At 45.3% G+C, this 284436-nt stretch overlaps 11 protein-coding genes and 7 long non-coding RNA genes across 32 annotated transcripts; 7 read left to right on the plus strand and 11 right to left on the minus strand.

Annotated features, from left to right (window-relative positions):
- Positions 1-1549: 1549 nt before the first annotated feature.
- Positions 1550-10078, minus strand: LOC310693838 (vomeronasal type-2 receptor 26-like; the record flags this gene model as incomplete). The annotated part of the gene is made up of 6 exons (XM_083476226.1): positions 1550-2451; positions 3574-3700; positions 4160-4387; positions 5482-6342; positions 8243-8534; positions 9819-10078. The coding sequence occupies 6 exons, from the start codon at positions 10076-10078 to the stop codon at positions 1550-1552; spliced, it is 2670 nt and encodes an 889-aa protein (XP_083332352.1).
- A 2250-nt stretch (positions 10079-12328) lies between these two features.
- On the minus strand, positions 12329-20086 carry LOC310693839 (vomeronasal type-2 receptor 26-like; the record flags this gene model as incomplete). The annotated part of the gene is made up of 6 exons (XM_083476227.1): positions 12329-13221; positions 14324-14450; positions 15713-15940; positions 16742-17599; positions 18537-18828; positions 19884-20086. 6 exons carry the CDS (start codon positions 20084-20086, stop codon positions 12329-12331), a joined length of 2601 nt encoding a protein of 866 aa, XP_083332353.1.
- A 3113-nt stretch (positions 20087-23199) lies between these two features.
- LOC310694273 (uncharacterized protein) lies at positions 23200-105765 on the minus strand. Of its 2 annotated transcripts, XM_083477369.1 has the most exons (7): positions 105597-105765; positions 62502-62643; positions 31778-31864; positions 29812-30114; positions 28003-28151; positions 26415-26856; positions 23200-24736 (listed from the first exon to the last, which is right to left on the minus strand). In XM_083477369.1, exons 2-6 carry the CDS (start codon positions 62566-62568, stop codon positions 26662-26664), a joined length of 801 nt encoding a protein of 266 aa, XP_083333495.1. In that variant the 5' UTR covers positions 62569-62643; positions 105597-105765; the 3' UTR covers positions 23200-24736; positions 26415-26661. The 2 variants fall into 2 exon arrangements, with proteins under 2 accessions (XP_083333495.1, XP_083333496.1); XM_083477370.1 differs by lacking the exons at positions 62502-62643; positions 105597-105765 and adding an exon at positions 31978-32277.
- Positions 35331-45045, minus strand: LOC310694235 (uncharacterized protein). Of its 2 annotated transcripts, none has more exons than XM_083477266.1 (6): positions 44733-45045; positions 42472-42897; positions 40622-40927; positions 39294-39431; positions 39013-39143; positions 35331-37336 (listed from the first exon to the last, which is right to left on the minus strand). In XM_083477266.1, exons 1-6 carry the CDS (start codon positions 44803-44805, stop codon positions 37220-37222), a joined length of 1191 nt encoding a protein of 396 aa, XP_083333392.1. In that variant the 5' UTR covers positions 44806-45045; the 3' UTR covers positions 35331-37219. The 2 variants fall into 2 exon arrangements, with proteins under 2 accessions (XP_083333392.1, XP_083333393.1); XM_083477267.1 differs by having other exon boundaries at positions 39294-39416; positions 44733-45044.
- LOC310694446 lies at positions 58532-60695 on the minus strand. Its single transcript, XR_014519711.1, has 3 exons — positions 60510-60695; positions 60285-60358; positions 58532-58950 (listed from the first exon to the last, which is right to left on the minus strand). It is a non-coding gene; the product is annotated as an uncharacterized lncRNA (long non-coding RNA).
- LOC310694245 (SLAM family member 5-like) lies at positions 66810-88905 on the plus strand. Its single transcript, XM_083477296.1, has 8 exons — positions 66810-67326; positions 78011-78349; positions 79629-79925; positions 82961-83077; positions 83941-84032; positions 85622-85743; positions 86062-87587; positions 88169-88905. The coding sequence occupies exons 1-6, from the start codon at positions 67251-67253 to the stop codon at positions 85736-85738; spliced, it is 1038 nt and encodes a 345-aa protein (XP_083333422.1). The 5' UTR covers positions 66810-67250; the 3' UTR covers positions 85739-85743; positions 86062-87587; positions 88169-88905.
- LOC310694238 (SLAM family member 9-like) lies at positions 92863-104881 on the plus strand. Of its 6 annotated transcripts, none has more exons than XR_014519571.1 (8): positions 92870-93218; positions 96885-97265; positions 98343-98645; positions 100435-100542; positions 101115-101215; positions 101334-101378; positions 102089-102226; positions 104699-104881. XR_014519571.1 is itself a non-coding variant. In XM_083477284.1 (6 exons), the coding sequence occupies exons 1-5, from the start codon at positions 92942-92944 to the stop codon at positions 101204-101206; spliced, it is 1161 nt and encodes a 386-aa protein (XP_083333410.1). In that variant the 5' UTR covers positions 92870-92941; the 3' UTR covers positions 101207-101215; positions 101338-101356. The 6 variants fall into 6 exon arrangements, 2 of the variants coding, with proteins under 2 accessions (XP_083333410.1, XP_083333411.1); XR_014519572.1 differs by lacking the exon at positions 104699-104881 and adding an exon at positions 104415-104690; XR_014519573.1 differs by lacking the exon at positions 104699-104881 and adding an exon at positions 102990-103521.
- Positions 105766-106073: 308 nt separating the features above from the next.
- On the plus strand, positions 106074-213174 carry LOC310694144 (hemicentin-1-like). The gene is made up of 16 exons (XM_083476931.1): positions 106074-106580; positions 107649-107993; positions 137600-137944; positions 138059-138361; positions 150845-151189; positions 162003-162347; positions 172883-173185; positions 185187-185531; positions 185649-185951; positions 195213-195557; positions 195816-196118; positions 206332-206676; positions 207497-207799; positions 208303-208431; positions 208571-208659; positions 210189-213174. The coding sequence occupies exons 1-16, from the start codon at positions 106508-106510 to the stop codon at positions 210513-210515; spliced, it is 4548 nt and encodes a 1515-aa protein (XP_083333057.1). The 5' UTR covers positions 106074-106507; the 3' UTR covers positions 210516-213174.
- On the plus strand, positions 119768-125273 carry LOC310694254 (SLAM family member 9-like). Of its 2 annotated transcripts, none has more exons than XR_014519577.1 (6): positions 119768-120153; positions 122168-122509; positions 122655-122954; positions 123833-123958; positions 124099-124279; positions 124547-125273. XR_014519577.1 is itself a non-coding variant. In XM_083477322.1 (6 exons), exons 1-6 carry the CDS (start codon positions 120081-120083, stop codon positions 124631-124633), a joined length of 1029 nt encoding a protein of 342 aa, XP_083333448.1. In that variant the 5' UTR covers positions 119768-120080; the 3' UTR covers positions 124634-125273. The 2 variants fall into 2 exon arrangements, 1 of the variants encoding a protein (XP_083333448.1); XM_083477322.1 differs by having other exon boundaries at positions 124099-124199.
- LOC310694387 lies at positions 125054-135955 on the minus strand. Its single transcript, XR_014519647.1, has 4 exons — positions 135887-135955; positions 130495-130673; positions 126179-126489; positions 125054-125181 (listed from the first exon to the last, which is right to left on the minus strand). It is a non-coding gene; the product is annotated as an uncharacterized lncRNA (long non-coding RNA).
- LOC310694700 lies at positions 144132-145232 on the minus strand. Its single transcript, XR_014519797.1, has 2 exons — positions 145168-145232; positions 144132-144840 (listed from the first exon to the last, which is right to left on the minus strand). It is a non-coding gene; the product is annotated as an uncharacterized lncRNA (long non-coding RNA).
- A 7749-nt stretch (positions 213175-220923) lies between the features above and the next one.
- Positions 220924-239933, minus strand: LOC310694247 (SLAM family member 6-like). Of its 5 annotated transcripts, none has more exons than XR_014519574.1 (5): positions 239213-239528; positions 222833-223177; positions 222421-222723; positions 221908-222212; positions 220924-221788 (listed from the first exon to the last, which is right to left on the minus strand). XR_014519574.1 is itself a non-coding variant. In XM_083477300.1 (5 exons), the coding sequence occupies exons 1-5, from the start codon at positions 239265-239267 to the stop codon at positions 221500-221502; spliced, it is 843 nt and encodes a 280-aa protein (XP_083333426.1). In that variant the 5' UTR covers positions 239268-239529; the 3' UTR covers positions 220927-221499. The 5 variants fall into 5 exon arrangements, 3 of the variants coding, with proteins under 3 accessions (XP_083333425.1, XP_083333427.1, XP_083333426.1); XM_083477300.1 differs by lacking the exon at positions 221908-222212 and having other exon boundaries at positions 220927-221522; positions 221672-221788; positions 239213-239529; XM_083477299.1 differs by lacking the exon at positions 221908-222212 and having other exon boundaries at positions 220925-221788; positions 239213-239933.
- Positions 227961-239205, minus strand: LOC310694192 (T-lymphocyte surface antigen Ly-9-like). Of its 3 annotated transcripts, none has more exons than XM_083477151.1 (8): positions 238548-239205; positions 236985-237329; positions 236564-236866; positions 231458-231802; positions 231040-231342; positions 230417-230539; positions 230189-230277; positions 227961-228659 (listed from the first exon to the last, which is right to left on the minus strand). In XM_083477151.1, the coding sequence occupies exons 1-8, from the start codon at positions 238633-238635 to the stop codon at positions 228429-228431; spliced, it is 1827 nt and encodes a 608-aa protein (XP_083333277.1). In that variant the 5' UTR covers positions 238636-239205; the 3' UTR covers positions 227961-228428. The 3 variants fall into 3 exon arrangements, with proteins under 3 accessions (XP_083333277.1, XP_083333278.1, XP_083333279.1); XM_083477152.1 differs by having other exon boundaries at positions 231049-231342; positions 238548-238823; XM_083477153.1 differs by lacking the exon at positions 230189-230277 and having other exon boundaries at positions 228516-228659; positions 238548-238824.
- LOC310694378 lies at positions 234952-236560 on the minus strand. Its single transcript, XR_014519638.1, has 2 exons — positions 236499-236560; positions 234952-235212 (listed from the first exon to the last, which is right to left on the minus strand). It is a non-coding gene; the product is annotated as an uncharacterized lncRNA (long non-coding RNA).
- Positions 239934-248478: 8545 nt separating the features above from the next.
- LOC310694701 (T-lymphocyte surface antigen Ly-9-like) lies at positions 248479-252419 on the plus strand. Its single transcript, XM_083478057.1, has 3 exons — positions 248479-249372; positions 249524-249823; positions 251879-252419. The coding sequence occupies exons 1-3, from the start codon at positions 249249-249251 to the stop codon at positions 251989-251991; spliced, it is 537 nt and encodes a 178-aa protein (XP_083334183.1). The 5' UTR covers positions 248479-249248; the 3' UTR covers positions 251992-252419.
- Positions 252420-264460: 12041 nt separating this feature from the next.
- LOC310694076 lies at positions 264461-266076 on the plus strand. Its single transcript, XR_014519524.1, has 2 exons — positions 264461-264504; positions 265617-266076. It is a non-coding gene; the product is annotated as an uncharacterized lncRNA (long non-coding RNA).
- A 7871-nt stretch (positions 266077-273947) lies between these two features.
- LOC310693827 lies at positions 273948-275489 on the minus strand. Its single transcript, XR_014519393.1, has 2 exons — positions 275454-275489; positions 273948-274407 (listed from the first exon to the last, which is right to left on the minus strand). It is a non-coding gene; the product is annotated as an uncharacterized lncRNA (long non-coding RNA).
- A 5900-nt stretch (positions 275490-281389) lies between these two features.
- Positions 281390-283019, plus strand: LOC310695127. Its single transcript, XR_014519939.1, has 2 exons — positions 281390-281438; positions 282080-283019. It is a non-coding gene; the product is annotated as an uncharacterized lncRNA (long non-coding RNA).
- The last annotated feature ends 1417 nt before the right edge of the window (positions 283020-284436 follow it).

Genomic DNA, 284436 nt, shown 5'->3' on the forward strand with positions numbered 1-284436 from the left:
TCATAGTCCCTTTATATGGGGAGAAGTGTCTTCTAAACATTAGGAAGAACTTCCTGACAGTAAGAGCTGTTTGACAGTGGAATTTGCTGCCAAGGAGTGTGGTGGAGTCTCCTTCTTTGGAGGTCTTTAAGCAGAGGCTTGACAACCATATGTCAGGAGTGCTCTGATGGTGTTTCCTGCTTGGCAGGGGGTTGGACTCGATGGCCCTTGTGGTCTCTTCCAACTCTATGATTCTATGATTCTATGATTCTGTTCTTATGTTAATAATTACAAGGGCGATGATCACATTATTATGGTTTACAGGCACTTAGATGTGATGGTTGCAATCATCCAGTTTATGTCGTCACCTAGTTGTGCTATGGGAATTAATGGGTCCAGGTAATGCAATTTGTAGCAAGAAACTAGATGGCTGTAACTATAGTAGTTAGGGACAGATGATGTTTATATTCTCAGCTTTGCACAAACAGAGACCATTAAGCAAATAACATGCTAGGTGCATTATACTTGAAAGTGAAGTTTGGCTGCTTGCTCTGTGCAGGTCTCAGAGGTCTATATGAAAGGTGAGAATGAGAGTATTTTGTGGGTATTTTCCAGAGTTCAAAAGTAGCAGAAAAGTTTCAAAAGATTCCCTATTAATAAGACGATGTTTGAAATCCCCTTGAAAAAATATTGTGTGTGGAGGGAGTTTAATATCCTTGAGAACCAGCCCTAAGTTTGTATTCTCTGCAGTCCTGACTTCTGTTCATTTGTAATGAGACACCTGGAGAACAAGGATCAACCCAGCAGACTCTCCACCTCTTCCCATGCCAGAGGTTGCCCACCTTATAAGGTCTGCCAGAGACTATTCATTGCCTGCCCAGTGATACACTGTAGAAACTTCCATGCTTACTTAAGAAGAGTTTGACTTCTTCAACCCCAGCCTGGTGGAACACTCTGTCACAAGAGATCAGGGCCCTGCGGGATTTGACATCTTTACGCAGGACCTGCAAGACGGAGTTGTTCTGCCAGGTCTTTGGTCAGGGCCCAGCCTGACTCCCCTTTTCTTTTTGCATAAGAACTAATATGAAAGAGGCCTCCCAGTGTTCTCACTGCCCATATAAGAACAGCGTAAACAGCTGGGCCGGATGAACATTTACTGTTCCCAACCCTAACCTTGCGGAAAGCCATCTAATTAGATTCTAAAGTGATTTTGACCTGTTTTTAGGAGGTAATTTAATTATTGTTTGATTTTATACTTATGTTATACATCTGATGTTAGCTGCCCTGAGCCCGACTTTGGCTGGGGAGGGCAAAATATAAATAAAAGTTGTTGTTATTCAGGCTTTAAGGTCCTGAAAATTATAGACTGGTTACCATAACTTCTGTCTTGGGAAGACTTGTAGAAAGTATGATCATTCAGTCAGTCATAATTTTATTTGAACACTTCTCTTCTACAAAAGCAATCAGGCTCCAAGTGTCTTACAACAAAGAAAACAGGAAGACATCTCAAAATGAACCAAGTCCAAAAGTTTACTCATGGCTTTTCTAAAGTCATAGAATTTTAGTGGCTTCAATGATTCCTTCTTCTTAACTGCTCCTTGTTATTCAACTCAGGCCTCAGTATAATAATATAACATTTTGGGGAAAATATGCAGCCAAGAATCCCAAAGCTGGAGGCCAAGATGGAGAAGATCTTGACAGCCACCATGTATTTTCCTTTGGTGCTCAAGTACGTTGGGACAAAGGAAAGCCAAACGCTACAAAAGACCAACATGCTGAAGGTGATGAACTTGGCTTCATTAAAACTGTCAGGCAACTTCCGGGCTAGGAATGCCATGATGAAGCTGAACATGGCCAGGAAGCCCATAAAGCCCAGAGCACAATAGAACATGAAGGATGATCCTTCATTACATTGCAATACAATCTCTTTGGTCACTGAATGCATGTCTAAATCTGGGAACGGAGGAGATATTGCCAGCCACACAATGCAAATGGCGACTTGTGTAAGGGAGCAGGAAAGAACAATGGAAATGGACAGTCTTCTTCCTGCCCACATCCTCATCCTGCTCCCTGGTTTGGTGGCCATGAAGGCCAGAACTACAATGATGGTTTTGGCCAACACACAAGAAATTCCCACTGAAAAGATTATGCCAAATGTGGTTTGTTGAAGAAGACAGGTGAGACTTTCAGGCTGGCCAATGAATAGCAAAACACAAAGAAAGGAGAGAAGGAGGGAGAGAAGGAGAAGGTAGGTGAGGCTCCGGTTGTTGGCTTTGACTATGGGAGTGTCCCTGTGCATAATGAAGATTCCCAGCACCAAAGCTGTGATGAAAGACAAGGAAAGAGCAGAACCAGTCAAAGTGATTCCCAAAGGTTCTTCATACGTCAGGAAGGTTATATATTTTGGAATACATGAATCCTGGTCGTCATTTGGAAACTGATCTTCTGGACACTGGAAACAGTTCTCTGTGTCTGGAAAACAAAACATCAGGTCTGAAATAATCAAATCTAAATGTGAGAAAGACCTGGATGAATGTTGTCGGGTTAAAAATGGAAGTATAACTATTTGCAAGATGTTGTTCTCACAGATGAGCAACCCAGCAGCACTGGACGCTGTTTTGTCAATGAATATGTCTTTCCCTACTACTTATTGTTGGGGAGGCGTGGAACAAACTACTTCTCCTCTTGGTCTGGGGAAGGGCAGCCTTGCCATTTCCACTGACTGCTGAAGGATCAGCTTCAGGGACCACTGTTAACCCTTTCCTTGTCAGCAAGAACATTCTGCACCAACTGTACAAAGGCAGTTGACAGCACCAATTGTCAATTTCTTTTGTACTGTAGAGCTGCAAGAAAGCACACTTTGGCCCAATCAATCACATAGAAGATTTTGAGCTGCTGGGTCTGGGTTGAGTACATGTAGCTTGCTGTTCTTTTGCATTTCACCTCAAGAGGCAAGAGACTGAAAGGTGGTGCATAAGTCTTTAAAATGAATGAATGAGTTTGGTCTGTGTCACTTTGACATGACCTTTTGAAAATTGCGGCATTCCATTGTTGATTCCATTGTTAGATTGCTTTAAGCTGTTTTACAGGAAGCAATTCATGAATGGAATTTATGTATCATGTGTGGTGTCTTCAAGGTACAAAGATTCAGGATGTGGCAGAGAAATTGCCAAGTCTTGTAAAGCCCACTCACCACAACCCTTTCCTTCTGATCCATGTGGGTACTCACAATACTGCCACAACAACCTTCGATGTATAGCAAGGGGCTGTGTGACTTGGGGCAGGAAGCTGAAGGGCCTTGAGACACAGGTGGCCTTTTCATAACTCCTTCCTGTTGAAGGCCATGGCCCAGGAAGAGAGAGGAAAATACTGGAGGTAAACAACTGGCTGTGCAGGTGGCGTCATCAGGGAGGCTTTGGCTTCTTGGACTGGGCTATGCTGATTACATGTCAGTTTCTCAGATTGCATCTTCATTCATATCAGCAGCTACCACCACTGTAGAATTGTGAACCACTCTTTTGACACAAGGGAAATGACTCTCTCTATATCCTGATGTCAATATCCCTGATAAACTGTGTGCACGATATTTCTTACCCTTCTGGTTTGAGATCTTCCCTTCTGGACATGGAATGCAATCATAGCAGCAAAATGGCTTCCCTTCTTTCTTGGCCTTCTGATACCCTGGGTGACAATTGTCATTGCAGACAGAAAGGGGCTGTGCCTGTCCATACATGAAAGAAAATAATGTTTTAATTTTTGCAAGTTTGTACCTCAAGGGTTATTTTGAATCAAGGAGGATCTTGTTTCATTTTGCAATCTGGAGCAAGCCTCCCTTTTCTGCACCTACTGGATTATACCTGAATCAGATAATTTATCACTTGTCTATGAACTTTTGCAGAACACAGTTCATCCAAACTTAGATTTGCAAAGGGTGCTCTAATAGACTTCTTGACCCTCCCTCCCTCCCTCCCTCCCTCCCTCCCTCCCTTTCTTTCTTTCTTTCTTTCTTTCTTTCTTTCTTTCTTTCTTTCTTTCTTTCTTTCTTTCTTTCTTTCTTCAATTTCTACCTGCTTGACATGCTTGCTTAAAACATTTGACCAAAACAATTCAATCCAAGGTTCCCAGAGTGACCTGTGAACCACAGAATGTTTGACTATAGCACAACCTGAATGGCATTTACCTGATTAAAGCTCTTGGGCCACAGAATAGCATTCTCAGAAATGGTGAAGGTTTCTTCCCGTGGTGCCATGGGGTCTATCTTTCCAACTCTGGCTCTCAGAAAGGACTGGTTTGGGAATGTCACCCAGTTGGTGATATCAAATCCTGTTTCTAACTCTCCATTTTTATTGAAGGAAATTGTTTCACCAGAACTGCTATTAAATGAGGTTCTTCTCACAAAATGGTTGAGCTAAATTTTGGAAGGAAATATAAGAACAAGAAGATAGGGGTGTTAAAGGATATGGGTAATGAATCTGTATTTTGGTGGAACCTCAGATATACCAGAGGATGATCGACAAAGCCTAGCATCATGTTCTCACACTGACCAACCAGGTATCCATGGAAAGCTTGGGAGCTGGAACAGAGTGCAGAAATATTGTCCTCAGTGTGGTTCTCAACAGTTAGTATTCAGAGGCATACGGACTCCAACCGTGGAGGTAGAATATAGCCTTTATATCTAGCAGCATCTGGTAGCTCTTGAGTTCAACTTGCTCCTCAGGATTCAACTCATATGAATAAAGCATATTGTGAAGGGGGGGGATAGGCCAGTAACTGTTTTGGAGCTGGCTCTTGAAGGCTGAGGAAAAGAATAAGTAAGGGGAGGGTGTACACATCCATCTCTAGGTCCTACTTAAAAGCACGGGTGCGCTATAAACAATCCCTACATAGGGAAATACAAACTCAGTGATAGAGCATGTGCTTTGCATGCAGCGCATCCCAGGACCAGTCTCTGACATCTCCAGGTAGGTCTGGCAATGTCCCAAGGAGCTGCCAGCCAGTGTAAACAAGATTGAGCTAGACAGACTGATGGTCTGATTCAATATAATTGGCCTTCCTCTGTTTATTCATGTTTCCTAGATAAACTTAACAAAATGGAATCTATGACAGGACTAAGAGCAAAACTGTGTGATGACACTTGGAGTTGACAGAATATCATAAAAGTTGGAGGAGGACAGGAAGCCAGGATTAGCCTAAAATCCTTTCTGCCTGTGTGACACTTGTAATGAAAGTTATTACATAGACACACAACCATGCACACATGCTGGCTTCCATCGATATGAAGAAATGATCAAATTCCCTCTGAACCACTGCTAAAATCCTAGCAACTATTATTTACAGTTTTTAAAAGGAACGCAATGCCAAGTCATGCATTCAATTTCTTAAGGGATTTGGCTTTTAGATGCAAAATAGCCTTGATAGACAGCTTTATACACTGTCTGGATTCCACTTTTTGTTCTCCCAGATATGGTGGTGTTTCCTGCATAAGTTTCCTCAAGACATTACCTTCCACAGCTGTTGACTCAGAAGCTTCATTCTTCCCTCATCCACCAATGCTCTGTGCTTGAACCTCGATGAATGCATGGCATGCAATGCATGTGCCACAGCAAAGACAGCAGTGTAAACACTGTAGCTGTGGCCTGTCATGCTCATTTCAAAAACAGAGGCAGGCAGAGTCTCCAGCTTCTCCTTCCCACTGCAGATCTCACCATCCTGCCTGTTGTCCATAGGTCCTGGGAAAGAACATTCAAATGCTTCTTCCCAAAATGCCTTGATAAAGTCATATTCTTTGTCTGAAGTTGGGTTTCTCATCTGGAGAAATTTCTGGAAAGCTGACACTTCCTTTGAGTGGACAGCAAAGACTATTGAACCATGGAATAAGCCTATGTCCCAAGTCCTTTGGAAGGGAACTGATGCGAAATCCATCTGAGTTGTCATAATCCAGACTTTATCTTTGCCTTTTACTGATGTGTCCTCAAGTTGTGAATACTCGTGAAACATTCTCAAAATTATAATGGTATCAATTTCCCCCTGGATGATCACCGCATCAGCAGTGCTTCTCTTGACAATATTGCTTGTTTCCATCCCTTCTGACACTATGACAGCAATGTCATTGGAGTTAGTCATTACTGGGAATCTTTCAATGAAATCGAAGCAAATCCCTCTCTTGACAAACTGGGGAAGTATGTTGCTTACAAATGTCTCTCCATTGGCATCGCTCACAGACAGCACCCCAACCCACGTCCACCTGAAATGCAGCAGTAGTTGGAGAATCCCTTTATACTGATGAGCCACATCTGGGAACATCTGGTGGTAGAAAACGGTCTGGCTTGTCTGCTTGGTCACTGGAGCAGAGCCATATATGAGCTGAAGAAATGAAAGGAGGACAAAAGAGCAGGAAATTTCCAAAAGTAGAAGGGGGAGGGATAATTCTGTGTCGTTTCATTCTGTTGAAGTTGTATGCCAAACATTAAAGAAGATTTAACCTTGATTAAGAAGTCTGCAGGGACGCGGGTGGCGCTGTGGGTAAAACCTCAGCGCCTAGGGCTTGCCGATCGCATGGTCGGCGGTTCGAATCCCTGCGGCAGGGTGAGCTCCCGTCTTTCGGTCCCAGCTCCTGCCCACCTAGCAGTTCGGAAGCACCCCTAAGTGCAAGTAGATAAATAGGTACCGCTTTATAGCGGGAAGGTAAACGGCATTTCCGTGTGCTGCGCTGGTGCCGGTTCGCCCAGATGCAGCTTCACCATGCTGGCCACGTGACCCGGAAGTGTCTCCGGACAGCGCTGGCTCCCGGCCTCTAGAGTGAGATGAGCGCACAACCCTAGAGTCGGACACGACTGGCCCGTACGGGCAGGGGCACCTTTACCTTTTTAAGAAGTCTGCATTTATTGAATGCTGCTGAGAATTTCATGTGTTTGTGAGGTACAAAGAGGTTGAGCATTCATATACACCAGGATTAGGACACCTCAGACCCTACTTTGGACAGGGTGACCTGCCAATGCTCTCAAGCTAGCCCTGGAACAACCACCCCACTAGTTCTGCTACACACCTTCAACAGAGGTCTGGAAGGAAGATTCAGAGGGGTGCCTGTAAAAAGACTTATCCTACTGTACAAAGGTAACATTTACATTCATTGCACTACCACTTTTGCCTCTCGCCTCAACCATCAATTGCAGAGCTCTCAAAAGGTTGCTCAGGAGGGAATGTGGTCCTTGGGCTGGAAAATGTTCCCCATTTCTGCTATGCTTCCCCAGCTATGCTTAGAGAGAGCTGGGTCAAAAGCAACACTTCATATTAGATCACAAAATAGAACCATATTCATTTAGTCTGACTTGATTTCATTTCCAAGCAAGGAGGAACATGGCCAAGGACTCAGGATAGTTGAATACTTTAATTGCTTCTACTTGGTAAAATGAGGGTCATGTTTTTGCAAGCTTGTCTTGTTTAACTATCATTTCTATGCTATAAATGGTTCTAGTTGCTTCTTTTAAAGCCTTCACACACCTGTGGTTTATTTACTTTGGCTTTATTTTATGTCTGAATTTGTCTGACAATGATAAATAAGTGTATATATGTTATGTATAATATCATCAGATCTTGTCTGAAAACATTGAAGTTTGCAGAATCACTTAATTTTTTTTAAAAAATAATAATAAAACTATTCTTAAAAATTTGTTCTCTCATTCTTGCCTTCACCCTCCCATTCTGAAAAAGTGTTAAAGGATACCTTCCTCAAAAACATCAGACCTTCATTTCCCCTGTGAACTTCACCTCCATAATATGAAGGTGTACAAGATAAGCAAAGAGAACTTTGTACTTCTTTGTACATTAACAAACATTGCTGCTTATTGACAGTTTTTCCCTGGAGAAAACCTACAGTTCCTTCCATATCCCTTCTGTGAGTTTGAAATATACAAGGCAAAGAGGAAATGTAAGTCCTTAAGACAGGTTTCTTGGGACTGACATATATAGCTAACTTATAAGTTAAGTAGTGGAGCTTTCCCAGGAGGAGTGGACCTCTTCAGACTCAATGTCTGTGAGAACATCAGGCTGATCCTTTCCTCTTTTACACTGAAATATTTAACGCCAACCCCTACAGATGGCTGAACACATTAAAGCACTCTGTAGTCTGAAGACAAGGATATATTCAGTACTTAACTTTTCTGAATGTACAAACTGACCTTGGAAACAGCCTAAAAATCTTCAAATCACCAAAACACAAGTGAAAATTACTTGTTATACTCCCATGCTCTAGTGCCTGCCATACCTGTGGGATTTTGTAGATGCGCAGGATATCTGCCATGTGGAGACAAACTTCAGAGATGGGCCCCCCAATGACAGCTACTGGATTGTTGACATTATCACATTTGTAGTTAGGGATGAATCTGCCCTGGGTGGAGAAGACCTCCATTGAGGCCTGATAGGTCCATCTCGGATTGAAATAACTATTGTAGATATGGAAGCCCAGGGTGAGATTAGGCAAAATCTTCGGATTTTCATTGCTCTCCTCTACAGCAAATATCAGTGCCAGGACATGCTGGTAGATCTGTAGCATGACCCTGAAATGAGAGGATTGGAGGATTCACAAATTATTTCCATCCCAAGGATGAAGAAACGTTGTCATGCACAGTTGGCTTTTTGTCACATGGGCTCAGCCACCCAATACTATTTTGAGAGAACCTGTTTGCAAAGTTCTCATTGAAAGTCGCCTGCCCCCGTCATATTTTGGAGATTCAAATTTTTAGCATTGGTTTTCAGAATGGCACCGGTGGATTCAGAATTTGACATTGTCTCATTTCTAAAAACATATCCATGCACACAAATTGCACCTTATAAAATGAGAGTGAGCAGAATACTTGAACTATCAGAAATAGTTAAAAATGGACCATTTTTCTCCATGCATACCTCACCTTCCATTTAAGAACAGTGGCCTAGTTTTGATGGCTACAATAATGAACTTTGCGCTACCTTATTTCCTTGTAAACCACTTAGAGGTTCTATTTCTATATTTCTATATAATTTTTCTGTGATCTTAGGGTTGGAGGTTGCCATTAAAATCAAAATACAAAATTTAGCTAAGTTTCGATAGAATAGAGAAAGTTCTGGGGAGATTAATTGGGATCTTATGTCCTTATTTTGGGAGGTGTGTGCGTTAAACATCAGGAGAGAACATGGGCTAATGTTTCATCTGAGCTGCTTCTACTTGAAAAATAATATGAGTTTTATGACTCAATAATTTAGCTAGTTTACTAGTAAGGGTAGCATCTCCCCTTTTTAAATAATTGTACTTCCAAATATCGATGATCATTTTGGACTGTGGCTATTTATAATCTACAGAAGCTGGTTGTTGGATAGCAAACTATTTTTAAGGGAAATTTTAATGTATTGAATGCCAATTATTTCAATATTTTGTGTCCAAGAAAATCAGAGGCAGGTGGAAGTTAAGATCACCACTGGATGTCCCTGCAACACCATTAGTTGAATCACTCCTTTGATGGTAATCACAGTTTTTAGAGGTTTTAACCTTAGATCCATCTTTTCCAGAGCTCAGTCACATAGTGACCAACCAGATACTCATGGAAAACCCACAAACCTCCATGGGATTCATAGGACAGGCTTTTTAATATATCGGGCAACCCAAATCCCATTTGCAAACTAGAAACACATACCAAACACACAGGGCAACCTATTCTATTGGCAATAATACAAGGTGTCTTTCAAGATTAAATTCAGTGGAGCAAGGGGGGAACCCTGTGGGCACCAGGGAAGATCTCTGGGGGTGCATGCATACCCCACAGGTGCCACGTTGGTGATCCGTGTAATGGAAAGTTTGAAAATCTTACAAAGTTCCATCAAAGAGGTCCATTGAGGGACATTCTATGAACGTTATTGGTTTGGAAAACATGTACATCATAGACACGATGCCAGCAATGGTGAGATCTCCTGGATGGTGGAACTTATGAAGAATAGGAAGAGGGTCACTGGTGCCACATTTGGCATCTGGAATCTTGCACACTACCTGAGGCAAAAACACTAGTACTAATACTACAGATGCCACTAACTTGCAAGAAAAAAATTCTTCTCCACACCCATTCATACTCATTATCTTCAAACATGGCTTGAATGGAGACACAGTTGGTCGATGCACAGCTCAAACTGCACAAGATAAAGTATCAATGATCAAACTGACAAGAGCCCTGACTCTCTCTAGCCCCAGCATGGAATGATACAAGGTTTATTAATAACATACCTCCCTCTATTCATGGTTTTGCTGGTGATTAGTACTGAAGCTCCTTTGGGACTTTGTGGGAAAGTAGGAGTCATCATGTTTAATTTGATAGTTAGGAAGAACAATAATTGCCTATTTAGAATCACAGATTCCATGAGACATTGAAGACAACATGTTTATCTGATCTCGGCAGGTCTTCTGTGGTCTTCATCACGTGGACAGCAAGAGAGGCATCAGCTTGTAATGACCAAGAGCAACTGAAAAGCCCCCCAGAAAACAAGTGAGCCTGGAATAAGACTAATCAACCACAAATGACTTTTTTGCGAAGTCTACATAAAAAGTCTCATATTTAGAAGGTTTTTAAAGAAATAAATACTTTTGGAAATCCAGGTGAAAACTTCAGTGGCCATTGAGTAACCAGTATGGTTAGATAAGAGTTGAACATATTAGCAAGAAACGCACAGAGTTGTATTCAAAGTTAGTAATGCTTAGAACAGACCCATTTACATTAATGGAATAACTAATTTAGGTCCCTGAATTCAATGGGTCTACTCTGAGTATGACTAATGTTGGATACAACCCATAGTAGCAGGCACCAGTAACATGTAGTCAATTCACTAGATTTGCAGTCTGGAAAATGATCAAGATGTGCATCGACTGAGCATACCGATAGATCCACCATCCTGCTGAATCACGCAACAAGAGCATTAATATCATATTTCATGGTGCTGCTGTCGAGAGAATAGCATGTAGCTGCAACATAACTGTCAGCAGAGATAGCCAGTTTGGGGTTTAGGAAGACCTTGATCTTTATGCTGTGGCTACTGGTAGGTGATCAAAAGTAGAGGGATTGTGCAACTTCTAAGAAGAAATGAAAACCAATAGAGACAACAGATACACATGTGCAATGGAGCTCACAGACAAATTTCAGCGCGGTGGCTGTAATCTCCAGACTGCTTGTGATATGGATGTTAAATGGACAGATTTGTTCTCTAGAACTTCTCAGTTCTGTTACGTCCTGCTCACTCTCACAGCTAGAGGTGCAGAAGCCTATACTTGTATAGGTTTCAAAAGAGTGAGCAAAAGAAAAACACCTTAAAAATGAGACCTTAATGAGAGGGAAATAGTATAAAATAGATTTACAAGATCTGTATTTTTATGTGGCATTAAAAGCTACCACCTGACTCACTTTTTTATACCTACTTCAAAATCGAAATGTGAACCATAGACACATAGAACTGTTGGAAGAGGCGCTGGGGATCATCTAATCCAACCCCCTACAAGAGAGGAATATGCAGCTGTTCCATGTGGGGGTCATTCCTGCAACCTTGGCATTATCAGTGCCACACTCTAACCAACTGAGCTATCCAGGTCCACAGTCACGCAGTTCACTAGAATATAGAAAAAGTCATCCAAGCACCTGACCGATTTATATACCTGTTGCTTTGGTAGCCCACCTTTCCTCCCAGGAATTCCAGGTAGCATATGTGTTCTGTGTACCTTCCCCATGTTTTATTCTCACAACCAGGGGTTTTTTTTACAGCTGGAACTCAGTTCCAGCACCTCTCAGGTGGGTGCCATTGCCATTATAAGTTATTGAACCAATTACAGTTGCTGAAAGGCACTTCTAGCCTCTGACACTACCTGAGACTTCAGGAAAGTGCAAATTAGGTGCACTGGGCTTTCAGCGTAAACCAAATCAAATTCCGCACTCTCCCTAGAAAGAATATCACGGACCCAATCAGTTTGTATCATAGAAGCAGAGAGAGAGAAAACACTTCAGTGTGTATATACATTTATTCCTGATTGCGGAGTTTAACAAATGCAAACATATGGGGGAGAAAATAATTACTGTATTAAAATGACAGAAGATCTTTCAGCACTGCAGTTTGCTCAATTTTATTCTCTTGCCACAGAGGTCTCCTTGTTAAATACTCATCTATTTAGCACAACACATTTTCAATGTGGCCACAACTCATGCAACAGCAATGCAGACATCCTTTAAAGTTAAAATGTGATGTGATGACTCCCAAATAAATTCACTCAAACATGTTTCTTGCAGCTATGTGAAGTTCCTCTGTTTCCTCCTGACCAAGGGATGAGGGCCACAGAATATTAGATGCCTCAATGCTTTCTTCTTCTCAGCTGCTGCTTGCTGTTCAGTTCAGGCCTAAGCACAATAATGTAGCATTTTGGGAAGAATATACACCCCAGTAAGCCAGCACTGGAAGCTAAGATGGAGAAGATCTCCACAGCCACCATGTATTTCCCTTTTGTGCTCAGATAGGTGGGAACGAAGGACAGCCAAACACTGCAGAAGACCAGCATGCTGAAGGTGATGAATTTGGCTTCATTAAAACTGTCAGGCAACTTCCTGGCTAAGAAAGCTACAGTGAAGCTGACCATAGCTAGTACACCCATGTAGCCTAAGACACAGTAGAACATGGTGACTGAGCCATCATTACATTCCAGAAGGATTTCTTTAGTCATTGAGTGCATGTCTAAATCTGGGAATGGGGGAGAAGTTGTCAGCCACAAACCACAAAGAGTGGCTTGAATAAAAGAGCAGGAAGAAACAATGGAGAGAGTTTGTCTTTTCCCCACCCATTTCCTCGTGGGTTTGGTGACCGTGAAAGCAAGAACCACGATGGTTGTCTTGGCCAGCACACAAGAAACTGCCACTGAAAAGAGGATGCCAAAAGCAGTTTGTCGAAGGAGACAGGTCACCTTGTCAGGCTGGCCTATGAAGAGCAGTGAGCAAAGGAAGGAGAGGGAGATGGAAAGGAGGAGGGAGAAGGTGAGGCTCCGGTTGTTGGCTTTGACGATGGGAGTGTCCCGGTGCTTAATGAAGATGCAAAGCACCAAAGCTGTGATGAAGGAAAACGAAAGAGCCAAAGTGGCCAGACTGATCCCCAAAGGCTCTGTATAAGACAAGAAACTGATGCATTTTGGAATGCATGAATCCTGTTCTAGGTTTGGATAATGATCTTGTGGACATGGAAAGCAGTCGTCCATGTCTGAAAAAGAAAAGTTTGGTTTCTGTACATGACAGCGTTATGTGCATTGCGCTAGAATTTTGAAGCCCGGCATTACAACAATATGAATGAGACTTTACAGGTTCAAATCTGGCAAAGAATTAAGTGGTCTCCTCATGCAATTTGTAAGATGCCAAACTATGGGATGTTCCATGGGCCACCTGGGTCTTTTTGCCCACCTCCATTTTAGAATCTGAGTCCTATGACCGAGGGTGGCTTCTCTTCAAAGATATTATCAGTTAGAAGTATGCAGAATATTTCTATTTGCCTTTCTGTTTTAGCTTATATTCTTTCAGCCGTCATTCTCTTCATTCCATTTCTGTTATCATCTCTCTCTTTCTTGGGGGGGGGGGGAAACACCTCCAGAAAGTACAGAATACCCTTCCACTCCCTCTCTTATCCTGTTTTCATTCCACTTCTCCCAACATGTCAGTTTGCATTCCAACAGCACTTAGCATATTCTGTCCTTATTGGTCTTTTCTGGGAGGTTGCCTGTGCAGGTATTTTTAAAGGGATTTTGAAGTTCTGAAAAATGTAGCATTCCCAAAGCAGACTTTTCTGTCTCCATTTTGTGTGTGGTTCATGTCCTTGCCCCCCACCCCCAACCTAATGATTGGCACATGTGGGGCTGTGAATCCTATTTTTATCTACATAATGACAAATGTAAGGTGCTGCCCTCATATCGTTAACCAGGCAGAGGGCTTTCTCGATAGTGGCGCCCGCCCTGTGGAATGCCCTCCCATCAGATGTCAAGGAAATAAATGACTATCTGACTTTTAGAAGACACCTCAAAGCAACCCTGTTAGCGAAGTTTTTAATGTTTGATGTTTTATCATGTTTTTAATATTCTGTCGGGAGCTGCACAGAGTGGCTTGGGGAACCCAGCCAGATGGGTGAGGTAGAAAACAATCAACCTATTATTATTATTATTATTATTATTATTATTATTATTGATCACAGGTGGTTAGACTGGATGGCCTTTCTAACTCTTTGATTCCAACCATCCTTACATTTTACATAACCTTTGCAATTGATGGCTTGTGACCCCATTAGTGTCCGTAGACTCTGGACATGACTTCCTTACCTGTTTGGTTGGAAATCTTCCCTTCTGGACATGGAAGGCAATCATAGCAGCAAAATGGCATCCCTTCCTTCTTTGCCTTACGATAACCCAAGGGGCAATTGTCATTACAAAGAGAAAGAGGCTGTGCCTGTCCACAGATGAAAGAGGAGGATGTTTACTAGATGGTGAAATTCTGCAGTGTTACAGTGTCTGCCATGTATGCTTCAACTGAAATCCCTTGGGGTCCCTCCCAATGATAAAATTCTATGATTCTATCTCATGCAGGACAGCCAATCACTGTCAGAAAAGAGAGAGCCATGCTTAAAATAATTTCCCCCTTATACTTTACAGTGATACCAGTCCTGTTTGGTTTGTCGTTTCTGTGATATTTCACTTGTCCAAGCTATTCTAGTACATTCCAGGTGCTGGGTGACTATGGAAAAAGAGGGGAAAAAATGAATATTGATGAGCCCCAGCCACTCTGGGGAATCTTGGGCCAGACAGCCTCACCTCCTCACCCATGAAAGGCGAACCATCTTTGGGGTTGGAGATTTGGCCAGTCTTCTCTAAGCACATATTTCAATGTGAGGGTCATGAGGAACAACTCTTATAGGGCTCAGAGTGTGGTTGGGTTATTCCTATGGGGTATGATGGGGGCCGTGTATCTATTGCCTCATGCCAGGTGGTTAACACTCACTTTGGAGGTGAGGTTGAGGCAGTTTAATAAAATCAGATCTTCAATGCAAACACCTGTGACTCTTTAATAAATGTGTAAACATTATTGAACTCCATCATTTATATCTCATCTCGTTATACTGGTATCCATGTGGAGATGCGTTGAGTTTATGTTAGGTTTCCAAAATAGCAATACATCTGGAATTTAGAATGCAGAGGCTTCATAGAACCTTTTCTACTACTGGTAACACTTGTCCATAGGATAAAAAATGGGAACTCTATGCACCATCTCATATTTTGGAACACATTGAAATGCGGGTTACTATAATTTCCTGTCCCTCCGATGAAATTGGTTGTTTTTGCTTGGTTATAGTTTGCTTATAATTTTAAGTCTATTTTTATTCATTTTTTGTGTTTATACTTCTACATTTCTCGGTGATGTTTAGAAGTATGTTCAATGCATTCCTTGTAGTTTAATCCTTGATTACAACCTTTCAGGACAAATGTCTACAAATTCTTTAAATATTAAAGTTTTCCAAGAAGAATATTTTATTTGATGAAAAGAAGGGTTTGAATGGGTGACATCACCCAACTGACACAGCAAAGAAGACCTCTGCACCCATGTCCCCATGTGCACACTAAAGCTATAGATGAGCAGAGCTGTGCCAGTATCTGAACTGTTGAAAACTGAAGATGGGACTAATGAATAGCCCCCAATACATGAATGGACCTTACCTGGTTAAACCTGTTGGGCCACACAATGGCTTCCTCAGAAATAATGAGCACTTCTTCTTGAGGAGCCATGGGGTTTATGCTTCCAACTTTGACTCTACAGAAAGACTGGTTTGGGAACGTGAGCCAATTCATAATATCAAATCCAGCCTCTATCTCACCATTTTCATTGAAGGATACTTTCCCTCCAGCACTAGTATTAAATGAGATGCTTCTTACAAACTGGTTGAGCTAAATTGGCAAGGAAAGAAATAGCAATTCATGAGGAAATCATGGGGATTTCAATGAATCTATCTAACGAAAAGTTTGCCCTAAGAATGACTAAAGCTGGATCCATCCAAATTCAAATTTACATTAAGATTTAGAAACAAAAAATATGTCAAGTAGACATGCATAGAATGATTCCTGCCCTCCGCCCATCAGCAGAAGGAATAGACAGGAACAGATTGATCCATGGTCTCTAAACCAACCCTTATGAGGAACGGTTGAAGGAGCTAGACATGTCTAGCCTGGAAAAGAGACTGGGAGCAGATATGATAGCCATCTTCAAATATTTGAAGGACTCTCACATGGGAGATGCAGCAAGCTTGCTTTCTCCTGCCTGATTGAGGGAGTTGCCCCAGATTGAGAGAGTTGGGGATGTTTAGCCTGGAAAAGAGGAGATTGATGGCCATCTTCAAGTATCTTAAGGGCTGTCTAATGGGAAATGGAGCAAGGTTGTTTTCTCCTTTTCTGGAGGGTAGGACCTGAACAAATGACTTCAAGTTACATTAAAGGAGATTCTGACTAAACATCAGGGAGAACTTTCTGACAGCAAGGGCTGTTCGGTTGTGGAATGGTCTCCCTTGGGAAGTTGTGGACTCGCCTTCCTTGGAGATTTTTAAGCAGAGGTTGGATGGCCATCTGTCATGGATGCTTTAGCTGAGATTCCTGGGTGTTAGACTAGATGACTCTTCAGGTCTCTACAAACTCTATAATTCTGTGATTCTATACTCTTACGTTCCTACATTCTTAGTGTGTTCAGAACATTACCTTCCACAGCTGTTGACTCAGAATCTTCATTCTTCCTTCATCCACCATTGCTCTGTGCTTGAACCTCGATGAATGCATGGCATGCAATGCATGTGCCACAGCAAAGACAGCAGTGTAAACACTGTAGCTGTGGCCTGTCATGCTCATTTCAAAAACAGAGGCAGGCAGAGTCTCCAGTTTCTCCCTTCCAGTGCAGATTTTTCCATTGTCTATGTCTGTCATGGGATTGAGGAAAGAACATTCAAATGCGTCTCCCCAAAACTCTCTGATAAAGGCATATTTGTTTCCTGAAGAAGGTTTTATCATCTGAAGAAATTTCTGGAATCCTATTACCTCCTTAGAGTGAACGGCAACGGAGATAGAACCATGAAGGAAATCTATGTCCCAATTTCTTTGAAAGGAAACTGATGTGAAACCCATCTGGGATGTCATAATCCAGATTTTACCTTTGTCATTTGTTGATCTCCCCCAGCCAGTATAAACAGGCAACATTCTCAAACCTATCATGGTATCAATTTCACCATGAACGATCATTGCATTAACAGTGCTATTCCTGATAACATTGCATGTTTTTATTGCCTCATCAATTTTCTTATCAAAGTCATTGGAGTAAGATATTTGGGGCATTGATAAAATGAAGTCAAAGCAGATGTCTCTCTGAGCAAACATGGGAACCACTGTATGTATGAATTTCTCTCCATTGTCACCATGTGCAGATAACACCCCAATCCACGTCCACCTGAAATGAAGCAGTAACTGAAGAATCCCTTTATATTGATGATCCACATCTGGAAACATCTGGTGGTAGAGGACAGTCTGACTTTTCTTATTTATCACTGGAGCAGTGCCATAGACGAACTAAGGAAAATAGGGGGAAATCAGTGTAATTTAGGGTTAGATGGGATGTTTTTGGACTCCAGTTCCCATAAGTCCCAGTCAACATGGCCAATGGTCAGAGACTGTGAGAATTGTAGTCCACAATTTTCAGAGGGCAAACATTTTGGCTGTGCCTGATCTAAGGATTGTATTCATTTTAAGGAAATACAGCCTCCTGAATTCAAAAATAACTGATCTTAGTTAACTTAAATGTTTTTATTTTAAAAAAAACATTTATTCAAAAGTTACAATACAGTTACAATACCAGGCATTTCCAAGGAATATGTCCCCTCCACAGAAACCTCAGTGATGATGGTGGCATTAAAATATCCTGTTCTTCTTCAATAAAAAAGAAAAAGGGAGACCAGATCGTGCTAAAGGAATCTTCTTTGGAGATTCCTTTGATTGTTTGCCGATGGAATGCTAAGTGTTTCTGACGTATAGCATAAGTCATACACAGAGGTGATCCTTTGTCTGACTTAATTGGCTATCACCCATAACCTACATGCTTTTCATAAGTGGAAGACACCACATTGGCTAATCCTATATTGGCTAATCCTATAGGACTTATAGAGAGGTGGACAGAAAGTACATTGGGATCTAATGGCAGATCTTGCAGATAAGACTAGATACTGGTATGCTAGTGCAACCATAAGCATGGCCACAAGTACGTCAACAAGTCTTTGCAAAGCACTATAACACACACACACCAACAACCCCCCAAATGCCCCCAACCACTGTATTCTCTCAATAAAGATTCACCCCTTAAAACATTTAAAGGGACAACCTGTCAAATCTTCCACTGTTAAATATGGTATTTTGGAAGCAATTCCTATCTTCAATGTACAAATCAATATCTGAAACCAAGGGATGTGGCTGACGCACTCATAAACTCTCCAGTTCCACACACATGTATTACCTGTGGAATCTTGTAAATGCACAGGATGTCAGCCATGTGGAGACAAACTTCAGAGGTGGGCCCCCCAATGACAGCTACTGGATTGTTGATAGTATCACATTTGTAGTTAGGAATGAATCTGCCCTGGGTGGAGAAGACCTCCAGTGAGGCTTGATAGGTCCATCTTGGATTGAAATAGCTATTGTAGATATGGATGCCCAGGGTGAGATTAGGCAAAATCTTAGGATTTCCGTTAAGCTCCTTTACAGCAAATATTGAGGCTAGAATATGTTGGTAGATCTGAATCATTGACCTGTAATCAGAAATATAAAGAAATGCTGTCATGCAGAGGGGGATATTTGTCACATTTGTTTACAAGAGCACTACCCGTTTCTGCTTCGAAAGTTAGCAGTTAACAGAAGGATCGCTAAAAGAAATTCTCTTCATTCCAGTTTCTCTATAGGATTGTAACATTTCTCCCCAAATTCTGGAGAGTCAAATTACTTTGTGTTCTTTCTAAAATGGGACCGATATATCTAGAATTTAACATCCTCCCCCTTTTTGAACAAAACTATTATTATTTTGGGATTTTGTACACATTTGCAAACATTTCAGACATAGGGAAATTGGTGGGGTGGGGGTAGGAGGTGAGTAGAATGTGAGTAGAATGGATGCCAATAGTATGTGTGATGTATATAGCTTGTGTGAGCGCGCGCACACAGGGAAAATGTAGAAGTTATAGTTAAATGGCAAAGAAATGGAAATATACAGTCTTTGACAAGGCTCAGATGCAGGCACAGTTGATAACACAAAAATCAGAGCACTGTTACTCCTCTAGAAGCATTGCTATCCCATAAATAAGTTCTGTGGATAGGCTTTTTTTACCAAATGGGTAGAAATTAAGGTGGCTCACAAGGGTGGTCGCCACTTCATTTATTTTATGGCATTTGTGCAATTGGCTATCCGTGACCATGTCCAGCTGCAAAAATTAACAATCTGGGGTAACCTAATATTCTTCCCCCAAAGCCAATGAGCACTGAAATGAAATATTTTATAACAGTCCCCCACCCCACCCCGCCAAGGGCCACTCGCTGATCTAACACCTAGATGAGTACGGCTGGAGCAGGACTAACATTTGCTAGCTCTTTTTAATTAGAAAATTCTTCCAGAAGGAGGCTTGTGATACTGGATCCTTGTCTGGAATTACTAAAATAAAAATGGGAACATGATGGAGATGATGTGGTATTTAGTTAGGGAAGGTGTGCCATTCATTAAAGAAAGGAAAGATGGATTGGCTGTGAACTCCACCTATCCACTGGACTTAATAAGGACAAACTTGTCATGGAAAAACCATTGAAGGAAACTTACAGGGTGCCATCAAAGAGGTCATTAGAGGGACGTTCTCTGAAACTTATAGAGTTGGAGAATCTGTATATATGAGACATAATTCCAGCAATAATGAGGTCTCCTGGTTGGTAATGCTTGTGGAGAATAGAAAGAGGGTCACTGACGTCACATTTGATGCTGGGAACCTTAGACACCACTTGAGGCAAAAACACTAGCACCAACATTACAAAGGCCACTATCTTGCATAAAACAACCCCTTTTGCATTCCAATACACTTGCCAATACATTATCCTTCTCTGATTCCGATGATGAGTAGCACATCCTTATATAAGTGGCGGCCCGGTTTATCTATGTTTCAAACTGTGTCTCAGTGATCAGACTGACTGAGTGGTGATATCTCTAGCTCCAACTTGGAGTGATGCAGGGGATATTATAAATGTCCTTTAGTCCTGTTGCTTTGCTGAAGAAGACAGAGGATAATAATCACCAGTCATAAAATTACAGGGTAGATAATAATCTCTTGCTGTTTCTATGAGACGTTGCTGAAGAAAATATGCTTATCACACCTCAGCAAAATTTGCTCCCAGACCTCCTCCTGACAGTGCAATGACTGACATCAAGAAAAGATTCTCAAGATAATGAGACATCTGTATTTGTAGGTGCATGTCGCAAATTGAGCCAATTTGTCTGTTCTAGTTCAGCCTTGTTGGTGCTGAAATATATTTGGTGGGGATTTCCACAACCTAGACAGCACCACAGAGAAGGCCACATCCTATTTCACCTCAGAACGAGCTTCTCCAGACATTGGGAAAACAAGAAAGGCTTCTTCCAGTCTTAACTGATTGGCATGTCCATAAAGGGAGTTAAACTTGATATCTAGATATCAAAACGATTACAGCTTTACGTGCTACAATCAGTACTTGGAATGATGGGTACACATACCCCTAAACATTTTTTGAATCAAAGTTTGGCCTCATTGTTTGGCAGTATTTCAATATGAGTAGAAAAATGAGAGTACCCCCTAAACATTTTTTTAAAGAAAAAAAAGCACTGGATGTCGCTAGTGTATATGCAATCAGTGCAGAATGGTGTTATTGTCAGGAGCTCGTCCTACACTCGAGTAGGACCCTGGCAGGCACACATGCCCCACTGGCATGTTCTCTCCCTCCTGGTCGATTGTTCGGGACCTTCAAAAGCTTTCTTCTGTCCGAACATCACAGCGACCGATGCCAACCGACACCGGCACACTTAGGGATCCGCAGAGTTTGTGCACCTTGCGTGACAGACCACAGCAACTCAGCATTTTGGCTAATCTACTTTATTTACATATAAACACATACGGAGCACTGCAACATGGCTCCCTCTCTCTCTAGCATCAGACAGCAAAGAGAAAAAGAACAAAGGACAATAGTCCCACTTCATGGAACACAGTAAAACAAATATCCTGTCTCCATCACTTCCCACTCTGTGGAGTCAAAACATACACCTTCATGTGATAGACAACAATCCCATAACTGCAATCATGGAGCAGGAATTCTAACAGTTATATGGTTGCACCTCACCAAACATAAAATGCTAGCAGACACATTTGACAATAGCTGCAACTTCCAGTTTGTCTTCAAAGGTAGCCTCAAAAAGAGGGTGCTATGGAAATCTAATTGGAAGGTTACCAGAGCATGGATTGTTGTGGAAAGGCTATAATCTGGATTACTGTGACAAGGTATCAGTATGATGAAAAAAGCATGTGAGGCACTGAACAGGAAACATGTAGCTACAATGATTGGGATAATCAAGTCCACAATAAAAGACGGAAGCAAAGTATAAATTTAGAGGTCAGGAGAGATGAGAGTGATACTGTGGAAGGAGAATAAAATAAAATAATTTTTAAAAATTGAAATTTGTGTGAGACGGGCTGAGCAAGTGAAGGTTGGAATGTGAAGCTTGTGTTTGCAAGAGAACCATGAAAGGGGGACAGAACGAAACATGCAAAGGAGCTGTTGCTTTAACTGTTGAGAAAGAAGGAGGAAGGCAAAGATAAGAAAGTTGACATGCCTCATGATTAAAGCAGTATAAACTAGTAGAAGGAAGCATTGACATACACAGACATAACTGATCCTTTGCTCCCGCTTGATTGTAAGTGTATAACTGCTTGTGCAGTTTTTATATTTGCTGTGCCACCCTCAACTACTTGCCGGTTGAGGTTGTGTTGCAGACATTTCCAGCCCAATCCGAATAACTTTATTGTACTAGCCACTGGCCATGACAAATCTGAATCAAAAAGAAATACCAGCAAAAGGGGTGTCAAGCCACAAATAATAGTCTCTATTTAGATCTCTGTGTCTCCCTTACAGTTCAATGCTATATTGCCCAGGGTCTTCTTTGTGATCTTTTTGGCCACCAGAGCAAATAGGGCAACTTTGTGATTCACTGAAGCGTTTGCATTGCTAAGAAGCCATAGGACCTTCTCTGCCAAGGAGAGACATCCTTCTTGCATGGATGGTAGGGTGGGGAATTGCCTCATGGGTCCAATGTATAGTGAGCCATATAGAAAACAGTACAAGGTGTCTTCCACCTGCGGTTGCCCACATATACAGAGTCAGTCTTTGTATAGTAGTATCCTGTTATATTGTCCATCTCCCCCCCTCAAATTTTTTTATTCATTTTATAACACAAATAAAGAACACAAACAGAAAAACAAAACAATACAATCAAATTCTTGTCATATCCTTATTTTTCTAAACATTGTTAAGTGGGCTTCCCCAAGTCCCCCCATCTGATTTTCATTTTACTTCATCTTTAGCAGTTTACATATATCATCGTTTCTAACCATCTTTTTTATCACACTTAAAATAACTTCACATTTTATCACTTACGAATAACACTATTTTAAAATACACTATCTTCTACTTCTAACCCTACAGCCTATTTCCACATCCAAAGCTATTCTAAGATTTAATTTTTCCCCCTTCAAATATTCCTTAAACTTCTTCCAGTCTTCTTCCACCGTCTCTTCTCTCTGGTCTCAGAGTCTCCCGGTCAGTTCGGCAAGTTCCATATAGTCCATTATCTTCATCTGCCATTCTTCGATAGTTGGTAAATCTTGGTTCTTATATTGTCCATCTAGGACAACGGAGGGCATAGCTTGAAAACAGAGCTTAGTAAAAGCAAATCTTAGTGAGTCTGGAGGCTTGCTGACATTTGGTGTCTGAATGAATGAGTCTTTATTTGTGTCAGCCATCGGCCACATCAATAAAAGAACAATATGATATACAAAGAATAGAAATAAAAAGTCAATTATATAAAATATACTTTAGTGAATCAATAGTCAAATAGTGGATCTTATTCTGATTGCCCCAGCTAAAAACCTTGCAGCCTTTGCTGTCACCTGGTCATCTTGATCTGCCAAGAGAAAGGACACTCTGGCAGTGGTTGGGCAACCCAGAATGGACAATAAAAGAGGGGGGATAACCTCATTCCTCAAGTGTTTATAAAGAATGCAAGCCAGAAGGGCATGCGCCACCGATTCAGTACTGCCATCTCCACAGGGACATAAGCATTTTTCGTGTGGAATCTGCTGGAATCATCCCTCAAGTGCAGCTGAGGGCAATATATTCAATCTTGCGAGAGTAAAAGCGTGTCTATATTTTAGAATTGCTAGGTTATGCAGGTAGGGTGCCAGCGAGTGGGAAATGGGAAGGTGGAAAAAAGTCATACCATGGGCAAAATTTCCTTATTGTGGCCAAGTTGTTCTGACACTCGATATCATTTAGGTGATGACAAATGAGACTGTTTGCTTTACTAAAACCCAAAGTGAGTAGCTGTTGTGGTGATAAACCACAAGAGTGAACTTTTTGATAGACAATTTTAGACCAGGTGCTCTTGTGACAATCTTGCAGCACTAGGGATATTAGACCGGGGGGATTTGAGTTTAGGCGAAGCCAATAGTTAAGTGTCCTATGCCAGATCAGTACTTCTACCGAGGGAAGATTAGCTTCTAGGCGCAATGATGCATATGGGACACAAGGTGGTGTCTGGATTCTACAGGTATTGGGCTTGAACCACACTATTTCCCCGACAATACTTTCATCATCTGATTACACCACAAAAGCATGAAAATTAAGCCTAGTCTTTACACAGGTCGCTGAAGAAATAACACAAGGGGCTTGCTGGATGCTTTGTGCATTTTAGCAGAGTTAGGCTTGGTTCATATCTCATTGCCTTCATGAAGCGAGAGCGTGGGGAAAAAGACAAGAGAAAAGTTGTGATCTTTGGGAATAATGGGACACAGCAATCTAAAATGTGACATTCAGAAATTATAGTTGGATGCTTCTCAGCTTTGAAATTCCCAGCCAGAAGACATTTACCTAAAAGTTTTATTTGGTTCTTAGTTCATTCGGGGGTTAGAATTTACAAAAAAGCAGGGAAAGTTGTTGAACGGTATATGTTTAGATTTTGATTGCTACTTTGCAATTCCACCTGCAAGTGGCAAAACATGGGGGAGCAGTGGTTGGTGTAACAACTCACCCTGGAGCAGAAAATATTGGTTAAATGGTCCTGCCCAAAACCATGGTGATGTTTTGCTTCATTGGCAACAGGATGGGTGATTCAGAGGAAAGCCACTGTCTTCATTCTTCAGCCTGGTCTGGGACCTTTTTAAACCAATGTTTCTGTAGGCAATGGGGGCTTTCCGGGAGTTTATTTTCTGATGGTCTACTGAAAGACTATCAGCTCTGGTTCTAGGGCACACCTTCCAACATTTTCTCTGATGAAAACAGGGACATTTCTCTCATTCATTCATTCATTCATTTCTACCCCACCCATCTGACTGGGTTGCCCCAGCAACTCTGAGTGGGTCCCAATATATATAACGTCGCCTAGACACCCCAACTTTTACACGGGAAGACACCCGAGGACACCAAAACCTGCATTCCTGTACCCGTGAAAATCTACGAAAACATATATATATATATATATATATATATATATACATATATATATACATACACACACATATATACATACACACACATATATACATACACAGCTCTTCCTGAATGAGTCTCAAGCCAACATTCATGCCCCCCGCCTAGCCGATTTTCGCTGCCCTTTGCTCCTATACGCCGATGATGCAGCGATCCTTTCCTACTCTAGAGTCGGTTTATGCAGAGCTCTAAAGATTTTTGCGGCTTATTGCAAACTCAACCATCTGACAATTAATCATGGGAAATCTAAAGTCCTGGTCTTTACCAGGTCTCGGAAAACTTACAGCTGGAAGTTAGATGGAGTCCAATTAGAACAGGTTTTCAAATTTAAATACCTGGGAGTCTTTTTTCACTACAACCTAAGCTGGAAGCCACAGATACAGTATTTACTAAACAAAGGGAAAACAATACTTTATGCTCTACTCCAATTTTTTGCGGCTGACGGAGCCTCCCACATCCCCTCTGCATTGAAGGTATACCACGCAAAAGTGGTTTCCACCCTCTGCTATGCTGCCCCGCTCTGGGCCCCTGGGTCCAATTTAACATCGCTGGAGACATTGCAGAATCAGTTTCTCCGTCGCCTCCTGAAACTCCCCATGTGTGTGAGCAACGCAGCCATACGTCTGGAGTTAAGGATTGCAACATTGGAGACTGTCATCTGGAAGCGAGTCTTTGGCTATTGGCTGTCCAGCTGGCATAGGCTTCCCGACCATTACCTTTTTCAGTGCCTCTGGCGGGACGAATTTGTTAATCCGTGGGTAGGAAAAATCCATGCCAAACTTCTGAGCATCGGAATTTCCCCAGCGGACTCCCTAAGGATGAACTTACGCTCAGCTAAAAGCCTCATTGAGCAAAGATTAGCAGACATTGAAAATCAACACAACCTTGCCAGAGGTGGGGGTGTCTGCTCCCCCAGGTATCACGGAATAACCCCACCACTTGACCTTCCATCATACATGTCATCTCTTTCATCAGTACCACACCGACTTGCATTTATTCGTGCAAGGTTCAATGTCCTTCCATCGAACCTGCTGAGCCACAGATTTTCCAAGGGTATGGTGTCTCCGCTATGCGTGTGTGATGGGAAAACTGTTGAATCTCTTCCACATATAATGTTCAACTGTCCCCTACATAGCATAGCCAGGACTAAATTCCTGGGCCCTGCTTTACTGCGCTTGGTTGGCAGGCCCGTTGAGTCACACGCCGCACTGCTTTTGCAGGATACAGATCCTTCTGTTACTCTGCAGGTGGCGAGATTCCTGAATGCGGTTATCTCACACGCAAAAACCACCAAAAAACAACAACAACATCAAAATCTAATCAGACAGTTATGATGAGAGTGCATGTCGGATCTCGTCTTCAGTTTTCCTTTCCTGTGAACCGTCCCTTGGAGCTCTCCGGGCCACATCCTGTTATTTAGCTCTGCCCAATGACCCACCCTTGCATCGCAGTGTTCACCTTCTGTTGTCAGATATTTCAGTTTTTAAGCCTTTGTGCTTTTTATGTTTGTACATATTTTATGGGCTAATAGCCGTAAATAAATAAATGAAATGAAATGAAATATACATACACACACATAATAAAACATTAAACTTTAACAAACATCCCTATACAGGGCTGCCTTCAGATGTCTTCTAGAAGCTGCACAGTTACTTATCTCCTTGCCTCAGGAGTCGCATAACTCCATAGTCTCCAACATTGATGAAAATAGGGACATCCTATGGAAAAGCAGCACATTCCAGGATCAAATCAGAAACTGGGGTGGCTTCTGTAAATCCGGGACTGTTGCTGGAAAATAGGGACACTTGGAGGTTCTGCTAGGGTCCCATTCGAACCCCAAAGCAGCAGCATAACTCAGGGCCCCCTTCATCCCCGAACGACCAGTGCATCCCATAGTCCCAACGATCCTCGCGATTCCTGCCGAAACCGTTGTGTAGGGGGCAACACACAAGGCCTCGTTCTCGGGATTCACAGGATGGCCTCACTGAACAGCCCTCTCTGTTCCAGTCAACCTGCAGGTTCGGAGAGAAAGAGAAACAGCTAAACAACACAATGCAGTAGACTCTGGGGCGCAGCTCCTAAAAGAGTTTCTGAGCACCGGAGGGTACCTAAACCCTGGATGCGGATTAAACCCTGGCCAGGCCCAGTTTGATCAGAGAAGTGCAGATGGCTTAACTATACTGCTTAGTTCAAGTATTTGGGGAATTGGCTTCTATTGACTGCTGGATCACCCATCTGCATAGGCGACGTTGTTCCACATCTGAAGGTTGGCTTATAAACTGCTGAAAGTTCAGAATGCGTAATTGCTGTATTGGAATCATTTACTGTGCTTACCTGGACCCCTCCTTTCCCACTGCACATATCATTGGTTCCAACTGCCTTGGGATGCAGAGAAGCAGGGTCATCTGTTCTGGGAGTTGTGGCAACATCTGGGCCCCCTACCCTTCAAACATTATTGGACGTGGGTGGCACTGTGGTCTAAACTACTGAGCCTCATGGGCTTGCCAGTCGGAAGGTCAGTATTTTGAATCCCCACAATGGGGTGAGTTCCCATTGCTCTGTCCCAGCTCCTGCCAACCTAGCAGTTCGAAAGCACACCAGTGCAAGTAGATAAATAGGTACTGCTGTGGCAGGAAGGTAAACGGTGTTTCTGTGTGCTCTGGTTTCTGTCTCGGTGTTCTGTTGCACCAGAAGCAGATTAGTCATGCTGGCCACATGCCCTGGAAAGCTGTCTGTGGACAAACCCCGGCTCCCTCAGGCTGAAAGCAAGATGAGCCCCACAACCCCATAGTTGCCTTTGACTGGACTTAACCGTCCAGGGGTCTTTTACCTTTTTTACCTATTGGAGTGACAAAACCTGACAAATTCCATATATTTCTTAATTGCCAGTAAGCTGCACAGATCCATACAATTGTAGGGATAGATGAGGAGGAGTGCTGGAGATTGCCTGAGCAAGTGGCCTCCAAGGAAAGTTCAGGAGAGGACAGTTTGGATCCAGGTTGATGGTGGTGGGAGACAGGACACAGTCCAGAGGAGGAGGAGAGGTGAGGAAAAGTGGAAGCTGGGAGTCAGGAGGATGAGGAACAGGTGCAAACAAGCAGATGCCCCAACCCTGAGCAAGGACAGGAGACAGACTTAATAGAGCTTGCACATCTCACCTGGGGATCAACATAGGTGGTTCCATCTCTCTCTCTTTTCCTGGATTTTCTTTTCTTCACTATGATTATTGTGACCACCAATAAACAGGCAACAACGGGGAGAAGAAGAATTAACATGAACTCCCAACGTATAATTTGTCCAAGGCCACCTGCAATGTACAATAAGAGTCTCTTGGAATATACTGTAATGAAAACTACAGCATAAAAAAGATTTTGGTATAAGCGATAAAAAAGACTTGGCAATAACACATTGTCAAAACTGAAAATTGTCCAGTAGCATCTTAGAAACCAAGTAAGTTTGTTCTGGGTATAAGCTTTCATGTGCATAAGCTGGGGATGAGCTTTTGTGTATCTGAAGAAGTGTGCATGCACATGAAAGCTCATACCAATAACAAACTTAGTTGGTCTCTAAGGTGCTACTAAGGTCCGTATAGTTAAAGCTCTGGTTTTCCCAGTAGTGATGTACGGAAGTGAGAGCTGGACCATAAAGAAGGCTGATTGCCAAAGAATTGATGCTTTTGAATTCTGGTGCTGGAGGAGACTCTTGAGAGTCCCATGGACTGCAAGAAGATCCAACCTCTCCATTCTGAAGGAAATCAGCCCTGAGTGCTCACTGGAAGGACAGATCCTGAAGCTGAGGCTCCAAGACTTTGGCCACCTCAGGAGAAGAGAAGACTCCCTGGAAAAGACCCTGATGTTGGGAAAGATGGAGGGCACAAGGAGAAGGGGACGACAGAGGACGAGATGGTGGGACAGTGTTGTCAAAGCTACCAGCATGAGTTTGACCAAACTGCGGAAGGCAGTGGAAGACAGGAGTGCCTGGCATGCTCTGGTCCAGGGGGTCACGAAGAGGCGGACACGACTAAACGACTAAACAACAACAAGAACAAAAGATGCTACTGGAAGGATTTTTAAAATATTTTGTTTCAACAAACCCTTCCTTAATGTTAAAGGCCATGGGTGTAGATCTGACCCTGGAGGTTCCAGAAGAACAGAAGAAGAGGCCACAGGGGGCCCATCCAGTCCAACTGCATGCCTCTCACTGGCCAACCAGATACTTTCAATGGAAGCAGGACCTGACTCCGCCTCACTTCTATTATTCCCTGCCTGCCCAGAGCCACTTCCTTGAAGGCCACACCTCAAATCACTTCCTTTGTAGCTAGGAAAAAGAAGGGTGTGGGTGTTAGTTTGAACAGCTTAGTTTTTTTTCCAGAGAGAGAGCAGTGGCAGACAGAAAGTGTGAGTATCTTCCTGCAATATTTATTTTTTACAAATTCATTTGTCTTTATTTATGTGAATGGGGGAGGGAGATGGGGAGGAGAAGGGGTGAGGGCCATAGCTCAATGGATGAAGTTCACAGGCTCAACCCCTGATTGGCATCTCCAGAAAAGGGCTGGGAGTGACTCTCAGCCTTAAACCTTGCAAATCCACTACCAGTCAGTGTAGACAATAGTGAACTAGATGGTTTGACGTCATGTAAGGTATCTGAAGAAGTGTGCATGCACACAAAAGCTCATACCAAGAACTAACATAGTTGGTCTTTAAGGTGCTACTGGAAGGATTTTTTTTTATTTTGTCATGTAAGGCAGTTTCCTGTGTAACTGAAAAATGGTGGGTCTTTTCTGTGCTTGTCACAACAACTATGGAGGTTTTCCATTCCTGTTTCCATTTAGTTTCAAAAACCACAAATGCTCTGCGTGCCCACACACTTCTCCTTGATTCCCTGGTTTTTAGAGATACCCCAAGTATTCACCACCCCAAGCAACGCCTCTCAGAAATGTGGGGTAGGGGGAAGAATACATTTCTCACCTCTATCACTTGTGCAGATTTTGAGAATGTCAACTGAGGTTTCCTTTTGATCTGAAGAACTGCTGACCATGCAGGTGAATGTGGAGTCATTGGAACCTTTTCGCCAGGAGACGTGGAGATCCCTACTGTTGTGGGAAAGCTGGTATTCACCTGAACCTCCAGCTAAGGTCCTTGGGGGATTCCCTTTTCCCCAGGAGATAACAAACTTTTCTTCTGTGGATGCAATGCACTGCAGGGTCACATTGCAGCCTTCTGGAGTCTTGGAGATGTTTTGGGGGAGTATCTGAGGTGCTGGCACCGGCTCTGTTCAATAGAAACAAAGTTACATGAAGTTTGTGCTTCAGTGGCTGCCACTAACTGTGTAAGGCAGTGAAAGGGGAACCTGATGCCCTTGTTCTCTCTAGTTGGCCCTTGAGACTCTTTCAAGTCTGCACCCATGTACACCCTCTGCTCCATGCCCCCCCACAAGTACTTTTTGCCTTTCTGAGATGTATCCTTCAACACTGATAATGACACAATGCTTGGATGGAGGATAGAGAGGGGTGCATGAGTCTCTCTCTCCCCCCCCCCATCTAAACTAGCCTACTCAAAAAAGGTAGAAGGCACATTTGTTGCTCTGCCAAATTTTGCCTTTGTCCTGGAAGAAACGTGGGCTTCAGAATGTGTGATCAGATCCACCACTGTGCTGGGCCCAGGGGGTTAACCCAAGCAACGCGGTCCAGGTCTGGTCCCGAATCCAAGGGTTCTGCAAGGAGTCAGTTCAACAGGGCCAAGGCAGGACACGAGGCAGGAAACCAGGCAAGGTCAGGTACAGGATCACAGGCAGGTTCTGGCAAACAGCAATATTGCTCACACAACCTGGGGCGGGGTCCGACAGCCTTTTATCTTTGTCAGGGTAACGGCCGGTCCTGATCCCCCAGTGACTCACCTCCCTTTCTCACCCGAAGGTGAGCACTCCTCCTGCGAGTACTCAGGTCTCTTCTTCTCCCAGACCTTAGACTCTGCAGCTCAGGAGACGTCGGTGGGTTACTAGACCCAGGGGCTGCCACAGCCCCCCTGACCCAACCAGTAGTGGAGCAGCTGTAAGTGATGGTCCAGTTGAAGGCAACGAGGTCATCCCCGCATCTGAAGCCAGGGCAGACTCAGGCCCCTGACTCGGCCCAGCTGGTGTTTGTTGCAGGGGAACCTGTGCAGGATCAGGCCCCAGACCTGAGAGCCAGTGTGGTGTAGTGGTTAAGAGTGGTAGTCTCGTAATCTAGGGAACCGGGTTCGCGTCTCCGCTCCTCCACATGCAGCTGCTGGGTGACCTTGGGCCAGTCACACTTCTTTGAAGTCTCTCAGCCCCACTCACCTCACAGAGGGTTTGTTGTGTGGGAGGAAGGGAAAGGAGAATGTTAGCCACTTTGAGACTCCTGAAGGGGAGTGAAAGGCGGGATATCAAATCCAAACTCTTGTTCTTCTTCTTCAGACTTGGTCCAGATGCCACCTGAGGCAAAGGAACTGGTGCGGCCTGAGACTCCTCTGGTTCCTAGTCTGAGCCCGAGTCCCAGGCCATCACAACCACAAACTGATGTCCAAACTAGTGCCTGAAATCTACAGTCACTCCTTGACATAAGAAGAGTCTGCTGGATCAGACCAGTGGCCCATTTAGTCCAACATACTGTCCTCACACTTTGGGAAACCGACAAGCGCAACAGCACTCTCCCCTCCTGTGGTTTCCAGCAACTGGTGTTCAGAAGCATTACTGCCACCAACTATGGAGTGGTCAAGGTTGGTGACCATCACAGTCACCTCTGGGAATGAGTTCCATAGTTTAACTACTGTGTGCGCTGCAAGGTCATGTTGTTCATTCTTGCAGCTGAAATTTCCCCCCACCCTTGACATGTCCTCAACAATCTCCTCCCGATATCCAGTAGACGATATCTGGCTTCTTCAGTTTTCCCATCTCTGGACTCACAAAGCTTACCATTTCTGGGATGAATGACGTCCACTCTTCCTCCCTGGACTCTCTTCACCCGATGGATTGGATCCTCTGCTGCTTGACTTAAAGTGCCTTTAGGGAGACAAAGAGGGTGGGAAATATTGTCCAGGGCTCTGTTTCAGGTCCCCTATTGCTTTTGCGAACTGAATTTCTCCCTCCCTCCCTGCCAGTGCTGAAGGATTTACCAAAGGCAGAGAAGATCAGATGGAAGTCAAGAAGGGTTAGGAAGCTTCTGTGAGTGACTTTCATGGCCGGTTCTCTCTGGGAATGAATCAAGCTTTCAGTGTTTCCTGGAGAGGGGAGGGGGAAAGAGAGGTTGGCTTACCCCAGTTGCAGTCCACTCCTTTGCTATCTGCAAACTACAACACAGAACAGGTGCCAATGGAGAAACATCCGCCAAGCCGTTGCAAATAAATGTAAGGCTAACGACTGGGAAGCCATAAAAATGAACCATGTGACATACTTGCTCTCCCATAAAATCACTTTACAAGTATTTAAAAGTATGAGTCAAGGTTAAGTAACACCTAAATTACAGTCAGGCTCGCTATCCTATGAACAAAATGAGTTCTTTAGATCTGTGCGCTCTCTCTCGCTAGTCCTATTTAGTGACGCTATGTGTGTTTCTGTCCTGTTTTAATCTCTGGCATTATCACTTATTCTTGTATCTGCCTTATTGCAGGGCAGATTCGGGGGTAAACCATACATGGAACGAGTCTGCCCCTGCGGCTTGATGGAGGTAGAAACTGTCTCTCATGTCTCGTTACGCTGCCGTTTCTACGGGGATAGACACTCGGTATTTATCACTCCTGTTATACAAAAATCTCCAAATGGGTCCTAACTTAAATGTCTAAAACTCCTGGTAGAGGACAAGGATCTAGAGATTATGCTAAGGGTGGCCAAATTCTGTGCGACTGCCCTAAAACTTAGGGAACAAGCTGCACTACCAAAATGATTAAGGTTTTAAATGATAATTTTAGGTTATATTTTAATGATCGAGATTTTTTTTTTTTTAACTGCCGCTAAGATCAAACCTCTCCATTCTGAAGGAAATCAGCCCTGAATGCTCACTGGAAGGACAGATCCTAAAGCTGGGACTCCAATACTTTGGCCACCTCATGAGAAGAGAAGACTCCCTGGAAAAGACCCTGATGTTGGGAAAGATGGAGGGCGCAAGGAGAAGGGGACGACAGAGGACGACATGGTGGGACAGTGTTCTCAAAGCTACTAGCATGAGTTTGACCAAAGGGTCTTTTCCAGGGATTCTTCTCTTCTCATGAGGTGGCCAAAGCCTTGGAGCCTCAGCTTCAGGATCTGTCCTTCCAGTGAGCACTCAGGGCTGATTTCCTTCAGAATGGAGAGGTTCGATCTTCTTGCAGTCCATGGGACTCTCAAGAGTCTCCTCCAGCACCAGAATTCAAAAGCATCCATTCTTTGGCGATCAGTCTTCTTTATGGTCCAGCTCTCACTTCCATACATCACCACTGGGAAAACCATAGCTTTAACTATGCAGACCTTTGTTGGCAAGGTGATGTCTCTTAAAACTAACTATGAAAATGGGGGGAATGGGACCTTGCTGAAATAAAAGTTCCTCACCAGGGAGGGAGAGAGGGAGGGAGCCTGTCTGCTCTCAGCCAGGACGGAGTTCCACAGAATCGGCCCACAGCACTGGATGCAAATGGCCAATGGTGGAGACATGCTGTGTTTCTGAGCCATGGGGGGGCACTAACAAGAGACACCCCCCCAAGACCTCAAAGATAAGGGTTTAGGAGGCTCTTATTGTATCCGGGACACAATGACTTTGTGAATTAAGGCAACCTGGTAAGATGTGTGGGGTATAAATTGTAAAATTATCATTATGGAATGGGACGTCACTACTTTCATCGGAGAAATGCTGGAGTCAGAAACTGGATCGTTTTTTATCAAAAGAAAAGAAATACAACGAGAAATCCAATTTCAAGCAATACTTGCTTTCTGGCGCCATCTGCTGTTGCATGTTTAAAACGCATTCAAATCACATTTTTGTGAAGAATGTAGCTGAGTCCTCAATCCGCTCAGAGCTGCTTCCTTGAAGGCCACACCTCAAATCACATTCTTTGTAGCTAGAAGAAAAGAAGGGTGCTAGTTTGAACAGCTTCTTTTTTTTAGAGAGAGAGCAGTGGTGGACAGAGTGTGAGTATCTTCCTGCAATATTTATTTTTTACAAATTCATTTGTCTTTATTTATGTGAATGGGGGAGGAAGATGGGGAGGAGAAGGGGTGAGGGCCATAGCTCAATGGATGAAGTTCACAGGCTCAACCCCTGATGGCATCTCCAGAAAAGGGCTGGGAGCGACTCTCAGCCTTAAACCTTGCAAATCCACTACCAGTCCGTGTAGACAATAGTGAAGTAGATGGTATGACGTCATGTAAGGCAGTTTCCTGTGTAGCTGAGAAATGGTGGGTCTTTTCTGTGCTTGTCACAACTTCCAGCAGAAGGAGTATGGAGGTTTTCCACTACTGTTTCCATTTAGTTTCAAAAACCACAAATGCTCTGCGTGCCCACATACTTCTCCTTGATGCTTTTTAGAGATACCCCAAGTTTTCACCACCCTAAGCAACACCTCTCAGAAATGTGGGGTGGGGGGAAAGAATACATTTCTCACCTCTATCACTTTTGCAGATTTTGAGCATGTCAACTGAGGTTTCCTTTTGATCTTCAGAATTGCTGACCATGCAAGTGAACGTGGAGTCATTAGAACCTTTTCTCCAGGAGATACAGAGGGTGAACGTGGAGTCATTGGAACCTTTTCGCCAGGAGACACAGAGTCCTGACATTGTCAGAAAGTTCATTCTTAGCCACAACTCCAGAACCCGGAGGCCTTATTTCTTTTCCATATGATTTTGAATGTTTCTTCTCCATATGCATGGCACTGCAGGGTCACATTGCAGCTGTCTGGAGTCTTGGAGATGTTTTAAATCACTGAATGTAGCAGTCTTTAGGTTTTACAAGCCTTTCACGCTTCCTGGAAGAAAACGTGAATTGAAGCACAGCCACCCTTCGGATTTTGGGGTGAATTTTGCAGTAGAGTTCCCCAACCAACAAATGTGGACAATATGTGTCCATTAATAAAACGAGTGCATTAAATTGCATGGATTAGTTAAAATAACACACGAAAGGGAGGGTATGAAATCAACAGTGTCTTTAGCTATACAAGCCTGTAGTATCTGGTATCTGGAGGTAGCATAGCTGTCAACGTTTCCCTTTTTTAAAGGGAAATTCCCTTATTCTGAATAGGATTCCTCACAAGAAAAGGGAAAAGTTGGGAGGTAGAATGCCTCTGTCAGTGGAAGGTCCACATTTCCACTAAGAGCTTTCAACAACTCCTCCTCCATTTTGAATTTACCTAACACCCTTTCTAAGGGACCCCATTTAAGAGTCCTCTTGTGAGCTTCTGGAGGCAAGTTTAATCTTCATTGAGTGGTAAACTTATTTCTCTTCCCTCCAGACATTTTCTGCTACAACTCCCATCTGCCCCTGCAGTCAGAAGGCCCAATCATCTGAAGGCATATATTTTCTTTATTTCAAAAATAAATACACCAGTTAACACTGTAGTGCCTGAGGTTTCAAAAGATACATCTGTATTATTATTAGCAGAATTTTTATACTGCTTTTCGGGCAGACCTCAGAAGCAGTTTACATAATATTATAACAACAATAAGCATCACATTTTAAAAAAGAATAGTTATAATAGATATAATATATTATTAATAATAATATAATTTCTTCATTTGGAAGAAAAGCTGTTGCTACTTCAGATGCCCTCAACTGTCCCATTAAAACTGGAACATCCCATTTCCCCACACAGCAGCACAGTGGCCCAGATTTTCGCCTTAACATGTTGGAGGCTATGCATTTGGTAGCACCTCAAAGCGGTTTGCAAAAGATAAAATCAAGGAAAAAAATACAGCCTGCCTTTAAAACAGAAAAAAGTTAAAATACTGAAACAGATTAAAAGTGATGTTGTTGTTCAGTGTCTTTATAAACGACTGTGAAGGCACCTGCTTGAGTTCCACAGGCAGGGAGTTCCAAGGTGCAAGATCTGCCATGCTATAGGGTTGAGTTCTTACACCCACAGGGCTGATATTGTGGGACACCTGTACTAGTGCAATTCTGCCAATCAAAGCGGATGAGTGGGCATATGTGAGGTTAGGCGGTTTTGTATGTAAACTGCTCCCAAACTGTTAAGGGCTTTATATACAGGCAACTCTCAATTTGCACGGGGATTGCGTTCTGGGTCATCTCGCGCTGCAGTGCAGCCCAGCCCAATCCAACCCCATTATGCGCTTTTATCCCCTACTATGCCCTGTTATAAGGGACGCGGGTGGCACTGTGGGTTAAACCACAGAGCCTAGGGCTTGCCGATCAGAAGGTTGGCAGTTCGAATCCCCGCAACGGGGTGAGCTCCCGTTGCTCAGTCCCAGATCCTGCCAACCTAGCAGTTCAAAAGCACATGAAAGTGCAAGTAGATAAATAGGTACCGCTCTGGCGGGAAGTAAATGGCGTTTCCATGCACTGGTGCGCCAGAAGCGGCTTAGTCATGCTGGCCACATGACCCGGAAGCTGTACACCGGCTCCCAAGGCCAATAAAGCGAGATGAGCACTGCAACCCCAGAGTCGGCCACGACTGGACCTAACGGTCAGGGGTCCCTTTACCTTTACCTATGCCCTGTTATGCCACCACCCCATCAAGGTGTTGCTTTGATCATGCACAAAACAGCCATTGCCAGTCCTAATATGAACACCTTGAAGTTGGCAGGACATTGGCCAATTGGCAACCAGTGCAGAGCTCTGAAAAGGGGGCGTTTGTGCGGACAAAGCCACACACCTATCAGCGATCATGCTGTAGCATTCTGCAACAACTGCAGCTTCCATATCAAGAGAGGAAACCTGCATGTTGCAGCAATCCAGTCTTGAAGTATATGAACTACTGTGGCAAGGCTTTCATGGTCTGGGCATGGCCGTAGCTGTCAAAATAGCTGCAGTAGGTAAAAGGCACCTTTTGCCCTGAAATCCCTAACAATGGCTTTATGTAGATATGAAATAGAACCCCAGAGCATAGTTCAGCCTCCACAGCTGGAGACAGCAATGTTTCTGAAGATCGGTTGCTAAAAGCAAAGGCTCAGGCAGCATTTCCTCTTTATAAGGGTCCCAGGAGGGGGAAATGAGCAAAGCCAAATGATGTTCCCAGTAGCTTTTCCATTGCAGCTACAGGATCAGAGAAATCAGAGAAAAGTCCCTCTTCTTGATTTTCACCCTGGCCCATGAGCTTTTTCGGACAGTGTTCTCCAACAGGGTGGGTGGTGGCAGTGTCGTTGGCCATCTCCCCCAGCTTGTCTGGCAGTCACTCGGTTTCTTCAGTCGGGTCCTCAGCTCTGAATCCAGGATAGCTAGCTGCAGTCACAGCTGCAGTCACCGGCATCTGGGGCAGACGCTGTGCAATCAGAAATGGATTCATAGGCTGGTGGTTCTGAGCACAATGTACCTTCTCCTCCATTCCGGTCAGCCTGCAGGTGGAGGAGAAAGAGGAGCAGTTAAACAACACGGTACAGGAGATTGTGGGAAGCAGCTCCCGAAAAAGCATTGGAGCCCACCTAAACCACCAACTCAGCCACAAATTCAGCAAAAGGCAGATGACTCAACTATACCTCTTAGTTCAAGTGTTTAGGGATAGCTTAAGGTCCATGAATAACCATAGGTCAGAGTTCCCGGGCCCTAAGGAAGTCAGATTATCCTCCACCAGGGCCAGGGCCTTCTCAGTGATGGCTCCGACCTGGTGGACTGCTCTGTCCCATGAGACCAGGGCCCTGCAGGATTTAAGCTCCTTCTGTAGGGCCTGTAAGACAGAGCTATTTTGCCTGGCTTTCAATTTGACATTAGCCTGATCTTTTATTCTCCTTCCTTCCCTCCCCCTCCCCTTTTTATGAAGATTACCTGCTCTGGGATCGCTAATTCTCCCCTGGTCTCTTTGCTCAAATAGGACTAATTTAGCCAGCTAGCCCTGGTGATCAGCTAATGTTTATTGGATGGATTTCCCCCCTAAATTGATTTTTGAATTCTGAATTTATTGATATTCATGTTTTATACTGTATTTTATGATGTTTTTTGTTGCATCAATTAAGTGTTTTAAATTTGTTGTTAGCCAGTTTTCTGAACCGGGAAGGGCAGGGTATAAATAAATTATTATTATTATTATTATTATTATTATTATTATTATTATTATTATTACAGGTTCCTGGATCTCTCATCACAATTAAGCTAATAACAGTTTGTCTGTGCTCTTCTGCTTTAGTCAGACAATATTGTTTTAAATCTATTAGAATTTAATGTTTTGGCCAACAATATAATCAGTATTTTAGAAAGAAGGAAGAATAGGTTTTTTTGGTGCGGGGAGTCACCAAACGATGGAGGCAATCGAGGCCAGACATTTTTCAGCCTGAGGCAAAGGAGCAGATGGTGCTGCCACCCCTTATTAAATGTACAGAAGTCTGCCAGTTAAATCTGACTTTGAAACTGGCCGCAGGGCACTGTCCTCTACTGCACCTGTGGGAAGCAGGATAACTTATGTGGGGGGCAGTCATCACCAGTGGCGTAGCGTGGGGAGTGCAGGGGGGCCGGCTGCATCGGGCGCAACATCTGGGGGTTAGGGTTAGGGGGCGCAAATCCACGGGTTAGGGGGGCGCAAATTACTTGCCTTGCCCCGGGTGCTGACAACCCACGCTACGCCACTGGTCGTCACAGACTCTTGAGAGCCAGTGTGGTGCAGTGGTTAAGAGCGGTGGACTCATAATCTGGTGAACCGGGTTCGCTTCCCTCCACATGCAGCTGCTGGGTGACCTTGGGCCACTCACACTTCTTTGAAGTCTCTCAGTCTCACTCACCTCACAGAGTGTTTGTTGTGGGGAAGGAAGGGAAAGGAGAATGTTAGCCGCTTTGAGACTCCTTTGGGTAGTGATAAAGCGGGATATCAAATCCAAACTACTACTACTACTACTACTACTACTACTACTACTACTACTCTTCTTCTTCTTCTTCTTCTTCTTCTTCTTCTTCTTCTTCTTCTTCTTCTTCTTCTTCTTCTTCTGCCAAAACCCCTGAAGTCTCTCACTACCCTGAGATGGTGGTGACACGTAATAGTAGCACCAAACCATCACCCCTTATTTTCTTGACATACGCATCTCACCTGGACCCCTTCATAGGTAGAGGGGCTCATTGCTGTACTGTCGGGTGCAAAAACCATCAAAAGGCGGTTCATTATTGGGTTCTCGGGTGGTGGACGGTACGCCATCTCCTCTTGTGCCACAGAGGGAATATCTGCAGAGTGCAACATGAGACACGTTCTTTAGTCCTTGGCAATGACCAATCCCTGTCTTCCAGGATACACAAATGGAAGGTGGGAACATATTTGGCAGGGAGCCTCCATCACAGTTGAGATGGAAGGAAGAGTAATAGAGAGGGTTCTACCTGTGTTCCTCTGATTGGATTTCCGCGCCTCATAACACCTGCAGATCACCCCCAAAATACATATAAAGGGTACAAGAACACCCAGTATGATACCCCACCAAGAGGTATTTTGTTGAATGCTGCCTGGAAAAATGCTGCCTGGAAGAACAAAACAAAAAAAAGAACCTATTGGAACAAGAACATAATAGCTACTGCCAAAGTGACCTCTGCCCCAACATGTGACCAAGAGCAACAGAATAAATAACAGAGAATAAGTGAAAATGCCAATCGGTTTCATTTGTAGGGAAATTCCATAACGGCCAAAGTCATGTTTGTAAGCTCCTTCATGTAATATTTCTCCTATGATCATCTGATAATTGTCCTTAGCATAAAATGAATTGTCAGCTCGTCCCATGAGAAAGCCAATCTATCAATATGACAAGGGGTCATTAAGCTGTTCACATGTTTTCTCAGAGAGGTCTTTAACTGAACTTTACGAGGGTGGGAAATTAGAGAAATTCTGAGTTCCCGGTTCTGGTTGTTTCACTTACATGTTTAAAATGCTATATTGAGAAATGGCTGCCGGTTACTGAAAGCTTTGGAAAACTATATTTTATTAGGGGCTGCCATCCCTGCCCCCATTGATCACCAACTGCCCTAACTCCTCCTCCACCTCCATGCCAACCCCTACCCACTTGCAACCACACTATGGACCTCACCCTGGTAACCATCCCTCACGGTTGATTCAGCCATTTTGCCATACCTCCTTCCACCCCCAGGCCTCCCATCACAGCTCCTTCTACCCCACCTCCCTGCCACGCCAACCCTGTGGCCCTTCCTCTCCCCGTGATCCTACCAAAATTCCCCTATGTCCACTCCATCACCCATTGCTCCTGTTCCCAAATACCACTGCCTGGAGCAGAGGGGAACGGAAGAGCAGAAAGTCTTTCTCGCTTTAGCTGCAGGCTGCTGAGAAATTGACGGTACTTTAAAGGGTGAAGCACCCCCAGTTTCCAGCCTCAGTTCTATGGAAGGCCTGAAAGGGACTCACTGTCTTAAACCCCAGAAAAAACCATTGCTGCCAGTCCGTGTAGACAATGCTAAGCTAAATGGGCCAGAGTTCTGACTCTGTAAGAAGCAGCTTTCTGTGTGCCTGAGAAATTGTGTGTGCAACTTTCGACAGAAGTCAGGATGTTTCCCATTTGTGTTTTCCTTCAGGTTTTTTTAAAAAAATGTTCTGCATGCCTGTGCACCTGTCCTTGAATTTCCAACCCTTAAGGATATCGTAATTGTTCACTGGCCCAAGCAGCATCTCTGGATAATTTAGGGTGGGAGGAAAGATTGCTCACCTTCATGACTTTTAACTTCATAACGTTCATAATCCTGGCAGATTCCGCGCAAGTCAAACCAAGCTTTGTTTTGATCTGCCGGATTGCGGACCAGGCAGGTGATGAAGGAATGGGAAGAGTCTTTTCTCCAGGAGACATGGAGATTCCTGCCGTTGTCAGAAAATGAGAAACTATCTAAAGCTCTCACGTTTTCCCAGGAGATATTGTACATTCCTCTTTCATATGTCTGGCACTTCAGGGTCACATTACATCCCTTTGGAGTCTTGATCAAATCATAATAGGAGATCCTTGGTTGTGGTGCTGGGTCTGTTCAACACAAAAGTCATGTGAGGTTTGTGCCTCATTGGCTGTCACTAAGGGTGTAGGGCAGCAATGGGGGAACCTCAGGACCAGGGGAAAATGCACCCCACTAGGCCTCTGTATCTGGTCCATGGGACTCTCTCAAGGCTACCCCAGGCTGTTAAGATTTTTACCCACCCAAGCTGCTCAGTAGTAGCACTATGGTTGTTTATATCACGTGAGTGTCTGAGAGCATGAGACAGAATGTCTCAGGATTGTTGGAGAGTTTTGTTTCGCTTCTGTGTGTGATGCTGTTCTGTACTGCTGCTGAGAGAGCACAGACATGCTGCTGGATTCTTAGCATTTAGACTGTAAATAAAGTAGTTTAGAGCTACTGATTGTCTCTTTCTTCTGCAGTGAGATGCCAGAAGATGAGCGTGCTCCTCTCTGGAGAGAGGGGGCGCTTACCACCTGTCTCTCTGGACTGAGGAAGATTTACAGCCAGAGAGTGACCATCGGAGAGATGTCCCGCTGTCTTGGGAAGGTGGTAGCCTTCTTGGGTGTTTTTCCAACACAGGCATCCCCTCTGCTCCACACTTTGCTTGAGTGTGATTTGCCTTGATGGAATAATACAATCATAGAATTGAAGAGCTGGAAGGGAGCCCAATGATCATCTAGTCCAAGTCCTGCAATGCAGAAATCCCAGCCAACTAATCCCTGGCGGCTGGCCATTCAGCTTCTGCTTAAAAGCCCCTAATGAAGGGGACATCCACCACTTTGGTTTGTGTCTTCCCCTCTGGAGCAGCAGAAAACAAGCTTGTTACTTTTCCTACACCGTAGCCCTTCAGATATTTGAAGATGGCTATCGTCTCACCTTTCAGTCATCTCTTCTCCAGGCTAAATAGTCCCAGCTCCTTCAATATATCCTTCAACTCTGAAAATGATGCTTGCTTGCTTGGAGGGATGGAGGGATGGAGGGTTAGACATGGGTGTGAGTTTGAGAGGCTGTGTAGATATTGGCCAACTCTACAAAGGTAAGAGTCACATTCTTTACTCCGCCTACTTTCACCCCTCCCACCACCACCATGTGGCCCCAAGAAGATTCCCTAGGAGGAATTGTGGCCCTCAGTCTGAAACAGAGGTGTTGATGTGGGCCCCAGATTGTGGGTGCTCAGTGGCGTGCTTGCGTGCAATGTGATGTCATGACATTATGTCACACGCACAGCGCTCCGCCTCCACTTCCCTCTGCCCCCTGCCGTGCCTCTGCTGACTCACCAGCACCATGGCGGTGACCGGGCCAGGGCCTCTGCCATGGGCCTCTGCCCACTGAGGCTGCAGATGCGCCCCATCAAGATGGTGCCTATGTTGCTTTGTGAGACATCGCACGCACGGCACGTTTTTGTCACCCGGCTGGGCTCCCACAGGGGAAATTCTGTGGGTCCCGAGGCGCCCAGGGCCCATCAGAGATGGTGCTTATGGTCTGAAAAAGGCTCCCCATTTCATCTGATGACCATCCTTTTCCATGCTCAGCTCCAGCACAAACTCAAGAATGGAGAAAAACCATTGCTTACCGTAAAGAGTCACATTAAAAAAGTGGTCTTCAAACTGTTCTGCATCAAACCAGACACGAGCTTTATAGACTACAGCATCGTGCCTCTCCATCTCCCTGATTGTAAGAGTGGTCCTGTCAGCCATCAGCAGCCGACGTGCAAATATGTGCCCCGACATTACATTAGTCACAAAATCATTTTCCCCAATGAACCTATGACCTTGTAGGTTCATCCATGTTGCGATCCACGTGCTGAAATTTGACTTCTTCAGCTTCCAGTCTCTGAATTCACAAAGGCGATAGGGCGTTCCGCTTACAGGGCTAATGACGTCCCATTCGATTTTCTCCACTGGTTTTCCCGGGGGGACCTTTACGGGAAAGGAGACCTGTCCTCCCACAACTCCCTTCACATGCTGGGATGCATTCTTCGATGCTTCACCTGAAGTGCCTTTGGGGAAGCAAAGAGGGGCGCCATTGTTGTTTGCATATGGAATTTATACCCCACTCTTCCTCCCAGAGGCGGGGCTAGTTGCTCCAGCACCCAGAGCGGCGCACATGTTGTGTACCCCGTGGGGGCGTGGGGCTATCGTCCCAGGGGGGTGCACTCCCCCTGGGATCCCACCCGGGGCGGACTTCAAGGGCACCCACCACACCCCACTTTCTTCACCAGTGCTTCCTCCTACAATTGAAAATATTTTTTGTTTAGTAATGATATTGGAAAGCTGTTACATGCAGATACAAAGAAACTCAGAAGGGAGGGACTAGAGGAAGTCAATCAATATGTACATAAGGTTGGGCTTTTAAAGAATTAAGTTCGTTTTTATCGTTTATTTGTTATGGTGGTGGGTAGGATGATGTTTCTCGTAATGTTTTCTTCTTTGACGTGCTTTTTGGTTTTGGTTTTTGTTTGTTGTTCTGTTATGTGATATTTGTTATAATCGTGGAAAACCTAATAAAAAATAAAAATAAAAATGAAGGAGCCCTAAGCAACATCTCTGTCCAGAATGTCAACGTGGGGGAGTCATTTTCAAAACAGTTACAGGCCACATTTATATCAAACTCTCCAACTTTTCTGAGATGAAAATAGGGGCGTTCTATTCAACATCTGTCTCACTCCCTATATATATGCACTGCCAAAAAGGGGGAAAGGGCAGGCCTGGCTGAGCTGCCCTACTGGGACTTACTTTTAAGCAAACATGCAGTAATAACAATAACAATAACAATAACAATAACAATAATAAATAATAATATCATTATTTATACCCCACCCATATGGTGGGTTTCCGAAGCCACTCATCAAACAATAAAAACATCCTAATAAAGGGCTGCCTTCTGATGTCTTCTAAAAGCCAGGTAGTTGTTTATTTCCTTGACATCTGCTGGGAGGGCATTCCACAGGGCTGGTGCCACCACCAAGAAGACCCTCTGCCTGGTTCCCTGTAACCTCACTTTTCGCAGCAAGGGAACCGCCAGAAGATCCTTGGAGCTGGACCTCAGTGTCCGAGTAGAACAATGGGGGTGGAGACGCTCCTTCAGGTATACTGGACCTTTGAGGCCATTTAGGGCTTTAAAGGTCAGCACCAACACTTTGGTATTTGGTGCTTTGAAACATACCGGGAGCCAGCGTGCTTTAGGGAGCTAGTGTGTTGTATGGTCCCAGCGGCCACTTGCGGTCACCAGTCTAGCTGCTGCATTCTGGATTAGTTGTAGGTTCCGATTTAAAAGAGAGGTAGTTTCATAGTTTTTGTAGGAGAGGAAGGGGAGCCCAGGTAGCAGCAATGTTATGGCCCCAGCTTAAACCACAATTTCCCATGGCACAGAAACAAAGTGGGGTCGCTTATTGTTATCCACGAGTGCCAGGGCTAAATAGGAGCACTCGGAGACTCTGTTATATAAGACATTCAAAGTCGTAACATTTTCTACCATATTTTGAAGGGCTAAAAAGAGGACACATTGGCCGACTTCTACATTTAGCTACCAATCACTATGACGACTCGACCCATGAAAAAGAGGGTGTGTCCTGGAAAAAGAGGACATCTGGCAACCCTAAATTGTTCCCCCACAAAAGAATCCTATGATCATTGTTGGTGCTGAGGTTTTTTAAGAGATCCTCCTTTCCCCACACAGAACTACAATTCCCAGAGTGGTTCAACAACTGATCTCTCATCCTAATGAACACTTTAAAGGCTGGAAGCCTTTCAGGTCCCATTCTGATAGATTTGGCTTCAGCTGAGAACTGAATGGAATTCCTGCCTCCATACCCACCAGTTTTGAAGGACTTACCAAAGGAAGAAGAGATCAGTAGGATGAAGGTGAGAAGGACAGGAAGGCTTCTGTGAGTGACATCCATTGCCATTTTTGTCTGGTGACGCAGCAGGTCTTGGACGTGGTTCACAGAGTGAGTGGCAAGCGGAACGGAGTTGGTTCACCCTGTTTGCAGCACACACCTTGGATTCTTCTCTCTGAAAGTAGCAATGCGGGAGAGAGGCTGGCGATGTCAATAAGAGTTTTCTACTGTCATTTCCAGTCATTCCTTCAAGCAGGAAATCCTCTGCCAAGCCCTTCAAGAGAAATCTGGGGTTAGCGAGTACATACGACCAATTACGTCACCTCCTTCCATGAAACCACGTGACCCCAATTGAAAAGCATCTGTGGAATATCAGCAACAGTTAACCCTTAGGCAGCCTCACTATCCAATAAACATAACGAGCTTTCAGATCTGCTCTCTGTTTTTAAGTGACACAGTATATCTTTCCCTCTCACTTTTCGCTCCTTGGCTTTGAAGCCACTTACTGTTGAAACCAAGCAGCTGCTTTTATTATTTTGTGGTTACTTCTCCTGAATTTTAAATGGTTTATTACCCAGAAACTCCCCGCCCCAGGAGAAACACTTGTGAAGAGCAGCATTTATAAATGTTGTTAATCTGTGGATTAAAGCTGCCCTAAACCTTTTTGCAAGCCCTCTCAGCTCCAAGTTGCTCCAAGTTATTTTCTCCTGTAACGGAAGGGTCTGCACAACAGCTGTGATTGTTGATAGCTTTCAGCTAGAACCCCTCCTCTTTTTATTTTCTGTACACTCTTCTAAAGCCACTGCAATTAATGGTCCTCCTGTGTGATTGTGGAAGTGAGTTCAGTGTAAAATGAATTATGCATTGTGTGACGAAAGGCTTCCTCTTACCCTTCAGGTTGTAGGATCTGAATCAAGAAGAATTTGGCCTTAAATTAAGTGTTGGTTGTGCTCCGAGCCCCCAAACCCAGCCCTCATGGAAATAAAGACACAGTCTTTATTTAGGAGACAGTTTAAATGTTAATGGGCAAATTTTGGGCACAACTTTATTGAATACACAGATGTGACTGGTATTGACTTAGGCACTGGTATCAGAACGATATCTGGCTCCTGCCCCACCCTTCAGGAAGCCTGGAAGGCTAAACAACCAGCAGGGGGATCTCCGTCAGTGTATATTGACTGTGTTCCCGGGGCTCCTGGCATGGCCTTAGCCCCTCTCCGGGCTTCGGATGAGATCCAGACCCCCGGATTCCTTTAACGGAATACCCTATTCATTGGAGGAGCAGGTGATGGCCGCACCTCCCCTCCCCACATTCCCCTAAACCAATGCCTAACCACCAAACCGTACAAGGTTGTGACGATTGCTAAGAGGTAGGCAAAAACCAAGTGGCCACAGCCAATCTGCCACATTGGGAAAAATTCTTACCCGGCCTGCATTCCAAAACAGGTGACCAACTGAAGTCCAAAGCAAGGCCAAAGGTAAAGGTCAAGGGACCCCTGACCATTAGGTCCAGTCATGACCGACTCTGGGGTTGCAGCACTCATCTCGCTTTACTGGCCGAGGGAGCCGGCGTACAGCTTCTGGGTCATGTGGCCAGCATGACTAAGCCGCTTCTGGCGAAGCAGAGCAGCGCACGGAAACACCATTTACCTTCCTGCTGGAGCGGTACCTATTTATCTACTTGCACTTTGACGTGCTTTCGAACTGCTAGGTTGGCAAGAGCAGGGTGGGTGGGCGGGTGTTCGGCAGCATGAAGTAAAGGGAGGTTCCTACATCACACTGCCAAATAGATATCCCCAACCTTTGCCACGATGCTGATTGGCTAAAGGCCAGTGGCATAACTGTGGCACCACTGGCTTGGAGCAGGGCAAGCCCCACCCACAAGCCAGTTGGGGAAGATTTTCAGGGACTGAGCACAACATGGACCCTCTGTTAGGAGGATCCAACTTGCCAAGCCTTTGCTTGCATAAACTCTGTTTGGATGAGGAGAAAGACAGTCCCTCTCAGGTTGTTGTGAGGTGTGTATCTCAACACGCATGCATGTCCAGCAGGCTGGTGTATTCAGCAAACAATTCCGAGAGGAAATCTCAGCATGGGTGTCTGTCGTGAATATAATAATAATAACAATAATAAATTTTATTTATATCCCGCCCTCCCCAGCCGAAGCCGGGCTCAGGGCGGCTAACAACAATAAAACAGTATAAAAGTATAGCATAAACAACACTCTAAAATCATTCATTATAAAATTAATTAATTCAGGCCACTGGCAACCATTGGGCCAGAGCTCCGTGAAGATTGCTGAGGGAGGGGGTCAGGCTGTGCCCTGGCCAAAGGCCTGGTGGAACAGCTCTGTCTTGCAGGCCCTGCGGAAAGCTGTCAAGTCCCGCAGGGCCCTAGCCTCTTGGGACAGAGCGTTCCACCAGATCGGAGCCGCAGCCGAAAAAGCCCTGGCTCTAGTTGAGGCCAGCCTAACTTCTCTGTGGCCTGGGACCTTCAAGATGTTTTTATTTGATATGTGTTTACCCTTAATCGTATGCTCCATAAACAAGTCACACACTCCAGGAAATAAGGAATACATGAAATGAAGAGAGACAGAATATATAGATGCTGCTTCAGGGAGACATGGGTATGGGGGCAGCAAATCATCCGATACATACGCACCTTAGACCTAAAGCGTAAAAGAGTCTCTGACTACTCCAAAGTCCAGAGAGTGGTTGCAACAATGTGCCACAGACCCACACTATGAAGAGAGAAAATAAAGGAGGGAGATGCATATATTTGATCTTGCAACCTAACGGAACACAAAATTAGGGATTAGAATGAACGTGAGAACTATTTTACTCCTTGGTGCCATATCTGTACAGAACCCAGTTCTTTTTTTACAGGAAGGCATTATTAAACTTTGCTGGCACACAGCAGACTAGTTTGTGGATGTTTTGCATTGTGCATTTGGAGGTCATGATATTTACTCATACCATTGTTGTAGCCGTGGGTTTGTGGTTCTTGCTTTTGTTGCCAAACTCTCTTTCGAAGATGCCCAATTTACAGGCTCTTCTCTTAGCTCGTGGAAGTGACTTAAATACATGGACGATGTGTTTTGTGATTAAAAGGCTCCCTCTCGTTAGAGCTGCACACTGGATTCGGCCAAGGCACAAACCAATTTGGGCATCTTTGGAGGGACTCAGGTGTTGGAAGATATGGTTAAAGAGATCGACAGATTGTTGTGGGTCGAGTTGGATGAAGGAGGGTGGGCATTGCCTCAATAACTGAGATGGACCAGTGGTCTGACTCATTAAAAGGCAGCATCCAGTGTTTGGGAAATGATGGTTAGCATCTGTGCTTTCTTTGACTTTCAACAGAAGCATGGAGGTTTCCCATTCCTTCTTTTCCCTGGATAGGTGTGAGTTTTTTTAATGCTCTGTGTGCCTGGGTACCTCTCCTTGAATCCTTCATCTTTAGGGGTATCCCGAGCATCCAAAACACCCTCATGATTCAGAACTTCTGGGTAGCAATTGTTGGGATACTGCCAGGGAGATGGAGGCATCAGGCAGGCCCCCAGCTGGCTCCAGCCACCGGCCGGCAGCCGGACGATCACCGGTCTCCCTTGGAACAACATCAATCAGCGACATGAGCCTCAGATACATTTAGAGACCCGTGGACGCTCTATCAGCAGAGTGAATAAATCTTCTCACAGCAGAAGCGGCGGACAGAGCCACGTGTAAGCATTATTTGACAAGCGTTTATTCAGCATAGTTCAGGAACAAAGGAAAACATGTCTGCTTCCCTTTATCTCCAGCAAAACAGCAGCAAAGCAAAAGCAATACAGTGGTGCCCCGCAAGATGAATGCCTCGCAAGACGGAAAACCCGCTAGACAAAAGGGTTTTCCGTTTTGGAGGTGCTTCGCAAAACGAATCTCCTATGGGCTTGCTTCGCAAGACGAAAATGTCTTGCGAGTTCCTGCGGGGTTTTTTTCCTCTCCCCCCCCCCTTTTCCCAAGCCGCTAAGCCGCTTAACAGCTGATCCGCTAAGCCGCTTAACAGCTGATCCGCTAAGATGCTTATCAGCTGATCCGCTAAGCCACTAAACCGCTTATCAGCTGATCCGCTAAGCCCGCTAAGCCGCTAATAGCGCTAATCCGCTAATCCGCTAATGGGCTTGATTCGCAAGACGAAAAAAACGCAAGACGAAGAGACTTGTGGAACGGATTCTTTTCGTCTTGCGAGGCACCACTGTATACAAAACAGAAATTCCCAGCAGACTGCTGGAATGTAAACAGGCATGTGACACACAACAGTCATGCCTGTTCCCTGTTAAGGTGGAACAGAACTATATCCTAACAGCAATGTGAAGGTTAGGACACCTTTCTCTCATTCAACGCTTGTGCAGATGTTGAGCAAGTCAACTGAGGCTTCGTTTTGATCCGCAGGATTGTTAGCCAAGCACGTCAAGGTGGAGTCAGGGGAGCCTTTTCTCCAGGAGACACAGAGTTTCCTGCTGTTGGACAAAAGCTGGTATTTAGATGAACCTCCTGCTGGGGCCCTGGAAAGATTGCCTCTTTCCCAGGAGATATGATACTTTCCCTGACGAGGTACCTGACACCACAGGGTCACATTGCAGCCTTCTCGAGTATTGGAGTACACACGACAGAGTATCCATGGTACTGGCACTGGCTCTGTTCAACACAAAGAGAAGTCATGTGAAGTTTGTGCCTCGGTGGCCATCGCTAACTGTGCTGGGCAGTGACAGAGAGACACAGACCCTCCAAGCATCCTTAAGAGGATTGCGCCCTGAGGCACTCCACACATCAAGGAGTGGCGCAACGACATCTCCCTCCCTAGTGACACCCTCTGTCCCTGACCAGAGATAAAGGAGCACAACCATTTTCGGGCTATGCCCTGTATCCCCACATCGGTGAGGCAGTGGTCCAGAAGATCATGATTGACCATGTCAAAGGCTGCTGACAAATCTTAGAGAATCAGCAGTTCTGACCCGCCTCGATCCAGTTGTCTACGGAGATCATCTGTTAGGGCGAACAGAGCCGTCTCAGTCCCCAAACCAGGACGGAACCCAGACTGAAATGGATCTAAAGCTGATGTTTCCTCCAGAAACCTACCAAGCTGTTCAGCAACCGCTCTATTGTCAGGGAATGGTCTGGATCTGAAGAATGCAGACAGATCAGTCTCTCTCAGAAGAGGAGGGGGAATATTCGCGCGTCCTCTGCCTCCAGCCTTTTCAGAAGCAGAGAGACAGGCAGACCCAGGCACAGAAGCTGAAGAGATTAGGGAGGAGCTACCCAGCTACGAGATAATGACAAGAGATCCAGAAGGCAGGGGGAATTGGGAGACACAGCAACTGAGAATTTGGGGAAACCCCCTCCCCACTCAGAGGTCTGAACATATCAGAGAACAAAGGAGGCAGAGAGGGGGAGGAACTTCCCGTTGGAGCGCTTCTTGCTGAGGAAGTAGGGAATTGGATTCAGAGTAAGCAACTGCCCTCCTTGCGGAGAGCTGTGTATTTTGTGACTGCAACATGAAACCGTAATAAAAGGACTATAAATCTGTCAACTGCTCGTTAATTCTTATCTGTGAAGTTACCCAAGGGAGGGGAGGACTCCCTGAGCTTGACAGCTATAAGATAGACATGTAGAATGAGCACATGAGTCAAAACAAAGAAGTTCTAGTAAAGACTGTCCTCCAAATATTCCTAGGGTGCTCTCCCCCCCCCTCTTGCTGGAATCTTTCCTTTCAGTCTGATCCATTTATAGCATTTCCACCCCTCCTTTTTCCTGCAAGGAGTTCAGGGTGGTATACCTGGTTCTCCCCATCCTTGCTTGATCCCCACAATAACCCTGTGAGGTAAGTAAGGCTGAGAGGCAGTGACTGGCCCCCAAGGTTACACCCACTGAGCTTCATGGCTGACTGGGAGGATTCGAACCCTGATCCGTTTTCAGGTCCTAGTCTGACACTCTAAGCACCATACTGGATGTATGCTTTCTTTGGGGCAGCATAGAGGTGTGTGCATGCATGTAGAAGCTACCCTACTCTACAAAGTCCATAATTCACATTCACATTTAGCTGTGATCCCTGCAATTGGGCCAGATGACCTTCCAACTCTACAAATCTCAGATTAATTTATCCCCCCCCCCCTTGCCTCTGATCCCTCCAAGCTCTGGGAGGGAATGTGGCCCCCGCCAAGCTGAAAAAGCTTCCTCACTCAATCCCATGACCATCCTATTCCATGCTGAGCTCCACCCCACAAACTGACAGGAATGGTGAAATGAATGACTCACCGTAAACAGCAAGGTTAAATTTGTGTTCTTTAAACTGCTCTGCGTTAAACCAAACACGTGCTCTATAAATTCCAGCATCCTCTTTCTCCAGAAAACTGATATTCAGCATGGTCCTATTAACCAACGCCAGCCGATCTCTAGACAGGTGTGTGCCATTTAAATCCCCACAAAATATGGTTTCATTGTGGTGTTCAGTCCAGTCACTGAGATTTGCCCCCATCCTCAACAGGTTCTCAGCAGTCTTCTCCTCCAGTTGCTTAGACCTGCTGCTGATATCTGACTGCTCCAGTTTCCCACCTTTGACCACACCAAGGGGACAGGGCTTTCCATTTGTGGGGTGAAAGAAGTCCCATTCGATTTTCTCTACTGCTGCTGCAGAGGATAGCTTTAAGGGAATGTAGACTGATCTATTCAGGACTCCGTTCACCTGATGGGGCGAATTCTCAGCTGCTTGCCTTAAAGTGCCTTTAAGGGAGTAAGAAAATATTAGTTATTTATTGAATTCATACCACACCTTTCCTCCTAAAGAAGCCCAGAGCAGCAGACCTATCTGCAACCCAACAATTTAAAGGAGGTAAAGGTAAAGGGACCTCTAGCCATTAGGTCCAGTCATAGCCGACTCTCGAGTTGCGGCGCTCATCTCGCTTCAGTGGCCAAGGGAGCCAGCATACAGCTTCCGGGTCACGTGGCCAGCAGGACTAAGCCACTTCTGGCAAACCAGAGCAGTGCACAGAAACGCCATTTACCTTCCTGCCGGAGCGGTACCTCTTTATCTATTTGCACTTTGAGGTGCTTTCGAACTGCTAGGTTGGCAGGAGCTGGGACCGAGCAACGGGAGCTCACCCGGTCACGGGGATTCGAATCACTGACCTTCTGATTTGCAAGTCCTAGGCTCTGTGGTTTAACCCACAGCGCCACCCACATCCCTTTAAAGGGGGTAGGGCACTCTTAAAAATAAATAAATACATGAGCCCATCTATACCATACATTCAATCCTTGGAGCCGATTAGTTTAAATGGACATGTTTCCCCCCTGCCAAAGAATTCTGGGAACTATAGCTCATTAAGGGTGCTAAGAGTTGTTAAGGAGTCTCCCAACCATTCTCTTCATAAAGTTGCAATTCCCAGAGGGTCTAGCAGTCAGTAACTCTTCCCGGTGCAAATTTCAAAGGACAAATTTCAGTTTCTGTATCATTTCAGAAAGTGCGATTTCGAAAGATTCAGCTTAAATGCAGACTGAATGGACTGTCTCCTTCTCCACCTACATGCCAGCACTGAAGGACTTACCAAAGACAGAGAAGGTCAGTAGGCTGGAGGTAAGAAGAATCAGGATGCTTCTGTGAGCAACCTTCATGTTCGATCCTCTCTGGGTATGCAGTGAGCCTTTGGTGCCGTGTATGCCATAGAGTGCATAGAGGGGCAGAGTTGGACCTCCCCAATTGAAGCCCACTGCTTGGGCTCTGATATCTGGTGGAAGCAACACTGGAGACTTGCTGGTATTGCCACCAAGAGTTTTATGCAGGAATAAGAAACTCTGCACTAGGCACACATCAGCTTCACGATGCGTTCAAACATGGAAGCAGCTATCAAGCCCTTGAAGAGAAACCTGAAGATCGTTTTTTGAGGCTGAGGACAACTTAAATACAAATGGTGTGGCGTATTTTCTCTTCTGCAGAATTCCTTGACAGCAATATGAAACTTATGAGTCAGCGGTAAACAATCCTGAATCCCTAATCAGGATCATCATCCCAGGAACACCATTGGTTTTTAGACCTGCTCCCTCTATTTTTAGCGATGTTGCATATCATTTTTCCTGTTTCACTCACTGGCATTGATACTTACCTCTGTTGAAACCGGGGTGCTGTTTCCATTATTCTGTGCTTGATGTTTCATTGTATGGAAGTTTCCCCCAGAGGAAGCAGCAGAGGTCAGTAGGCTAAGGGTGAGAAGGTTGCAGAGGCTTCTGTCAGTGCCATTCCTGGTTGCTTCTTGCCAGGTATGCAATGAGCCTTGGCTGTGCCTGGTACAAAATGAGAATTGTTAGGTTAGTGGGGGACCAAAAGGGTCATCCAGTCCCACCCACAGCAATCCAGGAATCCATGGCAGATGACCATTCAGCCTCTGCTTGAAAACCCCCAATGAAGGAAGCAGTCCACAGAATGGGTAGGGGGCAGGAGTTGTCTCTCTCTCTCTCTCTCTCTCTCTCTCTCTCTCTCTCTCTCTCTCTCTCCCTCCCTCCCTTTTGGGGCTGCTCTTTGCAGGCAACAAGACGGAAGAGGTTCTGGAGATGTCACCTACAGGGTTCTGCTGTCATTTTGAGGCATGGGAAGATACACCTCAGCTTCAGCATGTTAGTCGTCAAGTATTAGGCGTCTGGGAATCCGACCCCCCCCCCCCCCGCGGCAGACGGCCAGGAATAAATAGACAAGAAAAGCTCTTACCAAAGTATTTTATTCAATATTCACAGAGAGAGGCTTACTCCAGCCTCTTGGAGTAATGGCATTGCTCAGAGTAATCTCCTCCCCACCTTTCCTTCTCAATCGTCAACAGCACCCCCCCCCTTACAGTGGCTGCTTAAGACCACTTGTCTCTTAGCTCTTTGCTCTCCTACTTTCAATGCTCACCGGGTTCTGGGAGAAGGGGGGTCTGGAATGCTTTCTAGTGTCAACGTGTCAGCCAGCTGCTCCAGCACTGCTTCCTGCCCACCTCTTCTCCCATTATTTCCCAGCTTTGCCCCTCATCTATCTCTGAGCCGTGATCTTCTGCAAACCACTGTTTTAAATCTATACAGTGATACCTCAGTTTAAGAACAGTCCTGTTTACGAACGATTCGGTTTACGAACTCTGCAAAACCCAAAGTAGTGTCCCAGTTTGTGAACTTTACCTCGTTCTAAGAACGGAATCTGAACAGTGGAAGGGCACCAGCGGTGGGGGGGCTCATTAGGGAAAGCGCACCTTGATTTAAGAACGGTCTCGGTTTAAGAACGGACTTCCGGAACAGATTAAGTTTGTAAACCAAGGTACCACTGTACTGTCTTCCTCTTCTCTGGAAGTTTCAGTAGGAGGGACAGGACGGTCTCCACCATTCCTCCTCAGTCCATTCCCCTGACATCAGGCCACTGAAGAGGAATGTGGGGTGATTTTGGGGTTGCAAGAACCATATGACCTATTTCCTCTTCCATGCAATCACATGACAGTGATTCCAAACTGTGAGTCAGAGATCAGCAGTGTGTAACCCTCAGTCAGCCTCTCTATCCCATCAACAGAATGAATATTTAGATGTGCACCCTCTGTTTTTTATTTTAAGAAATGCTGTGCCTCTTTCTGCCCTGTTTTCCTCTCTGTTGTTCGTACTTTTTAGAGCCCATTTTCCCACGGTGATAAAAACAGAAGACAAAGAAGATTGAACAAAAGTATTAAGTGCACTTGACTGAGGATGCATCCTCATTGACCGCATGAGGGCACTCCTACACTACAATGGGTAGAGAAAATACAGCAAGTCAAACAAAAAAATTTTGGGGAGGCGGGTGGAACTGAGGATGACATGAAGAAATAGACCCAGTAATTAGGAGAGACTGTGCTTCCTAAAAACTCTCTCTCTGTCTGTCTCTGTAGTCCCTGAGCTAAGGAGGTAAAAACTAGGCTACTCTACAAGGGTAAAATTCACATTTTGTGCCCTCCCCATTTTCCCCTCTGCCCCACAGTGGAGTGAGTGGGAGGCCGGAGTTGGTTCACCTTGCTTGCAGCCCAGCCCTTTTGGCTCAGCTCAGACGGAACAGATTCTCGTAATGTCATGAAGCGGTACCTGCTAATATTTCAGGGCATAAGAAGGCTTATGGGACCTTAAGCGGCCCACAACCCTCGTACCTATGGGACCACCTCTCCTGGTATGCCCCGCGGAGGAACTTCAGAGATTCAAAACAGAGTCAGAGATCAGCAGCTTTTAACCCTTAGTTAGCCTCCCTATCCCATAAACAGAATGGTCTCTCTATTTTGTGTGCGATGTTCTGGCACTGATATGGATTTCTCTTGAAACTGGGGTGTTGTTTCTTTTTTGTGGTCACTCCTCCTACAAATAAATGGATTTTTAAAAAAAATCTGGAAGCCCCCTCCATGAAAGGAAATACTCTGAGCGGCTTTTATGAATGTTGTCAGTCAAGGAATGGAGCAGGCCCTGTGTTTTCCACGCCCTCTCACCTCACAGCTGCTCTACACTTCCCCAGGTACTTTCACCCCCATGTCCATCACAGAAGACATCTCCAGACCATACTAAAAATCTTCTTCCAGTGGAAGTTGACGCCAGGTGGGAGATAGAGTTCCAACTTTTTAGTGATTAGCTATTGATAAGTTACTTTACGAAAAGTCTCTCTGCCTTTGTGATGTGATGGAGGTCAGGATGGCGGAGAAATGTAGTTCAATTTGCCTTTGGAATTCACACTTCCTGAAACAGCAGATGAACCGAAACAGGTGCCCTTAGAAACCCACGCTTCTTTGAATTTTGTGAGGTAGTTCCCCAAGCAACAGAAGTGTGCACACAGCAGAAACAGCACACCAAAGGTAGGGTGTGAAATCAGTAATAATACAGTGGTGCCTCGCAAGACGAAATTAATTCGTTCTGCGAGTTTTTTCGTCTTGCGAATTTTTCGTCTTGCGAAGCATGGTTTCCCATAGGAATGCATTGAACAGTTTTAAGAAAAAGGACGTTTTCATTTTTCGTCTTGCAAAGCAAGCCCATAGGGAAATTCGTCTTGCGAAGCAACTCAAAAAACGAAAAACTCTTTCGTCTTGTGAGTTTTTCGTCTTGCGAGGCATTCATCTTGCAAGGTACCACTGTATAATATTATTTCTTTTAATACCCCGCCCATCTGGCTGAGTTTCCCCAGCCACTCTGCGTGGCTTCCAATCAAGTGTTAAAAACAATACAGCATTAAATATTTAAAAACTTCCCCAAACAGGGCTGCCTTCAGATGTCTTTTAAAGAGAAGGTTGCAGATAGGTAGCCGTGTTGGTCTGCCATAGTCAAAATAAAAAAATTCCTTCCAGTAGCACCTTAAAGACCAACTAAGTTAGTTCTTGGTATGAGCTTTCGTGTGCATGCACACTGAAGAAGTGTGGTATGAGCTTTTCGTGTGCATGGTATCTGAAGAAGTGTGCATGCACACGAAAGCTCATACCAAGAACTAACTTAGTTGGTCTTTAAGGTGCTACTGGAAGGAATTTTTTTATTTTAAAGAGAAGATAGCTGCTTATTTCCTTGACATCTGATGGGAGGGCATTCCATAGGGTGGGCGCCACCACCAAGAAGGCCCTCTGTCTGGTTCCCTGTAACCTCACTTCTCACAGGGAGGGAACTGCCAGAAGACCCTCAGAACTGGACCTCAGTGCAGAATGATGGGGGTGGAGACGCTCCTTCAGGTATACAGGACCGAGGCCTGTATACCTGTGTATACAGTGCCCTTCAGCTGCCTGCAACCCTAGCATCTGATATTAGATGATGGAAGAGATGGGTACAGTTTGCTACAGGTTGTGTTGGACAGCCCAGAATGATTCATTGGCTGTATGGGGCAGGGCATCAGTTGTAGTTCAGAATATGTGAAAGGCATCAAGTTAGCAAAGGCTTGTAGGAATAATAAGGGGATGCGGGTGGCGCTGTGGTCTAAACCACAGAGCCTAGGGCTTGCTGATCAGAAGGTTGGCAGTTCGAATCCCCGTGACGGTCCCTGCTCCTGCCAACCTAGCAGTTCAAAAGCAAGTCAAAGTGCAAGTAGATAAATAGGTACCGCTCTGATGGGAAGGTAAAGGACATTTCCATATGCTGCTCTGGTTTCACCCAAAGCAGCTTAGTCATGCTGGTCACATGACCCGGAAAAACTGTCTGTGGTCAAACACCAGCTCCCTCGGCCAATAAAGCGAGATGACCGCCGCAACCCCAGAGTCATCTGCGATTGGACTTAACAGTCAGGGGTCCTTTACCTTTATTTTTTTGTAGGAATAATAGGCATACCATAAGTAGAAAAAAATACTTTATTCATTTCAAAATCTTATATACCACTTAACACCACAGTCCCTGTGCAGTGTAGAAGAAGGTTCCAAAAGATACAATAGAAATAAATATCAATTTGAGATGAAAATAATATTGGAAATGCTGCTGAAATGCTAAGGTCTTCACGAAGGAAGGTGAAATTCAGCAGAGAGGAAGGGAGCAGCTCTGATCTCAGCCAGAATTGAGTTCTGAAGAGCCAGGCTCACAATACTGAAGGTACAGTTTCTGGCGGATATGAGCTGAGGAGCACTAACGAAGTCTACACCTGAAGGTCACAGTGATCCAGCAGGGAAATAAGGGATCAGATGGCCCTTGAGGAATCCTGGGTCCATGTTGTATAAGGCCTTATAAATTGATACAAGAACCTTGAAGATTTTGTTGATGCAGCCTAGAATAGCATTCACTTTTTTGCTGCTGCATCACACTGTTGACTCATGTGAAGCTTGTGGTTCACCAAGACCCCTAGATCCTTTTCACATGTATAACTGGCAAGCCAGGTACCCCAATCTTCTATTTGTCCAGCTGGGTCTTCCTGCATAATAATAATAATAAATAATAATAATAATAATAATAATAATAATAATAATAATAATAATAATTTATTTATACCCCGCCCATCTGGCTAGGTTTCCCCAGCCACTCCAGGTGGCTTCCAACAGAACACTAAAATACAATAGCCTATTAAACATTAAAAGCTTCCCTAAACAGGGCTGCCTTCAGATGTCTTCTAAAAGTCTGGTAGTTGTTTTTCTCTTTGATATCTGATGGGAGGGCGTTCCACAGGGCAGGTGCCACCACCGAGAAGGCCCTCTGCCTGGTTCCCTGTAACTTGGCTTCTCGCAATGAGGGAACCGCCAGAAGGCCCTCGGCACTGGACCTCAGTGTCAAGGCTGAACAATGGGGTGGAGATGCTCCTTCAGGTATACTGGACCGAGGCCATTTAGGGCTTTCAAGGTCAGCACCAACACTTTGAATTGTGCTCGGAAACATACTGGGAGCCAATCTAGGTCTTTCAAGACCGGTGTTATGTGGTCTCAGTGGCCGCCCCCGGTCACCAGTCTAGCTGCCGCATTCTGGATTAGTTGTAGTTTCCGGGTTAGTTTCAAAGGTAGCCCCAAATAGAGCACATTGCAGTAGTCCAAGCGAGAGATAACTAACTTTATAGCCTTCCATTAGTCCCACTTGAAATTCATTTTGTTAGTCTGAATCCAGTTTTCCAATTTGTTAAGGTCATATTGAATCCCAATTCTGTCTTCTGCAGCATTAGTTACCCCTCCCGGTATGGTGCCATCTGCAAATTTGACGAACAGCCCATCAATTATTTTGTCCAAGTCATTTATGAACAACAATGGGCTTGGAACATAACACAGCACCCCACATTTCACTTTTCCCCCAGGATGGCGAGGAACCATTAGTGAGCACCCTTTAGGTGCATTTGAGGACTAAGGTTATGTTTTGATAATAGCTTGTCCCCATCAACAGTCTATCCACAGCCATTTTCACCAGCTGGAGCTTCCAGACCAGACCCAAAGGTCTATTTCTTTCCCATCCCTGGACTGAAGACAGATGGGAGAACCTGGCCACAGTGATGCTTTGTTTTTCAGTTGGTTCTCAGGGAATGAGAGAAATGTCTCTCTCTCTTTGCTTCTCTGCCTGGTCCAAGACCTTTCAGTGCCAGCATTTTCAAGGGCTGGGGGGAGGTAGCACCCCCAACCCTTCTGGCAGCAGGTAGAGTTCAATAAGGTCCTCAGCTCTAGTTCCAAGTGAGCTACCTCCCTCCACAGATGTCTGGGAGAGGACTGCCAGAAGGAAAAATATATTCATAGGGTGGTGGTGGTGGAATCGCTGACCATGCCTCTCTGTTCCAGTGATCCTGTAGGGGCTGAGAGAAAAAGAAGCAGCTGGACAATATGATAGGGTAAAGTTCATATTTAAGGCATTTTATCTTTCCCAGATATTGTTTGAGATTATAATTTGTACCCTGCTCATCTCACTGGGTTGCCCCAGCCACCCTGGGCAGCTTCCAACATATATAAAAACATAATACCGTATTTTTCGCCCTTTAGAGCGCACTGGCCCATAGGACGCACCTCGTTTTTTTGGGGGGGGGGGAATGAATAAAAAAAATCCCCCCCAGCCGCGGGGCTGGGACGGGGGAAGCCCAAGCTTCCCCAGCCCCCAGAACAGGCTGCTATTCGCAAGCCTTGCGAGCCCGGCGGCAACTCCCCCCGGGTGCGCAAGGCTTGCGGACACCTGCCCAAAGCACAGGGCGTCCTCCGGAGGGCGCCCCCTGCTTCGGGCTGCAGGCTGCTGCCCGCAAGCCTTGCGGGAACTCCCGCCAGGCTTGCAAGGCTTGCGGATAGCTTCCTGAAGCCTGGAGAGCGAGAGGGGTCAGTGCGCACCGACGCCTCTCGCTCTCCAGGCTTCAGCGAAAGCCTACATTCACCCCATAGGACACACACACATTTCACCTTCATTTTTGGAGGGGAAAAAGTGCTTCCTATAGGGCGAAAAATACTGTAAAACATTACACATTAAAAACTTTACCTAAAAGAGTTGCCTTCAGATGTCTTCTAACAGTCAGGTAGTTGTTTATTTCCTTGACATCTGGTGGGAGGGCGTTCCACAGGGCGGGTGCCACCACCGAGAAGGCCCTTTGCCTGGTTCCCTGTAGCTTTGCTTCTTGCAGTGAGGGAACCACCAGAAGGCCCTCGGAGTTGGACCTTAGTGTCCAGGCTGAACGATGGGGGTGGAGACACTCCTTCAGGTCTACTGGACCAAGGCCATTTAGGGCTTTCAAGGTCAGCACCAACACTTTGAATTGTGCTCAGAAATGTACTGGGAACCAATGTCGGTCTTTCAGGACTGGTGTCATGTGGTCTCAGCGGCCACTCCCAGTCACCAGTCTAGCTGCCACATTCTGAATCAATTGTAGTTTCTGGGTCACCTTCAAAGGTAGCCCCATGTAGATTGGTGAGTTTGTTGTGGGGAGGGAAGGAGGTGAAGCTGAGGCAAATTACTGCCACCAGTTTGCAATCTGTTTGCAATCATAGTAGTTGCAATGATTGTGCTATTGGCACTAAATGGTTTCAAAAAATTAAATGTTCTCATTGTCATTATCTAGCAGGCATTCCTTATTTCCTTGGCATGCTCATCCTATCTGGACATCGTCATAGCTCCGGGGCTCATCAGTGATTTCTGGGGTGCAGAACTCACCACAGGGAGGCTCATCATTGGGTTCTCAGGTGGAGGAAAGCTGAGCACCTCCTCTGGCATCGTGGAGGCAGTATCTACAAAGGGTAACAATAGGCGCATTATTTAGTTTGCGGCAGTGATGATTCTCTGCCTCTCAGGAGACATGAGAGAAAGGTGGAGGCATATTTGCACAGGGTCCTCAAACCCAAGTGAGGTGGGAAGAAGACTAATGCAAATGGTTTTTACCTTTTATCTTCTTTTTGTATCTTTCTATCATAATTACAATTAGGGCAAGCACCAAAGCACATAGAAGGATGCCCAGAAGAATCCATAGGAATGTCCAGAAGGATTGTGGTAAATGATATGTAGGTGGTCCACTTTCTTGTCCAGTGTCACCTGCAATGAGCAGTAAGAGTCTCTTGGAGAACACTGTAATAAGGTAAAGGTAAAGGTACCCCTGCCCGTTAGGGCCAGTCGTGACCGACTCTAGGGTTGCGCGCTCATCTCGCTCAAGAGGCCAGGAGCCAGCGCTGTCCGCAGACACTTCCAGGTCACGTGGCCAGCGTGACGAAGCTGCTCTGGCGAGCCAGCACAAGTGCTGCACACGGAAACGCCATTTACCTTCCCACTATAAAGCGGTACCTATTTATCTACTTGCACTTAGGGGTGCTTTCGAACTGCTAGGTTGGCAGGAGCTGGGACCGAACGATGGGAGCTCACCCCGTTGCGGGGATTTGAACCACCGACCTTACGATCAGCAAGTCCTAGGCACTGAGGTTTTACCCACAGCGCCACCTGCAACCCTAACACTGTAATAACAACTGCCAAAATGACACCTCCCACACAGGACTGAGAGCAACAGAATAGGTAAGAAAGAATAAGTCAATCTTCCAATTAGTTTCGTTTGTATTGACTTAATTTGGCTTTCCTGGATTACTCTGGCTCAGAATCTTGGTCTGGCACTTGGGGTTGATTTTCGTTATTTGTTTTCTTCTCTTATGTAATTGCCATTGTTAGCATTATCGTTATTATTCTATTTACCTGCAGGTTTCTATTTTTAAAAAATAATTTTTATTAAATTTCCATTTAACAAACCAATCATATCACATTAGTTATTCCAAATTATACCAATACATATCATAAACTCCATATATTTTGCCAAATTTTAAATTTTTGTTGGGGGTACCCATGTTTTGAGTTCAGTAAGGGTCCGATCATCTCATATTTCTGCTGCTTTAATATTCACAAGTCCCATCTTCCCATCTCCTTGTTGTTATTATTTTTCTTCTTAATAACCTCCGAGTTGTTTCCACAGGCGAGTTGAAACTAGCATTATTTATGTTTCTGTGTGAACTTTGTAATGCTCCCCCGTAATTACCTGCAGGTTTCTAAACCAATTCAGTGGAGTTCAATAAAACAAAACAAGACAGAATATAAAAAAAACAAAAAGATCACAGACTTGGCAAACTGAAGGTGATGAAACAGTTTCTACAACTGTACAATTATTCTTCCAAAAATTGACTGGGTTACACTGCTGTAGCCAGTGAGGTTAAAGGGAAAAGTACTTAGAAGCAAAATAACATAAGACCCAGGCTGCTTCCGAATCATGCACAGAGCTGTTTCCTTGAAGGCTACACCTCAAGACCCATTCTTTTTAGCTAACCAGGAGAAGGGGGTAGTGGTTAGTTTGAGCTGCTTGGTTTTAAGGGAGAGCAATGGTGGATTGAATTTTCTGCTGCTTGACTGAAAGTGCCTTTGGGGAGAGAAACAGGGATGCAAATGTTTGTTGATTGATTGATATTATATTCCCCCCTCCCCCATCCTGAAGGAGCTCAGAGTGGCAAACCTATTCAGGAAGGAAAAAGAGGGAAACATTCTGAAAAGAGGGGGGAAACATTCTGAAAACACTTGCATGCACTATTTAAATTATGCATTTAAAACAATCATCACATTACTATATAGAGTCATTGATCCCCTTCCCCGAAAAATAGTGGCAGCTGTATTTTTTTAAGGGAATTAAGAGTGTTGTTAGGAGACACACCCACATGCATTTCCCTCACAGAGCTTCAATTCCTGGAGTGGTTTACCAACCAGTCTCTCTTCCCAGTATGGATTTTGAAGGATAACTCAGTTACAGTTCTCATATTGTTTCAGAAAGTGTGAATTTGGTCGATTCATCTTCAAATGCAAACTGAATGGAATTTCTCCCTCCCTCCCTGCTAGCTTTGTACGGCTTACCAGAGGCATAGAAGATCAATTGGCTGAAGGCAAGAAGGATCTGGAAGCTTCTGTGAGTGACTGGCATGGTTGTTTGTCTCTGGGAATGAAGTAAGCCTTGGCTGCGTCCAACAGCGTTGGGTCACCAAACTTGCAGTCCACCCTGTAGGCAGCAGCACAGGAGAGATGTTGACGATCTCACCAAGAGTTTCCTGCCATTATTTATAAGCATAAGAAACCCTACACTAGACCTTCTCGGCTTCAAAGATCTGGTTGACAGAGAAACATCTGTCAAGCTGCTGAAGAGAAATGTGAAGCAGATTTTTGCAGGCAGAGGACGTCTTAAATATGAATGACCTCTTTCCTCTTCCATGGAATCCTGACAGCAGTTTGAAACTATGATTCAGAGGTAACTAATTGTAGGGATGGAAAGGTCACCTAGTCCAACTTCCTGCTATGCAGAAATTGAAGTTAAGGAACAGATGGCCACCCAACCTCTGTTTAAAAACCTCTAGTCCACCACCTCCATGGAAGTCCATAGAGTAGGTGGAAGACAGTGCTGCCTCACTCTACTTGCAGCTGGATCTCTAGAGCTTTTTTAAATCTAGCTACTTATGAAACATATCTAGAAAATCATTTTCTTGGATCTGGTCCATGACCATCCACTCAAGGGCCTTGCCCAAGAAGGGGAGATGGGCAACTAGGTGGTAGTTACTTAGATTTCAAGGTGTGAGGAACCCGACAGGACACACCCCGTCTTCATTGCCCTAGCTGTCAATGCACCAAAAAGAAATTTTTGGGTGCCAGGAAGGTGATAGAAATGAACCACATGACGTCTTTACTCTTCCATGGAATCACTTGGCAGCGATTCTGAACTGTGAGTCAGAGATCAGCAGCATTTAACCCCAGTCAGTCTCGCTATCCCATAAAAAGATCTCCTTCCTCCATTTTTTGTGATGCTGTATATCTTTCTGTCCTGTTTTCCTCTTTGGCATTGATACTTATTTCTCTTTTAAAATCTGGAAGCCTGCTCTCCGGAAGGAAACTGACTCAGCAGCTTTTATAACTGCTGTCAATCAAGGAATGAAACAGTCCTCATGGTTTTCCAGGACATTCTTAGAAATCCAATTTAGATGAAAAGATCTTTCTGACAGTATGAGGCGTTTGAGAGTGAGCGGTGGCCTCAGAAGAGGGTGGACGCACCACTGAAGAATCTAAGCAGAGGCTCCATGGCCCACCTGTCAGGGATGTTGTGACTGTTGATTTTCTGCATCAACAGGGGTTGGACTAAGGAAGGGGTCACCAACATGCGCCTCTGGGTGCATGTTGCCAGCTAGCCAGCCATGCCTTCCTTTAGGATACACAATTCCATACCCTCTTACAGGTCCTGCAGAAGGAGATCAAGTCCTGCAGGGCCCTAGTCTCGTGGGACAGAGCATTCCACCAGGTTGGAGCCATCACTGAAAAAGCCCTGGTGGAGGATACACACACATCAATAAATAAATTTTAGAAAGGGGCAAGATTAGACATGGATGCACAAAGGTTTTAATTGGGGGGGGGGAATCAAGATTCCTTGTGTTCCACTTCACTTTTCTTCCAGCCAAGGGCAGCTCTGCCCCCTTGCCTGCCCCTCAGAGCTGGTACGTCATGTGGGGCTGGGCCTTGGCATCATAACTGCGCATCAAAATGCATTTATGACAAAATATAACACACAAAGATCCATTTTTTTTAGATGTTGAGGGAAGTTTTTAAATGTTTAATGCTGTATTGTGTTTTAATATTCAGTTGGGAGCCGCCCAGAGTAGCTGGGGAAACCCAGCCAGGTGGGTGGGGTATACGTAATAAAATATTATTATTATTATTATTATTATTATTATTTAGGAAAAACTACATCCCCAAAACTTGCATATGAGGAGAGAGCCACCCGAAAAGGCTGCTGAATTTCCACGAAGATTAAATTGTTGTAATTTTTTCACAGGTTGCTATGGAAAAGTGGAGAATTGAATTTAATATCAAGAAAAAGAAAGAAAAAAAATGTAGTGGACAGGTTTACGTGTCCCTAGTGGGGACTGAATCTTTTACTTTTCTCCATAGAAACTACTATTTGAGCAGCAGGAAAAAAAGAGTCGCACCACCATTATCTCTCGTGAATCACCTTTCCTTGCTTTCCAGGGTAAAAACAGAACCCAGCTGCTTGATGACATGCCCACTCTCGGGGCTGCTTTTCCTCATGAAACAAAACAAGTCATTATGTTCTTTCTCTCCACCCTCTTTTATCTTTTTTGAAGCCAAGCTTTGTTCGCTTCCTCCTCCACCACCCAACACGAAAATAGAAGACGCTTCGACACTTCTGAACAGCAGCGCATGTCCCTTCGCCAACCCCAAGTCTAGGGCACACAAGACCTCCATTTGGGCAGGTTGAGAAGCGAGGACAGTGAAGTGGGCAGGCTGCTCTGGGGAGAAGAGCCATAGCTCAGTGGGAGAGACAATGTGGCGCAGTGGTTACAGTGCCAGACTAGGAGCCAGGGGAGACCAGGGTTCGAATCCCCACTCAGCCATGAAGCTCACCGGGAGTGACCTTGGGGGCCAGTCGCTGTCGTTCAGTCTAACAACCTCACAGGGTTGTTGTGTGGTAAAATATGGATGGTGACAACCATGTACATCACTGTGAGCTCCTTGGAGGAAAAGGTGTGATAAAAATGCAACAAATAAATAAGTAATCAGCTTTACATGCAGAAGGTCCCTCATTTCTTAAGGCAAAATAAAAAAAGTCTCTTGGTTCCATTGACTTACTGCCTTGTTAGATCCTTATTTCATATACTATATCTATCATCTATCTAGTATCTGTCTGTCTGTCTGTCTGTGTATCTCTATCATCTATCTATCTATCTATCTATCTATCTATCTATCTATCTATCTATCTATCTATCTATCATCTATCATCTATCTATCATCTATCTATCATCATCTACCTACCTATATCTATCTATCTATCATCTATCTGTCTATCTATCATCTATATCTATCTATCTAATCTATCTATCTATCTATCTATCTATCTATCTATCTATCTATCTATCATCTATCTATCTATCTATCTAGCTATCTATCTAGCTAGCTATCATCTATCTATCTTTCTATCTATCTATCTATCTATCTATCTATCTATCTATCTATCATCTATCTATCTACCTATATCTATCTATCTATATCTATCTATCTATCTATCTATCTATATCTATCTATCTATCATCTATCATCTAGATGATAGTGTGGTGTAGTGGTTAAGAGAGGTAGTCACGTAATCTGGGAAACCGGGTTCGCGTCTGCGCTCCTCCACATGCAGCTGCTGGGTGACCTTGGGCCAGTCACACTTCTGTGAAGTCTCTCAGCCCCACTCACCTCACAGAGTGTTTGTTGTGGGGGAGGAAGGGAAAGGAGAATGTTAGCCGCTTTGAGACTCCTGAAGGGGAGTGAAAGGCGGGATATCAAATCCAAACTCTTCTTCTTCTTCTTCTTCTTCTTCTGTCTATCTATCTATATCTATCTATCTAATCTATCTATCTATATCTATCTATCTCTAATTATCTATTATCTATCATCATCTATCTATCTCTATCATCTATCTATCTATCTATCTATCTATCTATCTATCTATCTATCTATCTATCATCTATCCTTTTTTAAGAAATAAGGTGGGATATGAATGGGAAAAAAGAAAAAGGAATCAGCTTTACATGCAGAAGGTTCTGGGTTCAGTCCCCAACATCTGCAGTTCAGGACAGGAAAATCCATCAATTTCCATTCCTCTCAGTTCTCATCCCCTACCCAACCTAAAATTCCATTCTCTGCATTTCCACATCTGTTTACAAATCTCTTTAAGTCTTCATGGAAATCCACCACCATATTGCCACAAATTTCTCCAAATAGACAGATGCTTATATGCATCTTCCCCTAATATAACACACTTTGGTGCTAATAGAATGCACACGGTGTCTCAGTTTATGCAAATCACTTAGCTGGAGGAAGTGCTTTGCAAAATTCAGAGAGGTGTGAATTTCGGAGGCTGGGCCCCCTGTGCTGCTCAGGGCTCACTGCGAGGTCCCCCTCCTTATACTGTGCTTAAAATTAGAACACAATAGCATCCTCCCTGCTGGGTCCAGGCCAAAGGGAGCCCATCTAGTCTGGCATCCTTTTCACACAGTGGCCGACCAGATGCCCCGATGGTTAATCTGTGAGCAGGACCTGATTGCAGCTGGACTCCCCCCGCCTTGTGCATCCCAGCAACTGTTGTCCTTTCCGAGACTCAAGTCTGAGCAGGAATTTGGTCAGGCCCCTGTTCTTACATTGGGGGGAAGAGATCGTTTAATTGCCCTGATGAAGGATTTCCTGATGAGATGCGACATCAGTGCCCGCTCGCACCGAACCCTCCGATTAAATCGTCATCTGGTGATAATCCACGCCGTCCGGGACTGAAACTCTGTTCACGCACAAGAGAGAGAGAGTCTTTCTCTCTCACACACAGAGAGATTTGTTCAGGAACTCAGTTGCTATCGAAGAGCCGCAAACAATAATTATGATCAGTTAAGGGGTGCTAATTAACACTTGTAGCTGAGCGGGGGAGAGAGAAAGCGAGAGAGAGAGAGAGAGAGAGAAGGAGAGAGAGATCTCTAAGGACTCCGTGATGTGCTTCTCCCTGTGGCAGCTCCCCACCTCCCCAGCAGATGCTCTTGAGACAGGCAGGGCAAAGAGGAATCTGGCAGGGAGGAAATGGAGATGAAATGGGCAATGCTCAGAAAGAATGCCCTCGCTTTATTGCTCTTGACACTCACCAGCTTCTTAACAGGTAAGTGAATTAGACCTGCGTGTAAGACACAGAAGATCCCTGGGGGATGGGTGTGTGTGTTGGTGTGTGTGGAGACCTGGTGTTTGGAGGTGAGGTGATTTAACAAAGGTGAGAGTGTATCTATTCCCACACACCCCCAGCAACCCTATAGGCACAGCTCACTTGCCTTCAGTGTGCCCTTGTTTGAGGTAGGCTGGAATAAAAACTTGACCTCATGTGAAACTTTTGCTGCGATTCAATTGATGCCTTTTAGCATACGGGACTATTGATGGTTGCTTAATGCCCTCTGGGGTATCCTCAGTCTCCTTTACTTGGGAGACAGCCCCACTGAAAATGGCAAGGCTTGCTTCTGAGTAAACTCGCATAGGACCAGGTTTGCGAGGAAGACTTCTAGGGTGGCTTAAAAATTGTGGTTCAGGTCTTGTTCGTTTTCTACTGTTTTTGAAGCATGGGCATGAGCACACTTGGGGTGCTGCCTTGAGCATTTGTTTTAGAAAAGAAGCGTGGATTTATTTCAGCTTAAAATATCTTCCGGCAGTAGGCAAGGGGCTTGTGGGCAAATCAATGTCTGCTTTCAGCAGAATTCCCCCACTCCCCTATAATCATGCCACCCATATATTTCCTACTGAGCCTTGCAGGCTGTCTCTCGGTTCCATGGACTTACTGCCTTGCCAGATCCTTATTTATAACAATTCATATGTTTTACATGCATCCCACCCCTCATGGCATAATGCACTTGCATTTATGTTCTCAAATGCAAATTGCTTTGTGGCCTTTTAGGTATCAAGTGACCAATAAGCATAATGAGTGATTAAATCAATAAATAACCTGGTCTGCACTGGGGAGAACCAAAGGGCACAGTTCACCATCCAATTTTTACACACCAGTTGTATTTACACTAGCGTGCAGCTCCAGTTCATTTCAAAGTGACTCGCAACAGGATCACGCCTGACATGATTTTGACTGGACGCAGGTGGTGGCAATGAAAGTTTGCATCTTCTATGCAATGGCATGCAAAAGAACTCTCCCTGATTCTTGACTCTGTGATCCCGATTCTATCCTCCATTTTTTTTCTCCTTGGCAATTTTTTTGCCTGCAGAGGCAACTTGGTAGCAAAGGTGGCTGGATATTATTAGCACACAGCCAGATGTTACAGCTCCAAATAACTTGCACATGAGAGACGCTCCAGGGAGGAAGAGATCGCAGCTCCAGAAACACTTTCTGTAAGGAAGGCAGGACCCGTAATGTGAAGTGTGTGCAAAATTAGCAGTTCCTCAGCCACCTCTCATTTCATCTACTGCGCAGTTCATTCCTATTACTAATTCTTCGTATTCAGCCTGGGGTGTGTATTTTTTTCTTAATTGGTTAGAAGCAGGGATAATTAGATCTGTTAACTCCAGTTCTCTCAGTTTTCCAATCTGAAACTGAGTCCTCCACATTTCTGTAGAAATATGCTTTTTTAAAATAAAAAAATCCTGAAAATTCATGTATTTCGCCATATTTTGTATGCAGTTTTGACTAATGTACAGGTTTTTTTGCAAGCAATTTGCCCAAACATGATAATACATCATGGTTCTGATGTATTTATTTATTATGCACACATTCCCCTAAAAGATTCAGTTTTGTAATTGTTGGTTGAAAAATTGCCTTGTAATAATACAAAACTGCAATTTTGTAATTGTTGATTGAAAAACTGCCTTGAAATATTTGGAGAAGTGAAAATTTCTAACGGTCGATGTGTTCTTACCCTACTAAAGTGCAGCTTATTCTTAGACTTACCAATTTCACAGTTCCTTGCCTGGGAGGCTGTGAGACCTCAAAAGCTTTAACCTGAAGGTGTAATAGCACCTTACCTATGGAAGGGCAGAATAGACATTTTCATAATGAACGATAATAGCAGCTCTAACTAATGCTCCAGGTTGGTGCAAGACGTTTTGCTGCCTGAGGCACAAAACCAAGATGGCGTCTTCCACCTCTTTCAACGTAGAGCAGCTGAATCTGATTAAACACTGACAGTAGGAGAGCATCTTCCAATGTATCCAAGGGCAGGAGATGAGATGAGGGAGGTGCAAAACAGGCCATGAGGTAGACACAACTCTGTCCTTCAATTGAGAAGAAGAGCTGGTGGGTTCAGGTGGAAAAGCCGGCTATCTCAACTCTGGCTATTGGTGGGGCTGAGAATGCCCACCCTGCTTGTTATTTGAACTTTTCGAAGGAATGACGCAGACGTACTGCATCTCAAGACCTCTTCACCCCACAGCTTACAATTATTTCCCCTTGCCACATATCTGAACATCTGCCGGTTGATGACCACCATTCATGCATCTAACCCATGAGAGCACTGATAACAAACTATAGTTGTTAGCCTTTCAGGAAAGGATGAGGGAGAAATCCAGTTTCGTTCGTATTGCAATGCCAACTTCTGCCTAATTCACAATACACAAATCGAAACTCGCCTGCCTCTCAAAATAAGAACAATATTTCAGATTTTGCTGTGCAGTTCTCTAGCCCCAAATAGATGAATGTGTATAAAAGGGTATCTCTTAATGAAAACAATATGGGCGTCTCCCCACTTACACAGGGGTTACGGTCCCGGATACCCCATGTATATGTGAAATGGCGTTTAGTGGGGAACACCTTCTAAAAAAACCAAACTCTGCCAAAAATCCATCAAACCCCACCACAACTGCTTCTTCCAAATCTGCTTTCTCAAACTTCAACTCCCCACAGGCTTCAAAGGTCAGTGCAAAGACTCATGGGATTGCAGTTGCAAAGGTTCCTGGGACTGCTAGCGTTCTCCTCACTCTTGGCAGGTGCCCCCAGTCTGCACTTTCTGGGAACAACTGAAGACATTGTTGGTCCCACAGACTTTTCCAGTTGAATAAATGGGTTTTTGCCATGAGTGTACACTTGTTAGGGTCTTAGTCTTGTTTTAAATGTACAATATTGCTTTTGGTTTTTTTATTATCTGATATGTAAATTGCCTTGAGATGGTGGTTGAGAAGGCAATTGATTGATTAATGGTAATAATAACAACCTTGGCAGATTGTGATTCCTGCTTCTGTTAGGACTGGATATTACTAATCTGTATTATAAAATGTCACAGGATTAAGCAGGTTTAAAGGCTGCAGATGTTTCCAGCAAGGATGCCTGTTGTTCCTCAGATTCTCAGTTTGGCCTACTGAGAGTAGACCTATTGAAATGAATGGACTGAAGCTAGCTATGTCCGTCACATTTCAATGGGTCTCTTCTGAGTAAAATTAATATTTGACACAGCCCTTTGAAATCGGTCCGTCTATCCACTGTGATGCCATAGAGGGAGTGTCAGACTGGGATGGACCTGGGTGTAACCTTGGGGGGGGGGCAGTCATTGGCTCTCAGCCTAACCTACCTCACAGGGTTGTTGTGAGGATTAAATGAGGAGTTGGGAGAACCATGTATCCCCACCTTGAGCTCCTTGAAGAGGGAAAAAAAAGATATATAAATGCAATAAAAGTGTATCTCATACTGCCCTGGGAACATAAATTTGCACTGAGGGTTGTAGGAATGTAAATTGTGCTAGCCACAAATCTGCACACATCTCCTTTGCGCCGCCTGCCATCTTCGCCTCTCAACGTTCCTTTCCTAAGCCCTTTATTTATTTATTTGTAATAATCCACCAGTTGTGTGTCTCTCCCCCCCCCCAAACTCATTCCTCCCTCCAAGCCCCTGCTAACCAGTCATGTCTTTCAGCTTTGAGGACAGGGGATTTGCGGAGATTACAATGTTCTAACCAACTTCAGGATAAAATGGGATAAAGCTGTGATAAATGGTGGACGCAATTTTCTTCATCCCAGTAACCTACCCACCCCCCTCGTTCCTGCCTCTCCCATCTCCACAATCCGTTGCTTCCTTAAGGTGAACCCAGACAACAGTCACAGTGGAAGAAAAAAAAAGGATTTAAGGGCCCTGGGGAGAGGATTGACTCATGATGTTAGGATGGAGCAGACTAAAGAGCACTAGAGAATGGAAGGCAGACTAGAGAACAATGTGGCCAGGCTAGATGGGACTTGGAGTAAGGCCACTTTCTGGGTCTAACAGGGACCTTGGGACAGTCACTGGCTCTCTGCCTAGCCTACCTGACAGAAGTAAATGTAGAGGGGGAGAGAACCACATATGCCACCTTGAACCCCTCTGAGAAAAATGTGGGATGTCAGTGTGATGGAGATATAGACAAACAGAGAGTCAGTCTTGGACCTGGGAGAACAAGGTTCAAATCCCCACTTGGCTATGAAGCTCACTGGGCATGACCCTGACTCAGCCACAACCTGCCTCTCAGCCTCATCACTGTGGGGGCTAAATGAGGAGGGAGGGAAAGAACCATGTAATAGCCACCTTGAGCTCCTAGGAGAGGGAAAAAAGGTGAAATATAAACACGAAGGAATAAATAAAACCTTACTAAAACAACCGGGGTGAGAGAAAACAGATTGTACTGCCTGATATTTGTTTCTGATACTTAATGAAATCAAAGAAGGTCTCTTGGCATTTTCCAAAGGAGCAGCAATCAAAGATTGCAATTATTAATAAATAATAAAGAGAAACCCCCGGCAAATAGGATCACTACAACTGACCCCCTCTCTCCTTTTTTTTCCTTATCCCTCCACTTACTGATTTATTTTTATCTGAGAGAGAGGCGAAGGCTAAACCCAGAACACAGCCCAGCTCACAATAAATTTTGGCAGGCGGAAGCCGTAGGGAGAGAGAGACAGCTCTGATGTGGGTATTTAATCTTCTCTTAATACCAAACCACATCTGTTTTCCTCTTCCTCAAAGGGGAGGCAGCAGCAGGGAGGGGGGGTGGAGAAGGAGGGAGACCTCTAGCTGTGATGCCAGCAGGAGAGACAGGGCCATACTCAGCAGTTTTGTCACACCACGTTACCCAGATGTAGGGGGCAATTTGACAAGTTTTGGGTGTCCTGGCTGGGGGCAGGAGGGGGGTGCCAGATTTCCCAGCATGTTGCAAAATAGCTTAAGAAAGAAAGCGTCACAGGGGGATCTGGGCCTGTGACATGCATGGAGTGGCTCATGGGGGCAAAGGACCAGGGGCACTGCTAGAAGCTTTGATCCAGATTCTGGAGAAGATAGTATGGGATCATCCAAATAGCAAAGTTCAGCAGTGCATGGCTTTCTCTCTCTCTCTCTCTCTCTTCCCTCCCTCCCTCCACCCCCACGTAGGTTTTTCATTGCCCAGGGATGGGGAATCTTGTCGTCCTCCAGATGTTGGGCTCCAAGCCCACGTCAGGCATCCCAGCCAACGGCCAGAGATGAAGGATGGGAGCTGGAGCGCACAAGCATCTGGAGGGCTGCAGATGTTCCCAATCTCTGACCGAGGGCAATCGGGTCCTTGAATCGCCAGTGACCTCTCAAGGCTGTTGGGATTTGTGCCACGCCTCTGCGTTGGAAATAGTCTTATTACGCACTCTCCTGTCCTCTCCCCCTGCCCCAAGAAAATTAAGTTTGCAGCGGAGACAGGCAAATCAGTGTTGGCACAGCCCACATCACTTTCTCATGTGTTCTCCGATAAGTCCATTTTATCCCTTTCCTGAAATAAGTGACAGGGTTGCTTCTGTAAAATCCACACAAAAAAATTGCATTTGAGTTCTATTTAAATCTATTGTTGTGGATTTAACAGCCTGGATGATGCCCTGAGCCCCTTCCAATTCTTGGGGTTCTGTGTCCAGTGAGGGCTGAACTCTAACTGAGAATTCTGTCGCTGAACTAGTCAGACAAATTTCTTTGTAAGGCAATGGCCATAGCTGGGTGCTTAGGTGACCTCACCAGTACAGTGGTACCTCTGGTTGAGAACGGGATCTGTTCCGGAGCCCCATTCGCAACATGAGCAGAACACAACCGTGTCTGCGCATGCGCAGGTCGCAATTCGCCGCTTCTGCACATGCACGTGGCGTCATCTTGTGCGTCTGCGCATGCGTGAGTGGCAAAACCAGGAAGCAACCCTTTCCAGTACTTCCTGGTCGCCGCGGGACGTATCATGAAAGAATGTAACATGAAGCGGACTTAACAAGAGGTATGACTGTATCCCAAAAGAATGAGATAGGTTGCTACAACTAAGAGCTCACTCACGCTTCTGTTCGTCTCATGATTTCTAGGCACAAGTCAGAGAAGTTTTTCTCTTGTCCCTGCCACTTTCCCTGGGAAAAAACTGCTCTTTACTGCTGAATTGGAACAAATGTAAATCTGCAGAGATCCTGACTGATTGATTGTCATGGGACAAAGGAAAGTATGGTTGAGCCCCAAGTGGTGGTGGCCTCCAGGCTGATGGATGGGCCTTTCCTTCACCCCTTCACCTGGCTGCTTGCTAGGAGAACAATAGCCTGAGAGTGGGGTGTGTGGTCTGAGCTAGAAGCAAGCTGGAAGCTGGAGATACAAAGAGATGTTGGCTCTAGTGCTGGGTTTTGGGGCTCACCTGAAAACCTAATGAGGAAGCAAGATCTGTCTTATGCTCAGGTTATATACTGTTACACTACCCTGAACACCCCTGATCTGGTCCGGTCTCAGAAGCTAAGCAGGGATGTCAGGTGCCTGCCTCTCTCTCTGATGAGCGGTGGCAAGAGCCCACAGGGTCCCAGGCACTCACACAGGGTCTGTGCTCCTTTAGAGAATCGAAGGCACGGCGGAAACTGCCGTGGCTTTAAGAAATATGGTTCATTCACCTATTGACACATTCAGTCTGCATGAAGGGAGTCCAAATCTTACAGCATAGTCCTTTCGAGAGGTGCTAGTACTCCACAGCAGCACAGGTAGCCTTCAGCCAGCCTGCCCTAGATGGATCTCAGCTCCTTTTCCAGCTTCTCCCTCCCAGCAACCCTTCCTTGAAAACTCCCATTTCCTGTCCCATCAAACACACACACCCTCACCTTGGCAACCCTTCAAACCCCCATCTTTGTTCACACCTCAGGGTAAGGGGGAAGGAGTTCTCTTGCATTGGCAATGGTCCTCCAAAGGACCCTTAATGGCCCTCTATTGCTCCCTTAATTGCCCTAGCTTGGCCAGGCTACCCAGGAATTCCTCTGCAGCTTATATTTCTCTCTTGCCACCCCAAATAACCACAATCCTTGCATTCATTAATTTCTAGGGTTCAGGGGGATCCCCCCAAATCTACAACAATATATATGTGTTTGAATAGAGCCATTTTGTTGCATTTACCCAGGTTTGGTTCCCTTGGAATGTAGGTCAGCGGAGACTGCGGTCTCTTTAGTGGCAAAATCTTTTAAAACACATTCCCCTTAAAATAATCATTGCCTGTCAAAATGTGTGTTTCTAAATGTGCATCTCCAAAATATGCACTGTTAAATGTACTTTTGATATGTTCCTTGAGCTGAGATCTGCGTTGCAGCATTCAGAGAAGTGTGAAATAGGATGCATAGCTAAGATGCAACCTGCAGATATTCATTCAGAAGGGGCAGATCAGATCATGATGGAGCAGCAGGCACAATGATCTAATTCCTGAAATACCGTACTTCCCCTCTGAAGAAAAGTTGCAATTTTTGGGGTGGGTGGGTGTTAGTTTGGAAGAAAGGGATGCGGGTGGCGCTGTGGGTTACTGGTAAACCACAGAGCCGATCAGAAGGTCAGCGGTTCGAATCCCCGTGACGGGGTGAGCTCCGTTGCTCAGTCCCTGCTCCTGCCAACCTAGCAGTTCGAAAGCACATCAAAGTGCAAGTAGATAAATAGGTACCGCTCCAGTGGGAAGGTAAACGGCGTTTCCGTGCACTGTTCTGGTTCGCCAGAAGTGGCTTAGTCATGCTGGCCACATGACCTGGAAGCTGTACGCCGGCTCCCTCGGCCAATAAAGCGAGATGAGCGCCGCAACCCCAGAGTCATCCGCAACTGGACCTAATGGTCAGGGGTCCCTTTACCTTTACTAGTTTGGAAGAAAGTCAGTTAAGTGGGGACATGATAGAAGATTTATCCACCATAAAGTAGCTTGAGAGGAAATATGTCCCTCTCTCATGATACCAAAACCCAACGGAGCCATCCAGTGAAGCTGAAATATGGGAGTTTCAGGACAGACAGACAAAGGAAATGACCTCTTCACACAATGCATAGTTAAACTATGGAATTCACAGTGTAATGATGGGCATCAACCTGGATGGCTATAAATAGGAACTGGGAGATAAGAAGGCCAGTGGCTACTAGCCACAGTGATCATGTTCTTCCTCCATAGTCAGAAGAAGCAACACTTCTGAATACCAGTTGCTGGAAACCACAGGAGAGGAGAGGGCTCTTGTGTTCAAATCCTGCTTTGGTTAGTTTCCCATTGAGACATCTGGTTGGCCAATGTGAGACCAGGATGCTGGACTAGATGGGCCCCCTTTGGCCTGATCCAGCAGCAGGTTCTTCCTATGTTCCTATGGAGCCTCCAGATCCAGAGGCAGTTTATCTAGATTCCTAGGAGTTTGGGGGGGGAGCATTTGGCCATTGTGGGAGCATGAGGCTGGATTAGATGGGTCCCCTCTGGCCTGTTCCAGCACCCAGGCTCTTTTAATGGAATTTGCAAAGATCAAATCCCTTCTCCAACCTGCACATTTCTTTTCCCTAGACGCTAAGCCCTGCTGAATTCATTGGGACTTATTTCTCAGGAAACCTGCATGGGATCATGGTGAAATACTGTAAAAGGCTGGCTCTGGGATTTCTTAATTGCTCCCCCTGTGACAAGTGGAACGACCCAGAGCTCATATAGATCAGGACCCAAGCAACACCGGTTTACAATGATGGAACCAATAGCTGTATTTCAGTTTGGCAATGTATCCAATTCATATCGATCTCTTCAGTATGCAATAGAGAGCTAAGGGTCCCCCACTGATGTGCCTATATTTTCATTCTGAGGTCTGAATTCTGCCTGTTTTTTCTCTTGCATAGGTGGAATGTCTGGTCAACACAGACTGGCAATCAATGCTAGCCAAAGATGGCTTGACTGGTGTGCAGGTGAATGAGCCCTTAACAGCACAGTCAACATTCTTAGGTTCAATAATTATTGCCTGAATAGATGAAGGAGTAGAATGGGGGGGGGTAGTCTTATGAGTAGATCCAGGTCTTCTTCAGAATTTGCCAGTGGGTCATCCCATTTCCTGTCCATCTAGGACCTTGTCTGGATATTTTTGACACAGCGCCACCTAGGGGAGTGCCCTCCTCTTCACAGCCACATGCCCATGTGTACCTAAAACCTTGCCCAGATTCTTGAAACAGTGACACCCTGTGGCCTAACTTCATCTTCACATCCACTGTGCCCATGTGAGTTTTAACTTATTCCCAGAACAAGACAAGATTGGTTAAGAATCTGATCCTCCGGCAGATAAATAGACTTTAAATAACACTTCCCCTGAAGTGTGCAAAAAGCTATATGTGAACACATGTTCAACGAAGTCTCCAGATGGTGGGCTTTATGACCTAATGCTTAAAAGGAAAATATCAGCTTGCCCACAGGCTTTAGGTGGCTTTTGCAATGGATGATATTTCCTTCCTATATACATAAAAATGTAAGGCTGTCGTCATGCTGAAGTTCATGTGGCTGCTGATAGGGGGCCACACCAACTCCAGCTTGATGGCAGAGCAGCAGGCAGGTGAGCAAGCAAGCAGTGTAGCCATGTGAGCTGTTTAACAGAAAGAGGGTCTTCAAAGAGGGGTTTGTCTAACTGCTCCCTGAAGCACCTCCCCCCCTAGCATTAAATATGGCTGCCATGAGGTTTAATGAAGGGGGAAGGCAATTCAGAAGGCAGTATGTCAAACCACTCTCTGAAGTTGCTCTCCTCCTCCTTTAAAAAGGGTTGGTGTTTGGGGTGAGATGGGAGGAGAGGGTGGTGGGGTAAGTTCTGAGTTTGGGGTGAGCTGTGAGGGGATAATTGAGGGGGCAGGTGGGGTATAAAGGGAGGGGGAATTGATCAGATGTAAAGGGAGTAGGAGTTGACTACGTAGGTGTCATGGAAGGGTTGGCAAATGGAGTAAGCAGAGTGGCAGCCCCTACTACTACTACTACTATAAACATAAAACACAGATATTAATAACACACATATCCAACTTAACAGATTGTTCAGTGGGAAATTCTTCTATTGAGTAAAAAAAGTGGTTGGGTCCACCCTGCTAGCTCTGCGGAGTCAGCTAGCTGGATTGTTGCCTAAAATATCATGTTTGTGAGTATTATCACAACATTGGAAACTCCGTTTTCAATCAAGTTGGTGACCTACCTCTTGAGGGAGCAAAACCTGTACAGTGGTACCTCGGGTTAAGAACTTAATTTGTTCCAGAGGTCCGTTCTTAACCTGAAACGGTTCTTAACCTGAGGCATGCTTTTGCTAATGGGGAGTCCTGCTGCCACTGCGCCGCTGGGGCACAATTTCCATTCTTATCCTGGGGCAATGTTCTTAACCTGGAGCAACCACTTCCTAGTTAGCAGAGTTTGTAACCCGAAGCATCTGTAACCTGAAGCTTCTGTAACCCGAGGTACCACTGGAGTTTAACAATGTGCTGCCTGAAAAAGTACTTTCTTTTAGACTGTGCTATGTCTTCTAACACTCTAAGCCTAGGACTAGGAAGAAAAATAATTCTGCCCCACAAATCCCTATGGCTTGTGCACAAATCTCTTTTCTCTGATTATTACTGTTCCATTCCCTTTCTGTATCATCCTCAGATCTCATCTCTGGCCAGTCACACACCCCTCCTCGCCAGGTGAACGGGGTCCTGGGAGGTTCGGTGGCCCTCTCTGTGAACATTGGTCCACAGGCCAAACTGAAGGAGATCGAGTGGAGCTATCGGGCTGGATCTGGCCCAGCGCTGCTGGTGGCTTTGTTTCGGGATGGGAAATTCGAACGGCCTGATCCTGGTGACCGGTTTAAGCAGAGGATAGAAATGTACAATGAGACGCTCAGAATCAAGGCATTGGAGCTGAATGACAGCGGTGTCTTTGGGGCACGAGTGAAGTTATTCCCAGCTATCGTTGAGGATCAGATCTTCCGCCTCATGGTCTATGGTGGGTCATTAGGCTGTATCCAACTAAGTTATACTCCATGTTGACTCATGGAAATTAATGAACCTGAGTTAGTCATGTCCACTCATGCATATTAAAAATAAAATAATCAGCAGAATTTCAATTTTTAGCCCAATTGTCATCTCTCTCCCTGTTTTACCAGAAACAGTATACTTTTGTTTATTCAGTTGACAGTACATAAACATCAGGTACAGGATAGGGTTATCAAGGTAAGGGATCTGTTCACATTAATGCAGAATTTCAGAAAGAAATGAGTGCCAAAACACAGCCATCCTTCAAAATCTGCCCTTCTCTGAATTTTGCAATGCAGGTCTTTAACCAAGTATTGCAGACAAAAATGCCTAGGCATTGGTTACAGTAACATACAAAATGCATTTTAGGGGGAATTGCATGTAAAAAAAATGTGTATATTAGGAGAAATTCACACTAAAATGCTGTTACGATTTTTAAAACTGATGTGTAGAACTGAAATTAAGATTGGGAAAGGGAGAATTTGACAGTTTCCCCCCTCAATATTCAAGGCAACCACAGTAGAAGAGTATGTACATGTATATATATTTATGCACCCACACATTATGTATTTTTAAGTAAAGCAGGGTTGATGAGCAATCAAATGTAGTTTTAAAAAAATCAGACACTTTCGACTCTGCATTCATATTTCCTTTAACAGTTGTGGCCTAGTTTTGATGGCTATGGAAAGGATCTTGGCTGTATTTTCAGTAAGCTTTGGATTACTGAAATTCAGTAATCTTAGGATCTGCCATTAAAACAGAATCATAAAATTCATCTGAGTTTCCACAAGTGTGTGGGAAACACTGTGGAGACAAATTGGGATCTTATATCCCTATGAAAATTAACATCCATGCACAAAATTTAAAAGGCAAATGTGTTAATCTCATCTGGTCTTTTAGCAGAACCAACATTATCCGCAGCTCATTACTAAGAAATATTTAGGTGTTGGGAGGAAATGGGAGAGCTAATTCCCCTCCTCCATTGTACTTTGGATACTGGATTTATTAAAGCATTGCAAACTCGTGACTGGGATTTCTGAAATGCAGGAGTCTGCAGTTTTACTGTGCTTAGAAGCAGAGTGTAGCAGTGTGAGAAGTCAGTTTCAAGCAGAAATGTAATGTCCTGTTTGGACGGCAAGAGGGAGCCCCTGGCTCCCAATTCCTGTGACTTTGTGACATCTGTTCAAATTTCATGTTGGCTGACATCCACCACATATCATTTTTCATTTTTCCTCAACATTGGCATCCAGAACCCGTCTCTACTCCGCGGATACAGAGTCAGCTGGTCTCCAGCACGTCCAAGTGGTGCAATGTGACGCTCCAGTGTCTCTCTCCAGGAAAGGAGCAGGTCAACGTCACTTGGAGGAAAGGAAACCCGATCCGGGATCTGGGGAGCTCCGACAGATACCAGGTCTCCCCCGATGGCAAGACTCTCCGCCTCTCGCTGCTGCCTGCTTCCCTGAACACCACCTATTCCTGCACGGCCAGCAACCCCATCGAGCACAAGATCGTGTCCTTTGACTTGCAAAGGATCTGCCAGAGTGGAGGTACAGAAAATGAATTTTTCCCACACTGAACACTTTTCAAAATACTTCTCTTGCTTTTCCAGCTTTATCATCCACACAAAGCAAGTTATAAGTTCCTCTCCCCAGGGGGGCTCTGGCCTGGCACCATCATTGCATGTCTTTAAGTGCCAGGCAAAAAAATTCCTTTTCCACCAGGCCTTTGGCTTGTAATTATCTATATGGCAAGGTTTCTTAATCTAGATCTCCTTCTACCAGTCCACAATAGAAAGTGTCCTTTCATAGTGCATCACGGTGTGGTACGCTGGTTTGACATCAACTGATAGGAAGTGCCTACAGAGGGTGGTGAATACAGCACAAGGTATTATGGGTTGTCCCGTGAATCTGCCGGATGAAATAGCGGAATAACGTTGCCTCAGGAGAGTGAGGGAAATTCTCAGGGATGATTATTCACACCCTGGCCGGCACTTTCTTGATCTCCTGCTATTGGGCAGAAGATATAGAATAATGATTAGTCGCACCAACAGGGTAAAGAACAGCTTCTATTAAGACTAAGAGAGCTGAGTGGGGGGGTGCTCGTGTAATCTCACTGTATACAAGTTCTGCAAGTGACAATGAAGTATTTCAATTTCAATTTCCCAAACTTTTCGGACTAGAATTCCCATTATCCCTGACCAGTGGTCCTGCTGGGAATGATGGGAGTTGTACTCCAAAAAGAGCCAGATACCCTGATCTGTGGCCTTGTTGTGTAGTTTGGATGTTTTAATGCCACACACACACACACACACACACACACACACACAGAGTAGTATTTTGGTTTTCGAATGTCTTGATGTTGATCGTGTTTTCCCTGGGGCTACTGCTGGAGGGGGCTTGTCACAACTTCACCAAATTATACTTGGGAAATCGTTGTTCATACTTTCCTTAATACTTGTATGTCAATTTTGCCAGTTCTGCATAGTCCATCAATTTTTCTTGCCATGATTCTTTAGTTGGGGTTTCTTCAGTCTTCCATCCTTGTGCTATTAAAACTCTCGTGGCCGTTGTTGCATACGTGAGGCCCAAAGCTTATGCCCAATTCCCTTACACGATCACAGTCTTGTTCACTTTGTTGAAAAATAAATAAATAGAAAGAGGTTAGGAGATGGGCGAAAATCACATCAGAAGGAGCTATGAAACGTTTAACAGCACTGCATGTCAATGATCAAATATAGGAGGCCCACAATTTATGAGGAGATTATGTTTAGAAGGGAGTCAATGAAGCACCCCACAATTGCCTAGCCTTGATTCCCATAGGTTCAGGTCGGGCGTCACAAGCAAGAGACTTCAGCCAGGAGATAGAAGCAAAACAGCAGCCACTCAGCCTGACCTTTATTGTTGCAACAAGACTTCCCACCACCACAAAGACGAAGCAGCTATAAGCCCCGATCAATGGTTACATCAGGTTTTTTTAAGGTTCCCCAAGTTTCCCAGAAGATATTTCCAGAAGCATCATCAAGACATCATAGATATGTCACAGGAAAAGGTGTGGTCTCAGGTAGAACCTGAGATCCAGGCATGCCCCTGTCACTCAAATACAGTGCAAAGGAAAGTGTTTACATTTCCCTGGTCCCTGAGTCAAATCAAATACACTCCTTTGTCTTGTCCGGGCTTCATCCCACCATTGTGATTGAGATGGTTATCTGTCTGACACTCTTGGGGCAGGATATCACCATCGTGACTCATTTGGAAGGCCCTGCAGGAGTGACTGTACATCTGTGGATTATGGTGGGCTCTCTCACCCTTCCCCCTTATACCTCTCTTCCCTGGGTCCTAAATGCCATTGGAACTGAGAAGATTGATATGAATTTCCAAAGTTTTCCCATTGAGCCCGTACGTAGCTACATTTCTCAGTGAATTGCTACATTTGGTATTGGCACTTTCCCTGTTTTCCTTTGTTGGAGACCTGGGGGTCAGCCAGCTCCATCTGCAAACTGAGCTGAGCCTCCCTTGCAGATGCAATGCCTTTGATTTTCTTGACATTCGGGGCTGCTGACAGAGCTCTGGAGTTTCTGATTAGACAGGCACTTTTGTGAATAGAGTTTTGAACCTAAATGAATGAGGTTCTGGTAATGTGCAGCACATACCCCCTGTCCTTCCCTCACGGTGAGGCAAGGCTCATGGGGTGTATGTGTGTGTGTGTCAGCCTCTCGCATCCAATTTCCCTGTAACGATGTTCCAGGTGTCTGTGTACCGAGGCAAAATCATGCAAAGCCGGGAAGACAGATTTCCTGGCTTCCCTGACACTTAGACTTGTAAGACATGACTAAGCCATTTCTCACCTTCTCACCCCTTGCCTTTTCCTGTAAGACCTATTGCAGTCGTTAAGAGTCGTCAACAGGCTCATCTCAGCTATCTGCCAATCTCCCATTCCCACCACCCTTCTGAGTAATACCCCTCCCCACCTTCTCACTATATAGAAGGGTCTGGCAACTTCTGTTTCAGTGTATCTGAAGAAGTGTGCATGCACACGAAAGTTCATACCAAGAACTAACTTAGTTGGTCTTTAAGGTGCTACTGGAAGGAATTTTTTTATTTTGACTATGGCAGACCAACACGGCTACCTATCTGTAACTTAGACTTCTCCCTTTCTATTTTCTTACTCACCACTGGAGTTCCTAATCCCAGCTTGTTCCCTTACCCCTCTCTGTAATTTCATCTCTCCTTGCAATAACTCTTTCTCTCCTAGTTTCTCTGTAGCTTGTGCGTGGTCTATAAAACTATCAGATATCCCTCTCTCAATCTGTTTTTCTCTCTCTCTGTCTTTCCCTTTCTGTTTCTCCGAAACCTCTGCCTGACATTCGAGAGTCCTGCTATTTTTGTGTACTTGTTGTGAGCACCCGGCTAATGCTCAACAGCTGCTGCTGTATTGCTGTTTTGATCTACACACTTGTTTCTTCCTGTGAGCTAACAGGGATGCCACAAAAAGCAGCAGCAGGGGTTTGTCTGCTGGAATTGTGTGTGTATAGTCGATCTTGCAAGCTGGCTCTGACCCTCTGCACCCTTCTCAATCCCAACAGCCGAGGCCTCTTTCTCCAAGTCAGGCTACGTCGTCCTGACCTTCGTCCTGCTAGTGCTGAGTCTTGGGGCTGCCTTCTGGTGCTGGAGGATCAATAATGAAAAATCGGCAGAAGCTGGTGAGCCAAACATTTGTTTGGAATATTCCAGTCCTTCCCCTACCACCCTAATTATGTCACATTTGAAGAAACTCACGAGTCACAGAACATTTCGACCCCTGTTGGTCGTCGGAACAACTTGGAGTAAAGTAATTTTACCCGAGTTTGCTTATTTTCTCTTCCCTCCCAATCTCCTTTCCTTTTGAGCCATGACTGCTTTAGACTGTAAGTCTCAAGAACAGGGACTGCCATGTTTCTGTGGAACTGGAAGCTGCTCTTCGGAGGCTTTTTGACTGAAGAGTTGGATAAAACTTAACTGAATAAATAAATTAAAAGGAGTACAAGCTAAAAGCAAGGGCCATCATCTTTTCTGAAAAACTTTGTGCCTTTAGGAACTCCTTGGAGCAGAAAGATTTTGCCTGTGGAAACTTTCCTCAGAAGTGTCTCTCCGCACTGACAAAAACTTCCCCATGCTTAATAACTGCAAACTGGGCTGTTGTTAATGTCACAGGAGCAACCAGATTAGACAATATTTATGTTAAACTGGAAGGGTGAGGAGCCTGAGACCTGGGGAGGAGGTAGGTGTGGCCCTCCAGGCCTTTGTCTAACCTCAGAACTGCTCCCAGGTCAAATACAGAAAGATAAAGCCTCTTTCTTGCCTAGGTAGAGGATAGAGACTGAGTTATGAGTCTGCCCAGAAAGTAGCCTAAGGCAGCGTTTACATTTGTTCCTCCACCCACTTTCCCTCTGGCCCCACCCACCACTGGCATGTGGCCCTCAGAAGGTTGCTCAGATGGGATTGTGGCCCTCAGGCTGAAACAGTTCCTAAAGCAATGTAGAATCTCTCTCTCACAGATCTCTCTCGATCTCTTTCTTCTTCCAAGTTACCATTCCAACTGTGCAAGTGGAGGAGAGCCCATCTGACCCCCAGTATGCAGAGATCCTTCGGAGGAGCCCCCCAGAAGGTAACAATAAGGTGAGACTGTCCTGAGGCCCCCCACTGGGCCTCTCCTCTGCTGGGTGGAAGCTCAGGTCAGCCTAGTGCTGTTTTGCAGAAAGAATGGGGGTCTGCTGAACTTCAGAATATACCACTGCAGGACCTCACAGGTCCTTCTTTAGCTACTGGCCTATGAAGATGTAAAGGGGGGAGGTTCGCCATTCGCAATAAATCCCTCGGCTTGATGGTAGTGGTATTTACAGTCTTTATTGTACAAGTATTTACAAAGGGACGCGGGTGGCGCTGTGGGTTAAACTACAGAGCCTAGGACTTGCCAATCAGAAGGTCGGCGGTTTGAATCCCTGCGACGGGGTGAGCTCCCGTTGCTCAGTCCCTGCTCCTGCCAACCTAGAAGTTCGAAAGCACGTCAAAGTGCAAGTAGATCAATAGGTACTGCTCCGGTGGGAAGGTAGACGGCGTTTCCATGCGCTGCTCTGGTTTGCCAGAAGTGGCTTAGTCATGCTGGCCACATGACCCGGAAGCTGTACGCCGGCTCCCTCGGCCAGTAAAGCGAGATGAATGCCACAACCCCAGAGTTGGCCACAACTGGACCTAATGGTCAGGGGTCCCTTTACCTTTACCTTATTTACAAAGTACAGAGTATCTCTTACAGAGTACAGAGATCCTGGGAGTGGGGGCTTTCACCTCTGCCTCCAGCAAAGCAGTCTTGGTAATCTCATATGTTTGCGTTGTTCCCTACTCTTTAACCTCCTCCTGTCCTGAGCAGCTAAAAGTGGTGTGCCCTCTCCCTCTGTGCCAGAGCTGGAGTGGTGCTGGGGCTCCCCAACATCAGGGAGTCCTGCCTCCACCTCCCCTTGCTCTCCCACACCTTCCAGTGCTTCCTCTTCTGCCAGCCCCTCTCGCTCCTCCTCATCCAACTCAGGAGCTGGCTCAGCTGGCTCCGTGACAGAAGAGGACATTTGAGCCCAGCTGCTAGACATCTCTCCACAGCTACACAAATTGAGCTCAGATTAAGGAAAGGGCCATAGCTCAGTGGTAGAGCTTCTGTCCTGCAAGCAGAAGGTCTCCGGTTCAGTTCCCATCATCTCCAGATAGCGTTGGGAGAGACTATTGGTGTTTCGCAACTTTCTGACTTGTTGCAGGACCTTAGCCAGACCTAGCAGAGTAAACGGAGAGTCCATGGAAGCAAATGGCAGCTGGCTGCAGACAGGATGGACGAAGCAGGAACCAGTAACTTGTAGTTTATTATATACAGTGGACTATTTACAGGAACAGAACAGAACACGGATCTTTAACTAGCTCTCTCTTACACGACTCACAACTCTCAACCTCCAACTCCTGCACTCACCACTCTAACTAACACATTCCAGTTAGTAGGCCATAAATCATTATTCCCATGAGAGCTTGACCAATCATGGAGCTGTCTCTATGTCTCTGTATCACCAGGCAGATTACACTCCTTTACATTGCCTTGGCTGTCGGCCAAACCCTAATTGACTCTGTGTGATGGACCAATGGTCTGATTCAGTATGTGACAGCTTCCTATGTTCCCAAGTGTTGGAGGGCATCATAATTTTAAAACAAACTTCTTCCTTATTTGCATTTAGTCCCTAGGTCTCCGGGAAAATAATGCGGACAGAAGCCCACAGAAAGAACGGCTTGTCACGACTATTTACGACCAGATCCGAAGGACCCCAGACAATTCTTCTGAAGAAGTCACATAGGCCTGGTAAGGTCCATAAAATCAAACGGTGGTGTTTTTTTGCACAAATATATGCACACAAATATGTTTGTGTGTGATTCTAGTCATGCACCAGCCTCTCCTTCAAGATCTTCAACAAGGGAGAGCTCCAGCAGCTCTAGATAGTTGCTCCCATTGTCAAACTGGTCCTACCATCAATATGGTTCTCCTCATGTCCAACTGAGATCTACTCTCAATCTAGGGTAGATCCTTCAATCTAGTAGAGGGGAAGAAGTCTGTCCTCTCTTCTGTGGGAGAGCCCCAATATGCCATCTGATTTATAAATATAATTCTGTTTCTCAACAGGATCCAGCAAGAGGGATTTTGTCAAGAAACATCACCTTTGCAGGGGCCAAAAACCAAATGATGTGCCAAACCCTCTGAGCACCACTTGGGACTTGCCAAGGCTACGTTTTGTTTTTGTTTTTTGGCACAGAAGAGAAGAGAATATTTCACAGGCAAAATTCCCTTTCTTTCCTTTTATTGTGAAACCTTATTTTCTGCTACAAGCCCTCACTCCAAATTTACTAGAAGTCCTCGCTCTGAAATGACTGGAAGCCCTCACTCCAAAGTTGCTTGAGGATATCTTGCTGAAGCTGAACCCTGGAAGGGAGAATGATCCAAGGCTTTCTAAACTATGGAGCAAACTATTCTCCAAAAGATCAGTCCATACAATGGAGTTTTCCACCTGCCTCAAAAGAAAGCAAAGAGGGGGTGGAGTCTTGAGATATCCACCCAAAAATTGGGCAGATTGACAGAGATTGAAAGATTGCCCACCACTCTTCTCCTGAAATGGAAGCCATTGTGGGCAGCAGCAACATGAAACCAGAACCATTCTAGCATGCAATTACATGGCTAAAAGGAAGCCTCTGCTTTTGGAATGGACAAGATGTCAATAAATAAATATTCAGACTTACGTCCCATAAATGTTTTAGTAAGCCCATTCATGGCTGTTTTTAAGAAAGAGAGAGACTGTCTATGAATGGATGCGACCTCATGCTCAGGATAGCATCTGACATCCAACTGCTAGACCTGAATCTCTTCTTAGGTGTCACAATAGACTTCCCTTTGGGCTGCTCTGCGTAAGAGGGCAGTGGACTCTTGACTGTGCTAGCAATCCTGACCTTGTGCTCACGATGTATCAAAGTAAATATGAAAGCAAAACTAGCACTCCTATGTTCCAGTTTTAAACAAAACTAAGAGGAAGGTGATGCTGTCGCTGATTGATCGTCCTGAATGATGCAATTCATGAACTGGAACTGGAATGAAGATGGGTTTCTGCTTATGGGAAAGGGATGGATGCAACAGGGTTTGTTTCCACATAAATATGGTGGAGGAATGGGTCCTAGCTCAGGGACAGAATACCTGCTTTGCATGTAGAATGCCCCAGGTTAAACCCACAATAGCATCTCCAAGTAGACCTGGGAACATCCCCTCCCTGAAACCCAGGAGAGCTGCTTCCAGCCAGTGTAGACAGTCCTCAGCTAGAAGGACCGGTGGTCTGGCTCAGCAGTATGCAGCACTTGGGCAAAGCGACGTCTCAGTGGTAGAACACCTGCTTCACGTGTAGAAGGTCCCAGCTTCAACACCTGAATGCAGCTCCAGGTATGGCTGGGGGAAAAGGCAGCGACCCATGTTCCTAAACCAAGGCTCCATTTCTCCCCAACCTATTGTCTGCACATTGGCCTTCAGCTTTTCAGATCTCTCATATCAAGAGCCTTTCTTGGACCTGTCTGCAGCTGAACTCTAGAATGCTCAAAGCCCCTCTTTTTTAAGTTCCAGATTCCACCCTCTGCTGTTTGAAATACTTCGGAGGGGGGGGGGATTAATGTGTCCTGCAACAATACATAGCTGTCAACTTACAGATTTGAAAATAAGGGACCAGCAGCCAAAATAAGGGACTGCAGCCTCACCTGTTCCAGGCACTCCAGTCTTCCTGTCCTCCTGCAGTCTGGTCAAACTCATGCTGGGTAGCTTCAAGAACACTGTCCAACCAACTTTGTAACCAGAGGTTCAACTGAATAGAATCTGAATCACATGCACCACAAGGCCTATGCAGCCTCAACTTAAGATGGCTCCCCGGCCTGGCTTTGCACTGCAAAGTTTGCAGCAGCATGTGCAACAAAATGGCGCCCAGCATTCAAAAACCCCCTCAGCTTGCATTAACTAGCCACACACAAGGCATACAAGCTCCACCCCCCCCAGTTGTTCTTAGACTTCTTATTGGGTGAGCAACACAGTTGGAGCCTTACTCCTCCCTGGCCGGCAGGGAGGGAGGGAGAGGAGCTGCTTCCTTTGAAATTTAAGGAACATAATTTAAGGGACATTTAAGGGACATCCATCAATAAGGGACAGCAGCGGGACATGGCGCTGGAATAAGGGACTGTCCCTTCAAATAAGGGACACTTGACAGCTATGCAACAATATGTTGCAGTTCTAGATTTCAATCAAAATATTACACTTACACACACACACACACACACACACACACACACACACACACTTCCTCACCCTGTTCTCCATTTTCCTTTTGGCATGTTCACTCTATAATCCTCATTTGGTTGATTCTCTTTTTGGGGGGAGAAGGTGTCCCATTAAGTCTTTTCCTTTCAGATTTTTGTACACCTGCAAACTTTGGGGTTCTCCCAGGCCTGGAAATGCCTCCCTCCTCATGTAGCTCACAGAGATCCTCTTTTGGCCACCGTCCAGTCAACACTTGGCCCCTGTGCTTGCTATTACAAGGGTGGAAGCTGTTCAGAAACCTGTGCTGGAAACCTCTGGCTTTGATGTCAGACACCACACTCACACTGCAATGGTGGGAGTGATTTTCAATGAGTTCTGGGTATAGATTTAAGTCTGTGGCTGCCCCTTACCAAGATTTTCTCAGAGCCGAAGTGTAGAAAGCCAAGTATCTGGACCTCCCAGCCCAGCTCAAGGTGCTGTAGGACCACAGAAACCAACCGTGCATTAATTAGCTGGTCATTCTATAATATCTGGTCCCTGCTCTAGATCTCACGAGACTTTACAGTGTGTATGTTGGGCACCATGCTATGTACTGTGCTATTTGTCTCAATAACATTTGGTAAAATAACCCTCTGAAGAATGTTATCATTGCTTGATGGTAAAGGTGTACAAAGATTGTGGTTAATATCCATGAGGTTTTGTATATTTTTATTTCGGTCTGCCCAAAGTCGTCACGCACACAGGCCATGCAATTCCTTGGGTCAAATTAAAGAGGCAGCAGGTTGTTGTTTCAGCACTGGGGATGGGAAAAGCACAAGCTGCATGAGAAAAACAGCCCTACCCAGAACTAGAAATTAGCCCATGGCAGTCCACCCTCTCAGACCAAGTGGGCTTCAAGAGAACTTCAACACAGAACCTGTGGGCCACACACCAGTGAAGGTGGTGAACGTCCTGTTTGAGTGCTGGACGTGGTTGTAAGATGGATGGTGGCTAATAGATTGAGGTTGAATCCTAACAAAACAGAAGAACTGCTTTTGGGGGGGGGCAGGGCAGGGGCAGGCAGGTGTGAGGGACTCCCTGGTCCTGAATGGGGTAACTGTGCCCCTGAAGAACTAGGTGTGCAGCCTGGGAGTCATTTTGGGCTCACAGCTCTCCATGGAGGCGCAGGTCAATTCTGTGTCTGGGGCAGCTGTCTATCAGCTCCATCTGGTACGCAGGCTGAGAGCTTACTTGCCCACAGACTGTCTCACCAGAGTGGTACATGCTTTGGTTATCTCCCGCTTGGACTACTGCAATGCCTTCTACATGTGACTACCTTTGAAGGTGTCCCAGAAACTACAACTAACCTAGAATGTGGCAGCTAGACTGGTGACTGAGAGTGGCCGCCAAGATCATATAACACTGGTCCTGAAAGACCTACATTGGGTCCCAGTATGTTTCTGAGCACAATTCAAAGCGTTGGTGTTGACCTTTAAAGCCCTAAACAGCCTCAGCCCAGAATACCTGAAGGAACGTCTCCACCGCCATCGTTCTGCCCAGACACTGAGGTCCAGTGCTGAGGGCCTTCTGGTGGTTCCCTCATTGCGAGAAGCAAAGCTACAGGGAACCAGGCAGAGGGCCTTCTCGGTAGTGGCGCCCGTCCTGTGGAACACCCTCCCATTAGATGTCAAAGAAATAAACAACTATCTGACATTCAGAAGACATCTGAAGTCAGCCCTGTTCAGGGAAATTTTTAATGTGTGACATTTTTGTGTATTTTTGGTCTTTGTTGGAAGCCGCCCAGAGTGGCTGGGGAAACCCAACCAGATGGGCGGGGTACAAATTATAAATTATTATTATTATTATTATTATTATTATTATTATTATTATTATTACCCCAGACCTCTGCTGCACCTCCCCACTACACTGACCCTGCTTCTCAAGCCCCCAGTCACACCCTCGACCTGCGCACACTGGAGACAATGAGGAGCACAAACACCCCCCCCCCCCAATTTACCACCAGCAGCAGCACCATTAGCTCTTTGCCACTCTTGTCCAGCCCTCCACTCCCTCCTTCCTGCAACTGGTGGGTTGGGGGCATGGCTGGATTTAGGGCAACACAACTGATTCCTCCACACTGGACACTGAGCTAAGAGGGCTGTTGTCAATGACTGATGGCAATGGGTATGTGGAAAATGAATGACATATCCATGCGTTCTGGTTTCCATGACGGTGTCCTGTTGCACCAGAAGCAGTTTAGTCCTGCTGCCCACATGACCCGAAAAGCTCTCTGTGGACAAACGCCAGCTCTGAATGTGAGATGAGTGCCTGAATGTGAGATGAGTGCCAAAACCCCATAATCACCTTTGACTGGACTTTACCATCCAGGGTTTGTTTTTTGTTTTTTATTTTACTTTTAGCTATGTGTCATTCAGTCAGTCAGTCAGACAGACAGACAGTTTTATTGCACATAGCCAAAGGCTGCTGCAATGTACACAGAATCATTCAACAATTAAAAGAAAATATACTAGATTGATACAAAAAACTTAAAACATTTATAGTATCAAGACATTACCTACTCTAAACAGAGCTATCAAAGTACCTTAATATACAAGTTAAGACATTAAACAATAATATTTATAAGCTAAAATTATCACATGGCCACTAATATATATATAAAAATAATGTTAATTAATACAATTATATTAGATTATATTTTTACCTATGTGGAACCTCCATATGCTAGAAGGTCAGACAGTGGGAGAGGGGCTGCTGCCTCCATGGCCTCCCTTTGGCGTGCCATTTTCACTAGTGTATGGTTTCTTACACACAGTTTCTCCTAATACATACATTTTTGTACACGTGTAGTGATTGGAGAAGTGCCTCACAAAAACCCAAATTACAAAGGGAAGCTGCATTTCACAGGTAAAGAACCAGTCGTGGCTGACTCTGGGGTTGCGGCACTCATCTCGCTTTACTGGCCGAGGGAGCCAGCATACAGCTTCCGGGTCATGTGGCCAGCAGGACTAAGCCACTTCTGGCAAACCAGAGCAGCGCATGGAAACGCCGATTACCTTCCCGCCGGAGCGGTACCTATTTATCTACTTGCACTTTGACGTGCTTTTGAACTGCTAGATTGACAGGAGCTGGGACAGAGCAACGGGAGTTCACTCCGTCGCAGGGATTTGAACCGCCGTTGCTGTTAAAGACTGGTAGTCATTGAAGAAGTAAACAATAAACATGTCAGAGAAAAGGTTTGTTGATTTTAATAAAATAACTGAAGCATGTCTCCTTTATTAAATACTGTTTTGTGGTTAGTCTGTTTTAAGAAAATCCTCTAGCTCCCATATGAGGTTTCCAAAGGCCTGTAAAGTCCTTTGAAAGGTCTCTGTCAGTTGGAGGGAAAGAAACGGAGGCCAGCCAGAGTACAAGAGCGAAGCGTCTAGTAAGACTGATCTTTATTACAGTATTTGAAAATGGGAAAGTATTGCAACAGGGTCCCCACTCAGGACACAGGAGGGAGGAGAATCCAGAACAAAGGAAAATCAGAATGTTATACTATCTCCACGTGGTCTGCCCAACAGGAGCGTCAGTCATACACCAGAAATACATCATTAAAAGGAAGAACATCAGATAGAGTGACAGATAAGTTCATAGGTCACATGTAAGTCATTGACACCTGACAAAAGGAGAGGCAGGTATGGATGGTCTTCTGTCTGTGTCAGGTCCAGGGAATTCTATTCCCCAACCCCCACCCTGTGGGAGCATGAAGCAAGGAAAAACATAGAGTGTCTTTAAATAAAGTGAGTTTATTCAATAAATTTAAATAAAAATGAGTTTAATCAAACATCAAGGTGAGAGACAAAGAAATCCAGCCAGTCCCTCATAACGACATTGCTCCAAATGAGCTCCTCCCACCTCCCTTCCAAGAAACAGCACTAAAAATAACTAAAATGTCACAGTGACAGATAGGTAGCCGTGTTGGTCTGCCATAGTCAAAATAAAAAAATTCCTTCCAGTAGCACCTTAAAGACCAACTAAGTTAGTTCTTGGTATAAGCTTTCATGTGCATGCACACTTCTTCAGATACACTGAAACAGAAGTTGCCAGATCCTTCTATATAGTGAGAAGGTGGGGAGGGGTATTACTCCGAAGGGTGGTGGGAATGGGAGATTGGCAGATAGCTGAGATGAGCCTGTTGATGACTCTTAACGACTGTAATAGGTCTTACAGGAAAAGGCAAGGGGCGAGAAGGTGAAAAATGGCTAAGTCATGTATAATGGGATAAGAATCCAATGTCTCTGTTCAGACCAGGTCTGAACAGACTTAGTTGGTCTTTAAAGTGCTACAGGAAGGATTTTTTTTATTTTAAAATGTCACAGGCAGAGAGTAAAAATAGCACTGATAAATTTGAGCCTGGCAAGGGGTATCCTATCCCTCACGGAGTGTGTGGGTGTGTTTCTGGCCAGCTTATAAATGTGGTGCCAACATTTTAAACATGGTTACGGCAGGGTAAGAATCACTCTTAGAGAGAACTGAAGGTTAAAAAAAGGTAAAGGTAAAGGACCCCTGGATGGTTAAGTCCAGTCAAAGGCGACTATGGGGTTGCGGCATTCATCTCGCTTTATTGGCCGAAGAACCTGGCGTTTGTCCACAGACATTTTTCCAGGTCATGTGGCCAGAAGGACTAAACCACCACTGACGCAACAGAAACACTGTGACAGAAGCCAGAGCACACAGAAACATGCAAGAAGAGAGGAAAGGGCAAGAATCCCTCTCAGAGAGAACTGAAGATAATTGTAGCTGCTTATTGTTGACATTACCAATGTCTGCTTTGTGTTGTTGTCGGGATGTCAGAGGCCAAATATCAGTCTGCAAGCTGAGAAGATCAACTCTGCTTTTGTCTCACCAGCAGCCATACCTGAGTCTCCTTCCACAATCAGACAGAAAAGTTAATGAAGACACTTGCAGAAGCCTCAAGATCCTTCTCGTATTCAAGCTGTTAATCTACTCTTCCTTTGGTAAGTCCTTCAGGACTTGTACAGCTTTCAAGCCTCTCAAGCCACAGAAACGTTTTAAGTCTGTTTTGTTCCGAAGGGGTAAATAATTGACAATGATAAAGTTCGTTACTGGTTCCCTGTTGCTAATTTGCATGGAATTGCTAAGCATGGCTCACTGATAAAACCCTCTCTGCGCCTTAACCCTTCCCCCCTGTAATAAACAAAAATCTGCCCTTATTCCCTCATGAGGAACACAAGAGCCCTTGTGGAGTCCTTTGTAGGTTCTCCATAAGTTGGAGAAAATAACAGAGGCCAACCAGAGAATATTGAGAAGCCCAAAACTATGTTCTTGAAGAGATCCTACATCCCCTTCCTCGCATTGTTGGGAACAACTTTTAGAGTGTGTTGTGACACTTAATCGCTACTGAACATTCCTCTGATTGTGGTCATTTGTACAAGTTAAAAAGGGAGCTGTGGACAAGGATACATTGCCTTTCGATGTAGGCTTCAAATTACAAGCCAGTTTGTACCAACTAAACATTAGGAAGAACTCTGACAGTAAGAGCCATTCAAGAGCCATTCCTCTGGAAAGTTGTGGACTCTGCTTCATTCAAGATTTTTAAGCAGAGGTTGGATGGCCATCTGCCAGGGATTCTTTAGCTGAGATTCCTCTGTTACACCTTTGGAGGAGACAGTGAAGCAGACAAGGCTGTGCTGCAGATGAGTCAGGCCGTCATGCGAGGAGGAATTCGCCTTCCACTCCTACAATTAGGCGCCGTTTAAAAAGGGGTTGGATCTCCAGCGTTCACCAGCCTGCTCCCTCGAAGCCTGCAGATTGTTCCTGTTCCTGACCTGGGTGAGTTGAAACATTGCGGTATCTTGGGCATCAGAGATAGGTCATAATATACTGTTTGAAGATTGGGAAAGACTGTGGAAAAATGATTTAAATTTTACAGATTGTTCTTTACTGAAAGAAAACTATATGAAAATGATGTATCGATGGTACATAACACCAGTATAGATAGCAAGAATGTATAAAACCGGCTCAAATGTATGTTGGAAATGTAAGGAAAAAGAAGGGATCTTTTTATCATATGTGGTGGGATTGTAGAAAAATTAATTTTTGGAGGTAAATAGACATTGTTGAGCTAGATGGACCTATGAGTTTGACTCAGTACAGTGGTACCTCGGGTTACATACGCTTCAGGTTGCAGACTCTGCTAACCCAGAAATAGTGTTTCAGGTTAAGAACTTTGCTTCAGGATAAGAACAGAAATCGTGCTTCGGCAGCGGCAGGAGGCCCCATTAGCTAAAGTGGTGCTTCAGGTTAAGAACAGTTTCAGGTTAAGAATGGACCTCTGGAAAGAATTAAGTACTTAACCCGAGGTACCGCTGTATTTGGTGTCCTGTGGATACTAGACAACCCTTTTTAAACATAATCCTTTATTAGGCATAGCAAACCACACATTATCAAACAGACACCGTATACAAATTGTGTGAAATACGAGCTCAGCATAACAACCCTTGTTCTGAGAAGCATTTGGATGTGGATGATCTGGAGCCCCCAGAAATTTCTAGCACTCAGGAATATCTGAGAACAATGTTCAAGCAGGACTGTCAAAGAAGAAACGAGGAAGAGGAGGCAGAACAGCCCCTAAGCCTCTGGGAGTTATGGGATCTTAAGAGGCAGAATAAGATCATCACAATCAGTAGAAGGGACTAATCTGACTCAGCCTCCAGAGAGGTGGGACAGTCCTGGGAGGGAATAATAAAAAAGGTGTCCCGTCCCCCACTTCTGCATGCCTAGGAGTGCTTGGCTCCAGAGCAGGGTTCCTTTTGAGTAAAGGGCTATTTATGAGGAGGACCTCAGCTTTGCCTCTTTGGGAGTTCTGGCAACTCTGCCTTAAAATCCTCAAGAGGAGGCAGAGAGCGCTGCTGAAAAGACGCTTCCCTTCTAACCCTGATCTTTTCCTGCACTGCCTCCCTGTGGCCATGCCTCTTAGCCGTGCCTTTGCGTATGTTCTTGCCTGAACGACTGCCTCGGTGTGGCCAGATCTTGCAGTACAACTTGTCTGTGCCTTTGCCTCAATTGCTTCACTTCAACCAGACTGTGGGCTACTCTTAAATTTTCCTGTTCCTCCTTATCTGAACTGTGTGCTTGTGGCCTTTGCTGTGGATTCTTGCCAGTCTGGACCTGTGGAAACAGGACATTTGGGCTTCTGCTGAGAGTGCATATACCAGCATGGGGCCTCATCATCATCATCATCATCATTGTATACTGCCCTTCATCTGAAGAACTCAGGGCAAAACCGTCAGTTTGCATTTTTAGTGCAGAAAGTATGGATCTGATGTGTAGACATCTTTCCTATTCTAATTAATTCAAGTGGGTTATGAAAGCTGATCTTCATCAAAGAAGCAAGCAGAAGGTTCCGGATTTTTGGGTTATTCAGGGAAGCTGAGTACAACTGGTTTGAACTACTGTAGCTCTCTTGTCTCTTTCTGTCAAGGTCATGCTGACTATAATAAGAGGCCAGAAGGAGTCTGGATTTCACTTTCTCTTTCTCTCTCCCTTCCTTCTATTGTGGTGTTCTGTACATAGTATGCTTAGTGTTAAGGTTTAGTCTTATTATAAGTTATTGTAAGTTTAAGTTACCGTATTTTTCGCCCCATAGGACGCACCGGCCCATAGGACACATCAAGTTTTTTTGGGGGGGGAAATAAAGAAGGAAAAAATTATTTCCCCCCAGGCGCTTGTGGGGCAGGCAGCGGGGAGAAGCGCTCTTCTCCCCATCGCCCACCTTCAGATCAGGTCCGGGGACAGCAGGAAGACGTGCTGCGTCTCCCAGCTGTCCCTGGAGCTTGTGGGGCAGGCAGCGGGGAGAAGCGCTCTTCTTCCCGCCGCCCGCCTTGAGATCAGGTCCGGGGACAGCGGGGAGACACGCTGCGCCTCCCCACTGTCCCCGGAGCTTGCGGGGCTGACGGCGGGGTCTCCCCGCCATCAGCCTTCAAACCACTTCGGGAGACAGCGGGATGGCGGCGTTCCGCCTCTCTCTGTCCCCCGACCTTGTGGGGCTGGCGCTGGGGCTCTCCTGAAGCCTGGAGAGTGAGAGGGGTCAGTGCGCACCAACCCCTCTCACTCTCCAGGCTTCAGCGAAAGCCTGCATTCGCCCCATAGGACGCACACACATTTCCCCTTCATTTTTGGAGGGGAAAAAGTGCGTCCTATAGGGTGAAAAATACGGTAAGTCTGCTGCAACTGGATTTCTTATGGACAGTGCCAATCCTGAATGTTTTGGATTTGTGACCATTTTGCTCATTTGTAACAGTAAAGGTCTGCTGGATGAAGTAATAATTGCCTCTGGTCTATTTTTTGGGAATCCTGCAACATATTTAAGTTGTTGCTCTGCTTACTATGCATTGGAATCTACTCTCGATCAATACTGAGTAGAATTCTATGAAAAAACACAGCATAAAAATACAAGATAAGAACACAAAATGCATAATAAAAACAAGAACAAAAGAAACCAATAGCTCCTACTCCGCCACCCCACCCCCACCCCATTTCTCTACTACTGTAGCTTCCTCAGCTCTTCCTCTGGCTCAGACAATGGTGGTGATGAGAGTGAGGAGTGATTGGTGCTAACCCATGTTCTTGTTCATTTTCCCCCTCCTCCCCTGCCCCAATAGGCACTTTGAGTCAAGCAGCAGAGAATCCGACCTATCATGTGAATGGGATCCTGGGAGGATTGGTATTCCTTTCTTTAAATGCACCCTCAGCCAAAAAAGTGGTCAAAATTGAATGGGCCTTCCACCCCACATCTGGGGATTCATACCTGCTTGGTGAGTTCAGGGATGGAAAACTGGATCAATCAAATTTCAGGAGCCAGTATGAACAACTGATGGAAACTGAGGATGCCGTTGCATTGAGGATCAAGAACTTGGCAATGGTTAATGAGACCACGCTGAGGATCGAGAACCTGACAATGGAGCACGGTGGGCTCTATGAAGCTCGTACCTGGTTTAACGCTGCGCAGTTCCAAGAACACCACTTCATCCTCACTGTTTATGGCAAGTAATGTTTTCACCATCTTTGTCAGTTTGTAGTGGAGCTGAGCATAGAATGGGAAGATCATGAAATATGATGGGGAACCTTTTTCAGCCTGAGGGCCACAGTCTCACCTAGGCAACATTCCAGGGCCACATGCCAGTGGGGCACAAAATCAGAGGAAATAAGTGTGTGGAACATTGAGTCTAAACGTTACTGTTCTACAATATGCTAGTTTCTTCACATGTGTGCAGCCCTCATCTTCCATCCAGGAAGCAAGGGGCATCATCAAGATTCAGTAATACTTTTCAGCCAGACAAAATAACTCAAGAAGGGTGTGAATCAAGGCCATGAGAGGAGTATATCTGGGAAAGATATATGGCTCTGGGAAAGGACTCGGGGAGAGAGTCCTGAGTGACAGATAGAGATTCTTGGAGGGACATATTTGGCCTCTGGGCCCAAAGGTCCCCACCCCTGCCCTACAGTTACCGAGACGCATGTGGGGCACGTACTTCTAATGTAATGATCTCAGGCAGACAAGGAAGCCCCGATAAGAATTCATGAGTTTCTGGCAGTTTTATGGTACATTTATTTACAATTAGCATGCTAAGCATGGCTCCAAGCCTGATGCTCTTTACTACGAGTTGATCACTCTGAGTCTCCGCCCCCATCGCAACACAAAGGGTGCCAAAGTCCAGTTCTTCCTCTCTTGTAATTCTGTTGCATTTTAACATTTGCAGCTCTTCTGGTTCAGGGAGGAGGTAGATGAACTCCCCCCCCCCCACTATAAAATGAAGATCCCTCTAAACGTTGCTTGTCTCCTGGTTGCATAGCAACCCCCTCAATGTTATCTATCTCCTCCCCTCCCTCTGCCTGTGAGTTCTCTGAGTCTGCTGCTCTATCTGAGTCTGGGAATTCTTGATGAAGTGGTGCAGAACTAACCCACTCCTGCTCTGTCTGTGGCTGCAACCCCTCGTCCCCAGAGTCAGGCTGTGGCTTCCTCTGTACTGGCATTCCTTCATCTCCAGAGTCAGACTCTTGCTAGGCATTCGATTCAGCCACATCCCTGACACCTATCACTTTCATTTCTGTTAAAACAGAGCCAGTGCCAAGACCATGGATACACCATAAAGTAGAATCCAAGACTCCAGAAGGCTGCAATGTGTCCTTACAGTGTCATGCACCTGTAAAGGAGGAGTACAATATCTCCTGGAAAAGAGGGAATCCCTCCAGGGTCTTAGTAGGAGGTTTGGATAAGTACTGGCTTTCTGACAATGGAAGGAATCTCCATGTCTCCTGGCAAAAAAGCTCTTCTGACTCCACATTCACTTGCCTGGTCAGCAATCCTGTTGATCGAAACCGTGCCTCATTTGACTTGCTCAAAATTTGTGCAAGTGGGGAAGGTAAGATATGTATCATCCCTTTCATAACCCACTGCTTCTGCTTGGAGTGGTGAATACTCAGGCAGTCCCTCAAGACAGGGATTGTATAAGCAAACACTCCTCCTTCCTTGCAAGCTTGTTAGCAGGTTTGGGCCAACACAGCTCTGCTTGCAGACTATGCTTGACCCTATGAGTTGCTGCTCCTGAGCTTAAGAGTCTCGTGCTCTACCAACTAAGCTATCCTGCTTCTTTGATTTCTTCTTTGATTCCTAGGCTGTGCCCTGGGACCCACAAAAATGAAATCAGCAATGATATCTGAAGAGCCATGCCATTCTTAGAGCATCTACTCCCTGCAATGGGACTCCCAGAATCCCCAGCATGACTCAGGTGCTTTGCTTGCTATTCCTGCTGCAGTGAAGGCGAGCAAATGCACCATGCAAGTTTATGTCTCCAATTATAAATGATGGGTTTGGACCCAGATTTTGTGATGCTTAGAGTGGAGTCTCTGAGGACAAATGCATTTGGTTTGCTTCCCAAACCCATAAGATAACCGAAATACACCTATCCTTCAGAATTTTCACTTCTTCATGATGCAGCTCTCCACATAAAAAAAGTGTTCACATAAATATACAGACAATTGAAAAATAATCTTCAAAATAAGATGTGGGAAAGGAACACTGTCACTTTATGGAGTAAGAATAGTCCAATGGTAGAAATGGTTGTATCTCCTTTCTTTTCCTGAGTATGTGATCTTTTGTGCATTATATCTTATAAACACCAACAACTGAGAAACACTGGCCTGCAAATGCTCCGATTGGAGAACAGCCTTTACCAAAGGTGTTATGGGCTTTGAAGGCACTCAAACTCAGGACACAAGGGAGAAACGTGCTAAGAGGAAAGCACCTTTGGCAGATCCACACTGTGATCAACTCTCGCTCAGGAACCAATGTCCCCAATGTGTAAGGACGTGGGGATCCAGAATCGGCCTCCACAGTCACTTACGGACTCATTGTTAAAACCGTGTTTATGGAAGACAATCTTACTTGGCTATGAGGGATCGCCAAAGAAGAAGAAAGAAATATCTTATCTTATTTTATTGTCTGCCACTTTGGCAGTCTTTGGTTTATTTGGTAAATAAATAATAGAAATAATAACAAGAGTGAAGAATAATATAAAGTAATCCAGGAGAGCCAACTTAGGGCAACAATAATGGAACAAGACCTTCTTCTTTCTTACTGTATTTACTCACATGTAATGCACATCTCAGGCATGCGGGTGGCACTGTGATGTAAACCACTGAGTCGTGGGCTTGCCAATCAGAAGGTCGGTAGTTCAAATCCCGGTGACGGGGTGAGCTCCCATTGCTCGGTCCCTGCTCCTGCCAACCTAACAGTTTGAAAGCACATCAAAGTGCAAGTAGATAAATAGGTACCACTCTGATGGGAAGGTAAACGTTGTTTCCGTGCACTGCTCTGGTTTCGCCAGAAGCAGCTTAGTCCTGCTGGCCACATGACTCAGAAAAACTGTCTGCGGAGAAACGGACATCTTTTTAATGCACATGTCTTTTTTGCCAAATTACGTCACAAAAATTAAGGTGCACACTAGATTTGATGGCGCACGCATTGACATTCACCAGCAAATACTTTTTGGGTTTCAAGGTTTTGAAAATTGAGGGGAGCAATAGTTTCAATGGCTCATTCAATTTGTGCAAATACAAGTATTTGTTCTGCTTCTCTTAGTCACATAGGGGAGGTCCCTTTGGTGGCTGTTATTGCAGTGCATTCCCAGAACCTCTTATTGCTTGTTGCAGGTGGACAACAAAAGTACTGGGGGTTCCTGCCGCTTCTTGTCTGTGCTGTTGGAGCTTCTGAATGTTTGATAATGATATGGAAGAAGAAAATGTTGGGAAAGAAGAAAGGTAGAACCATCTCTGTTAATCCCCTTAATTACCTGGGATTGAGGCTAACTGCCAAATTTGTGCCTGCCTCTCCCTTGCTCCACTTGAGAGTATGTTTCCGAGCAGAATTCAAAGTGTTGGTGCTGACCTTGAAAGCCCTGAATGGCCTTGGCCCAGTAGACTTGAAGTAGACCCCCATCGTTCAGCCCAGACACTGACGTCCAGATCCGAGGGCCTTCTGGCGCTCCCCTCACTGTGAGAAGCTAAGTTACAGGGAACCAGGCAGAGGGCCTTCTCGGTAGTGGCACCCGCCCTGTGGAACACCCTCCCATTAGATGTCAAAGAAATAAACAACTATCTGACTTTTAGAAGACATCTGAAGGCAGCCCTGTTTAGGGAAGCTTTTAATGTTTGATGGACTATTGTATTTTAATATTTTGTTGGAAGCCTCCCAAAGTGGGTGGGGTATAAATAATAAATTATTATTATTATTATTATTATTATTATTATTATTATTATTATTATTATTATTGGGAGACAGAGGTTGGCCAGTGCCGTGAGATGAACAGCAGGTCTCATGTTCTGCTCTGTAGATGCTGCTTCTGCGATGCAAGCTCAAGAGAGCTCTCCTGCACCCTTCCTCAGAGGAGACCCCCCCAAAGATGGTGATGACCAGCTGAGATGAGCATGCACAGTAAGGAAGGCTGGAGGGCTGGATAAGATGCTTAGAAGTAACATAATACTATGGCATTATTTTTTAACATTTGCTAGTACTACTAGGAATAGTCAGTGCTTTCTTTCTTTTTTTCCAGCCAGAACGCTCCGGAACAGAGTTCATTTATCTATCACTTTGAAACACCATTGCAGGGGTCCAGTTACAGATAGGTAGCCGTGTTGGTCTGCCATAGTCAAAATAAAAAAATTCCCTCCAGTAGCACCTTAAAGACCAACTAAGTTAGTTCTTGGTATGAGCTTTCGTGTGCATGCACACTTCTTCAGATACACTGAAACAGAAGTTGCCAGATCCTTCTATATAGTGAGAAGGTGGGGAGGGGTATTACTCAGAAGGGTGGTGGGAATGGGAGATTGGCGGATGGCTGAGATGAGCCTGTTGACGACTCTTAACGACTGTAGTAGGTCTTGCAGGAAAAGGCAAGGGGTGAGAAGGTGAGAAATGGCTTAGTCATGTATAATGAGATAAGAATCCAATGTCTTTGTTCAGACCAGGTCTCTCCATGGTTTTGAGTTTGGTAATGAGTTGCAATTCAGCAGCTTCTCTTTCCAGTCTATTTCTGAAATTTATTTGTAGTAAAACAGCTACTTTGAGATCTTGTATAGAATGTCCTGGGAGATTGAAGTGTTCTCCTACTGGTTTCTCTGTTTTGTGATTCCCACCACCCTTCTGAGTAATACCCCTCCCCACCTTCTCACTATATACCGGTAGAAGGATCTGGCAACTTCTGTTTCAGTGTATCTGAAGAAGTGTGCATGCACACGAAAGCTCATACCAAGAACTAACTTAGTTGGTCTTTAAGGTGCTACTGGAAGGATTTTTTTTTTTTTTTTGACCATTGCAGGGGGTTGGACCAGATGACCCTCAAGATCCCTTCCTACTCTTCAGTTCTATGATTCTATGAAACAAATCATCTGAGAGGAGTGGTTGGCTACTAGCCAGGATGGCTATGCTCTGCCTCCGTGGTCAAAGGTAATAATGCTTCAGAATACAAGTTGCTGCAACCTGCAGGAGGGGAGAGTGTATCAGTTTGATTTCATAGTACCAAAAGTATTGATCTGATGAGTAGAGATCTTTCCTGTTCTAATTAATTAAGAGGGTTCTGGAAGCTTCTCTGTGTGAAAGAAGCAAGCAGAAGGTTCATGATGTTTAGGTTATTTCTTCAGAGAAGCTGAGCACAGATCCCTTAAACTGGTTTTTTTATCTCTTTCTGTCAAGGTCATGCTGATTATAGTAATAAGGCCAGACAGAGCCTGGGTTTCACTTCTTTTCTTTCTTTCTTTCTTTCTTTCTTTCTTTCTTTCTTTCTTTCTTTCTTTCTTTCTTTCTTTCTGATGTGGTATTCTGCATATAGTGTTAAGGTTTAGACTTACTATAAGTTATTGTATGTTTAAGTTAAGTCTGCTGCAACTGGATTTCTTATGGACAGTGCCAATTCTGAACGTATATGAATTTGTGACCATTCTGCTCATTTGCCTTCAGTAGCAGTAAAGCTCTGCTGGGTGAAATATTAATTGTTTCCGGCATTTGGAAATGTAAAGAAAAAGAAGGATCTTTTTACCACATGTGATGGGAATGTAAGAAAGTAAAAAACATCTGGGAAATGATATAGTGAGATGAAAAAGATGTTGAAATATACATTTATTTAAAAAAACAGTAGCATTTTTACTTGACATTGTAGGGGATGATATTAATAGACGAGAATGTAAATTGTTTTTATATGCAACAATGGCAGCAAGAATATTATTGGCACAAAAATGGAAACAAGAAGAATTACCGACGAAAGAAGAGTGGCAAATCAAATTAATGGACTATGCAGAATTAAATAAACTGAAAGTAAGGATTCGAAACCTGGAGGACCAGAGATTCTCAGAGGACTGGAGTAAATATTTGAACTACCTGAAAAGCAATTGTAATAAACAGATTCCACTAGTAGGACTGCGAGAAGTTTTGTAAGGAGGATTATGCGAAATATTGCAAGGAAGACTATGACAAGAATATTAGTTAAGGACAATTAAAAGTAATAGAGAAATTAATAAATGCAGATTAAGTGATAAAGAATGGAAAATCTTCAGAGGTAGTTGACGGAAGTCTAAAATATTGTATAAGATAAGAATGTATGTTAAATGACTGTTGGAAATGATACTTTAAAAAATTAATAAAAATGTGTGTGTGTGTGTGTGTGTTGTCTTGTCTATTTTTTGGGAATCCTGCAATGTGTTTAAGTTTTCAATCTGCTAACTATATGCTGGAATATTCTGGATCAATATTGATTTTTTTAAAAATAAAATATTTATTAAGATTTTACACATTATATCAGACAAAACAATACACACAAACACAAACAAAAAAGAACAAGTATAATTTCAAAACCTTATTTTCTTAAAACTTACTTCACCGACCTCTTCGTACCTCCCCTATCTGCATTCCCATTTCAAATATTTAGTTCAGCAAATCCTCACCCTTAATTTTATCTAATTGTCAACCTTTCTTTTCTTTTAACTAATCTTTACAGCTGTACTCCGTTTAATTTCTCACACCACATCATTCTAGCACTCATTACTTTTACAATGTTTCTTAAGCTAAATTTTAAATTTCTTCCAATCTTCTTCCGCCGTTTCTTTTCCCTGGTCTCGGATTCTGCCAGTCATTTCTGCCAGTCCCATATAGTCTATCACCTTCATCTGCCATTCTTCCAGAGTGGGTAGATCTTGTGTCTTCCAATACTTTGCTGGATCAATATTGAATAGTCTTCCATGACAGAGTGCTCAAGTGCAAATTCCTATGTATAATACATCAAACTATCTGCCTTCATGTACAGTAGATATTCTATATATCTTGAAAGTAGGCTAGGATTTGATGGGTGTTCTGTCCCCACCAGGGTCAGTTATTTAGTATTAGCAAATCTGTGTATTAGCATTAGGTACAAGGAATAACAATGCTGCCCTTTAAGAAAAGATACTGCCTTTCCCCCCTCTTTAGACATCGAGGCAGGTTGGGATATATTCTAGTTTCTATTGGCTCTGACCAGAGGGGAAGAAACCTCCCTTCCCCATTTGCAATCTAGTTTCAGTCTAGTTCTTGCATACGCAAACTCATTTGTTCTTACAGAACTCCATAGAGAACTTCATAAAATACTTCTAACCATCTTCATTCAGAGCCAAAGAACAGCCTATTGGAATGTGAGGAATATTTCTACATGTGCTTTGATTATCCTCAATAAATCTACATATAAGAGCTTTGTGGAGTTCTGTTGAGGACTATCCAGAATGAGAGAGAAGTTTCAAGACCGAACAGCGGGTAATATTCTTGACAGAACCCCATGCAAAACAGCAAAACAGCAGCCTCCTATAATGATCTGAAGGCATTCGCTTTAAAAAAGCAACAGCCCAATTTTTGCTTACAGTTTTCTTCTTTAGTAACCATTTTATTTTATTTTTTAAGCTATACCCCGTAACTAAAAGAAGAGGGAAAAGGGTGCTCAGAGTGGAGCCACTAAATTCTTAGAAGGAGCCCTTATCTCTGATCAGCCTCACACTGTTTTTGATCAAGGATGCTGATTGCTGTTTTGTGGCTGTGTCTCAAAACATCATGGTCTAATAAAAGCAGAGCAAAATTTTAAGCTAATTTCTGATCATCTTATTTATTTATTTATCTTGCTGGTTGCTTGTCACCCAAAGGTCTCCAAGGGACCTTCACATTAAAGAAAAATATATGCGCATACATAAAACCATGGAGAAGAGAGAGACGTAACTTACTGGATTCCTTTAATAGCAATAGAAGTATTTTCTCTGCGCGGCTTCCAGGCAAGGAGACAATGGAATCCAGCAGGCAAGACTGAACGCAGAATGACTAATGCAGCAGACGCGTTCAAGAAAATTCCGCCGAGCGCACAAATCTCCGTGGCGGAGTGAAACGCTGTCGTGGGACTTGCATAGTGACACTAAAAAATTCATTCAGGCAGCTGCGCGCGTGTATAAAAGGGAAAAGGGAGGCGCTAGAATGCGACAGGCGGGAGAGAAAAGGGGGACGAAAGAGGGGAAGCAGATAGAGGAGAGAGGAAAGAAGGAAAGACAGAAAGAAAGATGACATGGAAACGAAGACGAGAGAGACCGGCGAGGAATTGCAGAGGGAAAAAAGGGGGGCGGGGGAGCAAAATCCAGAGGAAGGTCGGATCGGGAAGAGATGGGGAGAGACCAGGATCTGGAAAGCAAGAGCGGGAATGGAGAAGGAAAATGAAAACACCGTCTGGAAAGCGGGCGTGGGTGTAGCCAAGGGGGGCAGCTGCCCCCCAAATAAGTAAATCAATACAAATACTTGACTGAGGGTCTGCCCCACCCACCATAAATCCTGAAGAGGCTTCTCCAAGTCCTGCCCGGGAGGGGAAAATGCGCTGAGGGGGAAGGGAGGATATTTCGGGGGGGGGGGGTCTCGGATTTAGCCCAGCGCCGGTATCCCGGTCCAGCAGCAGCAGCAGCAGCCTCGCCTCCTCGCCGCCGGCTTTCGTCCTGCCTCAAATTACCCCGCTTTTAATATGTCTTGGGCGCAGCGGAGGAGGAGCAGGAGACGGCGGCAGTGAGCATCTTCTAGCAGTGGCGTAGCGTGGGGGGTGTGTGTGCAGGGGGGGCGGCCGCACCGGGCGCAACATCTGGGGGGTAGGGTTAGGGGGCGCAAATTACTTGCCTTGCCCCGGGTGCTGACAACCCACGCTACGCCACTGTCTTCTAGCATCTTCTAGCGCTGAGCGGTGGGGGGCAGGAATTTGCGGCGGGAGGGGGCATGGATTTATTTCTAGAGGCAAGCATCACAGGCCAACCCCACATGCGGAATATTTTAAAAATCCCCTGTGCTATGCCACATGCATAATGACTCAAGTTGTGATGTGGCGTCGCGGTTTTAAAAGCCTGGCTCAGGCTGAAATGGTGGCACTGATAACTCCGCGCATGCAAATGGCACAATTTATTATGACAAGAAGTAGCATCGGAAGACTCTTTTGGACTTTACCAGGCTCTCATCTTCTAGAGGAGAAGAAAGACTGCGCACTCAGTCGGGGCAAGCAACAATCGGGGTTCCTGGGGATCGCAGTTTGTTCTGATTTAGAGCTATAGAGTGGGAATGACCTGGGAAAGGAGCGCGCAAGTGGGAAACCGCTGAGACCCCGACTTTCTAGGCGCAGGACAAGAGGAAGTGTGGGCGATCCCTTGTAAGAAAGGCATTGGACTGAAAACAAAGCTCTCTTCGCTCCTGGCCAAAATGATTGTGGAAGTCCCGAGCAGAAGCCTCCTGGTCATCCTGCTCTTCACTCCATGGATCTGTACTTCATTTGGTAAGTCCTTGGGAGAGGGAGGGAACTCTTTGCAAATGTCCGGGGGGAGAATGCAGGCTTTTGTGAAGGGGAAATAATTGACCAAGGGGAGGCTGGTGCCATTTCTCTTAGCTAGTGTTGAGCATAAGCTCCATAATCTCACCCCCCACTTCCTCCCATTCAAAGTTCTCTTCCTCAAATGCTTCAAGCTTCTAGTCTGAATCAGAGTTCTCAGAAGGTATAGGGGCACTTGCTCAAAAAAGGCTTCACCCCCCATTCTCTGGGAACCTACCCCCCAATAAGCTGCATTGTACCCCACAGGTCATTACTATAGTGCAGGGGTCAGCAAACTTTTCCAGCAGGGGGCCAGTCCACTGTCCCTCAGACCTTGTGGGGGGCCGGACTTTTTTTGGGGGGGGGATGAACGGATTCCTATGCCCCACAAATAACCCAGAAATGCATTTTAAATAAAAGGACACATTCTACTCATGTAAAAACATGCTGATTCCCGGACCATCCGCAGGCCGGATTGAGAAGATGATTGGGCCAGATCCGGCCCCCAGGCCTTAGTTTGCCAACCCATGCTATAGTATATGTGTGGGGTGTGTGTCTGTATATTTGCCTGCAAGGGCCCTCTTCCATCCCTAACCCTCCCAAAAATAGGATTTAGAGTAAGGTTACCAGATCTTTTTCAATGAATCTGGGGACACTTTTCAACTTCAATGGATTTTGTCAGGGAATGGATTTGTAAATCCAGGGACTGTCCCCAGGAAATGGGAATGTCTGGTAACCTTAATTTAGAGCAGCTTCCCAATGTATCCAACATATGTCTTCCCAGAGCCTAATTGCAGCACAGATCTAGCTATCTCTTCCCAGTCCTCTCACTGCCCTGCCACCAGGAATAGAAGGGTTATTTCAAGGCAATGTGGAAGGGGTGATGCTAAACCCAGTTGCCCATTAGATTCACTAGGGCTTGCTTCTGAGTAGACATGCAAGGTGGCTCTTGGTCTTTTTTATCTTCCAAACTGGCTCAAAGCTATTTCAGTATTTCCTCACCTATTTCCCCCCTCTCTCACCCACCCCAAATAGGAAGTTTAAGTCATGGAATGGATAATCCAATATATCAGGTGAACGGAATCATGGGAGAATCAGTCTTGTTTCCTGTAAATGTATCTTCAGCAGTAACAGTGGAGAAAATGGAATGGGACTTTTACCCGCAAAGCGGTGGCCTGGGCTATTGGCTGGGGGAATTCAGCCACGGGAAACTGGAGCACCCAAGTCCCACCGACCGGTTTGGACAACGGCTAGACATGGTGAACGAGACAACACTGAGGATCAAAGACCTGGAGTTGGATGATGGTGGGATCTACAATGCTCGCATCTGGTTTACTAAGGCACAGTTTCAAGAACAGAGTTTCAGCCTCACCGTCTATGGTAAGTAACTACTTTCCCTGTCCTGAATGCAGAGGAGAGCTACACAGATGATAAAGGGGAAGGTTGAGGGAGGTGGGTGTCTTTAGCCTGAAGGAGCGTCTCCACCCCCATCGTTCTGCCTGGACACTGAGGGCCTTCTGGCGGTTCCCTCCCTGCGAGAAGCAAAGCTACAGGGAACCAGGCAGAGGGCCTTCTCAGTAGTGACGCCTGCCCGGTGGAATGCCCTCCCATCAGATGTCAAGGAAATAAACAGCTATCTGACTTTTAGAAGACATCTGAAGGCAGCCCTGTTTAGGGAAGCTTTTAATGTTTAACAGACCACTGTATTTTAATATTTTGTTGGAAGCTGCCCAGAGTGGCTGGGGAAACCAAGCCAGATGGGCGGGGGGGGAGGAGGAGGAGGAGGAGGAGAAGAAGAAGAAGAAGAAGAAGAAGAAGAAGAAGAAGAAGAAGAAGAAGAAGAAGAAGAAGGAGGAGGAGGAGGAGGAGGAGGAGGAGAAGAAGAAGAAGAGGCTGAGAGTCATGGGTGTAGCCAAGGTGGTGGGGGCAAGGGGGCAGCTGCCCCACATATAAAGTAAAACAATAGAAATACTTAACTAACTGATCTATCATGTTGGTTCTGCCGCCCTAACAAAAGTCCCCCCCCCCAATAAAAATCCTGGCTATGCCCATGCTGAGAGGTGATATGACAGCTATCTTCAAATATTTGAAGGGCTGTCACATGGAATCTGGAACAAGCTTGTTCTCTGCTGCTCGAGATGGTAGGTCCCAAACCAATGAATTTAAATGATAAGAAAGGAGATTTCTACTAAATCTTAGGAAGAACTTTCTGGCTGTAAGAGCTGCTTGGCAGTGGAATAGACTGCCTCAGAAGATGGTGGACTCTCCTTCCTTGGAGGTATTTAAGCAGAGGTTAGATGGTCATCTTCTGGGGATTATTTAGCTGTGATGCCTGCATTGCAAGCAGCTGGACTACATGACTCTTGTATTTTATTATAATGGAATAGGATTGACACCGTTTGGCTGGTTTCTGACAGGCATAAAGTGCAAACATCACATCTTTCCCATTTCTCTTCAAATAGAGCCCGTGCCAGACCTTCAGATTCTCCCCAGAGATGTCTCCAACAGCTCAGGCATATGTGATGTAACCCTGCAATGTCAGGTGTGTGGAAAGGGGGAATTTGACATCTCCTGGAAAAGAGGGGAACCTCTCAGAGACTTAGGAGATGGCTTGGACTGGTACCAGATCTCTGACAATGGCACCAGTCTCCATTTGTTGTGGTGGTCCAACGCCAGTGACTCCGCTTTCACCTGCCTGGTAAGAAATCCCATTGGAGAGAAGGATGCCTCCTTCAGCTTGCTCAGCATCTGCCCAACTGATGATGAAGGTCAGTAATTTATGGCACCTTCCTCCAAACGATGCATTGCACCCCTTTACCCCATCACCCCAATATCACTGCTGGGGGTTGTGAATATATTGGGGCAGGGAAAAGGCAGCAGTGGAGGGTCCATTCATGTCTCTGAGGAGTGGGACTCCCAGCCACAAGAATTTGGAAATCTAAGAAGAGGATGTGTTTTTTAGAATTAAGCGGTGCTCAGTGGTAGAGGGACGCGGGTGGCGCTGTGGGTTAAAACATAGAGCCTAGGGCTTGCCAATCAGAAGGTTGGCGGTTCGAATCCCCGTGACGGGATGAGCTCCCGTTGCTCGGTCCCTGCTCCTGCCCACCTAGCAGTTGGAAAGCACGTCAAAGTGCAAGTAGATAAGTAGGTACCGCTCCGGCTGGAAGGTAAACGGCGTTTCCGTGCACTGCTCTGTTTCGCCAGAAGCGGCTTAGTCCTGCTGGCCACATGACCCGGAAGCTGTACGCCGGCTCCTTCAGCCACTAAAGCGAGATGAGCGCCGCAACCCCAGAGACTGGAACTAATAGTCAGGGGTCCCTTTACCTTTACCTTTACAGTGGTAGAGCCCCTGCTTCTTTGTTTGCAAGACGGTCTCTGGTCCAATCCCTTTGGCAACTTCAGGCAGGGCTGGGCATAATAATAATAATAATAATAATAATAATAATAAATAATATCTATTATTTATACCGTGCCCATCTGGCTGCGTTTCCCCAGCCACTCTGGGTGGCTTTCAACAAAAGATTAAAAATACATTAAAACATCAGTCATTAAAAACTTCCCTAAACACGGCTGTCTTCAGATGTCTTCTAAACATCAGATAGTTGTTTATCGCTTTGACATCTGCTGGGAGGGCGTTCCACAGGGCGGGCGGCACTACCGAGAAGGCCTTCTGCCTGGTTCCCTGTAACTTGGCTTCTCACAGTGAGGGAACCGCCAGAAGGCCCTCGGAGCTGGACCTTAGTGTCTGGGCTGAACGATGGGGGTGGAGACGCTCCTTCAGGTATACTGGGCCAAGGCCGTTTAGGGCTTTAAAGATTAACACCAACACTTTGAATTGTTCTTGGAAATGTAATGGGAGCCAATGTAGGTCTTTCAAGACCGGTCTCAGCTGCTGTTTCCAGTCACCAGTCTGGTTGCCACATTCTGGATTAGTTGTATTTTCTGGGTCACCTTCAAAGGTAGCCTCACGGAGAGTGCATTGGAGTAGTCCAAGCAGGAGATAACTAGAGCATGCGTCACTCTGGCAAGACAGTCTGCAGGCAGGCAGGGTCTCATCCTGCATTCCAGATGGAGCTGGTAGACAACTGCCCTGGACACAGAATTGACCTGCACCTCCATGGACAGCTGTGAGTCCAAAATGACTCCCAGGCTGCGCACCTGATCCTTCAGGGGTACAGTTGTCCCATTCAGGACCAGGGAGTCCCCCACACCCACCTGCCCCCTGTCCCCCCTAAACAGTCCTTCTGTCTTGTCCCCTACCCTAAACCTGGGGAGTCTCTACCAGTCAGTGTAGGCCATATTACGCTAGATAGACCCAATGGTCTGAGTCAGTACAGGGCAGCTTCCTATGACGGATATCTTCAAGACTCTGGTTTACGGGATATTCCTACCATGGAGATGAATGTGTATCCCAGATTAAAGGATGATCTCCCGATCATAAAGTTTGAATCTGCACTTTAGTCACCCTTAGAGTAAACCCATGACACCAATGAGCTTTTAGGTGGCCATGACTAAGATTTATTTTCTAAGCCTGACTCACTCTCAATCCAACCCTATGTGTAGTGGGTATGAGTTACTCGTGCGTAAACTGGTGCCTTTCTCGGTTAATTTGCCTTGTTAAAACTTTCTGACTGCACAGCCCCTTCTCATTGTGGCTGCCTCAGTCACTGGCAGGATCCGTCAGTGGGCGTTTCTTGAACCTCTTCCAACATAAAAGTTGTTTGACACCCAGTCTCCTCCTCCTCTCACTGCGCGGGAGTCTTCTGCGCAGGGAAGGCATGGGTAGCGGAGGACCTGGGCTCTCCTCACTGATGTCCAGTGAAGAGTCCTGGAGCCCTCTCTCCAATTCCCCCGTCTGCCCCCCTTTATCCCTGGTGTTGCGCTGATTGGCTTCCCCCTCTACTGAGCTGTTTCTCCCCCTGCTGCTGGGTCCTTCGCCAGCATCATCTGGGAGCCTCCCCTTCGCCTCTCGCTCCGATGTCAGTTCCCTGACACTATGGATTCAACCCTGTTGAGGCATTAGCAGGGGCAGTCTGAGTGGAGTCCCCCAGAGGTTGCTGGACTCCCAAGGTCCCATCATCCCTGACCTGCTGGCTGCTGAGGGTGATGGGAGTTGGAGTCCAACAGCACTGGGGGGGCCACAGGTCGCCTTCCCCTCCCCTGATGCCTCTTTGGAGCATAGCTGTCAACTTACAGATTTGAAAATAAGGGGCCAGCAGCCAAAATAAGGGATTTTCCCAGCACAGGTATGTTCAACTTCTGAGCCCCTCCGAGCCAAAGGCAGAAAGCCCAGCCAGCAGCCCAACGAAGCCTCAAGTGGTGGTTCCCACAGCGCAGCAACCCAGCAAAGGGGATGCAGCAAGGAAAAGCACCGTCACCTCTCCACTGAGAAGCGCTGAGCAAAGGCGAGTCCCCAGGCAACGCGGCCAATTTGATTGGCACAAGGCATGCAAGCTCCACCCCCCAGTCGTTCTCAGACTCCTTATTGGGTGAGCAACGCAGCCAAGCAAGACAGTTGGAGCCTCCCTCCTCCCTGGCCGGCAAGGAGGGAGGGAGAGGAGCTGCTTCCTCTGAAACCCGGGAAATTTAAGAGACATCATCAATAAGGGACAGCAGTGGGACATGGCTCTGGGATAAGGGACTTTCCCGCCAAATAAGGGACGCTTGACAGCTATGCTTTGGAGTCATCCCCTCCCCCGCTTTAATCTCATTGCTTCCTGATATCCACAGAAGAGGGCAGAGGATGAAACCCATCTCCAAGTGCCAGATTAAAATTCTGTGCCAGAGTAACCCAGGGAAACCTCAAATTAAGTCAATAAAAATGGAACGTGTTGGCATAGAGCGAGTGTGGTGTAGTGGTTAGAGTGTTGGATCTGAGAGACCCAGGTTCAAATCCCTACATGGCCATGAAGCATACTGTGTGACCTTGAGCCAGTCACTAACCCACCTCACAGTTTGCTATTTATTTATTTGCATCCCCCCTCTTCCTTTTTTAAAAAATTGGTTTTCACATATTACATTACAGTAAAAATGTACCAAAGCCAACACCATTTCCTCCCCATCCCCCCATACATTTACATTTCTCTTTCCTCAATCCATCATATTATTCTCTTCTCCCTCTTCCCACTTCCTTCTTCCTCCACTCGATTTCCTCCACGTTATACAATTTACAATAATCTTTGCATTCTACAACCTTCTCAAATCATCTGTTTTTTCTTCCATACAGTATTCACATTTTAATCTAGGCATATTAGCATAGCCTTTTTTGACCAATATTTTGCCATATTTTCATCAAAACATTTCCACTCCTTCTTTAATTTTTGATTTGACTGATTACTTATTATAGCATTTAATTTTGCCAAAAATTAAATATTCATTTAGTTTACAAATCCATTCCTCCTTTGTGGGTATGGTTTGTGACTTCCACCTAGCAGCAATCACTATTCTAGCAGCTGTACTTGCATATAGAAAAATCCCCCCCCCCAGGGGTATCTCATCATCTATCAATCCAAGGAGATATGTCTCTGGTTTCTTTGTTATTGATATTTTCAACATCTTCTTTAGTTCTTTGTGTAAAGTAAAAGTAAAGGGACCCCTGACCATTAGGTCCAGTTGCGGCCAACTCTGGGGTTGCAACGCTCATTTCGCTTTATTGTCCGAGGGAGCCGGCGTACAGCTTCCGGATCATGTGGCCAGTAGGACTAAGCTGCTTCTGGTGAATCAGAGCAGCGCACGGAAATGCCGTTTACCTTCCCACCGGAGCGGTACCTATTTATCTATTTGCACTTTGACGTGCTTTCGAACTGCTAGGTTGGCAGGAGCAGGGACCAAGCAATGGGAGCTCACCCCGTCGCGGGGATTCAAACCGCCAACCTTCTGATCGGCAAATCCTAGGCTCTGTGGTTTAACTCACAGCGCCACCCGCGTCCCGTTCTTTGTGTACTACTATCCAAAATTTCTTAATTTCCTCACATCTCCACCACATATGTATTGTTGTTCCTATTTCTCCACCCCATCTCCAACCGTGGTTGGATTTCAATTTGTATATCTTTGCCAACTTAACCTTACATTTTGCTATTGTGCTATATCTCAACGGACTCTTACAGGTAGTCAGCAGAGACTCTGGTGGATGATCTGCCTTCCCATCAGCATCATTTTAACCCTGGCATGTTCTGTAATAATATGGAAGAGGAAATACATATTTAAAAAGAGGTAGGAACATCTCTGTTAATCTGTGACTATGGAATTTCCTCACTGTTCATATAAGTCATAGAGGTCTTTTGACGCATGTGTTACTCTTATTTCTTCACACAGTCATCATAGTCGCTGTTTATTTGAATTTTTATACTGAATGATATATTGTTTCTTAAAATGCCATATACTACATGGGTAATTTTAAGTTGAACAGTATATACATCTGCCTAATAAGCAAACAACGTGTTTCATTTTACACTCTGCAGAAATTGCCTCCACAATTCCAGAGAACCAGCACTCTCCTGCATCTCAACAAACAATGAGGAACGTCCCCAAAGTTGGGCATGAGCAGGTGAGGTGAGTGTGGAACTGAATGAAAGGAAGGTGACTTGATATAGCAATGGGAGCGTTTCATCTGTTTGGGGGCCACTTAATGCTTATAAAATTATTAACACATTTTTTAAAAAAATAAATAAAATAAACAGCAGGTTACAAAATGGTGAGAGTATTAAGCCACAACCTCACCTACCTCCTAATCAACCCATTGTTAAGGGTTGCACTCTCATTTTATTTATTGCATTTATTGTATTTCTAGCCCAACTTTTTTGCCAAAGAGCTCAAGGTGAAGTAAGTGGCTCTCCCTCTCGTCACTCAATCTGTGAAGTGGATTATATATTATTATAGAATTTATATACCACCCTATAACCAGAGGTCTCAGGCCGGTTCACATAAAAGATAATGAAATAGAAAATCAAAATAAGAACGATAACCCAATAACACCCCCCTCAAGGCACTGAGATGCTATGGCCGGCCCCCAAGGACACACTCAGTGAGGTTCATGGTCAAGTGGGAGGATTTGAACTCTGACCTCCCAAGTCCTAGTCTGACACTAAAACCACTTTACCACACTGGTTCTCTTAGAGAAGCCATAATTTAAGAAATCTCATGTTAAGGGTAATGGCTTATGATCAAAGCAATACAGTATTTATTTATTTAACCATCCATCTAGACCAGCAGTTCTCAACCTGTGGGTCCCCAGATGTTGTTGGGCTACAGCTCCCATCATCCCTGAGCTCTGGCCTTGCTAGCTAGGGGTGATGGGAGTTGTAGTTCAACAACATTTGGGGACCCACAGGTTGAGAAAGGCTGATCTAAACTAAGGTTACCAGATTTCTTCCAATGAATCTGGGGACACTTTTCAACTTCAATGGATTTTTTATGGGGACTGATTTGTAAATCCGGGGACTGTCCCCGGGAAACAGGGACATCTGGTAACCTTAATCTAGACCCTTTTAAAAACAAACCTTCTTTAAACTTTGAGTTCCTTGTTAGGCTGTTACGGGCTACTCTGTTACCTGAGACCAGTCAGCAAATGACATCCCCCAAATTCAGTGCTTATGGTCAGACATGAGGCAGAAATTCCCACAAGCATTTCTTCATGTTCTGGCAGTAAAAGAAATGCAACAATAAATAACCATGTGCATAGCGGTGGGGAGGGGGCAGTTGCTCCCCTCTAAATCAAGTAACTAAATAAAAAACAATTAACTAAAAGTAGAAACAATCAGAATATTTGAAACTGAAATGCTCACTGAGGTCATGTGAATGTTGTTGTGGAGCAACTGGAAACCCAACTGAGCGATAGACGGAACTAGACAGAGGAAGATGACAGACAGGTTCATGACCTGAGAATGCACAGAATGACAAAGGAATTTTGTTTTTGTTTTCCTACAGTGGACATTGCCTCTGAGTATGTGCAGAGTGTTTTTGAAACCTTTCCCTGCTCTCACTCCTGCTTCCTGTCCACAACAGCACCCCCTTTCCAGAACACCGGAACCACACAGCATACAAGGAAAGGAAGGCCTTTTGTATGAAGAATTGAAGGGGGGGAGAGAATGCAAAGGGGAGGCTGTTGCTATGATGTTTGTTTGTCTGAGCAGGTAACACCAAGTCAGCCTATTAAGAGGATTGTGGAGCAACACTGAGGCACTTGAGCTCTCATAACAGGGGGTTTACAATGGCTGCACTGGTTGCAACTGGTTGCCCGCAGACTGTCTTGCCAGAGTGGTGCATGATCTAGTTATCTCCCGCTTGGACTACTGCAATGCGCTCTACGTGGGGCTATCTTTGAAGGTGACCCAGAAACTTCAATTAATCCAGAATGTGGCAGCTAGACTGGTGACTGGGAGCGGCTGCCAAGACCACATAACACCAGTCTTGAGAGACCTACATTGGCTCCCAGTATGTTTCTGAGCACAATTCAAAGTGCTGGTGCTGACATTTAAAGCCCTAAACGGCCTTGGTTCAGTAGACCTGAAGGAGAGTCTCCACCCCCTTTGTTCTGCCCAGACGCTGAGGTCCAGCTCCAAGGGCCTTCTGGTGGTTCCCTCATTGCAAGAAGTGAGGTTACAGTGAACCAGACAGAGGGTCTTCTCGGTAGTGGTGCCCGCCCTGTGGAAAGCCTTCCCTTCAGATGTGAAGGAAATAAGCAGCTATCCTATTTTTAAAAGTCATCTGAAGGGAGCCCTGTTTAAGGAAGCTTTTAATATTTAATGCTGTATTGTTTTTAATGCTCGATTGGAAGCCACCCAGAGTGGCTGGGGAAATTATTATTATTATTATTATTATTATTATTATTATTATTATTATTATTATTATTATTATTTATTATCATCATCATCATCATCATCATCATCATCATCATTATTACAACTTTGTCTCTGGGCACAATGCATTATATTCAGTTAGTGTTGAAACTGACGGAGGCCCCAAATTTCTGAAAGAGTGTCTCCTACCTTACAGACCCTCCCAGGTGTTAAGGTCAGCAGAGGGCGCCCTCTAGACAGAAGGGATGTCCAATAATTCCAATGGAGACAGAGACAGAAAAAGAAATTGCTGGCTTCCACTTCTTTGTCCCATGTCTGGAATGGAGAGCAATCCAGTGAATATAATCAGGACAAACGATTTGCAATTGATTACGGTTCTTTCCTCATTTGCATTGCATTCCTCCTGCATTGAAAAGACTGGGGTGGGAAAACGTAATGCAATTATGAATGTTATCCAAGCAACAGTGAGACAGTAGATGAATGGCAGTGGAACGGAAACAGTGGTGCAGGCGATAAAGACGAGGCAGAAAGGAAAAGGATGTCTTCCTGCATTCCTACTTGGCAGTTCCACCACTATCAGAAGCTCAGTGGGTGGTGGTCTGGGTGAGCCCCTTTCTATATGGCAGCCCCTGAACTGCAGAACTCCTTCCGCACTAAAGTGTGTCTTAGCACCTTCCTTATTTATTTATTTATTTATTTATTTATTTTATTTTGTACACCACCCTATACCTGCAGGTCTCAGGATAATTCAAAAGATAAATAGCTTTGCTACATAGCTTCGTACGTACAAGATGCATGACTTTCTCCAGGTCTTTCACGGAGAAGCTATTTTGTTTTATACCATCTACCACTTTTGTTGACTTTGTGCTGTTCCACGCTGTCTTGAACACTTTTGGATTTTATTGGCAGTTATGTCTTAATACGCTTTTGGTGATCTGTGTTATGTTTTACAATCTATTTATGTACCCTACTTTTTACACTGGTTTATACTTTAGTTGAAATGCATTTTGATTTTATTTTATTTTTTGTATTCTGCAACATTTTTGTATTTTCGTGTTATGAACCTGGTGTTGGTTTTATTTTGTATGGTCTAAGCTGCTTTGTGGAATTATATATTGTTGTTGTTGTTGTTTAGTCGTTTAGCCGTGTCCGACTCTTCGTGACCCCCTGGACCAGAGCACGCCAGGCACTCCTGTCTTCCACTGCCTCCCGCAATTTGGTCAAACTCATGCTGGTAGCTTTGAGAACACTGTCCCACCATCTTGTCCTCTGTCATCCACTTCTCCTTGTGCCCCCCCATCTTTCCCAAATATATATATATATATAATGTTAAATGAAACTAAGCAATTTCATTTATAACCACCACAAAACTGCACACATGCAGTCACATGTTCCTAACAGATACAGTTCAAAGGAGCACATCAGACAACCGCTTAACACAAATCCTTAACAATGGGACAGACAGAGAAACAGAAACACTCATAACACAAACAATGAATCAGGCAACCACAAAGCGCTCTCTCTCTCTCTCTCTCTCTCTCTCTCTCTCTCTCTCTCTGTGTGTGTGTGTGTGTGATAGAGAGAGAGAGAGAGAGAGAGAGTATTTGTGGAAAGAGTGGAAAGGAAAATCTCATATTCTGAGCATCTCTCCTCCCTGCCGTTCTGCCACTTCCTTCTGCTGTGGGCTGGTTGCAACAGCAACCGAAAACAAACTGGGTTGATGGTTTCCAAAGAGCCAGAAAGTGCAGATAAATGTGTTGAAAGGTAACCAAGGGAGCCGATTGTTGTGTCCATAGCCTGAGACTCCTAGAAATAAGAACATGGACTCAGATGATGCTTTCTTAGATGAAGAAGTCATGGAGTTACTTCCTGGCTGTCACTGTGACCTCTGTATCCAGCAATGATTTGGGCACAGAATCAGATGCTGTGGGGGCACCAGACAGAGAACTGGGTTTCGGTTGGGGCTAAGAGATGTCAGTGGAAGATAAGGAGACCAGTGTGTCTGAAGTGGTGGGACAAGGATGCCCAGAAGAACCTCCTGGACCACGAGGGCCTGTAGGGCCAGAGCTTAGACCCTCATGGACATCTTTTCCTGCACCAGAAGAAAGCAGATGCCTCCAGCTGCACATCATCAGTCCAGGAGAGCCCCAGGAGGTAGGCTATGGAGTGAAGGAGGAGCTCCCATCTTCAGGCTAGCGGGTTGGCTGCACTGAAGTTCTCACAAGGCAGCAGAGGCATGAAGGCTTCAGTCTCCTCTCCTCTTTTGTTGGAGAAAGGTGCTTGTTCTGAGCTGTCTGTGGTCCTGCAGCCCTTTACTGCTTTTCCTGTGAGTTCTGGAATCAGACTGGTGGTCTTCTTCCTCCTCCTCCCTCCCTCCCATCTGCCCTAGAGGCATCACCAATCATTTTGGTCTTGTAGGTAGATTTTCCCCAGTGGGCAGAATACATACATGCTGCAACTGATTATTTGTTTTGGTTCATTTATATTCCGATTCACATTTCAACAGAAACTCTAAGCAGTTTACGGTTCCCAACGACAAAGGAATCAATGCAAGCAATACAATTGAAGTCCCACATTCAAAACCAAGTGATGCTCATCATCATTCCACAATTCAAACAATGCAGTTAAATAAATATCATTAAACCATGTATAACGAAGAACCATGGAAAAAAATCACATAGAAAACATCAAGATATAGCAAGATACATCAAAATGCAATGTAACAGCGAAATATTTCATCATTGATTTTAATTATTTTTGAATATTTCAGAAAGCTGTTTTTAAGCTGATATGATTGATAAATTTATTATTTTACTCGTTTGTAAACCCACTTTGAGGTTGTTGGGTTTTTTGCAATTAAGCAGTATATAAATTTTATGAAATTAAATATTTTTGAAATCCATAAATATCACTCCCAAATAAGAACCATGTAATTCAATCACTGAACCCGTTCACACTAAACAAAACTAGTCTCAGCACAGCACACAACCCCCCACTATTCACAACCATTTTGTGTTACAATAGAATAGAAATAAAGTACTTCTTAGAAGCCTAATTTCAGGGTGGAGGGCTTTTGGACATCTGTGCACCCACAGACAGTTGTGTTAACACAAGTACAAAGCACTGCGGTGATGGTGGTGCTGTGAAAATAGTAAGTTATCAGCTGTGAATTTCTGTTTGCGGAGGCTTCTGGGGGACATTGTCCCTAACTTGGGTTCAGGAGACCATTCCTTAAAGGTCTCCATATGCCTCTCCCACTGCTATACCTGTGGGAAGGCAGGAAGTTTATCCTGGGTTCACTTCCACACCCTGACCTCCTTTTTTCAACACTCCCCTAGTTTCTATTTTTACCTTCAGTTGATAATTTCTTAATGTACAGATCCAGCATGGGCCACATGATAGCCTGGGTTTAGTTTTCTGGTTTCAGCTGGACTTGAAGGGGTAGCTTGTTGAGCAGCAGCGATCGCAAACATCCCAGGGGAAACAATTAAGTTGTGGTGCCTTTGCCTTTGGCCCAACCCAGAAGGGCTGACCCAAAAGGGACAAACCCCTTTGGCGAGTTCTATGTCAGCCCCACAGGACACGACTCCTCACCGCCTCCTCTAAAGAAACAAGCGAGCAGCAAAGGGTTTGTGCGCAGTGGGAGAGTTCTCCACACCCGAGGCCAGAGATGGCTGTGTTGCGTGCTAGCAAAAGTCTCCAGACCCTTCTTCTCTGCTGCACATTAATCTGCTCCTATTCTGGTAAGTTGACCAAGGCTTGCTAAAGCCTTAACACATCAGAATTTTGATGGGGAGTGGGTGTTGAAGGAGGAAACCAGAAATGTACGTTTTCATGCTTTGCAAAGAGGAGATAGACACTTATCAGCTCCATAGCCGCAAGGAGTAACCACGACTTCAGCTTCTGTTCTTTGATCACTTGTAAACCTTTGACAATGGAGCTGTGAAGGTGGAGACCTTTGGTGAATCAAACATCTATTGCTGGAGAAAAAAAGTGAATAGGATGAGGAAAGGTAAGTTGAATGGGCTAGAAATCAGGCGTAAGCTTAGCTGTAGAGACAGTAGTCTATCGTAAAGCTTGTGTTTCTTTAATTATGCAATATATACAGCTGCATGACTGATAATTCCCAACCTTTATCTCTAATTGCGGGGAAATAAAGATGACACAGAGTTGTAGAATCTTGTTAGACAGAAACATCTTCAATGTGGCTGAAAAGAATCTGACTAATCTGCCTTTTTAGTTCATTTTCAAAAACAGAACTATGGTTGGGTTTCTTTCTAAGCTTCAAGTCTATAACAATAAAGATATCTTACTGGGTTGAATGAATGAATGAATGAATGACAATAAAAATATATAATTTGCATTACAAAACATAATATTATTGAAATACTTTGACTTTTCCAAAATGGTAGACCCAGCTTTCATTCCTACCCATCCATGACCTCTGAGAAAAACATAAATCTTCTCTTGTCCCTATACCATTCCATTGTCATCTCATAACTTTATTACATTTCCCCCCCACTGTAATCCAATTAGCAACTGGAAACAAGGTGAGGAACTGGCCGCTGGTGATATTTTTTGAGAAAATCCTCTTGAATTTGACTAGACAAAAGGGGTCCCTTTTCCAAAATTCTACTTAGCAAATTTTGCAATCTGGTTCTTAAAATTGAAAGGTTCTCAAATAGCCCCACAACATATAAAATAAAAATCACAATTAAGTAGAACTCTGAGCAGCAAAAATGAAATAAACAGCTGCATCAATAAAAGCAGTGTTTTTAGTTTTTTCATGAAATATATTTGAGTGGAAACACGGCAGTTCGAGGTGGAGAGAGAACCCTCCTTTGCTAGCAAATTGTGTCTAAAGTTTTACTTCTGCTTCCATGGTTCACAGGGATCAAATTCCTCACATGTAAATAGCAGGATCTAATCAGATTTGTTTTCCTCTCAAGCACTGAAATTAAGAGCTGTCCTCTAGGATGTCATTTGTGAGTTTGATTCGCTTTACTGACTCTCCCTGTTTGTAGCTCGCTTTGTTTTCATAATTGCAGAATTGACATGCTTTGTCCTGAGTCCTGGCTATGGTTCAGTCTCGATCTTAGGAAATCACATGGGAGCTAAATCTTTCTGGATGTAGAGAGGCTAATCATTCAGCTATCACGTAGAGCTGAGCTGGAGGACTCTCTTGGAAGGTACAACTGGCTCGAAAACATAACAGCATTGCTATAAATGCCCTGCAATTTTTAACTCACTGCACTAACTTCTAGTTCATTTCTGTGCTGTTGAAAGAGTTCTAGCTATTTCACTGATGGCATCAACTTCAAAAGACAAAGTTTTTAAATCAGATAAGTGCTTCCCAAAGTTTTTTTGGCCAACGCCGCGTGGTTCCAAAAATTCATCCGCAGTGCCCTCTACACCATAAAAAGCATCATTCAGAATAACGATTTGCATGATGTAGAAAATAAGGGAGATAATAACACTACAACATTCAAAACAGTAACAATTAATTACACCTTTATTCAAAATCTAACTAAAACTACTTCAGCAATTCAACAATGATTTAGAATCATAGAACTGTAGAGTTGAGAATAGTTGTTTACAGAACTTCGGAATCTAGCAAAGAGCTTATGTAAATACCAAGATTTACTAAGAATATAGAAGATTAAGGCTTGAATCTGGGCTTCCTGTAGGCATCTATCCAGTAGACATTTGATTGTTTTGCCACCTTTCCCATTCTTTCTCTCCACTTCTTAAAAAAAGGTGCTGTAAGCAACTCATCACAGACTCAGACCCTGCGTCAGGTGAGCGGGATCCTGGGACGATCCGTCTTGCTTCCTGCCAATGTCTCATCAGCAGAACGATTTGCCTTCATTGAGTGGAACTTTCAGTTGAACGGCATAACGGTGCAGATTGCTAAGTTCAGGGATGGGAAGCTGAAGCGGCCGGATCCAAATGACAGGTTTGGGCAGAGGATAGAAATTGCCAATGAATCCACACTGAGGATCAAAGATCTGGAGATGGAGGACAGTGGAATATATGGAGTTCGTGTGACATTCAGTACAGGAACGTTGAAAGATCATAAACTCTGCCTCACTGTATATGGTAAGCAATTATTTTGCCATCCTCATCTGTTTCTTGTGGAATTGGCCGTAGGAAAGGACGCAGGAGTGCTGGTTCTATCAAGTTACTGGCATTCGTGGGGAAAGGGGCACAGAGGATGTGTCTTTTGTCATATGTTTTTCAACAGAGCCCATCCCAGAGCCAAAGATTCTCCACAAAGATGTCTTCAAGACTCCAGATGGTTGCAATGTGACCCTACAGTGTCGGGTGCCTGGAAAGAGGGGATTTGATGTATCCTGGAAAAGAGGGGACCCCCTCAGGGACTTAGACGATGGGTCAGACAGGTACCACCTCACAGAGAACGGCAGGGATCTCCACCTGTTCTGGAAGCACAACTCTTCAGGGCCCACCTACACCTGCCTGGTCACCAATCCAGCCGAACAGAGGAGCAACTCCTTCAACTTGCTCGACGTCTGCAAAACCCACAGTGAGCAAGTCTCCATGTATTTTATCCAGTTTAAACAAAATAGAGATTTCTAAGCAGAGTACATACAATAGAAAATAATTATTAATAATGCACAGATAAAATAAGCACTAGTGGAAAAACTACTCAAAGTATACGCAGCTAAATATGTGGCTGGGCACACCTGCAGAAATTTTAAAAAGGTTTTAGCGGGCATCTAAGACAGCAAGGGCTTTTTCTCCAAGGAGCTCCAGGTGGCGTCCATTGTTCTCTCCATCCATATTTAATCCCCATAAGCCTGGGGAGTAGGTTAGGCTAAGAAGCAGTGGCAGGCACCCAAAGTCACCCATTGAGTCCCCTTTGAGGTTCCCAACAATTAATCAGTATATATGAAACATACTTGGAGTCGAGAGTGGATTTCATGCTCTTTATTCAGCTCATAGTGGTGAGGAGGAATGGAAGTTCCTCCAGAATGTCTGCTTTATATACATTATTTACACAATGGGCCCCACGTGATTGGCTAATTCCGGGATTCTCCTGTAGGCCAATCAGGTTGCGGATTCACTTCCACCTGGAGCTGGATTGGGTGGCTCCTGTGGACCAATCAGACTGCTGCATTCTGGACCCTATTGTTCTAGGACCAATCAGAAGGCTGCATTCTGAATCCTATTCAACTCAGTACATAACAATATACATTCATGAAGTGAAATAAAATTAAGCCCGTAATCTGTGTGTGCTGCCTGGATTGGTTTATAACGATGAGCAGAACCCAAATACTTCCTTAAGAAGAAAAAGAAGAAGCTCATAAAGGCAGGTATTTTTTAACCATGTTTATCCTGGGACGGGGCACTGAGGCAGTTGCTGTCAATTATCTCTTGATGGACAATTGTGGCTCCCTGCAGGTAGTTCTGGATCATCCATCTCAGGTCCTCCGCTCTGGTTTGTTGCCGTTGTGCCTCTCCTCGTGATGGTAGCAGGTTTTGGGTTCTGGCTATGGAAGAAAAGCAGGACGACTCTATCTGAAAGAGGTAGGGAATGTCTTCCTTTCCTTGCCCATCTTTGGCCAGCCAGCATAGCCCCAAACACCTTTTCCTTCCTTTGGTTTCTCCTGCAAGGCAGGCCTTTTCAGTGCAACCAAATAAACTTGTCTAATGTCTCACCCCTGCAGCTGTGGCCTCTGTGAGAGGAGAGGAGGGGAATGTCAGTCCTGGGCTTCACTACGCAGAGCTCCCCAAAAGATGGATCCCTTCAGAAGGGGGTGAGAGCCAGGTGAGAGCGAGATGATCTTGCATGGTGGGACTAAAACAGAGACACTCAGCATTTGGGGAGCTCTTTAGGTTGAAGAAAAGGTGAGAAAGAAGCGTTTAAAATTATACATGGTTTGGAGAAAGTGGATTGGGATAAATCTGCCCTCAAAACAAAGGCCAGGTAAAAATCTTATGAATGAATGAAGAAAAGAAGTTGCTACCTTTTGCCTGATCCCCACTCCTGTTTTACACACACACAGCTAATTTCCCCTGGCTGAAGAGTGGGTCTCCTTCCCTTCTAGCTCTTCCATGTAAACAAACAAAAGATACCCTGTCTATCATCATTTTCCCTTTTCCTTTTCATTTCAGGAAGTCAGTCATCTCTCTGCAACCCCAGACCAGAATCCTGAAACAAATTCTCCAATTATCTACAGCCAAATCCAAACAGATCACTGAAACAAGGTCAAGCTTCAATTATTGGGAGCAAAGGTTGACTGGGCCTTCTTCCATTGCCTCAGCCCTGGAACAGAGAGCTTTTGTGGGGTAGATCTGAACGGAGAGCTGGTGGTCTAGTGGGCAAAACGGATCTACGGGGATCTGCTGGTGGATCTCTGGGTGAACAGAAATGGATCAAAAAGGATTTCTCTGACTCCCAGTTGTGTGATGACAACAACAACTAAAAGGCCCAGTGGACAGCCTGGTGGAGTAGAGGCTCACAAAGATAAGGATTCAAATATCTTCTCAGCCAGAGCATTGGGCAACCCACTGTCATTCAACCTGACATACCTCACAGTACTGTTGCAAGAAGAGATGTTGGCGTCCAGCTGTCTTGAGAGACAATGGAGTGCACCTCCGGGGGTGAAGTCACATCACTATGTTAGCAGCACCAAAGCGACCTCTCTGGGGTGCAAGCCTGGGCAGTGCATATTGAGGGCCTGTGCTGCTCAGATGAATAGACACCCCTCTCAGGTCCAAAGAAGAGCATAGCAATAATCTCCTTAAAACTACAGTCCCAGGAAAAAAAGGTTGCGGGAACATAATTGCTACTGATCCGTTCTTTCTTATAAATGTCAAAATAAACCTTTGCAATGGCTCAGTTTGCCTTGTCTGCTTCTTAAGAAAATGTCAATATAGAGACATTAGCACAGGTCTGACTTTGTCTAAGGTAGCTTTCTGAGTTCCTATGCAGGAAATGCAAAAGAGGACAGACTTGGATCTTATCCACACCTCTCCTTAATATGGATTGTGAACCCCTTGTGCATCTTCTAGTTCCACCTTCATCCATATAGCTTTCTCCTCCAACTCCTGCTTCCCTGTGCTTTCTCCTCCCTAAGCCAGAGATCCCCTATGCTTTAGAAATCTCAATAGGAGAGCTGCATTGATTGCATGGGACATATGCAGATTTAGGGATGAGAAAGTCTGGGGCAACAGGAGTGGAAGGAGAAGGCAGAATGGACAAGGGAGGGAATTAGAAGATCCACGAGGGGTTTGTAATCCACACTGAGCCAAGGTATGGATGGGCCCTGAGAGATGGATGTTGAGGTCGCTGACTGTTTCCTGTGGCCGTAAGTCCACCCTTGGCTTTCTCCTCCCACTTCTCAGATATAGAAGATATCAGCCGTTGTTGTAGCTGTGCTATAAATATCAACCTGTGAGAACAAACCCTCTTCCTGCAGTTTAAATGTCAGACAGCCTAGGTGCAAAACAGCAGGCCAGCAAATACTAGTTAAGGTTGCATCTATTTCTGAAGTTTATCTGACCACATCTTCTCGCCTCTGACACGTCTCTTGTGCTTGTGCTGCATCGGTGAAGTTTGCTTGTGGTGCACCTTCTGGGATGTCCATTTCAGTCATTATTCCGGGGGTGGGGGGGAGGTGAACTGATTTCCCCCTTTCCTGACCGTGTTTGGTTATACTCAGATATTGTTTTATAAATTTCCCTAAAGAGGTCCTATGTTATGTTTCACAACTAGTAGACCCAAACAGTGAAATTTTGACTTACCATATACATAAAGGAGGAAGGTGTGATCTTGAAACACTTTTGTAATAAATCTCACACAAACTTTACATGCTCCAATGTCCTCTGTCTCCAAAGCTTTGATTCGCAGAGTGATCTTGCTCGCTACTTTCAACCTCTGCCCAAATCTGTCTGTTGGATTAGACCCCTCTGGTTTTTCATCCCTGAACTCAGCAAACCAAAATGCCAAACCAGCTTTTCCCATTTGATTCTTTCCACGGCTTCTACCGAGGGAATGTTTACAGCCCATCCACCCGACACAAGTGAGGATTCTGGCACTCTGTTACTTGGAAAGCCTATTTATAAAAGAGAAAGTAGAGGGGAAAACTTATGTCCCAATAAAAAATGACAAAGGCACATGGCTCATGACGCTTGAGGCTTCCTCCTTGCAAAGGAGGCTGCAGGTTTTGCAAGCTTCTACCTGCATCTAGTCATTGCTATCCATCACCTATTCAAATAGTCAATGCTGCTGGTAACCCTTACAATCTGGGATCTACATTCTGTCTACACTAGGGAGCATCGCCCACAAACCACAAAAGAATCAGTCTAGAGGACACATGGAAGGAGGCCCCTGGGTCGGCTTCAGGTGTCCTGCTGTGATGGCCTGGGACTCGGGCTCGGACTCGGAACCAGAGGAATCTCAGTCTGCACCAGATCCTTTGCTTCAGGCATCATCTGAACCTAGTCTGGGGCCTGATCCTGAAGAGTCCCAGTCTGCACAGGTTCCCCTGCAACAAGCACCAGCTGAGCCGAGTCAGGGGCCTGAGCCTGCCCTCGCTCCAGATGCGGGGATGACCTCGTTGCCTCCAGCTGGGCCATCCCTTATAGCTGCTCCACTACCGGTTGGGTCAGGAGAGGCTGAAGCGGCTCCTGGGTCTAGTAACCCACCGACGTCTCCCGAGCTGCAGAGACTGAGGTCTGAGAGCAGGAGGAGTGCTCACTTTTGGGCGAGACAGGGAGGTGAGTCACTGGGGGATCAGGACCGGCCCTTACCCCGACAGAGATAAATGGCTGTCGGACCCCACCCCAGGTTGCGGGAGCAACATTGCTATTTGCCAGAACCTGCCTGAGATCCTGTGCCTGACCTTGCCTGGTTTCCTGCCTCGTGTCCTGCCAGACTGACTCCTTGTGGAGCCCTTGGATTTGGGACTGGACCTGGACTGCATGGCTCAGGCTACCCCCGGGCCCAGCACACCTACCAGATTCCTGCCTTACCTGTGGTTTAGACAGTCAAAAGCAGGAGCCTGCAATAAACCCAGATGCCAACTTTGCTGCCACATACACCCGGACAACACCATTACTGGCCCCAACAACATCATACATACCATCTCGGGACTATTTAATTGCTCATCGTCTAACATTGTGTATGCCATCAAATGCCAACAGTGTCCTTCAGCTCTCTATATTGGACAAACAGGCCAAACCTTACGCCAAAGAATAAACGGACATAAATCTGACATCAAGAATCACAAAACAGAGAAACCAGTAGGAGAACACTTCAATCTCCCAGGACATTCTATACAAGATCTCAAAGTAGCTGTTTTACTACAAAGGAATTTCAGAAATAGACTGGAAAGAGAAGCTGCTGAATTGCAACTCATTACCAAACTCAAAACCATGGAGAGACCTGGTCTGAACAGAGACATTGGATTCTTATCTCATTATACATGACTAAGCCATTTCTCACCTTCTCACCCCTTACCTTTTCCTGTAAGACCTATTACAGTCGTTACCCTTCTGAGTAATACCCCTCCCCACCTTCTCACTATATAGAAGGATCTGGCAACTTCTGTTTCAGTGTATCTGAAGAAGTGTGCATGCACACGAAAGCTCATACCAAGAACTAACTTAGTTGGTCTTTAAGGTGCTAGAGGAAGGAATTTTTTTTATAAAAGCAGGAGAGTTAGCCAAGCTTTTTGACTCTACCCCCCTCACAACTGTCCTTTGTCAGATGAGATGGGCTTCACTTTGCTTGGTTCAGCCCCTCCTGCTTTGATCACAGACCCCACCCCCAACCACAGCAGTTTCCATTGTTTGGCCCACCAGCTTCAATCTTATTTCCCTTCTAGGCTAGAGTACCATTTCTTTCTGTCTTTTTGCTCCAACAAGCATTATTTTCTGCACCAGCCTCATGTCACTGATGGTGGATGTTCTGCCCAAAGCCCCAAGAAGCCAGGCCCACAGCCAGTCGCTGTAGATTGATCAGAATGAGATGGACCCCTAGGGTCTGACTTGGTGTAAGGTAGCTTTCAAGTGATATAACTCTGTCAGCATGGAAAACCCAGTCACAACGTCCCTGCCAGGTGGACCATCCAGCCCCCACTTCAGAATGTCCCATGCAAGGCATGCTGTATGTGGATGTATTGATTTGTGGAGGACCAAGGCATATTTTGCAGGGGGCACACCCAAATTAAAGGCCAGTTATCTCAGTTGGTTAGAACAGGGGTAGGCAACCTAAGACCCGTGGGCCGGATGCAGCCCAATTGCCTTCTAAATCCGACCTGCGGACGGTCCGGGAATCAGCATGTTTTTACATGAGTAGAATGTGTGCTTTTATTTAAAATGCATCTCTGGGTTATTTGTGGGGCATGGGAATTCGTTCATTTCCCCCCTCCCCCAAATATAGTCCGGCCCCCCACATGGTCTGAGGGATGGTGGACTGGCCCACGGCTGAAAAAGGTTCCTGACCCCCAGGGTTAGAATATGGTGCTAACCATGGGTTCGATCCCAATATGGGCCAAGGACTGTAGCTCAGTGGCAGAGTAACTGTCTTGCAAGCAGAACGTCTTGGGTTCAGTCACCAGCTTCTCCAGATAAGGTTGGGAGAGACTCCTGCCTGAAATCCCAGACAGCTGCTGATAGTCAGTGTTAGACATTACTGAGCTAGATGGACCAATGCAGTGGCGTAGCGTGGGTTGTCAGCACCCGGGGCAAGGCAAGTAATTTGCGCCCCCTAACCCGTGGATTTGCGCCCCCTAACCCTAACCCCCAGTTGTTGCACCCGGTGCGGCCGGCCCCCCCTGCACCCCCCACGCTACGCCACTGGACCAATGGTCTGATTTGGTATAAGGCAACTTCCTGTTCACCTAGGTTCCGCATTTTGTAGGACCTACAGTCATAAAGGTAAAGGTAAAGGGACCCCTGACCATTAAGTCCAGTCGTGACCGACTCTGGGGTTGCGGCACTCATCTCGCTCTATAGGCCAAGGGAGCCGGTGTTTGTCCGTAGACAGCTTCCGGGTCACATGGCCAGCATGACTAAGCCGCTTCCAGCGAACCAGAGCAGCACACGTAAATGCCGTTTACCTTCCCGCCAGAGCGGTCCCTATTTATCTACTTGCACTTTGACGTGCTTTCGAACTGCTAGGTTGGCAGGATCAGGGACCGAGCAACGGGAGCTCACCCCGTTGCAGGGATTCGAACCGCTGACTTTCTGATCAGCAAGTCCTAGGCTCTGTGGTTTAACCCACAGCGCCACCTGCATCCCATACAGTCATACCTTGGGTTAAATATGCTTCAGGTTGAGCATTTTCAGGATACGCTCCGCGGCAACCCGGAAGTAACAGAACGCATGACTTCCGGGTTTCGCCACTTGCGCATGCGCAGACGCTCAAAATGATGTCACATGCATGCATAGAAGCAGCAAAACGTGACCCGCGCACGTGCAAATGCGCAGTCATGTGTTGTGTTCTACTCAGGATGCGAACAGGGCTCTGGAACAGATCTCGTTTGCATCCAGAGGTACCACTGTATTATGTCATCATCCCACATAGAGATGCGTGTTGCGGAAGCAGGATAATTTCGATATAAGGAAAGGATTGTTGGGCTTGAAGGGCAAAGTCACCTGATCATGAAGATATAGGATATGGGGCAGGGCCTCCCCCAAAAAATTGGGGTTCAGGGGCATATGAACATTCCTTTCAGGTTCTGGGATCTGTGAATTTTGCTTCTTCTCTTTTGTGAACTTTTCCCCAAGCATCTGGCTAATGAGAATTCTTTTTGTTGTTGCTAAAGTTGCAACACTACCACATCCTGCCCATGTGGGCTGTGCTCTCCTCCTCTCAGCAATTTGGTTTTACTCTTGAGACAACTGGGAACGACAGAAGCCCTTTGTTAACTTCCAGTCCTTGCCAATGAATCATGGCTCACTACACTTCAGCAGAGACACAATGCTGGATTTTTCTCAGAGACCACCTCTTCAGAATATTCTTGGTATGTCCCTGACTACTTGCAAACCCCACTACTACCCCTCAATGCAAGGGGGAGAGAGATTGTGAGTTTGGTCTGATGTTGGTTACTCACACTCAGTTAGGGCTTCTTCTCTTGAGCTTGAAGCACCTTCCAGGGCGCCCTCGATGGAACCAGGTTTTAAGGATGCTTTGGCAGAAGGCTTTCAACAGCTTAATTGCATGTGTGTGACCTTTGTTACTGAGTTGAATTTGGAGGGTAATCTGTATGTCTGACGAGGGTGATCATCATCCCTGAAGATGTAGATGATATGGGAGGGAGAAAAACATGGGTCAGGGTAAGTGACGTCAAGCTGAATGCCTCTCAGGGCAGAAAGGTTTTCCTGCAGGATTTTGTCCTGGAACCTGTCAGCCACTGAACAACACAAATAATGAAATGAGCAGAGTGGTATTTTAAAAAGTGAGCAAGAAAAGGGTTTTGACGATGTTAGTGGAACAGAGTCGATTTCTTCTCTGAACTTAGTATTAGCTTCATATCTATTTCATACATACATACATACATACAAAAATGCTTTGCTTCTAGATTCCATCCTTGCTGCTTAGAATAACTTTGTGCTGGGTAAGAGCTTTCTCTGCCAAATTTTCCATAAGAGTTTTGTACTGCTCTGATTTTGCATATGCCTTGGAGAATTATTTACAATAAAATAGAATATAAAACACGTGGAATAAATCAAATTATTCTTTGTTGCTTGTTTGCTTCCCTGAGATTTGACCTTGGGACAGCTTTGAATAGATTTAAAAGATCGTTTTATTCATGAATGAGGTTCAGACATCACTTTGCTATATCAGGATAAGGAATGGAGATATTCTTTCAGAGTGATTCCTGGGTCAGAAACATACAAATATTGGAGCCAGTCTAGTGTTTAATTCTGGCTTGTGGAGAAAACTGAATGCATACCGGCAATAGTGTTTGTTCTTAAACATTTATGCTAGATATAACACTCTCTGGACTACATCAAGTAGACTAGTATTTTATTTTTAAACATTTTACTTTTAATGTTTACCTGAATCAATTTTCTTTCTGGGTTTTTCAAGTTTCGATATCCTCTGCAAATTATGCAGCCCTTTGTTACACTGCCAGAAAGAAGTAAACAGACAAACTTCTTGCAGAAGTTCCGTCTTCAGACTATTGCTGTTGTGTGTGTGTTTTTTTAAGCCCCTGAAGACAGCTAAGAAATTTCAGCTGGCCCAAAATGCAGCAGCCAACTTCTGGCTGGCATTCCATTTGTAGTTGTTATTTAGTCGTTTAGTCATGTCCGACTTTTCGTGACCCCCTGGACCAGAGCATTCCAGGCACTCCTGTCTTCAGGATTCGATTTAGAACTTGCATAACATGGGACCCTCCCTATTAACTTAATTCCAATCTGCTTTAACTGTTTTTAATATTTGAATTTCTGTAATCTGCCCTGGGATCTCTTGGTGAAGAATGGATATGTATGCAATAATGATACTAATTTGCCCCTCCCTTTGTATACTGCCCCCTCACGGCACGTTAAGCCAAGCAGTGGAGAATCCAGTCTATCAGGTGAATGGGATTGTGGAAGGATCTCTTTCATTTCCTGCCAATGTATCCCAAGGAATAACAGTAGAGAAAATTGAATGGGACTTCCGCCCAAAAACTGGTGGCCTGGGCCTTAGGTTTAGTGAATACAGACATGGGAAACCAGAGCACCCAAATTCCACTGACTGGTTTGGACCATGGCTAGACATGGCAAACCGGACAATGCTGAGGATTAAAGACTTGGAATTGAACAACAGTGGGATATACAGAACTCATCTTTGGTTTACAAAAGTGCAGTTTCAAGCACACTCTTCCAACCTCTCCAGCAGCAGCAGCCACACCTGAGGCTCCCTATATTCCTGGCGAGAAATTTTCATGAATTTTGTGAGCAGGAGCCTCGCGATCCTTCTCTCCTTTTAAGAAAGCTCCCCCTCCCCAATCTCAGGGTCAATGTGGTTTGGCACTTACTGGGGTCTCACATGTCACAAGAGCCCCCACCCCACCAGACCTTCTCCTCTTTCCACCACTGCTTTCTCATTCTGGCCCAAACAATCATGGAGGTTGTCATGGGCCCAGGGGGTGGGGGCGCTGGCCAGAGGAGGCTGGGGATAGTAAGGACTTGCCCATGAATGATGCCCCAGAGGGGGATCTTGAAGGGCTTGAGTGTTCATTTTGCGCCTTGGTTTCCTTCCTTGAAGCCTGCATTGAGGTATAATCTTTTTTTATCCACAAGTGTTCTTTAGTTCTCTGGTTCTTCTTTGAACCTCAGCCTTAGCGTTGACATAGTTTTTTTCTTAGTGCCGCAGTTTCTGTCTCTTTGCCAGATCTGAAAGGCCTTCCTTTTCTTGTCAATAATGAGTTCAATCTCACTGTCGTTCTAAATTATTCCTGCCCAAATTCTCTCTCAGTTGCTATACAGTGGTATCTCGGGTTAAGAACTTAATTCGTTCTGGAGGTCTGTTCTCAACCTAAAACTGTTCTTAACCTGAAGCACCACTTTAGCTAAGGGGGCCTCCTGCTGCCACTGCACCGCCACTGCACAATTTCTGTTCTCATCCTGAAGCAAAGTTCTTAACCCGAGGTAATATTTCTGGGTTAGCGGAGTCTGTAACCTGAAGCGTATGTAACCCAAGGTACCACTGTATTGTGCTCTTACAATTACACTGCCCAATTCTCAGCCACCCACATGTAAATTTTCACAAAATAATTTAAAGCTACTCTGCCCAGAGCCCTAGCTAGGTGATCTTGCACCCCTGGCAGATTGCACCCCCTAACCACAGACAAATTAGCTCTTCTTTCCACCTTTTCTTCAACCCCCCTCCACCCAATCAGTTCCTCATGCCCCCATCTCCTCCCCTCAGCCAGTGCCGACTTGCGCTCCTCAACAGCCGAGGTGGGGGGCTGCTGCCGCTGCTCTGCTGGGCCTGCTTTCCTGTCTCGCAACCCACCCTAACCAGCTGGGCCCGCAAGGCTGGCAAGGCTGGTGCAGTAACCAGAGCGGAGCACACAGAGGTGGTGGCAACGACTTGGCAGGTGGAGGAGCAAACGAGTGCAGCGGCTGCAGCAGACCGGATGCATGGAGGGGCCAGGAGCGGCTGTCACCCTGGGTAGTATACCACTCACGGGGGAGGACGAAGTCCCAGCGGGCACCCTTGCTCCCTCCTTCCCTAGGTTGAGGGAGCAGTTGGTTGTTGGACAGGGCCACTACCCTCTCCCTCCCCACGCTTGCCAGGAAGGGTCCCCAAGTGGATTGACCAGCCACGAATCATATGGGTTACTCAGCCAATTTTGCACCCCGCCTTGCCTGCACATCTGGTGGGGGCCTTCCTCACGACCCACTTGCACTGCCACCTTTTTATTTTAAAATAAAAGAGTCTGGTTCCATCCTGGTTCAAGTGGACCGTATTCCTTTTGTACAGGCCCATGTTGCCCCCAGAATGTTCCCCAGTGCAGAACAAAACCAAACTCCTCCTCTGAACACTATCCTGTCATCCACACATTGAGATCACAAAGCTCTGCTTCTCCATCTGCATATGGAGCTGCTAGTATTTCAGAAAAAGCTACCTTAGAGGTCCTGACTTTCAGCATCCTTCCCAGCATCCTAAATTTGGCTTCCAGGACCCCTAGACTACATTTCCCCATGTCACTGGTGCCAACATGCACTGTGGCCACTGATTCCTCTCCAGCACTGTCTGCCAGGCTATCTAGGCAATGAGCAACACCCACAACCTTCGTTCACCCCTTGGTTCATCACGCACCCAACTATATTCTTAACTACCACGATCCCACCACCCACAGGAGACGAATCTTCCCACAAGAGACAGTGAAGACCACCATCATGGATGGCTTGAAAAGAGGATGAGATACATGTTTGGAGGAGAAGACTGTTGAGGGATTCTAGGCAGGATGGCTCTCCTCTGCCTCCTCCATTGGAGGCAGGAATGCTTCTGAATACCAGCTACTGGAAACCACAGAAGGAGAGAGCATTCTGGTGCTCAGGTCCTGCTTGCCAGTTTCCCACAGGCATCCAGCTGGCCACTGTGAGAAGAACAGGATGCCAAGCTAGATGAGCCACTGACAGGATCTTCTTAGGTTCTGATGTTCCTGATCTCCCACCTGGAATTAATTTTGGGGTTTGAGGGCATATGAACATTCCTTTGGGGTTCAGTGACATATAAGTTTTGCATCTTTGAACCTCTTTCAAGCAAATAAAAATCTGGGCAAGTAGAATGCTCTTGTTGTTGTTAAACTTGTAACAGCCTCCTCAATCTCCAAAAGCTGCCAGCTTTTTGCATTGCTTTTGGTGTGCCCATATCTGTCACAAGACTTTTGTTATTAGCCAGTCTTTGCAAAGAGAGCAATTCTCCTCCTCCCCTACAAACCACACACAGCACTACACTTCCGTAGAGAAGCAAACATGGCTTTTTATTGCAGACATTTCCTCTTCAGAATTTTGCTGTACTTTCTGGGTAAGTCGCGCACTGCTTTGTCCTGAAGAGCAGTAAGATCTGCACCAGCAGCTGGTTTGTTCAGGAGGCTGGGGAAGAGACTGACCATGATTGTTCTCCCTGACATCTGCCTTTTGCATCTGCCGGACGCCTCTGGAGAAGGATTTGGGAGCCATCTTCCCCTCACCTCTGAACTGTATTTAAGCCATGCTGCCTGGAGTGTAGCAAGACCAGGGCCAGAAACTTCATTGTCCGTTAACATTTGTGTTGCTTTGTATCTATGTACTTAAGTTTCAATTGTGTTTTTTTTTTTTGGAGGGGGGCAATATTGAATTTATTTTGTGTTTGCCAAATTGTTTATTTCTGTCATTTTTAAATTTACTGTCATATTCTGTATTTCGTACATTTGTGTTTCCAATGCTCTGTATTTTGATGTTTTGAAAGTTTGCTGTGAGCCACTTTGGGCTCAGCTCCTTGCGGAACAGATGCATATCAATCAATCCCAGTCAAGAGAGAAGTAACTGAGAAAGCTGCTTACTGGTTACCAGTACTTTTTTTCTGTGGGGATGCAGGGTTACACATACCCCTAAACATTTTGTGAATCTAAGTTTGGCCTCATTGGGGGCCATATTTCAATATGAGTAGGAAAATGAGTGTACCTCTAAACATATTTTTTTTTAGAAAAAAAGCAGTGTTGGTCACTGGAACCCAGTTCCCTGTGAGGGTGGGGCAATGCCACAGTGATCTTTGTTACTGAGCTCAGTTTGTAGGAGAATCTGCACATATGACGAAGGTGAAAGTTACGAGAGCCCAACCATAGGCGGCGCTAGAGTCAATGAGAGGTAGAGCCAACTAATTCTAGTTCTGTTTCTGTCTGTGATACTAAGAGCTACAAGAATAACACAGATACTAAGGAGGAGGCAGTGCCTGGGCTAGTTTAAAGTAAAAAAAGATGGCTAAAGACAGGCTGAAGCTGGCAAAGGCAGTGCCCCACTCACCCTCAGGGAACAGTCTCCACTCCTGTGAAGTGTTGCTGCACATTTGCAACTGTTCATCTTCTTTGCAAGGGTTTTGCAGGACTCCAAAAGGTTGGTGATCTCCAAATGTTGGTGAGAATCAAAGAAGAAGAAGAAGAAGAAGAAGAAGAAGAAGAAGAAGAAGAAGAAGAAGAAGAAGAAGAAGAAGAAGAAGAAGAAGAAGAAGATTTTTTTATTTATACCCCGCCCAACTGGCTTAGTTTCCCCAGCCACTCTGGGCAGCTTCCAACCGAATACTAAAAACAATACAGCATCAGACGTTAAAAACTTCCCTAAACAGGGCCGCCTTCAGTTGTCTTTTAAAAGCAAAATACTTGTTTATTGCCTTGACATCTGCTGGGAAGGCATTCCATAGGGCAGGCACCACCACCGAGAAGGCCCTGTGCCTGGTTCCCTGTAACCTCACTTCTCGCAGTGAGGGAACTGCCAGAAGGCCCTCAGCGGTGGACATCAGTGTCTGGGCTGAACGATGGGGGTGGAGACGCTCCTTCAAGTCTACTGGGCCGAGGCCATTTAGGGCTTTCAAGGTCAGCACCAACACTTTGAATTGTGCTTGGAAACGTACTGGGAGCCAATGAAGATATTTCAGAAGATTTTTCAGGACCGGGTTATATGGTTTCGGCGGCCACTCCCAGTCACCAGTCTAGCTGCCGCATTCTGGATTAATTGCAGTTTCTGAGTCACCTTCAAAGGTATCCCCACGTAGAGCGCATTGCAGTAGTCCAACACCTAATCTTAACAGAACAGAAAACTTTAACAGGTACACAGGAAGGAGTACAGCAGATGTGCATTGCTAAAACACATACAAGAACCCTGAGCTCACAACTCTTTCTCCTCCTCCACTACTCCTTGCTTGGAATTACCTTTGTACTTGTAACAATGTCCTTCTCCTACAGGAAAGGACCACGTTAGGATAGCTAGGAGAATGTAATAAGTGTTTAACTCAGGAATCCCCAACCTCCAGATGTTTGGCCTACAACTCCCATGATCTCTAGTTAACAGGACCAGTGGTCAGGGATGATGGGAATTGTAGTCCAAAACATCTGGAGGTCCAAAGGTTGGGGGTGCCTGGTTTAACTAGAGAGTTGAGCAGTTCAAGTGGGTTGATGTACAATTCAGCAACAGTTACGATTAATCGTGGAAATTGTAAACTTCCTTTCATTTAGGTCCCAAATACCTGGGAGACTACTTGCTTCCCCATAGACCATCTCAGCTGTTAAAACCAGCAGAAGGGGCACTCTTGGTAGTTTCCACTGCCTCAAACATTTGGGGGGAGTGTCAGCCCAGGAGAAAACCTTCTTTGCGGCAGGCTGCTAAACTGTAGAATGATGTCCCTCCACACAGAGATGCACCCGGAACCTTTATTGCAGAATTTCCATTATATGCCAAAGATTCATTCCTTTACCCTACCATGGACATCTGCAATATCATTCCTATTACATTTTAATGCTGCATTTTAAATTATTGCAACCTGCTCTGGGAACCTTATGAAGGAGGATGGATAAGGAGTTAAAAACGTTAATGGTTCTAATTTTCAACTTCTTCTCCTTCTCCTCCTCCTCCTCCTCCTCCTCCTCCTCCTTCTTCTTCTTCTTCTTCTTCTTCTTCTTCTTCTTCTTCTTCTTCTTCTTCTTCTTCTTTGTTTCTCCTCCCCCACCACCCTCCCCTCACTAGAAACTTTAAGCCATGCAGTGGGGAATCCAACCCATCAGCTGAAGGGAATCCTGGGAGGATCAATCTTGTTTCCTGCCAATGTATCTCAAGGAATAACAATACATAAAATGGAATGGGACTTCCACCCGCAAAGGCGTGACCTGGGCTATTGGTGGGGGGAATTCAGTCAAGGGAAACTGGAGCACCCAAGTCCCACTGGCCGGTTTGGACAACGGCTAGACATGGTGGACGAGACAACACTGAGGCTCAAAGACCTGGAGTTGGATGACAGTGGGATCTACAATGCTCGCATCTGGTTTCCTAAGGCACAGTTTCAAGAACAGAGTTTCAGCCTCACAGTTTATGGTAAGTTATTGCTTTCACTGTTTGGCTCATGGAATAGGATCAGCACCATTTCCCTTCATAGGCATTGGTAGGGCTGGGGTGAAAGCTTATGCTGTTTTCATTTGTGTTCCACAGAGCCAGTGCCAACACCACAGATAGACCACCAAGTGGAATCCAAGACTCCAGGTGGATGTAATGCGACCCTGCAATGCCACACACCTGGAAGGAAAGATCTCAGTGTCTCCTGGGAAACAGGGGATCCACACAGGGCCTTAGGAAAGAGTGTGAATCAGTACCAGGTTTCTGACAATGGCCGGGAGCTCCGTGTCTCCTTCTGGAACACTTCTTTCAACTCCAAATTCACCTGCCTGGTCAGCAATCCTGTTGATCGAAAGAGAGCCTCTTTTGACTTGCTCAACATCTGCCAGAGTGATGAAGGTGAGCAATACATCCTTTCCTTCATTATCCAGAGGAGGTGCTTGTGGTGGTGAAAAGGCAGGCTAGCCTTTAACATGAGGGAAGGATGAGAGGAAGGAAGCCTTTAACATGAGGGAAGGATGAGGATGAGAGCTCCTTGAAGACTGATCTGATTCTGCAAATTGCTGCTCCCCCCACGTCTTTCCATTCCTAGCTTAAGACATTGATTCAGGGCAGGCAAGTGTGTCTCACAGGGCATTCACAGCCCAAATCATTGCAACATGAATGGGAAAAATTAGCAATGCTTGTTTATCTCCAGTTATTTATTCTACTGCTCTCAGCCAGGTGTGAGCATAAGGCTCTGAATCTCGGGGTCATGGGTTCAAGCCCCACCTTGTGCCAAAGATTCCTGCAATGCAGGGGGTTGGACTAGTTGTCCATTCCAACTTCCAACTCTAGAATAATAATAATAATAATAATAATAATAATAATAATAATAATAATTTATTTGTTTAAATAAATTTATATGGCTTCCAATAAAACACTAAAATACAATAACCTTGTTGTTGTTGTTTAGTCGTTTAGTCGTGTCCGACTCTTCGTGACCCCATGGACCAGAGGACGCCAGGCACTCCTGTCTTCCACTGCCTCCCGCAGTTTGGTCAGACTCATGTTTGTAGCTTCGAGAACACTGTCCCACCATCTCGTCCTCTGTCGTCCCCTTCTCCTTGTGCCCTCCATCTTTCCCAACATCAGGGATTTTTCCAGGGAGTCTTCTCTTCTCACGAGGTGGCCAAAGGATTGCAGCCTCAACTTCAGGATCTGTCCTTCCAGTGAGCACTCAGGGCTGATTTCCTTCAGAATGGATCACTTTGATCTTCTTGCAGTCCATGGGACTCTCAAGAGTCTCCTCCAGCACCAGAATTCAAAAGCATCCATTATTTGGCGAGCAGCCTTCTTTATGGTCCAGCTCTCACTTCCATACATCACTACTGGGAAAACCAGAGCTTTTACTATACGGACCTTTGTTGGCAAGGTGGTTTCTCTACTTTTTAAGATGCTGTCTAGGTTTGTCATTGCTTTCCTCCCAAGAAGCAGGCGTCTCTTAATTTCGTGGCTGCAGTGATCATGGAGCCCAAGAAAGTAAAATCTTTTACTGCCTCCATTTCTTCCCCTTCTATTTGCCAGGAGGTGATGGGACCAGTGGCCATGATCTTCGTTTTTTTGATGTTGAGCTTCAGACCATATTTTGCGCTCTCCTCTTTCACCCTCATTAAAAGGTTCTTTAATTACTCCTCACTTTCTGCCATCAAGGTTGTGTCATCTGCATATCTGAGGCTGTTGATATTTCTTCCAGCAATCTTAATTCCAGCTAGGGATTCATCCAGCCCAGCCTTTCGCATGATGAATTCTGCATATAAGTTAAATAAACAGGGAGACAAAATACAGCCTTGTCGTACTCCTTTCTCAATTATGAACCAATCAGTTGTTCCATATCCAGTTCTAACTGTAGCTTCTTGTCCCACATAGAGATTTCTCAGGAGACAGATGAGGTGATCAGGCACTCCCATTTCTTTTCTTTTTTTTATAAATATTTATTAGGATTTTACAAATTACTTTCCTTTCACTTAATCTTTACAGCTGTACTCCATTTGATTTTGAAAACCACATCATTCTAAGATTCATGAATTTTACAATATTTCTTAAGATAATTCTTAAATTTCTTCCAATCTTCTTCCGCCGTCTCTTTTCCCTGGTCTCGGATTCTGCTAGTCCCATGTAGTCTATCACCTTCATCTGCCATTCTTCCAAGGTGGGTAGATCGTGTGTCTTCCAATACTTTGCGATCAGGCACTCCCATTTCTTTAGGAACTTGCCATAGTTTGCTGTGGTCGACACAGTCAAAGGCTTTGGCATAGTCAATGAAGCAGAAGTAGATGTCTTTCTGGAACTCTCTAGCTTTCTCCATAATCCAGCGCATGTTTGCAATTTGGTCTCTGGTTCCTCTGCCTCTTCTAAATCCAGCTTGCACTTCTGGGAGTTCTCGGTCCACATACTGCTTGAGCCTTCCTTGTAGAATTTTAAGCATAACCTTGCTAGCGTGCGAAATGAGTGCAATTGTGCGGTAGTTGGAGCATTCTTTAGCACTGCCCTTCTTTGGGATTGGGATGTAGACTGATCTTTTCCAATCCTCTGGCCACTGCTGAGTTTTCCAAGCTTGCTGGCATATTGAGTGTAGCACCTTAACAACATCATCTTTTAAAATTTTAAATAGTTCAGCTGGAATACCTTATTAAACATTAAAAGCTTCCCTAAACAGGGCTGCCTTCAGATGTCTTCTAAAAGTTTGGTAGTTATTTTTCTCTTTGACATCTGGTGGGAGGGCGTTCCACAGGGCGGGCGCCACCACTGAGAAGGCCCTCTGCCTGGTTCCCTGTAACTTCACTTCTCACAGCGAGGGAACCACCAGGAGGCCTTCGGTGCTGGACCTCATTGTCCAGGTAGAACGATGGAGGTGGAGACACTCCTTCAGGTATACTGGACTGACGCCATTTAGGGCTTTAAAGGTCAGCACCAACACTTTGAATTGTGCTCGGAAACGTACTGGGATCCAATGTAGGTCTTTGCAGACTGGTCTCAGTGGCCGCTCCCAGTCACCAGTCTAGCTGCCGAATTCTGGATTAGTTGTAGTTTCCGGGTCATCTTCAAAGGTAGCCCCACGTAGAGTGCATTGCAGTAGTCCAAGCGGGAGATAACCAGAGCATGCACCACTCTGGCAAGACAATCTGTAGGCACGAAGAGTCTCATCCTGTGTACCAGATGGATCTGCCATGGACACAGAACTGACCTGCGCCTCCATGGACAGCTGTGAGTGCAGAATGACTCCCAGGCTGTGTACTGGTGCTTCAGGGGCACAGTTACCCCATTCAAGACTAGGGAGTCCCCAACACCAGCCTGCCCCCTGTCCGCCAAGAACAGTACTTCTGTCTTGTCAGGATTCAACCTCAACCCATTACCTGCCATCCATCCTCCAACTGCAATTCTATGAGAATCACTCTGATGGTTGTTATTGGAGTATATTTTGAGAGACTTTTATTGCTCATTGCAGGTGGACAGTTTGGACCCTCGATTTGGAGTCTATTGCTTATCTCTTCAGTCATACTTCTTCTGGTGATAATGGTGATGGTGACTTGGGTGTGCTGGAAGATCAGATTAGAAAGGAATAGAAGAGGTAGGACCATCTCTGTTGATCTTCTTCCCATCTTGCCTGAGATGGGGGCTTCCTTCTAAATATACCTCTACATTTCTTTTGCTTATCTCAAAAGGCAGAGACTGGTCAGTGCCATGGATTAAATAATGTGCCTCATGTTGCATTCCACAGGTGTTGGTTCTCTGATGCAAGAGAAGGGGGAGAGTACTCTTACACTCCAGGACTAAAAAATGATTGACCTAGAAGATGATGATGATGATGAGGTGAGATGACCAGTGTGCAAAGTAATGATGGAGTTGATTGCAGATAATTACAACAAAAGCATCTGATACAGTTTGGAGGCATTTATTACTTATGGAATGATTATTAAAGTTGCAATCTGTTGTTTTTAAATGAACAACAGCAACAGCAAACAGACTTCAAACCGGCCAGTCACCCCATAAGAAATGGCAATCAGGCAAAACCTGTCCCTATGAACCATCTCTGCTTGTCTGCAGTGGGCTTCTCTTAAAATTATCTTCCGCTGGCTCTGGACTCCATCACATCCAGCCAAAATAATCACCAGCACCTCTCCCTTATGCTGGAAAGGCTGTGGAGAGTGAGGCTCATTTTCATGCGTGGGGGAGTTGGGCGTTGGTCTACTCCTTTTGGGAAAACGTGCTTCACGCTATTTCCAAAATTATGCTGTAATGTGTTCCACCCAATTCAGCTCTTGCCTTGTTATCATTAGATTCAAATTTAAACAATAACCTTAAATACAGAGGCAGGCAGCTTGTGCAAAGATCCTGTTCCCATCAGGAGAACATGCATGCTCAGTTTAAGTGAACAGAATTGAACCCTCCCCTCGCCAGCTAGTGAATAGAGAACTCAGCCCTCTGACTGCAGGGCTCTGCTTCCCAAATCCTTCCCCCAGTGAACCCAACAGGATTGCGCTCTCCCCTCACCAGCTGTTCTGGACTCTTCCCAAAATATTACTTTTATCTTTGATTATTTATCCTTGATAATAACCGAGTTCTGGAGAATGGAAATGACATACTTTTGTCAATTCAAAATGGGGAATTCCACCTGCTCTCTTATGGTCTTAGTTATGGCAAGTTCTCCAGGAGCCCGTGGAACTAGAAAGCTAGCCCTAAAGCTGGCACTGAGGTGCAGGAAAAATGCTTGCTTTTAGGCAAATTGGTATCCTTTCTTGGAGAATGCTTGACTTAGACAGGACTTTAATTTGGTCCAGGGTTCAGGTGGGACAAAATGCACAGAAACTCTTTTAGAAAGAAGTTGCATCTCCAGAGTTCCTACTGTCATAATTTCTCTTCCCCTCCAGGTTGACTCAGACAGAGAGGAATTGACGAGTAGTTCCACACCACCCAGGGAATCCTTTCCTTCTCCCAATTCTTCTCCAGTCTCAGACACAGAGCCCTCAGAGGTTGATCACTGCATCCCACAGACCAACATGGGAGATCAGGCACAACATAAGACATCTGTAAGATCTCCAGGAGCCACTGCTGAGGAATTCACTGAGGGTCTCTCTGGTGGCTCCTGCGGACCATTGAAGATCTCTCATCGCTGCCAGTTGAGCCGGAGCTACAGCCAACCCAGCAGCCTTCAACACTGGCCCCAAAAGTCTTGTGACCATGACAGAGAGCAAGATACCAAAACTTATCCAGTGACTATGGAAGGAGTCTCCTCGAGTGCAAGGAATCTCAGGAATGGCTTCATCACCAGCAGCAGTATATAAGGCACCCCTCTTGAGCCTTCCTGTTGCTGGAAACAGTACAGGCCTGTTATAAGGGGGGGGGGGACTGCTCCTTTTCCCTTATGGGAAACACAAGAGCCCACACAGAGTCCTTTTGTAGGTTCTCTATCAGTAGGAGAAAATAACAGAGGCCAAGCAGAGAATATTGAGAAGCAAAGCAGCTAGTAAGCCTGATCTTTATTGATGTTGATGGGTTTTCCTGGCTGTTAATGGGTTTACCTGGACAGCCTAGCTATTCTTTTTGGATGATAACTACTTAATTCCTGAGTCCAGGTCACAGTCTCACCCTATTCATACACAGACACACCCTTAAGACAGGATTTGTGAACAAAGAGACAATGGGAGCCTTTTCCATTTCCTTCCTCCGTGCAGAGAAATATTTGAGGTGACTGAAAGAGTCAAAATGGCTTTAGGACTGTTTTCCTGTACTGTTACCAGACATGAGGTTTATATATTTATGTATGAGTTTGCCTTGTACAGTTTTGAACATTTATTTTATATATATTGAAATATACCCGGAGTCAAGTGTGGATTTCATGCTCTTTATTCAGCTCATAGTAGTGAGGGATGAAAGTTCCCCCAAAATATCTGCTTTATATACATTATTTACACAACGGGCCACACGTGATTGGCTAATTCTGGGATTCTCCCGTTGGCCCATCAGGTTGCGGATTCACTTCCACCTGGAGCTGGATTGCGTGGCTCCTGCGGACCAATCATACTGCTGCATTGTTCTAGGACCAATCAGACTGCTGCATTCTGAATCCTATTGTTCTAGGACCAATCAGACAGCTGCCTTTTGGATCCTATTCAACTCAGTACATAACATATATAATACCTTAAAATTCCTATAACGGGTCTCTGGTTCCTTAAACCCAGGCGCCTTATAATAATAACTATTATTTATTATTTATACCCCATCCATCTGGCTGGATTTTCCCAGCCTTGCCTTGCCAATCTCTTCCTATTTAGCTTGGACTCTGGTTAGTGCTTTTTTTAAATTAAAGAAGTAAAATACAGTGACTACAGGACCGCCTCTCCTGGAATGCCCCACAGAGGACCTTAAAGTCCACAAACAACAACACTTTGGAAGTCCCAAGCCGCAAGGTGGTTAGATTAGTCTCACCTAGGGCCAGGGCCTTTTCAGTACTGGCCCTAACGTGGTGGAACGCTCTGTCCCAAGAGACCAGGGCCCTGCGGGACTTGACACCTTTCTGCAGGGCCTGCAAGACAGAGCTGTTCCACCTGGCCTTTGGTTTGGACTCAGTCTGATCCTTATGTTTCCCTCCCCTTATGGTTTTGATTTACGGGCTACTTTTAAAATGAGGCTGCATTTTAAATTGTATTTTAACCTGTATTTTAATTTTTTTTCCTATTGCGGTTTTATTGTAATTTTACTGGTGTTAGCCGCTCTGAGCCCGGCCATGGCCGGGGAGGGCGGGGTATAAATTAAATTGTTTATTATTATTATTACTCATGGAAGGGTGGGCAGGGCTGGTCCAAGACATTTTGGCACCCGAGGCAAACCCCAGGGGGCTATGTCTGAGGAGAACCTGAGCTTACAGGGTTAAACAGCTCAGAGTGTGCGTCCTGCCTACTGTGGGGCGGAGAGACTCTGCGTCACTTCTAAGAGTCTCAGTTCTTAGTTCTATTCTGCTTTCTTTTTTGTCCGGGACAGACATGCTTGCACAATGTTCCGTGATTGCGGATAATTCTGCTGTATTAAAGTGCTTTTAGTTTTAGTAACTCAGCGTGAGACTCTGATTTATGCACACCTACGCACAGAAGACAGAGGCTTATTTTCTGACCGCTGCTGTGGAAGCGTGCAGGGCTTATCTCTCTGCGCTATAAATCACTTCAGACAATGGTGGTATTGTTCTGTGATGGCTGGTTCCATAAGGTGACTCAGGGCTTATTCACACTCCTGGGGGAAACTGCTCTTTGGTGCTTAACCAGAGAAAGCAGCAATGGGGTTTTCCACTAAAGAGCAGGTTTTCCCAGGGAAAGCAGTAGGACAAGCGGAAGTATGGATGAGCCCTCAGAGGAAGGAGTAGCCCTTGAAAGGTGTGTCCTTAGGCAGTATCCTTAACCCTGCAGGCCTCACGACTGCAGCTTCTGGAGACAACAAAATCCACATCTGCTTGCAATTTTGCTCCATCCAGGAACTCGCAGAGGTCTGGCCATGCTCTGATTCTGACCTGGGTGGGCATCTTAGAGGCACACAGATGCTTTCTGAACAGCCCATACACCACCAATTTCTGCCAGTTAGGCAAATGCACAGTATAGGTTAAAATATGCACTATACTGTTATAGATTTTTGGGGGGGAGGAGGGTCCCCATGAACCCTAGAAATTAATAATGGCAGGGTTTTGATTAATTGGCATATGGAATAAAGTACAAGTTGCAAAGCTGTGCCAGGCAGAGGAATTTGTACTTTATTCCTGGGCTAGTTCATGCCAAACAGCCTGGCTGAGCTACGGTCATCAAGGAACAATAGAAAGCAATTGAGCGGGTGGTGCGGTGGGTTAAACCACAGAGCCTAGGGCTTGCCGATCAGAAGGTCAGCGGTTCAAATCCTGCGACGGGGTGAGCTCCTATTGCTCAGTCCCTGCTCTTGCCAACCTAGCAGTTTGAAAGCATGTCAAAGTGCAAGTAGATAAATAGGTACCATTCTGGCGGGAAGGTAAACGGTGTTTCTGTGCGCTGCTCTGGTTCGCCAGAAGCGGCTTAGTCCTGCTGGCCACATGACCTGGAAGCTGTACGTAGGCTCCCTCGGCCAATAAAGCGAGATGAGTGCCGCAACCCCAGAGTTGGCCACGACTGGACCTGATGGTCAGGCGTCCCTTTACCTTTATTAACCATACAAAAGAACTCCATCCCCCTTGTCCCAGGTGTGTGCAGAGACTTTGGATTTGGAAGGTTGCCAGGGTAACTGCTCTGTGTGTGGGCAAGGGGGGATGGGGAAGAAGGGAGGAACAGCTGAGATCTATCTTGGGCAGGGTGTCATTAGCCTGAGGTTCTGCTCCATGAAATTACCATGCCATCAGATCTGAACTTCCTCCATGCAGACTGGAGGTGTTAATAGGTCAATAAACCATATTTTTTAAAGGGGGGGGGGTCATTCCTGGAAAGTCTTGTGAGACATAGAATGTGATTAAACATTTGATTTTATGATAGGCAAAGTGCTCTCGCTCTCTCCTGGCACCTCTCTAAGAACATAAGAGGGAGTGTGATTCAGTGGAAAGTCAACAAGATGAAATTTGACTCTGGGTCTAGAGATGTTACAAAAGTTGCATGCCATTCCCAATCTCTGCTGAGCTTTGCCAAGATTCCAGAGGTTCCAGGCACTCACCCAGGGTCTGAATTGGCTCTGAGTCTTTTAAATCTTCTAGTTTGACCTAAAGGTATCTCAAATCTGCCCCCCTGTTTCTCTCTTCCCTTCCCCCAGGGGTGCAGGTGGGTGTGTTGCGGTTAGCCTCGGGTGTCATCACCTCTCCCCCTTCTGCCTCCTGCCTCCTCTTCCTTCTCCTCCTTCCGGCTCCCGCACCCACAGCAGTAGCAGCAGTGAGAGCAGCCCCTGCGGGGGCGTGGCCAGGTGGGAGGGGCTGTGAAGGGGCGGAGCTCCTGGCAGCACCACAGGACAAAGTTGAGCCCCACCTGATGTGCACGGCACACCAGGCACTGGAGCTTCTAGCGACGCCGCTGCCTTCCCCTCCAGGCACCTTAACTCATGCAACAAAGAACCTGACCCATCAAATGAAGGGGATCTGAATGAAGGGGATCGTGGGAGGATGTGACTTGTTTCTTGTAAATATACTTCCAGGGAAAATGGTCATTAAATCATCTGGGACGTCTACACCACAAGCCGTGGGGCATATCACCTTTGTGAGTTCAGAGATGGGAAACTGGAGCAGCCTGAGGTCAAGTCCAGGTTTGTTCCCAACCCTTGATCATCTTGGTTGTCCTTCTCTGAACACAATCTAGCTTGTGTATATAGAAGGTAAAGGGACCCCTGACCATTAGGTCCTGCCATGGCCGACTCTGGGGTTGTGGCGCTCATCTCGCTTTACTGGCTGAGGGAGCCGGCGTGCACCTTCCGGGTCATGTGGCCAGCAGGACTAAGCCGCTTCTGGCAAACCAGAGCAGTGCAGGAAAACGCCATTTACCTTCCCGCCAGAGCGGTACCTATTTATCTACTTGTGACGCTCATCTCGCTTTACTGGCGTACAGCTTCTGGGTCACGTGGCCAGCATGACTAAGCCGCCCACAGGAGAGGCGTCTTCCCACAAGAGGCAGTGAAGACCACTATCCTGGATGGCTTGAAAAGAGGATGAAATACAGTGGTGCCTCGGAAGACGAAATTAATCCGTTCTGCGAGTCTCTTTGTCTTGTGGTTTTTTTGTCTTGCGAAGCACGGCTATTAGCGGCTTAGCGGCTATTAACGGCTTAGCGGCTTAGCGGCTATTAACGGCTTAGCGGCTTTAAGAAAAAGGAAACAAACTCGCAAGAACTCGCAAAACATTTCGTCTTGCGAAGCAAGCCCATAGGGAAATTCGTCTTGTGGAACGACTCAAAAAATGCAAAACCCTTTCGTCTAGCGAGTTTTTCGTCTTGCGAGGCATTCGTCTTGCGGGGCACCACTGTACATTTGTGGAGGAGAAGACTGTTGATGAATACTAGGTAGGATGGCTCTCCTCTGTCTTCTCCATTGGAGGCAGCAATGATTCTGAATACCAGCTGCTGGAAACCACACAAGGAGAGAGCATCCTGATGCTCAGGTCCTGCTTGCCTATTGGATCTGGCAAGAGGCTGAATTTGAGAAAAGATTTTGTTTATGAACACTAAATAAGAAATCATTCAGCTAAGGGAGGAAATGATTGGCATGTTTGCAACAGGAGTGGGAAACCTGATTTTAAGAAATTCCAAGAAATTATATTAAAGTAATTTGGTTTAATTAATAATTTAGAAAATTTATACAAATTATTTGGAGGGTGGGAGATATTTTATTTTGGGAAGAGACATATTTTCCCTACCAGGGAGACTAAAAGTTAAGGAGGGAAATATTTTAACAACAGCAGAGTGATGGTTCTTGTCTGGTGTCAATAAGCAGGGAATTCCAAAGAGTAGTGCTGCCAACCCTGAAAGATCGATCCCTTGGAAGTGCAAAGCAAACATTTTGGCATTTATACATGAGCCAGTTCTTCTTGCTGACAAGGGAGGAGGCAGAGAGCTTTTGAGAAGCTTGAACTTATATTTAGTCTCAAGGGGGAGAAGTTCTCCAGGTGTCAAGTTTCAAAAGGAGAGAGACAGAGAGGGAATCACAAGTTCAACAGGAAGGAAAGAAGTGGGGCACCAGCACCCATATCCACCCTGGAGTGGCTTCTTCTGCCCCAAAACCCCTCAAAAAAACTGAGCTACTGTGATGGCCTGGGAATCCGATTCAGAGGCTGAACCGGAGGAACCCCAGCCTGCACGGGAGTCCCCGCCTCCAGGGCCAGCTGAACTGGGGCAGGGCCTTGGATCTGAAGCGCCTGCACCTGTGCCGGATTCTCAGGAGCAGGCACCAGGTGATTCCACTCTGGCTCCGGAGGTGGTTGAGGACACAGTGCCTACAGTTGTGCCTCTCCCAGCCCAGCCCAGTCAGGGGAAGGTGAGTCTCCCCCTGGGCCCAGTAACCCTCCAGCCTCTCCTGAGCTGCAGAGGCTCAGGGCAGATAAGCAGAGGGAACTGGTTTCTCCCAGGAGGAGTGCTCGCCTTAAAGCCAGGAGAGGCGGGTCTCCTGGGGGCCAGGACCGCCCCTGGCCTCAGAGAAGATAAAGGCGAGTCAGCCCAGTCCCAGGTTGCAGGAGCAACATTGTTGAATACCTGCTTCTGCCCGGACCCAGACCTGTCCTTCCAGAGTTCCCGTCCCCGCCCGGCTTCCTGCTTCAGACCCTGCCTTGCTCTTTGTGAACTGCTTCCAGACTCATGACCCAGGACCGGACTTTGACCGCGCCAACGGTAACCTCCCCCCGGGACCAGCACAGCTACAGACGCTTGATGCACATTTGGCTACAGAGACCTTCCCTGGAGTCCACAGGGTCCCATATCTCTCTCCCCCCCCCCAATTTTAGGAAAACAATTTTGCTTAATTTAACATATATTGTTCTATTTTCACTAGTGCTGCTTGTATTGCTTGGAACACTTTATGATCAATGCATACAAAACATGCATGCACTGATGTGCACACATTTCCCTAGTACATGCAAGTTTGTACATATTAATTGGCTGCTAAACAGAAAAACAAAATTCAGAGAAGTGTGGATTTCATCTGTCATGGATGGTTTAGCTAAGATTCCTGCATTGCAGGGGGTTGGAATAGATGACCCTTGGGAGGCCTTCCACTTGTACCATTCTATGATTCAAACTAAATGCTAAAAGTGACAAGGTGTTGCTAAACAGAGATACAGAAAAGTTAATACCTCAATATGTGGTCATAGTGGTAAAAATAAGACCTGCAACTGACACACAGAAGTTTTGAATTTCTGTGTGGGCACCTTGTGAGCATTTCCTGTTTTTAGCTCACAGCTTTCTCACTGCCTCAATTGCTTTGCGACCTTTCCCTCTTAAAGAGAGCTTTGGGGCTGTGCGCTGCAGCATTTATTATGCCTGGAAATAAAAGCAGAAGCCTGTTGCCGTACAACTGTGGGCAAATCAACTCTCCAGCAGCATCAGCCACACTCGAGGATCCCTATATTCCTGGCCAGAAATATTCATGAATTTTGTGAGCAGGAGCCACGGGATCCTTCTCCCCTTTGGTCCATTGATCTTCTCTTCCTTGGGTAAGTCCTTGGGAAGAAAAGCTGAATGCATAGAGTGAAAAGCTATAGGTTTGCTTGGTCATGAAAGGGAAAGTAACTGACAATGCTGAGTTCATCTGGACAATAGGCCTCCTCCCTGAACCCCTCCCCCAATCTCTGGGTCAATGTGTTTTGGCACCTGCTGGGGGCTCACATTCCACTGACAAGAGCCCCCACCCCACCAGACCTTCTCCTCTTTCCACCACTACTTTCTCATTCTGGCCCAATCAATGGTGGCTATTCATGGGTCCAGGGGTGGGGGACAGGGAGGAGTTGCCCATGCAGGATCCCCCAGAGGGACCGGTTTGACTGGAACAGACCCTGGGGAGCTCAATGAGCCATCTACAGGAAGGATCCTAGAAAGGTCTTAGTGGGGAGGGTTCCCCTTGTCCCATCCAAGCTCCCTGTGAGTCACCCTAGTGTGCATCACTGGCCTTGTCTTCAGAGATGCCATAGGGACGCAGCACGGGTTGTGTGGTGCCCTTAGGGAGGGACAGGATGGGGCACCACACTGAAGATTCACCTCTATTCCCTACCATTCACACCTGCAATATAATTTTTGGACCCTCCCTCTTATGTTTAAATTGTTGTCACCACCTCTCGGACCTCATGAAGGAGGATGGATAAGAAGCTAAAAACGATAATGATACTAATTTTCACCTTTGTTTGTATCTCCTCCCCCACCACCCACCCCTCACTAGAAACTTTAAGACATGCAGTGGGGAATCCAACCCATCAGGTGAAGGGAATCCTGGGAGAATCAGTCTTGTTTGCTGTAAATGTATCCTCAGCAGTAACAGTGGAGAAAATGGAATGGGACTTTTACCCACAAAGGGGTGGCCTGGGCTTTTGGCTGGGGGAATTCAGTCATGGGAAACTGGAGAACCCAAGTCCCACCGACCGGTTTGGACAACGGCTAGACATGGTGGATGAGACAACACTGAGGATCAAAGACCTGGAGTTGGATGACAGTGGGATCTACAATGCTCGCATCTGGCTTACTAAGTCACAGTTTCAAGAACAGAGTTTCAGCCTCACTGTTTATGGTAAGTGGCTCATGGAATAGGATCAGCAGCATTTTGCAACATAGGTACTAAGAGGCACGTGGGACACAAAAATTCTGTTGCTTTCATTTGTGTTGCACAGAGCTAGTGCCAACACCACAGATACACCACGAAGTGGAATCCAAGACTCCAGGGGGATGTAATGTGACCTTGCGATGCCACACACCTGGAAAGGAGGAGCTCAGTATCTCTAAGAGTCAGCAATTCTGTCGGTTGTTATTAGAGTATGTTTTGAGAAACTCTTATTGTTCATTGCAGGTGGACAGTTTGGACCCTCGGAATTCATCCGTGGTAGACAGTACTGTTTCCTTGGTGGGAGAGTTGAATACCTTCTTTGCCCGATTTGAGGTGACACCAACAGTGGCTCCAACAGAGCTATTGGCGTCACTACCTAGAGGGAATGCTGCCAGGTTGGAAGAGGGAGAAGTGAGGTGAATATTAAAGGAGGTAAACACGAGGAAGGCTATGGGCCCAGATGGGGTGGCTGGCAGGGTGCTAAGAAACTGTTCAGACCAACTGGCAGGAATCTTTATGAAGATTTTTAACCAGTCACTGGCCCAAGCTACTGTTCCACCCTGTCTGAAATCCGCTACCATTGACTTCCGGTCGGTGCCAGCGCTTAATGGCGGTCCTACCTCCGAGCTCCGGAGAAGGACTGCTTCGCAAGTTCGGGTCTTACCCGCTACGGCAAGCGGGGGACCCCTAAAATCTCAGGCGCTGAAGCCTGAGAACAAGGAGACTCGGTGGGCACCTTTGCGCCCCCCGGTACCGTGAAAGAGCCTTTTTAAAGGCTACGGATCGACATCGGGAGAGAGCGCGGTGCTGAGAGTCGCTACCCAGCCTGCGAAGTGAAGCCGCGTCGCCATAAGCGGAGAGCGCCGATTCCTTCCTGAAAAGAAAATTTGGACTGAATTCCCGTGAGTAAGAGCTGGAAAATAATCGGGACCCTTTAAATTTTAAAAATTGGGCTAAAAACGGGGAGATTTAAACAAAGGAAGTCTGCCTCCCCCCGACTGCATGAAAGTGAAAGCAACGGAACTCTAAACTTGCATCCGTTTAAACCCGCTCTTTGATCAGCTAAACCGGACATTTAGACCTTTGATCTCCCCTCCAGCTAGCAGGGCAGAGGGGAGGTGAATTTGATCAATAACTGCAGGATCTATTGGAAGTAAAAAACCTCTGCTGTCTCACCCATTTGAAAGCATGAAACGGTCTGCCTTCTTAGCACACTGAACTGACTTTTCCCTGTGAAGTGATACTTTGATACAAAGTTTCCACAGTGCCTGGCTACTGTATAATACAAGAAGAAACAGCATAAACTGGGCAACTGTGGCAATTTGAAGTTACAAGTTCTTAGTAACATTGACTTTGACTGTGTTAATCTCCTTTTTTACATCTTGGACAGTCTCCTTTGTTTTCGTATTTGGAAATTTTGCTCTATGGCCATTTTGATTTGCTCCCTCTAGAGGATAAAGTAAAGTCCGGCACGGCCTAAGACAGTGGAATTTTCCAAGGGAGAATAAATCCCGTGGGAATTGACCTTGACATGAGTGGCTCACAAGAAGAGATAGTCACAAGAGCCAAGACCAAGCAACAACAACAACAACAGCTGCAGCAGCAACAGGTAAAGAAAAGAGGCTCAATCTCAGGCGCAACAGCCGGATCAGCAGGAACAACAGGACAAGACAAAGGAGCAGCCGTCTCTATGGAAGCTGTGACAGATGCCCTGCTCAAGATAAACCAAACTCTGGAGTCTTTGACAAAACAGACTTCAGAGAACACACTAAAATTAACAGAAATTTCAGCAAGATTAAACCAGAATACAGAATCTATAAATAAATTGGTGGAGGAAAACGCCACCACGCGCCAAATTGCGGAAGAGGCCAAAGCCACTGCTGGAGAGACACAGGAGAAATTAGAGCCGATTGCCAAGAAGGTCTATGAACATGATGCAACTTTGGCCTTGTGGGAGTTACAGAGGAAAGAGAGAAACTTAAAATTAAGACTGATTCCGGAGAATGAAAGAGACAACCTTGTGGAATATTTGACACGGGAGTTTGCGGATTGCTGGGACCTTGAGGAAGACGAATTCAAAATTACGACTGCCTTTAGATTGGGTAAAAAGCAAGACAGAAAGACCCCGAGAGACTGCTTGATTACACTCAGATCCAAGGAGGAAAGAGACAAAATACTAGGACTACACTTTGAAAAGGCTTTGCAAATCGGAAATTCAGCTGTACAGATCTTCAAAGACATCCCAAAATACATTCTGGACTTAAGAAACTTCTACAAGGACTTGGCTCTTTTGCTAAAGAAAAATTCTATTCGCTTCAGGTGGGAGTTCCCACAAGGACTGTCATTCGACTACAAGGCAAAGAAGGTGAAAATAAAGACAATCCAAGACAAGGACAAATTTTTGGCAAGAAATCAGGAGGACCTCCAGAAGGGGACTGTGGATCCGCTTGCAGAACAGAGGAGAGCACTAGAGATTTTGAATCTCTCGATTGGACAAAGACCACCACCATCAGAAGAAGAGCAACAACTTGGAGCTGTTGGAGGAGTTTAGAAAAATAACAAGATGGCCTTGCAATTTCTTAGTTGGAATTGCAATGGGCTCAATGGGCCTTTGAAGAGAAGGCAGGTATTTCATATATTGAACAGAGAACAATTGGACCTGATATGCCTACAAGAAACACACATAACCAGAGCCCACAAAAGACTACTCATAAATAAAAGGCTAGGACAAGAATTTATTTCATCAGATAAAGTCAAGAAAAGAGGAGTTGTAATATACGTGAAAGAGAAATGGGCCCCAAAAATGATATTCAAGGACGAACAAGGGAGATATCTGGCAGTGGAGATACAAATACAAGGAGAAAAACTTCTAGTGGTTGGAATTTATGCACCAAATGAAGGCAAATCTGACTTCTTTAAGAGACTCCATGAAACCCTCACTGACTATCTGGATTACAATATGATAATCATGGGAGACATGAATGGCGTGGTCTCCACCAATATGGACAAGGCACAAAGACTAACAGTTAGCAAGGAAGGGAGACTCCCTAAGACTTTTTTCGAAATGACAGAAAATATGGACTTGATAGACATATGGAGAACAAGGAACCCTCTGGAGAGAGAGGGAACTTTCTTCTCCCAAGCAATGATGACCTGGACCAGAATCGATCAAATCTGGGTTACTAGTGGAATGGCCCCAAAGATTAAGAAAGTGGAAATCTGCCCAAAAACTTGCTCCGACCATAACGCCGTGAAGATGGAGATGAAACTCACAATAACTGGTCAATTTAGATGGAGAATGAATGACACCCTCTTTCGAGATAAGGAGATTCTCACGAAGGCCCAAAAGACTCTAAAAGACTACTTTGAAATAAATTTGAGGACCGACGTGGAGAAAAGAGTGATCTGGGACGCAAGTAAAGCGGTTATGAGAGGATTTTTGATTCAACAAAATTCAATAAAGAGGAAAAAACAAAATGAGAAAAAAGAGAAGATTTTGGAAATGATAAAGGAAGGAGAGAGAAAATTAAGAACAAAACCAAAATCTCAGGACATTTTAAGAGAGATCAAGTTATATCAAACACAATATATGGAATTGATGAACCAAGAGATTGAATGGAAGATAAAGCAAATGAAGCAAAAGACTTTTGAATCAGCAAATAAATGTGGCAAACTTTTGGCATGGCAACTGAAGAAAAGGCAGAAACTAAATACAGTTACAAGCCTAGAGGTGGATGGAAAGAATATATCTAAACCTAATGAAATTAGAAATTGCTTTTTAAGTTATTTCAAAAAACTTTACACTCAAGGCCCGCAAAATGAAGAAGATATAGACAAATTCCTTGGAAAATATGGATTACAAAACATCTTTCATCAAAGTAAGATGGACTTGAACCAGAGAATCTCAGAACAAGAGATAGAGGCTGCCATTCAGAATATGCAACTGGGCAAATCTCCGGGACCAGATGGACTGACTTCTAGATACTACAAATCGCTGAAGGAATGGCTGACTCAACCACTAAGAGAAGTTTGTAATGAGATCCTTGAGGGAAAAAGGGCACCTGAATCGTGGAAAGAGGCATATATTTCACTCATACCAAAGTCAGAGACTGAAAAGACCCAACTCAAGAACTACCGCCCAATATCACTCCTTAATGTGGATTACAAAATTTTTGCAGACATTTTGGCAAAAAGATTTAAAAGAGTCTTGATGGAGAAGATTCATAAGGACCAAGCAGGTTTCCTCCCTAAAAGACACCTGGCAGACAATGTAAGGAATGTAATAGACATTCTGGAAAAGCTAGAGGTGAATATAAACACTAAAGCAGTATTGATCTTTGTGGACGCGGAGAAAGCCTTTGACAATATTTCTTGGAGTTTTATGAGGAAGAATCTTCATGGGATGGGGGTAGGCCAGGGTTTTGAGAATGGTATGGCTGCAATATATTCTGAACAAAAAGCTAAACTGATTGTAAACAATGTTGTGACTGAGGAACTTAAGATAGAAAAAGGAACACGACAGGGGTGCCCGATTTCCCCATTACTTTTTATTTCAGTTCTGGAGGTGTTGCTGAACATGATAAGAAATGACCAGCAGGTCAAAGGTGTGCAGGTCGGAGCTAAACATTATAAGTTAAGAGCGTTTGCAGATGACCTAGTATTGACTTTGCAAGAGCCAAACACTAGTACGAAAAAGGTTTTAGAAATAATACAACAGTTTGGCCAGGTAGCTGGATTTAAGTTGAACAAGCAAAAAACTAAAGTTTTAGGGAAAAACTTAACAGATATGGAAAAGGAGAAATTTCAAGAGGAAACAGGTTTGACTGTGGTAAAGAAGGTGAAATACCTAGGGGTTTACTTAACATCTAAGAATGTGAATTTGTATAAGGACAACTATGAAAAATGTTGGTCAGAAATTAAAAAAGATCTAGAAATATGGTCAAATTTGAAATTGTCAATGTTAGGCCGAATTGCAGTAATTAAAATGAATGTATTGCCTAGAATGTTATTTTTGTTTCAGACCTTGCAGATTCTTGACAAGATGGAATGTTTTAAGAGGTGGCACAAAGACATTTCGAAATTTGTCTGGCAGGGCAAAAAGCCCCGAATTAAATTTAAGATATTGACAGATGCTAAAGAAAGAGGGGGTTTTGCCCTGCCGGACCTAAAATTGTACTATGAGGCAGCAGCTTTTTGCTGGCTGAAAGAATGGATGCTCCTCGAGAACACGGACATTTTGGATCTGGAAGGTTTCAATAATGCTTTTGGTTGGCATGCATATCTTTGGTATGATAAAGTTAACAGTGCCTTTAAAAATCATATTGTTAGGAAAGCATTGTTTAATGTTTGGATAAGATATAAAGATCTATTGGAAAATAAAACCCCTAGATGGGTGTCACCAGTGGAGGCTAAAGCAGTGAAGAAACTCAATATGGAGGTCGGATGGCCGAAGTATTGGGAAATTTTAGAACAGGATGGAGATAAGTTCAAACTACAAAGTCAGGAGAAATTGAAGCATAAAGTAGAAAATTGGTTCCAATATCGTCAAATAATGGAATTTTTTAAACAGGATAGGAAAATCGGTTTCCAGGTGGAAAAATCAAAATTAGAAACCGAACTGTTAGAACCCAATACTAAGAATTTATCTAGAATGTACAACTTGCTGTTGAAATGGAACACACAGGATGAAACAGTTAAATCGGCTATGATTAAGTGGGCTCAGGATGTTGGACATAACATTATGTCAGCTGACTGGGAATGGTTATGGAACACCGGTATCAAATTTACGGCATGTAATGCCTTAAAGGAAAACATCATGAAAATGGTATACAGGTGGTACATGACCCCAGTCAAGCTGGCAAAAATCTATCATTTGCCCGATAATAAATGTTGGAAGTGTAAAGAGACTGAAGGTACCTTTTATCACCTTTGGTGGACATGCCTGAAGATTAAGGCCTTCTGGGAAATGATCTATAATGAATTGAAAAAGGTACTCAAATGTACCTTTCCTAAAAAACCAGAGGCCTTTCTTTTGGGCATTGTCGGCCAATTGGTGACAAAGAAGGATAGAACTTTTTTCATGTATGCCACAACAGCAGCAAGAATACTCATCGCAAAGTATTGGAAGACACAAGATTTACCCACTGTGGAAGAATGGCAGATGAAAGTGATGGACTATATGACACTGGCCGAGATGACAGGCAGAATCCGTGACCAACGAAAAGAGACGGTGGAAGAAGAGTGGAAAAAATTTAAAAGCTATCTTAAGGACTACTATAAACTTAATGAATGCTAAAATGTTGTGGTTTCCAGAAGCAAAAGGGTACAGGGATACAAGGCTAGACCATAAAAGAGGACTAAGATGATAGAGATTGGAAAGTAACAATTGGGAGTTGCTAGTTGAATTATGGACATTGGGATGCAGAGAGGGGGGGTATGGGGAAGTCCAAGAAAAGAGGTTTATGAAAATACGTTTGAAACTATACGTGTATGTTTGTCATTTTTAGTGTTTGTTTGTTTTTCTTAAAAATGTTGTAAAATCAATAAAAATTTTATAAAAAAAAAAAAAAGAAATCCGCTACCATTATACCCCTGCCAAAAAAACCAAAGTTAGAGAGTCTGAATGATTTTCAGAGGATGCTGTGGCAATGGCTTTACATGCTGTCCTGACTCATTTGGAGAAGCAAGGGCACTATGTGAGATTGTTATTTGTAGACTTTAGTTCTGCATTTAATAGTATTCTTCCAAAAGATTGGTGCCCAGATTTTTAGACCTGGGACTTCCACTGTGTTTGTGCAGGTGGATATTCGATTTTCTATCAAACAGTTCCCAACGGGTCAGGATGGGTTCCCACGTCTCTGGGGATCTCATCATGAATATGTGGATGCCACAGGGGGGGTGTTGAGCCCGCTTTTATATACGCTCTATACAGTTGACTGTGCCCCCAAATACCCCTGTCAAAAGATCATTAAGTTTGCAGATGATACAACGGTAGTTGGAGAGGGGGAGGCGGCCTATAGGAAGGAAGTTGAGCAGTTGGGGGAGTGGTGCAGGAAAAACAACTTACTCCTTAATTTAAAGAAAACAAAAGAGATTATTGTGGACTTTAGGAAATGTAAATTGAATATTCAGTAACTAATTATTGGACAGTGTTCTCGAAGCTACAAACATGAGTCTGACCAAACTGCGGGAGGCAGTGGAAGGCAGGAATGCCTGGCGTGCTCTAGTCCATGGGGTCACTAAGAGTCGGACATGACTAAACAACTAAACAACAACAATTATTGAGGGGAAGTTCGTAGAACAGGTCTTGATGTTTCAATTTCTGGGAATGGAGTTGAGAAATGACCCAACCTGGGGAGAAAACAGCAAAGACCTGATGAAGAGAGCACAGCAGAAGTTATATTTTCTGAGAATCCTCCGGAAAAATAATCTCTCCAAGGACCTGTTGATGGCATTTTACCATTGTACTGTTGAGAGTGTATTAACTTCTGGTCTGTGTGTGTGGTTTGGGAGCTGCACGGCCAGGGGAAAAACAATGCTGTCCAGGGTTGTAAAGACTGCAGAGAGAATAATTGGGTGCACACTTCCCACCTTGGATCAAATCTCTGCTTCCAGGTGTCATAAGAAAGCTGCAGAGATAGCGCAGGATAGTGTGCACCCCGGAAATGATCTCTTTCAGCTTCTGCCTTCTGGAAGAAGGTGCAGGGTTAGAAAGACTAGGACTAGCCGCCTGAGAAACAGTTTCTGCTGAAATGTGATTTTGGTTTTCAGCGCAGTGTAAGGAGTCTCTACAGGAGTATATTGTATTTAATTATGGGGTATCAGAGTTTAAGGGGGCTAACCAGGCTGGGATAGCAGGCTTGTGGGTTTTTGAATATCTGATGTATATTTTCAGTTTCGTTGTTCTGTATGGGACAATGACAATAAAGATTATCATATCATATAGCTAAGATTCCTCCATTGCAGGGGGTTGGACTAGATGACCCAATTCTACCATTCTATGATTCTATGATTCCAATTCTACCATTCTATGATTCTATGATTCAAATTTAATGCTAAAAGTAACAAGGTGTTGCTAAACATAGATGCAGAAAAGTTAATACGTCAATATGTGGCCACAGTGGTGAAAATAAAACCTGCAACTGACGCACAGAAGTTTTGAATTTCTGTGTGGGCACCTTGTGAGCATTTCCTATTTTTAGCTTCACTGCCTCAATTATGTTTCGTTCTTTCCCTCTTAGAGGGAACTTTGGGGCGGTGACGTGCAGCATTTCTTATTCCTGGGAATAAAAGCAGAAGCCTGTTTCTGTACCAATGAGGACAAATCAACTCCTCACCAGCAGAAGCCACACCTGAGACTCCCTATATTCCTGGCCAGAAATATTCATGAATTTTGTGAGTAGCAGCCTCGTGATCCTTCTCTTCTTTGGTCTATTGATCTTCTCTTCCCTGGGTAAGTTCTTGCAATGGAAAGCTGGATGCATAGTGTGAAAAGCTATAAGTTTTCTTGGTCGTGAAGGGGAAGGCAACTGACAATGCTGAGCTCATCTGGAGAATAGGCCTCCTCCCTGAAAGTCCCTCCCCCCCCCCCCATCTCAGGTTCAATATGTTTTGTCACCTGATGGGGGCTCACATTCCACTGACAAGAACCCCCACCCCAACAGACCTTCTCCTCTTCCACCACTGCTTTCTTATTCTGGCCCAAACAGTCATGGTAGGTGTCATGGGCCCAGGGCGTGGGCAACAGGAAGGAGGTGCCCGTGCAGGATCCCCCAGAGGGACCGGCTAGACTGGGACAGACCCTGGGGAGCTCAATGAGCCATCCAAGGGGGTGATCCTAGAAATTTCTTAGTCGTGAGGGTTCCCCTTCTGCCATCCAGACTCCCCGTCAGTCACCCAAGTGTGCAGCACTGGCCTCGTCTTCAGAGCTGCCAGAGTCAGGCTATGATTCAACCATTCTATCTGTGGCATCACTGGCTCCACCTCTGGAGCTGACCGAGGCTGCCCCACCTCATCTCTCAGGAGGCGGCTGCCTTCCCTGTCTGCTCTAGAGGAGTCTTCTCCCACCTTGCATAGGTCCCAGAAATGCCAGAGCAAGTCAGAGCCACCCTCCCAGAGGAGTTACCATTTTCTTGTGCAGCCCCAGGAACATGCCCTTGTGCTGCGCTGAGTTGCGCCCATCCCATCCCCATAGAATGATGCTTTTTGGATCAAAGTCTTAACTTGCCTAGCCACAAGTGGCACCTGCTGTATATTCAGATCATGTCTTGCCTCTGTATCATACCAGTTTGAGCATTAGAAGCTTGAGTAGAAACTATGTGTGCTGCATCACACTCTTGACTGCTGCTAAACTTTTGATCTACTAAGACTGCAAGATCTCCTTCACATGTACTACTAGCAAGCTAGGTGGCCCCCATCTTGTATTTGTGCTGCTGGTTATTCCTGCCTAAATTCTCTCTGAATTGCTATATGGTGCCCCTGCAGCCTCATTCTCAGCCACCCACATTTAAATTTTCATGAAAGAATTAAAAACTGCTCTGCCACCTTTTTATTTTAAAATAAAACAGCCCCAGTTCAAGTGGAGTGCATCCCTTTTGTACAGGCCCAGGTTGCCCCAGAATGTTCCCAAGAGCAAAACGAACCCAAACTCCTCCTCTGAACGCTATCATGTCATCCACACATTGAGACCACACAGCCCTGCTTGTCCATCTGGCCTTGCATATGGAACTGGTAGTATTTCAGAGAAAGCTACCTTAGAGGTCCAGACTTTCAACATCCTTCCCAGCACCCTAAATTTGGCTTCCAGGACCCCTAGACTACATTTCCCCATGTCACTGGTGCCAACATGCAATGTGACCACTGACTCCACCCCAGCACTGACTGCCAGACTATCTAGCCAATGAGAGGCAGTGGAGGAAGCCTCTAGGGCACCTAGGGCGGTGTGCCCGGGGGGTGGGGTGGCATATACCACCTGTCAGGAATCAGTTTGCAGAGAAGGGGGGAGAGACCGGAATGTACAGAGAGCCTCCTCAGATGAGCAGCTGTACTTCATCAGAGTCCGAGGAGGAAGGACTGTCAGGAGACACAGAAGATGAGAGGGAGAAGATTATAGTAGAGAGAAAGGAGCAGCTTCTGGCACTTAGTTTTTCATGTATGGAGAGGAGGAGAAGGGGGGAGCGTTTCAGGAAGCTTTTCTGCTGGAGGGGGAACAGGCGAGAGCCACTTCTGGAAACTGAAAGTGATTGAGGCAGACGTGCTTTCAAGAGCTCCGTATTGTACATAGTTTTGCACTTAATAAATCCTGTAAAAGACAAGCTGGAATCCCGGGCTGTTATCTCTGCAAGCACCCACGTATCACCTTGACACCACCCATAGGTGTGCAGCATGGGGCGCATGGCGCCCTTAGGGAGGGATGGGATGGGGCGCACCGCGGGGCCTAAGCCGCACTACAGCTGGGTGGGAGGCAGTGGGGAGACAGCGCATAGGACCTTCTTTGTGACAGGCTGCAAAAGTGCAGAATGATGTCCCTCCCCAAAGAGGTGACCTGGCACCTTTAGTGTAGAGTTTCCATTATATGGTTAAGATTCATCTCTTTATCCTACCATTGATACCTGCCATATCAATTTTGGAGCCTTCCTATTACGTTTTAATGCTGCATTTTAAATTGTTGTCACCTCCTCTGGGACTTCATGATGGAAGATGGATAAGGAGCTCAAAATGATAATGATAGTAATTTCCCCCTTTGTTTGTATCTCCTCCCCCACCACCCTCCCCTCACTAGAAACTGTAAGCCATGCAGTAGAGAATCCAACCCACCAGGTGAAGGGAATCCTAGGAGGATCAGTCTTGTTTCCTCCCAACATATCTCAAGGAATAACAGTGCAGAAAATGGAATGGGACTTTTACCCCCAAAGTGGTGGCCTGGGCTTTTGGCTGGGGTTATTCAGTCATGGGAAACTGGAGCACCCAAGTCCCACCGACCGGTTTGGACAACGGCTAGACATGGTGGACGAGACAACCCTGAGGATCAAAGACCTGGAGTTGGATGACAGTGGGATCTACAATGCTCGCATCTGGATTACTAAGGCACAGTTTCAAGAACAGAGTTTCAGCCTCACAGTTTATGGTAAGTTATTGCTTTCATGGAATAGGATCAGCACCATTTCCCAAATAGGTACTGGGAGGGGAGGGGTGCAAACCTCATGCTGATTACATTTGTTTTCTACAGAGCAATGGTTTCAATCTAACCTTCTATGGTAAGCAACCATTTTCACTGTTCTGAACAAGGTTCCGGATTGGTCCCATTTTTCCTATGCAGTTACTGAGAGCAGTGGGACGCAAACTTTATGTTGTTTTCATTTGTTTTCAACAGAGCCAGTGCCAACACCACAGATAGACCACCAAGGGGAATCCAAGACTCCAGGTGGATGTAATGTGACCTTGCAATGCCACACACCTGGAAGGAAAGATCTCAGTATCTCCTGGGAAACAGGGGATCCACACAGGGCCTTAGAAAAAAGTGTGAATCAGTACCAGGTTTCTGACAATGGCCGGGAGCTCCGTGTCTTCTACTGGAACAGTTCTTTCGACTCCAAATTCACCTGCCTGGTCAGCAATCCCGTTGATCAAAAGGGAGTCTCCTTTAATTTGCTCAACATCTGCCAGAGTGATGAAGGTGAGCAATGCATACTTTCCTTCATTATCCAGCGGAGGTCCTTGTGGTGGTGAACATGCAGACTAGCCCTTAACATGAGGGGTTTGAGGAGATGTGTTTGTATTAGTAAATGCTGCTCTTCGCATGCTTGTGAGCAGGATCGGAGCATACAGAGAGCTCCTTGAAGACGGATCTGATCCTGTGAATTGCTGCTGCATCTCCTCCTTTTTCTGCCTTAAGAAATTGATTCAGGGCAGGCAAGTGTGTCTGACAGGCATTCACATCCCAAATTATCACAATACAAAGGGGACAGATTAGCAGCACTTCCTTATCTCTTGTTATTAATTCTAAGACTCTCAGTCAGGTGTGAGCATGAGACTTTGAATCTCGGGATCATGGGTTCAAGCCCTGCCTTGGGCCAAAGATTCCTGCAATGCAGCGGGTTGGACTAGATGACTCTATTTGTCCCTTCCAACTCTACACTTCTATGATTCTGTGAGAGTCACTCTGTTGGTTTTTATTAGAGTATGTTTTGAGAGACTCTTATTGTTCATTGCAGGTGAACACCTTCGACTCTCGAGTCAATTGGTTATTTTTCCCAAATTGGTTATTCTTCTGGTGACAATGGTGGTGGTGATGGTGATGGTGATGTGGATGTGCTGGAAGAAAAGAAAGGAAAGGAATAGAAGAGGTAGTACCGTCTCTGTTGATCTTCTTCCCATCTCTCCTGAGATGGGGGCTTCCTGCCAAATATACCACTTCCTTTATTTTGTTTATTCCAAGGGGCAGAAACTGGTCAGTGTCATGGACTCAATAATGTGACTCATGTTGTGTTCCACAGGTATTCGTTATCTGAAGCAAATGGGGAACTGTCCTCTTGCACTCCAGAACTCAAAAATGATCGACCCAGAAGATGGTGATGATGAGGTGAGATGACCGGTGTGCAAAGTAATGATGGAGTGACTGCAGATAATAACAATGAAAGCATCTGATACATTTGGCATTTAATACTTATGATAAGCAGCAGCCCAATTTGCCCAATACTGGAAACAACCTATAGAAATCCTAATTGAAATCTGGATAAATAACATTTGGAATTACCATAGAATTACCATAGAAGGGTATTTAAAGGCACATCAAAGACTGACACTTTCGGCGGGACTTGGCTTCCATTCTTTTCCTTTCTAAAATGAGACAAAATATATAGTTTTATTCCACCCACAACATAAGAAACTCTGTGGAGAGGCTCCTTGAATTGACAATGCATAAATAAATATAACACTTGTGTACTGCGTACTGCATAAGAAATTTAATAAGAATGTACCACTAGATAAGTTACTGTAGTTATATGTTGCTCTTGTATTTAAAAAATAAAATAAAGGAAAGTAATTTGGATTAAAGAAAACAAAAACAGGCCAGTGACCCAAAAGTTCTGATCAAAAGACCTAACAAATCGATTATGACACAAGGGGAGGCAGGCATCCTGTTCCCATCAGGGGAACATGTATGCACAGTTAAAGTGAGCAGAATTGAACCCTCCCCTCTCTCAGCTAGCGAACAGAGATTTCAGCCCTCTGGCTGCAGGGCTCTGCTTCCCACATCCTCCCCCCAGTGAACCCAACAGGATTGTCCTCTCCTACTTACTTACTTACTTACTTAATTTTATTTACGGCTATTAGCCCATAAAATATGTACAAACGTAAAAGGGAAGAGGCATAAAGACTGATATATTCCTCTCCACTCACCTGCTGTTCTGGACTCTTCCCAAAATACTACTGTTATCATTTATTTAACCTGGAATCTCAGATAATAATTGAGTACTGGAGAATGGAAATGACATATTCTTGTCAATTCAAAATGGCCAATTCCACTTACTCTCTTAGTGACTTATGGTAATCATGCAGAGATACTTTGGTCAATTCAAAATGGGCAATTCCACCCGCACTATTATGGACTTAATTATGACAAGTTCTCCAGTGGAACTAAATTATTAATTATGACAAGTTCTCCCGTGGAACTAAAAAGCTATCCCTAAAGGCTGAGACTGAGGTGCAGGGAAGATGCCTGCTTTTAGGCAAATTGGTATCCTTTCTTAGAGAACTCTGAACCTGGACGGGACTTTAATTTTCTCCAGGGTTCAGGTGGGCCCAAATGCCCAGAAACTCTTTTAGGAGTTGAATCCCCAGAGTCCCACCTGTCATATTTTTTCTCCAATGCAGATTGAACACTGCATCCCACAAACCAACATGGGAGATCAGGCACATCTCCTGCAGCCACTGCCAAGGAATTCATTGAAGGTTCCTCAGGGGAAAGACACAGTGAAGATCTCTCAAAGCTGCCAGTTAAGTCGGAGCTACAGCCTACCCAGCACCTTTAAACACTGGTCCCAAGAGTCCCATGACCAGGCCAAAGGGCAACATACCCAGACTTATCCAGTGACTATGGATGGGGTCTCCTTGAGAACAAGGAATCTCAGGAATGCCTTCATGACCAGCACCAGCAGGAGTGTATAAGGCACTCCTCTTCAGTCTTGCTGTTGATGGAAACAGCACAGGAAAGACTGGGTGAGTGAAGATATTCATCAGGAACAGGGGAGGTGGAGAGATAAAAATCTGCAATGGATCAAGGAATGCATAAAGATTTACATCAGAAAGAAGCATGGGAGCAGCACCTCCTATTTGCCACGATGTCCCTGCAGAGGCAACATCGAAGGCCAACATTGCCAAGGAGATGGAAGAGCTGGCCTCAATGCTGATTGAACACTGCATCCCATAGACCAAGCTTGCAGGTTTACTCGGACAGAGAGGAATTCTTGAGCAGTTCCGCACTACCCAGAGAATCCTTTCCTTATCTTGGTTCTTATGCAGTCTTAGACACAGAGCCCTCAGAAATTACACACTGCATCCCAACATGAGACATCAGTAACATCTCCGGGAGCCACTGCCAATGAATTCATCAAGGGTCCCTCTGTTGAAAGACCCATTGAAGATCTCTCAATGCTGCCAGTTGAGCCGGAACTACAGCCTACCCAGCAGCCTTAAACACTGGCCCCAAAAGTCCTGTGACCAGGACAGAGAACAACATACCAAAACTTATCCAGTGACTATGGATGGGGGTCTCCTTGAGAACAAGAGTCTCAGGAATGCCTTCATCACCACTAGCAACCAGAATATATAACGCACTCCTCTTCATCCTTCCTGCTGATGGAAACCCAGGTGCCGTGCCTCTCTCTTCCTACTTTGCTTGGACTCTGGTTAACACTTTTATAAACGTGTGTGTGTGTGTCTGAAGAAGTGTGCATGCACAGGAAAGCTTATACATAGGACAAACTTAGTTGTTCTCTAAGGTGCTACTGGACTATTTTTTTATTATTATTTCAACTGCATAAGACCAACACAGCTACCTACCTGAAAACAGAAAACAGCTGAGGGACACTAACAATAAAAGAGAACTCCTTTCCCCTTGCCCCAGGTGTGAACAGAGACCGGGGATTCGGAAGGTTTTCAGGGTAACTGCTTGGGGAGGGTGCAAGGGTTAATGGGAGGAAGAAGGAGGAGGAGGAAGAGCTGAGAGCTATTTTGGGCATGTTGTCTGCAGGCACTGCTGTCCCTTGAAATGACCAAGCCATAAGATCTGGAATCCCTCCATGCAGACTGAAGGTGTAAATAGGTGAATAAACCCTATTTCTTAAACCTACAACAGTCTCTGTTGTGTCTTCCATTCTCCAAAGGGAAACAGATCCTCTTTGGGCTCCTGGGATCCCATAGGCTCTTTCCACCGCTGGGCAAAGAGGGTGGCAGGCAGCAGACTTTTGCAGCAATACATTGGACTGGAGCACAAGGTTGTTTTCCCTCTTCTCCCTGGCAAAACATCCACAAAAGAGACTTTCTATTGGGAAGGAAGCATATTTTCCCTACCAATAAGACGAAAAAGGAGGGAGGCAAATATTTTAACAGCAGCAGAGTGACGGTTCTTGTCTGGGGTCACTAAGCAGGGAGTTCCAAAGAGTAGTGCTGCCAACCCTGAAAGATTGATCCATTGGAAGTGCAAAGCAAACATTTTGGCTTTTATACATGAGCCAGTTCTTCTTGCTCTTTGGTTCAATCTTTGGTTTGTTCTTTCTTGGCTTCTTTCCCTCACCCCTCATCAGACTGTGGGATGTGGTTGTGCTCTTGAATGAGGGAGGAAGGGGAGGGTTTGTGAGAAGCTTGAACGTGTATTTTGTCTTAATGTTGGAGAAGTTCTCCAGGTGTCATGTTTTAAAAGGAGAGAGAGAGAGAGAACAAGTGGGGTAGGATCCCAACTTCAGCACCCCCATATGCTCTCCCCCTGAACCCCTCAAAATAAGCTGGGCTAGAGACCCTGGAGGCACATTTGCCCACAGAGACCTTCCCTGGTGTCCACAGGGTCCCATCTCCGCTCCCCTCCATTTTACCAAAGCAATTTTACTTAATTTAACACATTTTGTTTTATTTTCACTAATATTTGCATTCCTTTGTACACTTTATGATTTATGCATACAAAACATTCATGCTCTGATGTGCACACATTTCCCCAGTACATGTATGTTTGTACATATCAATAGAATGCTGAACAGCAAAGCAAAATTCAGACAAGTGTGGATTTCATCTGTCATGGATGGTTTAGCTAAGATTCCTGCATTGAAGGGGGTTGGACTAGATGACCCTTGGGAACCCTTCCAATTCTACCATTCTATGATTCAAACTAAGTGGTAAAAGCAACATAGATAGTAAACTAAACATATATACAGTAAAGTTAATGCCTCATGTTGTCGTAGTGCGAAAGATAGGACCTTCAACTGACTTTCAGACGTTTTGAAATTCTGTGTGGGCACCACGTGAGCGTTTCCTGTCTTTAGCTGACAGCTTTCTCAGCCTCGAAGACGGTTTCACTATGTCAATTGTTTTGCAACCTTTCCCTCTTAAACCAAGCTTTGGGGCTGTGCGCTGCAGCATTTCTTATGCCTGGGAATTAAAGCAGAAGCCTGTTGCCGTACAACTGTGGGCAAATCAACTCTTCAGCAGCAGCAGCAGCCACATCTGAGACGCCCTATATTCCTGGCCAGAATTATTCATGAATTTTGTGAGCAGGAGCCTCGTGATCCTTCTCTCCTTTGGTCCATTGATCTTCTCTTCCCTGGGTAAGTCCTTGCAAAGAAAAGCTGAATGCATAGGGTGAAAATATAGGTTTGCTTGGTCATGAAGGGGAAAGTAACTGACAATGCTGAGCTCATCTGGAGAATAGGCCTCCTCCCTGAAAGTCCCCCCCCCATCTCAGGGTCAATGTGTTTTGGCACCTGCTGGGGGCTCACATTCTGTGAGGGGAGAGACTCCATCAGGCAAGGCCTCCTTCCACCTGCCTGGCTCCACCCTCTAGTCCCTGCTTCTCAATTTGTATTGTATTATTATTGTACAATTTTATGTATTGTGGCTTGCCGTTGTTTTATTGATTATAGTTTAGACATTATTTATTGTAACTGTTGAGTGGATTTCTGTTTAACTTTTATATGTTATTATTATTTAATACTATACTAATGATTGCAGGGACAGGGGGTGGGTGGCTGTGGGGGACTCCCTGGTCCTGAATGGGGTAACTGTGCCCCTGAAGAACCAGGTGTGCAGCCTGGGAGTCATTTTGGACTCACAGATCTCCATGGAGGCGCAGGTCAATGCTGCGTCCAGGGCAGATGTCTCCCAGCTCCATCTGGTACACAGGCTGAGACCCTCCCTGCCTGTGGACTGTCTCGCCAGAGTGGTGCATGCTCTAGTTATCTCCCGCTTGGACTACTGCAATGCACCCTACAGGGTGCATGGCAGTAGTCCAAGGTGACCCGAAAACTACAACTGATCCAGAATGCAGCAGCTAGACTGGGGACTGGGAGGGGCTGCCGAGACCACATAACACTGGTCTTGAAAGACCTACATTGGCTCCCAGTACGTTTCCAAGCACAATTCAAAGTGTTGATTCTGACCTTTCAAACCCTAAATGGCCTCGGCCCAGTATACCTGAAAGATCGTGTCCACACCCATCGTTCAACACGGACACTGAGGTCCAGCGTTGAGGGCCTTCTGGCAGTTCCCTCACTGTGAGAAGCAAAGTTACAGGGAACCAGGCAGAGGGCTTTTTGGTGGTGGTGCCTGCCATGTGGAATGCTCTCCCATCAGATGTCAGAGAAATAAAAACTATCTGATGTTCAGAAGACATCTGAAGGCAGCCCTGTTTAGTGAAGTTTTTAATGACTTATGTACTTTTAATCTTTTGTTGGAAGCCACCCAGAGTGGCTGGGGAAACCCAGCCAGATGGGTGAGGTATAAATAATAATACAGTGGTACCTCGGGTTACATACGCTTCAGGTTACAGACTCCACTAACCCAGAAATAGTACCTCGGGTTAAGAACTTTGCTTCAGGATGAGAACAGAAATCTTGCTCCGGCGGCGCATGAGAAGAACAGGATGCCAGGCTAGATGAGCCACTGACAGGATCTTCTTTTCCTGATCTGCCTCTTGAGTTAATTTTGGGGTCTGAGGCATATGAACATTTCTTTGGGGTTCAGTGACCTCTGAGCTTTGCTTCTTTGAACCTCTTTCAAGCAAATAAAAAGCTGGGCAAGTAGAATGCTCTTGTTGTTGTTAAACTTGTAACAGCTTCCTCAATCTGCAAAAGCTGCCAGCTCTTTTCATTGCTTTTGGTGTGCCCATATCTGTCACAAGACTTTTGTTATTAGCCAGTCTTTGCAAAGAGAGCAATTCTCCTCCTTCCCTACAAACCACACACAGCACTACACTTCCATAGAGAAGCAAACATGTCTTTTTCTTGCAAACGTTTCCTCTTCAGAATGTTGCTGTACTTTCCCACACTTTGTTCTGAAGAGCAATAAGATCTGTGCCAGCAGCTGGTTTCTTCAGGAGGATGGGGAAGAGACTGACCATGATTGTTCTCCCTGACATTTGCCTCTTGCAGTTGCCAGACTCCTCGGGAGAAGGATATGGGAGCCAGCTGTATGCCATCTTCCCCTCTGAGCTGTATTTAAGCCAGGCTGCTTGGAGTGTAGCAAGAACAGGGCCAGAAACGTTTTTGTCAGTTATCTCTTGTAACTTTGTATTTGCGCAGACAGGAAGAGACCCCCCAACTCCAGGCAACACCCAAGTGGAATAATGACTCAAGAAAACGTGTTATGGGATTAAAATTTTGGACACAACTTTATTAAAACTTCAGATTTAGGGAGACCTTGGCTTAGGCATTGGGCATTTATCCCTCCCAGGCCCCGGCCGGAGATCAGGGGAACATCAGGGTTATCCAGAATGTGTGGGGATTGAGCTGGCTCTGGAGAGCAATGACAACCTATTGGCATATGGCCAATGCCTCCCCTGAAAACAACCCCTTTAACAGGGAGCCCTGGGATCACCACCACAGGGGGGATGTGGGTCACCCCTTCATGCCCCTCTCCACAATTTAGGGAAGATAGACTAAAGGATTCTACCCAAGGCCTGAAACCACCAAAGTTGTGACATTTTGCTACGGGGATGGCAAAACCTGCCAATGCAGGAAAATTCCTTTCTGACCCTTTAACAGCAACCATAACGTAGCAGCGCCCACGTACCAGTGAAGAAGAGGTTAACCTGCAAAAGAAGGCTTAACTGAGGGAGGGCAGGGTGGGAGAAGCTGTGAAGCCAGTGAGGATTCCTAGGTAAGTTCTGCCCACTATTGTGTGTGGGCTGGGTGATCCCTCCCCTTACCTGGCCAACTCTCTCCTGGCAATGCCTCCCCAGCTGGGACTGGGCAACTGGCAAAGGTAGGCCTCTAGGTGTCCAGCCTAGCAGGGGCGAATCCAGGCTGCACTGCCGGAAGCCGCATGGGATGGGGGGGGGGCTGCGCACGACCACGCAAAAGGGGCCCCCTGTTTTATGTGGGGAGCGGTCATTATGTACTTAAGCCCCGAATTGGGGGGCGGAGTTTAATATTGAATTTATTCTGTACTTGCCAAATTGTTTATTTCTGTCATTTTTTTTAGTTTACTGTCATATTCTATATTTTGTACATTTGTATTTCCAATGCTCTGTGTTTTGAAAGTTTGCTGTGAGCCACTTTGGGCTCAGCTCCTTGCGGAACAGACACATATCAATCAATCCCAGTCAATAGACAGCTGCTTACTGGTTACCAGTACTTTTTTCCTGTGGGGACGCAGGGTTACAAATATCCCTAAACATTTTGTGAATCTAAGTTTGGCCTCATTGGGGGCCATATTTCAATATGAGTGAGAAAATGAGAGTACCCCTAAACATTTTTTTAAGGGAAAAAAGCAGTGTTGGTCACTGGAACCCAGTTCCCCGTGTGGGTGGGGCAATGCCACAGTGATCTTTGTTATTGAGCTCAGTTTGTAGGAGAATCTGCACATATGACGAAGGTGGAAGTTAGAGAGCCCAACCACCACCAACCATGGGTGGTGCCAGAGTCAACGAGAGGTAGAGCCAACTAATTCTAGTTCTTTCCCGCCTGCCCTACTGAGAGCCAGAAGTGTAACACAGATACTAAGGAGGAGGCAGTGCCTGGGCTAGTTTAACGTAAAAAAAAGATGGCTAAAGACAGGCTGAAGCTGGCAAAGGCAGTGCCCCACTCACCCTCAGGGAACAGTCTCCACTCCTGTGAAGTGTTGCTGTACCTTCACAACTGTTCCTCCTCTTTGCAAGGGTTTTGCAGGACTCCAAAAGGTTGGTGATCTCCAAATGTCGGTGAGAATCAAACACCTAATCTTAATAGAAAACTTTAACAGGTACACAGGAAGGAGTACAGCAGGTGTGCATTGCTAAAACACATAGAAGAACCCTGAGCTCACAACTCTTTTTCCTCCTCCACTGCTCCTTGCTTGGAATTACCTTTGTACTTGTAACAATGTCCTTCTCCTACAGGAAAGGACCACGTCAGGATAGCTAAGGGAATGTAATAAATGTTTAACTCAGGTCTCCAACCTCCAGATGTTTGGCCTACAACTCCCATGATCCCTAGTTAACAGGACCAGTGGTCAGGGATGATGGGAATTGTAGTCCAAAACATCTGGAGGGCCAAAGGTTGGGGGTGCCTGGTTTAACTAGAGAGTTGAGCAGTTCCAGTGGGTTGATGTACAATTCAGCAACAGTTAAGATTAATCTTGGAAATTGTAAACTTCCTTTCAGTTAGGTCCCAAATACCTGGGAGAATACTTGCTTCCCCATAGACCATCTCAGCTGTTAAAACCAGCAGAAGGGGCACTCTTGGTAGTTTCACCTTCCTTAAACTTTTGGGGGGAGTGTCAGCCCAGGAGGAAATCTTCTTTGTGGCAGGCTGCTGTATTTAATGCTGCATTTTAAATGATTGTAACCTGCTATGGGAACCTTATGAAGGAGGATGAATAAGGAGTTAAAAACAATAATGGTTCTAATCTTCTTCTTCTTCTTCTTCTTCTTCTTCTTCTTCTTCTTCTTCTTCGTCTTCGTCTTCGTCTTCGTCTTCTTCTTTGTATGTCCTCCCCCACCACCCTCCCCTCACTAGAAGCTTTAAGCCATGCAATGAGGAACCCAACTAATCAGCTGAAGGGAATCCTGGGAGGATCAATCTTGTTTCCTGCCAATGTATCTCAAGGAATAACAGTGGAGAAAATGGAATGGGACTTCCGCCCCCAAAAGCGTGACCTGGGCTACTGGCAGGGGGAATTCAGTCATCGGAACAGAGACCATCCAAGTCCCACTGGCCGGTTTGGACAACGGCTAGACAGGGTGAACGAGACAACACTGAGGCTAAAAGACCTGGAGTTGGATGATGGTGGAATCTACAATACTCGCATCTGGTTTACTAAGACACAGTTTCAAGAACAGCGTTTCAACCTCATAGTATATGGTATGTTATTGCTTTCACTGTTTGGCTCATGGAAGAGGATCAGCACCATTTCTCTACATGGGTACTGGGAGAGGTGGGACCCAAGCCTTATGCGGATTTCATTTGTGTTCCACAGAGCCAGTGCCAACACCACAGATAGACCACCAAGTGGAATCCAAGACACCAGGTGGATGTAATGTGACCTTGCGATGCCACACACCTGGAAGGGAAGATCTCAGTATCTCCTGGCAAACAGGGGATCCGCACAGGGCCGTAGGAAAGAGTGTGACTCAGTACCAGGTTTCTGACAATGGCCGGGAGCTCCGTGTCTCCTTCTGGAACAGTTCTTTGGACTCCAACTTCACCTGCCTCGTCAGCAATCCTATTGATCAAAAGAGAGCCTCCTTTGACTTGCTCAACATCTGCCAGAGTGATGAAGGTGAGCAATATATCCTTTCCTTCATTATCCAGGGGAGGTGCTTGTTGTGGTGAATACGCAGACTGGCCCTTAACATGAGGGATTTGAGGAGATGTGTTTGTATTAATAAATGCTGCTCTTCACATGCTTGTGAGCAGGATCGGAGCATACACAGAGTTCCTTGAAGACTGATCTGATCCTGTGAATTGCTGCTGATGCCCCCATCTCCTCCTATTCCTAACTTAAGACATTGATTCAGGGCAGGCAAGTGTGTCTGACAGGCATTCACAGCCCAAATCATTGCAATACAAACGGGACAGATTAGCAGTACTTCCTTATCTCTTGTTATTTATTCCAAGACTCTCAGTCAGGTGTGAGCATGAGGCTCTGAATCTCAGGGCCATGGGTTTATGTTTTGAGAGACTCTTATTGCTCATTGCAGGTGGACAGTTTGGACCCTTAAGTTTGAGTACATCGCTTATCACTGCCCTCATTGTTCTTCAGTGGATAATGGTGATGTGGATGTGGATGTGCTGGAAGAGAAGAAAAGGAAGGAATAGAACAGGTAGAACCATCTGTATTGATCTCTCCTGAGAAGGGGGCTTCCTGCCAAATATACCTCTACCTTTCTTTTGCTATCCTGATAGGAAGAGATTGGTCAGTGCCATGGACTCATAGAATCATAGAGTTGGAAGAGACCACAAGGGCCATGGAGTCCAACCCCCTGCCAAGCAGGAAACACCATCAGAGCACTCCTGACATATGGTTGTCAAGCCTCTGCTTAAAGACCTCCAAAGAAGGAGACTCCACCACACTCCTGGGCAGCAAATTCCATTGTCAAACAGCTCTTACTGTCAGGAGGTTCTTCCTAATGTTTAGGTGGAATCTTCTTTCTTGTAGTTTGGATCCATTGCTCCGTGTCCGCTTCTCTGGAGCAGCAGAAAACAACCTTTCTCCCTCCTCCATGTGACATCCTTTTATATATTTGAACATGGCTATCATATCACCCCTTAACCTCCTCTTCTCCAGGCTAAACATGAACAGCTCCCTTAGCCGTTCCTCATAAGGCATCGTTTCCAGGCCTTTGACCATTTTGGTTGCCCTCCTCTGGACATGTTCCAGTTTGTCAGTGTCCTTCTTGAACTGTGGTGCCCAGAACTGGTCACTGTACTCCAGGTGAGGTCTGACCAGAGCAATAATGTCTTTCATGTTCACTCCACAGGTATTCGTGGTAGCCACTCAGAAGATGGTGATTATGAGGTGAGATGATTGGTGTGCAAAGCAATGATGGGGTGATTGGTGTATAACAACAACAACAACAACAACAACAATTTATGATTCGTACCTCGCCATTTCTGATACATTCGGGAGACATTTATTACTTACAATATTATTATTAAAGTTGTAATCTGTTATTTAAAAAAAAAACCCAGCAAAAACAACAGCAAACAGATTTCAAACAGGCCAGTGACCCAATAATAAACAGCCATCAATTTGGCACATCCCGTCCCTGTGAACCATCTCTGCTTGTCTGCAGGAGGCTTCTCTTAAAATTACCTTTTGCTGGTACTGGACTCCTTCCCATCCAGCCAAAATAAACTCAAGCATCTCTCCCTTATGCTGGAAAGGCTTCAGAGAAAGAGGCTCATTTTCATGTATGGTGGAGTTGCACGTTGGTCTACTTCTTTTGGGAAAAGGTGCTTCACATTATTTCCAAAATTATGAAGCAATCCTTTCCACCCACATCAGCTCTTGCCTTGTTATCATTAGACTCAAATTTAAGCAATAACCTTAAAGGCAGAGACTATTATCAGCAGTCCTATTTACAATAGCTCGATACTGGCAACAACCTATAGATTCCATTTGGAAACTGGGTAAATAACATTTTGAATGTGGCTCTATCAGAACTCCTTACTTAGCCATAGTTGGGTAAAACAGACACTTTTGGCAAGACCTGGCTTCCATTCTTATCCTTTATAAAATGAGACAGAATATACTTTTATTCCATCCACAACATAAGAATCTCTGTGGAGAGACTACTTGATTTGACAGTACATACATAAATGTATTGCTTGTGTACTGCATATGAAACTTAATAAGACTGCATCACTGAACAAGTTACTGTAGTTTATGTTGCTCTTGTATTTACATTAAAACTAATAACAATTATTTGTATGAAAGAAAACAAAAACAGGCCGGTGACCCAAACCTCCTGATCAAAAGACCTTAGAAATTGATTATGGCACAAGGGGAGGCAGGGCCGTGTTTAGCACATGCGGTGCTGGAGTGCAAATATCCACCCAGCCCCCTGAAATTACCATGGTTAGTGTTGGGGTGGCCGTAGCTGTGCACTGCAAGCCATCAGGGGGCGCAACTCTCTCCCATGCCGCTGCGGGAGAGAGATCCCCACAGAGGCTTGGGAGTGAAGTTGGGCCCCTCCCAAGCCTCCTCAGGAGGAGAGCACAGCTTCCCTCCCAAGCCTCCTTGAAGGCAGAGCAATCCTTGCAGAGGCTTGGGAGTGAAGTTGTGCCCCTTCCCTAGCCTCCTCGGGAGGAGAGCGATCCCCACAGAGGCTCGGGAGGGAAGTTGCACACCCGCCAGCCTTATGGTTGGCAGGGCAGAGCTGGTGGGCGTGCAGGGAAGGGGAGGCCTCCAGCAAAGCCGCGCAGCTCCTCCACTCACTGGGTCACTCCTGATAGGCCGCGCCCTGGCAAACACACAACTAAGCCCTGTGGGAAAGACAGCAGTGAGAGGAGGCAGGCAGCTTGCGCAAAGATCCTGTTCCCATCAGGGAAACATGCACAGTTATAGTGAGCAGAATTGAACCCTCCCCTCTCCAGCTAGGGAACGGAGAATTCAGCCTTCTGGCTGCAGGGCTCTGCTTCCCACATCCTTCCCCCAGTGAGCCCAACAGGATTGCGCTCTCCCCTCACCAGCTGTTCTGGACTCTTCCCAAAATACAGTGGTACCTCTGGTTGCGAACAGGATCCGTTCCGGAGCCCTATTCGCAACATGAGCAGAACGCAACTCGCGTCTGCGGGTCGTGATTCGCTGCTTCTGCGCATGCGCGTGACATCATTTTGCGCTTCTGCGCATGTGCGAGCGGCGAAACCCGGAAGTAACCCTTTCTGGTACTTCTGGGTCACCGCAGAACGCAACCTGAAAATGCGCAACCTGAAGCAAACGTAACAAGAGGTATGACTGTACTAATTTTAATGTTGATTTAACCTGGAATCTCAGATAATAACTGAGTGCTGGAGAATGGAAATGACATAGTTTTGTCAATTCAAAGTGGGCAATTTGACCTGCTCTCTTAGGGACTTAATTATGGCAAGTTCTCGTGTGGAACTAGAAAGCTAGCCCTAAAGGCTGGGACTGAGGTGCAGGGAAGATGCCTGCTTTTAAGCAAATTGGTGTCCTTTCTTAAAGAGCTCTGGACCTGGAAAAGACTTTAATTTGGTCCAGGGTTCAGGTGGAACTCAGGGGGTGCAACTCCTAAGAGTACCTCCTGCCATTTTTTTTCTCTTTCCCTCCAGGTTGACTCGGACTTCCCAAGCAGTTCCAAACTACGCAGGGAATCTTTTCCTTCTCTCGGTTCTTATGCAGTCTCAGAAACAGAGCCCCCAGAGATTCAACAGTGCATCCCACAGAGCAACATGGAAGATCAGGAACATCTCCTGGAGCCACTGCCAAGGAATTCATTGAAGGTTCCTCAGGGGAAAGACCCATTGAAGATCTCCCAAAGCTGCCAGTTGAGCCGGAGCTACAGCCTACCCAGCATCTCTAAACACTCGTCCCAAAAGTCCTGTGACCAGGACAGAGAGCATAATACCAAGTCACCATCCAGTGACTATGGGTGGTCTCTCCTTGACAGCAAGGAATCCCAGAACTGCCTTCATCACCAGCACCAGCAAGAGTGTCTAAGGCACTCCTCTTCAGCCTCCCTGTTGATGGAAACAGCACAGGAAAGATTGGATGAGTGAAGATACACATCAGGAACAGGGGAGGTGGAGAGATAAAACTCTGCAATGGATCAATAAATGCATAAAGATCTACAGCAGCCAGAGTATATAAGGTGCTCCTCTTGAGCCTTCCTGTTGCTGGAAACAGCACAGGTCTCTGGCTCCTGGAACCCAGGCACCTTGCCTTCCCTTGCCTCTCTTTTCCTATTTTTCTGGGATATTTCAGGAACAAGGGGCGAGAGAGATATAAAAATCTGCATTGGGAACAAGGTAGGCATAAAGATCAGGAAGAAGCATGGGAGCAGCACCTCCTATTTGCCAAGAGGTCCCTGCAGAGGCCGCATTGCAAGGGCCTGCCAGGGAAACAGAAGAGCTGGCCTCTAAGGAGTCTTCCACAGCCATTGGTGCCAAGGTGGCTGCAGCAGAGGGTGATGCATTGCTGGGAGGCTGGATCTGCCCCCCATGGATCCTGCCATCTGAAGGGGTTGCATCACCTTACTTCATGGATGGGCCAGCCCTGGGAGTGGGGCCTGTTGTGAGGGAGTGACAGACCACGAAACACATACTGTGCAAGTTCGCCATCTATGACCGACCAGGTGTTGCAATCTTTACCACCAGGCAATGACCTGAGGCAGAGCTACTGAAAGCGCAGAGGAACATCAACAGGAAATTGCGTCAGAGTGTAACAGTAAGTAAGAGAGAAGTAAGCAGAGTTTACTGGAAATAGTAATGGAAGGGAGCATTAGGGTGTGTTTTTCGGCTGATGACAAGGGGTCCACGGCTGGTGGGTTTTTTTAAAGGGAGCAAATGGGCCTCAAGATCCAAAGAAGCAAGGATCCAAAGAATCCTGTTAAAGCAGAATGTGAGAACAGTGAAGAACCACAAATTGGTACAGAACCAAGGAGGGTTGCAATGAACAAAACAAATTTTGAAAATGTCTGTTTTCAATCATTCTGAGTGCAGAAGATCCCTTCAGTGGCGGAGCTTTATACTCTGGCACCGGGAGATGGATAGCAGGTGGGGGGCGTGGCGTGGTGCCCGTAGGGGTGTGATGCCCAGCGCAGGTGGGAGGGCAGCTGCAATGGCACCCCACTGGGATCGCACTGTGGGGGCGGTGCGCTCCCCCCCCCACTCCTCTTCCTCCGCTAGTGGATCCCTTTCTACCAGAAAAGAGGAAGTTTAGTTACTACCAGGAGCTTTTAATGGCCTGGTGGCAAAAAAAAAACCATCCTATTGGAGAGGAAGAATGGAGTGGCTACCAAAAAAAGGGAAAGCGGAGAGCAAAGCTGTTCCTCTCCAGCAGGGGACAAAGGTGGTTCCTGCTCTGTCTTTGCTCCTGCTTCTTCTTGTAGGTTTGTGAAATATACTCAGAGTCGAGTGCAAATTTCATGCTCTTTATTCAGTTCATAGCAGCAAAGAATGAAACTTTCCTCAAAACGTCTAGCTATATATACATTATTTATACAATGGGCCCTGCGTGATTGGCTAATTCCAGGTTGCTCCTGTAGGCCAATCAGTTCACTGATTCACTTCCACCTGGAGCTGGATTGAGTGGCTCCTGCAGACCAATCAGACTGCTGCATTCTGGATCCTCTTGTTCTAGGATTCAGCTCAGTACATAACAGTTTGTAAGGGGAGGAACAAAGAGCAGAGAAAGGAGGAGTCAAAAACAATGAAGGGGAAACACAGCTTTGCTTGGATGAGAAGGGGGGGGGTAGCAAGCCTTGTTATCTTATCTGATGGACCACCTTGTGATCTTTTCTGATCTGCTGAGAAGTGAGAGGATGGAAGGAGCTGACCTTATAAGGTACGATCAACCTTATTGCTTATTTTAGAGCTCCTATCTTGCGCTGTGCAGAAAAATGCAGCTGTCCTTCTCAAAGTGGTGAGCTATCGGTGGGACGCTCCTCCTGGGGGCCGGAGCAGCTAGCTCTGCCTCTGTTGTATGTGGCCAGATCTGTCAGAAGACTTTTGTTAACAGCCAATCTTTGCAAAGAGAGTGATTCTGTTCCGCCCCCTCAATGCACACCCAGCACTACACTTCCGTAGAGAAGCTAACATGACTTTTTCTTGCAGATGTTTCCTCTTCAAAAGGTTGCTGTACTTTCCTCTGGATAATTCCCACACAGTTTGTCCTGAACAGCAACAAGACCTGCGCCAGCAGCTGATGTTTCCAGGAGGCTGGGGAAGAGACTGACTAGCGTTGTCCTCCCTGACATTTGCCTCTTGCAGCTGCCAGACTCCTCTGGAGAAGGATTTGGGAGCCAGCTGTATGGCATCTTCCCCTCACCTCTGAACTGCATCTAAGCCAGGCTGCTTGGAGTGTAGAAAGACCAGGAGCAGAAACTTCATTGTCAGTTAACTCTTGTGTTTCTTAGTGTCAGGGGACTGCCACCGGAACAGGGGAGGGAGGCAGGGGGGCCGTTGGGATACGGAGAGCTTCCGAAACTCCTGAGGAGCAGTTCCTCTTCCAGCGGTGGGAAAAGCCACACCTCCAGAGGAGAAGAGAGGGAAGGGGCCAACCAAGAGAGGAAGGGGCTTGAGGATGATGCTGAGAACTCCCAGCGCCTCACCTGCCCAGGCTGGAAGGAAAGGGCATGAGGATGCTGAGGAGAGCCCCAGCACCTCACCTGGCTGGGCTGGCCAGGAGGGATGCACGCCACTTCCGTCGGCCAGCTTGCACAGGGGGTAAAATGCAAGGAAGAGTGGAGGGGACTTGGGGTGCCAAAGTTCTTATGTTGGGGGAGAAGCCGGAAGGGGCCACTCCCAGATTCTGCAAGTGACTAAGACGGACATGAACTTTGGAGATCTGCACTGTAAATAGTTTGCACAATAAAACCTGTAAAAGACAGGTTTGGAGTCCTGCCTGGTTACTCGCGAGCAACCAGCAGCAGCATCTGACACTTTGTATTTATGTACGTAAACCTCGGGGGGGGGGGGTTACTACTGAATTTATTCTATTTTTGCTAAATGGTTTGTTTTTGTCATTTTTAAATTTACTGTCATATTCTGTATTTTGTACATTTGTATTTCCAATGCTCTTTATTTTGATGCTTTGAATGTTTGCTGTGAGCCACTTTGGGCTCAGCTCATTGTGGAACAGATACATATAAATAAACTAAATCAATCTCAATCAAGAGGAAAGTAACTGAGACAGCTTATCCTGGTTACTAGCACCCAGCTCCTCGTGAGGGTGGGGTAATGCCACAGTGATCTTTGTTACTTGAGCTCATCTTTGTTATTTGAGCTCAGTTTGTAGGACAATCTGTGCATAAGACGAAGGCAGAAAACAGAGAGCACAACCCATAGGTGGCGCCAGAGCCAATAATAGGTAGAGCCAACTTATTCTAGTTTTGTTTCCGCCTGCCCCAATGAGAGCTACAAGAGGAACACAGACACTATGGAGGAGGCAGTGCCAGGGCTAGCTGAAAGTGAAAAAAGAAGACAGGTGGGGCAGAGGCGTAGAAAGGGGGTGCAGTGGGTGCGGGCCGGCTTGGGTGTCATCACTTGGGGGAGGGGTCACAAAATGGCAGGCGAGTGGGCGGCACACCTCATGCCCGGCGGCAGCAGCTCTTCTGACCTGGCGGCAGAGAGCAGCCCTCCTCAGCCATGGCGAGGTGCACCTGCCCGCGGCAGCTCCATTGCTGGGTCTGGTTTCAGAGAGTAGGAGAGTCACCAGCAACGCTGCCACCTGCCTTTCTTGACGTTGATGCCTCGTGCCCAGCTGCAGTAGCTCCACCGCCGGGTCATATCTTACCCAGAAGTAGAGAGGAGGTGGAGGAGAGTGAGCAGCAGCTTCCCTGCCCCTCTCCTCCCCTGAACTGTGGCGTGTGGGAGGGCACCCTTTGTGCCCCGCCCTCCTTGGGAGCTCACATGCCCTGGGCAGTGCGGGCATATGCTCTGCTGCTGAGGTGGGGACTGGCTAAGGACAGGCTAAAGCAGGCATTGCGCCACTCACCCTCAGGGAACAGTATCCACTGCTGTGGTGCTTTGTACACTTTATGATTTATGCATACAATACATTCATGCTCTGATGTGCACATATTTTCCCAGTACATGCATGTTTGTACATATTAATTGCTGGTGAACAGCAAAGCAAAATTCAGACAAGTGTGAATTTCATCTGTCATGGATTCCTGCATTGGAGGGGGTTGGACTAGATGACCCTTGGGAGCCATTCAAAATCCGCAATCCTATGAAACCTGAAACTGTCCTTAACCTGAAGCACCACTTTAGCTAATGGGGCCTCCTGCTGCAGCCGCGCCGCTGAAGCACAATTTCTTTTCTCATCCTCAAGAAAAGTTCTTAACCTGAAGCACTATTTCTGGGTTAGTGGAGTGTGTAACCTGAAGCATATGTAACCTGAAGCATATGTAACCCAAGGTACCACTGTACACAGAAAAGGTAATGCCTCAAGTCGTCATAGTGTAAAATATAAGAACTACAACTTGAACTGAATTTCTGTCTGGGCACCTGGTGTGCATTTCCTGTTTTTAGCTCATAGCTTTCTCAGCCTGGATGGCTGTGAAGAAGCTTGTCAGTTACTTCGCACTATTTCCCTCTTAGAGGGAGCTTTGGCTGCAGCATTTCTTATGCCTGAGAATAAAAGCAGGAGCCACGTGGTCCTTCTCTCCTTTGGCCCATGGGTAAGTCCCTGGGTAGGAAAAGCTGAATGCATAGGGTGAAAATCTATATAGGTTTACTTGGTCATGAAGGGGAAAGTAACTGAAAATGCTGAGCTCATCTGGAGAATAGACCTCCTCCCTGAAAGCACCCCCCAATCTCAGGGTCAATGTGGTTTGGCACCTGCTGGGGGCTCACATTCCACTGATAAGAGCCCCCACCCCACCAGACCTTCTGCTCCTTTCCACCACTGCTTTCTCATTCTGGCCCAAACAATCATGGTGGCTGTCTTGGGCCCAGGGGGTGGGGGCGCTGGCCAGAGGAGGCTGGGGATAGTAAGGAATTGCCCAGGCAGGATCCTCCAGAGCAGGGGTGTCAAACTCAAATTCATCGGGGGCTGCATCAGCAGTTTGGTCACCCTCAAAGGGCTGGTTGTATCTGTAGGACTATGTGTCCACTCTTTATTATCATAAATAAAAACAAGTGGAGGTTTCCTGAATGCATGTAAAGTGGAGGTTTCCTGTGTAGAATGGCCGCGCCGCTAGAGGGCAGACGTTCTCTGGCTTGTAGGCTGCCGTGCATGCGCGGAAGAGACGGCGTTCTTGTGTTAAAAACAAAACAAAAACGAGAATAAAAGGTGAAGGCTGGCGGCCAGCGGTGGCTACACGGGCCACATGACGAGGTCTGGCGGGCCGGATTCGGCCCGCGGGCCTTGTGTTTGACACCCGTGCTCCAGAGGGACCGTCTAGACTGGGACAGACCCTGGGGAGTTCAATGAACCATCCATGGGGAAGATCCTAGAAATGTCTTAGTGGGGAGGGTTCCCTTTGTCCTGTCTAAGCTCCCGGTCAGTCACCCTAGTGTGCAGCACTGGCCTCATCTTCAGAGCTGCCAGAGTTGGGCTCTGGCTCAACCACTCTGCCTATGGCATGACTGGCTCCACCACCATACCGGCTAGACTGGGACAGATCCTGGGCAGCTCAATGAGCCAGTCAGAGGGAGGATCCTAGAAAGGTCTGGAGAAGGATATGGGAGCCAGCTGCATGCCATCTTCCTCTCCCCTCTGAACTGTATTTAAGCCTGTTATTGTCAGTTAACGCTTTGTTGCTTTGTATTTATGTACCTAGAATTGTTATTTCTTTTATAGGGGGAGGGTTATATCAAATTTATTCTGTATTTGCCCCAAAATACCATTCCCATCATTTTTTAATTTACTGTCATATTCCATATTTCGTACATTTGCATTTCCAATGCTCTGTCTTTTGATGTTTTGAATGTTTGCTGTGAGCCACTTTGGGCAGAGCCCATTGTGGAAGGAATGCATATAAATAAACTCAATCAATCCCAGTCAAGAGGGAAGTATCTGAGACAACTGATCTTGGTTACTAGCACCCAGTTCCTGGTGAGGGTGGGGCAATGCCAGAGTGACCTTTGTTATTTGAGCTCAGTTTGTAGAATAATCTGTGTGTATGACGAAGGTGGAAGTTAGAGAGCACCACTGGAGGTGGGTCCATAGCCTATGATAGGTAGAGCCAGTGCTTTTTTTCTGGGGGGGGGGAGAGGGAGGGACGACGCAGGGGTACGCATACCCCTAAACATTTTGTGAATCTTTGTACTCTTGTTCAGTTAGTGTATTTATTTTTCCTGATTTCAACTATAAAATGGTGATTATAGTAAAAATGAGAGTAACCCTAAACATTTTTTAAGAAAAGAAGCGCTGGGTAGAACCAAATTATTCTAGTTCTCTCACTGCCTGCCCTACTGAGAGCTACAAGACGAACACAGATACTAAGGAGGAGGCAGTGTCAGGGCTAGTTGAAAGTGGAAAAAAGACAGGTAGGGACTGGCAAAGGAAAGGCTGAACCAAGCAGTGCCCCACTCACCCTAAGGGAACAGTCTCCATTGCTGTGGTGTGTTGAACATTTGCAATTGTTTCTCTTCTTTGCAATGGTTTTGCAGGACTCCGAAAGGTTGGTAATCGCCAAATGTTGGTGAGAATCAAACACCTTTTCTTACAAGAAACCTTTGACAGGCAGGTGTATAACACAGAGAGAAACACCCTGAGCGCACACTCTTTCTCCTCCTCCACTGATCCTTCCTTATAAGGAGAGGAACAAAGAGGAGGAGTCAGAAACAAAGGAGGGAAAACAAGGTTTTGCTTGGATGAGAAGGGGAGGGAAAGCGTGCACAGACAGCCTTGCTGGTTTGAAGAGGAGGATCTGATCTGCTTCCTTTTGTCCAAAAGTTCACGACTCTTGCAAATAAGACCCTGTACTCGGGCTACGCTTATAAGATGGATGAACAGGCTTATTTTGGAGCACCTATCTTGTGCAGAAAAATGAAGCTGTCCTTCTCAGCGTGGTGAAACAGATGCCACAATGCCCACAGGCAGGACCTGAGCTCAACAGGCGCAAGTCTCCCCATCGGTGAGCCCCAGAAACGGTTCGTCCGGTGCCCCACTGCCACTCATGGCTCTCTGCACCCCTGGAGAGATACGATGGAGGATTTTTCTCATAAAGGGCCTCTTCTTCGGACTATTGCTGTTCTCTTCCTTGGGTAAGGACTTCACTGCTTTCTTTCTTTCTCTCTCTCACTCAGAAACCACAAGTAACCACCTACATGCATGCATGGAGGGGGCACTCTGAGTTTGATTCATCATGAAGAGGGAAATTACTGTAGGATTACCGGATGTCCCCGGTTCCCGGGGACAGCCCGCAGATTTGCAAATCTGTCCCCGGACAAATTCCGTTTCGTTTGGATTTAACTGTTCCATATCCTTTAGTTTGGAAGAGGATTTTATATCTGGTAACTCTGTGTGGAATGTGTGGGGTTTTTTTAACATTCAACCTTCCTTTCTTGTTACAATCAATGATTTTCGGCATTCCCCACCCCCACCCCACTCCAAGGACTCAATATTACTGCGTAGTGACTTTTCACAATCTTGCTTCTCTTAAAAACGAAAGTGGTTTGGCGTCTGGCATCTGGCCATTACTCCGGGCTGATTTCCAGCTTTTACTTTGAATTCTTTCCCATTCAGTAACAAGCTGTTATCTCAACAACACCCTAATAAATCAAAGTTCAAGTCCTCCATAGGAGGGTATTGCCACAGAACATCCCAATATTTCCCAAACAGTTCCATTTTTTCAGTTAATCCATAAGCATTATAAAGTTCTTATTGATTCCCTCTTGCAGTCCATTAATAATTGCAATCCATTAATAATCACAATCCATTAGAAGCTAATTTTCTTCTTCAGTGAAGTGAAGAAAACCAGAAGTCCTCTGCAAAATAATTTTTAGGACCCTCCTTATTACATTTTAAGACTGCATTTTAAATTGCTGTGACCTGCTCTGGGACCTCATGATGGAGCTAAAAACAATAATGATTATAATTTTCCCCTTTGATTGTATCTCCTCCCCCACCACCCTCCCCTTACTAGAAACTTTAAGCCATGCAGTAGGGAATCCAACCCATCAGCTGAAGGGGATCCTGGGAGGATCAATCTTGTTTCCTGCCAATGTATCTCAAGGAATAACAGTGGAGAAAATGGAATGGGACTTCCGCCCGCAAAGGCGTAACCTGGGCTATTGGTGGGGGAAATTCAGTCATGGGAAACTGGAGCACCCAAGTTCCAGTGGCCGATTTGGACAACGGCTAGACATGGTGAACGAGACAACACTGAGGATCAAAGACCTGGAGTTGGATGACAGTGGGATCTACAATACTCGCATCTGGTTTACTAAGACACAGTTTCAAGAACAGCGTTTCAGCCTCACAGTTTATGGTACGTTATTGCTTTCACTGTTTGGCTCATGGAAGAGGATCAGCACCATTTTGCTACATAGGTACTGGGAAGCATGTGGGACACAAAAAATCCATTGCTTTCATTTGTGTTCCACAGAGCCAGTGCCAACACCACAGATACGCCACCAAGTGGAATCCAAGACTCCAGATGGATGTAATGTGACTTTGCAATGCCACACACCTGGAAGGAATGATCTCAGTATCTCCTGGGAAACAGGGGGTCCACACAGGGCCTTAGGAAAGAGTGTGAATCAGTACCAGGTTTCTGACAATGGCTGGGAGCTCCAAGTCTCCTTCTGGAACAGTTCTTTGGGCTCCAAATTCACCTGCCTGGTCAGCAATCCTGTTGATCAAAAGAGAGCCTCCTTTGACTTGCACAACATCTGCCAGAGTGATGAAGGTGAGTAATACATCCTTTCCTTCATTATCCAGGGGAGGTGCTTGTTGTGGTGAATACGCAGACTGGCCCTTAACATGAGGGATTTGAGGAGGTGTGTTTGTATTAATAAATGCCCCTCTTCACATTCTTGTGAGCAGGATCGGAGCATACACAGAGCTCCTTGAAGACTGCCCTGATCCTGTGAATTGCTGCTGCTGCTCCCATGTCCTCCTATTCCTAGGTTAAGACATTGATTCAAGTGTGTCTGACAGGGCATTCACAGCCCAAAACATTGCAATATGAATGGGACAGATTAGCAACATTTGCTTATCACTTGTTATTTATTCTACTGCTGTCAGCCAGTTGTGAGCATGAGACTCTGAATCTCGGGGTCATGAGTTTAAGCCCCACCTTGGGCAAAAGATCCCTTCAACACAGGGGGTTGGACTAGATTATTCTAGTTGTCCCTTCCAACTCTACAATTCCATGGGTCTGTGAGACTCTGGCAGCTGTTATTAAAATGTTTTGTGAAACTTTTATTGCTCATTACAGGTGGACACCTTCAACTCTCGAGTTGGAGTCCATGGCTTATCTCTTCAGTCATAGTTCTTCTGGTGATAATGGTGGTGGTGATGGTGAATTGGATGTGCTGGAAGATCAGATTAGAAAGGAATAGAAGAGGTAGGACCATCTCTATTGATCTTCTACCCATCTCGCCTGAGATGGGGGCTTCCTGCCAAATATACCTCTTCCTTTATTTTGCCTATTCCAAGTGGCAGAGACTGGTCAGTGCCATGAACTAAATAATGTGTCTCATGTTCCATTCCACAGGTGTTCCCTCTGTGATACGAGAGAAGTGGGAGAATATCCAGAGGTCAGGAGCCACCCAGAAGGTGGTGATGATGAGGTGAGATGAACAGTGTGCAAAGTAATGATGGAGTGATTGTTATATAATATCAGTGAAAGCATCTGATACATTTTGGAGCCATTTAATTATTATTAAAGTGGCAATCTCTTATATTTAAAGAAACAAAAACAACAACAAGCAGATTTCAAACAGGCCAGTAACCAGATAATAAATGGCAATCAATGTGGCACAACCTGTCACTACAAACCATCTCTGTTCGTCTCTTAACATTGTCTATCGGTGGCACTGGACTCCATCACATCGAGCCAAAATAAACTCTAGCATCTCTCCCTTATGCTGGAAAGGCTCATATTTCCATGTATGGTGGAGCTCCATGTTGTAATACTCCAACTGGGAAAAGGTGTTTCACGCTGTTTCCAAAATTACGCAGCAATCCCCTCCACCCACATCAGCTCTTGCCTTGTTATCATTAGACTCAAATTTAAACAATAACCTTAAATACAGAGACTTTGTATTTTTACTATTATCAGCAGCCCAATTAGGAATCAGCCAATACTGGAAACAACTATAGAAATCACCACAGAAGGGTACTTAAAGGCACTTCAAAGATAGACACTTTTGGCAAGACTCTTTTCCTTCATAAAATGAGACACAATATACTTTTATTCCACCCACAACCTAAGAATCTCTGTGGAGAGGCTACTTGAATTGTCAATACATAAATAAATGTATTGCTTGTGTACTGTCTGGTACATATGAAACTTAATAAGACTGTACCACTGGACAAGTTACTGTAGTTATATGTTGCTCTTGTATTTACTGTACATTAAAACCAATAATGATTAATTGAATTTAAAAAACCAAAAACAGGCCAATGACCCAAACCTCCTGATCAAAAGACCTAACAAATGGATTATGGCACAAGGGGAGGCAGGCAGCTTGTGCAAAGATCCTGTTCGCATCAGGAGAACATCCATGCCCAGTTAAAGCGAACAGAATTGAACCCTCCCCTCTCCAGCTAGTGAATGGAGAACTCAGGCCTCTGGCCGCAGGGCTCTGCTTCCCACTTCCTTCCCCCAGTGAACCCAACAGGATTGCGCTGTCCCCTCACCAGCTCTTCTGAAAATACTAATTTTATCTTTGATAATAACTGAGTCCTAGGGAATAGAAATGACATAATTTGGTCAATTCAAAAATGGGCAATTCCATCCACTCTCTAATGAACTTAGTCATGACAAGTTATCCAGTGTAACTAAAAAGTTAGCCCTAAAGAGTGGAACCGAGGTTCAGGGGAGATGCCTGCTTTTAGGCAAATTGGTATATCTTCTTGGAGAGCGCTGGACTTGGACAGGACTTTAATTTTCTCCTGGGTTCGGGTGGGCCCAAAAGCCCAGAAATTCTTTTAGGAGTCGAATCCCCAGAGTTCCTCCTGTCATATTTTCTCTCCAATGCAGATTGAACACTGAATCCCACAGACCAACCCTGCAGGTTGATTCAGAGAAGGAGGAATTCTCAAGAAGTTCCACACGATCCAGAAAATGCTTTCCTTCTCTCACTTCTTGTACAGTCTCAGAAACAGAGCCCTCAGAGACTGAACATTACATGAGAGGTCAGGCACATCTCCAGGAGCCCCTGCTGAGGAATTCACCGAGGGTCCCTCAGGGGACAGACCCATTGCTGATCTCTCAATGCTGCCAGTTGAGCCGGAGCTACAGCCTCCCCAGCAGCCTTCAACACTGGCTCCCAAAGTCCCCTGACCAGGCCAAAAAGCAAGATAGAAAGACTTATCCAGTGATTATGGAAGGGGTCTCCTTGAGAGCAAGGAGTTCCAGAAATGCCATCATCACCAGCACCAGCCAAGAGCGTCTAAGGCACTCTTCTTCAGCCTCCCTGTTGATGGAAACAGCACAGGAAAGATTGGATGAGTGAAGATACACATCAGGAACAGGGGAGGCGGAGAGATAAAAATCTGCAATGGATCAAGAAATGCATAAAGACCTACATCAGAAAGAAGCATGGGAGCAGCACCTCCTATTTGCCAAGAGGTCCCTGCAGAGGTAACGTTGCAGGCCAACATTGCCAAGGAGATGGAAGAGCTGGCCTCAATGCTGATTGAACTCTGCATCCCATACACCAACCTTGCAGGTTGACTCGGACAAAGAGGAATTCTCAATCTGCTCCATACAACCCAGGGAAACCTTTCCTTCTCTCAGTTCTTATGAAGTCTCAGAAACAGAGCCCTCAGAGACTGATGGAACACTGAATACCACAGACCAATGCGGGAGATCAGGCACATCTCCTGTAGCCACTGCGAAGGAATTCATTGAGCTACAGCCTATCCAGCAGCCTTAAACACTGGCCCCAAAAGTCTTGTGAGCAGGACAGAGAGCAACATACCAAGATTTATCCAGCGGCTACAGTTGGGGTCTCCTTGAGAGCCAGGAGTCCCAGAAATGCCTTCATCACCAGCTGCAAGCAGGGTATATAAGACAATCTTCTTGAGCTTCCATGTGGGTGGAAACAGCAGAGGTCTCTGGCTTCTTCAACCCAGGCGCCTTTCCTTTCCTTTCCTTGTTTATTTTTACTATTATCAGCAGTCTGATTTACAATAGCTTAATACTGGAAACAACCTATAGATTCCATTTGGAATCTGGGGAAAAATAACATTTTGAATGTGGCTCTACCAGAACTCCTTACTTAGCCATAGTTGGGTAGTTAAAGGCACTTCAAAAACAGACACTTTTGGCAAGACCTGGCTTCCATTCTTATCCCTTATCAAATGAGACAGAATATACCGTATTTTTTGCACCATAACACTCACTTTTTTCCTCCTAGAAAGTAAGGGGAAATGTCTGTGCGTGTTATGGAGGAAATGCCTATGGGTGGCATACCTACGGATTTTCCTCCTCTAAAAACTATGTGCGTGTTATGGTCAGGTGCGTGTTATAGAGCGAAAAATACGGTACTTTTATTCCATCCACAACATAAGAATCTCTGTGGAGAGGCTACTTGATTTGACAGTAGATAAATAAATGTATTGCTTGTGTACTGCATATGAAACTTGATAAGATTGCATCACTGAACAAGTTACTGTAGTTTATGTTGCTCTTGTATTTACATTAAAACTAAGAACACTTATTTGTATGAAAGAAAACAAAAACAGGCCAGTGACCCAAACCTCCTGATCAAAAGACCTTAGAAATTGATTATGGCACAAGGGGAGGCAGGGCCGTGTTTACCATATGCGGTGCCGGGGTGCACCCAGCCCCCCGAAATTACCATGGTTAGTGTTGGGGTGGCCGTAGCTGTGCACTGCCAGTCATCAGGGGGGCGCAACTCTCCCCCATGCCGCTGTGGGAGAGAGATCCTTTGAGAGGCTGGTGTATAAGACAGAGAGGAACACCCTGAGCTCACACACTCCTTCTCTTCCTCCACTGATCCTTCCTGGTTTATAAGGGGAGGAACACAGAGCAGTGAAAGGAGTCAGAAACAAAGGAGGGAATACACTGTCTTGCTTGGATGAGATGGGGAGGAAAAGCGAGCACAGAGAGCCTTCCTGGTTTGAAGAGGAGGAGGATCAGTCTACTCTCTTTTCTTATTGAGCTCGGACTCCCTCTATGTAGTCTGAAGGTGTAAATGGGTGAATAAACCCTATTTCTTAAAGCTACAGCAGTCTCTGCCGTGTCTTCCATTCTCCAAAGGAACACAGACCCTGTGTGGTGCTTGGGATCCCATGGGCTCTTGCCTCCGCTGGGCAGAGAGAGGAGCAGGCACCCGACTTTTGCAACAATACATTGGACTGGAGTGCAAGGTTATTTCCCTCTTCTTCCTGGCAAAACATCCACAAAAGGGATTTAATTTTTGGGAAGGAGACATATTTCCCTACCAGGGAGACTAAAAAGGAGTGAGGCAAATATTTAACAACAGCAGAGTGACGGTGCTTGTCTGGTGTCAATAAACAGGGAGTTTCCAAAGAGTAGTGCTGCCAACCTCACCCCTCATCTGACTGTGGGATGAGGTGGAGAGTTTGTGAGAAGCTTGAACGTGTATTTTGTCTTAAGGCAGAGAAGTTCTCCAGGTGCCATGTTTCAAAAGGAGAGAGAGAGAGAGTCACAAGTTCAACAAGTGGGGCAGGATCCCAGCTTCAGCTCCACCCATATCCACCCCAGAGTGGCTTGCTCTCCTCTGAACTTCTCAAAATAAGCTGGGCTAGAGGCCCTGGAGGCACATTTGCCTACAGAGATCCTTCCTGGTGTCCACAGGGTCCCATCTCTCCTCTCCTACATTTAAGCAAAGCAATTTTAGTTAATTTAACACATTTTGTTTTATTTTCACTAATGCTTGTATTGCTTTGCGCACATTATGATTAGTGCATACAAAACATTCATGCACTGATGTGCACATATTTTCCTAGTACATGCATGTTTGTATATATTAATTGCTGGTGAACAGCAAAGCAAAATTCAGACAAGTGTGGATTTCATCTGTCATGGATTCCTGCACTGCAGGGGGTTGGTCTAGATGACCCTTGGGAGCCATTCAAAATCCGCAATCCTATGATTCAAACTAAATGTTAAAATCAACAGGGGATTACTAAACATATACAGTGGTACCTCGGGTTAAGTACTTAATTCGTTCCGGAGGTCCGTTCTTAACCTGAAACTGTCCTTAACCTGAAGCACCACTTTAGCTAATGGGGCCTCCTGCTGCTGCCACACCGCTGAAGCACAATTTCTGTTCTCATCCTGAAGAAAAGTTCTTAACCTGAAGCACTATTTCTGGGTTAGTGGAGTCTGTAACCGGAAGCATATGTAACCTGTAGCGTATGTAACCCGAGGTACCACTGTACACAGAAAAGGTAACGCCTCAAGTCGTCATAGTGTAAAATATAAGAACTGAAACTTGAATTGAATTTCTGTGTGGGCACCTGGTGCGCATTTCCTGTTTTTAGCTCACAGCTTTCTCAGCCTGGGTGGCTGTGAAGAAGCTTGTCAGTTACTTCGCACTATTTCTCTCTTAGAGGGAGCTTTGGGGCTGTGCACTACAGCTTTTCTTGTGCCTGAGAATAAATGCAGGAGCCACGTGGTCCTTCTCTCCTTTGGCCCATGGACCTTCTCTTCCCTGGGTAAGTCCCTGGGTAGGAAAAGCTGAATGCATAGGGCAGGCATCCCCAAACTTGGCCCTCCAGATGTTTTGGGAGTACAACTCCCACCATCCCTAGCTGACAGGACCAGTGGTCAGGGATGATGGGAGTTGCAGTCCCAAAACATCTGGAGGGCCCAGTTTGGGGAAGCCTGGCATAGGGGGACAATGTATAGGTTTGCTTTGTCATGAAGGGGAAAGAAACTGACAATGCTGAGCTCATCTAAAGAATAGGCCCCCTCCCTGAAAGCTGCCTCCCCATCTCAGGGTCAATGTGTTTTGGGACCTGCTGGGGGCTCACATTCCACTGACAAGAGCCCCCACCCCACCAGACCTTCTCCTTTCCACCACTGCTTTCTCATTCTGGCCCAAACAATCATGGTGGCTGTTCATGGACCCAAGGGGTGGGGGCGCTGGCCAGATGAGGCTGGGGACATGGAGGAGAAGCCCCAGAGGGACCGGCTAGCCTGGGACAGATCCTGGGGAGCTCAATGAGCCTGCCAGAGGGAGGATCCTAGAAAGGTCTGGAGAAGGATATGGGAGACAGCTGCATGCCATCTTCCCCTCCCCTCTGAACTGTATTTAAGCCAGTTATTCTCAGTTAACGCTTATGTTGCTTTGTATTTATTTACTTAAGCTTGGATTTTTTTTTTTTGAGGGGGCGGTATTTACTGTCATATTCCATATTCCATACATTTGTACTTCCAATGCTCTGTCTTTTCGTGTTTTGAATGTTTGCTGTGAACCCATTGTGGAAGGGACACGTATAAATAAACTCAATCAATCCCAATCAAGAGGGAAGTATCTGAGCCAAGTGATCTTGTTTACTAGCACCCAGTTCCTAGTGAGGGTGGGGCAATGCCATAGTGACCTGTGTTCTTTGAGCTCAGATCATAGAATAATATGTGCATATGATGAAGGCAGAAGTTAAAGAGTACCACTGTAGCCTATGATAGGTCAGGTCAGTGCTTTTTTCCCCTGTGGGGACTCAGGGGTGCACATACCCCTAAACATTTTGTGAATCTTTGTACTTTTGTCCATTTACTGTATTTATTTTTCCTGATTTGAACTATAAAATGGTGATTATCTTGAGTCAAAATGAGAGTACACCTAAAAAATTATTTTTTTTAAAGCACTGGGTAGAGCCAACTAATTCTAGTTCTCTCACTGCCTGCCCTACTGAGAACTACAAGAGGAACACAGATACTAAGGAGGAAGGGTCAAGTGGGAGGCCGGTAGAAAGTAAGAAAGGAAAACAGGTGGGGAATGGTTAAGGACAGGTGGACGCTATCCTAAGGGAGGGAACAGTCTCCACTCCTGGAATGTGTTTCTGCACATTTGCAACTGTTTGTCTTCTTTGCAAGCGTTTAGCTGCAGAACTCTGAAAGGTTGGTGGTCTCCAAATGCTGGTGAGAATCAAACACCTATTCTTAACAGAAACCTTTAACAGGCACACAGGCAGGTGTATAACACACAAGGAAGCACCCTGAGGTCACACACTCCTCCTCCTCCCCTGGTTCTTGCTTGGAATTACCTTTGTACCTGTAACTTCTCTGATCCTTCCTGGTATAAGGGGAGGAACAAAGAAAGTGAGCATAGATGGCCTTGCTGGTATAAAGAGGAGGATCTGATCTGCTGGTAAGCGAGAGGACAGACGGAGCTGACGTTCTGTTCGCAAGTTCACGACTCTTGTGAATAAGACCCTGTACTCAGTATAAGATGGATGAAATGGCTTATTTTACAGCACCTATCCTGTGCAGACAAATGAAGCTGTCCTTCTCAGGGTGGTGAAACAGATGACTCAATGCCCATAGGCAGGAGCTGAGCTCAACAGCAGCAAGTCTCCCCATCTGTGAGTCCCAGAAACTGTTAGTCTGGTGCCCCACTTCTGCTCATGGCTCTCTGCACCTCTGGAGAGATACGATGGAGGATTTTTCTTGCAGAAGGCCTCTTCTTCAGACTATTGCTGTACTCTTCCTTGGGTAAGGACTTCACTGCTTTCTTTCTCTCTCTCTCTCACTCAGAAACCACAAGCAACCCACCTATATGCATTGTTATGAAGAGATAAATGTTTGGCAGTATTGGTTACTAGCACTCAGGGTCTCCTCTCCCCAGATGGAACCCTCCCAGAACACCCTGGTTGGCTTCAAAGGAAGCTCCAACAGAACGCTTTTGAGAGTTCAATTGTATGTGTAATATTTGTTACTGAGCAGAAATTGGGGTGGGACAATTTGTGTGTATGATGGTGGTGATCACCTCCCCTAAAGGTGTGGAGTGGAATGGAATAAAAGCACAGGATATGGTGACTGCAGGTTGACCTCATCTCTAGGGCAGAAATGTTTTCCTGCGGGATATTTTCCTATGATGTGTCAGTTTTTCACCAACACAAAATAAATGTCAGTTTAGAGCAAACAGTGAATTAGAGGAGCCAAGCAATGAGCAGGAAAAGGCAACTGGGGATCTTGGTGGAACAGAGTCAGTTTCCCCAAAATTTGACCAGTGGGCAGCTTTGAAAAGATTTAAGTGTTTAATTGATTGCTTTAGATACAGATGACGTTCAGACCTCACAATATTTTATTTCTAAACCGTTTACTTAAAATAAAAATAAAAATTATGGGCCAATTTTCTGTCTGAGTTTTTCTGGATCCCAGTTCCTGGACACCAGGACTTGATTCTTGGAATGTAACTTTGGGCTTGCGACAACTTCCTTCTCTTACCGTAAAGGGCCACGTTGCTATAACAGCTAGGGGAATGCAGTAAATGTTTAGCTAGAGAGAGTTGGGCAGTTCTAGTGGCTCAAAGTACAATTCAGCAACAGTTAAGACTGATCTTGGACATTGTAAACTTTAGTGGATTTTGGTCCCGAATACCTGAGAGACTACTTTCTTCCCCATAGTCCATCTCAGCTGTTAAAACTAGGGGCACACTTGGTAGTTTCACCTCCCTCAAACAGTTGGGGGAGTGCCAGCCCAGGAGAGGACCTTCTTTGTGACAGGCTGCTAAACTGTAGAAGTCCCTCCCCACAGAGTTGCACCCGACACCTTTTGTGTAGAGTTTCCATTATATGATGAAGATCCACCTCCTTTCCCTACCATTCACAACTGCAATATAATTTTTGGACCCTCCTGCCTATGTTTTAATGCTGCATTTTAAATTGTTGTAACCTCCTCTGGGACCTCATGATGGAAGATGGATAAGGAGCTCAAAACGATAATGATATTAATTTTCACCTTTGTTTGTATCTCCTCCCTCCCCCACCCTCCCCTTACTAGAAACTTTAAGCCATGCAGTGGGGAATCCAACCCATCAGGTGAAGGGAATCCTGGGAGGATCAGTCTTGTTTTTTGCCAATGGATCTGAAGGAATAAGAGTGGAAAAAATGGAATGGGACTTTCTACCCCAAAGTGGTGGCCTGGGCTATTGGCTGGGGGAATTCAGTCATGGGAAACTGGAGCAACAAAGTCCCACCAACCAGTTTGGACAACGGCTAGACATGGTGGACAAGACAACACTGAGGATCAAAGACCTGGAGTTGGATGACAGTGGGATCTACAATGCTCGCATCTGGTTTACTAAGGCACAGTTTCAAGAACAGAGTTTCAGCCTCACTGTTTATGGTTAGTGATTGCTCTCAATGTTTGGCTCATGGAATAGGATCAGCACCATTTCTCTACATAGGTCCTGGGAGGGGAGGGGTGCAAACCTCATGCTGATTACATTTGTTTTCCACAGACCAATGGTTTCAATCTAACCTTCTATGACAAGCAACCATTTCACTGTTCTGCACAAGGTTCCTGATTGGTGTCATTTTTCGTATGCAGTTATTGAGAGTAGTGGGACACAAATTTTATGTTGCTTTCATTTGTGTTCCACAGAGCCAGTGCCAACACCACAGATAGACCACCAAGTGGAATCCAAGACTCCAGGTGGATGTAATGTGACCTTGCAATGCCTCACACCTGGAAGGGAAGAGCTCAAGGTCTCCTGGGAAACAGGGGGTCCACACAAGGCCTTAGAAAAGAGTGTGAATCAGTACCTGGTTTCCGACAATGGCCGAGAGCTCCGTGTCTTCTACAGGAGCAGTTCTTTGGGCTCCAAATTCACCTGCCTGGTCAGCAATCCTGTTGACCAAAAGGGAGCCTCCTTTGACTTGCTCAACATCTGCCAGAGTGATGAAGGTGAGCAATATATCCTTTCCTTCATTATGCAGAGGAGGTCTTTGTGGTGGCAAAAAGGCAGACTAGCCCTTAACATGAGGGGTTTGGGGAGATGTGTTTGTATTTATAAATGCTGCTTTTTGAGTGCTTGTAAGCAGAAATGGAGCATACACAGAGCTCCTTGAAGACGGATCTGATCCTGTGAATTGCTGCTGCTGTCCCCATCTTCTCCTTTTCCTAAGAAATGGATTCAGAGCAGTGTGTCCAACAGGCATTCACAGCCCAAATCATTGCAATACAAAGGAAAAAGATTAGAAACACTTGTTTATCTCTTGTTATTTATTCTACTGCTCTCAGCCAGGTGTGAGCATGAGGCTCTGAGTCTTGGGATCATGGGATCAAACCACATCTTGGGCCAAAGATTCCTGCAACACAGAGGGATGGACTAGATGACTCTAGTTGTCCCTTCCAACTCTACAATTCTATGATTCTGTGAGACGCATTCTGGCAATTGTTATTAGAGTATGTTTTGAGAAACTCTTATTGTTCATTGTGTGGGATATAAAGCTGTCAGTCAAGGCCAACATTCCAAGAGTCCTAACTGCCTCTGGGGGGCAGGCAGTTTTGTCACTTGGTTGGTCAGTTGCTGCTAGGAGTGTTAACTGGTAACTGCTTGGATGCAGTCTTCTCATGGCTCACTCCAATCTAGTATATAGTTTATCTGTTATGTAACCTAAGCCTGCCTTCAGGAACAACTCTGTATACCTGAATGAATCTGAAAGTAAACTAGTATATGTTAATATGATTCAGATTCATGTGTGTGTGTGTTTTTTAAGAGGGATGGAAAGGGATTATCAACCAGGAAGGTATAATTATTGATAGGACTCAAACAAGTTAGCAACCTGCATAAACTCAGACAAGGGATCATTTATACTCTGCTAAATAATATAAACATTCGCACACATTGTAGGTGGACAGTTTGGACCCTTGAGTTGGAGTCCATGGCTTATCCCTTCCCTCATATTTCTTATGGTGATGGTGATGCTGATGGTGATGGTGAAGGTGAATTGGATGTTCTTGAAGATCAGATTAGAAAGGCATAGAAGAGGTAGGACCATCTCTATTGATCTTCCCATCTCTCCTGAGATGGGGACTTCCTGCCAAATATACCTCCACCTTTCTTTTGCTTATCCTGAGAGACAGAGACTGGTCAGTGCCATGGACTCAATAATGTGTCTCATTTCGCACTCCACAGATATTCACTCTGATGCGAGAGAAAGAGGAGAGTATCCAGAGCTCAGGAGCCACACAGAATATGGTGGGTGATCATGAGGTGCGATGATCGGTGTGCAAAGTAATGATGGGGTGATTGTTTTTATCTACCACTGAAATCATCTGATACATTTGGGAGGCATTTATAACATTTGGGAGGCCACTTCTTTCCCTGCACGCCCGCCAGCTGCGCCCCGCCAACTATATGGCAGGCATTCAGCTTCCTTCCCAAGCCTCTGGAGGAGGAGAGGGATCCTCGCAGAGCTCCCAGACCTCTGCATCTGCTAAAGACGGCCCTGATCCCAGTTTTTGTCCTCCTGCTTCCTGGCAAAAGGCGGTGTGCAGACTGCCCAGGCTGCCTTCCTGGGTGCCCCAACACTGGAGAGCATGTCCACCGCATGTTTTCCTGCTTGATCGCTGGCACCACGCCAGGGATCGGGGCAGTGGGGGAGGCAGAGGATATTTTCCACTGCCCCCTCCCTTGTTTTGGAGTTGCCAGGGGGGGTGCTGGAGGGCTCTTTGCACCACGGCACCTGATTTGCTTAAGACGGCCCAAAGGCAGCATGCCAGAGCAATGGAGGCTTATCTCCTTCTCACTGTGTGTAGGACTTTCATTTCTACTCCTTTCAGCTTCTCCTCCCTCCTCTTCAGATCCTCACTGTCTTTCAGAATGGGAATGTCCCTGACATTTTCATTGGGACCAATAATTGTTATTTGGATTGAAAAAACAAAAACAGGCCAGTGACCCAAAAAGACTTAACCAATTGATTATGGCACAAGGGGAGGCAGGCAGCTTGTGCCAAGAGCCTGTTCCCATCAGTGGAACATCCATGCCCTGTTAAAGTGAACAGAATTGAACCCACCGCTCTCCTAATAGTGAATGAAGAATTCAGGCCTCTGGCTGCAGGGCTCTGCTTCCCACATCCTTCCCCCAGTGAACCCAACAAGATTGCGCTCTCCCCTCACGAGCTGTTCTGGACTCTTCCCAAAATACTAATTTTATCATTGATAATAACTGAGTGCTGGAGAGTGGAAATGACATACTTTTGTCAATTCAAAATGGGTAATTCCATCCGCTCTCTTATGGACTTAGGTATGGCAAGTTCTCCAGGAGGCAGTGGAATGAAAAAGGTACCCACAGAGGCTGGAAGTGAGGTGCAGGGAAGATGCTCACTTTTAGGCAAATTGGTATCCTTTCTTGGAGAACTCTGGACTTGGACAAAACTTTAATTTTCTCCAGGGTTCAGGTTGGCCCAAATACCCAGAAATTCTTTTTAGGAGTTGCATCCCCAGAGTCCCTCCTGACATATTTTCTCTCCAATGCAGATTGAACACTGAATCCCAGAGACCAACCCTGCAGGTTGACTTGGAGAAAGAGGAATTCTCACGCAGTTCCACACTACCCAGGGAATCCTTTCCTTCTCTCACTTCTTGTACAGTCTCAGAAACAGAGTCCTCAGAGATTGAACATTGCATGAGAGGTCAGGCACATCTCCAGGAGCCACTGCTGAGGAATTCACTGAGGGTCCCTCAGGAGAAAGACCCATTGCTGATCTCTCAATGCTGCTAGTTGAGCCGGAGCTACAGCCTCCCCAGCAGCCTTCAAAACTGGCCCCAAAGGTCTTGTGACCAGGACAGAGAGCAACATACCCAGACTTATCCAGTGACTATAGTTGGGGTCTCCTTGAATGCAAGGAGTCCCAGAAATGCCTTCATCACCAGCTGCACACAGAGTATATAAGACAATCCCCTTGAGCTTTACTGTTGCTGGAAACAGCACATGTCTCTGGCTTCTTCAACCCAGGTGCCTTGCCTTGCCTTTCTTTTCCTATTGAGCTTGGACTCCTTCCATGTAAACTGAAGGTGTAAATGGCTGAATAAACCCTATTTCTTAAATCTACAGCAGCCTCTGCTGTGTCTTCCATTCTCCAAAGGAACACAGACCCTCTTTGGGTGCCTGGGGTCCCATGTACTCTTGCCTCAACTGGGTACCAGACTTTTGCAACAATACATTGGACTGGAGCACAAGGTTGTTTTCACTCATTTTGGGTGAGGTGAGGATATTTACAGCAAGAGTAATAAAAAGAAATAGTTATTTAGGGGAATGGCATTTAATTCTAAATTGTATTCCGGAAACGTGGAAGAATTCAAGGGGTTAAAAAAATTTGAAAAGGTTGTTTTCACTCTACTCCCTGGCAAAACAAAGAGACTTTCTTTTGGCATGGAGACATATTTTCCCTACCAGGGAGACTAAAAAGGAGCGAGGCAAATATTTAACAGCAGCAGAGTGAGGGTGCTTGTCTGGTGTCAATAAGCAGGGAGTTCCAAAGAGTAGTGCTTCCAACACTGAAAGATTGATCCCTTGGAAGTGCAAAGCAAACATTGTGACATTTATACATGAGCCAGTTCTTCTTGCTCTTTGGTTCCATCTTCTCTAAAAGTGCTCTCAGCCTCAGATTGGTTTCCCTGGAGCGCAATTCGATCATAGACAGGTAGGCCTGATGTTCACCCACCTGTTTGTGCAGTGGTCTAACCTCTTCCTTTACTGCATCCACTTTCTGGTTGGCTGCCTCGGCCAATTGACGATTCTATTTGGTAGCTTCAAAAAGCTTCCCAATTGATTGTGCATGCAGGGTAGCTTGTTCAGTTAATTTGTTTAGGCTGGCAGTGTTTTGATCAATCTTAGCCGACTGTGCATCCACTTTCTTGTCCAGTAGTTCCAATTTCTCCAAAAAAATTTCTAATACTGTTTCTCCTCCAGCTGCCATGCCTTCTAATGAGGTCAACTCAGTTTCTATTTCTTCTGGTTCCAAAACTGGAAACCGATGATCTACGCACCTGGGAAGTCAATGTTGATTGAGTCAGTTGTTTAGCTTTCGCTTTAGCAAGTCTTGTTTTCCCAGTGCCACTCATTCCAGTCCTGTCTACGTGCCAAGGTCAAATTGTATGTCTTCCCCTGGGAATCCACAAGCCCAGAGTAAACAACAAATTGCCAAAGGAGGAGAGCGGAAAAATACCAGTCACAATTGTAAATCCAATCCAGTAGGGGGAGTTCCAAAAAGTTCTCAGGGAAGCAAAGTGAACAAAGAAATACCAATAATGTCCAAACAGTTAAAAGTTTCTATAAGACCTTAAAATTCCCCTTTCAGAGTGCAGGGATGAGTCCAATGCATACAATGTTTCAGGAAAAGTGCCTTAAAAATAATGTTTCAAAGTAACTAGTCCAAAAGCACTCAGATGTAGCAATTCACTGTAACAAAAATCAAAGTCCGCAAACTGACAGTTCCCGTCACTTGGCAGTCAAGTACCTGGGTTTCTCTAGTAATTATAAATCCACAGTTCTTCTTGCTCTTTGGTTCCATCTTTGTTTTGTTCTTTCTTTGCTTATTCTCCTTACCCATTATCTGACTGTAGGATGTGGTTGTGGTCTCCGATGAGGGAGGAGAGGGAGAGTTTGTGAGAAGCTTGAATGTGTATTTTGTCTTAAAACAGAGACGTTCTCCAGGTGTCATGTTTCAAAAGGAGAGAGAGAGAGAAGTTCAACAAGTGGGGCAGGATCCCAGCTTCTGCACCCCCATATCCACCCCAGAGTGGCTTGCTCTCCCCTGAACGTCTCAAAATAAGCTGGGCTAGAGACCCTGGAGGCACATTTGCCCACAGAGACCTTCCCTGGTGTCCACAGGGTCCCATGTCCCCTCCCCTCCATTTTAGCAAAGCAATTTTACTTAATTTAACACATTTTGTTTTATTTTCACTAATGTTTGTATTGCTTTGTGCACTTTATGATTTATGCATACAAAACATCCATGCACTGATGTGCACACGTTTTCCCAGTACATGCATGTTTGTACATATCAATAGAATGCTGAACAGCAAATCAGTATTCAGACCAGTGTGGATTTCATCTGCCATGAATGGTTTAGCTAAGATTCCTGCATTGAAGGGGGTTGGACTAGATGACCCTTGGGAGCCCTTCCAACTCTACCATTCTATGAGTCAAACAATATGCTAAAAGAATCAGGGGTTACTGAACACAGATACAGAAATAGTAATGCCTCATGTCGTCATAGCGTAAAAGAGAAGACCTGCAACCGAAATTTCCGAATTTCTGTGTGGGCACCTGGTGTGCATTTCTCATTTTTAGCGCACAGTTTTTTCAGCCTGCATGACTGTGGACAAACTTATCAATTAGTTTGCACTATTTCCCTCTTAGAGGGAGCTTTGGGGCTGTGCACTGCAGGTTTTCTTATCCCTGGGAATAAAAGCAGGAGCCTGTTGCTGTACCAATGAGGAGAAATCAACTCTCCACCAGCAGCAGCCACGTCTGAGGCTCCCTGTATTCCTGGTCAGAAATATTCATGAATTTTCCCACAGGCATCTGGCTGGCCATTGTGAGAAGAACAGGACGCCAGGCTAGGGGAGCCGTTGACAGGATCTTCTTATGTTCTGATTTTCCTGATCTGCCTCTGGAGTTAATTGGGGTTCGGGGGCATATGAATATTCCTGGGGGGGGGGGGTTCAGTGACATATGAATTTTGCTTCTTTGAACTTTCTTCAAGGAGATAAAAATCTGGGCAATTGCAATGCTTTTCCATGTTGCTAAATTTCTTACAGTCTGCAAAAGCTGCCAGTGTTTTTCATTGCTTGGTCTGTGCCCAGATCTATCAGAAGACTTTTCTTATTAGCCAATCTTTACAAACAGCAATTCTCCTCCTCCCCCACATTCCACACCCAGAAACACACTTCCGTAGAGAAGCAAACATGAGCTTTTTGTGCAGTCGTTTCCTGTTCAGAATGTTGCTGTACTTTCTTCTGGGTAAGTCCCACACTGCTTTGTCCTGAAGAGCAATAAGACCTGTGCCAGCAGCTGGTTTCTTCAGGAGGCTGTGGAAGAGACTGAGCATCTTTGTCCTCCCCAACATTTGCCTCTTTCAGCTGCCAGACTCCTCTCTCTGGAGAAGGATATGGGAAGGCAGTTGTAAGCCATCTTCCCCTCCCCTCTGAACTGTATTTAAACCAGCCTGCTTGGAGTGTAGCAAGACCAGTGCCAGAAACTTCATTGTCAGATTGGAAGAAATTTAAAGACTATTTACAGAAATACTGCAAAATGAATAAATGTTAGAATGATGTTGGATTGAAGTTGTGGTTTCTAGCTGTAATGGTACAAAAGAATATGAAAAAATGGATTTTTAATAGGCAAAAATTAAATGCTATAATATTTTAAGATTAAAGATCAGGATAAAATAAGGAGGGAAAGGAATTGCTGAACTAATAAATTGAACTGGAATACAAAAAAGGGAGGTATGAGGAGGTCCAGGAAACAAGCAAATGAAAGATAAGTGATGGAAAGATTGAATTGCTTTTAAGTCTCTTTTATTTTTTATTTTTCATTTTCTAATATTGTGAAAACCTTAATAAACATTTATATATATAAAAAAAGAAACTTCATTGTCAGTTAACTCTTGTGTTGCTTTGTATCCATGTACTTAAGCCTCCATTTTTTTGTGGGCTGGGGGTTGGGGATTTTATTCTGTGTTTGCCAAATTGTTTATTTCTGTCATTTTTAAAAAAAATTTACTGTCATATTCTGTATTTTGTACTTTTGTATTTCCAGTGCTCTGTGTTTTTTAAAATGATTTGAATGTTTGCTGTGAGCCACTTTGGGCACAGCTCATTGAGGAACAGATGCATATAAATAAACTCAATCAATACCAATCAAGAGGACAGTAACTGAAACAGCTGATCTTGGTTACCAGCACCCGGTTCCTGGAGAGGGTGGGGCAATGACAGAAATCTTTGTTACTGAGCTCAGTTTGTAGGACAATCCGCCTGACTGAAAGGTACAAGAGTAACACAGATACTAAGGAGGAGGCAGTGCCAGGGCTCATTGAAAGTGAAAAAGAAGACAGGTGGGGACTGGCTAAGGTATGGTTACCAGACGTCCCCATTTCCCAGGAACAGTCCCCAGATTTACAAATCTTTCCCTGGACAAAATCTGTCCCCAGAATGTCCCCGGATTTCATTTAATGTCCCTGGATTTATATTTTAATTGTTGTAGATTTATTAGTAGGGAATGAATGTTGTGTGATTGATTCAATGGCACAAGACAAAGCATATGGGGACTTCTGGCAAGGCAAAATGGTGGGCCCCACAGCAGCGAGGAGCTCCTGAAGCCAGCCAGAGCCAACTGCGCTACCAGGCTGGCTCTGGGGTGCCACCACCACTGCCGAGGGGGAATCGGGGATCCCTGGTGCATCAACTGGGAGAACAACTGACATGCACACACCCCCTACAACCCAAATTGAGCCAGAAAGAGTGCCCAGCCACCTAGCCAACTACCCAGCGGTGCTCTGGGGCCAGGAAAAACCCAGAGCCGATGCAGGGAGAAGGAGGAGAGTAGAAGAAGGAAGAGAGAGGAAGAGGAAGGAGGAAAAAAAGAGGGGAGCCCTGACCTTGCTTCACTGCTACTGCCGCCGCCACTAGGGAGGAGAGGTAGGAGAGCCCTGGGAGGGCAAGGACAAGTGGCTGAGCCCAGGTCTGAGCTGAGCCTACTCCTTGGCAGCTAGCACTCCAATAAAGCAGGCTAGGGTCCAGAGGAAGGCCGCACGACAGAGGAGACCACAGAAGAGAAGGTATTACTTTATTTAAAAAAACAAAACTTTTTTAATCACTTTTTTTTCTCTTTTCAAGAAAAAAAGTGTCCCTAGATTCTTACAAAAAAAAACACCTGGTAACTTTAGGCTAAGGACGGGCTGGCAAAGGCAGTGCCCCACTCATCCTCAGGGAACAGTCTCCACTGCTGCTGTTGTTGCTGCTGCTGCACATTTGCAACTGTTTTTCTCCTTTGCAAGGGTTTTGCAAGACTCTGAAAGGTTGGTGGTCTCCAGATGTGGGTGAGAATCAAACACCTATTCTAAACAGAAACCTTTAACAGGCACACAGGCAGGTGTTTAAGAACAAAGAAGCTCTCACCCTGAGCTCACACCCTCTTTCTCCTCCTCCGCTGATCCTTCCTGGTTTATAAGGGGAGGAACAAAGAGCCCTGAAAGGAGGAGTCAGAAACAATGAAGGGGAAACACAGTTTTGCTTGGATGAGAAGGAGAGGGAGAGCGAGCACAGACAGCCTTCCTGGTTTGAAGAGGAGGATATGATTTGCTGGGGAGTGGGAGGAAGGAAGGAGCCGACCGTTGTGTTTGAAAGTTCATGACTCTTGCTGATAAGACTCTGTACTTGGGCAATGCTTATAAGATGGATGAACAGGCTTATTTTAGAGCACCTATCCTGTGCAGAAAAATGAAGTTGTTCTCCTCATGGTGGTGAAACAGATGCCACAATGGGACGTGCACAGACAGGACCAGAGCTCAACAGCAGCAAGTCTCCCCATCTGTGACTCCCAGAAACAGTCTGGTGCCTCACTGTCGCTCATGGCTCTCTGCGCCTCTGGAGAGATACGGTGGTGGACTTTTCTCGCAGAAGACCTCTTCTTCAGACTACTGCTCTACTCTTCCTTGGGTAAGGACTTCACTGCTTTCTCTCTCAAAAACAAAACAAAAAATAAAGAAACCCCACCTAAATGCATGGAGGGGCACTGTGAGTTTGATTTGTCATGAAGGGGAAAATTATTGGCAATATTGGTTACTAGCACTCAGGGTCTTCTCTCCCCAGCTGGAACCTCCCCCTGGCTTCAAAGGAAGCTCCCAGAGAACGCTTTTGAGAGTTTAATCATGTGTGTATTATTTGTTACTGAGCTGAACTTGGGGGGGACAATCTGCGTGTATGATGAAGGTGTGCAGTGGAGCGAAATAAAAGCACAGGATATGATGACTGCAAGTCGACCTCGTCTCTAGGGCAGAAATGTTTTCCTGCAGGATTTTGTCAGTCATTAACTAATACAAAATAAATGTCAGTTAAGAGCAAGCAGTGAATTAGAGGAGCCAACCAATGAGCAGGAAAAGGCAACTGGGGATCCTGGTGGAACAGAGTCAGTTGCTTTTCTGAACTCTGTATAAACTTATCTCGGTTTCACAAAAAATTGTGCATAATCATTTTTTCCTGAAACACGCATGCAGATGGTTTTTAGATTGCTGCTTATGCATAATTTTTCACTGGGTTAGAGCTTTCTGTGTTGAGTTTTCAACAGACATTTTGCACAGCTCTGATTCTGCCTTGAGACTTTCTTACAAACAGGCAGTATATAAATCTTGTTAACTGAAATAAATGAGCTTTTGTTCCCTGTGTAGGGAAATTCTACTTCTTTCTCAGAATATTTCCTTGTGACAATTACACAGAGCCCAATGTTCCTCAAAATATGACAAAAGCACAGCTTTAAGTGTTTAATTGATTGCTTTATTTACAGATGAAGTTCAGAACTCAAATTATTTTATTTTAATCACATGGACCAATCTTCTCTCTGAGTTTTTCTGGATCCCAGTTCCTGGAAACCAGATAGATGCCTATTGCTGGGGAACAAAGAGCACTTGAATTTTGGAATGTAACTTTGGACTTGTAACAATGTCCTTCTCTTCCAGTGAAGGGCCACAATGTTTGGACAGCTAAGAGAATGTAGTAATTGTTAAACAAGTGAGTTGGGCATTTCCAGTGCCTCAATGTACAATTCAGCAACAGTTAAAATTAATATTGGATATTGTAAACTTTCTTTTATTTAGGTCCCAAATACCTGAGAGACTAGTTTCACCTTCCTCAAACATTTGGGGGGAGAGTCAGCCCAGGAGAGGACCTTCTTTGTGGCAAGCTGCAGGGGTGTCCCTCCCCACAGAGATGCTCTGTGACACCTGCAATATAATTTTTGGACCCTTCCTATTACATTTTAATGCTGCATTTTAAATTGTTGTCACCACCTCTGGGACCTCATGATGGAAGATGGATAAGGAGCTCAAAACGATAATGATACTAATTTCCCCCTTTGTTTGTATCTCCTCCCCCACCACCCTCCGCTCACTAGAAACTTTAACCCCTGCAGTGGGGAATCCAACACATCAAGTGAAGGGAATCCTGGGAGGATCAGTCTTGTTTCCTGCCAATGTATCTCAAGGAATAACAGTGGAGAAAATGGAATGGGACTTTCTACCACAAAGGGGTGGCCTGGGATTTTGGTTGGGAGAATTCAGTCATGGGAAACTGGAGCAACAAAGTCCCTCCAACCGGTTTGGACAACGGCTAGACATGGTGGACGAGACAACACTGAGGATCAAAGACCTGGAGTTGGATGACAGTGGGATCTACAATGTTCGCATCTGGTTTACTAAGTCACAGTTTCAAGAACAGAGTTTCAGCCTCACAGTTTATGGTACGTTATTGCGCTTCAAGGCCCCCAGGATCCCAGCCCCTTCACACTGACACTTATTTTAGTTTTTGGGCAAATTTTGGCCACAACTTTATTCAATTCAACCATGTGAGCGGTATTGGCTTAGGCACTGGCTCCGAACTATAGCGGACTCCACCTTTCTGATTGGTAGTCTAAAAGGGTAAACCAAACGAGGGAGCAACATCGATGAAGAGCAACTGAAGCTCACCCCGGGGTTCCTGTGGTCCTGGCATGGCCCTAGCCCCCCAAGCTGACTTTGGACAAGACCCAAATACCTCCCCTCCCCCACATTTCAATGAGCCAATGCCTAACCACCGCCTTGCAAGTTGTGACGATTGCTGAGGGGGTAGGCGAAAACCAAGTGGCTATAGCCAATCTGCCAAATGGAAAAAATCCTACCAAACCCCTGTTCCAAAACAGGTGACCCAAACCAAAGCAAGGCCAAAGCGAAACTGCCTAACACAAGGGAGCGAGGGCGGGTGTTCGGCAATGCGAAGCAAGTGCCCCCCATTACATCATGCTGTCATTCTTAACAGCCCCTGGGATCATGCCACCTCCAGGCGATTGGCCCAGTCAGCCTGGCATGATCCCAGGGCTAGGGCTAGGGCTTGGGTTACACCCCTCCAACTAAATTAACCCTTGGTGTGCCTTGAGTGCCTGTGCACAACCAAGACCCTCAATTAGGAGGATCCCATTTGCTTTCACTGTTTGGCTCATGGAATGGGATCAGCACCATTTCCCTACAAAGGTACTGGGAGGGTTGGGACATAACCCTTGTGCTGATTTCATTTGTGTTTCACAGAGCCAGTGCCAACACCACAGATACACTTTCAGGAAGTCTCCCAGACTTCGGAGGGATGCAGTGTGACCCTGCAGTGCCAGGCACCTAGAAAGGAAGAGTTCAGTATCTCATGGAAAAGAGGGAATCCCCCAAGGGCATTAGGAAACAGCCTGTACGAGTATCAGCTTTCTGACAGTGGAAGGAATCTCCGTGTCTTCTGGCGAAAAGACTCTTTGGACTCGGCGTTCACCTGCCTGCTTACTAATTCAGTTGACCAAAAGAATGCCTCCTTTGACTTGCTCAAAATTTGCCCAGGTGATGATGGTGAGCAAGTGTGACCTAGTCAGTGTATGGAGGAATAGCTGCTTTTAAGTGGGATAGTTCAGCTGGTAGAGCATGAAATTCTTAATCTCAGGGTTGAAGGTTTGAGCCCCATGTTGGACCAAAGCTTCCTGAATTGCAGGGGGTGGGACTAAATGACCCTCCACCTCTCCAATTCTGTGATTTGTAGAAATGGTTGAATTGCTTTTGGCTTCCTGGGTATGTGATCTTCTGAATCTCTGTGTTTTACCTTATTTTATCATGAACGAATTGGGCAATTGTTGGTTGCAATACAGTTTGTAAATGAAAAATAAAAATAAAACGATAGGGGGAAATGAAATGCAAACCAAAGTGATGGACCTAAACTCTGTGCCAAAGTAATCCAATAAAGTCAATACAAATGGAACAGACTGGCACATTTGTTGACCCTTCCAAGTCATGCAGGAAGGTCACTTTGGTGGTTGTTATTAGAGAATATTTCAAGAGACTCTCATTGCACATTCCAGGTGTACAGGTCAGACGCCAGAGACATATCATTATCTCCATTGCAGCTGTCATGTTGCTGTTCATGATGGTGGCTGCAGTGATGTGGACAAGAAGGAGGAGGAAGCGAAAATTCAAAAAGAAGAAAAGAGGTAGGGCCATCTCTTTCAATCTGTTTCCTGCCTCACCTGAGATGGAGGCTGCTTGTCAAACACACCTTTACTTTACTTTTGCTTATTTTGAGAGGCAGAAGTTGGTCCATGCCATGGAATAAATAATATGTCTCTTCAGATATTCACTCGTCGATACCAGAGGACATGGAGAGCTCTTCTGCACACCGGAACTTAGCAAGAAGTCCACAACAAGATGGTGATAATCAGGTGAGATGAGCTTGTGAAGTGGTGAAGGGATGATGGTTCGGATCTAATAATTATAAAATCGTTACAATTGTGATCTGTTCTTATTTTGAAAAAACAACACCACACAAAACAGATTACAAACAGGCAACAAGACTAAGCCACAACTACCCCTCTCCCTTACCCAACTCACTGATCAAGAGGTTGGTTGATTGATTTAAATTTATACCCTGCCCATCTGGCTGGGTGTCCTCAGCCACTCTGGGTGACTTACAACATATATAAAAACACAACAAAACATCAAATATTGGGGGGGGGGGGAATCCTATACAAGCAACCAAAACCAATAAATCAATAGAAAACAACAACAACAAACAGTTTGCAGTTATATCCAAATCAAAGTAACTGCCAACCCCAACTAAACATTTAACCGACACCAACCTGAAAAAATGAAACAGGGGAACCAAAATTAGAACCATTTAGAACACTTTAGAACATTTTAGCCAGTTGCCCCAATCCAAGAATTGTTCCAGCAATGTCCCAGTGGCCTCCCAGGAGCCTCTTTTAGCTGTTCAGGGTGAGTCTGGTCCCTATTCCCTAGGTCAGGGGGAAATGGGAAATTTATTGTGGCATAAGGCAGGGGTAGGCACCCTAAGACCAAGGGGCCGGATCTAGCCCAATTGACTTCTAAATCCGGCCTGCGGACGGTCCGGGAATCAGCATGAGTAGAATGTGTCCTTTTATTTAAAATGCATCTCTGGGTTATCTGTAGGGCATAGGAATTTGTTCATTTTTTTCTTCAAAATATAGTCCGGTCCCCCACATGCTCTGAGGGACAGTGGACCGGCCCATGGCTGAAAAAGGTGGCTGACCCCTGGCATAAGGCATTATTATGACATTTCACCTGTATTATGGCATAGGTTTTTGTGAACAGGAATCCAGTTCATACAATTCATGAAGGAGAGGGAGGCAGCCTCTGCAAAGAGCCAATTCCCATCAGGGGAACATGCATGCACAGTCAAACTGAGCAGGATTAAACCCTCCTCTCACCCACTGGTGAGCAGAGCATTCAGTCCTTCTGTCTGCAGGATTCTGCTTCTTCACAGCGAAAGGTGCATGTAGAACAGTCCCCAGCAGGATTGCATTCTCCACTCAGCAGCTACTCTGGATGCCTTCTAAAATGCTAATTGTATCATCAATTCCAACTGGAATATGAAACAACAAGTGAGACATGGACCTTGACTTTAAAAATGTCACGGTCAGCAGAAGCAAACTGCCTCCTTTTGTCTGCTAAAAATGGACAACTACACCCCAACTTAGCGTGAGTGATCCAGGAACCTGTACAACGAAATGCTAACCCATAATGAGTGGAAATATTGTATAGAGAAGGTGTCTGTGATCTTTCTTAGGGTACCATTGGGCTTTGCCAGATCCCCTTTCTTCCCCAAGTTTATTTAGGTGGGTACAAATCCTCAGGGACATTTTAAAGTAGCTGCATCTGAATCTCTCCTGTTTTGTTCTATAGCTGGTTCTGGTTCTCTCTGCTCCTGCAGGTTTTCTGGGACAGAACGGAAGTTACAGCGAGTTCCCCACCACTCTGGAAATCCTGTCCTTCTGTCTGTTCTGACTCTGTATCAGACCCAGAATCTTCAGGGAATGAAGCCAAGGACCTGGAGGAGAAGGCACCCTTCTTGAAGATGGTGCTAGAGATCCCATTAAGAGACCATCAGGGGAGAGAACCACCAAAGACCCCTCCTGGCCATCAGTACTGGTGGTACCAAACGTACCCTAAAACTAAACAGTGCTGGCAACGGCGCCAGGATTCCATTGTTGAATTAACTAGACAAGGGTTAAAGTTGCCACCTAAGTATATTGATTAAGGTCATTAGTATAACAAAGGAAGCTGCTTATGCCAGAGGGCAAATGGGTCAGCCTTCTCCCTCACCTGGCTGGCAGTGAGAAAGAGTTGAGTGTGTGAGAGCTGGGCTAAAAGCAGGCTGGTGGCAGAAGCCAGAGAGTGAGAGCCATGCCTGATTTCTTTGTTTGTGTCTGTGTAATTTTTAAGTTTTCAGTTTTACAGTTTAAAACATCAATGACTTCCCTTCTTCTCTTTTCATGGTTCAATTTGCATACCATAAATCCCTGTACATAAGATGACCCGGATGGTCGCCAGTTTCTGTGTACAGATCCATAGGCACAGACCATCTGCCAACACAAACTAGTTCGTTAAGAAAATCCCCCAAAATCAGTTCCATGGGTGACTCTGGGTCATCTCTCTGCAGTAACTTATCTAAAAGTTTTAAGTGTCTATACAGTTATCGCATTTATAAATTTTAAATTTATTGTTGTACATTGTTTTAAATGTTTTTTTTTCCTTCTGGGCTTGTACGCACAAGTGTGTTTTATAAGCTGGTCTCCGACCGTAATAAATTATCTATATAATCCCTGTATAATTTACAATACATAAACCAAACCATTCAGTATTCCATTCATACATCCATCCAAACTTATTTACACTGTTGAATTTACCGTAATGCTGCCAAAGTTTTCAAGTGTACACAATTCCCGCCCCCCATATATTCAACAAGTATTTTCCAATCTTCTTTAAATGTATGTTCTTCTTGTTCTCTTATTCTATTTGTTAGGTCTTCAAGCTGCGCATATTTCATCAGTTTAAGTTGCCATTCTTCTTTAGTTGGTATCTCTCTCAATTTCCATTTCTGGGTTAAGAAAACATAGGCAGCAGTAGTGGCAAACATAAATAGCCTTTTTTGACACCTGGGGATTTCTATCTGAACTATCCCCAACAAAAAGGACTCCAGTGTTGTTGTTTTTGGAAAGGTACTTTTGAACATTTTTTTCAATTCATTATGGATCATTTCCCAATACTCTTTTACTATTTTACAGGTCCACCACATATGAAAGAACATTCCCTCAATCTCATTGTGTCTCCAGTGCAATGTCTCCACTTATCAGATTCAGTCTTATACATCTTAGCAAGTCTACTTGGAGCTAAATACCATCTGCAAATCATTTTCAAATAATTCTCCTTCAAAGAATAACATGCTGAAAGCTTCAGATCGTTCTTCCAAAGTTTTTCCCAACGATTAAAATCTATGTTGTATCCTATGTCTATTGCTCCATGTGTCATAGAAGCTTTGACGAGCTCATCTTTTGCTTCCCAATCTAATAACAGATTGTACATTTTAGATAAAAGTTTTTCTTTGTTTTGTATAAGTTATTTTTCAAATTGTGAGCTTTGGTCCCAAAAAACCATTTCTTCTATGTCAAACATTTCACGTAACTGATGATATTGTAGCCATTCTATAACAAGGCTCCTTACACTTTCCATTGATTTCAATTTAGGTTCCCCTCTGTAAAAATTAAGAGATTATGAAGAAATAAAAGATCATTTTCAGAGTTGGTTACACTATTGGCAACTACATGAGATTTATAAAGAAGACCAAAAGAAAGGATTTAGCTATACGACATCTAGATTTCAGAAGCAAGTTGTAGAAAGGAAAGGAAAGTTGCTTTCTGCTAGGAAAGGAAAGCTAGTATTCTGCTAGAATGGGAAACAAAAGACGAAGAGGTGAAATCAGTCATGATTAAATGGGCAAAAGATATAGGTCATCATATAATGTTTGAGGATTGGGAAAGATTGTGGAAAACTGATTTAAAATTTACAGATTGTTCTCTGTTGAAAGAAAATTATATGAAAATGATGTATAGATGGTATATAACACCAGTGCAGATAGGAAGAATGTATAAAACTGGTTCAAACATGTGTTGGAAATGTAAGGAAAAAGAAGGGACATTTTACCATATGTGGTGGGACTGTAGCAAAATTAGGAAATTTTGGGCAATGATATATGATGAGTTGAAGAAAATGTTCCAATTAACATTTGTTAAAAAACCTGAAGCATTTCTGTTAGGGATTGTAGGAAAAGACCTGCCAAGGAAATTCAAGAACATTTTCATGTATGCGACAACGGCAGCAAGAGTCTTAATAGCACAAGGATGGAAGAATGAGGAAATCCTGACTAAAGAACTGTGGCAAGAGAAACTGATGGGCTATGCGGAATTGGTAAAATTGACACACAAACTGTGTGACAAGGACAACTGTGACTTTAAAGAAGAATGGGAACCTTTTACAAAGTACTTAAAGAAACAACAAAATGAACTGGACTCCTTGGCAAGTTGTGAATAAACATTCACAAATTTATTATTAAGAACATATGGCTAGATAAATTAAGGTTCTTTACAATTTTATAATATGCAGAGAATTACATGTATTGAAAAACCAGAGAGGAGCTGAGGGAAGTTGCGGGAGGAGGGGAGGGGGGGTTCTTTCTTGGGAGGGGGAGGGGAAAAATAGGGGGGGGACTAAGGGTGATATGCCTTTTGATAAAATGTTATGTTGAAATTTCTAATAAAAACTTTACAAAAACAGACGACTGTGCAACCTGAAAAATGAGACAAGGTATGTACTTTTATAAACCAAGAGAATCTTGAATAAAAGTAAATTTTCAAAAAGAACTTAGGCGCCCAGGTTCTTGGGTGCTGATGATGGTTGTGTGTGTGCTCTGGCTGTTGAGGGGGTGCTCTGGCTTGTCTCTCTTTGCTCTGCTGTCTTCATTCCTCTTCATGTTCTGGAGGGAGGGGAGCTGGTCACAGCAGGAGAGGGAGACTCCCTGCCTTCTTCAGCAGCCTGCCTCATCTCTACCTCATGGCCTGCCTCCTCTCCAGCCTCTGATTCTGCCTCTGATTCTGGACTCCTCTCTGCCACCGCTTCTTCCTGCTCATTAAACCCTGTTACCTCTTCAGCTTCTGACACCTCCTCCCAGTTTGCTCCCTCTTCTCCCTCTGACCACTCATTGTCATCCCTCCCAAAATCCTCTGGCTCCGAGCCTTCTTCCTTCAGGGGTTCCCCAGCTGGTGCCTCCTCCAAAACATCCTGTCCATGACACCTGGCAGTTGACAAGGGGGGTGCTCCAGCTGTTGGGGAGAGGATACTGCAACTGCAAACAGAGAAATCTCCAGCCGAGGATGAGGGGGTGCTCTGGCTGATGATGGAGGGGTACTTCATTTGTTGACAAGGGGGCACTCCATCTATTGAGGAGGGGGGTGCCCCTGCTCCTGACTGGGAAGCTCTGGCCATTGTGCCAGGTGAACTGTCAACGTTGCCTCAAAACAATCACTTGCACTGGTTCCAAGAGACATGCCTGCTCCTCCAAACCCTTGGTCTGTTCATCTTCTGAGGTATATGTGTCTGCTTCTGGGTCAGAAAAGATAGGAAGACAGGATTTCCAAAGTGCTGTGGAACTCATGTAACATTCCTCACTTACGCAGAAAATCTGCAGGGGCAGAGAAAAATATAACCAGCTACAGAACATGACAGGAGACACTCAGATGCAACTCCTAAAAGGGTTTCTGAGCATTTGACCCCACCTAAACCCTGGCCATGAACTGAGCCCTGGCCAGGCCCTGCAGTGCCCTAATGAAGGTCACAGGGCTCTTCCCTATCTCTCCATTCCAGTATTTAGGGTTAGTGTTTGGTTGTACAGGTTCCTGGATCATTCCCCATAGCTGAAGATGCCCATTTTTAACAGACAAAAGTGGTCTGTTTCCTTACTCCAGGAGTGACATTATTAAAGGTAATGTCAGGGGTTTAGGAGCAGAAGCACGGGCAAGGGAGGAAACAGAGAGCGAAGGGGAGGAGGCAGAAGAAAAGATGAGTGACGACGACGACCCGAGATCTCCTAGTCTTTCCAGTGAATCAGAGGATTCACAGAAAGGAGCACCAGTGGCGAGGGCAAGGGGGGAGTCTAGGGGGGCACCCCAGGAAGACAGAGCCAGAGAGGACTCAGGGGGGAGCAGCTGGAAATCGGGACCAGCGTCACCGCCAGGAAGCAGGGAAGAGGAAGGGAGCCAGGGGGGAAGCGCTGGCAGCTCACCACAGGAGGGAGGACATGAGTCAGGAGTGGCCACACCTCCACAGGAGGGAGGACATGAGTCGGGGATGGCCACACCTCCATCGGGGAGCGAAGAAACGGTTGAGAGGAAAGTGGAAGGTTGGGCGCGCGCGCCAAGTTCAAATGCAGAGGAAGGCGGCGCAGTAAGCAGCCCCGAAAGAGAGCCAGGTCCTAAAGCCCGGCGCAAGGAGGCAGGAGGGTCTGGGTCAGCGTCAGAAGAATCCCGGAAGGAAGAAGCCCCGGGGGGTAGAGGGACCCAGAGGAGGACAGTCAGGAGGAAAAGGTGGAGCAAGGCTAGGATATTAAGTTGGTGCACACAGGGCGGAGACTCAGACGGAGCTTCGCCGACCTAGCTACTAGGCGTAGAGTTGCGCGCAGCAGCGTGAGAATGGAAACTGTAATTCAATAAAGACTTTTACTTAATGACCGCTGGCTAGCGTGATCCTCTGTGAGCTAGGATCTTCAAGCAGCTCTGACAGTAAGCTCCGTCTCTACTTGTGGGCATCTACAGCCTCGAGGAGGGGAGAGACACAGGTGCCTACTAGCAAGCTCACGAACGGCAGACGACATGACGGCTGAGCAGCAGATAGAGGAACTCAGAAACGCGGTGGCACAACTGAACGCCGAGGCTCTAGCATCCAGGAAGAGGGAGGAGGAAGCAGCCGCAGCCTGCAGGGATCTCCAGGTCAGGTTAGACGTGCTGACAAAGCAGACACCCCGGCAGGAGGGCATTGGGTTGGCGAGACGGACAGGCGGGCTGGTCTCTCACTTCGATGGGACCTTGCAACAGTATCCCAACTTTAGAGCCGACGTACTGTGCGCACTGCAACTGCTGCATAAAGACTTTAGAGATGAACAAGAGAGAGTGGGGTTCATCATGTCCCATCTGCATGGGGATGCGAGAGCATGGCTACGCAATTTATGGAGAGATAAGGATCCGGCGCTACAGAATGCAGATGCCTTTATTAAAGCAATGGATGGGTGTTTTTTATCAAGTATTGACGTGGATCTTGCACGGAGGGAGGTGCATGGGCTGAGACAAGGGAGGGCCAGCGTCAGGCAGTACCATGCCCGCTTTTTCGCCTTGGTCAGTGCCCTGGAATGGGACAGAGATTCGGCTCCTGTAAGAGACCTCTTTTGGGAGGGGCTGCATAACTCGATTAAAGATGAGATCGCCAGGGGGGAGAGACCCCGAACCACCCAGGAGGTCGTTCAGAGGGCACTGGCAGTGGGGGTGAGGCTGGAAGGACGTCCGTGGAACAGGGACGAAGGGCGTGGAGGGCGCGAACCAGCCGGGGGCCCCTCCTTCTTTCCCAGGGAAGCAGCGCGGGCGCAATCCACGCCTCCGCCAGGAGGAGGAGCCGAACCTATGGAGGTGGGAGGTGCAAGGGCTCAGTCAGCAACCAGAGCCCTAGCACCAGCAGCAGTGAAAGCGAAGCCTCCTAGAGGGAACAGGAAGTGTTACGTCTGTGAGGAGCCAGGGCATATGGCGAAAGAGTGTCCCCAGAGGCCCCACAAGCTCACTGCAGCCTCAGCAATGGTGACTGCAGCAACACAGCAAGGAGGACCACAGCAGGGAAACGACGCAGTCTGGCTGGAGGAAGAGGCACTGGGGCCCAGCCAGACGTGTTAGTGACGCAGTCCCCAGCGATTTTACAGCCCGTGAACCCCCTCCCGCCCAAACCAGTAGTGAGGCTCACAGCGTCTCTCCAACTGCCCAATGGAATCACCATGGACGTGCCAATCACCATTGACTCAGGCAGCAATGCGGACTTTATAGGGCAGGACTTTGTCGACAGGCACGCTGTGCAGTTGCTGCCGGCCACACTGCCCCTGCAGGTTGTCACGGTGGATGGCAGGGAGCTGCTCGGGGGGCAAGTGGTGAAGCAGACGCCACCAATGGTGATGCGACTTGGGAATCACAGAGAAATCATCAGCTTCAACGTCACTCGACTATCTGACACGCCCATTGTATTGGGCATGAGTTGGCTGGACAAGCACAGCCCAGCGATGGCTTGGTACCAGAGGCAGCTGACCTTCGGCTCTTCCTTTTGTGCTGAACACTGCATCGTGCCCAGGCAGGAAGGAGAGGAAGAGGAGTCACAGCTGCTGCTAGGCACGCTGCAAGCGATTCCACACAAGTACGCTGAATTTTTGGAAGTTTTCTGCGAGAAGGAGGCAGACAGGCTACCCCCTCACAGACCATATGACTGCAAAATTGACCTGCTGCCGGGGGCGGCGCTGCCTAAAGGGAAACTGTATTCCATGTCAGAGGACGAACTGCAGGAACTCAAAGAGTTCATTGACCATAATTTGCAACGTGGCTTCATCCGGGAGTCCAGGGCAGTGGGGGGCAGTCCCGTATTCTTTGTTAAGAAGCGGGACACGCCCCAGAAGAGACTGGTAGTGGATTACAGGATTTTGAACAGTCTGACTAGGCCATCGGACTTCCCCATGCCCCGTATTGACGACCTCCTCGCAAAGGTACGGAAGGGCAGAGTGTTCACCAAGTTGGACCTGCGGGGGGCGTACAACCTCATTCGCATGCGGGAAGGAGATGAGTGGAAGACAGCCATGTTCACGCCACTGGGGACCTACGAATATAGAGTTATGCCTTTTGGATTGCAAAATGGCTCCCACGTTTTTCAAGCGTTTATGCATCACGTGTTGGCGGGACTTCTCTACAAGACGTGCGTCTGTTTCTTAGATGACATCCTGATCTTTTCGGAGTCGCAGCAGGAGCATGACGGACACGTCAAGGAAGTGCTGAGCAGGCTAAAGCAACATAGGCTCTACGCCAAGCTGGAGAAGTGCCAATTTGACGTGCCGGAGGTGGATTTTCTGGGCTACAAGCTGTCTGACAAGGGGCTCGCCATGGACAGCGCCAAGGTTCGAGCGGTATTGGATTGGAAGAGTCCGCGCAACCGGAAGGAGGTCCAACGGTTTGTCGGCTTTGCGAACTTCTATCGCAAGTTTATCAAGGGCTTCGCGATGCAGACAGCGGCCATCACTGACACGCTTAGCTCCAAGAAGAAGAAGTTCGTTTGGACAGCGCAGGCGGAGCAGTCCTTTCAGGCACTCAAGCGTCTCTTCGCGTCGGAAGAGCAGCTGCTTCATGTCAACCCCAGCAAGCCGATGAGGGTGGAGACAGACGCCTCGGACAGAGCCGTGGGGGCGGTCCTGTTGCAGAAAGACCCGCAGGGGGTGTGGCGACCGGGAGCGTTTTACTCCAGGAAGCTCAGCAAGTCCGAACAGAACTACACCATCTGGGACAGGGAGTTGCTGGCCATTCACGCAGCGTTCAAGGCGTGGAGGCACTTTCTGATCGGCGCCAAGCACACGGTGCAGGTTTGCACGGACCACAAGAATCTAGAGCACTGGCGCACGGCACAGTTCCTGAACCAGAGGCAGATACGTTGGGCTGAGTTCTTTGCAAACTTCGACTTCCGAATAGAGTATGTCCCGGGGGACACCAACGTCATGGCAGACGCTCTCTCCCGTAAGCCACAGTATCTGGAGGACGCAACGCCAGCGGCCGCCATGCACATCTTCGCACCAGCAGTGTGGGCGTGCGCCGCGGCGACCGTGGACCTAGAGGCGGTGCGACGTGCGTTGCAGGAGGACTCCTTCGCACAAGCAAAGATGGCAGAGGTGCAGAGGGGCAAGGCAGCGGCCGACGGTTTCCGGCTACGAGATGGATTGCTCATCCGAAAAGGGGCCATCTACGTGCCGGGAGACGAACTTCGAGCCAAGGTGCTGCAGCAGCTGCACGACGCGCCCACGGCCGGGCACTTTGGCAAGGAGAAGACGGTGGAATTAGTAGCCAGGGATTTCTGGTGGCCTGGAATGAGAGGGGAGGTCGCAGACTACGTGGCGAGGTGCGACACCTGCCAGAGGGCCAAACCAGTGCACAAACCGCCGGCCGGACTGTTGGAACCGCTGCAAACTCCGGTCGAACCTTGGGAAAGGGTGGCTCTGGACTTTGTCACGGATCTGCCCAGCTCAAGGGGCAAGACGGCAGTGCTGGTGGTGGTGGACCTGTTTTCCAAGATGGCGCATTTCATTCCGTGTGCGAAGGTGGCCACGGCGGAGCAAACCGCCAAACTGTTCATAGACCACGTGTTCAAGGTTCATGGTCTGCCACGGTCTATTCTGTCCGACCGGGGGCGGCAGTTCATCTCGAATTTCTGGCAGAAGCTGATGGGCTTCCTGAACGTCAAGATCAACCTGGCGTCGGCGAGACACCCGCAGACCAACGGGCAAGCGGAGCGGGTCAATGCCATCATGCAGCAGTACCTGAGATGTTATGCAAATCAACAGCCTGCGACGTGGGTGGATTACCTACCGCTTGCCGAGTTCGCCTACAACAACACGAAGCACGTGTCCACGGGGGTCACGCCGTTCTTCGCCAACAACGGGAGGCACCCCAGAACCTTCCCGGGACTGGAAAGAATGGGGGAGGGGGAGCCGCAGACAGCAGATGCGTTCGCGTCGGAGCTGCAGGAGGTCCACGATCAGCTGAGGCGCCACCTGGAGCTGGCCAAGCACGCATACAAGGTACAAGCGGACAAGCACAGAAGGGTTGGAGAAGAGCTCCACGTGGGAGACTGGGTTTGGTTAGCAGCCCACGCAGTGCCGGCCAGGTCGTTGGCCAAGAAGAAACTAGGGCATAAGCAACTGGGGCCCTACCAAGTCGAAGAGCAGGTCAACCCGGTAGCTTTCAGACTGGCACTTCCGGAGGGTTCCAGAATGCATCCGGTATTCCACAGATCGGTGCTCACTCCCTACAAGGCACCGCACAGGTTCCAGGAACCCGGAACAGCGCCGAGTCCGGTCAGAGACAGAACAGGGCACGCGGAAGTGGCACAGAAGGAGCGCATCAACGAAGTCACTGAGATTTTGGACTCCAGATGGGGGGAAGAGGGGGTAGAATACTTTCTCGCCAGGGAGGGCACCCCGGCCAGTGCGAACAGCTGGGTGCCGGGCTACGCCTTGGACGAACCTCTCCTCAAAGACGAGTTTCATGCCCTCTTTCCCCATAGACCTATGCCAGCAGAATATTTTGACGACTGGCTTTTCACGCCCACACTTTCGGCCAGCACTTTCCGGGGGTTCGACTCGGACGAGGACCCGACACAAGACGTCCGTTCCCCGGAGGGGTCACCCTCGGGATCTGCATCAGAACCCTCGTATTGGTGGGACGATAGGCCAGAGGAGCAGTGGCGCAGACGGTGGCTGGAAGGCCCAGGACGAGCAACACCGACAGGAGGAAGTGAGGGAGAGACGGACATGGACGTTTTCGGGGACGACCCTGGTTTCGAGCACGGCGGCACAGAGATGGAAGCGGAGGTGACTGTCGTCGACGAGAGCGGGGAGGAAGACCCGGGAGACTTCAGATGGAGGCCTGCCACGGGAAGCGACCGATACCCGACGTTCGTCCCTTTGCAACAGCAGCCCCCAGCTCCAGCACCGGAAGGAGGGGAGGGGGGAATGGGGGGCTTCGAGGGGGGGATGGATGTCAGGGGTTTAGGAGCAGAAGCACGGGCAAGGGAGGAAACAGAGAGCGAAGGGGAGGAGGCAGAAGAAAAGATGAGTGACGACGACGACCCGAGATCTCCTAGTCTTTCCAGTGAATCAGAGGATTCACAGAAAGGAGCACCAGTGGCGAGGGCAAGGGGGGAGTCTAGGGGGGCACCCCAGGAAGACAGAGCCAGAGAGGACTCAGGGGGGAGCAGCTGGAAATCGGGACCAGCGTCACCGCCAGGAAGCAGGGAAGAGGAAGGGAGCCAGGGGGGAAGCGCTGGCAGCTCACCACAGGAGGGAGGACATGAGTCAGGAGTGGCCACACCTCCACAGGAGGGAGGACATGAGTCGGGGATGGCCACACCTCCATCGGGGAGCGAAGAAACGGTTGAGAGGAAAGTGGAAGGTTGGGCGCGCGCGCCAAGTTCAAATGCAGAGGAAGGCGGCGCAGTAAGCAGCCCCGAAAGAGAGCCAGGTCCTAAAGCCCGGCGCAAGGAGGCAGGAGGGTCTGGGTCAGCGTCAGAAGAATCCCGGAAGGAAGAAGCCCCGGGGGGTAGAGGGACCCAGAGGAGGACAGTCAGGAGGAAAAGGTGGAGCAAGGCTAGGATATTAAGTTGGTGCACACAGGGCGGAGACTCAGACGGAGCTTCGCCGACCTAGCTACTAGGCGTAGAGTTGCGCGCAGCAGCGTGAGAATGGAAACTGTAATTCAATAAAGACTTTTACTTAATGACCGCTGGCTAGCGTGATCCTCTGTGAGCTAGGATCTTCAAGCAGCTCTGACAGGTAAAGTCTGTGTTTCAGTTATTATATGAGTCCAGTTTGTATTAATGATAAAATTAGTAATTTAGTAAGAGTCCAGGATAGCTGGTGAGTGAAGGGTGCAATCCTGTTCAGTGTTGTTTCAAAAGCCCTTTCCCTGTGGGAAACCAGGCCCTCACAGCCAGGACGGTTGAACCAGGGTTCAGTCCTGCTCAGTTTGGCTGAGTGTGGATGTTTCCCTGATGGGAATAGGCACACACAACCTAAGAACAATGTGAGGCTGCTTGGAAACACTCTTGCAACCAGACCTGGGCTGCTCTTTGCAGAGACTGGCTGTCTCTCCCTCGATTAGGGGATTGGTAAAGAGGAGGAGTAGTTATGGCTGAGTCCTGCTGCCTGAATTCTGTTTTGCATTTCACTGGTTTTTAAAAATATTAAATTACAACTTTCAAAATATGTTTATGCATAATAAATACTTCCCAAACATACTGGTTGCTTCCATTGTGATTATCTAGCATCATCCCTGCTTTGCATGCTCATCTTAACTGAAAAGTTGTGAGAGCCTCTCTTCTGAGTTCTGGTGTGCAATAAAATTTTGCCCCTTCTATGGAAGCCTACAGACAATTTCTGTGGAATGTAACATGAGAAACAATATTTATTCCATGACACTGACCTAATTCTGCTTCTCATGATAAACACAGTAAAGGTAGAGGCATATTGGTAGGGAGCCCCAATCCCAGGTGAGATGGGAAGAAGATTAATAGAGATGGTTCTACCTCCTTGATGCCTTTTTCTCCACTGGCATACTGCAAGCAGAATCACAATTCCCAACAAAAAAACTGCAGAGAGACCAGAAATAAGATGCAGGATCTTCTGGGTTCCAATGTGTTCACCTGCAATGTGCAATAAGAGACTCTTGAAAATGCTTCAATAGCAACAAGCAAAGTGATTATCCTACATGAGAGAAGCAGAATGAATGAAATGCCAGGACAGACTTCCAAAACAAAAATACCTTCCGTTAGGATGCAAGAAGCCGGTGAGATGAAGGCAAGACATGAAAAGAGGTGTTGAAACAGGGGCAGGAAATGTGTTGCTCTCCAGATGTTGCTGGACTCCAGTTTCCATCAGCTCCAGCCAGCAGGCCCAATGGGCAGGGATTATGCTGCTGGGTAGAGTCTGGCAGCCTCTGCAAGTCACCACGCTGGCTACTGGGTGATGTAGCCATAGGGCTGGATCCAGAATTACAGCACAATCCTGTATGCAGTCAGACATTGCTGCAGCCTTCACTTTTGCCTGCTCCAGATGTGATTTATTTACCTTGGGGTAGGAGGAGGAGGAAGAAGCAGAAGCAGCAATTCAGATGGGTCAGGGCAATCTTCAAGCAGGACTGGATTTGCTCTAACACTGGTCAACAAGCATGTGAAGAGGGGTGCTTGCATATATGAATGTCTCTCCTTGAATCCCCATAGGGTGTAAGCAATATAAGACCCCAAACAGCAACTCTGGATAAAGATACATTGCTCACCTCCAATACTTGAGCAGATGTGGGACAAGTCAAATGAGGCTCTCTTTTCACTGACAGGGTTGCTGACCAGGCAAGTCAATGTGGAGTCAAAAGGTATGGTCTTCCAGAAGACATGGAGTTGCCTTCCACTATCAGAAAGCTGGAACTCATTCAGGCTGCTTTCTATGGCCCTGGAGGGATTCCCTCTTTCCCAGGAGACCTTGAGTTCTTCCCTTCCAGGTGTCTGACATTGCAGGGTCACATTACATCCCTCTAGATTACTGGATATCTCTTGATGGAGCATCTGTGGTGTTGGCACTGGCTCTGTTGAAGACAGTTGAAAGCAACATAAAGTTTGGGTCCCACCCAGTACCTATGTTGTAAATGGTGCTGATCCTATTCCATGAGCCAAACAGTGAAAGGAATAACTTACCATAAACTGTGAGGCTGAAACTCTGTTCTTGAAACCGTGATTTCATAAACCAGATGCGAGCATTGTAGATCCCACTGTCATCCAACTCCAGGTCTTTGACCTTCAGTGTTGTCTCGTTCACCATGTCTAGCCGTTGTCCAAACCGGTCAGTGGGACTTGGGTGCTCCAGTTTACCGTGGCTGAATTCCCCCAGCCAAAAGCCCAGGCCACCACTTTGGGGGTAGAAGTCCCATTCCATTTTCTCCACTGTTATTCCTTGAGATACATTGGCAGGAAACAAGACTGATCCTCCCAGGATTCTCTTCACCTGATGGGTTGGGTTCTCCACCGCACGGCTAAAAGTGTCTTGTGAGGGGAGGGTGGTGGGGGAGGAGATACAAACAAAGGTGGAAATTAGTATCATTATCCTCTTTTAGTGAAGTCTGAAAAAGCAATTGATTAAACACTTAAATCTTTTCAAAGCTTTGCAGTGCTGAAATTTTAGGAATATCTAGCTTTGTGTAATTGTCTCAAGGAAAAATTCTGAAAAATAAGTAGAATTTCCCCTCACGAGGAACAAAAGTTCATTTATTTCAGTTCACAAGATTTATACTTCTTGGTTTTAATAAAGCCTCAAAGCACTTTACATAATCAGAGCTGTGCAAAATGTCTGTTGAAAACTCAACACAGAAAGCTCTAACCCAGTGAAAAATTATTCTAAGCAGCAATATAAAAACCACATGTGTGTGTGTTTCAGGAAAAATGATTATGCACAATTTTTCATGAAACCGAGATAAGTTTATACAGAGTTCAGAGAAGCAACTGACTCTGTTCCACCAAGATCCCCAGTCGCCTTTTCCTGCTCATTTGTTGTCTCCTCTAATTCACTGCTTGCTCTTAACTGACATTTCTTTTGTATTGGTGAATGACTGACACATGACAGGAAGAAATCCTTCAGGAAAACATTTCTGTCCTAGAGATTCCATTCCACTCCACACCTTCAGGGGAGATGATCACCTTCATCATAGATGCAGTCTCTCCCCCCTCCCCCTTCAGCTCAGTAACAAATATGACAAGAAGAATTAAGCCTTCTCTTGGAGATTCCTTTGAAGCCACCCAGGGTGTTCTGGGAGGGTTCGAGCTGGGGAAAGGAGGCCCTCAGTGCTAGAAAACAATATTATCAATGATTTCCCTTTTCATGCCAAATCAAACTTAGAGTGCCCCCTCCATACATTTAGGTGGGTTTCTTCTTCTTCTTCTTCTCAAGGAAGAGTACAGCAATACTCTGAAGAAAAGGTCTTCTGTGAGAAAAATCCAAAGTCGTGGATTGTGGATTGCAGAGAGCCATGAGTGGCAGTGACGCCCCAAACTGGCCGTTTCTGGGAATCATCTATGGGAAGCTTGCTAATGTTGCACTCAGGTCCTGCCTGATGGCTTCCCTTTCTGTTTCACCACTGTGAGAAGGACAACTTCATTCTTCTGCACAGGATAAAAGGTAAAGGTACCCCTGCCCGTACAGGCCAGTCTTGACAGACTCTAGGGTTGTGCACCCATCTCACCTCTATAGGCCAGGGGCCAGCGCTGTCCGGAGACACTTCCGGGTCATGAGGCCAGCGTGACGAAGCTACTCTGGCAGGCCAGAGCCGCACACGGAAATGCCGTTTACCTTCCCGCTGGAGTGGTACCTATTTATCTACTTGCACTTTAAGGGTGCTTTCGAACTGCTAGGTTGGCAGGTGCTGGGACTGAGCAATGGGAGCTCACCCCGTCACGGGGATTCGAACCGCCGACCATACGATCGGCAAGTCCTAGGCACTGAGGTTTTACCCACAGCGCCACCCACGTCTGCACAGGATAGATGCTCTAAAATAAGCCTGTTCATCCATCTTATAAGCGTGGCCCGAGTACAGGGTCTTATTCGCAAGAGTCGTGAACTTGCGGACACAACGGTCCGTCCGTCCTGTCGCTTCCCAGCAGATCATACCCTCCCCTTTATTTTTATTTTATAAAATATTTATTAAGGGTTTTAAACAATATAACACCAAACACATAAAACAGCATCACCAAAATAAAAAATACACACAGAACAAAATAGATACAACATAATTAAGTTTCAGAAACCAGATTTCCATAACCTTCTTTTCAGACTCCCTCACATCTCCCTTTCCTGCATTCCCGTTTAGAAAGTCATGTTCAGCAGTACTTCACCTTCTCTCAAATCTTGTTTTAATTTGTACCTTTCAAATATTATGTCTCCAATTTTACCCTTTGTTATCAAGTATTTAAGTATTTAAGCTTGACATAATATTAGTCAAATTTCATCTTTGGTCTTATAATTCAGTTATTTTCATATTTCTTTCCGCTAAGTTACTAATGCCAAATTATCTTTCTATCCTGCATCATTCTAGCATTCATACAGTTTACAGTACTTTTGCAAATAATCCTTAAATTTCTTCCAGTCCTCTTCCATTGTCTCTTCTCCCAGGTCTCGGATTCTGCCAGTCATTTCTGCCAATTCCATGTAGTCTATCAGTTGCATCTGCCATTCTTCCAGGGTGGGCAAATCTTCTGTCTTCCAATGTTTGGCAATAAGTATTCTTGCAGCTGTTGTCACATACATAAAGAAAGTTCTATCCTTCTTTAGCACTCTCTGGCCGACAATGCCCAAAAGGAAGGCCTCTGGTTTCTTAAGGAAGGTATATTTAAATACCTTTTTTGTTCATTATAGATCATTTCCCAGAAGGCCTTAACCCTTGGGCATGTCCACCAAAGGTGAAAGAATGTTCCTTCATTTTCTTTACATTTCCAACACTTATTGTCTGGCAAATGATATATTTTTGCAAGCTTGACTGGGGTCATGTACCACCTGTACCATACTCTCCCCTTTAAACCAGCAAGTGCCTCACAGCAAACGTTCAAAACATCAAAATACAGAGCATTGAAAATACAAATGTAAGAAATACAGAATATGATAGTATTTTTTTAAAAAAAGACAGAAATAAACAATTTGGCAAACACAGAATAAATTCGACATTACCCTCCCCCAAAAAACACATCGAGGCTTTATCACAGTAAAGTTTCTGGCACGGGTCTCCCTACACTCCAGGCAGCCTGGCTTAAATGCAGTTCAGAGGGGAGAGAAAGATGGCTTACAACTGCCTTCCCATATCCTTCTCCAGAGGAGTCTGGCAGCTGCAAGAGGCAAATGTCAGGGACGACAAAGATAGTCTCTTCCCCAGCCTCGGGAAACACTAGCTGCTGGCACAGATCTTACTGCTCTTCAGGACAAAGCAGTGCGCGACTTACCCAGAAAGTACAGAAACATTATGAAGAGGAAACGACTGCAAGCAAAAGTCATGTTTGCTTCTCTACCGAAGTGTATCCCTGGGTGTAGTTTGTGGGGGAGGAGCAGAATTGCTCTCTTTGCAAAGACTGGCTATTAAGAAAAGTCTTATGCTCATGAATGAATAATGTTAAGAAATTAAATTGCGAGAGGAGTTTCTGCCCCCCACAAGCACTGAGTCCCCGCTTCCATCGTAGGACTTGCCGAAACAAGAGCAACAGCTGCAACAGGAAGGCTCTGCCCGTCGGAGAAGCGAGTTGTTCTCGTCGCTGCGCGTCTTTCCTCCCTTTCCAGGCTCCTTGCAACAGGGAGTGCCGGCGAGGGGCGTTTCTTCCTCTTGGTTTTAATGGCGAGGGACGGGGCCTTTTCCACCTCTGGGGCACCCCATTCCGAGAACGACCTTTCCAAAAAAAGCAGCAGAAGTGTGCCAAGAGCAGGGCACATAGCTGTCAACTTTTCCCTTTTCTTGCGAGGAATCCTATTCGGAATGAGGGAATTTCCCTTTAAAAAAATGGAAACGTTGACAGCTATGGCAGGGCAGTGTGGACTGGATCCTGCATCTGGACCCCGCTCTTCTGATCAACTTTCCCCTATTAACGCCAGAAATGTTTCCGGACGTTTCGACGGCTTTGCAGCGCCTCTCTCGCCAGAGACTTCAATCATTCAGTGTGGGGAGCGGAGACGCAGAGAGGGGGGGGGGGGGCAGAAGAGGGCGCCCTCTCTTTGGAAGTCACTGCTGTTGGATACCGCGCAGGAACCTGTATGTTGTGGATGCCTACTAAGCATCTGCATCCGTTATTATTGCTATTATTTAGCCAGCAGCGAAATAATAAGGAAAATATATCTCGTTTTGTTAGCCCCCAAATGGAAAACGAGCGAGATTCCTAACCAAAGAAAAACGGCAACTTAAGCTAAATCAATGTCTTAAGCTAGGAATAGGAGGAGATGGGGGCAGCAGCAGCAATTCACAGGATCAGATCAGTCTTCAAGGAACTCTGTGTAGCTCTGATCCTGCTCACAAGCATGTGAAGAGCAGCATTTATTAATACAGTGGTACCTCGGGTTAAGAACTTAATTCATTCCAGAGGTCTGTTCTTAACCTGAAACTGTTCTTAACCTGAAGCACCACATTAGCTAATGGGGCCTCCCACTGCCGCCAGAGCATGATTTCTGTTCTCATCCTGAAGGAAAGTTCTTAACCCGAGGTACTATTTCTGGGTTAGCGGAGTCTGTAACCTGAATGATGCGTCTGTAACCTGAAGCGTATGTAACCCGAGGTACCACTGTATAGGATACAACATAGATCTTAATTTTTGGGAAAAACTTTGGAAGAACAATCTGAAGTTTTCAGCATGTTATTCTTTGAAGGATAATTATTTGAAAATGATTTGCAGATGGTATTTAGCTCCGAGTAGACTTGCTAAGATGTATAAGACTGAATCTGATAAGTGATTATCTGCACTGGAGATGCAATGAGGTTGAGGGAATGTTCTTTCATATGTGGTGGACCTGTAAAAGGGTAAAAGAGTATTGGGAAATGACCCATAATGAATTGAAAAAAAAAATGTTCAAAAGTACCTTTCAAAAAAACCCCACCAGAGTCCTTTTTGTTGGGATACTTCAGATAGAAATTCCCAGGTGTAAAAAAGGCTATTTATGTTTGCCACTACTGCTGCCTATGTTTTGTTAGCCCAGAAATGGAAAATGACAGAGGTCCCAACTAAAGAATAATGGCAACTTAAACTGATGGAATATGTGCAGCTTGCAGACCTAACAAATAGAATAAGAGAACAAGAAGAAGATACATTTAAAAAAGATTGGAAAATGTTTATTGAATATATGGGGGGGGGGAGAAAACATTGGCAGCATTAAGAAAAATTCAACAGTGTAAATAAGTTTGGATGGATGTATTATTGGAATACTGAATGGTTTCGTTTATGTAAAATATACAGGGATTTATGGTATGCAAATTGAACCATGAAAAGAGAAGAAGGGAAGTCACTGATGTTTTAAACTGTAAAACTGAAAACTAAAAATTACACAGACACAAACAAAGAAATCAGGCATGGCTTTCACTCTCTGGCTTTAGCCCAGCTCTCACACACTCAACTCTTTCTCACTGCCAGCCAGGCATAAGCAGCTTCCTTTGTTATACTAATGACCTTAATTAATATACTTAGGTGGCAGCTTTGACCCTTGTCCAGCTAATTCAACAATGGAATCCTGGCGCCATTGCCGGCACTGTTTTGTGTTGGGGTACGTATGGTTCTGCCACTACTGGTGGCCAGGAGGGGTCTTCGGTGGTTCTCTCTCTTGATGGTCCCTTAATGGGATCTCTAGCACCGTCTTCCAGAGGGGTGCCTTCTCCTCCAGGTCCTTGGCTTGTGGGGTGCAATGTTCGTTCCCTGAAGATTCTGGGTCTGATGCAGAGTCAGAACAGACAGAAGGACAAGGTTTCCAGGGTGGTGGGGAACTCATTGAAACTTCCGTGCTGTTACAGAAAACCTGCAGGAGCAGAGAGAACCAGAACCAGCTATAGAACATGACAGGAGGGATTCAGATGCAGCTACTTTCAAATGTCCCTGAGGATTTGTACCCACCTAAATAAACTTGGGGAAGAATGGGGATCTGGCAAAGCCCAGTGGTGCCCTAAGAAAGATCACAGACACCTTCTCTATATAATATTTCCACTCATTTTGGGTTAGCATTTGGTTGTACAGGTTCCTGGATCACTCACGCTAATTTAGGGTGTAGTTGTCCATTTTTAGCAGACAAAAGGAGGCAGTTTGCTTCTGCTGGCCGTGACATTTTTAAAGTCAAGGTCCATGTCTCAATTATTGTTTCATATTCCAGTTGGAATTGATGATACAATTAGCATTTTAGAAGGCATCCAGAGTAGCTGCTGAGTGGAGAATGCAATCCTGCTGGGGAGTGTTCTACATGCACCTTTCACTGTGAAGAAGCAGAATCCTGCAGGCAGAAGGACTGAATGCTCTGCTCACCAGTGGGTGAGAGGAGGGTTTAGTCCTGCTCAGTTTGACTGTGTATGCATGTTTCCCTGATGGGAATTGGCTCTTTGCAGAGGCTGCCTTCCTCTCCTTCATGAATTGTATGAACTGGATTCCTGTTCACAAAAACCTATGCCACAATACAGGTGAAATGTCATAATAATGCCTTACGCCAGGGGTCAGCCACCTTTTTCAGCCATGGGCCAGTCCACCATCCCTCAGACCATGTGGTGGGCCAGACTATATTTTGAAGAAAAAAATGAACAAATTCCTATGCCCTACAGATAACCCAGAGGTGCATTTTAAGTAAAAGGACACATTCAACTCATGTAAAAACACGCTGGTTCCCGGACCGTCCGCAGGCCGGATTTAGAAGGCGATTGGGCCGGATCCGGCCCCTTGGTCTTAGGCTGCCTACCCCTACCTTGTGCCATAATAAATTTCCCATTTCCCCCTGACCTAGGGAATAGGGTCCAGACTCACCCTGAACAGCTAAAAGAGGCTCCTGGGAGGCCACTGGGACATTGCTGGAACAATTCTTGGATTGGGGCAACTGGCTAAAATGTTTTAAAATGCTCTAATTTAAAATGTTCTAATTTTGGTTCCTCTATTTCATTTTTGTTGGGTTGGTGTTGGTTAAATGTTTAGTTGGGGTTGGCAGTTACTTTGATTTGGGTATAACTGCAAACTGTTTGTTGTTGTTTATGGTGGTTTCTATTGGTTTGTTGGTTGCTTGTATAGGTTCCTGCCCCCCAATATTTGATGTTTTGTTGTCTTTTTATATATGTTGTAAGACCCAGAGTGGCTGAGGACACCCAGCCAGATGGGCAGGATATAAATTTAAATCAATCAACCACCCTCTTGATCAGTGAGTTGGGTAAGGGAGAGGGTTAGTTGTGGCTTAGTCTTGTTGCCTGTTTGTAATCTGTTTTGTGTGTTGTTGTTTTTTTCAAAAAAAGAACAGATCACAATTGTAACGATTTTATAATTATAACGATTTTATACCACTTCACGAGCTCATCTCACCTGATTATCACCATCTTGTTGCGGACTTCTTGCTGAGTTCTGGTGTGCAGAAGAGCTCTCCATGTCCTCCGGTATCGACGAGTGAATATCTGAAGAGACATATTATTTATTCCATGGCATGGACCCACTTCTGCCTCTCAAAATAAGCAAAAGTAAAGTAAAGGTGTATTTGACAAGCAGCCTCCATCTCAGGTGAGGCAGGAAACAGATTGAAAGAGATGGCCCTACCTCTTTTCTTCTTTTTGAATTTTCGCTTCCTCCTCATCCACATCACTGCAGCCACGATCATGAACAGCAACATGACAACTACAATGGAGATAATGTGATGTCTCTGGCGTCCGACCTGTACACCTGGAATGTGCAATGAGAGTCTTTTGAAATATTCTCTAATAACAACCACCAAAGTGACCTTCCTGCATGACTTGGAAGGCTAAGCAAATGTCCCAGTCTGTTCCATTTGTATTGATTTTATTGGATTACTTCGGCACAGAGTTTAGGTCCATCATTTCAGTTTGCATTTCATTTCCCCCTATTGTTTTATTTTTATTTTTCATTTATAAACTGTATTGCAACTAACAGTTACCCGATTCGTTCATGATAATAGATAAAACACAGAGATTCAGAAGATCACATACCCAGGAAGCAAAAAGCAATTCAACCATTTCTACAAATCACAGAATTGGAGAGTTGGAGGGTCATTTAGTCCCACCCCCTGCAATGTAGGAAGCTTTGGTCCAACATGGGGCTCAAAGCTACAACCCTGAGATTTAGAGTCTTATGCTCTACCAGCTGAACTATCCCACTTAAACACAGCTATTCCTCCATACACTGACTAGGTCACACTTGCTCACCATCATCACCTGGGCAAATTTTGAGCAAGTCAAAGGAGGCATTCTTTTGGTCAACAGAATTAGTAAGCAGGCAGGTGAACGCCGAGTCCGAAGAGTCTTTTCGCCAGAAGACACGGAGATTCCTTCCACTGTCAGAAAGCTGATACTCATACACGCTGTTTCCTAATGCCCTTGGGGGATTCCCTCTTTTCCATGAGATACTGAACTCTTCCTTTCTAGGTGCCTGGCACTGCAGGGTCACACTGCATCCCTCCGAAGTCTGGGAGACTTCCTGAAAGTGTATCTGTGGTGTTGGCACTGGCTCTGTGAAACACAAATGAAATCAGCACAAGGGTTATGTCCCACCCCTCCCAGTACCTTTGTAGGGAAATGGTGCTGATCCCATTCCATGAGCAAAACAGTGAAAGCAATAACTTACCATAAACAGTGAGGTTGAAACTCTGTTCTTTAAACTGTGATTTCATTATCCAGACGCGAGCATTGTAGATGCCACTGTCATCCAACTCCAGGTCTTTGATCCTCAGTGTTGTCTCATCCACCATGTCTAGTCGTTGTTCAAACCGGTTGGTGGGACTTTGGTGCTCCAGTTTCCTATGACTGAATTCTGCCAGCCAAAAGCCCAGGCCACCACTTTGGGGGTAAAAGTCCCATTCCATTTTCTCCACTGTTATTCCTTGAGATACATTGGCAGGAAGTAAGACTGATCCTCCCAGGATTCCCTTTACCTGATGGGTTGGGTTCCCCACTGCATGGCTTAAAGTGTCTAGCGAGGGGAGGGTGGTGGGGGAGGAGATACAAACAAAGGTGAAAATTAGTATCATTATCATTTTGAGCTCCTTATCCATCTTCCATAATAAGGTCCCAGAGCAGGTTGCAACCATTTAAAATGCAGCATTAAAACGTAATAGTAAGGGTCCAAAAATTATATTGCAGGTGTCAGTGGTATGGTGAAAGGGTGAATCTTCAACATATAATGGAAACTCTTCAATGAAGGTGCCGGGAGCATCTCTGTGGGGAGGGACATCTGCAGTTTAGCAGCCTGCCACAAAGAAGGTCCTCTCCTGGGCTGACTCTCCCCCCAAATGTTTGAGGAAGGTGAAACTAGTCTCTCAGGTATTTGGGACCTAAATAAAAGAAAGTTTACAATATCCAATATTAATTTTAGCTGTTGCTGAATTGTACATTGAGGCACTGGAAATACCCAACTCACTAGCAAAACATTTACTACATTCTCTTAGCTGTCCAAAAAATGTGGCCCTTTACTGTAAGAGATGGACATTGTTACAAGTCCAAAGTTACATTCCAAAAATCAAGTGCTCTTTGTTCTCCAGCAATAGGCATCTATCTGGTGTCCAGGAACTGGGATCCAGAAAAACTCAGAGTGAAGATTGGTCCAGGTGATTAAAATAAAATAATGTGAGGTCTGAACTTCATCTGTAAATAAAGCAATCCATTAAACACTTAAATCTTTTCAAAGCTGTCCCTTTGTCATATTTTGGGGAACATCGGGCTCTGTGTAATTGTCACAAGGAGAAATTCTGAAAAGAAGTAGAATTTCCCTACACAGGGAAATAAGGTTCATTTATTTCAGTTCACAAGATTTATATACTGCTTGGCTGTAAGAAAGTTTTAAAACAAAATCAGAGATGTGCAAAATGTCTGTTGAAAACTCAACACAGAAAGCTCTAACCCAGTGAAAAATTATTCTAAGCAGCAATATAAAAACCATCTGCGTGTGTTTCAGGAAAAAATGATTATGCACAATTTTTTGTGAAACAGAGATAAGTTTATACAGAGTTCAGAAAAGCAACTGACTCTGTTCCACCAAGATCCCCAGTCGCCTTTTCCTGCTCATTGGTTGGCTCCTCTAATTCACTGCTTGCTCTTAACTGACATTTATTTTGTATTAGTTAATGATTGACAAAATCCTGCAGGAAAACTTTTCTGCCCTGAGACGAAGTCGACTTGCAGTCATCATATCCTGTGCTTTTATTTCGCTCCACTGCACACCTTCATCATACACGCAGATTGTCCCCCCCAAGTTCAGCTCAGTAACAAATAATACACACACGATTAAACTCTCAAAAGCATTCTGTTGGAGCTTCCTTTGAAGCCAGGGGGAGGTTCCAGCAGGGGAGAGGAGACCCTGAGTGCTAGTAAACAATATTGCCAGTAATTTTCCCCTTCATGACAAATCAAACTCACAGTGCCCCTCCATGCATTTAGGTGGGGTTTCTTTATTTTTGTTTTTGTTTTGTTTTTGAGAGAGAAAGCAGCGAAGTCCTTACCCAAGGAAGAGTACAGCAATAGTCTGAAGAAAAGGCCTTCTGTGAGAAAAATCCTCCATCGTATCTCTCCAGAGGCACAGAGAGCCATGAGCGACAGTGAGGCACCAGACTGTTTCTGGGAGTCACAGATGGGGAGACTTACTGCTGTTGAGCTCTGGTCCTGTCTGTGCACGTCCCATTGTGGCATCTGTTTCACCACCGTGAGGAGAACAACTTCATTTTTCTGCACAGGATAGGTGCTCTAAAATAAGCCTGTTCATCCATCTTATAAGCATTGCCCTACTACAGAGTCTTATCAGCAAGTGTCACAACTGTCGGTTCCTCCTTCCTCAATTTCCCTCCCCGTCTCATTCAAGCAAAACTGCGTTTCCCCTCCTTTTTCTGACTCCTCCTTTCCCTGCTCTTTGTACCTCCCCTTATAAACCAGGAAGGATCAGTGGAGGAGGAGAAAGAGGGTGAACGCTCACCATGCTTCTTTGTTGTTAAACACCTGCCTAAAGTTACCAGTTTTTTCTTTTTAAAAGAATCTAGGGACCCCATTTTTTTAAAAAAAAATAAGAAGTAATGCCTTCTCTACTGTGTTCTCCTCTGTCGCGCGGCCTTCCTCTGGGCCCTGGCCTGCTCTCTTGGAGCACTAGCCGCCATGGAGTAGGCTCAGGTCAGACCTGGGCTCAGCCAGGTGTCCTTGCCCTCCCAGGGCTCTCCTACCTCTCCTCCCTAGTGGCGGCGGCAGTAGCGGCAGGGCAAGGTCAGGGCTTCCCTCTTTTTTTCTCCTTCCTCTTCCTCTCTCTTCCTTCTTCTACTCTCTTCCTTCTCCCTGCATCGGCTCTGGGTTCTTCCTGGCCCCAGAGCACCACTGGGCAGTTGGCTGGCTGGCTGGGCACTCTCGCTCCCAGCTCGATTTGGGTTGTGTGTGTGTGTGCATCAGTTGTTCTCCCAGATGATGCACCGGGCATCCCCGATTCCCCCTTGGCAGTGGTGGCGGTGGTGGCAGCCTCAGCAGCCCGGAGCCAGCCTGGTAGCGCAGGTGGCTCTGGCTGGTTTCAGAAGCTGCTCGCTGGCGTGGCGCCCACCATTTTGCCTCTCCAGAAGTCACCATATGATGTGTCTTGTGCCATTGAACTGATCACACAACATTCATTCCCTACTAATAAATCTACAACAATTAAAATATAAATCCGGAAACATTAACTGAAATCTGGGGACATTCTGGGGGCAGATTTTGTCTGGAGACAGATTTGTAAATCTGGGGACTGTTCCTGGGAAATGGGGACGTCTGGTAACCATCCCTTAGCCAGTCCCCACCTGTCTTCTTTTTCACTTCCAACGAGCCCTGGCACTGCCTCCTCCTTAGTATCTGTGTTACTCTTGTACCTTTCAGTCAGGCGGATTGTCCTACAAACTGAGCTCAGTAACAAAGATTTCTGTCACTGCACCACCCTCTCCACCCTCTCCAGGAACTGGGTGCTAGTAACCAAGATCAGCTGCCTCAGTTACTGCCCTCTTGATTGGTATCGACTGATTTATTTGCATCTGTTTGAGCTGTGCCCAAAGTGGCTTACAGCAAGCATTCAAATCATTTTAAAAAACACAGAGCACTGGAAATACAAATGTACAAAATACAGAATATGACAGTAAATTTTAAAAAATGACAAAAATAAACAATTTAGCAAACGCTGAATAAAATCAATATTACTTCCCCCACCCCACAAAAAAATGGAGGCTTAAGTACATGGATACAAAACAACACAAGAGTTAACTGACAATAAAGTTTCAGGCACTGGTCTTGCTACATTCCAAGAAGGCCGGCTTTAATATAGTTCAGAGGGGAGGGGAAGATGGCATACAGCTGGCTCCCATATCCTTCTCCAGAGGAGTCTGGCAGCTGGACATTGATGGTCAGTCTCTTCCCCAGCCTCTGGAAACACCAGCTGTTTGCACAAGTCTTATTGCTCTTCAGTGTAGGGGTCAGATGGGATTACCATGAGGAATTATAGAATATACATAAAGCCATTGTGTCCACGATGAAGACATTGTGTTGACTGGGTTTGATATATTGACAATAATTTCTGATTAAATCCTATAAGATTCTACATTCATGCCCTTTCCATGCCCTTTTGCCTCTGCTGCCCATTTCTCTCTCCTCACGTACACAGCCCAGTTGCTTCGCCAGGCAGGCATCCTGCGCCATAAAGATAGTGGGCAAGTTTATTTGAAGTAGTTTCTTATATATTAATCTTAGGGTGTTAATCTTAGGGCCAGGAAACAGATCTCACATGAAGGTGATAATGATCCGCTGTCCTCCTGGTCATCCTCCTTATCATATGTATTGCTTGTTTATTACCTCCGGGATTGCCAGATGCTCTTCTTTTTAGTTCTGTTCTTTGTTTACCCCAGAAATATTTGGCTTAATTAGTTTTAGTAGTTTAACTTTGTCCCCACGTGGGTTTGTGGAAATGCTCAGAAGGACACTGACAAACTGGAACGTGTCCAGAGGAGGGCAACCAAAATGGTCAAAGGCCTGGAAACGATGCCTTATGAGGAACGGCTAAGGGAGCTGGGCATGTTTAGCCTGGAGAAGAGGAGGTTAAGGGGTGATATGATAGCCATGTTCAAATATATAAAAGGAGGTCACATAGAGGAGGGAAAAAGGTTGTTTTCTGCTGCTCCAGAGAAGCGGACACGGAGCAATGGATCCAAACTACAAGAAAGAAGATTCCACCTCAACATTAGGAAGAACTTCCTGACAGTAAGAGCTATTCGACAGTGGAATTTGCTGCCCAGGAGTGTGGTGGAGTCTCCTACTTTGGAGGTCTTTAAGCAGAGGCTTGACAACCATATGTCAGGAGTGCTCTGGTGGTGTTTCCTGCTTGGCAGGGGGTTGGACTCGATGGCCCTTGTGGTCTCTTCCAACTCTATGATTCTATGATTCTATGATTCTATGAAATCAGATTGGTTCTTACGAACACTCTGTAAAAAGTTCTTTTGTAATAAAACGGCCTGGGCCCTGGGCTGCGGAGATCTGATGGACAAGCACAGAGAGAAACGATTATACGCACCCTTCCCAGAGTCTTGCTGGTTCAAGCCTCTGTGTGTATTCTTATTAATCAGAGTTCAATCCTTCCTTTACTTTGTGAATGCAACATTCAGGACAAACAGTGTAGGACCAACCCAGAGCAAAGTACAGCAACATTCTGAAGAGGAAACGACTGCACAAAAGAGTCACGTTTGCTCACCTTCATCACTCTGGCAGATGTTGAGCAAGTCAAAAGAGGCTCTCTTTTGACCAACAGGATTGCTGACCAGGCAGGTGAATTTGGAGTTGAAAGAACTGTTCCAGAAGGAGACACGGAGCTCCCGGCCATTGTCAGAAACCTGGTACTGATTCACACTCTTTCCTAAGGCCCTTTGTGGATCCCCTGTTTCCCAGGAGACACTGAGATCTTTCCTTCCAGGTGTGTGGCATCGCAAGGTCACATTACATCCACCTGGAGTCTTGGATTCCCCTTGGTGGTCTATCTGTGGCGTTGGCAGTGGCTCTGTGGAACACAAATGAAAAGTGACATGAAGCCTATGTCCCACATGCCTCTCAGTACCTATGTAAGAAAATGCTGTTGATCCTATTCCTTTATCAAGACAGTGAAAATAACAGCTTACCATAAACAGTGAGGCTGAAACTCTGTACCTGAAACTGCACTTTTGTAAACCAAACACGAGCTGTGTATATCCCACTGTCATTCAGCTCCAGGTCTTTAATCCTCAACATTTTCTGGTTTGCCATGTCTAGCCGTTCTCCAAACCGCTCAGTGGGATTTGGGTGATCTAGTTTCCCATGTCTGTCTTCACTAAGCCAAAGGCCCGGACCACCAGTTTTCGGGCGGAAGTCCCATTCAATTTTCTTCACTATTATTCCTTGGGATACGTTGGCAGGAAATGAGACAGATCCTCCCAGGATCCCATTCACCTGATGGGTTGGATTCCCCACTGGATGCCTTAAAGCTTCTGTTGAGGGGCAGGTGGTGGGGGAGGAGATACAAAGAAAGGTGGAAATTAGTATCATTGTTGTTCAGTAATGTCTGAACTTCATCTGTAGGGGGGAAAAGCAATTGATTAAATGCTTAAGTCTTTTCAAAGCTGCCGATTGGTCATATTTTGGGGGACATCTGGCTCTGTGTAATTGTCACAAGGAAAAATTATGAAGAAGTAGTAGAATTTCCCTAAACAAGGAGCAAAAGTTTATTTATTTCAGTTCATAAGATTTATATACTGCTTTGTGGTAAGAAAGTCTCAAAGCAGTTTGCAAAATGTCTGCTGAAAACTCAGCATAGAAAGCTCCAACCCACTGAAAAATTATTCTAAGCAGCAATCTGAAAACAATATGCATGTGTGTTTTAGGAAAAAATGATTCTGCACTATTTTTGTGTGAAAACAAGTTAAATTAATACAGTGTTCAGAGAAGAAACTGATTCTGTTCCACCAAGATCCCCAGTCGCCTTTTCCTGCTCATTGGTTGGCTTCTCTAATTCGCTGTTTGCTCTTAACCAGGGGTCAGCAACCTTTTTCAGCTGTGGGCCAGTCTACCATTCCTCAGACCTTGTGGGGGGCCAGACTATATTTTGGAAAAAATATATGAACGAATTCCTATGCCCCACAAATAACCCAGAGATGCATTTTAAATAAAAGGACACATTCTACTCATGTAAAAACACGCTGATTCCCGGACTGTCTGCGGGCCAGACTGAGGCAGCGATTGGGCCGCATCCAGCCCCCGGGCCTTAGGTTGCCTACCCTTGCTCTTAACTGACATTTATTTTGTATTGGTTAATGAATGGCATACCACAGGAAAAAATCCTGCAGGAAAACATTTCTGTCCTAGAGACGAGGTCGACTTGCAGTCACCATAGCCAGTGTTTTTATCCCATTTCACTCCACACCTTCAGGGGAGATGAATCACCTTCATCATACACACAAATTGTCCCCCCAAGTTCAGTTCAGTAAGAAATATCACACAGAGAATTAAACTTTCAAAAGCCTTCTGGCAGCGCTTCCTTTGAAGCCAACAAGTGTGTTCTTGGAGAGTTCCAACTGGGGAGAGGAGACCCTGAGTGCTAGCAACCAATATTGCCAATAATTTCCCTCTTTATTACAAATGAAACTCCTCCATGCATTTAGGTGGGGTTTTTGTTTTATTTTTGAGGGAGAAAGCAGCAAAGTCCTTACCCAAGGAAGAGTACAGCAATAGTCCGAAGAAGAGGCCTTCTGTGAGAAAAATCCACCATCGTATCTCTCCAGAAGTGCAGGGAGGCATCAGCGGCAGTGAGGCACCAGACTGGCTGTTTCTGGGACTCACCAATGGGGAGACTTGCTGCTGTTGAGCTCAGCTTCTGCCTGTGGTCATTGTGGCATTTTCACCACTGTAAGAAGGACAGCTTCAAAGTGGCTCACAGCAAACGTTGAAAACCGCAAAATAAAGAGCACTGGAAATAAAAATGTACAAAATACAAAATATGATGGTAAATTTAAAAAATGACAGAAATAAACAATTTGGCCAAAAAAGAATAAATTTAATATTATCCCCCCCCCCCAAAAAAAAACCCCAGAGGCTTTAGTACATGGATACAAAGCAACACACAAGAATTAACGGAGAATGAAATTTCTGGCACGGGTCTTGCTACACTCCAAGCAGCCTGGCTTAAATACAGTTCAGAGGGGAGGGGAAGATGGCATACAGCTGGCTCCCAAATCCTTCTCCCGAGGATTCTGGCAACTGCAAGGGGCAAATGTCGGTGAGATACAATTATGCTTAGTCTCTTCCCCAGCCTTTGGAAACACCAACTGCTTGCGCAGGTCTTGTTGCTCTACAGGACAAACAGTGCGCGATTTACACAGAGGAAAGTACAGAAACATTCTGAAGAGGAAAAGTCCGCAAGAAAAAGTCATATTTGCTTCTCTACGGAAATGTATCACTGAATGTGCTTTGTGGGAGAGGAGAAGAATTGCTCTCTTTGCAAAGACTGGCTATTAAGAAAAGTCTTATGCTCATGAATGAATAATGTTAAGAAATTAAATTGCGAGAGGAGTTTCTGTCCCCGTCAAGCACTGAGTCCCCTCTTCCATCGTAGGACTTGCCGAAACAAGAGCAACAGCTGCAACAGGGAGGCTCTGCCCGTCGGAGAATGTTCCTGTCGCTGCGCAGCTCTCTCCCCCCTCCCGGCTCCTTGCAACAGGGAGTGCCGGCGAGGGGGCGTCTCTTCCTCTTGGTTTTAATGGCGAGGGACGGGGCATTCTCCACCGCTGGGGCACCCCATTCCGAAAAAGACCTTTCCAAAAAAAGCAGCAGAAGTGTGCCAAGAGCAGGGCACATAGCTGTCAACTTTTCCCTTTTCTGGCGAGGAATCCTATTCGGAATGAGGGAATTTCCCTTTAAAAAAATGGAAACGTTGACAGCTATGGCAGGGCAGTGTGGACTGGATCCTGCATCTCGACCCCGCTCTTCTGATCAGCTTTCCCTTATTAACGCCAGAAATGTTTCCGGACGTTTCGACGGCTTTTCTCTGCAGCGCCTCTCTCGCCAGAGACTTCAATCATTCAGTGTGGGGAGCGGAGGCGCAGAGACAGACAGACAGACAGACAGACAGACAGACACACACACACAGAGAGAGAGAGAGAGAGAGAGAGAGAGAGAGAGAGAGAGAGAGAGAGAGAGAGGCCAGTAGAGGGCGCCCTCTCTTTGGAAGTCACTGCTTGTGGATACCGTGCAGGAACCTTCATGGCATTGTTGTGGATGCCTACTAAGCAACTGCATCAGTTGTTATTACTCCTATTACTTAGCCAGCAGCTGGCAGCCTTCCTGGTAAGTAAAAGATGTCTCGTTTTGTTAGCCCCAAAATGGAAATCGAGCAAGATTCTTTTTTTTTTTTTTTATAAAATTTTTATTGGTTTTACAACATTTTTAAGAAAAACAAACAAACATTAAAAATGACAAACATACACGTATAGTTTCAAACATATTTTCATAAACCTCTTTTCTTGGACTTCCCCATACCCCCCCTCTCTGCATCCCAATGTCCGTAGTTCAACTAGCAACTCCCAATTGTTACTTTCCAATCTCAATCATCTTAGTCCTCTTTTATAGTCTAACCTTATATCCCTGTACCCCTTTGTCTCTGAAAACCACGACATTTTAGCATTCATTAAGTTTATAGTAGTCCTTAAGGTAGCTTTTGAATTTTCTCCATTCTTCTTCCACCGTCTCTTTTCGTTGATCACGGATTCTGCCTGTCATCTCGGCCAGTGTCATATAGTCTATCACTTTCATCTGCCATTCTTCCAAAGTGGGTAAATCTTGTGTCTTCCAATACTTTGCGATGAGTATTCTTGCTGCTGTTGTGGCATACATGAAAAAAGCTCTATCTTTCTTTGTCACCAGTTGGCCGACAATGCCCAAGAGAAAGGCCTCTGGTTTTTTAGGAAAGGTACATTTAAGTACCTTTTTCATTTCATTATAGATCGTTTCCCAGAAGGCCTTAATCTTCGGGCATGTCCACCAAAGGTGATAAAAGGTACCTTCAGTCTCTTTACACTTCCAACATTTGTTATCGGGCAAATGATAGATTTTTGCCAGCTTGACTGGGGTCATGTACCACCTGTATACCATTTTCATAATGTTTTCCTTTAAGGCATTACATGCCGTAAATTTTATACCGGTGTTCCATAACCATTCCCAGTCAGCTGACATAATATTGTGTCCAACATCCTGAGCCCACTTAATCATTGCCGATTTAACTGTTTCGTCCTGTGTATTCCATTTCAACAACAGGTTGTACATTCTAGATAAATTCTTAGTGTTGGGTTCTAACAGTTCAGTTTCTAATTTTGATTTTTCCACCTGGAAACCGACTTTCCTGTCCTGTTTAAAAAATTCCATTATTTGGCGATATTGGAACCAATTTTCTACTTTATGCTTCAATTTCTCCTGACTTTGTAGTTTAAACTTATCTCCATCCTGTTCTAAAATTTCCCAATACTTCGGCCATCCGACCTCCATATTGAGTTTCTTCACTGCTTTAGCCTCCACTGGCGACACCCATCTAGGGGTTTTGTTTTCCAATAGATCTTTATATCTTATCCAAACATTAAACAATGCTTTTCTGACAATGTGATTTTTAAAGGCACTGTTAACTTTACCATACCAAAGATATGCATGCCAACCAAAAGTATTATTGAAACCTTCCAGATCCAAGATGTCCGTGTTCTCGAGGAGCATCCATTCTTTGAGCCAGCAAAAAGCTGCTGCCTCATAGTACAATTTTAGGTCCGGCAGGGCAAAACCCCCTCTTTCCTTAACATCTGTCAATATTTTAAATTTAATTCGGGGCTTTTTGCCCTGCCAGACAAATTTCGAGATATCTTTGTGCCACCTCTTAAAACATTCCATCTTATCAATAATCTGCAAGGTCTGAAACAAAAATAACATTCTAGGCAATACATTCATTTTAATTACTGCAATTCGGCCTAACATTGACAGTTTCAAATTTGACCATATTTCTAAGTCTTTTTTAATTTCTGACCAGCATTTTTCATAGTTGTCCTTATACAAATTCTGATTCTTAGATGTTAAATAAACCCCTAGGTATTTAACCTTCTTGACCACAGTCAAACCTGTTTCCTCTTGAAATTTCTCCTTTTCCATATCTGTTAGGTTTTTCCCTAAAACTTTGGTTTTTTGCTTGTTCAACTTAAATCCAGCTACCTGGCCAAACTGTTGTATTATTTCTAAAACCCTTTTCGTACTAGTGTTTGGCTCTTGCAAAGTCAATACTAGGTCATCTGCGAACGCTCTTAACTTATAATGTTTAGCTCCGACCTGCACACCATTGACCTGCTGGTCATTTCTTATCATATTCAGCAACACCTCCAGAACTGAAATAAAAAGTAGTGGGGAAATCGGGCACCCCTGTCGTGTTCCTTTTTCTATCTTAAGTTCCTCAGTCACAACATTGTTTACAATCAGTTTGGCTTTTTGTTCAGAGTATATTGCAGCCATACCATTCTCAAAGCCCTGACCTACCCCCATCCCATGAAGATTCTTCCTCATAAAACTCCAAGAGATATTATCAAAGGCCTTCTCCGCATCCACAAAGATCAATACTGCCTTGGTGTTTATATTCACCTCTAACTTCTCCAAAATATCTATTACATTCCTTACATTGTCTGCTAGATGTCTTTTAGGGAGAAAGCCTGCTTGGTCTTTATGGATCTTCTCCATCAAAACTCTTTTAAATCTTTTTGCCAAAATGTCTGCAAAAATTTTGTAATCCACATTAAGCAGGGATATTGGGCGGTAGTTCTTAAGTTGGGTCTTTTCAGTCTCTGACTTTGGTATGAGTGAAATATATGCCTCTTTCCACGATTCAGGTGCCTTTTTTCCCTCAAGGATCTCGTTACAAACTTCTCTTAATGGTTGAGTCAACCATTCCTTCAGTGATTTGTAGTATCTGGAAGTCAGTCCATCTGGTCCTGGAGATTTGCCCAGTTGCATATTCTGAATGGCAGCCTCTATCTCTTGTTCTGAGATTCTCTGGTTCAAGTCCATCTTGCTTTGATGAGAGATGTTTTGTAGTCCATATTTTCCGAGGAATTTGTCTATATCTTCTTCATTTTGCGGGCCTTGGGTGTAAAGTTTTTTAAAATAGCTTAAAAAGCAATTTCTAATTTCATTGGGTTTGGATATGTTCTTTCCATCCACCTCTAGGCTTGTAACTGTATTTAGTTTCTGCCTTTTCTTCAATTGCCATGCCAAAAGTTTGCCACATTTATTTGCTGATTCAAAAGTCTTTTGCTTCATTTGCCTTATCTTCCATTCAATCTCTTGGTTCATCAATTCCATATATTGTGTTTGGTATAATTTGATCTCTCTTAAAATGTCCTGAGACTTTGGTTTTGTTCTTAATTTCCTCTCTCCTTCCTTTATCATTTCCAGAATCTTCTCTTTTTTCTCATTTTGTTTTTTCCTCTTTATTGAGTTTTGTTGAATCAAAAATCCTCTCATCACCGCTTTACTTGCGTCCCAGATCACTCTTTTCTCCACGTCGGTCCTCAAATTTATTTCAAAATAGTCTTTTAGGGTCTTTTGGGCCTTCGTGAGAATCTCCTTATCTCGAAAGAGGGTGTCATTCATTCTCCATCTAAATTGACCAGTTATTGTAAGTTTCATCTCCATCTTCACGGCGTTATGGTCGGAGCAAGTTTTTGGGCAGATTTCCACTTTCTTGATCTTCGGAGCCATTCCACTAGTAACCCAGATTTGATCGATTCTGGTCCAGGTCATCATTGCTTGGGAGAAAAAGGTTCCCTCTCTCTCCAGAGGGTTCCTTGTTCTCCAAATATCTATCAAGTCCATATTTTCAGTCATTTCGAAAAAAGTCTTAGGGAGTCTCCCTTCCTTGGTGACTGTAAGTCTTTGTGCCTTGTCCATATTAGTGGAGACCACGCCATTCATGTCTCCCATAATTATCATATTGTAGTCCAGATAGTCCATCAAAGTTTCATGAAGTCTCTTAAAGAAGTCGGATTTGCCTTCATTTGGTGCATAAATTCCAACAACTAAGAATTTTTCTCCTTGTACTTGTATCTCCACAGCCAGATATCTCCCTTGTTCATCTTTGAATATCATTTTTGGAGCCCATTTCTCCTTCACATATATTACAACTCCTCTCTTCTTAACTTTGTCTGATGAAATAAATTCTTGTCCTAGCCTTTTATTTGAAAGTAATCTCCTGTGGGCTCTGGTTATGTGAGTTTCTTGTAAGCATATCAAGTCCAATTGTTCTCTATTCAATATATGAAATACTTGTCTTCTCTTCAAAGGCCCATTGAGCCCATTACAATTCCAACTGAGGAATTGCAGAGCCATCTTGTTATTTTTCTAAGGCTCCTCCAACAGCTCCAAGTTGTTGCTCTTCTTCTGATGGTAGTGGTTTTTGTCCAAACGAGAGATTCAGGATATCCAATGCTCTCCTCTGTTCTGCAAGTACGTCAACAGTCCCCTTCTGTAAGTCCTCCTGGTGTCTTGCCAAAAATTTGTCTTTATCTTGAATTGTCTTTATTTTCACCTTGTTTCCCTTAAAGTCAAATGACAGCCCTTGTGGGAATTCCCACCTGAAACGAATAGCGTTTTTCTTTAATAAAAGGGCTAAGTCCTTGTAGAAGTTTCTTAAGTCCAGAAAATATTTTGGGATGTCTTTAAAGATCTGTGCAGCTGAGTTTCCAATCTGCAAGGCCTTTTCAAAGTGTAGTCCCAATATTTTGTCTCTTTCCTCCTTGGATCTGAGTGTAATCAAGCAGTCTCTCGGAGTCTTTCTGTTTTGCTTCTTACCCAATCTAAAGGCAGTCGTAATTTTGAATTCGTCTTCCTGGAGTTCCCAACAATCCACAAACTCCCGTGTCAAATATTCCACAAGGTTGTCTCCTTCATTTTCCGGGATCAATCTTATTTTTAAATTTCTCTCTTTCCTCTGTAACTCCCACAAGGCCAAGGTTGCATCATGCTCATAGACCTTCTTGGCGATCGGCTCTAATTTCTCCTGTGTCTCTCCCGCAGTAGCTTTGGCGTCTTCCGCAATTTGACGCGTAGTGGCGTTTTCCTCCACCAATTTATTTATAGATTCTGTATTCTGGTTTAATCTTGCTGAAATTTCTGTTAATTTTAGTGTATTCTCTGTAGTCTGTTTTGTCAGAGACTCCAGAGTTTGGTTTATCTTAAGCAAGGCATCTGTCACAGCTTCCATAGAGACGGCTGCTCCTTTGTCTTGTCCTGTTGATGCTGTTGTTCCTGTTGATCCAACTGTTGCGCCTGAGATTGAGCCTCTTTTCTTTGCCTGTAACTGTTGCAGCTGTTGTTGTTGTTGTTGCTTGGTCTTGGCCCTTGTGACTATCTCTTCTTGTGTGCCACTCATGTCAAGGTCAGTTCCCACGGGATTTATTCTCCCTTGGAAAATTCCACTGTCTTAGGCCGTGCCGGACTTCACTTTGTCCTCTAGAGGGAGCAAATCAAAATGGCCATAGAGCAAAGTTTCCAAGTATAGAGACAAAGGAGACTGTCCCAAATGTCCAAAATATAAAAAGGGAGATTAACACAGTCAAAAGTCTAAAAGCTTGTTACTTCAAATTGCCACAGTTGCCCTATTTATGCTACTTCTTGTTGTATTGTACAGTAGCCAGGCACTGTGGAAACTTTGTATCAAAGTATCACTTCACAGGAAAAAGTCAGTTCAGTGTACTAAGAAGGCAGACCGTTTCATGCTTTCAAATAAGTGAGACAGCAGAGGTTTTTTACTTCCCACAAATCTTGCAGTTATTGCTCAAATTCACCTCCCCTCTGCCCTGCTAGCTAGAGGGGAGATCAAAGGGTCTGAATGTCCGGTTAAGCTGATCAAAGAGCTGGTTTAAACGGATGCAGGTTTAGAGCTCCGTTGCTTTCACTTTCATGCAGTCGGGGGGAGGCAGACTTCCTTTGTTTAGATCTCCCCCGTTTTTAGCCCAATTTTTAAAATTTGAAAAGTCCCGATTATATTTCAACTCTTACTCACGGGGATTCAGTCCAGATTTTCTTTTCAGGAAGGAATCGGCGCTCTCCGCTTATGGCGACGCGGCTTCACTTCGCAGGCTGGGTAGCGACTCTCAGCACCGCGCTCACTCCCGATGTCGATCCGTAGCCTTTAAAAAGGCTCTTTCACGGTACCGGGGGGCGCAAAGGTGCCCACCGAGTCTCCTTGTTCTCAGGCTTCAGCGCCTGGGATTTTAGGGGTCCCCCGCTTGCCGTAGCGGGTAAGACCCGAACTTGCGAAGCAGTCCTTCTCCGGAGCTCGGAGCTAGGACCGCCATTAAGCGCTGGCACCGACCGGAAGCCGGAAATCGAGCAAGATTCCCAACCAAAGAAACTGAAGCTGACAGAATATGCGCAGCTTGCAGACTTAACATATAGAATAAGAGAACAAGAAGAACATATGTTTAGAGAAGATTGGAAAACGTTTATTGAATATATGTGTGTGGGGGGGGAGAGAGATTGTGTACACCTGAAAATGCTGGCAACATTAAGGTAAATTCAACACTGTAAATAAGTTTTGATGGAGGTAATAATGGAATACTGATCGGTTTAGTTGATATAAAATATGCAGGGATGTACGCTATGCAAAATGAACCATGGAAAGAGAAGAAGGGAAGTCATTGATATTTTAGGTAAAGGTAAAGGGACCCCTGACCATTAGGTCCAGTCATAACCGACTCTGGGGTTGCGGCACTCATCTCGCTTTCCTGGCCGAGGGAGCCTGCGTACAGCTTCCGGGTCATGTGGCCAGCATGACTAAGCCGGTTCTGGCAAACCAGAGCAGTGCACGGAAACGCCGTTTACCTTCCCACCAGAGCGGTACCCATTTATCTACTTGCACTGGTGTGCTTTTGAACTGCTAGGTTGGCAGGAGCAGGGACTGAGCAACAGGAGCTCACACCGTTGTGGGGATTCGAATCGCCGACCTTCTGATCTGCAAGTCCTAGGCTCTGTGGTAAACCACCCGCGTCCCTTACCATTGATATTTTAAGGTTGTTTAAATGAATACTCTGAATTGTAAAACAGAAAATTTAATACAAATTATACACACACACACACACACACACACACACAGAAAAGATGTCTCAGAAAGAAAGTCTCTTTTGTGGATGTTGTGCCATGGGCACAGGTTGAAGACATAGGAGTCAAGGTCCCTTCGCTGCCACCCCCAATAAAATATTTGAGGGGGCCACCCCCATCCCCCATTGATGGGTATTGCCATTCAAACAGTATGTATGTGCCACGTCATGTGATTGATAATGCAGGATGGGGCTTCTGTTGCATTCTGACCTTTTCAGTTCTCTGAGATTGGGGAGAAGGAGGAGTAATTCCCTCCCACTTTCAAGAGAATCACCCTCTGGTTTGCTGTCTCTCTGCTGGTTGTCTAGCAACCCTCCCACTGCCGTCTATCTCTCCCCCTTCTTGCAAGCTGTGCTTGTCTGCGCTATCTGAGTCAGGGAACTCTTGGGAAAGGGAGATAGAGCCCATCCCCTTCTGCTTTGTCTGTGATCTTTCGTCTCCAGAGTCAGACTCTGTCTCTCTTTGTACTGGCAATCTTCCATCATCTTTCATCACCTGACTCTGACTCTTCACCAGCACTCGATTCATCCACATTCCTGACATTAAAGGTCAGACCAAGAGACACTTGGCCCCTGAGACTGACGTCCCCCATCCCTGGCTTAGGCAGAAGACAGGTAGTGTGAAGTGCAGGTATGTTAGGCCCAGATACCTCTCACTTTATAAATTAAGCCCTGACTGTTCCACACATAAATTTCACTTCAGAACCCCACCAGAGGCTTGAGACAGGGGGCCATTACCAGTTCTTACCTTGAGATGCTGGAGACTGGACCTAGTGCCTCATTTGCTTTTGTACTAAGCAGTATTCAAATCTTGTTAAATAAATAAAATAAAGTGCCCAGCCTGAAGAAACTGATGGCCCATATCCTGCAAAAGGCAGAATTCCAGTCCTCCTGGTTCTGAATAAAGGGCTGGTTTCATCTGAGGATCACAGGGTGGTATGCAATATAAAACCACAAATCACATAGTAACAAACAAAACCATTCAAGCCCTAAACGGCCTTGGCCCAGTATACCTGAAGGAGCGTCTCCACCCCATCATTCAGCCCAGACATTGAGGTCCAGCGTTGAGGGTCTTCTGGCGGTTCCCTTGCTGCGAAAAGTGAAGTTACAGGGAACCAGGCAGAGGGCCTTCTCGGTGGTGGCGCCCACCCTATGGAATGTCCTCCTGTAAGATGCCAAGGGGATTAAAAACTATTTTAGAGAATATCTGAAGGCAGCCCTGTATCGGGAAGTTTTTAATGTTTGATGTTTCAGTATGATCTGATATATGCTGTGAACTACCCAGAGTGGCTGGGGAAACCCAGCCAGATGAGTGGGGTATTAATAACAATAACAATAATAATAGCAATACTCCCACAACAATTTAAAAGGCCATAGGTAGCTTAATCAGCCAAAGGCCTTGTTTTGGTCAGCAAAATATCTTCCATCAATAACATGAGGCTGGTGCAGAAAGGGAGGCATTGTGGTGGAAAATTGTTTCTATGATACTGTATCCTGAAAAGGAAGTGAGATGTCGCAGAGAAGATAAGGGGCCAAAAGAAAAAGCGGAAACTGCTGCGGTTGGGGGGCTGTGGTCAAAGCAGGAGGGGCTTAGCCATGCACAGTGGAGCCCATTCCAGCTCTGAAACGGGACAGTGGCAAAGAAGATGGAGTCCAAAACCACTTGGCTAATTCTGTTGCTTTGGACTATCCAATCCGCAGGTGAGGCAGGACATCTGGCAGGACATCTGCGGCCAGATGGGACCCAGGATGACTCAGGGTCCTCCTTCCATGGGTCCAGAGGCTGATTTCCTTGTTTTGCATGGGTGATCTTTCCCAGTAGAAATAAGAATGACGACGCAAGATTTTAAGGGTTAAGAGAAGAAAGGGCTGTTTGGGTGAGGAGCATTTTGTGTGTGAAAGGTGAACGTAACGACTGAATGCAGATGGAAGTTTCAAGGACTGTGAACAGTGTGCCGATATCATTTTTATTGGGACATAAACATTCTCCCTCACCTTTCTCTTTCATAAATAGGGCCTCTAAATAATCCAGAAGAGGTTCCTCCCCAGTATCAGGTAAGCTGGACCGTAGGAGGATCAGTCTTGCTGCACGTGAACGTGTCCTCAGAAGAAACCGTAGACAAAATTGATTGGGATTTCAAGCTTAAAACTGGTTTGGAGCTCTGGTTTGCTGAATCTAGGGGTAGAAAGCTGGAGAGGCCTCATCCAAGAGACAGATTTGGGCAGCGGCTAGAAATGGTCAATGAGACCACACTGAGGATCAAAGATCTGAAGATGGAGGACAGCGGAGCATACAGGGCTCGCGTGAGCTTTGCTACACAACACTTTCAAGATCAAACATTCCTCCTCACTGTATATGGTAAGTGGTTGTTTTCTCACTTCTGTTTGATGCTTAACCGAGCATGGAAAAGGACCCAGCCCTCCCCATCCCCTGCTGTCTTTTTCCTGGGCTGTTACTGACACCCGTCAGTGGCACCGATGGCACAAACTTTCCCTACATTTCCCCACAGAGCCGGTCCCAGAGCTGAAGATTCTCCCCCGAAATGTGTCCAATACTCCATATGGCTGCAATGTGACCTTGCAATGTCAGGTGTCCGGAGCGGGAGAATTTAACATCTCCTGGAGAAGAGGGAACCCCCTCAGGGACATAGAAGTTGGGTCGGACTGGTTCCAGCTCTCTAACAATGGCAAGGACCTCCACTTGTCCTGGTGGCTCAACTCCTCAGAGCCCAATTTCACCTGCCTGGTCACCAGTCCAGACGATCAGAAGAACATCTCCTTCAGTGTGCTCAATATTTGCCAGACTAGGGGTGAGTTGGCTGCAAACCTGTGGGTGAATTGGAGGGGTTACTGGTTGTTGTTTTTAATGCATTTTTTCTAAAGATTTTCTTAGTATACAAAAGTATGTGCAATGTCTCTCTTTCTCTCTCTCTTTTTCTCTCCAAGTAACATTTTTTATAGATCAGTTTCATTTGCTGAGACATTAGGAGACATCGCTGGTGCAGGTTCTGTGATATTCGCTTGTGTTCTTTTGGTGGTGAGAGAGGTTGGGGTTGGCCTAGGGTGTGGCTGTTCATTTATGGTTGGCTGTGGTGGTCTTTGTTTTCATGTGTGAGTGGGGTGGGTGGGTGTTTTGGATCAGGTTAGCCATACAGTGGTACCTCTGGTTACGTACTTAATTCGTTCCGGAGGTCTGTTCTTAACCTGAAACTGTTCTTAACCTGAAGCACCACTTTAGCTAATGGGGCCTCCCGCTGCCACCACACGATTTCTCTTCTCATCCTGAAGCAAAGTTCTTAACCCAAGGTATTATTTCTGGGTTAGCGGAGTCTGTAACCTGAAGTGCATGTAACCCGAGGTACCACTGTATTGATTTGTGTGTTGTTGGTGGATTTTTGTCATTGTCTTGTTGGGCTGTGTATGTGATAATGGGGTGCTGCTTTGGTTTAAATATTTACAATGGTACCTCAGTTTATAAGCTTAATCTGTTCTGGAAGACCGTTCTTAAACCAAAACTGTTCTTAAACTGAGGCATGCATTCCCTAATGAGGCCTCCCGCCGGCGGTGCCCTTCACCTTTCGGATTCGGTTCTTAGACCGAGGCAAAGTTTTCAGACCAAGACACAATTTCCGGTTTTGTGGACTTTGTAAACCAAATTGTTCTTAAACCGGACTATTCTTAAACCGGGGTACCACTGTGCTTGTGTTTAGGTTTGCCATCTACCATGTATAATACAGGATTTCCGTATTTCAATATAAAATGCTACGTCCTGTATTGATACAGTTTTATCCTGTATTTTAGGTCCTCTCTCTCTCTCTGCCGAGTTAGGGGTCCTCTCCAAATGCCCGTGTTTGAAAGGATGTGTGAATGGTCATGAATTGGTCATGTATTTATGCTCTGGGTAGCCAAGCACAGACAGATTTACGAACGCGGGTGTACATGTGTGATAAATTCCAGAGGAGCCACGCTGTTAGGCTGCAATAGATGGTAATGGATTGCCCTGAAGTCATATCAGCACCAGAGGAAAAGAAAAATTGCCCCCAACTGCCCTGCCCCTCCACACCCCATTCTGTATTTTGCCAGAACAAAGCTGGCAAACCTACTTGTGTTTCATCTTGTGTTTTATTCTGTGAACTGTCCTGAGATATAACAACAACAACAATTTATTATTTATACCCTGCCCATCTGGCTGAGTTTCCCCAGCTATTCTGGATGGCTCCGAATCGAGTGTTAAAAACAATATTAAAACTTCCCCAAACAAGGCTGCCTTCAGATGTCTTTTAAAGATAAGATATCTCTTGATGAAGGGCGGTATATAATTTTAATAAATAAAATAATAAATAAACAAACAAGTCTTTAACTCAAATATGTTTTTAAAAGAAGAAAACTGGGCCAGGGAAGTAAACTATTTAACAGGGTTCACCGTCTGCAAATTGCGGAGAGGCATAGCAAAATCTTCTTTTAATGCAGATCTTCCCCCCTGCATTTTCTCTGAGCGGAGTCTCACATTCTGAAATGACAGCCCGGTGCCTGAACATTCACAGGTCTGGGAATTTTGCAAACCAACCAGAGCTCTGCTATCGAAGGTTGCAAGATGTCAGAGCACATTTGGGTCTGTCAGAAGCCATTTGGAGCACACGTTCTCCAGCTCAGGACCATGGATGAAGGGGGCTTGGCCCCAATGTTTACCACTGGGGTAGCCAGGGCAGGCCCACAATATTAGCCTGACCCAACAGCAGGGCTCTTTTATGTTCTTACGTTCATAGCTTTTGGGGGGAGGTATTGGGAGGCTCTCATCAGGAGTAGGACATCCCCAGATATTTTCTGATGGCTCCCTCCTTCAATGTCTTCTCTTTCCCTTACAGGAGAAAACATCCCTATGTCTTGGGTAAGCCTGAGAGTTATCTTCATTCTTCTAGGACTCTTGGTGCAGATCACAATTCTCACCTTGGTGTACATATTTGGAAGAAAAGAATAGCACTGAATCTGCTGAAGTCCTTTGAGGGAGACCCATCTGAATCCCACAATATTCCCTTTTTAAAATCCATTTGTCTGCCATGTTTGATTTGCACTTTTTAGTCCCTACCTGCAGCCTTGAAAATTCTGATGAGAGAACGCTTCTCGTTTCTAAAGGTGTATTTTGGGAATATTTTGTTTGGGAAGGAGGTGGAATAAACAAATTTTGATGGTTTTTCTGCCTTCTGGAGAGACCATCTCATCAGGAGGTCTCTATGGTCCTTTCAGGACTTGTTGATGAACTTTTTAGCAAGCCTTTTGAGTGGGGATATTTTTATACCCACCTGAATTTGAAATTGTTTTTATAGCTGTTTTTATTGTTGATGTTTCTTATCGTTAAATTGCTTTGGATGTTTCATGGGATGTGATGCATGAATGAAAGAAATCAATAAAATAAAGCAGGGTGATCATAGAATCCTAGAGTTGGAAGAGACCCCAAGGGCCATCGAGTCCAACCCCCTGCCAAGCAGGAAACACCATCAGAGCACTCCTGACATATGGTTGTCAAGCCTCTGCTTAAAGACCTCCAAAGGAGGAGACTCCACCACACTCCTTGGCAGCAAATTCCACTGTCGAACAGCTCTTACTGTCAGGAAGTTCTTCCTAATGTTTAGGTGGAATCTTCTTTCTTGTAGTTTGGATCCATTGCTCCGTGTCCGCTTCTCTGGAGCAGCAGAAAACAACCTTTCTCCCTCCTCTATGTGACATCCTTTTATATATTTGAACATGGCTATCATATCACCCCTTAACCTCCTCTTCTCCAGGCTAAACATGCCTGTGATCTTCTTCACTAAACCAGGGAGGCCAGGAGTTGTAGTCCAACAAGAGGAGGATGACATTAATAATGCATTTTATTTGGGAAAATTGCTTGCAAAAATGTCAATATTTAAGAAAATTGCATGTCAAGTCATTTTATTACCAGTTTCAAAACAAAGAACACCGCTTACAAAATTTAAAAGCTCAGAACAAAGTAAAAAACAACAACTGTAAAACCACATATACATGCAAAAAAAGGTAAATTAGGAAAAATGCTCTCTAAAATGCTAGTGAATTGTCACAAGGTCTTAAAAATATCCACAAACTGATTTGGAAATGTGGTTAATTGTATTAAATATACATGAGCAACAGATATAACTTAAGGGTGTGGAAACCCAGACCACCCCAAATTGGTTCGGATCCTGATTTGGATCTGTCCCTGGTTTGCTTTGGATCAATTTGGACCCAATTCAGCTCAATTCCAGTACATTCACCTGCCCTGGGAAACCAAAACAGCCACACACACACCCTTGCGTCGCTGGACGTAGGTGCATGAAATTTGGAGACATTGTATTCCCTCAAGAGGTGGTTAACCCCATCAAATTTAAAATAGGGTTTGTGCAAGCCACCTTTAAAGCTTGCAGAAAGAAAGAAAGAAAGAAAGAAAGAAAGAAAGAAAGAAAGAAAGAAAGAAAGAAAGAAAGGTTTTAGTGCTCATTCATGCCAGTCCACATGCTCCTGTTTCGCCTGTTCCATGAAGTTTTTTTAATTAAACTTTATACTTTATACACTCTGTGTGATGCTTCTGACGGTGTACACTGTGTACAATGTACTCAAAAGACTCTCCGCCTCTCTCTCTCTCACACACACAAACGACAATGTATTAGTAAAGACACAGGAAACAGATTTAAATGAAATGCAAACCTAATCTAAAAAAGAAAACCTTTTTTAAAAAATATTTTTATTAGGAATTTCAACATAACAATTTATCAAAAATACATCATCCTCATTTCCTCCCCCCATAAAAGAAAAATCCACCTTCCCACCCCCCCCCAACTTCCCTCAGCTCCTATCTCTGGTTTCTCAGCACATGTTATTTTCTGTATGTTTAAAATTGTAAAGCTCCTCAGTTTATCTATCTGTATATTACCAATAAAGAGTTTGTGAATGTTTATTCAAAACCTGCCAAGGAGTCCAGTTCAGTTTGTTGTTTCTTTAAATACTTCATAAAAGGTTCCCATTCTTCTTTAAAGCCACAGTTATCCTTGTCATGTAGTTTATGTGTCAGTTTTGCAAATTCCGCATAGTCCATCAGTTTCTCTTGCCACAGTCCTTTAGTCGGGATTTCCTCGTTCTTCCATCCTTGTGCTATTAAGACTCTTGCCGCCGTTGTCGCATACATAAAAATGTTTTTTAGTTTCCTTGGCAGGTCTTTTCCTACAATCCCCAACAAGAAAGCTTCCAAATGTTAATTGGAACATTTTCTTCAACTCATTGTACGACTATCAGTTAGGTCAAAAGTGTTTTGTTTTTATCTCTAGGGAAACTGATATGTCATCTGGACATGGAAAACCCATACCACAAAAATAAAGAAACAGGCAACCTTCAAGCCAATTTTTGAGACAGTGCAGATAAGCCCCCCCCCCCCCCCGAGGTGACAAAATACTAAGAAATACAGGCACAGCTGTAAATGAAACACAAAAAAGAGGGACAAAATGTGTAGGGGGGAGTATAAGGGAAGGGACACAGCCTACAGAACTAGATGCAACTGAGCTTGATTGGGTTATGATGGGAAAGGATTAGGAAGCAAACAGACGTATAAGAAAGGCTGAAACAAAATTAAAAAATTCCTTCCAGTAGCACCTTAGAGACCAAGTTTGTTATTGGTATGAGCTTTCGTGTGCATGCTCACTTCTTCAGATACCTACCTGTAACAAGAAAGGCTGGTTATTGGTCTGGATAAACAAAAGATGAGCTGACCAAATTCCATCAAACTTCCTAACATTCAGAGAGAGCCATGTGCAGCTGCCCTCTCTGCATCCTTGTGTTCTCCTTATAAGGTGCCATTTGGAAAATTTCCAACACTTTGGAGACTGGCTGTCTGGCTTTCTGGGAGTTTGGACCTCCAGAATAGTCCAAATCACTCCTGATCAATGTGAATTGTTGGGACTCGTTTTGTAGCTGCATAGACCCAATTCACACTTGGTTCAAATTGGCCTGATTGCACAGCCATAATATAAACTGAAATTGAGAGACTTTATGTGAGAGCTAAGCCAATATTCTTCAGCTTTGAGAAGTAACATATAAAATGGACATCCTTGCACAGCACAAGGGACCAGCGGAAGGTGACAAGATGTGATCAGATATATTTAAAATGAGGCACGAACTTTCTTGGTGTTTCCTGGCCTGCATTTTCACACCTTGGCTCTTTGATGTTCAAAGGAAGATAATTTGGACCCCAGTTGATATTTATAACACAACTAGGCAGACAGCCAACACCTTCTGTTTCTGAGAAGGGGGCCAAGAGGGACACAAAACACTCACCTAGCTCAGTCTCTGACTCACTCGGCCACTTTTTGCAGCTTTTACATAGGAACTTCTTATTTTCCTGAAAGTAGTTACATTCACTGAGAAGTTGAACAAACACTGATAAGGCGCAAGGATACAAGGGGGTCAATTCCACTGCAAAGACGCCAAATGTAACAATTGCATAAGGGTCACATTAAGACATGGGTAGGCAAACTAAGGCCCAGGGGCCAGATCCGGCCCAATCACCTTCTAAATCTGGCCCGTGGATGGTCTGGAAATCAGCGCGTTTTTACATGATTAGAATGTGTCCTTTCATTTTAAAAGCATCTCTGGGTTATTTGTGGAGCATAGGAATTCGTTCTTCTTCTTCTTCTTTTTTCCAAAATATAGTCCGGCCCCCCACAAGGTCTGAGGGACAGTGGACTGCTGAAAAAGTTTGCTGACTCCTGCCTTAGGGATTCACATTTACAAGTAGTGAAGAAACAATTACAAGAAAGAAAGAAAACTAGATACAATTTAAAATTACCTGGAAACAATTACAAAAAAAAATACTTGGATACAAGTACAAACTAGAGATAGGGGAAATTCAGGATATAGGGTAATAGGCAGTGCAGGGAAGAAAGAAAAGGCAAAGGAGACTTTCTCATGCAGAGCTGAGGCCCTTTTATTTCTTCAGTGGACCATCACAGGGACCCTGAAATGGAGTTTTTAAAAGTGTTGTAGGAAAATGTGTCAAGAAGAAGAAGAAGAGGAGTTTGGATTTGATATCCCGCTTTATCACTACCCAAAGGAGTCTCAAAGCGGCTAACAATCTCCTTTCCCTTCCTCCCCCACAACAAACACTCTGTGAGGTGAGTGGGGCTGAGAGACTTCAAGAAGTGTGACTGGCCCAAGGTCACCCAGCAGCTGCATGTGGAGGAACGGAGTCGCGAACCCGGTTCCCCAGATTACGAGACTACCGCTCTTAACCACTACACCACACTGGCTCCACAAGGGGGCACCACTCTGCAGGAAGAGGGTAAGCATGCTTTTGTGTGTTAGGATCTGCCAAGCCCTCCTAGGCAAGGAAGTAATATTCAAGGACACAATCCAGCCAGGCAAAAACACTCCAGGAAGCGGCAAAGCAGGGCCAGTGAGGGGAGTATCCTTAGTTATAAAATAAATCAGCCACAGAGAGGTATCTAAAGCCCACTCTTCCCGAAAACTTTACACTCCATTGCTTTGGGCGAGGGTAGCTAGGCAGATCTCAAGAATATTGCCTACCCTTCCTTCCTTCCACTGTTCAAGCAAAGCAAAAACCAGCGTCTTTCCTTCTTTCCAAACAAACAATATTTTCTCCTGCTGCATAAATCAGGGTCTGATCAGGGGGTGCCTCTTTGCTTGGCAATTACATCCAGATTCAAAAGTATTCCACTGCTCAGCATGGTACTTTGCTGAGGCTGCCCTTGGATTGGGTAATTAACCCAGCGCCCTCACCTTCTCATCTGGGAGACGGGGATTTCCACCCCCACACACAATCAAAAAAGGCATTAATGGATGACCATAGGTTGTGCCCCTTTGATACCCTCAAAGAGTTACAGGGGGCTTGCCCCTTACATACACCACATTTTTGCTGCCTGGGACCCCTCCCTGGCATCTTGGTGTCCGGGAGGTAACATGCCATGTTTGCTGCAAAACAGGAAGTCACCATCTAGCCATCAGGATAGTGTTGGAGTAATTGGAGATGAGAAGGCATTAATTTCTTTCATGAGCGTAAATCAGTCAAGCTGGTTGCTGTGGTAACAGCCTAGTGCCCCAACTATATCTGTGATTAATGCATGCCAAATCAGTCGTTTGTCTGTTAGTCTGCAGTTACAGATAGGTAGCCGTGTTGGTCTGCCATAGTCAAAATAAAAAATTCCTTCCAGTAGCACCTTAAAGACCAACTAAGTTAGTTCTTGGTATGAGCTTTCGTGTGCATGCACACTTCTTCAGATGTGCATGCACACGGAAGCTCATACCAAGAACTAACTTAGTTGGTCTTTAAGGTGCTACTGGAAGGAATTTTTTATTTTGACTATAGTCTGCAGTTAGTCAGTGTTACTTGTCTAGTGCCACATCTTGAATTGCTGGACTTATTTAGAGTAATGGAGATGCATTGTGCTTGTCTATATCTGCATATATCTGTATCTGGAAAAGCCCAAAAGCTGTATGCATCTGTGTCCAGAACTGCTTTACTGAGCCTTACTTTCTGAAACAGTAAACCCATCCCTGCTTCCATGTGGTGACTGGTACTGGAAGCAACTTCCACTGCTGGGCATCTCACCTGAGATACCTAATACCAACTTGCCCTTCTGCATATATAGCTAACACATAAACCAATGGTCTGATTCAGCATAAGGAAGCTATCCCTATTCTTCTTTTGCTGGGCTCCATCGCCCATCAGCCCCTGTCAGCATAGTCAATGCTCAGAGATGATAGGAATTGTAGTCCAGTAACACCTCGAGGTTGACAGGGTTTTCCAACCCTTCATTAATCTATTTCGCAGACTTGGTGGACTCTGTTGGTACTGAATTTTATAACAAGGAAATTAAAAGAGACCAGGAGACAAATCTTTCCTTGCATAGAGTATTTATTGAGTATTTATTTCAACAGGACTACTCTGAGCAAGACGTAATTGGGTACATGTCTCCTTGGAAGGCAAGTAAGAACAGCTACGAAACCAGCTACGACCTTTTCTAACTACTAAGTTAGACCCAAAACCTGATAGTTTGGGTCAATTGTGGAGGTAGCGGTGGTTGGTTGTCCTCAGAAAATGATGTCCATTTTGAGAAGTGTAAGAGCAAGTAACAAATTTAAATTACTTTACGAACACCACCTCATATCCCACCAGATTCAACTAAAGTTGAATTAAATCCAATTTACCTGTGACAGCTGAAGAAAAGAAGTCAGGAGGAGGCAACAGAAGCAGTTGGAAGTGTTGGACAATGTTGAGAGCTTTTATACAAGTTCTGTAGGAGCCAGAAGGCAGCCTTGGCCACTGACACTATCATTTGCTGCCTGCCTCAAGTCAAAGGGCTCCAATCACAGGTTTCTTCTGGTTTATTATCACCCACCCCTTCCTAATCCTGGGATTTGGGGTGTGTCCATCCTGTCCTGCTTTCTCCTTTCAATAAAGACTATTACAAGTCTAAGTGGCACACAGCTGGTTAGTTTTCTGGAAGCAGACCACTAATTTTAAAGGTCAGTCACAATGGCTATTTTCTTCAGGACAATTTGGGCACCAATTTCACAGTATGCTGACTACATCTTGGCCTTCAGATTATTGGGGCTTAATTTGGAAGTAGGGATGCAGGAGAAAATTGACCAGGTACACATTTTAAGCCAAATCTATCAAATCCACACTTTCTGAAACAATATGAAAACTGAATCACTGAATATTTTGATATAGTTCTCCCACCCAAGAGTGTTTATAGCTATACATATTTTACGGAAATTAGAAGTTATTGGTGTCCAGACTAGGGATACTACAGCAGTAGGATTATTTCTGTACTGGCTGTGGGTTGGAATAGAAACCCTTTCAAGTTCTCCCCACCTCTTTGAGTTATATCTTATCCAGAGCAGACCCATTGAAATCAATGGGAATGACCACTCCATTGAGTTCACTGAGTCGGCTCTTCGTACAACCCAATGATTCTGAGATCACCGGCCTGCTATCAAAGGAGGGAGGGAGTTTGCCACATGCTTTGGGAAGGTGTATGAGGAGCACACATAGAACAGTGCTCCAGCCTGGGAGAAGGGCTTAGGGAAGCCTGGACAAACATGTCTCTACAACATCCCTGCCTCTTCATTGGCCCATTTTGCAGCAGTTGTGGCTTTTGACATTGCAGGACCCATTTCAACCCTTCCTCAAAGGCTTCACGATTGGGAATTACATTTCTCCACCTGATCTGTTCTGTTCAAGCCGAGAGTTTTCTACCACATCCGTAAATTACAACATGTAATGGCAGTTAAAGGAGAAAGTGGGAACTTAATGGTCATATGAGACCACCCACAGTGACTCCCTCAAAGATGTCAGTGATCAGTGATAAGAGTATCATGTTCCCAAGTTTTCAGAAGATCTGAAGAACCTTAAACCTGCCCTAGTGGTGTATGGGCAGGTAGTACAAGCTTTTGACCACCAGAATTCTGCGCTGGTAATAGTCTGTCACCATCAACAGTGTAGCCTGAGCCAGTACCATCTGTGGCCTCTAGACCAGGCCCAAGAGTGGCCCAAGAGGTGGCATATTGCAATAATCTGGTATTCAAGTTACCAATGGATGGATCACCATAGCCAGACTATCCCTTTGCAAGAAAGGCCATAGGTGACATACCAGATGTAGATGGTAGAAGATACTCCTAGCTGCTGCGGCTACCTGAACCTCCAGCTACAAAGACAGATCAGGAAGCACCAGAAACCTTCCCTGTTGCTCAGAGGGGGCTCCTTGCTCTGTTGAAATTAGGCTTGTAAGAAATAGTGTTACTGTACATGCCACCCCCAATCTCTGCCGAGCAGTGACAAGAGAATAATACTAAAAATAATTTATTATTTATACCCCGCCCATCTGGCTGGGTTTCCCCAGCCGCCCCGGGCTTACCTTGTATTTCCTTTTGGACAACTAGATATAGCAGTGTCTTTGTGAAATATGCCTGTTGTCTTTGTCCATGGAGTTTTATTGGCAGAGAGACTGGAGCGGCTTGCCGGTTCCTGCTCCAGGTGGATCACGTTTGGTCAAAACTCTCCACTGTGACCTGTCCATCTTGGGTGGCCCTGCATGGCATAGCTCATAGCTTCTCTGAGTTATTCAAGCCCCTTCGACATGGCAAGGTTTATTTGCCTGCACCTAGATGGAGACAGTTCCCGGCATCTACATCATAAAAGACACCTTTGTTGTTCTAAGAGCAGCAAGCCTGAATCTACAAGCAGAGGAATGAACCATGCTGCCCATGCCTCATTGTTATGGCTTGTCCTCCTCAGGCCCCATCCCCATGGTGTTCTCGCCACTTCCTCCTCCTCCTTCTTCCCAGAACCACTTGCAGAAATAACTTTTCCTCTTTCCACAGCATTGCCCACTGACCCTTTCCCTCTGTGCTGGGCAGAGAGTCTTATGTTCTGTGGCTGCATAACCATTATCAAACAAACCAAGCCACCGCCAGCCTTCAACAACCCACCCCCTGTGAGCCATCACTAGCTAGCTGGTGTTATTCCTAGCCCTTGCTAAATTCACAAATTTATTAGTTTGCTGAAATTCGAACCCTTTGTTGAATCTTGAGGTCTTGCCCCCCCCAAAAAAAACCTTATAACAAAACCTTATAACAATTGAGAGCCAGTGTGGTGTAGTGGTTAAGAGCGGTAGACTCCTAATCTGGGGAACCGGGTTCGCGTCTCCGCTCCTCCACATGCAGCTGCTGGGTGACCTTGGGCCAGTCACACTTCTTTGAAGTCTCTCAGCCCCACTCACCTCACAGAGTGTTTGTTGTGGGGGAGGAAGGGAAAGGAGAATGTTAGCAGCTTTGAGACTCCTTAAAGGGAGTGAAAGGCAGGATATCAAATCCAAACTTCTCTTCTTCTTCTTGTATTGAGCAGTACTATTGGCTCATCTTGCACAGCATTGTTTTACTCCAAGGGTAACCAGTGAGATGACTTCTAGATATTTTGGGACCGGAACTCCCATCTTCTCCTGCTAGCATGAATAATGGATAGGGATTATGGGACACACCATCTTGATCATTTTTGGTCTTTATTATTTGGCAGTTGCTTGCTAGGGTTGCCATATTTCAAAAAGTGAAAATTCGGACACATGAGGTGGTTTTTTTGGTGAAATTTGAGCTATTTTAAGGAAATTCGCTTTCATCTTACACTGCCAACATGGCTTGACATACGTCCAGATTTGCCCAGATGTTCCAGCAATTCCAGACAGCAGAAACCCAGCTATGTCTTGGAAATTCTGGACATAGGGAAACCCTAGCAGCAGCTCACCAGTGTTTCAACTAGGAGTCTTCTCTCTCTCTCTCTCTCTCTCTCTCTCTCTCTCTCTCTCTCTCTCTCAATATTTTTTATTAATTTTCCAATATAAAATTATAGAAAGAATAACATCCACTTTATCACCAACATCATCTTTTTTGACTTCCCTCAGCTCGTCTGATAATTCTCCGTCTTAATCACTTCTTTCACATTCGCTAATTTATATTGCACTATAATAATAACTTAACCTTTCTTATTCTTTGGGGGTTTTTTACAATATTTCTACTATTAATTCTCACAGAGCTTCTTGAAAACTTACAAACGTTGCCTGATCATTACATTTACTTTCCATATAATCTGTAAATTTAGTCCAGTCCTCAGTGAATTTCTGGTCTCGTCAGTTCCAGATCCTTCCTGTTAGTTTATCAAGTTCTGCGTAGTCCGTTAATTTCATCCTCCATTCTTCAATCGTAGGTAATTCTTCTTGTTTTCATTTTTGGGCCAACTAGGAGTCTTTTCTCAATCCTACCTGGAGATGCCAGTGGTTGCAAAGGGGACAATTTGCATGCGAAACATGCTCCACCACTGACCTGCAGCTCTTCCTGGCCCTAAAAAGTTGGGTAAGCGCACCATGGCAAAATAATATATATCCTGGCGATTTGATACATGATTTGTGAAGGCAGAATGGACCTAGCTGAGAAAGGTCACCCAGTCCTGGTCAAAGCCCCAGACAGACATGCCAGAAAGAAGTAGGATTGGTTTGATGTTAATTAGCACCCAACCTATTATTTGGATATCTGCTGTTGTGTGACCTGAGGCTAGCCAAGGTTGTCAGAGCAAGAGCACCTGCTGTTTTTCATTTAACTTCAGCTTTAATGAGTGATGTGCCCATAAATCTGATAATTTTTTCTCCTTCATTCCTTTTTTTAAAATTGCATGTGGCTACCATCTCATATGAAAGAGATCAAAGCAACTGCTCAAACGACTAAGCAGCTCAGACAGCTTATGTATAAGCATTTGAATTTAATTCTATGCCTCCATCAAATCAAAGGGAGGGGAGGGGAGGTGCTAAATAAGGTTCAGTCATACACTCGGCAGTGATGCTTGATCATAGTTGGCTTTGAGAATGAGCTTAAAGGTGGAGGAATCACACTTCCCCTGTTGTGTTTAATTAAGTTACTTTATTTTTCTGTGGCATTTTGTTTTAAAAGTTGTTTCAAGCTTCCATGATGATCTGTCTGTATCTACCTATCTTTCTACTCATTACATAAATATACGCAGAGTATCATCATAATACAGTGGTACCTCAGTTTTCAATTGTCTCCGTCGATGGACGTTTTGGTTTACAAATGCTGTAAACTCAGAAGTAAATGCTTCGGTTTTCGAACATGCCTCAGAAATCAAACATGCCACGCGTCTTCCGCTGAGTCCAAGATCCTGAGAACTAGCTGTCGGCTGTTGAGTCCTCGGTTTTCAAATGTTTCAGAACCTGAACGGTCTTCTGGAATGTATTACATTTGAAAACCAAGCTATAATAATAATAATAATAATAATAATAATAATAATAATAATAATAATAAATAAATAAATAAATAAATAATTTATTATTTATACTCCGACCATCTGGCTGAGTTTCCCCAGCCACTCTGGGCGGCTCACAATCAAGTATTAAAAACAGTACAGCATTAAATATTAAAAACTTGGCTAAACAGGGCTGCCTTCAGATGTCTTTTAAAGATAGGATAGCTGCTCATTTCCTTCACATCTGAAGGGAGGGTGTTCCACAGGGTGGGCGCCACTACCGAGAAGGCCCCCTGCCTGGTTCCCTGTAACCTCACTTCTCGGAATGAGGGAAGCGCCGGAAGGCCCTCGGCGCTGGATCTCAGTGTCCGGGCTGAACAGTGGGGGTGGAGACGCTCCTTCAGGTATACAAGCTACCACTGTACCAAGAGATTGTGTGATACACTGGTTGGTGTGTTGGGCTAGGGCCCAGGATTTGAAACTTCTGCCATGAAACTTGCTGAGGAACCTGGGGTAAACAACATCCCACAGTCCAGTCAAGTTGTTGTGATGATTAAATAAGAGAGGTGGGATCATGTATATCCCACCTTCTGCTCATTGGAAGAGCAAAACACAGGTTAAAAATATTCAAAGAAGTATCGCGTACTGGATAACACAAGATGTTACACAGTATGGGGAGAGACTTGGGGGAATGTATGGATCTGTCTGTTTTCAATCTATCTCACTCTAGCACAGTGGTTCTCAACCTTGGGTCCCCAGATGTTTTTGGCCTACAACTCCCATGATCCCTATTTCACAGGGCCAATGATCAGGGATGATGGGAGTTGTAGGCCAAAAACATCTGGCGACCCAAGGTTGAGAAAGGTGCTCTAGCATGTGCTCCTTTCATCCTGGCTTCCTATTAATCTGTGAGCAGTTGATTATTATTATTATTTTAAAAAAGAGAGTCCAAAATAACCTATTTTTAAAAAAGCATTTTCTCACAAAATAACACATTAGAAGCAGTTCTGAACATAGCGAGCCTAGACCACCGGCCAGGTAGATGACACTAGATGGGACACACGTTGGGATACAGCAGACTCTGACAGGATGTGATGTAGCCACAAGACATCTTGGAGGGATGGAGCTGGGTCTGAAAACTCCTTTATAAACTCCTTTATAAAGACGTTGAACATCAACGGGCCCAGGATAGAACCCAGCGGCACCCCACTTGCCCCTTGAGTTGAATTTGGTAGACTTGGTTTAAGTGAACATCTGCAGGAATTTTAAGGGAAATTTAAAAAGGACCTCTGTAAAACAATGGAAACTGTCCCAGAATGGGAGGGTGGGGTTTACAAACACCTCTAGGATACAGTTCACTGGGGGCTAACAGCCTTGGCATGTGTATGAAAAGGAGGAAAATAACAATTTTTTTAAAGTGCACTAAATCACAGTTATTAACAGCTAGATAATGAAAGAGGATTGGCAGTGTATAATATGAAGATAATAAACACAGGTCAGATTTGGAACGTTTGCATAAAAACAGGTTAGATTAACTACTAAGCACCTTGGGGCGCAGAACACCTGTAGACATTTTAGGCTTCAAAGGAGGGACTTGCTCTCCTTGCACTGTATAAAAGGATGTTTGAGTCGTGATTCTTCCATCAGCTCCTCTCAGCTCCACCTGAATATTTCACTGAGAACTTGGTAAGTGAGAGAATTTCACATCTTTTATTGCCTCTTCCATATGAACCGCATGCTCTCCATCTCTTTCTTTGAACCTAGAACTGCTTCTGCTTTCTGAACTTTAGAGAGTTAGATTTTGAGGAAGATGCCTTTTCCATGGGGTCAAGTTCACAATTGTCTACGCCATGGCTAGGGAACATCTTTGCTTCTTCAGGAGTTGCTGGTCTGCAACTCCCATCATCCTTGGCCCTTGGCCCTGCCATCCAGAGCTGATGGATGTGGGAGTTCATCAGCATCTGGAAGGTCTCAGATGTTCCTTCATCCCTGGTCTACACAGACTGGTTGTAGCTCTCCAGGGCTTTGAACAGGGCTCTTTTCCTGCCTTACCTTGAGAGGCCAAGGAGTGAACCAGGAGAAATGAGGTAGAAAGGCACGTGATCTACTCATTCTTTCTATGTTTCTCAGAGTTGTGTGCTTCCAACAACCACGTAAGTTAGGTGAGTGTCATCATCCCAATATTGTACATTGGCAGCAGCAGTTGTGAGGGAGGGCTAATGGTGAAAAGAGAGAAGACCCAGAAACGGAGCTAAAGTCTAAAAAATAATCACATGCACCCAAGTAATAATTTCAGGGTTGCCTGAAATAGATTTCTCAGACACCAAATGCCTGGGCAGACAGGAATGGTTTTACATCCTTCCTCAAAGTTAATAATAAGGCAGGCAGACAGAGCTCAGTGGGGCTGGCATTCCAGAAATGGAAGCTGCCCCTTAAGGTCACTTCAGTTGCCACCCCAGTGACACCACTACTAAGAAGGACGCCACTGTTCCAGTATTGCTGGTTTGGTGCATAGATGATAGGTTTTTTAATTGAATTGTTTCTTATGATTTAATATTTTCTGCTTTGCACTCTGTATCACCCAGACCCTGCTGGTCTTGGTGATCATTATTTATTGGTTATTCTTAAAATAAATGATAAACTGCTGATTGTAAGAGGGTTGGGGGCGGACTGAAAGAGTTTTACAAAGCAGGCACTGCTGCTGCCACTGATACTATTTCTCAAAACGGAATGAATGAACCATGAATGAAGAGGGTGGATGTTTTACCCATCCTCAAAACCACAACCTGTCCTTTCAGACCCAGCTCCATCCCTCCAAGATGTCTTGTGGCTTCGTCTCATCCTGCCAGCCCAGCTGCATCCCATCCTGCGCCCCATCCTGCGTCAGCTACCCGGTCGGGGGTGTGGGCTCACTGTGCTCCCCTTGCGGTGGTGGCATCTCAGGGGGCTTGGCGTCCTACGGTGGAGGAGTGTCATCGAGTAGCCTCGGCCTGACCTCTGGGGGCAACATTGGCTGCATCAATCAGCTGCCACCATGTGAAGTAGTCATCCAGCCAGCTCCCTGTAATGTGGTCATCCCAGGAGCAGTCCTTACTGCCACCTGTGAGCCAGTTCGAGTGGGAGGATACACTGCCTGCGGTGGGGGATCCTCTCTTGGTGGAGGGCTGGGAAGTGGCCGCTCTAAATATTGTTGCTATTAATAGGAGAGCCCAGGCAAGGCGCCGCCTCCTTTCATTAAAGCTTAGCTTCAGCATGGAACCTGTTCTCTGTGAGTTTCTTTTGTGTTCCTCCCACACTTCAACACCACCACCCCACATTTCAATTTCTTTTCCTTTTTAAATATTTTTTTCATTAATAGCAATCCAATATAAGCCACATTAATGCAATACAAAATCTGAATACAATCAAAAAAGCCAATTATCCAATTCCAAATTAATCTTTTTTGGGTGACTTCCAATGTTCTGTTTCTCAAGAGATGATGTTCCTTCATCCTGCTCCAATCCTTTTATTTAATCCAAATAAAACAGTTCTGATCTTAATCATTTATTTTAACTGCCCCTGATGTGACGAGTTTCTTTCGTATTTAACTATGCAAGAAGAGTTTATATCTTGCAACTTTCTGTGTGATTTTTTTTAACATTCGTCCTTCCCGTCATGCTGTAATCTATCATTTTCAGCATTCCCCCCCCCCCCACTTCAAGGATTCAATTTTTATTGTTCCATAGTCTCACAGCATCTTGCTTTTCCAAACCAAAAGAGATCTGGCATCTGGTATCGCTCCAGCAGACTTCCAGCATTTTCTTCTTTGATTTATTTCCCATCCATTAACAAGCTAGTGTCTTGCCAAAGCCATAATAAATCAAAGTTAGAGTCCTATTTAGAGGCTAATGCCACAAATCATTCCAATGTTTTCACACAGTTCCATTCTTTCAATCAATCCACAAATATTATGAAGTTCTTGTTAATTCCCTCTTGACTGTGTCCAAGGCAGCTGGCTCCCAGCTCCATCTGTTATGCCGGCTGAGACCCTACCTGCCCGCAGACTGTCTTGCCAGAGTGGCGCATGCTCTGGTTATCTCCTGCTTGGACTACTGCAATGTGCTCTACCTTTGAAGGTGATTTGGAAATTGCAACTAATGCAGAATGGAGCAGCTAGACTGGTGACTGGGAGCAGCCCCTGGGACCATATAACACCAGTCCTGAAAGACCTACATTGGCTCCCAGTAGGTTTTTGAGCACAATTCAAAGTGTTGGTGCTGACCTTTAAAGCCCTAAATGGCCTTGGCCCAGTATACCTGAAGGAGTGTCTCCACCCCCATCACTCAGCCTGGAAACCGAAGCCCAGCTCCAAGGGCCTTCTGGCAGTTCCCTCCCTGTGAGAAGTGAGGTTACAGGGAACCAAGCAGAGGACCTTCTCAGCAGTGGCACCTGTCCTGTGGAACGCCCTCCCACCAGATGTCAATGGTATAAAGAAATACACATCTTTTAGACGATATCTGAAGGCAGCCCTGTATCAGGAGGTTTTCAAATGTTTGAAAACAACATTAAATGGTGCCCATTGCGACTGGTGGGGTGGAAGTCAGGACAGCCAAACAGTAGATGGCACCAGAGTCAATGACAAGCAGAACCACCTAATTCTAGTTTTGTCCCCATCCTCCTCCTTAGATGACACCAGAGTCAATGACAAGCAGAACCACCTAATTCTAGTTTTGTCCCCATCCTCCTCCTGCCTGCTGAGTTCTATGAAGGCAACTCTGATACAAAGGAAGAGGAAACTTACAGCCTGTTACAACCTCTACACTTGTTGTAAGCAAAGAGGCAGGCAGCTGTGCGATGGCTGAGGGCAGAGGTTGGTGTAGCAATGACACACTTGCCCTAATTGACCAGTCTCCAGTAGAACCCTTTCACCAGATGTTTCAGAATGCAAACTTCCATCAGCACCAGCCAGAAAAGTCAGTAGTCAGGGATGATGGAAGCTGTAATTCATAACATGTAAGGGGCACCATACTGGTGGAAACTGCTCTTACAGCACAGAGGAGGAGGCATGGTCCACAAATAACAACACTTTGGAGGTCCCGAGCCTCAAAGAGGTTAGATTGGTTTCAACTAGGGCCAGGGCCTTTTCAGTATTGGCCCTGACTTGGTGGAACGCTCTGTCACAAGAGACTAGAGCCCTGCGGGACTTGACATCTTTCCGCAGGGCCTGCAAGACAGAGCTGTTCCGCCTAGCCTTTGGTTTGGACTCAGTCTGACCCTTATGTTTCCCTCCCCTTATGGTCTTGATTTATCAGCTATTTTAAAATGAGGCTGCATTTTAAATTGCATTTTAACTTGTATTTTAAATAGGGGGTTTTCCCCTCCCTCTCTTTCCCCCTATTATGTTTTTACTGTGATTTTATTTTATTGGTGTTAGCTGCCCTGAGCCCGGCTCTGGCCGGGGAGGGTGGGGTATAAATAAAATTTTATTATTATTATTATTAAGTCATGGGATTAGAATTTAATAGTGAAGTAAATGTGTCTTATTGTCAAATAAACTGTGTTCTATGCTATCCACAAAACAGAATTGATTCATAGGCTATTAATCCACTTAATAACTACCTTTACTTTCTCCTCCTTTCTTCAAGCTTCTAATTACTAGGTTCGCCTGTCTTGCACTTATATTGAACTCCCCAGGATAGTGACCTGGAATTGTTGCTGCCTGATTTTGCCACTAGATCTGTTTGGACGTAGACTGATTCTCCACGCTTGACCTTGGCTAGTTTGTACTGTGTTGCATCTGTAACCCTGTCTTCATTGTGAAAGACTTGCATGTTCTTTGCCTGGGACCCTAACCTTTCAGGGCATCCCCTGGAGTGCGTCCAGTGGGGCCAAAGAGCACTGCAAATTGTGTGGCAGACATGGCAGAGGGAAGCTCTATGCTTTTTTGACATGGCAGTGATCCCTGCAAGTAGAATGGCAGTTCTGCCAACTGTCCCATTTTTAGTGGGACACCTTTGATCACAGACGCCAGTCCCAGAACGTCCCATTTTCTTGGTCTGGTGCTCTGGTGTGTGCTCTAGTCTGGTATTGGCACCAAAGACGCTCATTCTGGTGATCAGCAGCAGCATTGCATCAAAGACCCTTCCCATCCTTATCAATAGGAGTATAGCATCTAGATCAAGGGAAGTAATAGTGCCACTGTATTCTGCTCTGGTCAGACCTCACCTGGGGTACTGTGTCCAGTTCTGGGCACCACAATTCAAGAAGGACACTGACAAACTGGAACGTGTCCAGAGGAGGGCAACCAAAATGGTCAAAGGCCTGGAAACGATGCCTTATGAGGAACGGCTAAGGGAGCTGGGCATGTTTAGCCTGGAGAAGAGGAGGTTAAGGGGTGATATGATAGCCATGTTCAAATATATAAAAGGATGTCACATAGAGGAGGGAGAAAGGTTGTTTTCTGCTGCTCCAGAGAAGCGGACACGGAGCAATGGATCCAAACTACAAGAAAGAAGATTCCACCTAAACATTAGGAAGAACTTCCTGACAGTAAGAGCTGTTCGACAGTGGAATTTGCTGCCAAGGAGTGTGGTGTAGTCTCCTTCTTTGGAGGTCTTTAAGCAGAGGCTTGACAACCACATGTCAGGAGTGCTCTGATGGTGTTTCCTGCTTGGCAGGGGGTTGGACTCGATGGCCCTTGTGGTCTCTTCCAACTCTATGATTCTAGGATTCTATGATCCAGCACTCTGACACAACTCTTCTGGTCACCAGAGTGATGGGAGAGAGCATTGAGAGAGATGAGAGTGAAGGCAAGTGGCACAAGCTGATGGTGAGGGTGGGGAGGGTGAGTGGTTGGAGCGGTGAGGAGGGAGAGCAGCAAGAGTGGGGGGTGGCCTTGAGGGATGTTGTAGTGGCCCAAAGGGCAACAATAAATGTGATAATATGTACCCCTGCAAATCCTTGAGTGTGCTTCTAATAGAGAAGTTATGGTAGCCTGTTACTTTATGAAACTGATGATTTTGAAAGTTGCCGCCCCCCATTGGGGCAGAAATACAGCTAATGTGTGAATCACAAAGATACAGCTCAAAGCTAGAACCTAAGCTGCTACATGGTGCAAATGGCTACACATAATATAGGTTCCCAACATGCATACAAACACAATGTAACAGAACACGGTGGGAATCAGAACTTAATCAGCAGAAATTGCCAGTGCTTATTGCGCATGTGTATTAAACATGAAATGAGGTGATGATGTACCTGATTGGTGAAAATTGAAATGCTTAGTTTGAAAATTTATAAATACCACTGCCTGGACCATGGGGCAGGGTTGCAGTTTTGCGGAATGATCCATCTGTAACCTATTGCTTTGCAATAAACAACACTGGACTCCTAACTCCTCACGTTTTTGAGTTTTATTGGCTTAAACTCAAGAGATAAGATATTTTCTGGCATACAACAGGGAGACATGGGAGGGATGTTGTCCCAGATTTTGTTTAGAAAAAGTTGGGGCACATGGAATGGGTTTCACTATGCAAGCAGACTGCAGACAATCAAGAGGTACATTTTCTGGCCAGGCAAAAGCAATCCAGGAAGATATGGTCTGGAGAGAAGAAGAAGAAGAGTTTGGATTTGATATCCCTCTTTATCACTACCCGAAGGAGTCTCAAAGCTGCTAACATTCTCCTTTCCCTTCCTCCCCCACAACAAACACTCTGGGAGGTGAGCGGGGCTGAGAGACTTCAAGAAGTGTGACTAGCCCAAGGTCACCCAGCAGTTGCATGTGGAGGAGCGGAGACGCGAACCTGGTTCACGAGATTACGAGTCCACCATTCCTAACCACTACACCACACTGGCTCTCACAAAGAGTCACAAGAACCAAATATAGAGATCTGGAAGGTCACATTTGGCCCCAGAGCCTAAAAATCTCCATCCCTATGCTGGAGGAGGAAGAGGAGAGGATAGAGGGTGGAGAAAGACCTGTGAGTGGAGGAGGCCCCCTTTTTCCATCCGTTGGACCCCCGGGAAACTCAACAAACCTGCTGTAACCTTCCCAGAATGGCTGGCTAAACTCAGCCAGATGGGCAGGGTATAAATATTATTATTAGGTGTGGGGCAGGGCTGCCAACTTGAATAAAACATTGTGGCGCCCCAGGTAAGCATAATCAATTGCATGATGCAGTGCACACACACCACTTGAATGGGAATGCCCATCAACTTTGTGGGGGTCCAGACCCCTCAAATGTTTTATTGTGGGGGCCGGAGCCCCCACTGCCCCTAGGAGTTGGCTTCTATGGTGTGGAGAGTGCAGCTGAATGGGACACAGCTGCCAAGAGCCTGAGGAAGTACCATCCACCTTGGGTCTGCCCATAAAAGCAAGTCTGGAGTGAGATACTAGGGCAATGGCTGCTGCTTCCAGGAACTCTTCTCTTTGTGTGACTTTTGTGGATGAGATGAGAGTTTGTTTGAGCCCTGGGTGAGAACCTGGAAGCTGAGAGGGAGGATATGTCAGAAGGGAAATGAACTGATTTATACATATCAATAACTTTGTATTAGTGTGTTATTTTTCTATAAAACAGTGTTATTGTAATATTTTGTTTAAGTAGTCTGTTGTTTCTTCAGTTTTCTGTACACCACTTAGATATATTTAATCAGTATATAATCAGTCAGTCAGTCAGTCTGCCGTTGCTTTAGATCCTTTGCCACCTGCCACCTCAGGTAACCTTTATTCCTCTTGTATCACAATGAAGAAGATTTCCAGATTGAGGTTTAGCAATATGAAAACACAGCTGCCTTTAATAGTTTAATGAATCAATTAACAGACTAGGAGCTAAAGGATTAAATAAAGCACCTCTGATCTTCGGCTGATTCATCACCATAATATTGTGTGCCCTTGAGCTGTAGAAAAAGTGTGGGAGAGATATTGCTTCACAAGTACCTTGTCCCAGTTCAATTGGGCTTAGAACAACAAGATCTCTGCAATGGTTACCGTTGTGAAAAGTGTATTTGTGAATGGTTCAAGCCTATTGCAGACCATCAGAAATTCACATGCTATTAAATTTCTAAAGTTGTCCTAATAGGGTAATGTTTCAGGAGTGAATTCAGTTTGGCTTGCATATAAAGGTTATTCTATGAAATCAGTCTGCACTTTGGTGTCAGATGCTAAAAGAAGACTCAGGAAGCAAACTTTGAAGGAAGGCTATATTTATTGAAATATCACAACTTTGAGGATTTGCAAGAACCAGTAAGCTGCCGAGACCATATAACATTGGTCCTGAAAGACCTACATTGGCTCCCAGTACGTTTCTGGGCACAATTCAAAGTGTTGGTGCTGACCTTTAAAGCCCTAAACGGCCTTGGCCCAGAATACCTGAAGGAGTGTCTCCACCCTCATCGTTCTGCCCAGACACTGAGGTCCAGTGCTGAGGGCCTTCTGGCGGTTCCCTCCCTGAGAGAAGTGAGGTTACAGGGAACCAGGCAGAGGGCCTTCTCGATAGTGGCACCTGCCCTGTGTTACACCCTCCCTTCAGATGTCAAGGGAATAAACAACTACCAGACTTTTAGAAGACATCTGAAGGCAGCCCTGTTTAGGGAAGTTTTTAATGACTGATGTTTTAATGTTTTTTTAATCTTTTGTTGTAAGCTGCCCAGAGTGGCTGGGGAAACCCAGCCAGATGGGCAGGCTATTATTATTATTATTATTATTATTATTATTATTAGCCTGATTTACCAACTATATCTACATAATCTGGGCATGGAAGCTTCCGAAGGTGGAGGCTTCAATTCCCTTCCTACTCATGGACAAGTTTGCAGGCATCATAGAAAGGGATTGAAAGGATCCCTTTCTCCTTGGCTGCTCTGAGTACCTCCAGTATATGAACTCAGTTGGTCTCATCTTGGAGGTCCCGGGCCACAGGAAGGTAAGGCTGGCCTCAACCAGGGCTTTTTCAGGTGTGGCTCCAATCTGGTGGAACACTCTGTCACAAGAGACCAGGGCCCTGCGGGACTTCACATCTTTCCGCAGGGCCTGCAAGACGGAGCTGTTCCACCAGGTCTTTGGCCAAGGCACAGCCTGACCCCCTCCTTTGGTAATCCTCACAGAACTCTAGCCCATGGCTGCCATTAATTTGATTTGAACTGATTTTATAATGAATTGATTTTAGAATGCTGTATTATTTTACTGTTGTTAGCCACTCTGAGCCCAGCTTTGGCTGGGGAGAGGGGGATATAAATTATTAATTATTATTATTATTATTATTATTATTATTATTATTATTATTATTATTATTATTCCCTGTGGCTCTGCTGGCTCAGCTTTCAACCCAATGTGCATGCCAGATAAAAGGGCAACCCCAAAAAACCCTTGCAAAGCCAAGCAGGGCGACAAAGAGTGCCCTCAATGCAATACTGCCTCATTTGATTAACCCACCACTCGTAACCTGTCCCTTCCTTCCCAGACTAGCTGCCAATTAAACCAAGCAAAACCAAACGCTTCCACACAGAGTCCTTCCAGCAGCATGAAGCAGACGCTGGTCCTCCCTATTGCTGGCCTCCCTGAATGTGACAGCAATTCCATCTTGCCTCTAAAGCAAGAAATAAATAATGAAAATGAAGGCCACCATAGGTTGTGGTGCCATCTAGCGATCAACCTGATGTTTCACATGGTACAGGGACAGAATGTCCACGCATTCTGAAATCTGAAAGAGAAGATGTTTCAGGGCATCTAGGGATTCCAACCTCTCTCTATTAAAAGGGAAGGTCTGATCCTGATTTTTGCTGCTGGTGGTCTTCTTTTGCTAGCATATTGGAATTTGGAAAACAAATAAATACATACAAGTCCCCTGCTTGTTAGCCACCCTGAGCCTGACCTTGGCTGGGGAGGGTGGGGTATAAATAAAAATTATCATCATCATCATCATTATTTAAAAAAACAAAAACCAGTCTAAGGAGACAAACTTAACTGTCCCTCTGACACTTTCCTTTGTTTAGTATTTAGCTTAGCATAGTAAAATTGTGCCCATGCCCATACAAAAAAAAAAAAAAAAAAAAAGGTGTTATGCATTTTAGAGGTCTCGATTAGTGCTGGAAATTGAAATGTGGGGTGGTGGTGTTGAAGTGTGGGAGGAACACAAAAGAAACTCACAGAGAACAGGTTCCATGCTGAAGCTAAGCTTTAATGAAAGGAGGCGGCGCCTTGCCTGGGCTCTCCTATTAATAGCAACAATATTTAGAGCGGCCACTTCCCAGCCCTCCACCAAGAGAGGATCCCCCACCACAGGCAGTATATCCACCCACTCGAACTGGCTCACAGGTGGCAGTAAGGACTGCTCCTGGGATGACCACATTACAGGGAGATGGCTTGATGACTACTTCACATGGTGGCAGCTGACCGATGCAGCCAATGTTGCCTCCAGAGGTCAGGCCGAGGCTACTCGATGACACTCCTCCACTGTAGGACGCCAAGCCCCCTGAGATGCTACCACCGCAAGGGGAGCACAGTGAGCCCACACCCCCGACCGGGTAGCTGACGCAGGATGGGGCGCAGGATGGGGTGCAGCAGGGCTGGCAGGATGAGACGAAGCCACAAGACATCTTGGAGGGATGGAGCTGGGTCTGAAAGGACAAGTTGCGGTTTTGAGGATGGGTAAAACATCCACCCTCTTCATTCATGGTTCATTCATTCCGTTTTGAGAAATAGTATCAGCAGCAGCAGCAGTGCCTGCTTTGTAAAACTCTTCCAGTCTGCCCCCAACCCTCTTACAATCAGCAGTTTATCATTTATTTTAAGAATAACCAATAAATAATGATCACCAAGACCAGCAGGGTCTGGGTGATACAGAGTGCAAAGCAGAAAATATTACATCATAAGAAGCAATTCAATTAAAAAACCTATCATCTATGCACCACACCAGCAATACTGGAACAGTGGCGTCCTTCTTAGTTGTGGTGTCACTGGGGTGGCAACTGAAGTGACCTTAAGGGGCAGCTTCCATTTCTGGAATGCCAGCCCCACTGAGCTCTGTCTGCCTGCCTTATTATTAACTTTGAGGAAGGATGTAAAACCATTCCTGTCTGAGCAGACATTTGGTGTCTGAGAAATCTGTTCCAGGCAACCCTGAAATTATTACTTGGGTGCATGTGATTATTTTTTATACTTTAGCTCCGTTTCTGGGTCTTCTCTCTTTTCACCATTAGCCCTCCCTCACAACTGCTGCTGCCAATGTACAATATTGGGATGATGATCACATGCCTTTCTACCTCATTTCCCCTGGTTCACTCCTTGGCCTCTCAAGGTAAGTCAGGAAAAGAGCCCTGTTCAAAGCCCTGGAGAGCTACAACCAGTCTGTGTAGACCAGGAATGAAGGAACATCTGAGACCTTCCAGATGCTGATGAACTCCCACATCCATCAGCTCTGGATGGCAGGGCCAAGGGCCAAGGATGATGGGAGTTGCAGACCAGCAACTCCTGAAGAAGCAAAGATGTTCCCTAGCCATGGCGTAGACAATTGTGAACTTGACCCCATGGAAAAGACATCTTCCTCAAAATCTAACTCTCTAAAGTTCAGAAAGCAGAAGCAGTTCTAGGTTCAAAGAAAGAGATGGAGAGCATGCAGTTCATATGGAAGAGGCAATAAAAGATGTGAAATTCTCTCACTTACCAAGTTCTCAGTGAAATATTCAGGTGGAGCTGAGAAGAGCTGATGGAAGAATCGCGACTCAAAGGTCCTTTTATACGGTGCAAGGAGAGCAAGTCCCTCCCTTGAAGCCTAAAACGTCTACAGGTGTTCTGCCTAACAAAGTGCCTACTAATTAATCCAACCTGTTTTTATGTAGCCTTTCCTTACCTGACCTGTGTTTATTATTTTCAAATTGTACACTGCCAATCCTCTTTCATCATCTACCTGTTAATACCTGTGATTATTTAGTGCACTTTAAAAAATTGTTATTTTCCTCCTTTTCATAGACACAGGATTTTTTTCCAGCTGGAATCTGCCAGAACTCAGTTCTGGTAACCCTCTGGTGGACCCCATTGCCAATATAAGGTAAAAGGTAAAGGACCTTTGGATGGTTAAGTACTGTCAAAGGAGACTATGGGGTTGTGGTGCTCATCTCAGGCCAAGGGAGCCAGCGTTTGTCCATAGACAGTTTTCTGGGTCATGTGGCCAGCATTACTAAACTGCTACTGGTGCATGGAGGACCATGCTGAGTGTCAGAGCGCACAGAAACACCGTTTACCTTCCCGCCGGAGCGGTACCTATTTATCTACTTGCACTTTGATGTGCTTTCGAACTGCTAGGTTGGCAGGAGCTGGGACAGAGCAATGGAAGCTCACCCCGTTGTGAGGATTTGAACCACCAACCTTTTGAACAGCAAGCCCAAGAGGCTCAGTGGTTTAGACCACAGCGCCACCCGCGCCCCTTGCCGATATAAGAGAACTTGGGAGGCATTTGTGGTGAGTTCCAGCACCTCTTTTTCTAGGAAAATAGCACTGCATACACCTGTCAAGACTTCAAGCCCCCTTCAACTGCATCCTCAAGATGTTTGTACACTCCATTTTCTCATTCTGGGACAGTTTCCTCTGTTTTACAGAATTCCTTTTAAACTTTCTTCAAAATTCCTACAGATGTCAACATTAAACAACACCTTCCCCATTCAATTCAAAGGACAAGCACGGTGCTGCAGGGTTCTGTCCTGGGCCCATTGTTTTTCAATGTCTTTATAAATGACTGGGATGATGGAATTTGCAGATGACACCAAACTGGGAGGCAAACTAATGCTGCAGAAGATGGAACTGAGATTCAAGATGACTTTAACAGATAGGAGAACCTAGTGGATCACAAGCTTAACACCATGGGTAGGCAAACTAAGGCCTGGGGGCCGGATCCGGCCCAATCGCCTTCTAAATCCAGCCTGCGGACTGTCCGGGAATCAGCGTGTTTTTACATGAGTAGAATGTGTCCTTTTATTTGAAATGCATCTCTGGGTTATTTGTGGGGCCTGCCTGGTGTTTTTACATGAGCAGAATGTGTGCTTTTATTTAAAATACAACTCTGGGTTATTTGTGGGGCACAGGAATTCGTTCATATATTTTTTTCTAAATATAATCCGGCCCCCCACAAGGTCTGAGGGACAGTGGACTGGCCCCCTGCTAAAAAAGTTTGCTGACCCCAGCACACAAATCAATGGTGTTATACATTAGCAAAAACAGCTATTGCTATCAACAGAAGTATAGTGGCCAGATCAAGGGAAATAATAGTCCCAGTCTATTCAGCCTTGGTTAGACCCCACCTGGAATACTGTGTCCCACAGAATACTGGGTGCCACAATTTAAGAAGGATATTGACAAGCTGGGAGGTGTGCAGAGGAGGGCGACCAAGATGGTCAAGGTCTGGAAAGTAAGCCTTATGAGGAATGTTTTGAGGGAGTTGGGTATGTTTATCCTGGAAAACAGACTAAGAGTAGATATGGTAAAGGCAAAGGGACCCCTGACCATTAGGTCCAGTCATCACCGACTCTGAGGTTGCGGCGCTCATCTCACTTTATTGGCTGAGGGAGCCGGCGTACAGCTTTCTTCTGATCGGCAAATCCTAGTTTCTGTGGTTTAGCCCACAGCGCCACCCGCGTCCCTAGTAGATATGGTAGCCATCTTCAAATATTTCGAGGGCTGTCACATGGAAGATGGAGCAAGCTTGTCTTCTCCTGTTCCAGAGGGTAGGTTTTGAACCAATGGCTTCAAGTTACAAAAAAGGTGATTCCAACCAAACATCAGGAAGAACTTTCTTTATTGAAGATTTTCTTGGAAGAACTTTCTGATGGAAAGAGCTGTTCAACTGTGGAACAGTCTCCTTTGGGAGGCTGTAGTCTCCTCTTCCTTGGAGGTTTTTAAGCAGAGCTCAAAAGCATTGTTATAGGTGTTTCAGCTGAGATTCCTGCATCACAAGGGATTGGACCACACGACCTTTGGACCTTCCAATTCTAGGATTCTTCGATTCTAGGATTTATGGTCATGGAAGCTTGCAGCAACTTTTAAAAAGAAAAAGAAAATAACAGGGGAAGAGAGATTCTGCCAAACTTTAGATTCATTCTCTAAATCAACGATGATGAAGGCCTGGAGCATGAATGAAGCTTCTTTAGCACCTCCCCTCTCTTTGATTTGGTGAAGCCATAGAATTAAATCTAAATAGTCAGGCATGAGCCATCTGAGTTGCTAAAATGTCCAGTCACTAGTATTTGCTTTCTTTAATATTAGAGGGTTGGAGTGTCCAATTTTGGGATGAGATGCTCAGATCTTTATGGCTTCTACTAGATCCTGGCTCCCATGGGAGTCATTAAAGCTGAAGTTATTAAATGAAAAACAGCAGGTGTTCTTACTCGGACAGCCTCAGGCAGCACCTTTTGGTATAAACACCACAACACACTTCCAAATAATAGTCAGGTTGGGTGCTAATTTGTGTCAAACCAACACTACCAATTTGTGATTTAAGAATATGTTTGTGTAGGGTTTTGATGAGGGACGGGTGGTCTTTCACAAGCCATTTACAGATCTCCTAGCATAGGCATTACAGTGGCACCTTGGTTCTAAACTTAATCCATTCCGGAAGTCCGTTCCAAAACCAAAGCGTTCCAAAACCAAGGTGTGCTTTCCCATAGAAAGTAATGCAAAATGAATGAATGTGTTCCAGACTTTTAAATACAACCCCTAAAACAGCAATACAACAAGAATTTTACTATCTAACAAGACTACTGATCCATAAAATGAAAGCAATAATCAGTGTAAAAAAATAGGTAAAGAGACCCCCGACCATTAGCTCCAGTCGCAGACGACTCTGGGGTTGCGGCGCTCATCTCGCTTTACTGGCTGAGGGAGCTGGCATTTGTCCGCAGACAGTTTTTCTGGGTCATGTGGCCAGCATGACTAAGCCATTTCTGGCAAGCCGTAGCGGCGCACAGAAATGCCATTTACCTTCCCGCCGGAGCGGTACCTATTGATCTACTTGCACTTTGATGTGCTTTTGAACTGTTAGGTTGGCAGGAGCAGGGACAGAGCAACGGGAGCTCACCTTGTCATGGGGATTCGAACCGCCGACCTTCTGATCGGCAAGCCCTAGGCTCTGTGGTTTAGACCACAGCGCCACCCGCGTCCCTTAATAATCAATGTACTGTACTATAAAATAAATAAGACAGTATTGTAGATGATAAAAATTAAAATTACTTTTTTTCTTACCTGCACGGATGATACGCATTGTTTGGATGGGGGGGGTATCCATTTCTGCAGTCACACAATCAATCAATCAATCAATCAATAGCTGAACTGGGTTCCACACAGTCACAAAAACAAATTAACCGAAAAAGCCTCAAAAACAAAAATACAAAATAAATAGCAAAAGCAACAGCACCAAACCTAATCCATTCCAGAAGTCCGTTTGACTTCTGACATGTTCAAAAACCAAGGCGCAGCTTCTGATTGGTGCAGGCGCCCCGGAAACAATAGCTGACAACCGCACCAGAAGTTTGACTTCTGAAAAACGTTCAAAAACCAGAACAATTCATTCCAGGTTTTCTGCGTTTGAGAACCAAGGCATTTGAGAACCAAGGTACCACTGTATTTTGCCCTTGTGAGGTTCACCAACTTTTTAGATTGGGGGCAAATTTGCAAACCGGGGAAACCATCATGGGCATCACAAACACTGCAACCACACGTGCATCACAACTTACTCTATTGCTTAAAGTTGTGGGTCTGTCACCACTTCCATTGTCCAGTGCTTTCTTACAATTTACATCAGATCAGTAATACTTGTCCAAAATTCTTTTCATTCATATCCTGGAACAAAAATGTGAAAAATCGCTTTTTACCGCTGTATCGGAACAAACAAAAAACTTCTTAAAACTGGTTCTCTACCTCACACTAATATTTTCCAAAGCTCTCTCTTTTTGCACTCATAAAGGCATTGTGTTCAAGCGCATATATCTGAGCAAAAGCAGTTTCCCTTTCCAGTGCCAATGTGTGTTGGCTGTGCGAACCCAATGTAAAAGTTGGTAATGACTGGGGAATGTACACCATTAAAATTGCCTCCGCTTCCATGGCTGTCAAGGAGGTTAGGGTCTTGTGCTGCCAGCACAATTCCTCTACATTATGGACTATGTGGATAGCATTCCTTTAATGTCAGTTAAAGTAAGGCCAATTTTTCAACTTGCGCTTGTTGGACTCACTGTTGGGGATTCTGGAGAAGCAACAACATGATATTGAGTGCTTGTGCAAAGAATCACAGACCCTCCAAGCGTCTCTAATTTCTAGGGATGTCCCTGATTTGGAGAAACTGTACAGTGGTACCTCTGGATGCGAACAGGATCCGTTCCGGAGCCCCGTTCGCATCCTGAGTAGACCATAACATGCGACTGCGCGACTGCACATGCACGGGTCGCATTTCGCTGCTTCTGTGCATACGCGTGATGTCATTTTGAGCGTCTGTGAATGCGCAAGCGGTGAAACCTGGAAGTAACACATTCCGCTACTTCCGGGTCACCAAGGAGCGTAACCTGAAAACGCTCAACCTGAAGCATGTTTAACCCGAGGTATGACTGTACTGGCTTCTGATTTGATCCTGGAATGTCCCACTTTCCTTAGGCTGTGCCTATTTTGATAGGAGAAATGTTGGAGGGTATGAAGTTATTCCACCCTCGAGCTCTCTGAAGGTAATCATTTTTTAGTGGGAGAACTGCACCACAAAATTCAGATAAGCATACATTTCAAGGGACGCGGGTGGTGCTGTGGGTTAAACCACAGAGCCTAGGACTTGCTGATCAGAAGGTCGGCGGTTCGAATCCCCACAACAGGGTGAGCTCCCATTGCTCGGTCCCTGCTCCTGCCAACCTAGCAGTTCGAAAGCACATAAAAGTGCAAGTAGATAAATAGGTACCGCTCTGGCGGGAAGGTAAATGGCGTTTCCGTGCACTGCTCTGGTTCGCCAGAAGCGGCTTAGTCAGGCTGGCCACATGACCCGGAAGCTGTACGCCGGCTCCCTCGGCCAATAAAGCGAGATGAGCGCCACAACCCCAGAGTCAGCCACGACTGGACCTAATGGTCAGGGGTCCCTTTACCTTTACCTTTACCTTTTATACATTTCAAAGAATGGCTAAATTTCAATTTTCATATTGTTTTGGAAAGTGTAGATTTGATAGATTCAGTTTTAAATGCAGATCAAATCAATTTTCTCCTGCATCCAAACTAAGCCCCCAGAAATCTGAAAGACGAGACACAGAAGCCATACTGTTGACCTTGTTGCCCAAATGGTCCTGAAGAAAATAGCTATTGTGACCTACCTTTAAAATTAATGGTCTGCTTCAAGGAAACTAATCTACTATGTGGTGCTTAGACTTGTAATATTCTTCAATGAAAAGAGAAATTAGGGTGGAACAAGCACACCCAAACTTCCAGGATTAAGAAGGGGCAAGTGATCACAAACCAAAGCAGGGCTGTGATTGGAGCACCTTGACTTATGAGGAATACAGTAAATGATAGTCCTTGTGACCAAAGATGCCTTCTGGCTTCTTTGAAAACTGTATAAAAGCTCTCTGCATTGCTTGACACATCCAACAGCTTCTATCGACTCCTCTTGACTTCTCTTCTTCATCAGCTCTCACCGGTAAGTTGGATTTAACTCAACTTTCTTTACAGCTTGTAGACTGTGAGGTGTTTTTTTGCGGTGGTGTTTGTAAAACAAGTTTACTTGCTCTTACACTTCTCAAAATGACCGTCATTTTATGAGGTCCCTCTACCTTCCATAAATGATCAACACCTGCAGCTTCATGGACCAGTGAAGCACCAGCTCTTGGGTCCAGTTTGTGCTAGGACAATGTCTCAGCTTTTTCTGTAGATGTACAGTGGTACCTTGGGTTACATACGCTTCAGGTTACAGACTCCGCTAACCCAGAAATAGTACCACGGGTTAAGAACTTTGCTTTAGGATGAGAACAGAAATTGTGCTCCGGCGGTGCAGCGGCAGCAGGAGGCCCCATTAGCTAAAGTGGTGCTTCAGGTTAAGAACAGTTTCAGGTTAAGAATAGACCTTCGGAACAAATTAAGTACTTAACCTGAGGTAACACTGTACTTGCCTGTCTTCCAAGGTGGAGATCTGGGACTGCATCCAACTAAGTCCTACTCAACATAGACCTGTTGAAATGAATGGACTTAAGTTCAATATGGCCCTTGGTTCCAAGGGGTAAATTCTGAGTAAGTCTCACATGCATTGGCGTATTCATTTTTGTTCTTCACATCTTGTTCCAGGCTAACCTTCAACTCCTCCAACATGGTGTCCTGTTGTCTCCCATCTTGTGCCATTCCCAGTGGACCCATCTACCCAGTTAGCAGCTGCTGTCAACCTTGCCATCAGCCCTGCTCCTATTCATGTGGACCCATCGCTCCACTGTGTATCCAACCTTCCTGCCAGCCTTCCTGTTGTCTCCCATCTTGTGCCATTCCCAGTGGACCCATCTACCCAGTTAGCAGCTGCTGTCAACCCTGCCATCAGCCCTGCTCCTATCCATGTGGACCCATCGCTCCACTGTGTATCCAACCTTCCTGCCAGTCTTCCTGTTCTCCATCCTGCGTCTTTCCCTGTGGTCCCATCTACCCAGTTAGCAGTTACCAGCCTTCCTGTATCTCATCGTGCCTGCCATCCTGTGTCATTCCAAGTGGGCCCATCTATCCACCTAGTAGCTGCCATTCTTCCTGCATCCCAATCAGTATCTGCAGTCCCTGTTGTAGTCCTTGCTAAAGCGTCAAGGGACAACCCCCCGGTACACAGTCCTGTTGGGAATTGGAAAAAAAATATGGTACGGATTCATGGCTAAGCTTATGGGTGTAGGGTACAGGTGCCCAAAATGCTAAGCTTTCACACTTCTAGCTGAGGTTGGTTTTGTGCCTGCACAGCATCTTTGAGACTCAGTCCCTGCATTGATGTTCTTTCACCCTTTATTTTCTGGAAAAACCCCTTTGCTATCTTTAAAGATGGCTCTCTTTAATCAGGGAAGTGTGACACGTTGTGGTCGGTTTTCCCTGCCAAAGGAGTTCTGTTTGCATTCCCATTGCAAGTAGTAGATTCAGTTCACCCACTGCTCCCGTCTCTTCATTGTTTTCTATGTGGTATCTTCTTGAAAACTGCAAATGGTCTTGGTCTGTTCACTTCATGCTTGTTTCTCAATAAAGTCTACTCTATGCAAGGAAATATTTGCCTCCTGGTCTCTTTTAACTCCTTTGTAATACAACTCAGCAACAACAGAGTCCACCAAGTCTGAGGAATAGATTAATGCAGAGATGTTACTCATCTCTGACTATTGACCGTGCTGTCTGGGGCTGATGGGAGATGGAGCCCAGCAATATAAGAGCAGAGGTAACTGCCTTATGCTGAATCAGTCATTGGGCCATGTGACTCAGAACGGTCTGACTGTAGCTCTCCAGAAATTCAGTCTCCCCCAGTCCCATCTGGAGACCCCAATAATTCAATATGACATTTTCTGCAAAGAAGAAGAAGAAGAAGAAGAAGAAGAAGAAGAAGAAGAAGAAGAAGAAGAAGAAGAAGAAGAAATTATTTATACCCCGACCATCTGGCTGGGTTTCCCCAGCCACTCTGGTTGAGCCATGATCCCATGATCTACCAGGATCACCCCGGCCATCTACCTGTTGATCGCAGCTGACCAGTTGGACACAGTGGCGTAGCGTGGGGGGTGCAGGGGGTGCCGGCCGCACCGGGCGCAACATCTGGGGGTTAGGGTTAGGGGGCGCAAATCCACGGGTTAGGGGGCGCAAATCCACGGGTTAGGGGGCGCAAATCCACGGGTTAGGGGGCACAAATCCACGGGTTAGGGGGCGCAAATCCACGGGTTAGGGGGCGCAAATCCACGGGTTAGGGGGCGCAAATTACTTGCCTTGCCCCAGGTGCTGACAACCCACGCTACGCCACTGGTTGGACAGGTAGATAAATCCCTTTAACTGAATGGGATAAATCCTTTCCCCAAATCCCAGCAGTTTTGTAGGGCCAGGGGAAAATAATCCATGTTGATTAAAAGTCAGACCAATGCAATATCACCTGCGGGATCTGCAGTCTTTCTACCAGACCCTTGCTAGGCATAAACGCTCAAAAGCAGAACTCAACCAGAAAAGTCTCCTGGAGAGGAAGATAGACGAAAGTGCCTCAGCTAAGTGGAGGTTCCAGGTTTGGTCCATGGAAGGCCTAAGTAGGGCTGGCAGAGAACTCCACCTGGAACTCTGGAGGGCCGCCACCAGTCAGTGTAGATTAGTTAATTATGTATTTATTTATCACCCACCTTTCACTGTAAGGTCCCAGTGTTGATTACATCATTAAAAGGCACCATTAGAAACAATTGTTGAATGATACTGAGCTAGAAAAACCAAGATGGACTAAGGATCTGGCTCACTATAAGGCAGCGGACAGTTTTCCTACCAACTCTTCAGTCTGTATCAATGCTGCACAGAGCACCAAGACAAACAAAGCTGAAAAATGTGGACTCCCTCCATCTAATAGTAAACAAAATAATAATAATAATAATAATAATAATAATAATAATAATAATAATAATAATAATAATAATACATTCTTATTTACATCCCACCCATCTGGCTGG

Source organism: Podarcis liolepis (genome assembly GCF_965112155.1).
Source record: "Podarcis liolepis genome assembly, chromosome: 15".
Taxonomy (NCBI): Eukaryota; Metazoa; Chordata; class Lepidosauria; order Squamata; family Lacertidae; genus Podarcis; species Podarcis liolepis.

Coding starts and splice junctions, on each gene's coding strand:
- LOC310694235 (XM_083477266.1), bottom strand. CDS start 44,805: ATGGCAATGGATGTCACTCACAGAAGCCTTCCTGTCCTTCTCACCTTC. Junction 42,898..44,732: donor ACTGATCTCTTCTTCCTTTG/GTAAGTCCTTCA, acceptor GCTTCCCCAAAG/GCACTTCAGGTGAAGCATCG. Junction 40,928..42,471: donor TTTTAATGTGACTCTTTACG/GTAAGCAATGGT, acceptor TGTGTTGAACAG/ACCCAGCACCACAACCAAGG.
- LOC310694273 (XM_083477369.1), bottom strand. CDS start 62,568: ATGCCAGTCACTCACAGAAGCTTCCAGATCCTTCTTGCCTTCAGCCAA. Junction 28,152..29,811: donor AATCTGCACAAGTGATAGAG/GTGAGAAATGTA, acceptor TGTACATTGCAG/GTGGCCTTGGACAAATTATA. Junction 26,857..28,002: donor CCACCTATGTTGATCCCCAG/GTGAGATGTGCA, acceptor CCGAACCTGCAG/GTTGACTGGAACAGAGAGGG.
- LOC310694245 (XM_083477296.1), top strand. CDS start 67,251: ATGGAGATGAAATGGGCAATGCTCAGAAAGAATGCCCTCGCTTTATTG. Junction 79,926..82,960: donor AAGGATCTGCCAGAGTGGAG/GTACAGAAAATG, acceptor CAATCCCAACAG/CCGAGGCCTCTTTCTCCAAG. Junction 84,033..85,621: donor CCCCAGAAGGTAACAATAAG/GTGAGACTGTCC, acceptor ATTTGCATTTAG/TCCCTAGGTCTCCGGGAAAA.
- LOC310694238 (XM_083477285.1), top strand. CDS start 92,942: ATGCAAGAAGAGAGGAAAGGGCAAGAATCCCTCTCAGAGAGAACTGAA. Junction 93,219..96,884: donor GTTAATCTACTCTTCCTTTG/GTAAGTCCTTCA, acceptor CTGCCCCAATAG/GCACTTTGAGTCAAGCAGCA. Junction 97,266..98,342: donor CTTCATCCTCACTGTTTATG/GCAAGTAATGTT, acceptor CTGTTAAAACAG/AGCCAGTGCCAAGACCATGG.
- LOC310694144 (XM_083476931.1), top strand. CDS start 106,508: ATGATTGTGGAAGTCCCGAGCAGAAGCCTCCTGGTCATCCTGCTCTTC. Junction 137,945..138,058: donor TTTCAGCCTCACAGTTTATG/GTAAGTTATTGC, acceptor TGTGTTCCACAG/AGCCAGTGCCAACACCACAG. Junction 162,348..172,882: donor TTTCAGCCTCACAGTTTATG/GTAAGTTATTGC, acceptor TGTGTTCCACAG/AGCCAGTGCCAACACCACAG.
- LOC310694254 (XM_083477322.1), top strand. CDS start 120,081: ATGGCTGTGTTGCGTGCTAGCAAAAGTCTCCAGACCCTTCTTCTCTGC. Junction 120,154..122,167: donor ATTAATCTGCTCCTATTCTG/GTAAGTTGACCA, acceptor TCTTAAAAAAAG/GTGCTGTAAGCAACTCATCA. Junction 122,510..122,654: donor ACTCTGCCTCACTGTATATG/GTAAGCAATTAT, acceptor GTTTTTCAACAG/AGCCCATCCCAGAGCCAAAG.
- LOC310694192 (XM_083477151.1), bottom strand. CDS start 238,635: ATGCCTCCCTGCACTTCTGGAGAGATACGATGGTGGATTTTTCTCACA. Junction 236,867..236,984: donor TTTCAGCCTCACTGTTTATG/GTAAGCTGTTAT, acceptor TGTGTTCCACAG/AGCCACTGCCAACGCCACAG. Junction 230,540..231,039: donor AATTTGCCCAGGTGATGATG/GTGAGCAAGTGT, acceptor TGCACATTCCAG/GTGTACAGGTCGGACGCCAG.
- LOC310694247 (XM_083477299.1), bottom strand. CDS start 239,267: ATGACTTTTTCTTGCGGACTTTTCCTCTTCAGAATGTTTCTGTACTTT. Junction 223,178..239,212: donor GTTTCTGTACTTTCCTCTGT/GTAAATCGCGCA, acceptor TCCCCTCACAAG/ACACTTTTAGCCGTGCGGTG. Junction 221,789..222,420: donor CATCTGCTCAAGTATTGGAG/GTGAGCAATGTA, acceptor TGCACATTGCAG/GTGAACACATTGGAACCCAG.
- LOC310694701 (XM_083478057.1), top strand. CDS start 249,249: ATGGTCAATGAGACCACACTGAGGATCAAAGATCTGAAGATGGAGGAC. Junction 249,373..249,523: donor ATTCCTCCTCACTGTATATG/GTAAGTGGTTGT, acceptor ATTTCCCCACAG/AGCCGGTCCCAGAGCTGAAG. Junction 249,824..251,878: donor CAATATTTGCCAGACTAGGG/GTGAGTTGGCTG, acceptor TTTCCCTTACAG/GAGAAAACATCCCTATGTCT.